At 41.7% G+C, this 285,257-nt stretch overlaps 7 protein-coding genes across 9 annotated transcripts; 3 read left to right on the forward strand and 4 right to left on the reverse strand.

The window, feature by feature from the left end:
- Positions 1 to 3,027: 3,027 nt before the first annotated feature.
- On the reverse strand, positions 3,028 to 6,576 carry PSMD10 (proteasome 26S subunit, non-ATPase 10). The gene is made up of 5 exons (XM_050310610.1): positions 6,449 to 6,576; positions 6,237 to 6,335; positions 5,522 to 5,668; positions 5,248 to 5,414; positions 3,028 to 4,221 (listed from the first exon to the last, which is right to left on the reverse strand). The coding sequence occupies exons 1-5, from the start codon at positions 6,560 to 6,562 to the stop codon at positions 4,068 to 4,070; spliced, it is 681 nt and encodes a 226-aa protein (XP_050166567.1). The 5' UTR covers positions 6,563 to 6,576; the 3' UTR covers positions 3,028 to 4,067.
- Positions 6,577 to 6,750: 174 nt separating this feature from the next.
- On the forward strand, positions 6,751 to 17,428 carry ATG4A (autophagy related 4A cysteine peptidase). Its single transcript, XM_050310364.1, has 13 exons — positions 6,751 to 6,816; positions 8,052 to 8,162; positions 9,137 to 9,208; positions 9,508 to 9,606; positions 9,972 to 10,073; positions 10,573 to 10,645; positions 11,548 to 11,627; positions 12,600 to 12,787; positions 12,898 to 12,976; positions 13,849 to 13,994; positions 14,578 to 14,634; positions 15,729 to 15,840; positions 16,135 to 17,428. The coding sequence occupies exons 1-13, from the start codon at positions 6,807 to 6,809 to the stop codon at positions 16,197 to 16,199; spliced, it is 1,194 nt and encodes a 397-aa protein (XP_050166321.1). The 5' UTR covers positions 6,751 to 6,806; the 3' UTR covers positions 16,200 to 17,428.
- Positions 17,429 to 17,632: 204 nt separating this feature from the next.
- Positions 17,633 to 122,017, reverse strand: COL4A6 (collagen type IV alpha 6 chain). Its single transcript, XM_050310363.1, is given in 46 exon segments — positions 17,633 to 19,707; positions 20,307 to 20,593; positions 20,802 to 20,993; positions 21,672 to 21,788; positions 22,345 to 22,491; positions 22,771 to 22,869; positions 23,786 to 23,947; positions 24,335 to 24,451; positions 24,784 to 24,909; positions 25,576 to 25,647; positions 26,055 to 26,162; positions 26,816 to 26,923; positions 27,307 to 27,381; positions 27,835 to 27,898; positions 28,210 to 28,391; positions 28,632 to 28,757; positions 29,022 to 29,165; positions 29,256 to 29,426; positions 31,396 to 31,557; positions 31,791 to 32,012; positions 32,206 to 32,313; positions 32,728 to 32,742; positions 32,745 to 32,798; positions 34,773 to 34,956; positions 35,516 to 35,695; positions 36,710 to 36,870; positions 37,774 to 37,878; positions 39,205 to 39,354; positions 40,079 to 40,189; positions 40,917 to 40,986; positions 41,490 to 41,543; positions 41,977 to 42,021; positions 42,387 to 42,446; positions 43,807 to 43,860; positions 44,558 to 44,650; positions 45,499 to 45,540; positions 45,676 to 45,711; positions 46,338 to 46,400; positions 46,594 to 46,629; positions 47,368 to 47,436; positions 48,070 to 48,186; positions 53,519 to 53,563; positions 54,898 to 55,032; positions 85,783 to 85,866; positions 121,805 to 121,853; positions 121,937 to 122,017. Coding segments are annotated over 46 exon segments (5,076 nt in total). The 5' UTR covers positions 121,951 to 122,017; the 3' UTR covers positions 17,633 to 19,446.
- Positions 122,018 to 122,670: 653 nt separating this feature from the next.
- COL4A5 (collagen type IV alpha 5 chain) lies at positions 122,671 to 198,752 on the forward strand. The gene is made up of 51 exons (XM_050310390.1): positions 122,671 to 122,766; positions 141,569 to 141,628; positions 150,732 to 150,821; positions 152,054 to 152,098; positions 152,822 to 152,866; positions 152,977 to 153,039; positions 153,734 to 153,787; positions 154,519 to 154,545; positions 155,732 to 155,812; positions 156,861 to 156,923; positions 157,436 to 157,471; positions 157,570 to 157,611; positions 157,719 to 157,811; positions 159,938 to 159,991; positions 160,098 to 160,154; positions 162,348 to 162,392; positions 162,492 to 162,545; positions 162,717 to 162,758; positions 163,215 to 163,347; positions 163,965 to 164,138; positions 164,579 to 164,662; positions 165,867 to 165,959; positions 166,549 to 166,619; positions 166,830 to 167,021; positions 167,470 to 167,638; positions 168,264 to 168,356; positions 168,447 to 168,551; positions 169,126 to 169,223; positions 169,502 to 169,652; positions 170,272 to 170,385; positions 174,596 to 174,763; positions 175,606 to 175,695; positions 176,478 to 176,627; positions 177,601 to 177,699; positions 178,590 to 178,679; positions 178,997 to 179,136; positions 180,042 to 180,168; positions 181,142 to 181,222; positions 181,797 to 181,895; positions 182,459 to 182,509; positions 183,288 to 183,473; positions 189,666 to 189,799; positions 190,142 to 190,214; positions 190,364 to 190,435; positions 190,806 to 190,934; positions 191,246 to 191,344; positions 192,576 to 192,788; positions 193,129 to 193,306; positions 193,879 to 193,993; positions 194,307 to 194,479; positions 195,996 to 198,752. The coding sequence occupies exons 1-51, from the start codon at positions 122,674 to 122,676 to the stop codon at positions 196,075 to 196,077; spliced, it is 5,070 nt and encodes a 1,689-aa protein (XP_050166347.1). The 5' UTR covers positions 122,671 to 122,673; the 3' UTR covers positions 196,078 to 198,752.
- A 3,012-nt stretch (positions 198,753 to 201,764) lies between these two features.
- On the reverse strand, positions 201,765 to 224,363 carry IRS4 (insulin receptor substrate 4). The gene is made up of 2 exons (XM_050310397.1): positions 220,755 to 224,363; positions 201,765 to 204,169 (listed from the first exon to the last, which is right to left on the reverse strand). The coding sequence occupies exons 1-2, from the start codon at positions 224,227 to 224,229 to the stop codon at positions 204,165 to 204,167; spliced, it is 3,480 nt and encodes a 1,159-aa protein (XP_050166354.1). The 5' UTR covers positions 224,230 to 224,363; the 3' UTR covers positions 201,765 to 204,164.
- Positions 224,364 to 228,181: 3,818 nt separating this feature from the next.
- On the forward strand, positions 228,182 to 276,206 carry NXT2 (nuclear transport factor 2 like export factor 2). 3 transcript variants are annotated; one of them, XM_050310667.1, is made up of 4 exons: positions 228,182 to 228,302; positions 272,494 to 272,580; positions 272,899 to 273,043; positions 273,950 to 276,206. In XM_050310667.1, the coding sequence occupies exons 1-4, from the start codon at positions 228,213 to 228,215 to the stop codon at positions 274,126 to 274,128; spliced, it is 501 nt and encodes a 166-aa protein (XP_050166624.1). In that variant the 5' UTR covers positions 228,182 to 228,212; the 3' UTR covers positions 274,129 to 276,206. The 3 variants fall into 3 exon arrangements, with proteins under 3 accessions (XP_050166624.1, XP_050166625.1, XP_050166626.1); XM_050310668.1 differs by lacking the exon at positions 228,182 to 228,302 and adding an exon at positions 270,511 to 270,636; XM_050310669.1 differs by lacking the exon at positions 228,182 to 228,302 and adding an exon at positions 271,093 to 271,234.
- A 4,981-nt stretch (positions 276,207 to 281,187) lies between these two features.
- KCNE5 (potassium voltage-gated channel subfamily E regulatory subunit 5) lies at positions 281,188 to 281,648 on the reverse strand. The gene has a single exon (XM_050310689.1). It carries the CDS (start codon positions 281,646 to 281,648, stop codon positions 281,346 to 281,348), a length of 303 nt encoding a protein of 100 aa, XP_050166646.1. The 3' UTR covers positions 281,188 to 281,345.
- Between the last annotated feature and the right edge of the window lie 3,609 nt (positions 281,649 to 285,257).

Genomic DNA, 285,257 nt, shown 5'->3' on the forward strand with positions numbered 1-285,257 from the left:
TGGAATACATTTTGTTAACAGTGACCTTCTTGGCTCACAGTTCCCAAGGCACCAGCATTCCAGAGTTCTGTGTGTTCCAGCAGTTCTGGTTTTCTGTTTAATGGAACTGGCACTGGGGTACCCAGTTCAGACACCAAATGACTGTTTACCACAGAACAGGAGCTGGAAATCTAAATCCCTTGCAAGGCTTGTTCCAGTAGGCAGGCACAGCATCAGATTCCTCATGACATGCAGATACAGCTGCTTTCAAAACTTAGAAATAATACTTTCTACTATAAAGCACACGAGTTTCGATTGCTTCCTCTGCCTGAGATGATTTCAGTCTATTTCCAGGCAACTGTCCTACCTACTGAGCAACAAACTCATGCTGCTTTTCTTCTGGTTCTCAGCCCAGTGTAACAGCCTGTTTTCTACAGGTGAAAGCATCAAGAGGAAAGGTGAGTAGAGCAAAGCACAGCCATAACCAACAGTCAAGTAATGAGCACTCTCTTGGAAGGAGAAAAGGGAACTGAGCCACACACACCTTGATCACTAGACACCTCTACTCTCTGGGCCTCATTTCTCAGGTTACAGTTTTTTGAAAAGCTTTTTCCAAAGATTTTCCACTGTCAGAAAACCTCAGGGACTGTGGGGCTCAGGTGAACACAGACCCACAGCCTCAGTAGCTCCCTTCTGAACTGCACGAGGACGGTCCTCACTGACTCAGGGAAACACTGGTTTCAGTCTCATGCACTGCACAAAAAGGTATCTGGCTCAGGGATCTGGAACTTTTTGGCACTTAAATCTTTTATAGGACCTAACATGCATAAGTCCCTCGGTGACTGTTCTTAGCCTGTAAACATCAGACATGTGCAACATTCATCTTTAAAGTTTCTGGGCTAAAATTTGCAGGTTCAGTTCCTACAGCTCTAAGTATGTTTATCGAGAAAGTGAGCACAAAAGCCCCCAAAAACCAAAACAAAACTAGAAAGAAAAAGGGGAAAAAAAAAGGGAGGAAAAAAAAGAAAAAAAAATGGCAACATTTAAAGAAGATGTAAGGCATAAGGTCCTAGTTAAGAGTCATTTGGGATCTTCAAGCATAACTGTATTCATTGCTCTTTCCACACAGTTTTCTGGCTTTCAAATATTTATCTTTATGTGTGTCATAGTGTTTAGCTTCATTCCAGAGCAGAAGGACATTTACAGTGTTCTTACACTATTCCAGACTAAAAACTGCTTGTGCCAAAACTGTGAGGGTCAAACCCTTGCTAATACCAACACTGCCATGTTCTACCAGTGGATCCTCACATTCCTCTCTTCCCTAAATATCCAGGGTAAACTTTTAAGTCATGATCTCCTTAATCAGGCAGCTCTTGTTGACTTTTGTGGCAACTGTGCCAAGCAAAATCCGTAACTCACGTCCTTCAATCTGGGCTGAGCAGTTTACTGAGGAAGTCTGATATTGACACCCAAAGTTGTGTCAACATGCAGAATGATGACAGTAAACATGCTCAGAAACAGCAAGAGAGAGACTACCTACTCCTGTTTGGGTGCTATTTCTTACCAAAGGTGTTTCTCCATGATATAATTCAAATCAGTCATTAGTCTGAGGGAGCCCACGACTTGGCTGACAGCAGCACAATAATTTAAAATAATTTCTTATCTGATATTCCTAAGCTTTCTTTTTCCCTTTTGTGGGAAACTATAAACAACTGTCTTCATGTCACCACTATGGCTGTATTAGTTCTTCTAAAGCCTTCTTCTGTATATATGCATCTTAGCAACATTTTTCTTACTGCAATACCCTTCCAACTTCCACATCTCTGCAACAGCACTATTGTGATTGAAGAGGAGACTATATTATGTGATCATTACTATAATTTTTTCCAATCTTTCCTTAATCTCACCTACACAAATTAATCTGCAGGTATTCCTTACACAACTTGCTGCAGTAAGATAGGAGCTTATGTGGGTGAAGTTGTAACTACCTTCTGTAGCTAATACAATCTTCCAAGAATGTCACAGGGTTTATATTTGTTCAAAAAGAAGAAACTGCTTAAGTTACGTTAATATTTTTATATAAAACAAAGGAACAATTCAACACAAGTTCTTGACTAATGATTCCTCCCATACTTCTACCCACCAGTGTGTAATAGGTAGTATTAAAAATAAAAAGGCAAAAATAAGAAACAAAGCAGAGTTTCTTAACATATTGAGGTGTTTCTGGAAGCCTTCTGGCAGGTGTTTGTTCTCACTATAAAGTCTGTAAAAGTTTACTAAAAATGATGGGGCACTGTTCCTAGCTTTCCACTGATGCTCTGGGCAAGGCACAATTCAAATTAGGAATTGATTCACGGTGTGTAGCTCCAAAACCCTGCAGAGCCACGCAGGACACAGAAACATTTTTCAGAATTTGCCTTGGATGTCCCAACAGTCTTTGCTGCATGGCCCATTTATCATCTCCTGTGGGAGAGGGGATCATTAACATGGAAACCAGATACTCAGCCAACATTCAAGCTACCACCTTCTAGGGAAGTGTATTTACAAGAATGTCACAGAGCTGTGGCAGGGTTTTTTTGCTCCACAAAGATCAAGGATGAATACAGAACTCTTCACTTCAGCTGAACAAGAAACACAAGAACACAAGACACATTTACTCAGTCAGGTTCATCCTTCAATCAAGGTCTGCATGGCCAGAGCTTACTGTACAGGCAAGTTATCCCTCCTGCTCTCAGTGTGCCCCCTTAGTGAATTTTAACCTGCATTCTGTGTTCTAAGAGTCATTGGTGTTTTAAAGTCATTGGTGAAGATATTTGGTTGTTTCTGTCTTGTTTATCAAAATAAATTGCACTACCTTAAGCCCTACATGTCAACCTGTAGAAACTGCCAGCTTGCCTTTCAACCTTTCCTTGAGGCTGAAATCAAATATGTTGCATTCCCACACTGTGGAATGGATGGCAAAGTTGCATCTCACTTGCTGTACAAGCTATTTAGAAAATATTGGTTTTGTTACATACAGGTTCAATAAAGTTTTATGATACCAAAGACTGTCGTTTAGGAAAGTTCTTTATTTCACAGAATTTTACCAGCATCATTTGTTCAAGGGGAAATCTATCCACTGGTGCCAAAAGTGCTCTTACCAACATCAGGACAGGAGGTCACTTTTCAGGCTCTCTCTCATTAGCTTTGCCTTCTAATAACTTAATATCAGCATTTGCTATGAGTAAGTAGAGATTAAACCAGGTTTCTGTTATAAAACAAGATGGTAAATTGCAAGTGCCAGTGCTGCATATGGGAGTCAAAGAAAATAGAAAAAGGAACCTACAAAAGGAGCAAGAGGAAAAAACATTAAATTTGAAGTATATCCCAGAGAATTATCCAGAGCCATCCATTATAAAACATTAGATTTGCAGAGGTAACCCTGAAACTGCTGCTGTGTTCTGCAGCAGTGCACTTCATCAAATACATGTATTTAAAGATGCAGAGAAACAGAATAATAATCAATAACAACAACAAAAAAAAGCTTTAAACAGTCAGATCTCACTTGAATAGACCAAGAGTAACAAAACTGGATACATTTACCTAAGCAACTGAGCAAACTGCATTCTACAGAGGGAGATATGGTGTAGTTTAGAATCATCTGAAGAAAGACAATTTGTACCCACAAAACCTAAATACAATCCCACACACAAATCACAAAGGCTAAGGGCAAAACCAAAGACTCTAGGACAAGCTTCCAAAATTAAATTTGCTTTAAATTTTTAAAGCATTTTTGGTCCTGTTGCTTGAATGAAATAATTCTGAACTAAGATCTGACATACAATGACCACATTTATACAAATCGTACTGTAAACTGAAAGAAAACTGTAAGATATTGAAAAATACCTTAAAATCAGTGAACTATTTAATTAACAGGAAGTACAAACAGTTGTTTTGGCACTGCACTTGAAGGACAGCTTCAATAAAAACATTTTATTACCATGCCGATACCCACACACGACATCCTGGTTGAAATATCAAAATACGAAGTCTGCAGTCTTAATTAAATATAAGTGCGACAGGAGAGAGGCTCGAGTGGGAAGCCCCCACTAGCCCTCCACCATCCTTTTAAGTATGGCTCCCAGGCCACCCTTTGCCACTTTCAGTGGGGTCAGCTCTTCTTTGTTCTCAATGTGAATGCTTGCCCCGTGAGACACCAGCAGCTTGGCCTCCTCCACTCTCTCTTCGTCGCAGGCCAAATGACTGCAGGGGGAACAAGAAACCCACAGCCACTGTTAAACAGTCCAGGCTTCTCAAGAGCAATAATTAGGCGGTGTCAAAATGACAGCTCGAATTTTGGGGGGAGATACATCCTAGAACAACCAAACCACACACAACCAGCTACCTACACAGACGCTGTCCAACTACTCTGTTGTCACAACTCAAGAACATTCCTCCTGCTGCTGTCCTTGCAATGTTAAGACAGTTCTTTGGATTGGGATTTGGCTGTGCAGTCAGCAAAGCAAAGCAGAACATAATCCACAGTGAAAATGGACAATGGCAACCTCCATTTGAACTGAAAGTGATAAAGAAATCACCTGTTGCTAAAAAGCAATCTGAAGTAATGAGCTACTGCAAATGCAGCGAGCACATTTTCCCATTCAGCACAGTATCCTGAGAATAACTGTGTGCATTCCAGGGCCATTCCAAGGTTTATGTACAGCTTAGACACACTGCTTGATCTTATTCACAGCAAACTCTTGATTCCACTCTAAATAAGGCAGAGTTTTGCCACCAACTTCCAAGCAGCTGAGGTTTTATCCTTGCAGATTCCAATTGTTCTCTAAGGTAACACTGAACACTGGGCTGGTTGTATTTAAATTGCAACTTATTTTCCTTAAGAGAGGTGAAGAAAAGGTTGTAAAATGAGTTCTTGCTTGGCAGGACAGAGTAGGCCAGCCTGCAAGACCAGTTTCCTCTACTTTGATGTCATTAGCTCACTCTCTACCCTCTAGTGGCAACCAAACGTATTCCAAATTATTACAAAAGGTGTTCTACACTCTTTTAAGTAGATGTGGTAACACAAATTAAAAGTATGCATGTACAGACACACTTAGGCAAAATACTAAGTATGATTTTCTCAAATACATTTTAATTGCACAGGGATGTGAAGCAAGGCAGTATTTTAAGGCAACAAAAAATATTAAAAAAAAAGAAATTGAAATAATGGCCTTTCATTTCATAGAGATTATGCTGTATTAAGCAAAGTAAAAAGGAAAAAATACTTACAGGGGAGTATTCCCTTCAGAGTCCCGCATATCCACAGTGGCATTGTGCTGCACAAGGATCTGCACCATTTTTAGGTTCCCTTTGGCTGCTGCTCTGTGTAACGGGGTGGATTCAAAATGATCTGTTGCATCGGGATCTGCTCCATTCTCCAACAGCATGATTGCAATCTGAGTGTGTAGTAAGAGAAAGGAGCAGGGGAGGAGGATGTGAAGTTAACACATTGAAATCCTTCTTCCCAGAGCACCACCAGCTCCAGTAGCCTGGCTAAACGTACCTCCTGCTTATTTTTGGAGGCTGCATAGTGCAGGGGCGTGCAGCCGTTCTGATTGACAGCGTTGACATGAGCACCCTTGGCAATGAGGGCTTTCACGATTTCATCCCGGCCTGCAGAGGCAGCGATGTGTAAGGGGCTCCAACCAGCCTACAGAGGGGAGAACAAAACCACATTATCCAAAACACGAGTTTCGGGCAAAAAAACCATGACAGTGCATAACCCGAACTGACACTTAGCTGCTCACACTGCACATATTGGGACGCAAATATTTCAACCCTTCCTCTAGGACATGAGCAGATCATCTCCTCACCAAGAGCCACTTCAGTGAAATGACTGAACGAGACAAACCTTCATGGTACCTCACGGTTTGGCACAATACATTTGAGAGGATCACACCGAGATAAGGGCAACATGGAAACCCCAACAACTACCCAAACAAACACCGCTGGTTTCGCAGCTTCGTTCATAAGAAAAGTCCTCCTAAAATGGCTTTACAACAAGCACGGCTCATCAAGTCTCTCTACGCCCATTTCCGCACGAACAGCGAAGTATTTCGCTGCCTTCCCAGCGCACACACGGCAGCCTGGGCTTTCCCAAGCCTCACAGACACCGCGCTGGGGGCACCGGGAGCGGGGCAGGGACGGAAGGGAGGAAGGCTGGGGAAGCCACGGCAGCCCAGGGCCGCGGCAGAACCGGGCAGGGCCGCCACACTCACATCGTCCTTATCGTTCACGGGCACGCCGAGCCCGAGGAGCAGCTCGGCGACATCCGTGTGCCCCGCCGAGCAGGCCCAGTGCAGCGCGGTGCGGTGATCCTGCGGGAGAGAAGGAGAGAGCGATGAGAGAGCGAGCGCGGCAAGCACCGCGAGCGGCTGGCATGAGCCGCCCCGCCGACAGCCGCCCCCCTCAGCCCCCGCGTCCCGCTGACCTGGTCGGCGCGGGTGGCCTGTGCGCGGTCGCGGAGCAGCAGCGCCCGCAGCTCGTCGAGGCGCCCGGCGAAGGCGAGGTTACACACGGGCACGTCCGACACCGCGCCCTCCATGCTGCCCCGCCGCCCCCCCGCCAATCACAAGGCCGCTGCGGCCGGCCCGGCCAATCGCACCTCCCCGCCCGCTCGGCCCGCCCTCTCTGTCGCGGAGGCCGCTGGGGGTTGTAGTACCGCGGGTGGGGGGCGGCGCGCTACGGGCGGGCGGCGGGACTGCAGCTCCCAGGGCGCCCCGCGGCGCGGCCGTGTCGTGGCTCCGTGTCGGGGCGAGGAGGAGGAGGAGGATGGTGACAGCGGGAGGATGGAGGCCGGTGAGGGGCGCGGGGCGCGGGCACGGCCGGCGGGGCGGCGGCGACGGGTCGGGACGGTGTCCCGGTGGCCGCGGCGAGGGGTCGGGTCGGCGCCCCGGGGGCCACAGCGGCGGGAAGCGCCGGCGGGCTGAGGGACGGAGGGAGTGAGGCGGGGGGGCTGCGATCCGCCGTGAGGGGATCGCCCGGAGCGGGGGGTCCCGCGGCCTCTCCCGGGGACGGGGCTGAGGGGCTCGGTGAGGGGCTCGGAGAAGGGCTCGGGTGCGGGGCTCGGGTGCGGGGCGGCTCAGCCGGAGCCGGGGGGCCGCTGCCAGCCCGGCCCCGGGAGGCGCCGCGGGTCGGCCGGGAGCGCTCCGAGGGCTGAGGGAGCCTCGGACGGGGAAAAAGAGACCCCGTGAGGGGAAAAAGAGACCCCGGGAGGGGAAAAGAGACCCTGGCGGTGCTTTCCCGGGGGGTCTGAACTTAACAGCTGATTGTTCATTCTTTATAGTGGGATGTATGTGCGCCCTAAGAGTAAAATAGAATTGTGCCTGCTTTCACTTCTGATTTTTTTATCAATATATTCCTTAAGATTGTTATCTAAAATAAAGGATTTTACATTCATTTTTACGCTTGAAGGCATGTTTCACTCTTTCAGAAAGCACTGCTTTAATAATCTAGAAATTGGTTGGACTGTCTACTTTTAGTAGTGTTAATTATTATTTGTTATTTTACACTAGACATAGAATTAATGTTGAATAATAACATTATTATATCTTTTTTTCTTCCTCCTGAAGTGTTTCAAATCTCCAGTTGAGAAAGTAAAGCCCAGTCTTGCTAACACTTTTCACATGCTTCCCATTAAGCACGAGGCTGTAATCGCTCTGATTTGTATTTTTTTTTTGTACATTTCAGATCAAGCCATTGTGCCTAAATTGTTTTTTTCCTTCCCTCATTATCTTGAATCAAATCTCACCCTCGCTGCAGTCATCCTGAACTTCTGCCACTGGCTTCAAGTCAGACTGCTTAAATCAAGGTGTTAGTCCTGGTGAGGATCAAAATAAAAGCCAGTCAAGGCATTGGATATTTCAGTGTCAGAACAGCTTTTAAAGAAAAAACTCAAAGCTGCTGACAGCACTGGTCAGAACCCCCAAAGGCTGCAAGGACTTGCTGCAACTAGTTCAGTCTGAGAGCTCCAAGGTGTGCACAAAAGAACAAAGGGATAAAATGGAGTGTGAATTTTGTGTATTGCTGTTCAGTTTTATCTAGGTATGAAAACCAGATCACTATTTTGTCAGACTACTTAGAAGAATTTCCAGAAACTGACGAGCCAGTGTGGATTCTGGGAAGGCAACACCACCTAAACACAGGTATCCGTGTGTTTCCAGCTGTAATTCAGGCAGAGTGACTGCACCTATAGCAAGGGCTGTCAGGTGTGAGCCTGGTCACATCCCAACATCAGCTGCCTCAGAAATAGATAAATAAATAAATTTTGGGAAATGTTCAGCCTCTCTAATGTTATTGTCCCATGAGGGATGCTGTCTACAGCCTGTTACTTGCAACTAAAAGGATGTTTCGTAAGAATAATAAATTAATCGACGGCACATACTCTACTTTGGCGAAAGCAAATACCTAAAAGTTATGGCAGAGCTATGTATTTATATAAAAATGAGGATTCAGAGATGAGCTTTGCTCCTGGGGGAGAAGACAAGGCAAAGGCAGTGGCCACCAGTGCAGGCCTGGTGTTCAGGACAGCCCAGGGTGCCGCCTGCAGCCTCGATCAGCTGAGGGAGCCTCTGGAGAGCCCAGCCAGTCTGAGCCACAGCTCAGGGAAAACGAGCAAATAAGATTCTTAAGCATTCTTCAGAGCCTTTGGGAGAAGTCTGTAAGTGCATGTGTTTAAACAAACAAACAAAAGAGATTTAATTAAATTTAAAGTTATTAACCTTTTCTTAAAGTGACTTTGTATTGGGTTTGGAGGTAGAGCATAATTCTGTGATGGTTTGCATGTAGAAGTTATTCACCTTTCTTAACTTGCTTTACCAGTTCTTTCCTGAGGACATAGTTCTCCAGAACTGTTTCAGTCAGGCTGGGTGTAATCATTCCAAACCCTGTGTAAAAGTTCATTGGCTAATAATTATTTCATCCTTAATAAGTTAACTTTAATTTGCAGTCTACAAAAGCTCTCTGTGTTTCAACTGCTAAAAATGTTTTAAGGGTCTTGTATGTAAAAGTGAACAAGAGCCTTCCACACACTCCATATATAGACTGCACAGGGCAAATTGGGATTTTTCAGTTTTAAAAGTCTGTTTTAATAATTTCTTCCCTCTTAAAATTGTTCCAGACAAATCTAAGCTGCTGTTGGATATAAGTGCTCGTCTCTGGTTTACGTATAGAAGGAAGTTTTCGCCTATTGGTGAGTATGCAGCAGTCCAGCTGCCTGCTTATGGATTAGCAGGATGAGTGATCATGTCAGGGACTCTAAAATTATTTTTACAGTATTAGAACATTTTGAGCATAATTTTAACAGTTTATGCAAACAGAAGATTAAAGCTGTTTGCCTGTTTGCCTCTACCTGTGTATAATCAGGTCTTCACGTTCATAGGGCAAGCAGTAAAGTTACACCAGCACTATGGAAAGGAAAGAGCTTGCTCAGTGCCTTTAGTCTGTAGGACAGTTAAGGCCCGCGTTGATTGTGATGAGCTTTGCTTTCAGGAGGCACCGGCCCTTCATCTGACGCGGGCTGGGGATGTATGCTGCGCTGTGGGCAGATGATGCTGGCCCAGGCACTCATCTGCAGACATTTAGGAAGGGGTGAGTACTGTTGCTGAGGGAACTTCTGTGTTGCTTGGAGACTGTTTGATTCTTTTGTAGTTTTCAATGAAAGCGTAAAACCTAAATTCCTTAGTGAAACTTTCCTTGGTGCCCTGATAGATGTTAATAGTGAACTATTCTTGTCTATTGGGATAAAATCATGCCAGCCTTAAGCAGAGAAATAGAGATGGAGGGAGGACAAAGCTGTGACTTCTAGGATCTCTACATAAAATGTAAATATTAGAGATGGATTGTACATTAGTCTCTTAACATCTCAGTGTATGGCTTTCTACCATCTAGAAATTTGATCAGTATGATGGAAACATTTTTTTTTAATCTGTATAACATTTTTTTTTTCCTGTAAGATTGGCAATGGGAAAAACACAAAAAACAACCAGAAGAATATCATAGAATCTTACGGTGCTTTCTAGATAGAAAAGATTGCTGTTATTCCATCCACCAAATGGGTAAGAACACACACCAACTTTTTTTTGTCCACTGAAATTCCTACTGTGTTGAAACTTTCTCCTTTGAAATAAGTTAATTAAAAACTTTTAAAAGGTGATTGTGAAGACAGTGTATATGTTAATACATAAATAAAAATGCATGCAAGTGGGTACAAAGTGTAATAATTCAGAAATGTTATTCACTAAGACCTAAATAAGCCTGTATGCTAGATTCTAGCTCTTGATAAAGTATTCAAGCTTTGGGTACCAGAGTTGATAGTATTAAAATAGACAGTCACAAAGCTTAGTGCTGTAATTTGTAATTAAGGACATACCTGTAATTCTCGTTGCAGTTTAGGAACTTCAGTAAGGGAACTAGGAGCCATTAAGATTTGAAAAGAGCATAGATCGAGAAAATAATTGTTGTTGTAAATACAGTTTGCAGTTGCTCTAGAATGCATGTCAGAAGTAGGCCATGCTGTTTAACATCCACTGTGTGTGTTTTCCCTCCCACAAACAGCACAGATGGGTGTTGGAGAGGGGAAGTCCATTGGAGAATGGTTTGGACCAAACACAGTTGCTCAAGTACTCAAGTAAGTCTCGTCCCCAGAGCTCACTGGGAGCGTTCCCCCAGGGCAGCTGAGCTCAGACCACACTGAGGCCCCAGGGCAGTGTCAGAGGATGATCTCCCTCCCTCCCTCTCCCTCAGAATCAGGACTGTCTGTGCCATGTGTTTGCCAGCACAGTGCAGACCGTGGTGCAGCCCGGAGGGCAAGTAGTGAGTCAGGACTGGGCGAGTTCTAAATTTTAATACACCAAGAGCCTGGGTAAGACCTGCAGAAAGGGCTCTCTGTCAACATGCCCTAACCTTGGTAAGCTCCAGCAAGGAATACACACTCCTTGGCCCAAAGTGGCACAGCTCTGACAGGTCAGCAGTACCACCATGCAGATTACAGTGCTGCTGTGAAGGATCTGAGTGCAGCCATCCAGGCCAGGGAGGAACTGAACTGCAGTTCCCTGCTGTCTGAGCTGCAGTGCTGCCTGAGGCTGCTGTGGAAAGCAGGGCAGCTCCTCCTAGTCCAGAAGCCACACTCAGAGAGTTGACTTTTTTTTCCTTCTCTAGATGATGCCAGGCACTGTGGGCAGGATCCCACTGTGGAGGCTGTTAAATGCAATAAAAAGTAATAAATCTAATTATGTGGTTGAGCTGTTACTATCACTGCATTTGGCTAAAGGTCAAAACAGCTTTCACACAGTACAGTGGGTGTGCTTTTCCTGGAACCACTCAGTATTTATTTTTTCTAAATATATTAAATTATTAATATTAGGATTAAAGCTATCTTTTTATTACATGGAGACTAAAAAAACCCCAAACCAACAAGTATGTTTTAAAAAAAAAACAAACAATTTTTTTACTCAAGAACCATCTAACTGTCCTGAATTAAAAGCCACCCTCATGGTCCTAATTAACTTGTATTACCTTCATGTTTTCTAGGAAGCTTGCTTTATTTGATGAATGGAATTCATTAGCAGTTTATGTGTCTATGGACAATACAGTGGTCATTGAAGACATCAGTAAGTGAAACAAAAGTTTTTTCAGAACTACTTTTATGTCTCAGCAAATAATAAAAAGTAGCTCAAATTCATGGCAAATTTAATTGTTTGGGGAAACTACATTCTGGCAACATTAGAGTAACATTAGTACTTGATGATCCTAAAGGTCTTTTCCAGCCTAAATGATTCTGTGATTATTTCTTTGGTTACAGTTTTTGATTTGACTCCACTCTCCTGAATGTATATAAATATGAACAAAATACTTTGGGCCATCCTTACTTGTTCCCAGGGAAAGAAAAGCAATACAGGAAATACAAATTTAGGTTTTGTGTGCTAACTGAAGTTAGCACAAAGTGATGAGGCCTTTTTGGTGGCCAACTTACGTGCAGTTGAGGAAAAAGTGCAGTTTGGTCTGTGCTATCCAAACTCCCCCCCCAGCCATGGAGTGAAGTTGCACAGTATGCAGAAATCCAGAGAATTGCTTGTAATACAGAGTTTGCTTTTGTAAGGCAAAAGAGAAACCAGGGTCAGATCCTAGAGAAACACAGGGTTGATTTTCAGTTGTAAAAGAGGTGGGGTTACAAGCAGTATTTAGCCACAGCCTGGTTTCTACTTTTGTCCCTACTTCTGGTTGTTTTATGTCTGCACCACTGGAAGCAAAGAGTTCCCTGCAGAATTTCTAATGCTTCATCTCTGCCATATCACTTCCCAGGCAAAGCTTGACAGCATTAATAGTGCTAGTAGTAAATGTAACTTCAGTCCTAAATTTTCACCCCCCTGCCAGTTATCTCATGTCTCACTATTGTGCCAGCACATACTCTGTCTGCCAGAATTACTTCTACTAGAGAGGTAATGACTTCCATGTCCTGCTCCTTTTGCCTTAGAGCAGCAGCTCTGTAGAGCTGTCTGGAAAACCAAACTAACCCAGGATGGAGTGGCAGCCGTGCTCTGTGTTCCTCTGTGCGTTCACTGACCTCTGTTTCCGTTCCCCAGAGAAGATGTGCTGGTCCCCTGCCCAGAGCAGCAGCGTTGCCCACAGCAGTGCCCATCTGCACAGGAGTGCTCTTGGCCGAAACAGGAACACAGCAGGACTCTGCCCGGGCTGGAAGCCCCTCCTGCTCATTATACCTCTCCGCCTAGGGATTAATCACATAAACCCAGTGTACATTGACGCGTTCAAAGTAAGGGTTTTTCTCAGTGATTGTTTGGTACTGTGAAATAAGTTCAGGTGTCTGAAACATCGATACAGCAAATCAACTTCAATTTCATTTTTCTCTCTTTGAACTCCTAGGAATGCTTTAAGATGCCACAGTCTTTGGGAGCATTAGGAGGGAAACCCAATAATGCCTATTATTTTATAGGATTTTTAGGTAAGGAAGAAAGAAACTTACTCCAAATATCCATATGACTGAAAGGGTTTTCCTTGGGAAGGGGAAGCAGTTTAAACATGAGAATGGAAATGAAGAAACATACCCTGGACACTTCAGGAACAGTATGATACCATCCTTACAGGAACAGAGCAGCAAAGGTTGATGTAAAAATAAGGAATGATACAAGCAGGAACAAGACACATAGCATTCAACGAGTGTCAGGTGTCATTGCTGCTAGAATACTGAATTTTTCCCAATGATTAGTACTTTCTAGTGAAGGATGTTTTGCTTTAGCCTTTTGCTTCAGAGTTTTCAGAAGTTACTTTCTCATAGCAGTATCTCTTTCACCTTCTTCCATGCCTTGCTTTATTAATTAATGCAGTAGTTGATACTAGATTCAGTCTTTCAGATTTCACCCTGGTTTGATCCATAACTTTTTGGATATTTTGTTCTTTCTTTTGTAAAAGCTGAGCTGTTTTAGTCAGACTTATTTGTTCCAATTTCTGAGTGAATGCCTAATGGGATTACAGATTGCATTTGTGGTCATCCTGTACCTCTTGACCTGTGGAATGTTAGGGATTACAGCAGTTGAGATTTCTAAAAAATCTGAACCTCACACAGATAAAGAATGTGACAAAGGTACAACAAACCATCCAAAACATCTACCCTAACAGGTAACAATAGGAAAGCGTATTAAATGCCCTGTGGGAAGCTACTGTGCCTCATTTTCCAGTTCTTTAAAAGACTCCCCAGCTAGAAAGTCGAAATATGGACTGTGCTGATAACCCAATTGGTGTTTTACAATTGTGGATGCAATAAGTGCTTATGAAAGCCTCTTGCCTGTTATCACCATACGGATTTTACCCCTGCAGGCAATGAGCTGATCTACTTGGACCCTCACACCACTCAGAGTTTTGTAGATTCAGAAGAAAACGGCACAGTTGATGACGAGAGCTTCCACTGCCAGCAAGCCCCACACAGAATGAAGATCATGAACTTGGACCCTTCAGTAGCTTTAGTAGGTGTTGGGAATTAATGATGTGTGTCCTTTATTCAAAGCAGTACCTCTGGGTATTGGTAAGGGCAGTAACGTGTTGTATTGATCGCACCCAAGATCACAGAGCCGTCTTCTGTAAACAAATTCAACACGTGGTAGTTTATGTAGTAACTGCATAGGATACATGAATTTTGGGTCAAGCAGGGAATTGACTTGTGGATCCTGGGGAGCCAACTAACTTTCTTTCCTGGGCAGCCAGTACATTTTCTAGAAGTATTTTGAATGGAAAAGCAAGGAACTGAATCAGGTTTCCTTAGTTTATTGCATCTGTGCATGGTTGCTGTGGAGAAGGTACTTACCTGAGCCTAATTTGTTTTATATAATTTACAAATCTTTAAACAGAGTTACTTGTAGGAGTCATCCAGTATTGGTAACAAGAATACTGTGGTAGGTGAAGAAATTCAATCTGATCCCATGTCAACATCCTTTGGCTGGGTTAGGGGTGATTGTCACTTGAGATATAACCAATACATAGATCCACAGCATCCTTCACTCACTGACACATTGTAATTCCTTAACACCACTATGTGCATTCTTTCCTTAGGGCTTCTTTTGCAAAGAAGAATGTGATTTTGATAACTGGTGTAGTCTCGTACAAAAGGTAATACTATTGTCTTTATTTGCTCTGTATGAAACCATGTTCACTTTTCTTTTTTTTAAAGTGGAAATTCCCTGCCTGCAAATCAAACAAGCACCAGCAAAGGCTGCACTAAAGATCAGGGTAAGATGACACTGCTGAGTTGCTGATGGAGCTTGTTCAGCATTTTGCAGCCCTGAGCCCTGGCACTGGGAAAACAAGTTCATAGAAACCCTACAGAGTTTGGTTTTTTTTAGCAGTACTGATACTTAGTCATTTACTGAGAAATACATTGTTAAACTGCCATGTTGTAGCAATTTATTTATTTATTTATTGTTTCCTGATCATTATTTATTTTTTGACAATAATATGTGTTCTACTTCTGAGCGTTGGTCCCTGGTACCACAAAAGATCTGATTCTCTCAGTGCAGAATCCCTTCAGCTCCTGCTGCACTGTGGGATACAAAGAAGATGCTGGATGCCACAGGAAAATTGTTTTTTTTAGGATATTTCTGCAAGCAGTTGTGATACCAACTACAGAAATATGAATGTGAAGTAACACCAACCTCTAAAGGCATTTATTTAAAAAAAAAAAAAGGCTTAAGGAAAGCAGTTTGTAAATAACGGAAATAGAAGATATGATGTAGCTTACCTAACAGGAGTGACATTTGGCTGCAATAATAACTTGTTTCTTCTGATTAAGCCTATCTTTCAGAATCTGTTGGGTATTTTTTTTGAGATAATGGATCTGTCTTTTGTTCTGATTGATCAACAGAAAACTTGAACAAAGAGAGGTCCATGCAAATAATTTTCTTTCAAAAGGCAGAAAATACCACGTTCTTGGTGTCTGCTCCATGTAAACAAAATTATGGGTGTGTGGATACCAAAGCCTATAACAACACACTGATAATTTGTAGGACAGTTTAAGAGATCCATCCTTCAGGGGTATTTTCAAGTAGGAAAAGAGATCTGTGAGCAGTGATTCATAGTGGCAGGTACCTGAAATACCAGGTATTCACTGTCTGTCTGCACACAGCCTTTGTTCTTTGATAGACATACATAATTAAAAATGTGTTTAATTAAGCAAGACATTTTTTTGTTTTCTCTTCTGTCCTCAGGAGATCCTAAAGCAGCAGAGTCTGCGGATGTTTGAGCTCGTCCAGAAGCACCCACCACACTGGCCTCCTTTCATACCTCCAACCAAGCCAGAAGTGACAACCACAGGAGCAGGTGTGGTACCAGCTGAGAGTGGTTCTCCTCAGCAAACAGGAGAATCATCACAGGTGGAATAACTGGGCTTTCCTGAGGATCAAGCAATCACTACATGATTCTCTGTCTTACAGAGTATCAGTTATCCAAACAGGCCATGTACCATTTACAATTCCTAGCACAATGTGTTTTTAAATCTTACAAAATATTTCAAAGGCCACATTTCAGAAAAACAGGAGGGTGGTTTTGGGATTTTTTTAAGTAAACAAAGTCAGGCATGTCTTTAGATTCTGATTTGTTTAATTTTTTTCCCAGAACTCATTGAGTCTACAGACAAGCTCTTTGAATTGGAAGAAGAATTTGAAATCCTGAGCGTATGAAGGAAACTGTGGTGACCCTTCTGAGTATTGAACATATTGCTAATATTACTGCATTGACTTAAATCACACAGCCATGTTAGCCCCAAAGTGCCTGAAATCATGGATAACAGAGCACAAACACCTGGTAGCATCCAAAACTCCAACAGTGACAGTTCCTTCTGTCAAAGAGCTTCCCCAGGGGGAAAGGCAGTGAAAGATTTTATTCTAAGACCCTGAAAGGGAATCTGTTTTTAATGTGTGTCTTTCCTGAAGACAAATGGACCTCTGACATTAAGGCAAAAATAAGTCTGTCAATGGGCTGTATGTTTGGAGAAAGGGATAACACAAAATGGGTATTTCTTGCTCTCTTATAATGCAATAGTTTAGTTCTTAAAGCAAAACAGTCTCAACTTAAGGAGGATGTTTACTTCTGTTCCCTCCCATGGGCTGCATCGTAGAAAAAAATGCATTGTCTTGTTTAAAAGATCGACTGGATCAGGAGAAAATCGTTTCCTTGTTAAATATTTTAACATGTATTTGAGCAACCACACTTTATTACAAAAATGTTTCTGTGAAAGGAACTATGTCTAATGTATACGTTTTGCAATAGCCTTCCTGTTTCTGGGAAACCTCAAGAGGAACAGGAGACTCAAATAGTTGATACAGATCACAACCACTGTTATAGTTATGATATATTTCACCTTGACCTTAAAATTCAATCATTACAACTTAGGCTGACTTTTCTTTGGAGCTTAAGTGAGTCAAAGGTGGTTTAACTGTACCTTATTTATTTTTAAAAAGATTTACACAAGTTTCTCTGTTACAGCACTTTATCTGTGCATCTAATAAATTTCTTAAGCTTTTCATAGGTTGTATGCTGCTATATTTTGTTAATTTGTTTGTGTGAACTAAATATAACCCAGGTTATCTTAAAACTTAATATATAGGCATATGCAACTTACTTAATTGTTGGGTTTTGACTTGTTGCCTTTTGAAATCTGTTTTGGTAAAAGTGCCTTAATTCTCCAGGTTTATCAGAACAGCTGGTGCAGTTTTGTTCCTTAGGCAGAGTATCTCTCTTGCAGCTCTAAGAAAACCAGCTCAGAATAAAGGCAGAGATCTTTTAATCCACGATAGTTCCTTTTTACTCTCAGACAGTCCCCGCTGTGGTCATTGTGTCACGATAGTGTAATGGACGTGAATCGCAGTTTCATCTTCAGCAATAAATGACAACATAGAGAAATCCTGAATGCTGTCTGCTCTCACTTGCACTTCTTCATCAGGGCCAGTGTGATTTCCAAGAAAAATAGTCATAACCTGCTCATACTTCACCTTGTTTGCCTTCAGTGTTTATTAATCACGGTTTGGAAACTATACATGTAGGAAAACCAGGACTTTCTTCTCCCTCTCCGTGGATTTGCTGCATGGTTTTTAAAAAAAAAACAACAAAGCATGACTTCTTAATACATGAATTTACTGTTCCTGTGACAAGAATTGCAGCCCTCTCCTCCCCACTAAAAAAAACTGAGCCCTTGCTCTGAAATGCTCAGTCTTGAGCAGTGACTGCTAAAGAAGAAAAGCAGTTAAAGAAAGCCCTCAGTGGAGCACAACATGCTCATTCCCCACCCCTGGCCATGGGGTAGCACTGTCAGAGGAGCCCCACAGAGCTCCTGAAGGATTCTGGGGTGGGGTAAACTGATGGAAATGGGGCTGATGGGGAATGGATGTAAATCCAACACGATGCTATCAGGGCAGCTAAGAAGTAGACTGGGTATGCAGCATGAAAGGATTGCCACTCAGGGGTTAAAATGCCTTAAGGATATCTGCAAAACACAGCCAAAGCAGTTGCTGATTGTTCACAATTAGGAATAAGTGAAATGAAAGACAACATTTTCCTTCACAAATTCCCTGCTCATCTCCAGTGTGGTTCAACTCCAGAACATGCAGAGCTCTCTGCCCCCCTGTCTTGGAAGATAATAATGTGTTATGCATGTAATCATCATTAAAGGTAAAAAATTATCTGCTTAAAAGCAAGTATGTTCTTAAGTACTTTGCTGGACAGAGCCCTAGAACCTCATAAAGAAACCATACTTTAAAATAATGCCTCAGTCTTGCATTAGTAAAAATTGTCTGAATAATTTTAGATTTTCAAGCCAAGGTGACGGTGCATTTTCTAGGCACTCCTTTGAAATGTCCTTTCCCTCAAAATACACAAGGATAATCCAATTAGTGGCACTTCTCTTTAATTATGCCCTGAAGGAAAGCATGACTAGTTAACAGTGAGTACACTAGAAATACAGTTTTTTAACAGCAAGAAAGCCCAGAGGAAGCAGTTTACAACACATTGTGACTGTGGGAGCAGAAAATGTACATCCCATACCCACTTACTCCCGTGTCTGCATAAGCTCGTGTGCCATCCAGCAAAAGCTCTACTTCTCAAACACACACAGCTTGAATAATTACAAAATAAATGTGCCAAGGCTGCCTCAGAAAGGAAATATGTGTTCTTAGTAATAAAATAGTTCTGCTGACTGCAGGTAGATAAGCACAGACCATGAAGTCAACACTTTACCTGGAACATATTTCAATACAAAGCTATGCAAAATACTGGAGGTGTTTTGGATTCATCTTCACGTCATAAACTGCATTTTTCGTAGCTCTTGAGGGTCTACTGTGGATGACAGTCTGAATTAGAAATGATTACCTGTCACTGGAGGAAAGAATGTTCCATCTGGATAATAAGCAAAGCAAAACATTAATTTTTGAGTCTTTCTAAGAAAATCAGTTATCAACCATAAAAAAACACACATAATTTTTAGCCAGTCCTGTATTTTGTAGGAGAATGAGTCTTGACTGCTTTACACTAAAGCAAATACTGTTTGCAAAGACACTAATTAAGCACAGCTTTGGAAAAGTCTCTCTGGATGAGGACTGGCAAGTGCCTCGGACATGAGTGGTGTGAGGTGTCAGCTGCTCTCCAGTCTGAACAAGGAACTCGCAGAGACTTTCTGAGGTAGCCACAAATGAGGGGAAAAAAATACTGAAGTAAAAGCATAGCACCATGTTTCGTTAAAAAAAGTGGTTTCAGAGCACTGGTCTTTCCCTCCTCTGTGCGCAGTCACTGGACTTGACACTTGATTTCTGTAGAATTCCGTCTGTCCTCATTCACCCAAACACACACCAAACAGGTTCATGGATTTACCCTTCTTCAGTCAGCGATGGCTGACCCGGGGTTACGAGGCCTGCTGCCGTAACTGCACTTCTGCTCCTACAAGTTCTTCATGCAGACCTGGCAGCGGCTGACGCGCGTGCGCAGCTGTCCCGCTTTCAGGGTCTCCGAGGGAGGGGCACTGACAAACTGCTGCGACTGCTCCACCGTGGTCAGCCAGAAGCTGTACTTGTTGGCAAAGTAGTGGCACGTTCCCCGAGCGCCGTTGCACTCGATGAATGGAGTGGCACGGAAATCCTCCAGGCAGGAGCCGGGGGAGACAAGGGACTGACCTCCACCTTCCGCCCCCGCCGCAGTGTGCTGAAATGAAGAGGGCGAGTTAAGTGAGCTCAGAGGAACAGAATGGGAGGTAACCAGGGGACTCTGCCAGTTCTGATGCTAAAGGGAGTGAAACAGGCAACCAAAATTACACCTTGGTTGGGAAGAAGCAAAGGAACGTACTTAGGCTGAATTTACAGGCCTGTTATAATGGCAAACCAGCTTTTCACTTGAAAGCTGGGAACATTTGGAAACAATAATGCTGACATCATATTTTCCTAACAATCTTACACTAATGAGCCTCTAGGAGGGTGCAATGGAAAACTTTTTCCACTGAGAGAGAGGATTAAGTCAATGCTTTAGCTTAATTGGCATTTCCACACTTAAAGGCATGAAGAACAAAGAATATCTGTGGCAACACAGAACTCAGGCAGCAGCATTATCATCCAACCTGATCAGGGCAGGTGCTAAACAGAACAAACTTCAAGAGCTACAGCACCTGAGCTGATGAAGAAGAAATGCACTGGGGCAAGAAGAGACAGGGCTTCAGGTTCCTGTAAGTAACTCACAGGATGGAGTCTCAGTGACCTCACCAAGAGGAGATCTAGGAATGTTTACAGCAGTAGTAGTAATATCCTTACCATAAGGAAGGAGTATCCTATCCACAGGCTGCGCCAGCCCAGGGGACACTGTGGGATGGTGATGTCCTGGCTGTGCACGGCCACGGCCTGGGAAGGTGCCTCACACACAGAGCAGCGACTGATGTACTGTGGGATCTGGGCGCTGTCCACTGGCATCATGGGGATGGGAGCAGTGGTGGAGAGCCAGTAGGACTTGTCATTGCGGCTGGCGTAGTAGCACACCTCGTTGATGTTGCAGTAAATGAAAGGCATGGTGCTGAAGCGAGGCAAACACGAGCCAGCAAAACCTGGAACAGTTGGAGAAGGGGTCAGACCAGGCATCTGCCAAACTCTCCAGCTCGCACACACCACATTCACGGTGGAGGAGGGCACGAGTGATGCTGCTCCCAGCACAGATCCCGGCCGAGCAGGCTGCCCCCACCTCTGCTACAGCCCTCTGTGCTGCCAGAGAGGACTGCTCCTTTGTTTATGCCTAAGAGAATTCTGTCAACTCACCGAGATCCTGGTTGTGAGCCTTTTCCTGCCCCTCCACGTACAGCAGGCTGTAGCCATCCCAGAGCTTATTCATTCCTATGGGGCACGGTGGGATTTGGTCTGACTGACTGTGCTTCACTAAGGTGTATCCAACACCCACGCTCCGACCAGGCATGCCCGGCAGACCAAGTGGGCCCGGCTTCCCAGCAACACCTGGGAGAGAGAAAAGGAGTCACTGTTACAGTAACCAGTGTGGGCATCAGCTGGCCCTGTACCCCACCTTGGCATTGTGTTTATGTCCATCTTGTACAATGAGGACCCCAGATTTTGATGGTTGTTATATGAATAAATAGACTACTTATCAGTTCCAAAAGCAGTCATTTCTCAGCACCCACCCATTCTCTACCTCATTTAATTTTCTTTCTTTGCCCAACAATGTGTATCTCGCAGTACAGTCATTCTGAGGATCTCAGAGCACCAACCAAAACCCAGTGGATTCATTTTTGTTACAGTGCTCTCCAGGATGATATTCCTTCTCTTCCTCACTGTGCCTTTTTTCCTCTGCTGTCCAACCCTCACAGCTGTGGTCACTGTGAATACTATATCGTTCTTTTACATCCTCAAGATGATCCCCACATCCACAAAACACTAAAACCAAAAGGGGTTCAGAATTGTACCTAGGGAAACACCAGCAGTGACATCAACAAGGACATGTGACAAAACTTTCCTCACTGAAGACTGAATTTTCTTCATTGCAGATACAAAACACAAGACCACTGACATCCTCTGGTCCTAACTGGCTACTGGGGAGGGTCTCTGCAGAAGCTGTAATCAAACAGAATTCTACTGATTGATTCTTCTTGATCTGTGCTCCCCAAATCATAAAATTACCTTCAAACCCCTGTGGTCCTGGGGCACCTGAAGGTCCTGGATCCCCAGCTATGCCAGGTGTTCCAGGTAAGCCATCACGTCCTTTCAAACCAGATCTTCCTGGCAGACCTTTTGCACCTGAAATACAATTATTAGTATCATCATTTCCCCAGACTAATGCTTTCACTCCTACCATCATTTTCCAGAAGGGAAACAGGTTGTCAGCAGCCATGCTGCGTGAGAGCTCACTCTTCACTAGCTGTGGTTACAAACAACCAGCTCCATAAGGGACTCCACCTGATCTGCTGTCCCTTAAAGGATCAAGAGGTGCAGCTGAATTTACACAGGGCTGAAAATGCAGCACTGAGATCTCAGATAAGCGACCGACTTCAGCCTGAAGCTACATCAGACCTAAGACTCAGGCTTCAGTAAAAGAGAATATTAACATTTAAAAATCACCTAAATGGCAGTGCTGAGAAAGTGATTTGCTGGGCCTTGGAGAGCCAAGAGGTGCCTGACCCACCGAAGTTGCTTTGCTAAACAATACAAACCTCAGGCTGAAGTTCCCAGCACCTCCCCAGTTACTCTGTTCAAGTAATCCCTAGTGCTGAATGATGACCACTGATACAATACCTGGTGTTGTATCACTGCATCACAGACTGCTACATTTCAGTGATCTGAGTCTACTTTTTACCTGGTTTTCCAGCTGGGCCCGGGAATCCAGGATCTCCATCAAAGCCAGGGACACCATCAATTCCTGGCAGACCAGGTAAGCCTGCAGGGGCTGTGACTTCTTCTGGCTGTGGGGTTATTCCTGGAGCCCCTGGTCTGCCAGGGAGACCTGCACATGGGGCAAATGACAGTGTAAATACATCACAAAAAAAAAAAAATCACAGTTTTGGTGCCAATTCTGATACAAAGGAGAAGAAGGAGAAATTAAAATCACCTTTGTATATCAGCACTGGGGATCTTGTAAAAAGTATGTCAAGCTCTTTCTAACTTACTTCAATCTCTAAGAAACTAAGAGTCTCCCAAATAATCCACTAAGGGGGCTCTGAAATCCTCCCCAGCCCAAACCATGTGCAATAAATGGCAGGTTTTTACATCCCCCAGCACTCACCTCGACGGCCCATTTCTCCTTTCAGCCCAGCATGACCGGGATCCCCCGGGGGCCCATCTTTACCCGGCATCCCCATCAGGCCAGGCTCTCCTCTGGCACCTGCAAAGACACAGCTGAACACTCAGGGGCTCAGCACAGGCTCCTGGTTCTGACCCCCGCCTGGGGCTCTGGGAAGCACACTGCATTTTGGCTCTGAGATGGAGGGGCCCACAACCCTTAAGGAAATCTGTGCCCATTCTGACATCCAGAATGGCTGCAGAGCCTCAAGACAAGAATTTCCACTGCTACCTAATTACACTTTATTGAAAGTACTCCTCTGCTTTTTTGGGTAACCCAGGGACAGTGTTTGGGGAGAACACATCTTCTCTATTTGGAATCCATCACTGGGCACAGCACAGAGGCCTCGGGATCCAACAGCCTACAAAGACAGCAGATCTTCATCTGACAGTGGTTCTGCATCCTTTCCTCGCTTTTGAGCTGTGTGGTTTCTCTGAAACCTTGTTCCTGAAGATCTTGTGGGCAGCTGCCCTTTATCCTCCTTTGGTACTGACCAAAGAGAGAGCAACGTGTTCCCTGCCTTAGCCCAGAACATCTCTTAACTCCTGCAATCCTCTTAGGCTCTTGTGGAGACCTAAATCCACCACACTAATGCCTCTGAGCACACAGGACAGGTGGGATGAAAGAGCATCTCCAGAGAGCACATGCAAGGGGGTAACTGTGATGACCAGCACAGCACCATTGCAGGTGGACACCATCTACTCAGAAAAAAGCCCACCAAAGGTAAGAGGAAAAAAATCATTCAGGGCACACTGAGGAGCCCTGGAGCTGGCCTCACTGTGCTACTTTTAGAGTCAGTAGGTTAAACCTGCATGAGCCAAAAGGGAAGATTTAGACATTTAGACATCAAACTGAGCTGTTACACCTGAATGAGGCCACACTCACCACCCAACAGCCATTCACAGTGGGGAGATGACATCTGCCAAACCACCCCCTGATCCTTTCAAGGCAACGTTACCTTTGAATCCAGACACTCCAGGGAGTCCAACTGGACCAGTGAGTCCCACGTCGCCCTTACTGCCTCGCAAGCCGAGGACACCGGGGAAACCTGGACTGCCTGTGTCACCTTGGTCAGAAGCTGGGCCAGGGGGCCCTCGTGGTCCTGGTAGACCTGGAAAACCTGGAGACAACAGAGTTAATTAGCAAAATCTGTTCCTGCGGCAAGGTAAATGCTGGGGTTACCCCCAGTGTGTCTTTCTAGAGGACAGTCATTGTTTGGGTGTCTGCATTTCCAAGGGTGTCATCCTCCCGAAGGAAAGGATCCAAACCCCATCTGCTCATATCCACTTTAATCCTTTTAACCACAATAATCCAGATTCAGATTCTGGGCCTGAGAGTAGCCCTTGCCCTGCATGGTAGCTCCTGGTGACTCAGAAATTCCCTAGGAGAAGAAGAGCAGTGGCTCCAAATCTTTGGTCAGGGAAAAGTCTCAGCCTCCCCAACAAGGCTGTGAGGTACTGAATGGGTACCAATGCCATCATGACAAAACTTTTAACTACACACATACCTGGACTGCCATCAGTTCCTGGATGGCCAGCATCTCCAGGCCTCCCACGGATATCAGAAGGAAGAGAAGCTCCAGGTGTTCCTGGCAAGCCAGGCAGTCCCATAGGCCCAGGAGGACCTAGGATAAGAAATACAAAGAGAGAGTGTCCCCAAAGGTCTTCATGGATTTCAGACATGGACAGAAGTAGTGGCTGAAAAGTGTTTTTATTGAGGAGAACAAAGAGACATCTCACTACATGAGGGGAAAATTTACACATTGTGCTGTTCAGGAGTGGTACAGAACTTTCTTGAAGTTTCTCAAACAAAGGGCCACATCACAGATTTAACATTCACCTGTCAAACTTCTAACAACCTTTGTGGCTTCCAGAGTTCTCTTTGGTAATTCTGCTGACCATGCAACCCATTAATCTGAGCTGCAGTACATCTTGCTTACAGAACATCACTATTTACCCATGTCTCCTGCTGAGCCTTTTGGTCCAGGGAATCCTACAGCTCCTCTACCCAGGCCTGGAGAACCTTCTTCACCCTTTGTACCTGGGAGACCTGCAGGTCCTTTCAGTCCAGGTTCACTCAGACCTAAATAAACACGGTTAACAAAGATAAGACAGTCTATTCAAATTGTGTAATAGCAGTTAAATCATTACACAAAGTAAGTGTTAATAAGAAATCAGACATTTACTACTGTCTCTGCTGTTTTCAGTAGAGCAACTGAAAGAGAAGAATATTCTATTTCATATGATCAAAAATAAGAAAAAAATCCAGCAAAAGCTTCCTAAAAGCAGAATCTGGAATACAATCAAAGAAATCAGCTTCTGATTTTACTGATGCCTTCCTTGAGCTCCATATAATGGAGGGCTCTAAAAAGCAGTACAGAAACATTTCAACACTAAGCCCGACTCAAAGCAAGCATTTGGTGCTGCCCTGCTCAAATCAAACATCCATTAGAAATGGAAGAGTTTCATGATTTCACTCCATCAGTTTTCCAGCAGTGACACAGTCCTTCAGGAATTCAAGGAGAACCATCAGCAGAAAAGCCTCCTCAGCTCCACAGGCTGCATCCTGTTCTTACTGGCACAGGAGAATTTGTTCATGCACATTCAGCGTCCTGAGGTCTTTTTCTCAGGTCATAATTAAATCCAGAACTGGATGAAATAGGAGAATTTTGTGGGAAACACTGTTCTCATGATGGAGCAGTGCATGCATTTACCCAGATATGACACTTCCACTACACATTTCCTTTACCTGGCGTTCCAGGAGACCCTTTTGTGCCTGGCAAGCCATTCAGACCAGTCAAACCTGGAAATCCATGAAAGCCTGAGGAGACAATGGGAACACGTAAGTGAACAAATTACCAAACAATCTCGTTAGATGGGAATGCATAAGATGCTTCATGGAGAATACAATGCCTAAGAGAAACCTGGCACACAGGGTGCAAAGTTTTCCTTCACACAAGCCCCCTTCATGGAAGCTCTTCCCACTGCTCTCACCAGTTTTACTCTCAGTGAACACCCACCAGTGATTGGGATCAAGCAAGAGCCTCTCCCTTTCCAACCACTCCTCTGCTCATTTCTAGCAGCTGGTGCTGCACAGATTGCCAAGAGCAGAGCTGGTTTCCCACGCACAGCTGGCCCACACATCAGTGCTGCCTGCTGGGATAAACTTGGCCAAAACACTGGTTTTCTGACCCAACTTCTCCCCCCATGTGCAGGCTCCAGATATACCTTTAGGTCCTGCTGCTCCGCGAGCTCCGGGGAATCCAACAGATCCTGGCTGTCCTGGGGGTCCTGGTGGCCCAGGGACTCCTCTGGGCCCAGCATTTCCAGGGATTCCTAAAAGCAGACAAATATTTCTGTACTACACATCACATCCAGGCTGAAACAGCTCCATCTTACAGCTTCTGTTCCTGCACTTGACTCCTAAGATGGATGAATAAACTACTATTTAAACAAAGCAAAACCAGACCCAAATCTCTCCTCACTACCACTACCAGCATCACACATCACATTTGATGGCTCTTTATTTTAATCATAGCAATGACATTCTTTATCATCCACTAAGTGACACACTGAAACAATTCACATACCACATAACTGAACTGTTTTCCAAATAAAATATTTCAATAACAACTTCCACTGTTGCCCAACCTGCTAGTAACCCCACAACCCAAAGACACCTGTAGCTGTCCTTCTGGGTGAGTTTGGCTCTAGAGAGGGAGCAAACAGAAGTGTTGAGATGAAAGAGCTGTGAAGAAGCTCCTACTGCTTGTATCTAAGGGAGGTCTTTCCTATTTGTTAATGGAATTCCTTTAGGTTTCAATTGTGCAGGATTCACCATATTTGACTGAGAGGACACTAATGTCAAGAAATTCCAGTCTTCTTGCCAAAGCCTCAGCTGACACAGACCAAACAGGGCTAAGGAAATCAAGGTGAGGTTGTTCCAGTCACACCATGAGCTGCAGAATTGAAGAGGCCTCATCCTGTACCTGCTGGTCCTTCTTGGCCAAGATCTCCTGGGCTGCCTTTGGGTCCATTCACCCCAGTGTTTCCTGGGTAGCCTGGCTCACCCTTGAGTCCTTCTCTCCCTCTCTCTCCTGAAAGGATAAAAACATACAGCACAAATTAGGACTGGAGAAAGGTGTGAAGAGGGTGAGAAATGTGATATGTTGAGGTGTCTGCTTCAGCCATTGCCAGGGCCCTGGGCTGGATTCAAAGGATGCCAAACACCAGTGCAAATTCACAAGTTCCTCCTCAAGAAGTGAAGTGGACTCAGCATTAGAACTGGGCTGGTCTCAGACATGTTCATTATCATCCAGATTTGTGCCCCACCTGGATTCCAGACTCCTCAGATCTTACCTCCAGGAGAGGGCTAAAGTATTTAAATTCATAGATTACAAAAATACCCAAATTTGGCAGTGCCATCCTGTTTAGTCTCTGGAATTTCACTCTTCAAGTGAGCAATCAAGGGATACTTTACCTGGGAACCCTGGGTCCCCTCGCTCTCCTTTTGCTCCAGCAGTGCCAGGAACACCAAGAGACTCTCCCTGGTCACCTGGGAAAGAAAGGCCATTCTGTAACTGGTTATTGACAGAGGTTTCCAGAGCTCTCAATGACCTTGTTTATGAAAATAAAACCTTGCTAAACTTCAAATTCATGGAGCAAACAAAGACAACAGCAAGTGATGCACCTGAGTCTGAAAACACTTGTAACCAGCAATGGATGCAGATCCACTCGTGCAAATGCATAAGACAGACATTCACAGGTAATTCCACAACATCCTGCACTTCACACTTTTGATGTGAGGAGATGAACTTTCAACGGACCATAAAGTATTTAGGCTTAGGATGGGTCTTGTCTGAATGAAGCCCCTTACAAGGGGACATGTATTTTTGAGCCAGTCACTGGAGAGCAGTGGACACTTCCAGAACACTGCTCATTCCTTTATGTCATTAATTTTAGGACTGTGTGTACTGAAAGACCATGTACACTGTGAAAGATTTCTTACCCTTTGGACCAGGGAGGCCCACAGGTCCTGGGAATCCAAGTGTTCCTGTGATGCCATCTGAACCCTGAAAAAAACACAACCCAACTAAAATGAGCCTTTGCTTTTCATTCTTGCTGTCCCAAGTCTGGGTTATGTGGGATAACAGAACACAAAGAGGTAGGAAGAAATACTGCATTTGTCGTAATAATTAATAGTAATAATTAAATGACACTATGAAAGTGTCATTTAATGATATGAGCCAAACGAAAATAATCTGGAATATTTGTAAGGAAAAGTCCTGCCAGCTTCTGCTGCTTTGCTACAGAAGTACCAATCAGAACACAGGATTCTGCTAAGAGCATCAGAGAAGATGAAGATGCTTAAGAAGGTATTTACCCTCTCTCCTGGCATTCCTGGAAATCCCATGATACCATGTGTGCCCTTCTGCCCTGGCAGCCCAGGTTGTCCAGGGGGGCCAGGGAAGCCTGGGTCACCATGAAGACCTTTCTCTTTGCCTGCTGACCCAACTGGACCAGGGAGACCAGGCTGCCCACGGCTTCCTGGGATTCCTTTATCACCTGGGTTATACAGAAGAGTGTAATGTCAGTTAATAATCCAGAAGAGCTGGCATTAGATCTGTGCAGAATAGAGCTGTTTTCTCAATATTCAGAATTGCCAGATGCAAGCCTTGCTGGAATGGCAGAACAGAAAACACTAATACTGCAGGCACTGTGAGAAGGACAGACCATGCTCCACTGACAACAGGCCCAATTACTGAACAACTGACACCAGCAACCAACTGCAATGTTGTGAAATACCTCTGGGTCCAGGGAATCCTCCAAGTCCAGCTAATCCAGGATCTCCTTTGTCTCCTTTGATTTGCAGTGCTTGTTCTGAAGTCCCAAGAACAGGAAGACCTGGTGGACCTATATCACCTCTGTCACCTGGAGAAATAAGAAGTCAGGAAATCTTGCAACATAACCTAGCAGGGAAAGGACACAGCACTAGAAGCCTGCAGACAAAAACACAACTTCCATGTCTCCTGATGCAAATTCATCAGTAAGTGCTCAGCACCTTTGTCAAACAGGCCAAAGCATTTCACAGGGAAGAAAAGAGCTTGGAACAAGATGCCAGACACAGACATCTCAGAACAGCCTCCCAAGTCCCTCTGCTGCACACCCAGAAAAACCATTTCAGCTGTTTCTCACCTTTTTGACCTTGAAGTCCCACAACTCCAGGGCTTCCTTTTCCTCCAGCTGTGCCAGGAGCTCCTTTAAACCCGTTCACTCCAGGGACACCAGGCAGTCCTGGCATGCCAGGAAAACCAAGGAGGCCAGAAGACCCTTTCTCACCTGCATAAAAATATTGAGAAATAGAAATAGAAAGGGCATATTAGTCTCTATGACTAGTGAGCACAGTAATCTCAAGACTGAAACACATACCTTTTGGCCCAGAGAAACCTGGACGTCCGTCTTGACCAAAAGGTCCGGGTGGCCCCACGAATCCTCTTTCCCCAGGAGATCCTGGAGCACCATCAAGACCTGGGAAGCCTTTCATACCAGCAGGGCCTTGTGGACCTACATCCCCAGCCACGCCTTTGACTCCAGGAAGCCCTGAATCGACACAAGAAGGACCTCAACAGAGTGTACTGCACAAGCACCAGGACAATCCGTGGCAGCTTCCCAAGCTCTTTAAACACAGCGTTGTTTTTAATGACAAATGGACCTTACGGCACATGCAGCCTACGAGAAGGCAGAAAGCTCAGAACTGCAAAAGCATTAGTCAACTAATGATGAAATACCTATGGAGAGGGTTACTGCCTACATCACTACACAACTGGCGAGAGTGAAACCCCTTATGACGTGGCCATTTCTGACCACCAGACACTGACCTGTAGTGCACAGCCTTACCTTTATCATCAAGGCAGCCACACCAGAGTGGGGAGCACCATTAATGTCAGCTTCTGCTACCTACCCCAGCCTCTGGGGAACCAGAGATCGGCTGGAGAGGCTTGTCCTCACAAGTTTCTTTTCCACCTTGGTAGTTACTCCAGAGCAAATTGCTCACTGAAGGAACAAGCTGATTGTGCTGTCACAAAACCAACACCATATGCACTGTTTTGCCTCTAAATGTTTCTAGCTGAAGCTCTGTAACAGTTTACGATTTTAAATAAAGGCTCAAACCACTGAAAACAGAATGCTCAGATTCAAAGGAATGAAGAGAAGGGAAAAAAAAAATCGGGTGGCTTCTGAAAAACGGCATTTGCAGCAGCAGCACTCAAAATTCAAGCTTTGTTGTACTTTGTTATAATCTTCTAAGCTACAACTCTGTGTTTTTTGAAGCAGAAGATGAAAGGGCTGCCTTACTTAAGAAGACAAAGGAAACACACACACTTAAAATCTCTGCATATTAAGGATTTCCTTATAGGCTTGAAGCTTTGTTACCTTCTGAGCATTCTCATTCCAATGGTTCTTTGCCTTCTGGTTTGATTAGCAATGATAAGGGGTATCACCTATGGTCAATGCAATTCTTGTAGCATTAAAAGCCGGGTTGTTAGTCCATGAGCTTTTATGCTACACTGCATTTTCTCACCTTGACAGCCTATGTGAAGAACCCATAACCAAACAGTGTGACATCAGAAATGGAGAGTTGATGATAAATGGAATAGAAACATGGTGAAGGGAAAAAACCGACAAAATATGTAAACAGAAAGAACAAGGGTGCAAAAGAAATTAATGATTCAGAGAGACAACAGCTGCAAAAAACCTTGATTATTTGGAGCTTATCATCCTAGCAATGGGAGTTTTTTTAAAAACAGTTGAAGAAAAGTCAAATGTGGCATACAGACCATAAATGTAAAACAGTAGAGAGGCAGAAGGAATGCTAATATTAAAATTTTAAAAAAATTAAAAACTCTATGACTTTCATCTCAAATAATGTTCCTGCTTTCATTCATTTGTTGCCACTGTGCTTCAGCCCTGTCATGCTACATATCACAATGGCACTGTTATATCCCAGAGTTATGTCCTAGACCACTGTCTACCAATTCCCAGGTCTCTCTTTGCTTGGTTCTTCAGTTTAGCATACACTGTTAGAAAACACTTTAGTCTCTGCAGCTTGAGAGATACTGCTATACTCAAAAGGTGGGTTTTTTTCCCCTTCAGTGATGGGCAATATATTTATCTCCTGCCTCAGTGAAGAGAAGACGGAGAAGACAAGTGCTTGTGCTGAGGAAACCAATAATTTTTTGATCTAAATCACATTTCAAGCAACCTCACACATTAGAAATTAATTGCCATGAAAATGGGAGATGAAGATTAGTCAATGATACAGCCAGCATGTAAGAGCAAAGATGTTAAAAATATCAAGACATTCAAGATTTCTTCTTTCTGCTACGCTTTGGGACAACATTTTTAGGCAGGAGCTGCCCAGAGTCCAAAGCAACAGCCTCAAAATCTGCCCTCTGTTACCCATAACCAGAGGTAGGAACTCACTCCTAGCAAATGCCAGATCTCTCCCACACTTGTTCAACTCTGCAGAGTTCAGCCCAGCAAGTTGTCTGCACTTGAAAACACGACATACCTGCTGCTCCTGGAAGGCCAGCTGAGCCCACAGGTCCTGGTTTTCCCTTAATGCCAAAAGGACCTCCAGGGCCAGGAGGTCCCCGCAGTCCAGGGACACCTGAGTATCCTGCATGACCCTGTTCACCTTTAATACCCAGGAGGCCTGGTCTTCCATCCAGCCCTGGAAACAGAGGGTTATGATGTTACAGAACAAATAAAGCAAAATTCACGTTTTTAATTAAAAAGCAAGTTTCAATAAAAGCCTTTGAGTTGCATTAGATTCTAAGAGAAAACCAGCAAATTACCATCTGTGAGCAACTCTGAGGAGGTGCAGTGTCTTGAGGAGATTGGAAAGAGGAAGGGTCTTTAAAGGACAGTTTGATGTCCCCAGATACAAGCAGTATCACTGCTCACCTTTTGGTCCTGGAAATCCAATATCACCTGCAAGCCCTTTATCACCTGGGAGTCCAGGTCGGCCACGGTCTCCCAGGGCTCCACTCTCAGCACCAAATACATCTCCAGGAGCTCCTTTTATTCCAACTAAGCCTGAAGCACCCATTTTCCCTGGCAAACCATCTGTTCCATCCAGTCCTGGAAGCCCTTGTGACCCTTGTTCTCCTCGAGGTCCAGGGAAACCTTCAAGAGAAAATCAGTAAAAGACACTCAGCAGAAGCACAGAATACTTGCTTCCATCAGCATCTCGAACAAAATCAACATTCTTCAAAATTCCATGCAAAAAAAAGTTGCTTGAAAAGTTGCAGAATGTTTCAGTATTGAATTAGAAACAGTAATTGGTGTCAGAAAGTCACCCCAGTAACTTCCCTCTTACCAGGTTCCCCTTGCAAGCCCATTATTCCTGGAGATCCTGGCTGTCCTTTAGACCCATGTAATCCAGGTTGGCCTGGAATGCCAGAAAAGCCTTTGCTGCCTTTGGGACCTAAGGGTAAAAATATATTAATTAATAATACTAACAACGAACAGTGGAAGACAGAAACAACAGCACAAGAAAACAGGCTCAGATCTTTTCTGCAAAGCTGATGCTGGATACCCTTGCTGGACACACAATTTAAGCTAAATAAAGTCTCAAAGCTATGGCTGTTCATGAGCTACATAAACACAGAAGCAGGGGGTTTGTGTTCAGAGGCTTGAAAGGGAAAAAAATGGTGCAGTTATTATGACAGTCCATGGGATCTGAGCTGAGTTACTTTGGAAAAAAAAAAGACATTGTTCTGCCAGTTAACTCTCTGGAATAACTATCACTTGGAGGAGGATTAATTAGGAGGTATTATCTTGCTTGAGGAATAAGTGCTTCTTGGTAGTCAGCCAGTGCATTACGTGAGTTGTTCCCTACCTGGCAGTCCTGGAAGCCGGGAGTCCCCGGGGGCCCATACGCTCCAGGAACTATGCAGGGCAGGGTGATGCCTAAAACAAAGGAACACTCAGGTTGCACACAGTCCCTCTCAGGGTGATGGTCAGAAGAGGAACATTTAGTATCCAGATGCTTTTTACAGGACACATCAAAAATGGTTGTGAGTGAACTTCTCTGAGCCTTTTCCTCTTCACAGTAAAGAATGACATGTTCCAAAAAGCAAGCTTTTGGGGTACAAGTGACTTGGAAAGGGTAGTTTTACTTAATACTGTTCCATTCACCTCACATGGCCTTCAGAACTTGTGCAAGTTTTTCAAAAACACTTCTCACTTACAATAGCATATTCTGTATTTTACATTATTAATCAGCAGTAGAGTACTTGAACAATGGATATTTCATGGGAGGGTCACTGAAATGTAAATAGGACTGTTTCCTTGTGTGTTTTGCAAAACTATGTATGCAAGTCTTACTGCAAAAATTATATCAGCAAAACTTTACCTTCCCCAACTACTTCATACTCCACCTTATCACAGTTTACACAATAATATCTGAATATCAAGAAAACCAAACAATTATGAAATCATCGTGTCAGGCATAAAAGTGAAATAAGAGCAATTCCAACATTTTTGGGTGATCTCATAATATCAGTCTAGCTTTTTATGAAACACTGAGTTAGACTTCCAAAGCAAGACAGTTTCACCCTGTTTCACAGCATTTGACATGAACTTGAGCAAAATTCCTCAGTGGTGTCTTTGACATGGTAACTTCAGTGGGTCACAGACCCTTTCCACATTTTCGTGTTCAGGCCTTTCAGTCTGGACAGCATAAGAAAAGAATATTTCTTCCACCCACCCACGTTTCTTTAATATTAGATGAAATTTCCTACATCAAAGGGTCTTTTAATGTATGCAAATTATTTCCTAGTATGGAGGGAATGATGCATTCACAAGTTTTCTTACACATCTCTATGGAGGTGCAAACTGAACTGGCTAATGACTTATTCACACTTTCCCACATATTTTGACTATAGATACTCTTCTACAAAGGACCACTCATTGTTCCCAAAGCTTTGATGTAGCACTCATAATAAGCTGGTTTCCTGATGTGCTCCACAGAATATCTGGAGCTCACATCACGCAAAGAGCATTTTACTTTTACTTCTCTCACAATGCAATTTTAATTTGGCAGATTTTGTAAGAGACAATTTCCTGAACAAAGACGTAAGCATTTCATAGCTATGAGTTAGTAAAGCTTTTAGCATTTAGCATGTGACTTGGATTGGAAAAAAAGCTTATGCAGACTGTTGCTGGGGGACATTAATGCTGGCTGTCTCCTCAGCCCATACCAACAACCCAGCACGACACTGGTGTGAGGTAATACAGCATCCAGCACAGAAGCCCAAATACACACAGAATGAAAAATATACTGAAAACCAGCAGTGACAAAGAAAATACACTGCTTGTCTAAATTCATATTTAAATGGCTGACATGGAATCAAGACACTGGCACTAGTTCTCTGCAGTCATTTTGTTATGAAAGCATTTTCCATAAACGTTTAGAAGTAACTCAATTTGAGAATGAGCATAAAACATCATATATGAAGCATTATCAAAGCCATATTTACTTATTTTATCACTTGTCATTATGGGATGCTTTAGGTACACACACTGACAATGAAGTAGGCTGTGCTTTTTTAAAAACCTCATTTTATTATTCTTCCTAAGTACCTTTGGTGTAAAATGATTCTCCAACAATAGTCAGTGAGTAGGTCCACCTAACACTCTTAGTATTTGAGCACTGCTTGAGTATTTGTTGCTTATCATCTGTGTCCTCCTGATCATGACAACCTGAGAAAGCTGTGACTGCTGTGTGAGGTTGGTGAGCCCACAAACCAGTCTAAATTAATTTAAAGAGCAATCTTTAGCCTAATGCAATCTTCTAGCCTGGCTGCAAGCACAGCAGTAAGCTGAGTGCCATTTGACTTGCAGCTTTGAGCCTTGTCAAGATAAGGGCCCAGCAACACCTACCTGGAGGGCCTGGAAGACCCACTTGTCCTGGAATCCCATCCATTCCTGGGTCACCTGGTGGTCCACGAACTCCACTCGGACCCGGATATCCAACACCAGGGGAACCTGTTTCTCCACGGTGGCCCTTGGAGCCAGGTAGTCCTGGCAGCCCTTTCTCACCTGGGAAACCCAGCCCACCATCACCCTGTGCAGCAAAGACAATTACAGCTGAAAATCAAAGATATATCATTTTTAAAAGTGCGTAAGAGTTTCATTGTGCAAAGGTTCAGATGAGCCTGGAAAGGACTGTAAATTATTTATCTTTATTTTAAAACGCAGGAAAACTCAGTGGCTATTAAAAGAATATTTTATGTTCTATTTGCCAAAATGCAAATATTACATATTCTGAAAGTTCTGAAAGACTTTACTTTCTTTTTAATTAAAAGGTTTCTGGTGTGATTTTTCTATTTTGAGATTGCCCTTGTGATTATGCCCCCAGTGTCTATTATCTTTTAGGACACAATAAAAACCAGCATTAGGGTCTACCCCACTACTGAAGTTTATCTTTTGACTGGGTAGCCAGAGGTATAAGGACTGGCAATTATTAACCCTGATGAAGAGAAATTTGTGCTCAGGGACTGTGAATTCTTATGTATTTAAAGATCTACCACAGGCCCGATCATGACCAGTTAGCTAGGCCTGGCTACTGTCTCTGCTCCTTATTCCAGTTTTGAAGCACTGCTGCTGAATTAATCTGGACTTACTGGAGGGCCTGGTGGGCCTGGCAAGCCTGGAAGTCCATCCCTGCCAGGAGCTCCCGGGATGCCTGAAGGTCCTCTGGGTGCTGTGGCACCACGGTCCCCACGAGCACCTTTGGCTGTTGCATAGGATGGATCCCCTTTTTCTCCCTTAGGGCCTGGCAGACCTTGCTGACCAGCTGAAGCCTACAGACCAAAAGATAAAAAACCCCAGGGATATGAACATGCAGAGAAAAGGCTTGGCTCCTTAAAAATGTCATACGAGGAAAGGACACAACGACTGGAGCTGGAAAGGATCTCCAAAGGGTTTCCTATTGAATACATTGCACTGGAAAAAAAAAAAAAAAAAAAAAAAAAAAAAAAAAGAGGTTTGATTATTTTCAACTGTTTCTACTGTCACTACATCTTCACATGGCAGGACAAAGCCTGGTATATAGCACTATAGTGACAGCAATCTTGTATGGCATCTGGGAACATTATATCACTCATGATATAACAGGACCCAAGTACTGAATCTTCTTCCCTATTCCTTGGTGTCCTGCATTTACTGACACTGATAAAGATACTCTGAAGCTGAAAGATTGGTATCTTTATGGACTATGTTTTTCAAAATAAATACTTACAATGAGCAATGCTCAGCACTTTTGGAAAATCCTGTTTGTTATGGTTGCTGTTTGATTAAAAACCCAGCTGAATTCTCACTAATGTAATGAGCATACAGCAGTCAGGAGGCAGACTGCATCTACAGGGCACAGTTTTTACAGCTACGAGCAATGATGTGGAAAGATCTCACCCTTTGATTTTTCAGATCTTCCCTCCATGCACATGTACATCTGCTTCCCCAGCCAGCCCTCACTCAGGAAGAGCCCTGGCTCTAATCCATGCATGTCTACATCCAAGAAGTCCTGGGGTGAATAACTGCTACTGTTTTTCTCTTGACTGCTAAACGTGCAGTTCTCAGAAATTAAGAACCATTTCTTCTCCCATGTTTTATAGATGATACTGTCTCTACTTTCAGCTCCTTTTCACAGATCAGTTTCTAGGTTGCCTTTTTTTTTTAAATCCAAACAAGTAGAAGACATTATGAAAAAAAAAAAAAAAAAAGTGTTCTGCTTTCACTACATTCAACACCAGCAATTGCACAAGGGCACTTCTTCTCCTTTAATTCATGACAACCAATATAAACTCTTCCTGCCTTACCGGAGGGCCTTGCAGTCCTGGTGCACCCACAGTGCCTGGGTCTCCACCAATGCCCTTGGCACCAGGCACACCAGGGCTTCCCGATGGACCTGGTGGACCTGAGATGCCTTTTAGACCAGCTCTTGTAACTCCTCCATCACAAGCACAATCACCTGCCTCTCCTGGAAAATACAGTCAACACTCCAAACTCAGTTTCATTTGGATAAAGACCCTTTTCAGTTGCAAGAGCTTCAAAAGGAGTATTTGATTCAATCAAGACAAAGTCATTCTCGTATGATTTGATTTTATGCCTCCTCTGCTCAGCTGATGAGAGTGCCAAGCAAGTGGAGCCAGATTTTCCCCATTGTAATTTCTGTGCAGTGCCCCTCACCAAATTACCATGTGCAGAATAAACCTCAGCACTTCTAGACCTCTTCCCAAAGGTTTAAACTTTCCTAAACAGATGGGTTTAGGAGAGCTTTAGAGAAGTCTTGTTGGTTTTTTTAGAGATAGTTATTATGTCAGAGAAAGCAGCTCCATACTCCCAGTCACAGTAGGTTACAGTGACCCTCAGCTGAATCTTTATATTTCCCTGAACTGTAATTGGCCATGGATCCAAACAATCACCAAGCACAGTGGTGTCTGCATCATAATGGCTTTTGCAGCTGAATCTGTCAAACACTAAGACCCAAATTCTCACAAATTTTAGCACAGAAGAGAATAAAAATTGAGTTTCTCTGCCATTTACAGCCTGTATTGCAAAAAAAAAGTGAACAAGATTTTATTTCTAAGTCTCACTGCATCTTATGGCTTTAAAGCATAACTTACTTGGTTAATTTTCTGGGTATGAGATATTTATCAGCTTATTTGGCTGAGCAGAGTGGGAAGTAGAAATAGGATTTTACTGGTAGTGCTGGGCACAACTCTGTCTAAATTGTAAAGGCTGTTGGCTCCTTTAACCCAGCTCAACCTCCTGTGATTTATCATAAAGACACATCTCATCCCTTAGAATATTAACCATGTGTAAATGTATTTCTGAGGCCCAGGGACTGCTAAAAGGGTCTCCTGAAACAAGAGGCAATTACCTTTGTAGCCCTTTGGACCCAAAGCTCCTGGAAGTCCTCGTTGTCCAGGCTCCCCTGGGGCCCCAGTCCTTCCACTCAGGATCATCCCTGGGGAGATTGAAGGGCCTATATGCAGAAAGAAGGCAAGGAAAAGCCATGAGAAGGGTGATTTCCAGCTCATTACTGACTTATAATGTCACTTTTGCAGCTGACAGAAGTGGCATTGGATGAAGCTGCAACTGTGGAAGTTACACAGGGAGGTGGAACTTGGTTGGTCTCATGGGTTGCAGTCCTCTGCCACCTTTGCTTCCAGCTCCTCATACAGAAAAGCAAAAGCTCCCACGACGTGGGTGCAAAAGAGTTTCATTCCTCTACTCTGCCACTGCACCTTTTCACAGACTTAGTTGGCCAAAGAACTCACCAAACTGTGAACAGGAAGTACAAAGAAGGGCAGATGACTTCTCATTCAGTGGCTGCAGCTCAGGAAAGACACTAAATGGCAAAAAGGTTAAGGGGACTTGCCCTGTCCCTCAGTTCATGACTGCAGGATTATTTTCTACATCTGTTTATATGCTGAGTAGAATGAAACATAAGCTGATGGGAACAGCAGCGGAAAGTGATCCAACAATCTAAAACTACACTGTCTGAAAACCCTTCCCCTCAGTGACAACAGTAAGACCAAGTGCTGACCAGCACCGTCTGATGTGCCACGGAAACAAACTGCAATCATCAGCTAAACACAGCTACAAGAGCTTTACAGACTCTGCAGAAAAGTGAGCCAGATTTGACTAGCAAACAGTTATTGATACGACACCACTTATTCCTTCTGCACAGAAAATCATTCCATCAGATCATGCTCACTGGCTCCATCACTGGAGCGTGTCCTGTTCGAAAGGTTGGCTCTCAAAAATAAAACAGGCTGTTTGAATGCAGCTTATGGCAGAATGGTAAACCACAAAGTTTTGTAAAATCAACCCTTTTCATGTAATACTCTGTTTCTGAGGAAAACAAAACAATGCATAATTAATTATTCAGGCCATCTATACAAATGAACATGTAAAAATAAAATCACATTTCATTAGCTCTGAAAACTGTCTCTTCAGGCATCCTGTCTGAGCCCTGGTACCCAAAATATCTGCTCATGAGACAGACATTTACCTCACGTGTTCATAAGGTCATGGTCTATTCTTTACCTAAGCTAATAAGAGACTAGCCTAGAACTTCAAAGTGTCACAAGTTGTGTTTACATAACCCTGTGCTTCAGTCTTTCCAGCCACCACTCTTAACAATAATTAGCTCTATTTCCTTACCTCATAGAAGTGGTTGCTGTTATACTTAAGTTTGTGGGTTACAATCAGGTGTCAATCAAACATCTAAGATTTACTAAATACATAAATTCAGCTTGTTTCACTCTGAATCCAATAAAAAAGCAGATGTAAAATATGTACGTACGTGGTGGCCCAGGCAATCCCGGTGCTCCCGGCAGACCTGGTAATCCAACTCTGCCAGGAGGGCCTGGTAATCCAACTGTTGCTCTTCCAGGCTCTCCCACTTCACCCTTCACACCTGGAATACCTGGAGACCCTCCAGGGCCCATTCCATCTAGACAACAATGACACAATGAGCAGTCCTCCAGCAGAAAACACATTCCAGTATTTTTAATGCTGTGAAAATGACTGTTGGGCCCTGAACTACAACCATGTTAGCACAGAACAATTTGTAACTGTGCACAAAGGAAAAAAGTACTAATTGGAGGCACCAACTGCCTTAAATTTACACACTCCTTTGGTCATTCAAAAAGCCTCACAGCATCATTGCAGGACAGAACTTCACAGATGACATTCAAGTGAAACAGAAACTTCTGAGTGAGATTTTTGACAGGGCAAATGGGTTGCACCAGCTGTGGGTTTATCCAGATAACCTGTTAGCTCTTTATCACAAATATGAAAAGTCATTAAAAGAATTTCAGAAGCATTCACTAGGATTTAAAATGTGGGAAGGGTTCTGCCAACCAGCTCAGTCAAAATGGAAATCAAATAACAGCCTCCTGTGTGCACTGCTACACCAAATAGTCACACATGAAGATTTACCTGGGCTGTAATAACTGTGGCACTAACTCTGCTCCCATCCAAAACTGGCTTCTCTATGTGTCATCCCTGTCTCCTGTTTCTCATACAGCAGTCTACAAATCAGTTGAATCTCCCCGCTGAAGGAGCAGGGAGAGGCTTGCTCCAACACCTTCACCATCTCCAGGCCACTATCCAGAGAATTCCCAGCAAAAAAAAAAGCAAACAGCTTGTAAGGGCACTGTAAGCAGCTGCTTTACCTATCTCCAGGCCTGGAAACCCTGGTGCTCCTGGAAGGCCTGGTAAGCCACTGATCCCTTCATCTCCTGGAGGACCAGGTATTCCTGGGTTTCCAGGGTCCCCTGGTGCACCTATTAGACAAAGAGGAAAACAAGGAAGAAAATGTCAGAATTTCTGCTGAAAGACTCTTCAGTCAGTTCCTGCAGTGAGCACTGATCTCATGGACAGCAAGGGCTGCCAAGCTGTTAGCAGGAAGCCTGTTAGTCAAAGTTAGTAATAATGAGAAAAATTCCTCCTGAGCTGTTATAGAGGTTGTTTCAAACTTGACCACACGAGAAGGAAGAAGAATAAGAAAGACCATACAATTTGTTCCCTTACCTTTATGGCTTCACAGACTGTTCCCACTGAGGCCTCAATCAACTGTGGCATTAATTAAGCTCATTTTCTCAACAACATTCTTACCACATTGAACAACAAATAACAGCAGAATGACATTCAGAGCACCCATTACCAAGCAACACAAGGAAGCCACTTTTCCTTGGTACACTGAAGACAGACACAGAGCAGACACACAGCACTTCCCCGTGCTCACAGTCTGCTTCCCAGGCAAGAAATGTCAACCTGCCTTGGAACAGATCATCCTGCAATGTGGGGATGAAAGGCTTTCTGTAAACTCTGAAGTTATAAACCAAGGACCAAACATATCCCTATGCCAACAACACAGAAATTAAAGGAAGAATAACAAAGATGGGTTAGACCCAATATACAATGTGGAGAAGTGGTAAAATACAGTAAGAAAGAAAGTTGGATCAGAAAAAGTGCTTTAGATGAGTTCCAAAACAAAATGGAAATGGGTACCTGAAATGACTACACCTTCCCTGTCAATAACGACAGGAGGGCCTGGGGGACCGATGTCACCTAATTCACCCTGCAGAGAAAACAGATTCATGCCACACTGAGATGGGTGATGGAGAGGAGGAGAGCTTGTCAGGAAACACACTGTCTGTGGTCATTCTCTAACCATCATTGCTTGTGTTGGTGAAGAATTCACTTTGTTCTGCTATTCACAATCATCTGCTGTCCCGACTTACACCCTCCTGTCTGATGAAGCTGATGGCTGCTCCTACCCAGCTATGCTCTGAAGGCATCCCATTACCTCAATAGGAAGCATGGACTTGTATATCCAATGTGTACTGGAGACCAGTTATTGTATCAGCACGTTGACCAATATCAGGTAGATGATATCTGTTCACCTCGTGCTAAAAGTTCAACAACCACTCACTTTTATGCTTAACAATAAAGTAAATGAGGAACTGAAACATACTGAAAATTACAGCGATACAGAGGTAAAGAGAAGGTTTAATTAGGGCAACAATACTTATTTATTCATACAAATATCTTTAAAAGAGCAATGTTTTAGTCAGAAGTTACCTTCATGCCTTCAACTCCATCCAGTCCTGGATAGCCTGGAACACCTGGATGACCCTGCAAAATCACACAGGGAACACTGGTACACAGTGAGGCAATAAGTGGCATTATTTGTTAGCTGAGACATCTGCAGTGCCTGGACTTGAGTCACAAACCCAACTCATTGTCCTACCAAACATCGGAAGAAGAAATAAAGAGAAAACTGATGGCATCAATTTCTCAGTATTCACAAAATATCAGAGCTCCTTCAGGCCTCCCTTTGCTGTAAAGATGGTGAGAACCTGTGAGCAGGCATAAGGATGTGCAAGTTAACAGGGTTAACTAGAGAGACAGTTCAAGAGATCTACAGCTTTACATGGACTTTCTACTTTGCTTCACTATTTTAATCCATCAGAGAACTTGGAGCCACTAGATAAGGAAATCAGTAGATCTCAAGCAGTTAGGTGGCTTCTGTAACTGAAAGCACAGTAAAAAATAAAAGAAATCTCACCTTTCTCCCTGGAATCCCATCAGATCCATCCAGTCCCAAAAGACCCTAGAGCAGCCAAAAAAATTAACTTTCAGAGGCTTCATCTCATTTTGATCTTATTATGTCAGGCTCCAAATATCTCAACACCAAAGAATGAAAAGTTAAAATTTTCAGAAGGAGAAGCTACCACTGATCTTCCTATCTCTCAAATATTAACAATCATAATGGGAAGAATTTAACAGAATAACTGATAAAAGAATTCTTATCTTATGTAAGACTATCTATGGGTTCTCTTCTTGTGTGGTGCTGGCTACTATGGGACTCAGTCCTATGTCTGAGACTCCTACATGCTTTGGGAATGCTTCTGTTCATGAAGGGCTCACTTCATGTGTTTAAAAACAGGCATTTAAAGACTTTGTGAAGTTACCTACCCTGCCACCTGGTAAGCCAGGCACACCTTTTTCTCCTTTTTCTCCAACACCTCCAAAGCCCTGAGGAAAAACATCAGCATTAAATCTGTGTTCTGTTTGGAAGTGAACAGCACAGCGTTAAGTAAAGTGAGCACAAACCAATTTATTAATATAAACAGTACAAGAGAGAGACAAAGGGAACTGATTGTTTATGCTGGGACTATTTTGCCCCAGAAAAACACCTTCTATCAACCAGACTTGGCAGTACGTGCAGAGCAGTACCTTCTTCATTCCCGAGACTTTCATCCACTTAAATCATGGTAAATATTTCATTTGCAAATTCTAGTGACAGCAAAGACCCTGCCAGTGCTACTCTGTGTTCCACTCCACATTTAGAAATTATGTGAAATCTCGTTTCTTAACATGAGCGGTTCAATGTGCTCAGAGCTCGCTTTTCACTTCTAAAGCCTCAGAATGGCACAGAACGAGCATTTTCACGCTCAACATTTGGTGGCTTTCCCAGTCAGCAAGAACTATCAAATCCAGAGACAGAACACCAGGATTTAATTTCAGCAAGAGTTACAGTAGTTAAGCAATTTTCAGGCTTCAGTCTCAAAATATCTTATGGCTGAGGTTAAGTTTGCACATATGTTCAACTTCACCAGCTTCAATGGGTCTCTTGTGATGCACAAAGCTAAACATGCACATAATGGAGCATGTCCAGAGAGGCAAATAACAAGTTGTACTTCATGTACAGGTTTCTCTTGCACGTATTTCTACCAAGAACATCTGTACATTGAAAGAACTGGCAAACAATTTATCTTATTAGTCAGAAGTTCCTCAAAATATTTATACCCTAAACTTAGAGAAACAACCCCTGTTTACAAAAGATTATAAGCTGGGAAAAAGTTCTCTGGAATCCATGGATAAATTGTTGTTCTTGATTCATATAGAGAAGATGCTGAACATTGCTGAGTTTATGAGCACTAATGTTAACCAGCCCATTTTAACTGGGTATATACAGACAGACAGAAAAATCTGCATGTGCTTTACAGCTTTGAATTAAAATAACAAAAAATGTGTTTAGACATAATTAAAGGGAAAAAACTAGAATTTTTAAAGATGTCTGTGGGTCATCAAGGAACACTGCCATCAAGTGGCCATGTCCTGGGTACAGTCACATGCAGGTTTCCTCTGAAATGCTGGCTGCCTTCTAAGCGGACAGTAGGACAGGATTATCCTCCTTGTATCTTCCTACAGCACAAAAAATGATCAGATTAGAGTTTACACTCTGCAAAAGGTCTCGTGGACATTCCTATCAGATTTTCAAAGTTCTCTGGTGCCTAGAAACTCCTGTGGAGACCTTGTGAGTTCTTCAGAGGGTGTGGAACCATCTAACCCATATTATAGGCACAGATTGAAAACACTCCTCTGTCCTTACCGGAATGCCAGGCAATCCTTTGTCTCCAGGTAATCCTCGAGGGCCTGGCTCACCCTGACAAGGGGAAGACATGAGCACAATAAATCCCTGTGCCTGTGAAAGCAAGACTTTCCCCAACCCACCCCTCATGTTCCTGACACCTAAAGCAAGGCCTTGTAATTTGTTTCTCAGCAAATACACCGGATTTGTGTCACCATGTTCCAGACAAAGTGTCTCTCAGCAGATGGACAGATCCCAGGTTAATTCAATATGCCTAATTTTAATGTGTGTAGAGAATTTTTAACAAGATCCATACAGCTTTTATAAAAACACTGATGACCTCAATATGTATCTCAGCAAATTCCAGACTAACAACATAAAGGTGAGAAATCTGATTATTTCAGAGCAGTGTGCACCAAAGCAAGAGCTGGGGCTTTCATTTATTTTTCTAAATTGATTGGAGTTTTTCGCTTCAGCTGACACAATTTCACAAATCCAACAAAACCAGACTGCAGTTCATTTATTTTTAGGATTAATGATGAAAACCTTAAATAGCTTTCAGATTTCTCCTTCTGAGAGGTGTGCATTCTCTAGTGGCTCACAACACTTCGAGCTAAGAATATTTTTATTCAATAGCCATTTGACAGAATAAACTAGTACAGAAAATGATTTCGATTTGGAAATGTAAGAGCTCTCACTGTCCAGTAATTTCATTAATTCTTGAGTGAAGGAGCGTGGGGAGGGAGTGGGTCTGTAAACTGCATTTACAGACCTTTTCTCCTTGCTTTCCTTTTGGAAATCCCATGAATTCCAGTATTCCAGTGGATGGTGGGGGACCTGGAGGACCAGGCAGCCCCACATCGCCCTGTTGAGAAAAGAGGAAGATATTATCATATTCAGGACATGTTTAATTTTCTAGAAAAGTGACCTACAAATCAGAAGAAAAACAATTCTAATCATATCTCATGTATCTAGATCTGTGTGCCTGAATGCTGGCACGGGAGCTTGGTCATGAAAGTCAGAAGTTCAGAAGGAAAGTTAAGATGACCAAAATGCATTTGTTTCCAAAAAACATGGTAAGGGAAAAAAACAAAACAAAACAAAACACAACAAAAAAAGGCTCAGCACTTAAATCAACAGGAAACCATTCCAGAAAAACTTTGGGGAGAAATATCAAAGAAAAGAAGAGAAGGAACTATTAGAAATGTAGAATGCTGAGAACTAATTTTAACAGCAGCAGAATCAAGTCCCAAACTGAGAACTTTAAGAAGCCCCACTATGCCAATGTAAATTCTCACAGAGACTGCAGGACATCCACTTAGGGTACTGAGACAATAAAATACACATTGGTTGACCCAAAGATTATCATGAAAGCTAAAAAGAATGAAGACAGTGGAATAATTCAAAACAAGAGGTGAATGTTAAAAGCAACTGAAAGAAGGAGATTGAAAAGATGTCTAAGGACCTCATGTCCTGATAACCACAAAAATCCTCAATATTTTCCCCTTCCTCCTCTTCACCCAGAGGAAGCTCCCATTCTTTTTTTGTGTACCAACAGATAAGGAACCAGCAAGACTCTTTAGTATTGGGACTGTTAATCAGTCCAAGAGAAGGAAAAGGAAAGAATCTAACAACTTTCTAGAGGAATAAGCTGTGATGGAGCACTAGAGTATTATTTCATGCTCCTTCCATAACAGAACAAGTTTCACCTACCTTTTCTCCTTTCTCTCCTTGAAAGCCTAATCCCATGTTACCCTGGGAGAAAGAAAAACCAGGATGAATGAATAATAAAACAACAGCAACAACAGCATCACTATCCTCTAGGCCCACAGAACTGTTAAAAACCCAACAATCAGGTATAAAAGGAAGACAGGAAAGGTAGGTACTTACTTTTGGACCTGGTGGCCCAGGGGGACCCACTGGACCCTAAATGTGAAGAAGAGCAAGATTTTATTCCTCTTGACTTAATTAGGATGCAAACAACTGGAGCAATGCTGGGATCTGCAGTGGTACCTAAACTTTCTTGCCTCCAAACCAAAACTGCTACACGTGGTCTTAAGTCTTCACATCTCTAACAGCACAGCCCTTTGGCACTGCCTTTAATTAAGAGTAAACTTCAAGTTGAAGTCAACAAACATGCAGTTTGTTTTTACCTCTTCCCAATGGAAACTCTCTTGTAGGATCTTGAGAAGCAACTCTAGCACAGTTCATGATAACAAAGGCTCCAAACATGCAGAGACCAGACCATTCCCTCTAGTCCTGAGACCAGGAAGGGCTCAGAGCATTACAATGCAGTGTTTGTACACAGCACTCTGGAGCTTTGCTGGAGCCCTCACTCAGGACTGTTGCTCTGGACACTCCAGAGAGCAGACCTGTGATCAGATTAAACCATCCAAGACTGAGCATTCTGGGCTTGAAGTCAGCTGTGCTCAGTCCTGTCAGAGGCACACACACTCCTGCTCACTGTCAGGACACAAAGACAGACCAGGAGGAAAAACTACCACGAAGTCTGAACTGTTCTGTCAACAAGTGCAATACCTGAGGTCTCTCACCTGCAAACCTGGTAATCCTATAGGACCTGCAGAACCTACTGGACCTGGAAAACCTTTTGGACCCTACAAGAAAAACAGAGGGCAAGTTGAGAATGTGTAGCATTTACCCCATCAGACCCCAAACAAAGACAGAGTGAGTCTCAGGAAACATTAAATAATACCCCCTAATCTGAAAAGTGTCCTTGAGAACCAATACATGAAAATGTACCTACTTAATATTCTTTAAAATCATTATTTACCAAATTGAATAACTTACAGGAATTCCATCCAATCCAGGAAGACCATTTTCTCCCTAAAAATTACAAATGCATGAGTAAAAATTACACAACAGTATTGCAACAAACTAAAGGGAACATCAAGTATTGTATAAGTAGAAATATTTGCTGTTAGTTGACACTATGTTAAGTGTAAATGGGAAAATAATTTGAAATCTGTGCTACCATATTTGAATTGGGTAATGGAGAGCTTCCAAAACTCAGGAGAAATTACAACCATTTTATTTATGTGTAACAAGAGAAAATTAACTTTCAAAAATTATTAACTGTAAAAACACTGCAAAGCACACCATAAAACCTTTTATTATAAGACCACTATAAATTATGAAAAGCATACCATTATAATATAAAATTATCTGTATTTCCCATAAATATACAAGTAAATAAATGGAGACCTACTTAACTTTTACCAACTTATGAGTATATACGATGGGGTAGAATTTTAGAGTTCCTAATTTTGACCAACAAAGTCAGTGTGAGAGGCCTTATAACTGATTCTCACAGTAGGAACCATAACATGCGCTGAGCAGTAACAGGATGAGCATCACAGCATGGGAGGAACAAGATCTCTGCAAAGACCAAGCAATTCCAAGCTCTGAAAGCATCCTGTGTTGTCATTAATGAAGTTATTCTTAGGCACTCAGACATGCCCAAGACACCTGCAGCAATCAAACCTGCAGTATCAGCCCTGCAACCTGCAGGTTATCAAAGTACTCCTTGTACTGCATTTTCTCCTATGTAATGACAAGTCTTACCTTCATTCCTTTAAGACCACCTTGAGCAAAAACAGGTTCTCCTTTAAGGCCTTTTGGGCCAGGACGACCCTGGGTTTTTTAAAAAAAAAAAAAAAAAAAAAGGTAAAAAATAAATTTCTGGGAAAAAAATACTGCTTTAGTTTTGAAAGAATCTATATTCAGCATAATGAAGAAGGCAAACCCCTGGCTCCAGTAAACTGTAAAAGTACCACTGATCCTTTGTCAGAGAAGCTGTGCTATTATGAGAACTAAAGGCTTCCTGCAGCTTTAGAAACACAAGGTTCAGCAAACATCTCTGGAATTTTCCTGCTTATATTACACTTCCCTTTTACTTTAGGCCTTTGACAACTTTAGATCCTATTTGAATTTGTTTGACATGATGTAACCCCCCTGTTCATATACATATACAAGCCACTGACTTGAACTGTGTCAGACAGAAGATGTTTCACATTTTCTTCTGAGTTGGCTTGAACAATGACAGTGATATAACTTGGTGTGGGAGCATGCTGAATCCACAGGATCTTCATTTCATCCTCAGAGTGGGGTTTCAGTAAGAAAATTATACTGAGCTCTAACAGTCGTAATAAACTCGGGGTTATGTGGGTTCTTCCTAAGCACTTGGCATTTACTTCTGCAGCAATGTCATGAAAAGTAAACCCTGGCTTAGTGACTACAGAACACCGTGTTGGAGTTGGGACGTACAGGCAGCCCAGGTGGGCCAGGAAACCCATCTGATCCAGAAATGCCAGGGCTCCCAGTGGTACCATTGCAGCCATCGGGGCCGGGCAGACCTCTCGGTCCAGGCTGCCCAGGGTGACCCTGTGTAAAGGGAAAACAAGAGAATGTTTAAAAGGATCCATTATTTTATTAGTAATAATGTTGTCTCCAGAAAACTGCTCTCTTCCCTCCAAATGGCAACGCAACCCAGAAGAAATGCACAACTCCCAGTCCAGCTCAGCGTATGGCAGACTGCAGCAGAACCAGCATCTTCAGCCAGCATTGTTTATCCTCCCTCAAGGTTGAATCCTAGAACATTGGCTGCATTCAGCTCACTACCTTTTTCTCCAAGGGATAATTTTCTGAAGTACATAACTTGTGCATGAGTAGGTCCCAGAAGGGCAATACTCATCCCACAGCAGTTCTGAAACATATGGCACATAACAGTGTCAGACAGCACACAAGGGTGCACCTGACACCAGGAATGGGAGCTGCTCATGTGAAAACAAGAGCAGAGGCAGACTCAACAATACTGAGCATTTATAATTCCAATCTGCTTAGAGTTTCAGTGACTTCTCTTCCTCTCCAGCATGGATTCTTTCTTTTAATAGATCAACAGATGTTAAAGCTCCAGCATAAGGCCATTCAAGCAAAACAGCTTTACTTGTTATATAAAACTTCAGACCTTAGGCAAACCAACTGGGAGAAAGTACCAATTAAATTAACAACATTTTTAAAAAGTATTTGTAATACCAATTATTAATCAAGCAGAGCAGAATGCAGTTGTGCCTAACTTTGATTTCACACCTCTTTTGCCCTGGTACAGCTCCAGTAATTTGGAGTTTACTGAGCATGGTGCTGGTGCAAAAGAGATCAAAGTTTGAGACTTTATTTACTTTGTCTTCAGTGTCATACAGGTGTGTGAGGGCAGAACACACAAAGGCAGAACTCTCAGACACATTGCCCAGGTTTCAAGCAGCTCCTAATTCTATACTCCTTTTTCCTATAAAGGAGTCCTGTGGTGCTCAAAGACAGTGCTTTGAGGCAGGAAGAAAAATTAAACTTACAGAGACAGTATCGGTAACTGGACAGTTCTCTCCCTCCCCTCCCTACACGGTGATCTTGACTCATCCCAAAAGTACTTTGATCCCAAAGATCCATCCTTAAGATATGGCACTAAACAAGGTATGACTCACACTAGTAAAGTAAAAAAAAACATGGATAAAATGGAGATAAAGCAGAACATTAACAATCCTTCATGCCTGACACTTAAAACAAAACACATTTGCATCACTAAAGGTCTTTCTGGTCCAATTGCATATGCTCTGACCAAACTCAATCACAACTTGACAGCAGTGAAAAGCCCTTTATCTAGGGATCTTAAAACCCCTTGCAGAAATGTGGGAATGCTACAGTCTTCATTTTATGGATGGGAAGCTGGGGGCACACAGTAGCAGAGTGACTACCCCAAGGTTGCAGAGCAACTTAGGCCCTAATTACGTAAATACTCAAGCTGATCACTGGTCCCAGCTGCTGCCAGGAGCACTACTGCACACTCCTGCTTACTCACACCTACCTCCTCCCTGTGCTGGCACAGGCACAGGCACAACAGATGAGTGAGAGCAGGAAACAAAGAGAAATAACTGTTCTGTTTCCTAATGGGGTTAATTTTCAGCCAGATGAGGTCCTTGGTCCAGCTCATTTGGCGACTCCATTGAAATTTGTGCCAACAAAATGGAGAGAGCTCAGATCTGCTTTCTGTCAGTCAGTAAGGTACAAACTGAGTGAATGTCAAGTGCATCTCAACTACAGGATCAAGGCAGCTCAGCCAAACGAGTTTGAGATTTAACAAGACATGCAATGAAGTCATCCCAAAGCATTAGCATCAGACACCACTGCACTAACAGTACCAGTTGCTCTGATGACTAAAGTCAGTTTGTCAAAATACCCACTTGTGGTGTGCAAGCAGGGACTTGCCTGGTAAAACCACAGAAATAAGTTGAAGCACCAATTTATTGCCACTTGTGTTCGTCTCTTAAAAATTATTTAATTTGGTTCCCAGAGCAGGAACAAATCAGCGGCAACCCACCAGTGTCTACCAGGTCTTTCACTTTGTTTACAGCATCACCAAAACCAGGAGCTACGTGGGACAAGTGCACACGTATCTGGTTACAGCATAAGTGACCAGCTGCAAGGTTTAGTGAAGCTGGAGGGCCAACATCTGCCCCTCAGAGCGAGGCAACAGCGAGCCAAGCTGCTAAAGCTGTAGAGCTGGCCAAGAGCCAGCCCTGGCAGGCAGCTGGCTGGTGTCCTCCCGTCCTGGGAAACGCTCTGGGTGACATCTCCTCCTCCTGCCCCAGTCTGTAAGTGGCCCAAGGGATTCTGGTATCCTCTTAGAGTGTGAGAAGGGCTCACAGAGAGAGGATGTCAGGTATGCTGAGCACAATTGTGTGTGCTCAATAAATCTGTGCCCGTCACTTAATCCCGTGGCATCCATATCTGTGGTTCTGAGCCAAAGCATGACACAGGCTGGCACACAGGCACACACATACACATGCTGTCTCTTGCTTTAGGAAAAAAAACCCACATAGTTTCTTACTTTCCAGCTAATCTGCTATCAGAACTCATAATGTTTTAAGAACCTTACCAGAGAACATACTGAACACCCACAACTGACCTCCTTGAGAGTTGTAAAGTTCTGCCTTAAATTAACCTTTTTTCCAAGGATTTAAAATACTGATTTAAAGAGCTGTGTTGATTAAAAAAAACCCAAAAACAGTGATTACCAGTTTCCTTGCTCTCATCTCCTCTAATTCCTGTTTTGGCAGATGTGCCAATTCAACATGAGCACCTCAATTGGCTAAGGTAGAAGACTTTCACAGGCTTTACTTATACATGTCAGGGTGACTAATTTACAGATCTGAGTTAAAACACAGGCTGGAGAGGTCACTCCTGGTCTCTGTTCTCACAAAAGGAGACATTCCCTGGGAGATAGATAAGGAAACTTGAACTGGTTATGTAGGCCCTCACTTTATCTGACTCCTCCTTGTACACTGACACTGTGATCCCAAGGGACCTCTTTTCTAAATCAAACAGCACAAAGGCAATCCCAAGAGGAGAGCTCAACAAATATTTAAAAACAGAGAAACAAACACAACTAAGGGTGAATACAAAACTAACTGAATAAACAGTTTTGTGGATTGCTAAGGCAAAGTGGCCTTTCTACAGCCATCACCAGGTGCTTGTGTTTCCTCTAGGAGGGTCACAAAACTGCCTCTTCACGTAGCTCTGGCTTTTGTGGCACAGACAAGGGCCCACTTATCATAAAAATATTTCCTTCTACAACTTCTTGGACAGTTCATGAAAAGCTATACACATTTCCCAGTTCCAGCCTTTGCCAGAGGGGTCCTTGAATCTTGTCCTATAGGAAAAAATAAACTTCCAGAGTAGGGCTAAGGATTTAAGGGCTCCTTCTACAGCGTGACGTGAAAGTCCAGCAATAAACACATGGAGCTGCTGTATTTACTAGGTTAAAGGGATTAGTCAGGCCAGCTGCAACAACATGAGTTACTTGCCACCCGCATTCCCCGAGGGAACTCTGTGGAATACCACTTCCCTTAAGGTCAACAGTGGGATTCCCCTCTGCATAACAGCCTTGCAGTCCTTTGGAGATGACTAAACTATACCTGCCCAGGCTAACAGACCTGCACACTACAAAGAATCTCCCTTCATTTTTAAATGTTAATTCTTGTGCAGAGAAAGCAATATATTTGACTTCTCTCTTTCATCTATCAGCACACACATGCACTCTCTCCTTTGCTCTGAATTTCACACATCCATGTAATGTGCATATGTTTGTATACATTTCACAACAAACCCAAGCTACTCCCTACCCTGAAATGTAATGGCAAAAGTAAAAATATTTTCTCAAGCAGTGGTGGTTGCTATTTTCACCCTACAATGGAAGCATTTATCTCACTGGCTAGAATGTAAACAGTAGGAACCAGTTTCCCTTCCCCCTTTTTCTGCCCTGCAGTTGTGGCACAGAAGAGACAGTGTTGTACACTTTGCTGTTCATGACCAGCAAAATCTGCCTCTTTTGCCATTCACCCACCTGCAGAACACTGTGAAGCAGAGACAGCAGATCTGCATATGCCGGAGGCTTTGAATCCTCTCACTGCTTGGAATGCCTGTCGCTGCCAACTACCTGGCATTGGCTGTTGCTCTATCTCTGCCTTCCCTCATTGTTGGGAATCCCCTTTCTCTAGAGCCTCATCTGCAAAAATACCCTGAGAACAGCATGTTCCCACAGTGTGTTCAATTAAATTAAGTATTATGGGAACAGCTTGTTCTCTTCAGACCAAGAGAGTTGGCTGGTGGTAAAAGAACAACAAAAAAATAGCAGCAAGGGAGTAGAGCAGGAGAGAAAACAGGCAAGGATGAGCAGAGGGGGAGTGAAGGACAAGGGCCAGGAAGGAACTGGAATCAAACAAGCTCATTTACAGGGTCAACTGAGCATTTTCAGCCAATCTATCACAACAATTCAGTTGATAGGAAGAAAACACAGCTCAACAGTTGGAGCTCCTGGCCAGCTGAGGAAGCTACGAGGATGAGTAAGAGGATGAGTGTAGTCTGAAGGCACAATGGTACAGAGGATGGAAAAATGTCATCAAGGAAATAAAAAGAATTATAATACCAGAAGGAGAAAGTAGGATGAGCTAAATAATGTAGGAAGGGCAAGGAAGTTGGGGGCAACTTCTAAAGCCAGCCTGGTTATAATTCACCTGAGGTAAAGCAAAAATCTTTGCAAAAATCACTGGGGAAAACCAAAGCAGAAGAAAGCTGATCAAAACACTCTAGGCACACAGTTTTTGTGAACAACTGTCACTAGAAAGTTAAAGTCCCAAAGAATGGAAGAAACAAGAAACTCCTGATGGTCAGGGAAAGTGGTTAGTGCAGAAGACTGAAGTTAGGCATTAGCAAAGCTTTTCTAATAGAGAAACTGGTCTCAATCATCACAAGGTTTTAAGAATTGATTAGGAAATACCTCCCAAGAATGGCCTGAAGCACAGCAGATCATGCCTGTTTGGTTCTCTGAGGTCCCTTTCTATTCTGTAAGTCTATGATTGCATGATACAGCCTACACATAGTGTTGAGGAAACATGGTGCTGAAAGAAGAGCATCGGTGATGCAGTGGATCCCCATGTAACTCAGGCTCACTTCCTCAAAGGTGTCAACTTTCTATTATCCTATAAGAGGATCCAAACCTCCTACAAAGCAGCATGGAACCACCAGGTAAACTAACAAACACTGTCATGTCCTCCAGAGAGAAGCAAGCAATTGCAAGGGACGCTAAGCGTGTGCTAGGACAGTCTCATTGTCCTTTTGTTTGTGACTAACATTCTGTAATTTATATCTATACATGCAAACTTACTGGGATCCCATTGATGCCTTGAAATCCTGGAACTCCCATTGGACCCTGAGGAAAAAGAGTACACATATTTCACTTCATCAGTCCGTGCATTTCAGTTACCTGGGAGATATTTTTCCCTCCCACACTTTCGGTCTTGGACTTTGGCTTTCAAAACCAAAAGGAGCAAACTATCCCATGCAGATTCTCTCTGACCACAGGGGTCAGGGAAGATAGGAACTGAGCATCTGAGCCTGACTGGATGCCAAATGAGTGTTTCTGGAATGTTTTAATCAGGCAATTTAAAATAAAAATATAATCTCCTACTGCACATCTGGGGAAAACAAGATGCCAGGAAAATAAACAATCTGGTATAAACTTAACTCTCAGTGTCACACTTGACTTTCCAAGAGTTTCAACAGGACCTATGTGTTTTTCTGTCTATATGTGAATAGGACCCCCAGAGATATGCAGACCACTGCATTAACTTCAGACCACCCTGCCCAAGTCACAAGGAATTACCACACTGTTGATTTTAGTGCTCTGCTCTGGATAGCAGCAAAAGAGACTGTGGAAGCAGAATATCCAGCTTAAATTGCTCCTGTTTTGGAAAGGTGAGTATATTGCTTCCACAAAGCACAAAGAGAGAGAGAATCTTATGGTATGTTGGTATTGCACATGTATCCATTTCAGTGGATAGGAACAATTCTGGAGTAAATAAGGGATATCTTGAGTGCAAGGAAATTGGTTCTATTTGTTAAAGGACCTGAGCACTTTGAATCAAACAGACTGGCAAGATCTCTACACAGTCCCAGAATGCAAGTCTGCACCCCAATGTCCCAGATGTCCTTCAGATTTTAGAAACCAGGCACTGCATGAATATAAACTACCCATGTATATCCAACTCTTTATTACTGAAAGCACCTTTTCATACTTCCATTAATTCTTTTGCCTTGCTCCAAACTCCCCATTTGATGCTTCCTTCCTAAGAAGGGAACAGGATGGATCCTGTGGGCACTGAGACATTTCTCTGTTTGCTGTTCTGCCTGTTCTTACACACTGCAATCGTTGACACCTACACCTTATGGGCTACTCCATTTAATATGACATAGTTTATAATATCCTTTCTGTTAGAAATAACTTTGCACCTGCCAAAGACTGCTTGAAACAGCAATAGTCATTGGTCTATGGCTCATCTACCAGGACAGGTACAGTGTTCAGCAGCTTTGGGATCTGTATTCTCATTCAAAAAGAAATGCAGACAATTCTCTACAGAGAAATACTTGAAATGCTGTTGTGTTCTTACCCCTGGACAGGTAGTCTAAGATTATCTTTAATCACCCAAAAATATATACAAGGCCATAGATCTACTGCAGGGACAGAAAAGTCACCATTGAGCTTACCTTGTCACCTTTCTGTCCAGTTGGTCCAGGGGGCCCCACTGCTCCTCTCTCACCTTTTGCTCCTGGCAAACCTTCTGGGCCAGCAAATCCAGGTGCTCCTATCGGTCCTTGAAGCCCAATCGGTCCTGGTCGACCCTAATAGAGAATAAAAAATAAATCAATGCACCACATTCACAAACTCCTTTGTAATCAGTCCTTCTCACTCAATTTCCAATGCAATTTGATACATCTCAAGGTTGCTAGGACATCCTAAAGTTTTCCCTGTACATTCTCAGATAAAGAGTTACCTATTTCAGGTAAGTCATAGATTCATAGCATAGAATATCCTGAGTTGGAAGGGACCCACAAGGATCATCGAGTCCAGCTCCTGTCCCTGCACAGGACAACCCCAAGAGTCACATTATGTGCCTCAGAGTATTGTCCAAACTCACCTAAAACTCAGACAGGCTTGTGCTGTGACCGCTTTCCTGGGGAGCCTGATACAGTCCTGAACCGCCCTCTGCATAAGGAACCTTTTCCTATCATATAAACTAAACCTCCCCTGACACAACTTCAGGCCACTCCCTCAGGTCCTGTCACTGGTCACAGAGATCAGTACCTGCTCCTCCTCTGCTGCTCGTTTGGCTTCCCCTCTAGACCCTTCACCAGGACTACCTTTGAAGCTCTCCTTTGGACACACTCTAACAGCTTTATATATTTCTTATGCTGTGGCATCCAAAACAGCACACAGCCCTTGAGGTGAGCCTGCACCAGGGCAGGGTAGAGAGGGACATTCACCTGCCTCGACTGGCTGGTGATGTTGTGCTAAAACATGAACGCTGGAAAATTCCTCCAAGATCATCACGTCCAACCTTTGACTGAATACCATCATGCCCACTGCCAAGTTCCACATGTATTTGTTTTTTTGAACATTCCCAGGGATGGTGACTCCTCTACTGCCCTGGGCAGCTTGTTCCACTTAACCACTCCTGCAGCGAGGAAATTTTCCTTACTATCCAACCTGAACTTCCCCTAACCCAGACTGAGGCCATTTCCCCTCACCAGTCCTATGGCTACTTCCCCACCTCCCCACAAGCTCTTTCCAGGTGATTGTAGAGAGCGAAAAGGGCATCCCTGAGCCTCCTTTTCTCCAGGCTAAACACCCCCAGCTCCCTCAGCTGCTCCTCATGGGGCTTGTGCTCCAGACCCTTCAGCTGCTTTGTTAGCCTTCCTCGGACACCTCAGTGTCCTGAGTTACAGCAGAAATGTCCCCTTTCCCGAGCAGTTTATGAGTGGCCATTGACAGCCCTGTGGGAAGGAGCTCCGTGCTCTCCCTCAGGGTGCAATGGCGGGGCTCTGCCGGCAGATGGAGCAGCTCCCGCAGCCGCAGGGATGCGTCAGTGGAAAATGAACTTCATGGTCCAAAATGCACTTCATGGTCCAAAATGCACTTCATGGTCCTGCACTTCATGGTCCAAAATGCACTTCATGGTCCTGCTTTCCATGGCACAAAATGCACTTCATGGTCCTGCTTTCCATGATCCAAAATGCACTTCATGGTCCAAAATGCACTTCATGGCCCTGCTTTCCATGATCCAAAATGCACTTCATGGTCCAAAATGCACTTCATGGTCCTGCTTTGCATGGTCCAAAATGCAGTTCATGGCTGTGCTTTCCATGGTCCAAAATGCACTTCATGGCCCTGCTTTCCATGATACAAAATGCACTTCATGGCTCTGCTTTCTACTGAAAAGACACTCAGTGGCTTCCATGAAGTTATCCACTCATCACATTAAAACATATAGAATGGAGGATGAAGTTAAAAACAAACAAAACAAACAAAACAAACAAAACAACAAAACACACACACAAAAAACCAAACAACAAAAAATCCCCCTCCTTTTAATTATCCTCTACACTCATGTCCATGGAAGTGTTTCTCTTCCATTTCCCTAACTCTGTAAAACAGCAGAAGGAATGCAGCTCCCTGCTGCAAGTGTTTTAGCAATCTCAGCTGGAGACACACAGACTCCATGGCTTGGCAGGTAAAAGACTTTTACAGTTAATTTAAAAATGCATTGTTACATGTTTAAAATCAAACAAAGCAGGGGAGAAAAAAGGTATAATTGATTTTAAAAATTCTTTTTCCAGGATCATTTTTACTACCTGCTTAGGCTAAAATACTTTTTTCCATATTCCATGTTTCTTCACTACTGGAGCAGTTTTCTTCTAAGTGCCACAGTTCTCCCACGTCAGTCTTTCTGTTGTGATTGTTTCATCCTGGCCTTTTAACTGAGGTCAAGTGCATGTTTGATATTTCATACCTTTTCTGTCTAGACACTGTCCATAGTATATGCTTCCAAAGGCACAGACTCCCATCTGAAAAGGCTTTTCTGTTGATTAATTTTAGCTCTCCTCACTCTGGTCTAATTATCAGTGGAGTCCTTCATATCGGGAACGCTACAATCAGAATATTAATCCCCAAATCTTCAGTGGCCCTTGGTAACCATACACAAGAAGCATGTTATGAAATCACATGCTTCGCTCTCACTTTCAGTCTCAGTTTTAGCTTTTTAATTTCCCATAGTCACTAGATATTCAGAGTCTTTCAGCCAACAACTCAAAAATCATGGATTGTGCACTGTTTACCTCAAGGCAACACAGCACTAACCAGACATACCCTAAAAACAGGCACAGTTAGAGCCAACCACCACCACAAAATCAACAGCATCCAAGAGTCCACCAAGGTTTGTAGAGAAAACACACTGTGAATTCCTCACTTATTTGAATTGCTAATACTTCTGTATTCAATTAGTTTGATTGCCTGGTTAATGATAGTGGAGCCCCTGGTGGTCTAGGGGGTAAAGGCGCCGCGCTGTCACCGCGGAGACCCGGGTTCGATTCCCGGTCAGGGCCACTCCCGGGCAGGTGGGGCTCGTTAGCCCTTAAAGGCAACCCACCTACGTCCTAAGGACCTCGCTGCCACTGTCCAAGCTCGCTTGGCCCCGGCAGATGAACCTTAGGATTAAAGGGTGGGCTCAGTTCCGCGCACACTGTGTCTCACCTAAAAAATCCAATGCGCAGGCTGGAAGGTGGAAAGACCTTCCCCGGATCTTCGCTCGCGAAGACTGGCCATTATAATGATAGTGTTTCACAATGACTGGAACTGATAGCAATTCACATTTTAGGAGGCTTTTGTTTTGCTCTCTAAGATGGGACAGTAAAGACAAGCAACTACACCTTCTGCTTGTGTTTGGATGAGCAGCTCTCTGACAGAAGAATTAAATATGTTCTCTGTGATTTCAGGGCCCACAGTTAAAAATCTCTCTTTGCCTTAGTGCCCTACAAGAAAGATTTTAACAGCACTTGAAGACTTTGTCCAGTGTCTAAGAGTGTCACTAAAGCATAAGGACACAGTAAAGTGCTTCTAATCTCTCTGATAATGTGATTATACCATGATAATCAGGCTCTCAAGAATTCTCACTGTGTCTTTTGAAGTCTGTGTGGATGGAAATCATGTTTTCTATGCTGAAACAAAGGACTTGCCTCCACTGCTGAAAAAGCAGCATTTTTCATCACTCAGTAGCACTCCCATGAACTGTTCCAAGATCAGCACATTGTGAAGAGCAGGCACGGTGGCTGCAGGAGCAATTCCAGGCTAACAGCACAAGCAAGACTCAGGTTTTACCACAAGGTAAACTTACAGAGTTCAGTACCAGGTGGAACTACCGTCTGACCTCAATGAGTTTACTTTGTGGTAGAAAGTTAAGTGCCTAGTCTTCACTGTGCTTTGGCATCAGGACTGCTCTCAATCAAAGGATAGGAAGGATAAGACATTTCTTAGCAGTGAGGACAAGCTTAAATATAAAATGTGGATTACATCAAGTAAAACCTACAATTAATCAATGGATCTCCCTGTTTTTATCATTAATATTCAATATGTAGTCCAGTAGCCTGTAGAAAAGCCATTAGTAATTACTGCAAATTGTACAATTTTGTCTTCCTGGCTGCATGACAATCATTTTTAAAAAGAGGACAATTACAGACTGCTAGTAACATCCAGCAAGAACAAAGCCAATGAAATTACTGTGACTTGTGAGTGTTTTCTCAAATGCCTACTCTAATTTCATATACTTGAAAACTGTGACCTGTATTCTCAAACGTATTTGTGCACCAGGCTTTTACTGTGCTGCAGCACTAAAAGACATGCCTGTCTGTCACAAACATGATGCTGGTAAAAAACCAGCATTATTTCTTTACATACCCAGGGTGTTTTCATAGATCATTTCAGGATTTTGATCCAGTTTGTGTCACAAGTGCAGCATGAATCATATGCATCTCTGTTACACACATATCCATTGCAAACCATTAAAAATACACAGCTGGCTCAGAAATGCAGCTTTTCATACTCAATGTGTGGTAAGCAAGAGGAAAAAACCGACTGGAACAGGAACCTCCCATTGCTTCTGAGTCATCACACTGCAGAAGGTGGTAAAAACAGTGGCCTGAAAGTGTAACTTGATGGCAACGTCTTTCAAGATGGAAAAGGTTCTGCAGCATGTACCTTCTTCCCTACACCCTTTTAATCCATCTGCATCCCAGGGTGTCAGGAGGAAAGTCCAGTACAGTGGATGATGATGGGGCCTCTCTACTGCTGCACAGCCAAACACATCCCAGTTTCTCTATTGTCCCTATCCCTTTTGCCAGCTCTAATACCTCACATAAATTTTCGCCCACTGAAGCAGAGCTGCTACACATAGCATTGCAAATTCCGAGCATTCCTTATTTCCCATTGCCTCTGTGGGCTTGGAGAATAAAGCGTGAATCTGTTTGATTTGTCTCTTTGATTTGTCACCGCGCAGAGCGACACACGTGGCAGTGCTATGGAACCAGTGGACACGTCCCTGATTTCAAGGACAAAAAACAAGCACATACTTACTTGGGGAACAGTTCTGCTGGCCTGACTCCCTGTCAAATGCCAGCTCAGTGATTCATCACCACAAAGGATACTGGGATTCACTAAGGGAGACAAATCTAACAGGTCTAGTAACTAAGCAGAAAATGCTACTGATGAGGAAAGGCAGAACTGATCCCTCTTTTCTATTGTAGACTGTCTTATTTCAAGCAGCAAAGCACTATTAATTTTCTAAGCAAAATTAAGATCCTGTGTAGGACAAGAGCAACTGAATTTAAAGATGCTCAGGTTTCCTCAAACTAACACATAGTTTCTTCTCTGTGAGAATTCAGTGACATTTTTAAAAAGGAGCTTACTCATGCTCTCTACTGTTCAACCATTATTTCCCCCTTAAACCATGTTTTATTGGTGCAAAAAATTGCTAGTGAAAGATTTACTTCATGAGAAAATGCCTTGTAGATGGAAGCATCTTATACTTGTTTGAGTACATTAAGGTAAAGCTGCAGCAGTGGTTATCCCTTGCTAGATAGACAGTGACCAGCACAAGGGAGTCCTGGTCTCAGCTGGGGCCCCAGAGTTCTACTGTAATAATAATAATAATTACTGATGAAAACCCCTTCACTATTTTCCTAAATTACAGGTCAGGTATCCAGTGCCCTGCTCACATTCCAGAGAAAGCAATTGTTCTCTCTACTGAAAAACGCTTTGTACTTTTAAAGAAAATTATTCTTCAGTTTTTCTTCTAAAAACTTGGGTGAAGTCACGTTCAAAATGGTTTCTTTATTTCCACCATATAGTTTACTGTTCCTCTGCACAGCTTTTTGCCCACACACAGCATGAGATAAATACACAAAACTGTACATACACACAGAAATAATGGCCTGGAAAAAAATCCTGTGCAACAATCCTGCTTCATTCAGCAACTTCCCAAAAATCTTGGGTTTGGGTTTTTTTTTGTTCTCCTTTTAATTTAAGGAAAGATATTAGGGTAATAACTTTTTTTTTTTTTTTTTAAATTTTAGGAAAAGAGACAATTTATTCCTGTACCTTGGGAAATTCCTTGGTATCACAATGCCTTTCAGAAGTTTTCTGTTGGCACGTTCACACTGCTGACTGCCAAGGCCACTCTGGTCATCTCAGGAGTAATCTTTTAATGTAGTAATGAGCAACTGCAGGCTGGTTCTCATAACAATTTCCAGTTTTAGTTCATGTGATAAACTCCATTTTCAAAAAATACTTATTTCCAGTAAGCCTCACTAGGCATGACTGCAAGCGGAAAACCTAGATGATAAAAAAATGCATGTATACATATGTGTGTATATATATCTATGGTTTTACACCCTATTTTTAACTGCTTTAAAAAAAAAAAAGAAATTTGATTCTATAAATTCATTTGCTGAATCCCATACTTCAGTGACAAAGTTGGGTGGTTTACCATGTTATAAATGTGAAGCCTAGATTTTTTTTTTAATCTGTATTTTTAAATCGGATCTTTAAATCTCTGAAAAGTTTGTTCCTTAGAATGCTCGATCTCCAGTTAAAAACTTTCATGAAACATCCTGATCCAATCAATTCCACATATTTGCTATTTCTATTTATAATACACAAAGAGACCACATACTGTCATCCTTTTTCCCCACCACGGACCATGCCAGGAGTGACTCAGTATTAACTTAAATTAGTTATTCCATTTTATACTTCATGATTTTTGAAGTAACTATGAAAAAATATGAAAGTAAAAAAGGATGGCTTTAACTCTGACTGCCTTTTTGCTTTGATGTTCTGAAATGTCCAAGTTAGATAAGAAAGTTAAGTGCATGTGGAAAGGTTCCAGGCCCCAGGGAACACAGATAATGTCAAAGTCAGTGACAGCCCCTTGTGGGCTGGAACATCTGTGTGAGAGATGCAGCAGTGAGGACCCAACAGCCTTCCTGCACTGGGCTTCAGAGAGGGTCCACGTGTAACACTGAGCACCACACCAAACGATGGGCACTGCAGAAACAGAGAGAGTTCAGTCATGGGAATGTTTTCAAGCAGAGAACGAGTAGCAGGATTTACGAAGCGTAGGGATGACTCACATCGTATTTCCATTAAATTAATTACTGATGTATGAAAACTCTGAGTTAAAGCTTATTTTTAAGGAGCTAAGCTATGTATGTGAATCACATTTACCTGCCTTTTCCATGATCATCAGCCAGAATTACGGTTGTTTTTGAGCAGAAACAGCGTGAAACATCAGCCCCAGCAGAGGTGATCACCCCTGAATCCCCAGCTCAGCCACTGTTTGTTTAAGCTAATTGCCCACGAGGCTCAGGTGATACATGGTCATCTAGGATGAAATTTTTGCTAGCCTGACTGATACCTTTAGGGCCTTTTCTGTGTTTTAAACTGGCAGGGCAATACTAGGTTCATACAGAAATGGAGACAATTCACAAAGACGGCACATGAGGCTGACAACAGGCACTCCTCTGAAATCACACACATGTTCACTCCTGACTGAGGCAACTGAGGAAATGAGGCATGAATGAGGAGGTAGCAGGCAGGAACCACTCCTACACCTCATGGAGCTCTGGCAGTACATTACACTCATCAACATTCCAAAAAATAGGGCTTATATTGAAAGACTGGATTACTCGATTATGAAATCTTAGCAAAAATGTGAAATCTTAGCAAGGAGGTCTAACTGACTTCAATTCACTTAGGAACTAAGCTTTTTTTTTTTTTTTCTAATTTAACAAAAGAGCATAGTACAGCCAAAGGTTTGGATGGTTTATGAGATTTTATGGTCTTTTGCAACTCAGTTCATCTTCTCTCCCTCAAGCCTTCAGTGCCTAATCTCTAAAAAATGTTTTAGAAAGCCTTTACAGTTCCCCGACCTGTTCACATAGGACAGCAGCTGTCATAACATTTTCCTGCCCTTAACTGCAGGAAGAGAACTGTGCACATCTCTTGACAGCAGCACAAGTCTTGAATTAAATTTTAATACAAAAGAATTAGTTATTTCAGAAGAAAACACGGGTTTTCTCTAAGACTTCTTTCCATTTTCCTGATGGCTGTTCAAGAAAGTAGACAAGGTAGCATATGCAAAGCATTTTCCTCCCCAGAATGCACATAAGTCATCTCTGATGAGAGCATGGCAATGGAAATGACCAAATGACAGCTCACCAAAACAGGAGATGGGTGGAATGAAAAGTGAAGGTCACAGCCCCTGGCTTTACTGGCTTTCATTGCCAGGGCTTTTCCCCAACCAGACTGATGTGTAGATGCCACTGGTTCTATTGACAACTCTCTTTATTAACTGAGTTTATACAATTCCAAACTCCTGGCTGCAGGCCATGCAGTATGTACACTGTGTAAATATATATATATACAATAACACATATGTGCATATGTATCATCTCTCCAACAACTTTGCTAAGATCAAACATGTTATTTTCACAAACCACCTAAAGGGGTTTTCCTTAACTCATTACTGAGAAGATACCACACTAACCATATATATTCCACAAGTCCCTCGGGGAAAACAGATATTGCATTACAGTCACTTCGTGGACATCCAGATCAGGGGTGGTGCCCACAAAACCACAGCTTCTGGCTCTCCTTAAGATACACCCTACAAGACACAACTTTTCCAGGGATGTGCTATGGGCTGGTGAGGAAAGAACATGCAGTGTTGTGTTATTTTCCCTTCCACTTATTCCTAGCACCCCACCGAACAAACCAAACAAGCCAATGTGTTTCTAAAGAACCGTTTAAGTGAACAGCGACAATGAACTTGCTCCCTCCCCCTCTGGCTGGCATTTCCAAGCTGCCTTCCTCATGGGCTCAAGTGACAGAAGATTCATTGTTGCAAAAAAATGTTGTCAGTAGAAAATTAGCTGTATTAAGTAGTGTACTGAACAAGTGAAATCTTGCCAGTGTCAGGCCTGTTAAGACTATTAAAGGGACATTGTATCTAGGAAGGCAGGGAGGGTTCAGCCACATGCTGAAGCCGAGCAGACTCCAAACCTCCACAGGGTCTGCTGTGTCCAGATCTGTTAATTTGCTTTGGGCTCCTCTCCAGTTCTTTCTCTTACAACAAACCCATTTTTTAAAATTTCTAAGTCCCCTTGCGAGCAAAGGCTGTGAAAAGGTAATGTTTCCTCAGAGACAGAACAGGGATGTGGGCAAGGAGTAGATCTAGCAGGAAGAGACTGCCTGTACCAGCATTTTCCCAGTACAGCTATTCCTTAGCAGATAGGATGGATTGAGCTTCCCTCTTGCACTGAGGGGCAGAACCACTGACTGTCACACATCCCACACAGGCACTACCCATGGGAATCCTGCACAGAGGAAGTGGCAGGAGGAACAGCACATCTCAGTGGGCAGCTCGCCCTTCCACACACAGAATTCCCTGTCCATCAGCCCCTGCACCCCATCAGGGATTCTAGAATGGAAGACCGAGACAGGAAGGGCAGAAGGGAAGAGGGAATTGGTAATAAAAAGGTCAAAAGTACCTGTCCATTGGCTCACAATTTCTAGGACTACCTTATATATACATTTGACCACTTTTCCTGCCTGGGAACTGGAAATCAAGCACAGTCAAGATATGTCCTGCTTCACTGATAACACAGAGATAAGGAGGTAACTCAGAGATAAGGAATAGAGCCAGAAGTGTGATCTGGAAAAGGAGCTATGGAAGCCACCTCTGCTCTGGATAATACAGAGAGCTTTCCATTCCCCTCATGCTGTGGGAACAGAGAGTGTCCCCTTGCACCAGATCTGCCCCAAACACGACATTCAACCAGTAAAGAAAGGAACGAGGATTTAACAGCTTCCCTTTGAATCTTCACAAAAGTTGCTCAACCTTTTCTCATTACTCTTTGCCTACCAGCAAATATTCCAGTGGCTGCTCATATAACAGTGGTATTTGCCTTACTGCACTTTGCAATAAATTAAATATCCAGGTGAAATTTGTTGCAGAGGCTGCTTAATACTAACTAAAATAAAACAGATTTCTTCCACTATTTGGAATAAAACATAGCTGTGTTTTTTCAGGTGGTAATAATACAATAATTAAATAAAATTTTTCAATGATTGTCCTTGTGTTCTCTGTTTCTGAAGAATGTAAAGTGAATCATTAGAATACAAACAATAGAGATTTGGATCGCAAGCGTAACATTGATATTCTAAAAGCAGATTTAAATGCCTGTATTCATTTGTGCCTTTAGGAGTTTCTCTCAATTCATCTCAAACTCCTGAGAAAAAAAGCTTGTAAAATGCTGAGATAACTGAATCTAAAATCTGACCATTTCCTCCAGCTTGTAATTCAAGTCATAGCCTAAACCTCTTCTGGATGATGATCTTATGACTGCTTTTTTGGCTCGCTTTTATCATAGTAGACTGTTCTATTCTTTTTCTAATCTAATTATTCTATTAAATTTCACTGTTACACAGAAAATGTGTACCTATAAATTGCCACAAGTTAAGCAATGTTCCAGAAAAACAATCTGGTCTTTTCTCCTTTGTTCTTACTGATGCATTACTTATGTCCCCTTCCCTGTCCAATACCCAGTCTTTGTGCTATTACAACCAAATTAGTGCTTAGTACAATGTAATTCTGAAAGCAAGTCTGAACCTGGCATCTAATCTATGCAGCATGACTACCTCTAAGCCTTACTGTCGTATCATGTATTTACATTAAACATCTAGTGAAGAAAGCATCCCTTTTTTGGGAAAGAAAAAGAATACAAAACTAACAAACAACAACAAAGTTCCTCCCCCCCCTTAAAAAAAAAAAAATATCCATTTTAGTCACCAGACCATGTTCCACATGCTAAACACTCTGTTTACAAGGGACAAACACAGCAAAACTTCTCATTATCCACTCAGGTCATTCAGCCCCAAAGGATGCTTCTAGTTAGAAAGGCAGGCGGGGAAAGTAGGCCATGCACAGATCTGGCCAGTATGGGGTCAGCAGTGAACAATAGATTCCCTGCAAGCAGTTTCCCCTACATTTTGCCTCCCATAGCCTTCCCAGCATGTTCCTGGCACTTCAGAAAGGTCTGAGCAGCTTTCCTTGCACAGGGTTCTGCCAAAAACAAAATTATCTGCTGGAACAGATAATATTAGCCGAGATTTAAAACTCAGATGGGAACCATCTTGTGCTTATTCAAGATAGCAGATTTAGAACAAAAACTCTTCCCACAGACCTGTTACGCAGCAGAGCAGAGGGGAGTTTTGCAAACATGTAAACAATTCACTTTAAAGGAAAAAATGGAGTCTGTGAATTCTCATCTACACATTGCTTGGAAATGTCCAGACCAAAGCGGGAGAGGAGGGTAGGAGAGGCCTGAAAATCTACAGACAACATTTGGCAAGATTCCAGTTATCTCTAGGGGCTTAGGCAGAGCAGGTCCAGGCAAAATTTTATTGCAGTGCCTGATAACACAAAGTGCCAGTCAGTCAGTGGCTGGTTTACTGGGCAGTGTTCAGAGAATAAACTGCAGTTAGTAAAAATAACTTCAAACCGAAGTCTGAGAGAGAAAAAAAATAAAGGATTTTTCATTTTTCCTATATAAGTGTTGTATATTGATCAAGATAAGGACAGAAATGAACTTTTCACCTACTTGAATTCCCACTGGCTAAGGTATATAGAATAAATGATTAATTCCAATGTTGCTTGTCATCACATAAATTGTATGTTTAAGTCCTTGGACATTTACTGTGTGGCTGTATTAACACTCCAAAAAGCTTCATTCATTTGTTGGTATAAACCACACTTCCAGTCTGCTTAATCTTTGACAGACAGGTCTCATTGTCCCCAAAATCCCTTGCTACACAATACAACAAAGACTTAAATGACTCTGTAGGCCTGCTCTGCTACCCACACTGCTCTGCGCTTCCTGCCCATATATCCCTGGAATTCATGACCATGCAGATTACTAAATTACACACTAGGCCAGGGATTAAGCATGGCTCTTTGTATGGGAGCATCTGAGGTCTGGAAGAAGATTTTACCTGTCACGGTCTGTGCTCACTGGGCCTTGATGAGAGACAGAAGGAAGCAGCGCTGCAGAAGATCACAAACACTGGGGTGTGATAATCAGCGATCTGTGTATGATGGCAGGATAACCTGACTGCTGCTGTCCTGCACACAGGTCTCAGCAGCTTTAGACAGACAATAACCAGCCTGCTATTTCCAAATCAGATCAGCAGCTTCTTCCTCCTTAAAATAAAGGGTGAAAACGTTCCCTGTTCTGACACATGGCGAGCCAGAAAACGGCTTTCACTGCACCGAGCAGAACTGAAATGTCTACGGGTTAGGAATATATCCTGCAGTTAGGCAAACATGCCAAAAAGACAAAGGAAGGGGTATGGTAGCTCACCAGTCATTTTAATTTAGCTCCTAATCAAAGTTGCATATTGTTTTCAGAATACTTAAGAGTTCCATATCCAAATGAAAAAAATAAAACTAAGAAAAAAGCGCTTTGAAATAACAACATAAATTTAAACACCTTAAGGATATTGAGTATTTTTTTATCCATTGTTTTTCCCTTGAAAAACCAGAAATCTTTAGTAGGACTTAATCTTGATGTCTAAGTAAGACTGAGAAGAGCAGTCTTTACTCCACTGTAACTCACAGATGGCTGGACACTCCAAGCTTTGGCTGAGTCTACTTAGCAGTTCAAAACTTAAAGAATTACTGTGGCCAGGACAGTACAATGATGAAATCAGGAAAAGCCTGTGCAGAGACAGCACATTTGTAACAGCAAATACTGTCATCTCTCAGTTTTTACTGGTTTTGTTGATTTAGCCATACTGGCCTGCAAGATGATATTGTATTTCTCATGGTATTTTGCACTCACTTGGAGTGCAGTAAATGACAGGCATTATCTAAGGCCTGAGAGACACAAAGTTCACAGCGCAGTCACTTCTACGGGTTTGTTTCAGACAGCAAACTCTGCTAAAAAATAACAAATGGGACCACAATACAGTGATGCTTTGGTTCAACATCATCCTGTTACATCAAAGAGTAGTGTTACTATATGCCAACATGATGACATGTCATTTTAGAGGAACCAAAACCGTCTCAGATCTGCAAATAGCCTCCTAGCAGCTCAAAAAAAATTTGCAACCTCCCAGAAACCCTGGGAGGACAAGCACTGGAAGCGGATCTGGTCTGCACAGACTCAGCAGGACTCTTTGGAAGTTGCTGCCAGTGCTTCTTTTGCAGCCAGAACAGCCACTGTTGAGCTACACAAACTACTCTAAGCCCTTTCCCTAGAGCCATCAGCTAGGGAACAACCATTAGACTGCTGTTTGAGAAAAATAAGCAAAGCATACTTTGAATGAATAGACAAAAAGGAATCCTCTATTGATCACTGCTACAAACTGGCTTTGTACTTCTTTTGTTCCTGACGTGCCTCCAATTTCAGTTAAACCACAGCTAGCTGCATGTTTTTCCATAGGGTATTTTTCAAAGCCTCACACCATGCTGCATTTGCATAGTGTGCAATAAACTGTGCCCTAAACCCCACACATACACACCAGCCCCCTTCAGACATGACATTAAGTTGTTTATAAATATCTACAGGGATTACCATGACCCATCTTTTATGCAGCAAGAACAGCAAAACCGTGAACATGAGCTTATGCAGCCCCTGGATCTGGATCCATGAACAAACATTCACTTCTACGGAATTTTAGATCTTATGAACCTCTGGTGTCTTCTCAGCGACATCCCTACAGACAAGTGATGGCTGCAGGGAAGGACAGCCCTGATGGCAGACACAGAAGATCAGGCCCAGTAGGCATCAATCCCTCACTGCCATTTGCTCTTGCCAGCATAGCTCATCTTTGCCTGGCTGAATCAGCATCAGCAGAAATGCTGTCCTACATCTGCCACGGACTGGAAATGCCAGCTCTGCAAGTGTCTGCCAACCAAAGACTGAGAGGAACCATGACACTGAGGAAGGCTAAAGGGTCAAGGCTTAAAAGCAGAATAAAGGGAAAAAAATCTGAGAAATTAAAGGAGATAATGTAAAGAAATACAGAGGAGGCACAGCTGTACTGTCCACCTTCAGTTTGCAGCACAGACTGAAGAGCACACGTGAGGGAAGCCCATAAAAGCCAACAAACAGTCCTGCATGTAGGGTAAGGTGAAATGTCTCAAATTGTGGTGAGGAAATGGACTGTGTCCTTGTTTCCAACATGACACTAAGCATTGGAGACTCTTGCTAGTTGGTTATTACGTGAGTCTGGTGGCCACTTGCTTGATTTTACTACTGCTCCAAATGGTAAAGCCAAGGTACAGACACACGGATGCTCAGTGGCAGTTCCACAGGTGGTCATGGGAAAGGCAGGCTGCAGAGCCTGGAATTCATTTTCCCAGCTCTCACACAGGATGTGCCCAAGCACAGGATTTGCATCTTGAACACTGTGATTTTACTCGAGTCTCAAAAGTTGCATCATCTTCTCTTTGCTTTCCAGAAACAACACTTTTCTATTGACATAAGTAACACTGCAGTGTCAAAGCTCTTATCAGTCAACTGGACTAACAGCTATTTTATCCTGATAAAGTGAAATTTAACTATCCAGAACCTTGGTATTTGCTGAACAAATAAGAGGGAAAAAAAAATATTTTCCTTGTCTTCATGTTACTGGATCCAACAGCAAGTGGGGAAGAAATCTGGGACTTTTATTCTTCAGAGTGTGATTTACCAGTATTAAATCAACATTATTTGTTTTGATAGCAGTTTTTTGCCTATCACTGCATCACTCTAGTGCTAACAGCTCATACTATATTTATTAAAAAAACAACTAACCATTAACACCAACTATTTTCTTTTCCTCTTCACTGAGGCAATATGTGAAGTGTACATCCTTTTCCAAATTTGAGCAGCTTCAAAGGCTTTTTTTGGTAAGTATCTCAAAGTCTAGCAAGACTAGACTTCTTCCATGAAAGCAGAGAGATCGGATCCCCCCTGTATTTAACACTTAGCAAGCTCGGAAAGACAACACTGTCTTGAAGATACCTTGCACGACTGACTGTAAGTCTATCTAAATTATGAGGTCTACACACATTCAGCCACCCAATTAGGGTCAAACTAGCGATCTATTGTTCTTTAAAGTAAACAAAAGAATGCCAAAACTTGATCCATGTTGTATCAGTTGGAAACAGGACATTCCATGTGTTTTTATGGCTCCTTAACTCTGCTGAGAGCACACCCACCTGGACAAGCATGGCCAGCTGGCTGCTGCCCCTCTCCACGAGTCAGCTCCAGGACAGAGACACCTAAACTCACTGCCTGAATCAGGCTGTGCCATCAGGCTGTCCCAACATCCCCTCAGGCTCGTGCTCCTCAAGTGTCCAATCCTCCAGTATTGCTTGCGTGTGTGCTGAGGGTGTTTTATTTTAATTATACTTATATATTTATATATATTATATTAAATATTAAATATATATTATATTAAATATAATAATTAAATATAATAATTAAATATAATAATTAAATTGATCTTTAAATATCCCTATTATGTCTGCAGTGAACACTAAATCCAAATGCTCCACAGTTTAACGCAGATGGATGGAAATCCAGATCTGCCCTTGTGTCCAGCTACAGTTTGGGATCATTCCATGGTTTTGTCCCAGCTGTGTGCTTTTTTAAAAAAATCAGGACATTTAATGCTTAGAAGAAAAGTTCTTTGCTGCAAGGCTTTTTTTAATTGTTTATACAAAGTACAATTTAACCTGATGTGCAACTCAGGCCCCAGGCCCTGCTGTACTATAAATATTGCAAACAATCATCAGACCAAAGAAACCAGAATCTTTGTACAAATGCTCCTTTCAAAAAACGATCCAGTTGGATGGTGTCCTCCAATTCTTCCGGAAAGAGTGTTTTACCTCCCACATTAACACAGTTGTTACAGGACAGATATATTTCTAGTTTACTGGAATAAATTGATTCTTCTACAGAAATAGTGTAAGAAATGTCTGTAGTACTTTATGTAGCCTGCAAGTTCGATGCAAGGAAAAAGTAACCATGTGGTAAGTAAGGAAAAAGGAACTGATTGAAATGAAATCTCTTCCACAATTAAATTTTCTGATTAGGTTTCAGCACAAGATTATTGGGAAAATCCAATCTTTTCATACTGATATATCAAGAAAATAGTATCTCAAACAGTACCTTGCATGGCAAGAAGCTTAAAAATTAAACTAAGCAGACAATTTGTAAACATACTTTTTGTTTAGTCTGGAATACAAATTTTATACAGCACATACAACTCTTAAATCCTATCCAAACAAACTCGGGGACAAAGTAGTTTTTAAGAGTACATACCTAGAACTGTAGGTTTTGTTTACTTCCAAAACTTGTGCAAAATATTTGGAAATTAATTTAAACATAGGAAGCATTAGCTCAGAATCACCAGAAAAAAGCAAAGCACATTATTAGTCATAACAACATTTCATTACTACTTCATCCTGCAGGGATAAAACTCCTTCACTCTTGTAATATAGTGGTTAAAACATTAACTCCTGTAAAGCTGAAATGAGATCAAATGCTATATGTTTAGCAAAAAGTAGTAAAACCTATTAATTCTGACAAGTGGTGCTTGCTATGTTTTTTGGAAAACCTCCAAAGTGTGTAACTTGAATAGCTAGTTGTGCTTAGGAGGGAGTTTCTGATGTGCAGTGGCATTTAGGAGCAAGGGGCACCAGATCTTAGAATTTAGCAGAGGCCATTTATATTCAAAGCTGCCTAAGACCCCAGGCCACTGCAGTTAAGGGAAACAGTTAATAACCTTTTATCTTCACATCTCAAGTGAGCAGATATTTGCTGGAGGTGAGTGCTGATCAGACAAGCTCTTGCCAGATTTCCAAAACGACTGGACAGCAGCAAGGCTTTCAGTGTTGTACAGACTGAGCAAGATGAGAGGGCCCACTAAAAAACACTGGCCATGGCTTACAACCAGTGCTCCCCAGCACAGCCGAGGATGACCACACATAAACAACGAGCTTCCACTTCAACTAGCTACAGTTTTCAATCTACACCTGAAGCTTTTCCCTCCCACTTCCATAGTTTAAAGAACATTAGGGTTTTCACATGTTTCTTCCAAGTGATACAACTGTTAAATACACAATACACAGGCAATCAGTGTTTCAAATCCAAGAACATGCATTATCCTCTGCGAAATAACTTTGGGCTATTTTTTTTCTGCTTTCTGCCCAGACAGTCAAACTGTTCTTACCTCTACCTCTACTTCTGGACATCAGATTACATGTAGAGTTACACCTGAAGATGGAAAGTAAGGGCAGATACACAGCCTCTTAAAAAAAGCAAAGGATGCTTTACAAAGCCAGGACACCTGAGACACTGTGGTCCAGGATCCTATCCACTGACAATTTTTTGCATAAATTTAGAGTAGAATCACCAAAGTCAGCCAAGTGACTTAATCCTAGCAACTGATTTTCACTAATGTAAAGACAAGACCTCCAGCAAAGCTAAATCAGGGAAAACTGGTATTTCTCTGATATTTTGGACACTCCTCTATTCAAGAAGTGTAGGAATGCAGCAGAACCAGAGTGAAATCCTGACCTGGTATTCACTGATATTTTGTTATTCACTATTTTAGAAATGTACATTTTAGAAGTGATATTTCTCCATTTAAAATTCTCCTGCATATATTCAGTAATTCAATGAGCTCTTAATCTGTAATTTGCAAAGTTGTAGCAAACTTTCCTTAAAACTTTACTAAAACCCAGGTGTTCTGGATCTTCCCAATACAACTATAGCATGAGGTGCAAAGTAAACAGTCTAGTCTGTGTATAAATATTTAGTAAGATGCTTGTGTCTGGAGCAAAATGCAGCTAACTTAGTGTTCCCTCTTTATAATATAAACAGATTAGTTGCATGACACAGTGTTAGTACAAACTTTCCTTGACTATAAACATTTGCTGATGTATTTCACCAATAACATAATGTATAGGAACAGAGGAAGGATTTACTCTAAAGAGTGCATGTGGATAAGGTCCAACTTCACAACCTCCCCTCACCTGATGGTGCCTTCTCCTGAAGAAGCTCGAGAATTTTCCTGTGCAACATAAGCTCCTTTCCACTGGCAAAAGAGGAATATGACCCCAGTTAAAAATCAATGGCAGATGCCAAGAGAAGACGCTGTTGTGCTTCATGTATCCCACACAAAACCAGATGCTACCACACCCACGACACTCTGCTTGCTAAAGGACTGCCTCAGCCACTTCAATCCCAGACCTGCAAGTCAAATTTCTTAAAATGAAACGACTTCAAACATATTCAACAGATGGCTGAAGAAAAGTCTGTTTTGAAGACCTGATCCTGCAATGTCCTGACTGCCCCCAGTTTTTGTTCATGTTTGTGTCCTCGGTGAGGCTGTCAATGCTATTTGATTTGAGTCTGACAATGACAGCTAATGCTGAAGGTGACACAAGCAGTGGCACAAAAAGCAGGTTGTTTCCTTCTCCCGCTCTTCGTATTTTTGTTGTAAGCTGCAATGGCTCCCTCACACTGTCTCTTATCCCTTACAATGCTGAGAACTCACATCCCAAAAGACTTTCATTTCCGTACCTGGGTCAGAGGGCAAGATAACACAGCACCAGCAGTGCTGGGAAGCTTCCCCTGTGCAACCTGGTTGTGTTCAGCTGCTGGGGGGGACTTCAGCTACCAGGCTGAACCAGCTCCTCCCTGTGTTCAAGGGGTGACCACGGAGTATCCTCAGGGTTCAAAGGGGAGGAAATGAAAAGGCTCCGTGGCAACAGGGAGAGTGACAGCAGAAGCACACACTGAACTGGCCAAGGGTACTGGACTGGGAGATCATCACATCAGAATGCAAGGAGTGATGAGTTCTTCCCACTCCCTCAAGATGATTGGCACAACGGGCACTCCTTGGTCACTCTTCTATCAGAAAAAGTGAAATAAAATAGCTATGTCTCTCACAGCAGGTCAGCAGAAAAATCAGCGAGGAAAACGGAATGAGGAACTCAATTCTATTTAATTCCACGACCCTTCTTAGAAGGTTCTTAGAAGGTTGTGAAAAATCTCAGCCTAAAATCACAACAAGTATTTGCCTGTTGTGACAATTCAGATGGCACCAAGAGCAGCCAAAAATTGTGAGGTATTGAAAGTGTACTATTTCATCCCAGAAAGAGCTTTCGATTTCTATGTTACTCTCCTTTAGGAAGAGATTTCCAAAAGGTGAGTGGCAATGCATTTGCTTGACCATCTCCTGAATTAATTCTACCCATCTTCAGTAAAATCAGAGCATTTTTGTGTGGCCTTGTGATGAAATAGGATGAAAAGACAGTCTCTCAGAGCTTTTTTGCATACAAGTTTTCATATGCCAAAACCAGTAACATATTAAAACCACGTTGGCCACAATGCTCTTTAATTAATCAAAGACTGAAGAGAGGCAGTTTCTTTACAGGGGGTATTTCTATTGCTGATCTTTTGAGGGAATGGAAAAGCAGCTCCAAACCCCACCGAGGCATACAAGTCTCATAACTCTTCTGTTCACAGTTTACTTTACATCTATTCTCAGACCAACATTTCCACACAATAAATAAGTATATGAGAAATTATTTAAACTCTTCGTATCTTGAAGTGTATCAACTCACATTTAATAATATGATCATTTGCCATTCAAAAAGCCAATTTTTCACTGTGTGTGCCCATATTAAACTTAGTCTCTAATGTCAGGCCAAAACCAGAAATTATAGACTTATGGGGAACTGAGTTCACTTTTTATTAACTGAATTTCCACCCTCAACCAGGGCCAGGCTCCTCTCTGAGCTAAACTCCATCCATGTGCTCTGACATCTTAAGCAGCAAACTTACAAGACAGATCAACGTTGTATTTTGAGCATAGACCCGACCCAAGTTGAAGCCTGTCACAGAAACATGAAACGACTTTCCCAAGGTCATTTTGCCAGGTCATCTAAGATTTTTATGGCCATAGTCTGAAGCACTGAAAGCAATCCCTATATTACATAGCTGGCTACCAAGATAATAACCACAGCTGTACTATTAACAATCTGAGAACTGGTCATTGCTTTCTTTTCAGTCTCTTCACAATTATCAACTAGGGAACTGTGATACCTGTTTGTGCTCATGTAATTATCAGGCAGAAGCCAGTTGTACCATGTACTTCTTAATATGTAACAAAAAGAGTGATTAAAAAAAGGGCTTCAGACTTACAGTCAAATATTTTAATCTATTAGGTTTTACTCATAAGTAAGCCCAAAGTAGGAAGAGGAAATGTGAACCAAATGCTAAGCTTGTTAGTAAAGCATAAGTTAAAAAAATTATGTATATGCCAGAAGGTTCTTATCAGAGGTAAGTCACTATTCCTCAAGATTCTTTATTTTTGTTTGTCACAGCTATTTGTTTCTATGTGCTGCTAAAACAGAGGAAATTTAATTAAGTGCAGGATTATTTAACAAGGATGTTATTTTTTAAAGTGAAACACACTCCCACTTCAATTTCCCTTGTGCCAAGAGATGTATTTACTGAAAAAGTGTAAGATGGAAGAAAAGAATTAAAGACTCCGTGTAAACTGCATTTTCCTCTGCAGGTTTTTAAACATCAAAACACCATTAAAATGGGTGTAACAAGCACCACAGTCGCTCAGAAGTCGTTAAGACATTTTATGAAATAAGAATAAAAATCCCAAACTCATTTTGCAAAGGCAAGAAAACCACTTTTAAGCATTTCTGATGAGGCACTGCAAATGACAGCCTGGGAACATGGCAAAATTGTGCTGCTCAAAGAGGAGGTCTGGAAAACATCACAGATCTGGAGGTTTCAAAGAAGAATATTACACAAAATGGAAGGATCCTTCAAGCATCATCACTCTTGAGTGATGCTGGTTTTTTCCTCCAGGGCAAACTACACTGTGATATAGAAGACAGGAAAAAATCCCAATGTTCCTTCTTTCTCCTTGCCCCTTCCAACACAAGCATCAGACAGAGCCCAAGCACAGCAGATGCTGTCTTAGCAAAGGAAATCAATCTAAAGGCACCTAAATGTGGTACACCTGGCACGTGCTTCTGCAAGAAAAAATAATGCACAATACAGCAGCTACGTTAACTCTGTGAAGGAAACCCTGACTATTTTTTGTTACCCAGTGCATAAAATACAGCCACTGTAAGCAGAACTACTGTTTACCCAAAGGTTCTCAGGAGTTAATGCACATTCCGGCTGATAAAAGACAAGGGAATGGTTAGACTAGATTAGTTCAGGTTTTAGTCCTGATGTTAGAAAAACAAGTGAAGTTTAATTACTTCACTGCTCTGGAAAAAGTCTGGAGATAACACTTATGTCATTTATTGTTCCAAGAGAAAACATTAAATCTCAGGAAAATTGCCTTTAAAGTCCCAGGAACACTGATCCAAGCCTGCGAGAAACCACTGGGTGTCCCATTGCTGGTTTTGTAATGCTTTTGGATTTACAGCTCAAGTGCAGCTGGAGCTATACAGGGAATGACCACCTGCTGCCTCGATTTTGCATGCAGACTTTATTTCTTTATTTTGAATTTGCTGTGAGACAAGCTGGGCTATATTTCTACTGCTAAGGATCTTCCAAAGGTTGACATCCTCCAAAAACATTTTGTACTGTTAGGAAGATATGCCCTAATTAAAAAGAGACAAGACAACCTCTTCTGCTATCTTCTCTTTCAAATGTCTCTAAGTTTGGAGAGAAAATATATTCCAGAAGAAGTGGTTAACTATTTTCAGAGGACTCTTAAGGAGTACAGAGTGCTAACTTTTTAGAGTTTTATTTCAACATATTTTCTATGAAGTCACCTACTTCCCTGAAAATACAGTTGAATAAAAGCAACAGATTTCTTACTAAAACTTGAGGAAACATGGAACTAAAGTAATTCTCACAGAGTGAAAGCACTTCGGAGCACCAACTGTATGTTTGTAACTGCCCTGCACTGCAGGACTTCCCTCATCTCAGCTGGATCCTCAGTCATTAGTCATCACAATAAAAGAAATGCCACAATATCATGTAGGTATTCAGAACAGACAACATATAAAGGGAAATGAAGCTTCACAAATTAAAAACAAAACCTGTTTAAAAATTCCTAGAAAATACCCATTACCCTTATTTCCCATATAAAAATATCCTGATTGACATTCCAGCTGTTCCCAAAGTGTGGTCCATGGTGCCAGCGTAAGCACGCCTCAATACATTTGGGGAACTGCATTCCACAGTGTTTCCAGTGAGATTGCTGATAAACGTGCACTGTGATGCACAGGAAGGGGTGAGGGATGAGAAGCATCACTGCACTGCTCCAAATCACTGAGAACCAGTTTGTTGTGCATGTCCCAGGAAGGATCTGTCAAAGTACAGAAGCTATAACTTCTGCACTTTCGAGGCTGATGTCATTGTTCATCGATCCAAAAGAGCCATCACTGCAGTTAAGAGTTCAGGTTACAAAGAATAAATAATCTATAAACAAAAAACATCCCACTTTACTAAACAGGATTATTTATGTTTCTTGCCCAGACCCAAGGCACCTCTTTGATTCACTATGTCTAACACAGAGGTAAAGTCTGAAAATCTGCTGTATATATATATATATAGTGCCTTTGCCTCCCAGAGCAAAGGAGCATGTACACTCCTAGAGCTTACAGCTGTTTTCACAACAAAATCTGTCCCCTAAGTGTAGCAGTTGCAGCAAACACAGCTATGGCAAGAATATCCTGACCGATGTATTTCTTATTCTTTTCCACAGTTAGGAATTTTTATTCTGTTTTTAGAACCTGACAGGAAATAGGAACACCCAGACACACAAGCAGGCAGATGGTGCTGTCTGGCAACAGAGTAGAACAAATCTGGTGCTGGGGCGGGTTTGCCACTGTGCTAAAACACACCACAGCTTCAGGAGCAGGTGAACAGAACACAGCTCAGCTACACAGCAGAACAAGCTCTGCTACACTGTTCCAGCAGAATACTGTGGATGTGAACACACAACCAAGAGATCTGTCTTAAAAGATAGCAGCTTTATAGGACTTCAAAAAGCAAAATTTAGTGCAGAATTGCATCACCCTTAGTGCTAAACACTAGGTACTAAAAAATTCTTCCTTTCCTGTACACTGAGAATTCAGCACATGCTGTCATTTTATTAGACAGCTTTCTTTGATGATTTAAAAAAAAAGTACATTAAGCTTAAAGAAACAACCAGATATTTCTTTTTAATAGTCCTTCAAAAGTTGTGCATAATTTGTAATGGATTTATTATGGATTAAGCCCAGAAAATTTTACATTATTTTGACTTTTGTTTATTAGTTTTGATAACACTCTTCTGTTTATTTAAAAAAACCACCCCTTTCAAAAATCCCCCATTATGAATAAAGACATTTGTATCTATGCTGCTTTTCAGACTACTAAAATGTTCCTTTTCCCAAAACAAGTAACTGAATGAAATACCTGGTACAACTCAGGTATCCCTTTCTTGTTACAGTTCACAACTTCCCTCCAAGTTTAAGTTTTCTATGTTGGCAGTTCCAGAGAATGTCAAAGAGTATGTAACATGTCACTCATCAAATCAGCTCAACACTGGACAGTTGTGAAAATATGCTTGTTCTATCAGTGGATTTATGACTTATTAGAGAGCAACAGCTAAAATGTCTCTAATCAACAGCTTAAAAGGGAGGAGGCTGACAAACACCTGAGTATTCCTCCTACTTTTATGCAGGACCTTTTAGAAGCTGCCATCTTCCCCTCAGCCACGCTGCACTCTCATACCTACAGATGAATTGCACCATTCCTGCCCCCTGCTCCCTCATCCTATGGGGTAAGTGTTCCAACATTTCATAGATATTTTTATACAATTTACACTTACACCCAGATTCTCAGCCAGACCATTCTGTATCCTGTATGCTATTACTCTTCTCTTATTCCCACTATGTTCTGTTATTTGGATGCTCCTTTATTTGGCAAAAAAAAAAGCGCCATCATTTCTTCCTTTCTTTTATTTTCTTCACCATCAAGTGTTTAGACAGTCAGCCCTGCCACTTTCCTGGACACAAGCAAACAAGAATGAGCAAAAACACTGCTGATTCACAAGGAGACAGGTCCTGCACGTTCTCCTTGCCTATCACTGATGACCAAGCCTGTTATGTCTTCTGAAACCTTTGATCTACCAGGAAAAACCGCAATTCACACCAAAAATACCGCACATATTTCCCAGAAAGCAGGGACTGACAGTCAGCCTGGGAGACCCATGCATTCAGCTTTACTTCCAACCCCTTTGCACTACAGCCTCTTTTACCACTGCAAACACAGCTTTGCCTGGCTAGCCGTCCCCATTGTGCTCTCTCTGGCTGCAGGCTCCATGACTGGCGCACTTCCTGCCTATCTGTTGCCTAATTAAGTTTGCAGTGTAATAATCCCTGCTGTCTTTGCCTGGCTCACCAATTGGCCAACTTGACTGTCGGCCAAACCTCCTCGAGCTGGGCCTTGCTCCTAGATTGGTTCTGTGATCCTTCTGCTTCCAAGGCTGACTTACTCAAGAGATCACACTGAAAATCTCTGTCACACCTTTCACTTACTGCCAACGGAAACTCTTCAAAAAAGACTCTTGTTTCTGCAAAGGGCACCTCTTCTCATTTCAAGGAGCTTAAAAAATAATTAGTACCAGGGATACTCTGAAAAAAATCACACTGAGTTAAAAGATGGGCAAGTTTTGGAGAGAGGTGAAAGGAGAGAGGTATGAAGAAAATGAAGTATTTAAAAGAACTTAACCTGGAGAAAAAAGGCTCCTGAGACACAGCAAATGCCACATACAAATTATATAAAATGTGCTGGAAGAAAATACCAACTGGGTAATTTTAATGCAGGATATAAGTTACCCCTTCTTGTCTGTCAGCTGCTTGGAGAGGAAAGTCTTGTGCCATTTCTCAGATGTAAGAGAGCATTAAATATCTCTCTTCAACTGAGACATCATTGCAGGAATAATCAGACAAAGAAGTACGGCTTTTGTTAAGCAAAAGCCCAACTAGATATTCATATGTTTCAAAGACTCACATTAACATTTGCTTTTCTTGTCCTGGGCAGGACATTAGAGAGTTTATCTTCCTACAGGAGTTCTTAGCTGTCTTTTTGACTGCAAGGTGGATTGACTGCCTGACACAAAACAATTTTAACAACATTAACAACTCTCCTCCTACAGTATAAATGCATTAACAAGAAAATCTGAAGGGTCATGTTAGTCCTGTTCTGAGGAGTTATGTGGCAAGTAAAACATCACAGACTCATTAGAATCTCCAATCTGTGACCAAGAAAGACATGATAATTTTTATGAAGAAAGAATTTGGATACACGTTTTTACTCTCCAGTGTTTAGGAAGCTGGTGGGGGAAGGTCGGTACTAAGAAACTCTTGTTGAACTCTCTGTTTTGTCCATATGGATCAAATCTGTAGCACAACTTGTCACTTTTTGGTCTTGAAGAAAGTGGCACAGATATAAAGTTAGAACAGAAGGTCGGCTGTGGCAAGGGTCCAAAGAGGGAGAGACAAGGCTAGTCTGGTTCTGTCTTCCCATCTGTCTACACACATAAGCGAAATCAGTGGGAGTGATGGCACTGGTTCCAAGGGGAACAGTACATTCCTCGTGCAGGTTACCAGGGGTAGCCATGGCAGCTTGTACAAACATGAAATTATACAGTACCCATTCCCAGGGCAACACGCCTGCCCCCCCAGCTCACAAAGCCAGAGCCAGGACACAGAATCACAGCATACTCTGCCTTCAGATGGGGATTCCTCACAGCACAAGGCAGAGCCATCTGACCCTGCACCCGCTGACTACATGACCTTCAGTACTCATCCCAGCTTGAACACACACCAGTAACACCTCACTTTGGAGAAAACACCTCACTTTGAGAAAACCAGACATTTTTTCAAGCCAGAAAGGAGAAAGAGCAGACTTGGTACAGTGAGACTACGTAACTTCTTCTCAAGCTAAGACAACTCACAGTGTTGTAGGATGTGCAACAAGGAGCTTTTTAAATGCTCCATTTGCTTCCAAAATACTGTAAAGACTTTAAAATCCTGGGTTACAGCTCACATGAAGCACAGTTACTTGAATGGCGACAGCTACTTCTTTGCTGGGCTCTTCCAAGCCATCTGGAAGTGCTCTATGGAACAGTTTGAGGACCCACGTTCTGGTTCATTTCAAAAGTAAACACAGGTCCCCACTGCAATTACAAAATCTGCTGCCCTTGCAGGCAGATTTAGACACAGTTTCAGGTCACAGAGTCACCTCAGCTACCCTGGTGACACAGAAATGCCATGGATTCTGGTTAGTTTTGAAAGCTGTGGCAATCTTCTTATCGGGATATGTTTCCTAGAATATATTTAGCCTCATTTAATGCACGGGTCCTTTTTCAGACCAAACTGCAAAACAAATCATGGAAATGAGATTTGCTACCAGAGACTCCTTGGTTACCCTGCTTAAACACAGTTGCTCACCATGACTGAATTATACAACATCTGTAAGTTAAGATAAGGCAGGTCCCCTCCAGAAGTCCTCAAAGAGAGATGATGTAAGGCTGTGCAGATGAACAGGTTTGGTCTTGACACCCCTTGCATAAGGAATCCTTTCAAATGCAATGAGATGGGGTTTATTTATGCTGTTTTAGTTCGTATATGGTGTGGTTCTCATTAGAGAGCTAAGCTCAGTGTATTTAGGTTGGATCAGGAGGGCATGTACAATAATTGTTTAATGCTACATTTGGCAAAGTTAGTTTCGTTACTTAAAAAATAAAAAAAAATCTTGGCAGTTGTTAAAAAAAGCAGCTGGCACGTAAGTTGTTTGACTTAACTATTACCTCATTTTCTTTCAAAATATTGCCAGGACTTCTTAATGACAGCGAACAGATGGTCAACATTTTTCAATGTTATAGATAATCCTCTTCCTAAACCAAATGATGGCATTTTTTGTTTAACCAGAAGGAAAACTGAACAAGAATTAGACACCATTTACTTATACTCCATCTTTACAAAACTAACTAGATAATGATCCCAGTATTACCTGTACCATGCTGATTATCCATGGTTAGTGCTTTTAGAACTGTTCATATCTTGGCATTGTCAGTTTGAAGGAAATGGCAATATCTCACAGTCTGCTTTGATTTTAACTGGTCAACCTGCAGGTCATGGATATTAAAATGGCATCACTATGTCAGTGCTTGTCAGGCCAGGTAGTAGGAAGCCTTGAACAAACTGCTTAACAGAATTTTGTCTCCAGCAAATAGGTTTGTATAAAACACTTCTGCAAAAATAATTCATTTTGTTGGGTTTACACTTCCAAAGAAATGGTGTTTCACCAGGAAATCCCTAATTGTTCCAAACAGAGTGACTAACCAGCCAAAGCAGAATTCAGCAAATCTTTCAAAAAAATACAAGTTATAATTATTACATATTTTATAGCAAAGAAACATCAACCAATCTTCAACTAATTATCACAAGAGGGACATTCAGTAGACCCAGTATTGAGTTGAGGGAATGAGTTCAAGACAAAAGTTAGTCTAAGATGTCTTGCCAATGCAACATTAGTTTATCTGAGATAACAATTAGATTAATGATCCAAAGTTCTGACCTCAGGTTAGGCTGCTCAGTGTGTGGACACTGGGGATCTGTCTATCCTTTCTAGCTTGTTTGATCTGCAGTAATTGTATCCAAAACTCTTTGATTGCCCAGAGATAAATTACACTACACTCACTATCATCATTTTAACTTCAGGACAAACCTGGGGAATCTCATGCATCTCTGGGAGCACTAACCTTTCACTCCCATTGCAACTGCATTTTTGAGCTAACCTGAGTAATTTCTGAAGCTTTGGAAGAAGTTTCTACATTTTTGTTCCTTAATTTCTATTTTGGTGGGGGATGATGAAAAAATGAAAGATTAGCTCCAACACATGGTGAGCAAAGTTTAAAACAAACTCTAATATTGTTATAAATTCCAAGATAAGTGAACAGGCATCAGGAGAAGGTATACATGCAACAAGGACTGTGTCTGCTAGTTTATCTTTGTAAGTGTTTGGAAGTAGTTGACAGGATATAAAAACAAAAAAGCCAACATTATTATACACAAATGTAAAATGATCTGCAAAATGAAATGGTGCAGGCTGTCTATTATTTAGTGCTTCTTGATACTTCAAGTATGGAAAACGCCTCCTGGTCCCTGCTGGCCTCTCTGCAGTGCATTTCTTAGCAAGGGAGCCACCAATACAGCATGACATTTTCAAAGGGCATTACCCCTGCCCATAAACCGTGGGCAAACAGCAAGAAAGTGGAATGAAAACCACTGTTTTAAACACAAGTAATTTTTTCTGACTGGTCCCAAAAATGTTCCAGCTGTAGATCACTCACCTGCACAATAAACTTCACCCAACAGGCTAAAATGGGTACAGGATAGCAATAATGCTTTTCAAATTTAATCCAAGTATTTGGACAACTAACAGAAAGGAAATTTTGCTCTTTTAGGAGATGGGCCTTACTAATTTAAGAGAACTCCCTGAGTGACTGCTGGGCAAGTACTGTACCACCCTTCCTTCAGAATAGAATCTCAATTATTCCACAAATTGCTGACTCACTTCATAGAGATTAGTCTTCTAAATAAGCTCAGTCTTCAAGACAGGGAGATTATACTGGTTTGGGGTTTTTGGTTGGGGTTTCTTTGTAGGTTTTGTTGGTGTTTTTCAATATATCTTGAACATGCACTAACAGTCTGTAGCAAAAACAAGAACATGGGAACATGTGGGTTCTACATCTCTACATGCCAGTTCTAGGAATATCTTTCACTAATCAAGCAGTTTTGACACTTTTATTGCCCAAATAAATTTTTTAACTATCTAGTCAGAAACAAATTCATCACAGCCTGATCTGATCAGATGTGCATTCGAGGAGGACATTTAAGGACACTGCCAACATTATTTTCATTAAGCTGTCAGCTTATTGTCATTTTTCTTGTGCTTTTTAGCTATTTCTTGTCTTTAAAAAGAAAGCTCAGCTTTGTTCCGATCTGGTTAATTGTGCAAAATTGACAGCTGAAACATTTTTTTTCAACAAAATATGGATTCGGGGCATTGGCAAAGCCCCGTCTCCCATTTGGCTTTTTGAACTTAAAGGCTTTGCAGCACTGGAGAAGGAGCTAGGCAGGAAGCCAAGGAATTAGCCTGGGGCTGTACAGTGTCCTGCAAGAAACAAGCTGTGCTGTAGGATACATAATCACACCATCCGCTCTCCCAGTTCAGCCAGTCACCTCCTTATCCTCTGGCATGGCAGACCTCCAGTAGCTGCCTGCAGATGTCCAAGAAGGTGTCAGCAGGGCTCAGCACGGCTTGATGGAAGTAGTGTTGTAAAAGGGAAAGATTACCACTCCTAGCAGACAGTTTGCTCCACCGACAGGTCTCAGTAGGACGGAACACGTGTTTAAAGGACTGAAAATGCCTACTGATACAGGTCACGTAAGAAACAAGCTAAAAGCCAAATGAGTTCTCAGGTCAGCAATGAAAACAGCCTAAAATCTTTGTGACATCTTAACAAAAGAGATGCCAAGAGCTCAAACTGCAAGGTCAACAGCGCCGTGGCCAGTTCAAACAATCAAGCTGAACCCCGGGAATGTAAAGAGACAGAAGAATGATGCTCATTGGTATCTAAAGGGCAAAGCATTTACAGGATATTGTGTTCCAGAACCAAACCAGGTCTGTCCCCTTACAGTATCTAATCACAAAAGGTGTTGAGCAATTGGTTTTAGCTTGCATTCTAGGTTATGTTGAGAACTTCCTTGCGAAGTTCTTCCACTTATCTGTTTGGACATGTTTTCACTCTGCCACAGGATGAACTGAAAAAATGTTTATACTTCCAGAGCAAACACATCATCAGTTATCAATTAAGCATTCATGCTCAGCTCTGCCTGCAATTAGGAAAACATTTAAGCCCATGCTGACAATTGTTTTTAAATAGCAACATTTTCCTAAGTTCAGTCCTAGAAAGTAATGCCTTGAATATACTCATGCTGTGTCACTGAAATAGAAAGGAAAAAAAAATCAGGACTGCTAGTGTTTAAGTAAGACTTAATTTCTTTTGTTTTCCTGCAAAGGATGAGTTTTCAGTATGATTTCAAGAAGAACAGCTGATTTATTAAACAAGACAACTGGTATTATTTCCCTCCTCCTTAAGCCTTTTCAATTCTTCAAGTACCTACAATGCAGCTCTTTCCTCCTTTAATCTCCATAACCAAAATCTATAAAATTCATTTTCATATGTGCTAAAACACTTTGGAGTTTAAGATAAAACATTAAGTAGGTGGTGTCTGGACCAAAATTAACAATGTAATTGAAGCAGAGTGAAGTGAGTAACTGCATTACCCCAAGACAGGAGAAAAGCAGTGGCATTAAGACAAAACTTACAGTCTTTCCATATAATGAGAGGAAATTAAAGATTTTTACAGAAGTCTTGCTTAAACATTTGGTTGCTTCAAATGCAGACTTCAGAGAGAGAATCTTTAGCTACACAAACGACTTTCTCAAAGGGAATTGCTTAGATTCACTCCCAGTTATTGTTCCTTCACAAACACATACACAAGTCAAAAACACTTTCACAACCAGAAGCTATTGCAGTAAGGCCTGGGCAAAATTTGTACTGGAAGCCCGGACTACTTTGATTTTCCTAATTTTAATTGTTGTAGTCTACTTCAAAACCATCTGACTTCTTTTGAACTAGGGCTCAGATCACAAAGAAACGAGATTCCATCATTGCAAAGTGAGCCATTTGTAAACCTACAGAAGGGCTTTGGAAAGCTTGGCCAGGGACGTTTGAAATGCAGCTGGTCTTCATCATTTGTGGTTTCATGAGGTCATTAGATTGAGAATTACACATATTAACTTGGGGGTTATTTGTTTATTTATAAAAAGATTGATAAGAGACACAAGGACTAGTTGTATTAGTGAAAACAAACTTACCCGGGCGCCCTTCTCAGGAAAACATTTGCATCCAGCGCTGCAATCGCGGCCCCCACATGGCCCACTGTAGGACTTCTTTCCACCCTATTAAAAGACAAAAAAAAGAGAAAGAAAAATTGAATTTCATAACTAATTGCCAGCTAGAGATCTTCTTTAATTAAAACGCTTGGTTTCAGTGCTTTTCATCTGCGTTACATTTGTTGTGTGAATTCACCGGGAAGCAAAGGGTCAAAATATAATTACATTTTAACTTCTCCATAATTGGGCCATTTTCAAAATCACCAAATCAACAGAAAAAGTTGGGTTAGAAACTGTTTGAGGACGAGTGAATGGACACAAGTTGGTGCTATTCTGCAAGGTGATGAGCGCTTCCCAGGGCCATAAAACCAGGTGATGCTTTGAGATACTCTGTACATTATCAGACAAAGATCACAACTGGTAACTGCAACCTGTGCCTCAGCCACCCTGCATACACAGGTATCTCTACATCAATAGAACTACCAAGACACATTTAACTTTGGGATCCTTCCACATTTCCAAGAACAAGAAGCTGCACCTCTGAGAACAGAAAGTCCTGGATGAGGGAAGATGGCATTTTTAACTAAGAGTGGATGTGCAAGGAAGACAGTAGGAAACCACCGTGAATTTGGAATTAAACTGAGAATATATTTTGAATTTACTGCACTAGCATTGGTTATTCAAAAATAATTACAGCATTTATGTAAATCTGAAGTCCCTGTATCACAAACTTAATTCCCAGTCAATAGAGATTGTGACAGTACATTGAAGTTAACTACATAAATTTAGTTTAGAGAGTTTGACCCACTCCCACACTCAACAGGTTTGAAATACTGGGCTGCCAAAAGCCCTGCAATGCTACTGATAATATTGTAAATCCTGGAAAAAAGTCCAATTCAGCCACACACTGTAATTTAGTCACATACTAAGAACAACCCCCTCTAAGGAAACTTTCACTGTCCAGCATGCCCAGGTACAGTCCCTACATTTTGGAACTCTGAAAGGAATGAACACACAAGCTCCTCATATCAAGGTGACCAAACTAAGTGCTGAAACAAGTTCAGACTGGAAGTGAACATTTCCTTACTAAAAGCATTCACAGGAAATATTTTTAAAGCCTTTAAAATTTCCTGACATCTGTCAGTGAGGAACGTGAAAAATGAAAAGCAATTCATGTAAGTTTCTCAACTTTTGAACTTCTCTGAATCAGCCTTCTCAGAGAAAGTAACTAGTCTGACATCACTTGATCAGTTTTCTGCTAAATAAAAAACCCTTTATACACCCTGATGTTTACTCCATTTTGCTGAATTAAACACCTTCATTTTTAGAATGAGCAGATATTAAAAAAAGCCTTTAATCCAACCTCCCATACTTCCCTATCCAGACAGGAGCAAACAAAATACCCACACAAGAAACCCCCAACCAATGAACCACCCAATAGGAAAGAGGAGAAAAACTGCCTCAAGAAGTTATATGATAGACTGTAAGAGCATCTCCAAACTGTCTGCTCAGATAAGGAATGATCACCATGAACCTGAATTCACAATGTGCAACAGCAAGGGCTCAGTACATAAAAACTGGTCCCTCTCGTAACAGACACACTGCTGAGAGATCATTTCTGATTACAAGCATTATTCAGATTTTATGAACTTGTTCTAAGAGTGAAGCGCACTGAGACAAAAATTTTGCCATGATTGTATGCGTATTTCCCAGTGGACATCTCTAGTCCTGACACTTAAACTCTTCACAGATAGCTTTATGTCTCCAGAAAGTCAGATTATGCCTTCCCAGATACTTATTCAACCTTAAATTCTTCAAAGGTTTCAACTTCCCATCAACTTTTTCTCCAGATTATTCCTTGTTCCCGCGTGAGCCCTTGGGGCCCGTGGAGGAAGCTCTCACTGAGCTTTATTCAAAACTGAAAATATGTCCCCATGTTGTGCAAAACTGTGTTTGCCATGAATTTCTGGGTTCCTTTTTCACAGCATGAGGAGTCACTCTGCTCACTTGTGAATGAAGGCATTTGGAGAGGAAGCAAAGCAAAGCCAGTTGGCTCCGAACCAGGTGTTACATGTCCTGAGTATTTTATTTAGGGAAGTAGCTGACATCAGACACTCCAAAACTACTTAAATAGCAAACAGCCATGTGCATAATATTTGTGAATACAACTCCAAAGGCTGCATATAAGATTCTAGACAACAGTGTTCTCTTCTGAAAAGGTTTAATACGTTTTTCCATTTGAATACATGAATGCAAGGTTATTTGAACATTTATAGATTGTAACCTGAAACATGTAGCATGAGCCTGTCACACTTGTTCTGAACATGTATTCAGGCAGGAAGGTTTTTTGCCAACTGCTCTATGTTGATGAATTTGCTCCTGAGAAACAATAAGAATTAAAGAAATAAGGGTACTAGTTACAGGGGTAAGCACCACCATTACAAGAGAAATGAATGAAACTATTTTAATTTCATTGATGATTTTGAAAAACCACAATTTTAAAAATAGAAAACACTAATATAAAATAGCAGCACTGTTACAAAAATACATACTCTGAGATTTAAATAGCCGTAATACAAACTGAGTAACACACATATGAGTTATTTCAGGCTTCCATAAGAATCACTAGCATGATTTCAGTGTAGAAAAGACCCACTTTATTAAAGAAGTATTGTTATGAGTAAGGAACAATTTTTAAAAGACATTCATAACCAAGAACCATTGTAAGGACAATTTTCCTCTCCTGTTTCTGGTGCACCTCTATCGAGCATTTATGCACAGCTGATTCATGCAGATGGAGTGGTATTCAAATCTTTCCATTGACTTCAGCTTGCTCTGGACTGGAGCCAAAGACAGTAAAGAAACCTGACAGCTGTGATGCCACAAGAGGTGTCCCAGACTCACATTCATTCCAGCTCCCCTAGAATAACACAGGACCACAGAATAAACATACATGATCTGGAAGGACTTGCCTGCAAATCCAAAGAAAACTGTACCTTCAGCCCAAGCAGCAGGAAATCATCTAACAAAGGACTTCAGTGGGAGACTTCCAGGAAGGATTGCTCAGTTGCATGAGCTGAGGCTCAATTTTGCCTCAAAATTTCTGCTCTGCATCAAAGGATCAACCACAAAAGACTAAATAATCCTTGGCTGAAGACAAGGGTTTTAATCAGTTGGGAGAATGAACCCAGAGGAACAGGGTGAGGGCACATTTTAGGAAAAGGCAGCAGAAAGGTTAAAAGCATCATCTTTAACATGAGGAAGTTAAAGTGGCAGTGATGTAAATGGGCAAATAAATTGGAAAATTTCAGAAAAGAATGAATCCTAAGGAATACCAGCATGCAAAATTGGAGTATGTAAAGTACACCAAGGGAAGAACATGTCTGCCATAAAAGAAGACAAAAAGATGAAGACAAAAAAAAGTTGATGATGATAAAACAAAGTGAAAGAATCTCAAACTTGCATAAAGACATATGACAGGGATGACATTTTTTCCCCAAGACTTATTTTCAGTAACTTCTTTAGTCAAGGACTGCTCCAGTACAGAGCAAAATAATAATAAGAAACCTCATAATCAAAAGCTACTTAATGAAAACTTCTGGAATCTTCAAATAAACAATTTTCATATAGTTCAGGATCCTGTTATCTGCTGAAGATTAATAAGAAAATTACATTCACAGTACTAGAAATCCTTGTACATTTTCACAGCAAAAGAATGAGTCAAACATAATATCTCTGTTCACTTCATGAGCAATGTGATGCTGCTGCATTAACCTTACTCATACAAATTTCTTCTTTGATTTGCTGCATTAAAATCTGGTGTAAAATTGTGAAAAGTCTGAAAAAGCATCTTTCATTGACTCTTACAGAATTAGAATGTAAAAAACACACCTTCAAAAGTAAGGAAGCCTGGTAGGTTTATGAGGTAGTATTTAAACTACCTCATAAACCACATGTAAAGCCAGACTTTAGGCCCTTCTCTCATCCTGAATATCACCTTATTCTTCCTATAGTCCAATGGAAAGGACTGGCCTCAGCTCCTTCATTGTGGAAACAGGTTAAGCAAAAGTACTAGAGAATCTTCACAAAAAGTTAAAGGAATGCTAATAGTACTTATCATCAAATCACATCTCAGAAGGTAAACTGGAATGTGTCCACTGTGATTCATCCTCCAAATTTGTACACAACACAGACCACCAACTTTGAAAATATGTCAGCAATTTATTATTTGCATTTGATTTTCAAATGCATCATTCCCCAAAGCCATCTGTTACAAAACCTTCTTTGAAATGAAAGCTCCAGAGCTGATAATGAAACAGTAAAACCCAAGCAACATGTTGGTAGAATCTGAGCACACTTTTAGTGATACTCGTGGCAAAATGCTGATGGATTAAGAAGCAAAGGAGGGAGCTGCATCTGCTCCACCACACCAAAGCTAACTACTAATCTCTCTCTGTATCTTTTGGACCTGAGTCAGAGGACAATCTGCACTAACAGCTTTCTCTGATGGAGTTACACTAGGGGTCAATGTAGCCTTATGTGTGGGACACAGCTGGTAGGATCTGTCTCCTGGGCACACAGGGAAGAGCAGGATGAGCACAGGGAAATGCATGGCCAGGAACACGAGCAGAGCCTCTTGAGGAAGTGGCTTTTGAGCCAGTTCTTTGCACAGACAGTTTGGTCTGCAGGCTCAGCTGACATAGCATTAAACACTGTCTAAAACTCATTTTCTCTCACTTAACCTTTCATCCTATTTTTTAAATAGATGATCTACATCACAACTTACAGAAGGACCAAAATGCCCAAGCAGCTGAAAGTCTATATAATTATAGTCTATCTAAATAAAAACTTATGCATTCATCTCCTGAAACTATCAGAAGACTACCTGTTATAATACCAAATGATTAACTCTATAGCTTCACCAGTTGGCTTCCTTTCCTCATTCAGACATTTAGATCTCTATTCACCTTGTAGTTTGTGATCCTGCAAATAAGCTGGTTTGTACCTGGATACATCCTCACTGATTTCCCTGGAGGTTTTTGTCATTGAAGCAAGAATAGACTAAAGCCACTGCAAATAGCACAGTGAGGCATCCCACTGTGTCACGTTCATTAAGCCCTCTAGTCAAGATTTACTACATCAGCCCTGGAAAGTACCACGCACATGGAGTGCTCTTGCTCAATAAAATCACAAAAGAAACCAGGGAAGCATTTTGTGCTCCACTCACAAAATACTTCAAAGAGTAGAATCATTGAGAAATTGCTCTCCTTTAGGGGAAAAAGATGCCTTGCTACTATGTATGTTTTGGACACTGCACAATGGGTCCTTGTTGTTAACTAACCTTTGGGCACTGCAGCAGTAAACATAATTAAGAAAAAAAAATGTGGCTTTTTTGAAGTAAACATCTTTGGAGCTGTTTCTCTACCCTCTATGCTATTTCTAATGCACCATTTCTATTTTCAGGGAGTGGACTTCTCAAGTCACAACACGTGTTTCTCCCAGGAACATACAACTTCCTACTCTTGGCTGCTAACTGCTTTGCACTCTTGACTGGCCATTTACCCTTCATGAGAAACGTAAAATACCACCAGGACATCAGTACTATTTACAAACATCTTGTGTAAATGTTGGTGATAAATCAGTTCCTTTATGCTAAAATGAAAAAGAATGAATTATGCACATCGTACATCTTTAAAATTGCATATACATCTGCATGCACCTTCAACAACACAAACAAATTAAAATAGTAAAAGTAATAAAAGGGTAAAATCAGACATGTTGTTCCTCTACAGCCCTACAACTCTGCAAAAGAAAGTTGCATAAAAGGCCCATCCAAGCAGCAAATGCAGCCTAAATGGCCTTTGAAGTCCAAAGGCTTTCCATTTAGTCCCTAACAGAGGAGAAATCAGTTGGCAATTAAGAATTTTTCAACACTACAAAATATCAGAATTACAAAGAGCAACAGGTGGAAAATCATAAAAGTAAAGTATGTTAAAAACCCAAGAGTATGCATTCAAGATACTATATCACCATGCAAGAAGGTTTACATAACTAAACAAGGATTTCTTTCAGTAATTCCCTTTTCTAGCCCCAGTTGAACACAGTGAAGTGACTTTGATGAGACTTCTTATCTTACTGATGATAATAACCATATGTTTCTAAACACAGCTTATCTACAAGCACATTTATCTCAAAGTCCTCTACAAACACAGTGGTGGTCCTGCAAAGCATTTTTCAAACCAACCATCTCTGGGAGGAGGCAGGGAGGGCAAAAACTTTATCTACTGGAAATACTACATTTCTTGCATTTTTTTCATTCCATATGGAACAAAGGTTAGGAAGAAAGAAAACCTGAACATTAGTCTTTGCATGATAAAATGAAATGGATGTCTTTGACACTGGGGAAAGAATTCTGGGCACACCTTTCATGCTCTGCAAGCAAGCCCCAGAAGCTTGAGTTCCAGCAGCACGTGAACCCAAGTGCCTCCCTGTCTATGCTGTGGAGTGACTGGAAGTCAGAAAAGCACAAGGCTGGGAGTTCAAGACCGAGATAACCGAACTAAACCCCTTTCCAAATACTGCCCAACCCGTGGAAACAACAGCTATAGCCAGGTCTACTTGCTCCCTATCCCCCACCTCAGTAATTCTGGGTTGTTTGAAGAGATGCAGCTCCTGCACCTTCCTCAGGTACCCTCGTCTAGTTCTGGGGTGATCTCATCCCAGGCCCTCGAAATTCAAAGGGACTGAGACAAACTCACAAAGGGACCTCTAAATGAAAGTGTGTTTTTCTGCACTTCTTTCTGCTCTGTAAAATACCAGTGGTATAGCCCCAGGAAAAGATCCCCCGTGGGATCTTTGATCCTGGTTGGATCCACAGTCCAAAATTTCAGATGATCACTCAGGACTCTGAGGGATGTGGTTTATCTGATGAACCCAAGATGTAAAATCAACCTGCCATTCTATTACTACAGAACAATTCCCCTTCCACCACCCTTACACATAGCACACAATGTGCTCAACAGGATGCTGTATTTGGTATTCCAGTTATTGGTTCAAACTGATCTCTTGGGCTGCCCTTCTCCTTTCACTGAGGTTTTCAGGCAACCTGTCCTTTCATGGTAAAACAACCCTTCCCAGTAATTCAGCCAGTCAAGCCCCTCCCTGCAGGGCAGAACTGATTTACTTAAGGATTCCTCTCCAGTCTGCCCAGCAAGTACATCGAGTACATTAAACTACACAGTTAAGCCAGATGTAAATTAGCCAGCAATTTAGGAAACCAAAAAAGGCTGTGTCCCAAGCGCTGGAGAGGACCACGGCTATCATGACACTTCTCTCCCTACTGACACTGATAAAGGAGAAGGGAGGAAGGGAGAAAATATAAACTGAGGTAAACAACTATAAAATGTCAAAGGAAATTTAAGTAGTTCCATTGTGTAGCCATATACTTAATTTACTGTTGGGCCTATTTAATTTCAAGTAACACTTCTAAGCAGAGCAGATGTCTATTCATCAACTGGGGATGTTGCAAAGTTCTGCCAAGGCAAAATGTACAGTCTCTGTTAGGGATAAACTTACCTGTCTGGAAAAGGAAAAGACAAAAAGCCTTTATAACATTTATCTAGATTAAACAGATCAGAGGAGGTAGAGCTTGATGCAGTATTTTGACAGGAGGAGAGTATGTTTGCTGAGGAATAGGTACTGATTAGATCTGAGACAAAGTGTGCCACAAACACTTCTACCAGGAAACCAAAAAAGGACAAAACATAGAACTGGCAGAATAAATGTATCTTTTATTTACAAATATCTTATTTTTTTAGTGTGTCTCTAGGTTACTAAGCAGACTATTAACTTCAGAATGATAAATTAGAAAACGCAGAACCAAATGTCACAGTTAGCTGGTGCTGGATAAGGGAAGGAAAAACTGAGACAAAAGGAAACTATTCTTAGCAACAGCTAAAAAAATATGAAATATGTCTTTGGAGACATCATTATCACAACTCCATAAGCTGAAAACAATGCAAACGTTAATCTCATCTTTTAATTTTCTTTTTTTTCCCCCCTCACTATATATGTACCACTTTTTTTGACTATTTGTTTCATGTATTATTTTATATGTGGCGTGACAGAAAACAAGGCTTTTGTCTTCAGAGTGTCTTACAGACAAGGAAAGGCAGAGAGTGAGCACATGCAACTCCAACTTTTGGATGTCTGGTTTGTCACAGAACTTGACAAGAAATTTGAAGAAATTGTTTTTTCAGCCTTGACTAAACCATGCAAAGGAAAATCTGTCATCAGAAAGACTAAAGCTATCTACAAAATTAAATTGTGGAGTCTGATGCAATTTAGAACAGAAATGCCTACTTAATATAATCTTTAGAACTCTTCTTTTTTTTTGCCAAAGGCATAGATCTTTATCAATAGGTGTGTGCCCTTTCAAGCAACTGTTTGAAATGGTGACTTCTTAAAATGCTTAACACTCTGATCCCCATACAGCTACTGGATATGGAACTGTCTGACTAAAGCCAAACTGCCTGGACTTCTCATTTGGGAGATGACAAAAAGCAGCTCAAGAAGTAAAAGCAGCTAAAATGAAGTCTCAACCAATTGACATAAAGAATGGGCAAGGCTAAGCAATGATTTAACTCTGGAAGTCCAAGCAAGTAAGTGTGTTTAGAAAAGTTAGTTTGTAAAATAAAGTCATCCTGTAAGAACACATTTGTTCTGTTTAAAGTATTACCTTGCCCCGTCCTTCCTGAAACCCACTAGAGATAAGAATGGACAGACATCACCTAAACAGAGAAAACCAATACAGTGAAGATACAAATCACAAAATTTCACTGAAATCAATATCTTATGATGTGCTTCCATAAATCCTCTCCCTCAAGCAGTCCCTCAGCATTAGGGTGCAGTTAGAATTGCTCAGACATGGAGGACTCAGTAGGTCAAGTTTTTCATTAAAGAAGCAGCTGCCACCATGTTCAAAATAAGTTTCACTAAAAAAAACCCCAAAACACAAGAAAACCCAAACCTCAACAAGTTACTGCCCAGAATGAACAGTGACAGAATGTATCACCTTACAGAAACCGTACCGCCCCAAAACGCTTCTTAAGTTTTAAAAACGTTCTAAATTGTTCTCCATTTAAGTTCACTTATTTCTTGGCTGTCAGGCATAGTGTGATAATGGATGATCTACACTCCACATACAGCACCTACCCACGAGACTGAGAATTTAGGTATGTGACAACGTAGAAAGCACACTACTAGAATATTCTTGAGTAATTTAATATCCAGCCTTGAACATCATCACTCAGAACAGCAAACCCAACAACTCCTGAAAGGAAGATTAGAGCTAAAATTTACTGTGTAGTTAAGCAACACACTAGTTAAGCACAGATGTCCCTCCTGAGAAAAAAACTCCCACACTATTCCAAACAACTTCTTTCAAGGGTTTTGCCAACTTAAGCAGTCTTTTTTTTTTTTTTTTTTTTATTTTGGCTACAAGCGTCATAACTTGACAAATGTAAGTAAAAAGTCTAATGGAAGAATAAAAAAAATTCTCCTGTGTGTTTTTGTACAGCCTGTCTCATTGTACCATGTTCTTTTAGTGTGACACTTTTGGACATAAAAATGGAAAGCAAGATAATAAAAAACCAGATGACCACAGACATGAAAGGACCAAACTTTCATTTGCACGCTATCTATTTCAAGTTGTACTGCATTAAGAAAAGATTACTCCAGTTTTTCCTTAACTGGTAAACTGGATTCTAACTTTTGCACTGGATCCTGTTGAAAAATACCTCGATTTGTGACAAGAACAACAGATGTTCTTAAAATAACAGACTTAGATATGACCAACTGTTATCACTCACAGGGAAATGCCAGGCAGAGAAAGGAACTGCTCTTATTGGCACTGGGTCCACCAGGGACTTGCCCTAGAAAGTGCTGAGCACCCTGCAGAGATTCAGTGAGACAACAGCACACTCAGCACACCAAATACTATCTCAGCACCAACAGAAAATATGTCTAACACAGTCCTGATGAAAAATCACCGTGTTTTACTGAGTGCTCAGAGCACCTGTATCACCCCACCTGACAGGCCAAGCCCCCAAGGCACTCCCAGCACTAAACTGGAGCTGGGCAGCACTGCCAAACTTAGGCAGACTCATTTGCAATGATATTACACTTCTTTGCCCAGTAGGATGGTTTAATGGGTTTTTTGGACAGAAAAACTACTCTGTCTAAAATTTTGCAACACAGTTCTATTATCAGACAGTATGCTGGTATGTATTGAGGAAAATATGGGAATGTATGCACAGGTTTTATTAAACGAGTTAGAATCACTTCTATTTCTATTCATTGCAATTTTAACTACATGGACCATGAATTAACAATAAAAATACCTCTTCCTTTTTCAAAGTAACTACTAGGTACTGTTGTGCATTTAAATTCCAAGTTTTAACAGCCCTTTATTTGATTTACTTGTATTTAAGCCTACCAGCATGTAAATGCAACATCAGCCTTCCTGTGTTCCATATAATAGAAACTGGGAGTTAACAGCATTTCTGATTAGCTGCCCTCCCTCCTTCAACCAAGGCTTATCCCAGACCTTTATTTTAACACCTTTCATTTCTTCATGTGGTGAATCAAACAGGTCCTTCACTGGCCTTCAGTCCAACCAAGTCCACTCACAAATCACCTGTGTTAATTAGCTGGAAAAGCTTCTGAGATTACAAGCAAGTATCATTCAGGAAGAAAGACATGCTGGTTCCATGGCAACATGAAAGTCAATGAGCCCACCTTGAAACCTGGGAACAATGGGCCCTTTCAGGACAGGGAGCAGAGGGGAGGGACCTTGTCTTATTGAGATGTTGGGTTCTTTCAGATTATTTGCCAGTGAGCTTTTTTTTTACGGAGAAAAGGCACACTGTAAATTTGCCTTGCACAAGTTCATTTGATTTTGGAGCCTATTACCGAGACACTGTTGAACTCCCCTCGACCAACCCTGCCTCAAAAAGCAGCAGCACACAGCACAATGAAACCAACCTCCCTGCAGCCCTGTCACTTTGTTCGGGGATTCACAACTGTAACGTGACACACTTCAGAATTCTGACCCTACAACCACCAGGAAAAAGGGATGGCGTCCAGAATACATGCTATTCAAAACAAGAAAATTTGGAGGAAAATTGTGAAAAAAATCAGCAAATTCAGTGTGAAAAAAGAAACCCTATCCATCTCAACCTACATCAAACTTACAGACCTGCAATGAATTTCCCAAAGCCAGCTCTGCCCTACCATCACAAAAGGCTTTGTAAAATCTACACACATTGCAATTTAGGAGAATATTTCAATACTACAGCTGGTCATTGCAGCCTGTCTTTTGTTTTTCATTTTAGGTTGGCAGGAGTTGAAAGAATTTATACTTTGGACTGTCCAGTAAGAATGATTCTCTTAGCCACAGTAATTTAGGTAACCTTGAATTAAATAATTTACTTTCCAGAAGTTGATTGTTCTCACCAGTTCTCAACAGAATTGACTCCCAGAGCTTCAAGATTACAGCAGTCATGTACCTAGAGCCAAACCTGACTGTTACTTTGCAGGTTATAATTACAAACCACAGCTACCTCACCCACACGTTGAACAGACCAGGTGTGTTCTGCCAAAGAACACATTTTAGTTCAACTCCCCAAGCTTCCTTTCTCCCCTAGCTGCTTTTTTATTTCACCTATAGATGGCTGGGGAGACACTAAATGCACACAAGGCAGAGATATCACTTTCCTGGGCTTGCAGTTCAGAGGCATCCACCACAAATCAAAGAGACCTAATTCTGGAGCAGAACAACATGACTAGTGACACAAATAAGGGCATTCACAGCAGCCAAGCCTCTAAAGGCATCCAGTGCTCCTCTACCTCCTAGCCCATATGCACCTCCTCTCACCAGCCAGCCCCCAGCTCTGAGGACATCTCCAGTGCCATGCAGTCACTGCATTACGCTCCAGAGGTGGCACAGCAAGCAACAGTGAAGAAAGAGCTGTTCTGCAGTCCCTGAAAGCATCCTGCCAGCAGCAATCTCCACCACACACCTCCTGGGTATTTTTGCCACATTATCACCTATGAGACAAAGACACACAGCACTCTCCGGTTTCAGTAGCACCAGACAGAAAAGGCATGTTTGTTTGAGAGGCCTTCTTTATTTGTACAGCACTTTGAAGTTAAAGTTTCTGCATCTTACTCATTTGCTTTAGGAAAATGATTAATATAGTCTCTGTTGAAATCATCGTGTATCTGTCATAACATGAAGTGACTGGAAATCAGTTATCACTTAAAAAAAAAAAGGCACCTAAATGTACCTTGAACTATTCTTTCCACCTTTCTCACCCAAACCACATCAATATGAATTGCTATAATTCTTCCTTCCTCTATCTGAAATTTAAGTAGCAAGGTCAATTAAAAGATTTTGAAAGGATGGAACGGTTTTTAGCAGATCAGTTAGAATAGTGTTTAGACAGCTACAAAACTTTCCCTGAAGAAAACAGCACGCACACTTAGGCTTGTCTCAGCCTGACACAACTACAAACCGGTGCTACGTTAGTCCTTCAATAAAAGGGACAAAACACATCTGCTGCAACAATATTAAGAGCATTCTCACTGCCACGATTTTTGCAGACTGTCCACTCACTTTGTTTAGTCAGTAACAGTTTGAATAAGTTTTTGCTACCTGAATAGACCAGATTTACAGTTTGATTTGACAACTTTTACTCATACAATTATCTCTAGTTTCATGTTAAATCCACTGGCTTCCAGGCTGCTGCCCCAAGACTCATTTCCACTCTCATAGATTCCTCTCTGTCCTGTCCCTCCCCATTCCCACCTCTCCAGAGCTCCCAATCACGTGAGTCTGCTGGGAACAGCGGGTCAAACGAACTGCAGAGCCTGGTTTTCTGTCAGAACAATGAACTGATCCAATTCACCCTCTAATCAATTGATCCAGCACAACAGAGGCAGGAAACCATAATCAGGACATAGGGTAGCCCACACTTAGATCGGATTAAGTGCAATGTAAGACTGCACTTCATAGAAGACAGGGGATACAAGGTTTGAATTTAAGTATTCAATGGTATTTACTTCTCTCACTTTGATGGGCTCAGCTCTTCACAGGATTAGCCTTTTTCTTTGCTGGGTGCACTGGCATGAGGGGCAAAGAATCTGACCTCACTAAAGATTTGCAAGTACTTGTGAATCCGGCATTCAGAGAAGTCAATGGAAACTTCTGACTGATTCCAACAGAGGCAAGATTGAGCTTGTTATCAAAACGTCCTTCTTATGCAAGTCCAAATGCCACTTTATCTGGTGACTGAGTAGAGGCTGTGTCTTGGGGGAGTATTTTGTACTGTGTGCCCAAGCCTAAGTTGATATTTAGAAAAAGTACCTTGTGCGTGCACCAGAAATTGTACTTTTTAAAATATTTACAGAAGTGTATACATAAAACTACACATATATACATACACACATATGAAACTACACAAACATTTTCCACACAGCCCACAATTTAAAGTTATGTATAGGCAACAGCCATGAACAATATTTAAATGTCTTTTTGAGGGTATCTTCATGTTTACCAGCACTAAGAGAGGACCTACGAATTTTAAAGACAGACCTCCACAAACTTAGTTCAATATAGGAAAGAAGTAATTTACATATTCAGCTCCTTGCTTCCTTTTTATCTCTCATTAGTGATCATGGAACAAAAATAATTTTCCATCACTGCTGCTCCCTGACATTTGAGATACCTCACAGTCACCTCCTGTCCAAGCACAGGAAAGACCCCCAGCTATTCAGCAATCCGTATCAAGTATTTTTAACCCTATTCACTGTTACTTTCTCCCCATACTATGAAAGATTCGACATTTCCTTTCAATCCATACCAGAAACCATGCAGGGAAGGGAGCAGCGGGTGCCTCTGACACACGAGATGACTGGACTGACACGCCAAGGAAGGAGCTGCTGTGCTGCTCTGCACACATTGCAAGGGCTCAAGAGGAACACGCTGTGCAGGGCAGCAGTCCCTGCATGCACAGACTCCAGTCCAGTGGGCTTCCAGGACTCATCTGTGGTGTGGAGGAACTGCTGGTGCTGTTTTGAGACTGGATCCACTGGACTGCTTATTTTGCTCTTTCCTGCTCAGAATCTTAAGATAAAGACCATGTATAGTGGAGGAGCATATTTCCCAGCGGTGCATTAGCCACTAGACCATCAAAATCACCATCATAAGACAGTAAATAATTACACTGAGATTGATAAACTTCCTTGCCTCAGCTGTTGTAGGCTAAGCCAAGACTAAACACATTTGTACAGCACTTAGTAAACTTTCACCATTTGAATAGCTTTCCTGTTATTGTCAAACCTATAAGCAAATAATCCTTCTGACTGACCATATGGCAGAAGTACAGCAGCCAAGAGAGGCAGCAATATGAGGGAGGAATTTAACATGCCAGTACAGTTTATAGAGGCAAAGCAAGGAACAGCCAGTCCTTATAATGAAAGTTCCAAAAATGTCATTTTAAGAACAAAGTGCTCTGGCCTATAGTCCTGCTTAACACCCTCTCTTTATAAGCAGATGTTTAAAGGTCACATTAGGTCCTTTTATAAAGTAAATCACAATAGAAACGTTCGTTCATTTCGCAACCACATTTACAAAGCCAACGTTTTAGCACCCTGTTGAATCTCTTAGATACTGGTTGCAGCCTGAAAGACTTATCCTTACTTTGTAGGGAACATTTAAACAAGCTGAGCATACAGAAGTTCATAGGACCTGACAAATGTGTCCATCAGTGCTGAGGGAACACGCTGATGTTGCACGGATACTCTCATCTCTGAAAAGTCACAGTGACCGTGAGAGATTCCCAAGCTCTGGGAAAAAGCAAATGTCACTACCACCGTCAAGAAAGGCAAGAAAGAAGACCTGGAGAACTACAAGCCACTTAGCCTCATCTCAGTCCCTGGGAAGCCATGGAGTAAATCTGTCTGAAAACCTATTTCAAACACACAAAAGACAAGAATACAATCAGAAACAGCACAGATTTGTGAAGGGGAAATCATGTTCAGTCATCCTGATGGCCTTTTACGATTGGATGACAGGCTGGATGGATGAGAGGAGTGGATGTTGTTTACCTTGATTTTAGTGAGGCAGTGACATTACTTTAACATCCTCATAGGGAAAGGTGAAGCACAGCTTAAATGGACAGCAAGAGGCACTGAAAACTGGCTCAACTGCCAGGTTCCAATGGCACTTCAAAAATAAAAGGAGTGAAATTTTACTGTTTATTTACATAAGAACATGTGAATGAAGTCACCATGATTAAAACTCAATATCATAAAAGACAGGGTCTTCTTTTTCAATAGTTACAATTTTATGAGGATCAACCTGCTCCAATCCAGCTCCAGCTGGGATAAATGGACCCAGTACATGTGACAGCCAAGTGAGGTGTCTTTCCTTATGACCTAGCCCAGAGACTTCACTTCTTTGTCATCTGCAGGCTAGTAAATACTTTTTTCCACTACATAGAGAAGCAACAGATTAGCATAAGACAGCAAAGGTTACTGGCTTAAAAATGGACAGTGGGGTGAGAGAAACACAGGTCCTAATTCTGATTTTATATCACTTCAAAAATTACAAAGTACCACTAACGCCAGAAGGCAAAAATCTACATCACAGATTCTTGTGAGCTTCCACTAGCTTAAGAACCAAGTATAATTTATCCTAAATGTAATTTAACACTGTTAAGTAATGTCAGAGTCCCAACATTTAAATGCACAAGACACAAATGTCATCTTAATCACACTTCTGTAAAAGCTCCTGAACAAAACTGAGTATACTGTCCCAACACACTGCTGGAGCCCTCACCATAAACACATCTCTCTCTTCGTGGTTTTGCAATGATGTTGTGCTGTTTTATATTGGGGAAGATAAGCTTTAGCACTGTCCAAATCCTTAGGCTGCATTAAAAAATCTACCTACCACCTACATATTTTAGGTAAGTAATTTACCTAGTTAGATTTTTTCCTCTTCTCTGCATATGCCTTTTCTAATGGCTGGTTTTAGGATGTCCACAGGAATGGTATTGCAGAAATCAATGGCTGTCACTGTAAACTCAACATGCAGATGTTGAGTTTACTCAAGGACAACATCAGTGTCAGCAAAGTTAAAGGTTCTAAACTTGTTTTCCTGGCAAAATGTTTCTTCATACACGGCATCTGCTGATATTTAGAGCTTAAAGTATGTTGGAAATACTATATATACTTCATCAATGTTAGCCAACAGCTTTTCATCACCTTTATCACTATTCCCATTGACAGCTGCAGAGCGGCATTAGAAAAATGACTAATGGTCATACAGCACTTCCACAATCAAAACTCTGATTATTTTATTCCACCTTGGCACTTGCACTACAACTCAAGGTTGTTTCTCTTACAGTAGAGCATCTTCAAAGAATTCTCAATGTCAGCAATGTGAAACAAAAAAGTGTTTTCAGAAAACAGGAACTGAGGAGATGTAAACAGCGATGAGAACACATCTGTGAGGCTAAAGAGAACATCCCACAGTAATTTACATTCATTCACAGAGTAAGGTTATTTCCACCCACCCACATTTTGATTAGGCCAATTCTGCCTTCGTTTGCACATATATCTTTTCTGCCTTTAAACAAATATATGGTGTCACAGTTAAAGCAAAGCAAACAGAATTCTGTCAGGGATATCTGTTGGGATTGCTTTTTGTTTCTTCAGTCCGGGGTTTGAACAGCGTGTTTAAAGAAGACAACTCAAGGATAGTTTTACAAAGACCGACATTTTAAACAGTGAAGACACTCCAGGGCCTCTTAAATCATAAAATGTCCCCATTCAGCTCAGTGGCTGCACTATGGGAAAAATTGGATGTTCTGTGACTTCCACCCGCCTTGAATGAGCAGAGGAAATCAAGTAATTGAGAGCAGAAGCACAAGAATATAGGCAAATGCTCAGGCTTTTTGATCTGTTAAGTGTCCTTGACTATAAATTGAAAGATTGCATACCAGCACATGAAATGTGATTATTTTACACCAAAAAAAACCCTCCTGAAATCTTTTACATACAGTTCCTTTGAACTGAAAACAATATCTCTTCTAAGACTAATCACATTCATAAACATTTCTGTTAGCCTGGTGATACAGAGGATCCCATCTCCCTGCCACTCTTGAAGAATTTATGGTCCTTTCAAGGTACTTTCTGTGCTCAGCACGTGAAGCAAAATAGAAAGATGATAATTTGTCAATAACAACACCAAGTATCAATGCCAATCATAAGGATAAATTTATTTAGAGCTACTCACCACATACACATTTAACTCCAATTTCACTAACTGGTCAATAACTTGCACACAATCTGGTACGAATATTACATGTTCTCCCCAACATTCAGGTCATTCTTAGTCACTACATTTCCAGAAAACTCAAAGAGCCAGGGAAGGCAAGGGCAAGACACCTCACTTCACCTGGCCTCCTTATTTTTGTCTCTCACAAAGATATGTATTTGCATGAAGTCATGGATCCAAGTTCACAACTGATGCAAGCAGGGACTTTGAAGGCAATGCAACCAAAAACACATTTGGCTCATTTTGCTACTTCAGCCTCGTGTTTGTTTTGACTTGCTCAGCACTGACACGTTCAGAATAGAACACAGAAAATTAATTGGTGTTTCCTTGCATATGGTGGCACTGTGGGTTACAGTACTGGTGTTGTCCAGCATATGGCAAAAAGGAATGGTCACCTGTTTTTGCACAGGCCCACAGCTCCACTCCTCACAGAACAGGTTACTGTGATGTAACGGGTCATTTAAAGCCAGCCAAGGCCAATCAATCTCTCAATACCTCAAAGACTGACCTCCTTTTTCATCTGAGCAACTTCCCAGAGCTGCTATACATAACAGAGCCCCTTTAAATTTAGTAACTACAAGCAGAGACAAATTTATCTCTTAACAGATCTAAATAACGTGGCAAATGTATGAGCCTGGCATTAGTACAGGTCAGCAAAACCCCAAAATAGACTGAGGGAGTCACCTCACAGCTTAGACACTGTAAACTATCCCTCCCTGGCTTTGTGCTCTGAACTCTTAGAACGGTACACACAGAAAAAGCAGGAGCCAGCACACAAAGAATGCTCAACTTTTCACATACCTTTGCCAACTTGTATTTCTGAGCCAGCCAAACCCATTCTGCAGGAGATTATGCATTAACTGCAGTAATGCAGGAGATAATGCCCCAACTTGGAACAAGGGAAAAGTTGTTTGAGTACTCCCGTCATGTTTAACCCTGAAATATTCTGAGAATTTTCTGAGAATTCAGCCATAATGAAATACATCTTTTGGAATAAGGGCCCCCCTAAGTCAGAACTTTTCAGCACTGCAGGGGATCAGAATATTTTTCATCTTCAAAACATCTACTTTTCAGGCTCAAGTTGCTTTTTACAAACAACCCATACAATTTCAGCGTGAATATCTCATAATTATAAACATTTCCATAAACAGATTGCAAGGAAGAACCAACCTTAAGATCCTTCACACTCCCAACTCTCAAGCCGCAGAGTCCACATTCCCATACGAAAAACAAACCAACCAACGAACAAACAAAACAAAGGGAGCTAGAGTCAAGCCTTTGAAGCTTTTATGGTACAAGTTAGATCTTCACAGTTCCATATTCAAGACCTTCACATCTAAAAATGGCCTTACAGGCCACATCTTCAGTGTGCTGCCAGTGAAGCATTATTGTGAATGTATTGGGCAGGAGGGATCTACAAATTTCAAGAGTTTCCATGAATATCTAAAACGTTGAAACATTTCCTTGTTTCTTATATGGTTTAAACCAGAATTTTGAACAGAGGAAGCATGTTTCTTTAGTCATCCTGTACAGCCTTGACCACCAACATATATTGAACTCACATATATGGAAATGGATTCAAAAGACCTAATTGAATACATGACTATCAGCTTCAATCATTTTGAATTCAGAAGTATTCTTCAAAAGCTGCAGTTCCCATTCTTTAGTCCCTCTTTAAAGGGAAGAGATCGTTCATAATGAAAAGGAAAAAATAAATTGCATACAGTTTGGAAGAGGGAACGTGTAGGTCTTGATTTTGCCACATTCCTTTGATTTCAAGGGTAGCCTACGTTGTCTAAGAAACTTTTATATCACATTTGAGATATAAGAACTGTGTGAATAATTGTATTTTGACAGCAACAGTGATGTCTTCTCAATGGACCTGCTGAAAATGGAAGTGTTCAAATAACTCTTTGCTTTTAGCATTTTGATTCCAGAAATGAGACCAGAAATATCCATCTGGATTTTAAGAAGAAAAAAAAAATTGTAGCAGGATTAAAAAGAGCTCAACACTGGCAACAATATTTTGATAACATCCAAGTGTCAAGGCCTTAACATATGCTGGACTGGCTGAATGTGCATCCTGATTTTTCTCACTGGATTTTTCCCTTGTTCAGGAAGAACTCTTGCTGCTGGGAGGAGATGGACAAGACTTCTGACCCCTGCCCCTGCACTTGCTTAAAAGGGAGGGCAAAGGTCACACAGAAGGAAAAAAGGTTTTAAGCTTTCAGTGGAAGGGCAGATGTGGGCTGGAATTTAGCTGCAGGGAGGGAAAGGAGATGGGAAGGAAGAAAAAAAAAATTCAATCTGCTCACAGCTCTTCTCCAAATGCTGAGGTGTATCAAACTCATTTGCAAGGCTTTAAGGATTAAAGTTCTTGCTGAAGTACAGTACTGGCACTTGTAGTAAAAATAAATAAAAGAGCTTTTCCATTTCCATAAACAGCTATTGCACCTTTCCAGTCAGCCTCACTCTCAAGTTCACTTGAGTTCTCTCAGCTCCCAGGAGTGCTCCACAGTTTTCACTGCATTTCCCAGGACAGACGTCTCTTGTGACCTTCAGACCTGTGATGAACGTGCATTTTAATCATAATCACAGTCAAGTTCATCCTTTATCATTCTTCCTCTAGAATAAGTAAATGCATCTCCCTAAGGAATTTGACTCTGCCACTCCCCATTTCCCCCTATAAATAGGACCACTACAAACCTTGCTACTCGAGTTTGCAACTGCTGCTGAACTGCAAGACTTACTTTCTGGCCACACAACACAAAAGAAAGAAAGTTTGTAAGATTTTGGGTTTTTACAGTCAATAGTAGTTGGTCACAGCCAGCACAACACTAATTAACAAATACAACACAAAGTTATTTCATGTGTCTGAAACACGTCTGGTTATGTATTTTACATGTATTTAGATAGCTAAAGAAATGCAGAAAGCAAAAACAATGCAGTGTAGTTATCTTTCTGTCAAATTACCCTATTTAAGAAATAATACATATTTTCCCATTCACAAACAAGATTTGTTTTTATCCTTTTGCTACCATGCAATGTAATAGAACCACTATTGAACCTAAGAGGTGAGGGGAATTAGCATATTTAGTAATAATTAAAACATTCATATCCTTACTGACTACAAGTTGGGAGAAGTATTTCACAACTATTGCTCAAGTTCTTAAGTGAAGGTGTAAGGCAACAGGATGACACCTTCAGTGACTCTGAAGAAGGAACATTTTTTATATATTTTCCTTACAACAAATCCAGAGATTTGCATAATATCCCAGAAGGAAGCCTTCTGAAGAGAACTTCGTGAAATACTTAATTTCTTGCATGTGATCTAGTATTGGGTTGCTTTCTCAATGACTAAAAAAGAAAAGAGAAAAAGAAGGGCAAAAGAGAAGACCCACTAGTAGTGAAATCCCTCCCTGAAACTACAAGCAGCAAGTTGTTTCCTAATTAATTCCAGCTCAAAAACTACTTCTGAATTCATCAATGATCACAAATGCTCATTTTAAAGACTGACTACTAAGTTATTACTGGGGGAGAGATCAAATATTGTTAAAATACCTTAAAGAAATGTGTTTAGATGTACTTGGTCTTTGTTATGACAATAGTGACCATAACCCTTCCTTGACATGAAGGAATCTGTGTATCTCACAGGAAAGTTGCAACCTTTTGCACCTAACCCCTCGAAAAATCCCAATCTCAGCACAACTGTGTTGTCATAAGAAGCTTCACCAGAAACATAAGTGATAGAACAGGCAGGGCTGGGAATTAGCAGGAAACATTTATATCTCAGTCCATCCTGAGCTATCAGGGGCTCTGATGACTTAGCCTTTCTTTCAGATGAGATAAAAACCAGAGGTCCCAGCATCTGGTGGCCATTAGCAAACCACAGATACTGGAGTCATTAGACCTTGAATCCTGGTCCTATTCCAAGACAAACAACTATATTCATCCTTCCTAATACTTCCATACTGTTCCAGAGAAAAATCACACCTTCTTCTACCTGTCCAAAGGTGCTGTGCAGTGTTTATTGCTATTCTGCAAAACAAAACACGAACCCTGCAGGAGTACACTGCACTCCACAGTGACTTCACTTCTTTTATCCATTGTCTGATAATGGCTATATTAGGTTTTGTTACTGGCATAACCACCCTGAGCCCCCGTTCTCTGGAGTGATGGAACATGGACAGGCTGCACATCCTGCAGTGGGACCTACAGAAAAAGTCTGCAGGGATGAAATCCCTTAAGAGTTGCTGGAGTATCATTGCAAGGAAGGCACAGGTGCCCAGCTGCCCTGCACACCATCCTGCTGCTCATCTCCCAGGAACATCCACATGCCACTTTACAAGTGCTTTTCACAGTGTGTACAATCTTTGTGTCAGAGGTAAGCACTGCCATTCCCTGTGCCCATCAGTCATCGGACCTTGGTGCTCCCAAATTACCGCTCTTACCAATTCTCCTTTGGGTGTAAAAGGACTCAGGTTATTAATAGTTATTCTCCAAGTCACACCTCAGTTAAATGGAGAAATTACCTCAAAACTAGATTGGCTAAATATCCTCTCCTCCTTTAACCCTCTTTCAGAGTTCAAAAACATCAGTGAGACATACTGAATAATTAATCTGGATATGATGTCAAATTTACCCTGAAACTCTTTCCACCTGCTGTTACTGTCCTTTGAGATTCCCAAGAGGTCAGAACTAAGCAATAGCTGTACATAAACATACACCCACACGCATTTTTACTTGAATCAAGTATAATAGCTTTGGATGCTCTCATGTTAATCTTACCCAAGGATTACAACCCTGATTAATTTCTCAGTTTGTCAGAGGGGTGTGTAATGTTCCTAGACTGAACAACGACATGTTCTTTCTGGTTTGACCAGGGCAGATTTTACCTCAGTATATGAAATAATTTGATGTTTTCTGGAGAGTTAATGCTTCTGTTGTTGCAAGGAAGAGAATGATCCCTTTGGATTGTTGATCATTGACCCCAAAGATTTATGATCTGAGCTATCACATCAACAATCAGTTCAACAATAAAATCCTGTTGCAGAAAGGTTCCTTTTTTATGGTCTCTATTTTCATGCCAGCAGCATAAAGCACAGCTGTGCTCTGAGCTCACCATCCTGCCACAAGACTGAGAAAGAACAGTTTCAGGAGCAATGACAATTGTTTCCAAGCCTTTCCTCAGCCAGATAATTATCAACACCCTCCTACCACAGTAAGTGATTTTAAATTAAAATCAGGCTCGAACCTCCACTTCTATACCCAAGAACAACATTTAATTCAGGAATTCTCTAGGTTTTAAGAGGCAGAGGAGCTGCCATCCCTGAACAGAATGAGTATCAGAGGAAGCTGAGTGTACACAGTTCCTTAAACAGCAGCAGCAATTCTACGGTTGGTGTGATGAGACTGCCCCTTGCTGAGCAGTATTTTCCCAGGGTTTCTTTAGGTTTTGCACGTATCTGGCAGGTTGCAAATCTTTTGAAGTAGGGATTGTGTTTCAAGTTTGATTTTCGGCATATGAGAGCACAGTAGGGTCAGATGTGGTGACCTGGGTTCACAGGTGTGAGTGTCACAGACGTAGCAATAAAAACATGAGGTTCACAATGCCACAAAGTGATCTTTCAGAGAAAAAGAAAGTATGCCATGTGCACATGAAGGTACTTTAATCTCACAGATTTTTAAGGAAGTTGATATAAGTAGTATCTGAAGAGTATTTTTGAAAGGTAAAATCTGAATAAAATTGCGTGCTCTGGGCTCCTGGTAAGTGCTGCATTTCCTTCCTCTAACCACAAGAAAAACAATTCACAGCTCTCTATACTGCCACACTCACCACACAGACTAACTTCTGCTGTGATAGGCACAAGACCTACAGATGCAGTGGGAGAAACAGAATGGGAGCTAAAAGTTCAACCTATGAACTGATCCAAACATTCACTTCCAAGCTCCCCCCAGCAGAGGCAAACAGCGATTTCCCACTGCAGAGCAGGGCGTGCACATTGTGCACCCTGACACCCTGCAGGCTCCTTTGTGCCACGGAATACATTAATAAGGGCAAAAGGTTATTTTCCAGCAAAGTTTGTAAATTAAATTCTATAGAAAACCAAACAAAAGGTTACATGAGTGTTCATTTAACCACGAGCAGCGAACTCCAGAAAACATTTCGTTTCAGATTTTGCAATGTGTCCCAACAATGGCAGCTTATACACCACAAGTACTCTGCATGCAAGGCTAAATTAATTAATATCAAATTTCAGTCAAATGTACTGACCTGAGAAAGGTTTCAAATTAGTTTTTCCACTAAATGAATTTTGGTTAAGACCTTTGATAACAAATAAAGTAACTGAAAGGAAGAACACACTTTATTTGATTACTTTTAAAGCACATGGGCATGCAAAGTGGTGCAAACAGAAAATACAGAATGGAGTAGGAAGATACCTCATTTATTTAGTTAGATAAGTTATCTTAAGGTATAAGTTGTCTAACTTGGATTTAAACCAGCTACAGAAATATTCCCTGCCTCACACTGAACAAAACATCTTGTACTCGTGTTGAAGGTGTGGAAATTTGCACCAAGTTATACATTAAACTGCAAAAATGGACAGGGCAGAGGCTTGCTGAAGACCCATCAGCTACAGCTGCTCTCCTTCCTCCCTACAGACACATCATCCACCTGCAGGGCACAGGCACAGCCTCCTGCTAGGGAATGGCACCAGCAAACAGGATTCCTGGCCCTGGCAGGCTTCTCTGCTGGAGCTTCTCCCTCCATTTAACAGCTTTTCCCCTCCCACAAACTCCAGCTCATCCAGAGACACAGAAATGCAAAACAATATTTGGAGCAAGTGCAACCAATTACTGTCATTTAAAAGCTGTGCTTTGTTCTGAACACTTCACTGTGTCCATGTGCACCAAACATGACGTAACCAACCCAGCAGATCCTGCAGGCCAAAATACTATGATTTATATTTTTTTCCTGACTCTTTAACCCAGACCTTTCTAAACAAACCTCCATCCAGCTTGTCAGAGATCCTGAATCCAACACCTCCAGGTGCCAATTGCTTCATACAGAGATGCAAGAAATCCCACAGCTGACAGGTCTGAGATAACCCAGTCTCAGGAGAGCTGATTCCTGATTTCCTCACCTCTGCCCAAGTCAAACATCCAGATGTTACATAACAGGTCTCTACAGTCTAGCACCTTCTTCTAATACTTCAAGAAAAAATGTGGCATCACCTATATTCCCATGAAAAATACTACATTAGCTATGTTTTCATTTACATTACGCTTTCATAACTTGCATAAAGTAACACCAACTTTGTTCTGTTGCTTTACACAGATGCTATTTGTTTGGTCCAGTCTAGGCTTTTATGCAGTACTAATTTCTAACCAGCCTCGTGGCACCAGAGTGGAATATATGTAAGGAAAAGAACAAGATTTAAGTCTTGAGTTTTGTGAAATTAAAACTGGAATTCAAATTGCACTCAGATCAGTTTTTATAGAACACATGTTTTGTATGTTTTTATCATCATTCTCTAGTCACACGTATTAGTAGAGCGAGTAGATTAGTCATGAAAATCAAGAAAGAAAAATATTTGTATCATCTTAGGAACTTGAGGAAAACACCAACAAGCACACATCCAACTCCTCCTCTAAATTTCCTTAAGTGCTACCAACAGTTACCTGTTTTAAAGTACACCTTGATAAACAGACATACAAACCACTGGGAGTAGCACATGCATGATTATTTTACAGATAGCTACAAACATGGTTTGGAGCATTTAAGAAAGTTACCTGAAGCCATTCATCAAGCTAAATTGAGAACAGAATCCAGGTTTCCTTATTAGTTATGCCACAACCAAGTCCTCCTGTTTTATCTACAAAATACTAACTTCCTGTCCTAACCATAAAATACCTGACAGAAGTCAATATCCTGCTACAGTTCCCTGATATCATCACACAGGAATTTGTGATTTGGGGCTTATCAAGAGCAAGAGGCTGCAGTGGCTACAAAACTGAGCAAGCACAGCAAATTTCACAGCTCTGCCAAGTAACCAAATGAATTGTGGTGGTCTCATCTTACAGAGATAAGCTGGTTCCAAACAGAATTTGAATTACGTTCCCATAGTAGTTTTATGACAAACTTAGTTAGTGGAAAGGGTTTGGTGCTTTTGTGCAACTTTTTCAAGATACAAGTTGATACTAGTGCTACTTTGATACAGTGTGAGGCAACATCTAAATAATCAGGCTTAAGATGCCACTGACATTTGATATGTAAGGAAAATAAGGATTACTCATGCCAGACACTAAATAAAATTCCAAAAGAAACTGAGGCCCCCAATGACATACTATGTAAGATGCAGACTAAATTCTCAGTGACCTCAGTTAAACACAATAGCCCAGAGTACACCTGACAGCAGTGAGTGCTTTTCAATTGTCTCTACCTTTCTTACATTTGCCTCTACACCTTTTAAGGGTGTTACAAAACACTTTTACTGCCTATCTAGAAAGGCAAAATGAAATTTGCTTTGTAAAATCAAACAAAACTCACAATATTCTTCATAAAAACCAATCCTGCTCTTCTTTTTTTAGAACAAAACCATGCAGATAAGGAAGTGTTGTAAATCTGAGATCTGTAAGCTGCTGGGCTGCAGAAGGGCCCCTCTAAACAAGTATGTCGTGGAGCTAGCCTGTACCTGTGTCTCACTGCACATTCCTCTGGCAAAGGAATTTAGTCCTGAAACCTGGTACCTCTCTGCCCTCCTCTGAGTGAGCTCATAATACCGGAATGAAGAGGAGGGAAATAACTTTCTCACTGGAATTTCTTTAATGGAAATTATAAGAACGCATCCTGGTGAAACAGATGCTGTGTTTTGCCTGGTTGTTCTTACACAAACAGAACACTTGTTATTATATATAGAAAACATAGAACTACTTCAGCAACATTTATCCCTGGTAAATTCAATATTATCATATAATTCAAACAAAATCCACAGCCAGTATTGCTGCACAAAGGTGCCTGGGCTGGCAGTCTCCTGTGCAGGGAAAACTGTAAAACAATCATTCCAGATCTGGACAGTAACTCAGCCAAACAACCAAAAAAAAAAATCCTTTTCATTAGTTTTAAAAACTGTAAGGTAAGAAAGAAAGGAGAAATAGATCTGGAAAGCTACAGTGAACTGCAGAACACTTCTGGTAACTGCAGCTCAGAATGAAAATTATTAAACTCCTATTACTAAGTTTGAAAATGAAAAAAACCAAACCACTTGTTTGTTGAACTTCTGCACAATATCTACTGTTTTATGAATCAGACTTCTGTTAAAAAAAACCAGAAATCAACCTTTTTTTTTTTTTAACATAGCTTTAATTTACTTCTATCCAAAATAACTTGGTAAACACTTCGGTTTGTGGTTCATAAAGTATCCTTGAATGGAGTTGAAAAGTTACAGTAACACTGGAGATCGGATATAAACATTAATTAATTCTACTCTACCACTGTCAGACTGTAGTTAAAGACTCACTAGCTGGTTTTTAATCCCTGCCACTCCTCTCTGAAAGACGTGCAGAATTTGGCTGGATAGCACAAAAATGGAAGATAAAAACCAACCACATTCTTAGAGAACTTCATAGTCCTGTGCTAGCCAACAGAAGAAAATGCAGTTGAGTGGAGAGCCTTTAAGCAGCCATAATCAACATTTTACAGTTTTGTGCCTTATTTGTTAGAGGTTCAAACCTTCGAGATCTCCAAAGGCAGATTGCACAAGTCATTTCATTTAGAGAGGAGCCTGAGGGCACACAAAACACCCGGTGCAAACAGTTCAAAGAAGAAAAACTTGCTGCATGACTTGGGGCAAAGCTTTCTTCACACATGCAGGGCAGTAACACCAGTACTTAGCCCGGCAGGGTGGAAGGACATCTGCAAATCACTACCAGAAGTGAAGGACAACACAGTAATGCAACCAGTGAACGTGCCTGCCACAAGGCACTCCAGGCTTCGACCCATCCTGTGACTCTCAGCGCTCGGGATGGCCTGCAAACACATCTTACCCTCAATGAAAAATGTGCTCTGCCACATTAAAACATGTTCTGACCCAGACCCCAGCTGGTACAGTCACAGAAAAGCAGTCTTTGCAAAACCTCGGAGGTGATTTTCCAACCACATTCTTAGGGAACAGATTATTTGAGGTATGGGAGGTCCTCAGCTCCCAGAGACCCTGCTGAGGGCTCTCCACACTCCACACGCTCCAGGGCCAGCACATTCACATGGAAATTGCACCACTAAGAGATACAGGTCAAACCACAGTTTGGAGCTCACTCTAATTATCTAGGCAGATTTTGGTTTAATCCTAACAAGATTATACATTCAGAGAGATTAAGGTTGTTAAAAGTACCACAGAGCAAACCATATAATCACTACCTTCAAGAAACCATCTAAAGTATTCTGTTTATGGTCACCAACTCATTTAACTTCAAAACCTCTGTGGACCTCTGTGGCATTCAAAGAGTATTTTCTGTATCTATTTGTGGTAAAAGTAGGCTAAGCATCTGACATTTGCTTTGGTGCCTAGAACACATTTGTTACAGGAGTGGTTTGAAAGCTTCGTCCTTTCACCACCACATTAACATATTTTCTGTATATTGTTAAGCTTATAACTTGGACCTCTTCAAGTCACAGAGAAAAGCCAAGTACCATCTGTAGAAACACATTTCACAGGTTGTTTCCAGTTTAAGCCAAAACTACTTTACTAGGTTAAAAATGCATTTCTCTTCCTTTGTAAAAATGATCATATAAATCTTACAAGAAGAGATAGCTGTTAAAAACTGTGTTTTTGATGAAAACAGAAAACTTTTGCTAAATATCAAGCAGTGCATTTGGGTTACACCTATTCCCACAGTGAAAGTAAAGAGAATGTGCATTTCAAAAGTACACCAGAAATAAAGCACCTTACTTTTGGCACCCAGGGCTTACTGGAAATCACCTCAGTCATGAACACAGGACTGAGACTCACCACACTTTCATCCTTTCTGGTAACAAAGATCCAGCATGTTCTATGCAAAATGCCATGTACACTGTGCAGTGCAATCCAGGGCCTGCCAAGCTCACCTTCCAGCTGAATCCACACATATGCTGCACTTCATAGAAAAGGTATTTACAAAGATACATTCATTTTACAGATAATGTTCCAACTTTTCAACCCCTCACACACACTTTGATGACAGCCTAAAACCTCAAAAGGAGGGCTGAGGCTGAAAGCCTACAGGCTCCTTTTATGGAAAAGTCTGAAGACTACTATAAATTCTTACTTTTCCAAGCCTACTTTTTGCTCCTGCAGGCTATGTTCTTCCAGTTCAGTTCCACCCTGCTTTGTGGATCATTTTGTGCTTTAATCATCAAAGTACAATACAGTGATTCACCCTCCTATTGTTTTGATGTGTTTCCACTATAGTAGTAGCAATAATGCCAAATTGCTTTTAAAAAATTAAATAAATACATTACACAGAGCAAGTGATATCTGCACACTCCCTCACAGCAGAAGTTTGACTGAAAGAACTATTAGAACTTTAAAAAGGTCCCGATTCTCTTTGGAAAAGTCTAGCCATTATTCACTGTGTCAATTCATCTATTTATCTTTTTTACAGTAATTAAATGAGCTTATAGATATTTCAGAATATATTTTATCTGGAAAAATTGACTTGCCAGCTTATGAATTCTAAACAAACTTTAAAGTATTAAGAGTAATAGATTCATCACTTCTTTTATAGGTATATAATTTTCTAGAGAATCTTTTTTTTTTGGTTTAAGACTTCTTTTTAGAACTAGGATCTTAATAGAAAATATTAACTTTCAATGATTCAAATAATAGGATAAGGAACATAAGAACTGATTTGAAAACACTAATGCAATGAGAACAGGTAAGGTACACCCAGTAATTAAAAAAAGTCAGGAAAAGACAAAGCACTGACTTGATGCTATTTAAAGCTTTAAAATTATGCTCCTAGCAAAAAAACCTTTAATTTTTAAGTCCATTTCTTGCTTAACTGCACTTTTCTTTTCCTCTCTCTCTACTTTTTAGGTCCAAACCAACCCCTTCCATCAGTGCTATAAATTCATTTACGCAGTCGGCTTTCAGCTGACTCTGTACAAACATTTCTATCCCAGTCTCCAGAAAGCTGCAAGTTTTGATCTGTCAACCAAAAAAATATGCTAAGGAAACAGTTAATGTTGCTGTTGCTACCTTGTTTCCAACCTCTTTCACCTTCAATGGAAATGGGAAAATGACAAATATGCAAAACTGAAGGAAAATTAACTATTATGCTCATATCTTACAGAAACCTTGATGTCTTGCCTTTTCTAGCAAGTTCTCAATCAGTCCAGGTACAACCCCTAGATGATGTTTAGATTTTACCTGTGTTACACATCACGCTGGGATCTTGCCAAGAGTGTGTGTAAAGGGTGGAAATCGTTGGTTCCTATCACCAATGGGAAAAGCAATGCACATTAGGTACAACCCTCCTGAGCAGATCTGTGCAGGAGAGATTCCTGGGTAACAGGCACTGACACGTCCTCACTGCTGCTGGAGTGAGGCATCAGAGAAAGCACTGCGGGATTAACCGTCAGGAGTGATCCTGGCAGCCTCCCTGCCTGCTGAAGCACAAAGGAGAGCCAGAAAGGCAGAGGAGCTTGGAGAGCACGTTGAGGCAAGGGCTGGAGGCTGTACAAAGGACAGGAGATTCCAGCCAAATGGGAGAGAATAGAGCAGGCAGTGAATTAGGCAAACTCAGAATACAGTAGCTATTGACAGCTCGGTGGATAGAAGCAAATCAGACCAATGTGGTTCCCAGTGTTGATTCTCTCAGTGTGAAGGTAACCGAGTGAGCAGAGACTGTGAAAACTGGAGGTGCTGCTTTAGTGGCCCAATGAGGTTGACACAGCCAAAGCTAATCAAAATCCCACAGAAATAACAAGAAGGAAAGCACAGATCTCGGGGATCTTTGCAGCTCTGTATTCATTTGGGTACAGGCAGAATCAGAGCAGTCAGCTCTGAGCATCATGGACTGTTAAAAAATGTGGCAAGGAAGCCAGCAAAGGAGCAGATCCATGGAACAGTTCCCTTGGCTTGGTATTATTTTCACCTCTTTGTGTTTGCTCAAACCTGAGAGAAGGGGAAACAATTCTGAAAAGATGAATTTGAACCTAAGTAGCAAGATTATTGTCAACAACTTTTGAAAGTAGAAAGTTAAACACAGTACTGGAAACTGCAGCAACACGACTTCCATATAAATCACACCAACAGAGAAGGGGAACTTGTATGGGAAAACCCAAGGCAGGCCAAACTGAAGGAAATTTGTGCAAAAAGCACAGGAACAAGTTATTTACTTTTCCCAAGTATTTTTAGATTTATTGCCCACACCTCCAAATTCCCTCTTTGCAAGGAACAGGTATTGAGAACTGCATGATTCCACTCTAAATGCTCTTTCTGTTCAGACATGTAAATGGAAATAAATATGTTAAAGCTCAGTTAGGGTTTATAGCCTTCCCAGCAGAGTAGGAGCCTTATTGGGCTCTAGGGATATTTTGAAATAAAATAAAATAATTTAAAAAAAAAAAAAAGGTAACTAAAAACCCAACTATCCAAGGAAATTAATCATTATCCATGGAGAGGCACACAAACCCACTTATGAAGGAAGAGAGAAGGTCAAGTACATCAACAATTTTGGCAGGAAAGACTTTCTCATCTATATCATGACTTCATGATCACTTCAAAATACTATTACACCACTCTACAGTAAAAGAATACCTTTTTTCTCCCAGAAGGAATACCTTCTTTTTTTATTTTGAGGTACCTAAAGACTTGCCCTAAAAAACCTGATAATCCCCAAAAAGTCACTGACAAAAGGGTAAAACTGGCTGGCATCTCTGAAATATGTTTCTGGTTCCTCAGCACTGTTCAACACAGAATCATGAGCTTTGCAGTGTTTGCAGCAATCCCTTCCTAGTTCATCTTGAAAGATGCTCAAAAAGCAGGTGGGTCATATTTCCTGATACATAACCAAAACTGTCTGACAAGAGCCTAGGGGCTGGTAGCAAAGCTGGTTTGTACAGAAGGGGAAATAAAATGCTTCTTCAGGTCACACAGTGCTTCTCACACCTATGAAAAGGCAGCCACAACCTCAAATAGATAATGATATCAAAAGAAAGCTTTTCAGAACACCATCATATGTGTTACTCCATTTCATAGCTGCTGAACAGCACCTGAAACAGTATCTGAGTGCCAAATAAACAGCCACTTTGTAGGCTCTGTTGTCTCATCACCCAGAAAATATTCAGCAAATAAACAATTATTTGTTCAGATGGGAGAGAAAGGGATAGTCAGTTTTAAATGAAAATTTCCCCTAGAACTCAACATGTCTTGGCAAGAGCCTGATAATTAGCACTATTATGAACAATCAGCTTCTTTTTTTAGTAATTCTCATTATTTTGCTACAGAACCAGGTTATAATTGTTATTATTTTACTATAGACCTATTGCCACTCAAACTTGACCTTCCCAGAATGACCATTCTCAATGCACTATGGGAATCTTCACCAAACAAGCCTCCACACCCATGCATTCTTACACATTAGAAGCTTTATCTGGTAAACAAATCCTGAGATTTAGAAGATTAGGTTGATATTTTATATTATTTCTTGAATTCTGTAGATTCCTTCCTTATACAAGTAACTTTACTACAGGTATTACTTCTTCCCCCATAAAGTTCACGACTACATAAAGATACAGCTGTAAAAATCAAATTACAGAAGGACTGCATGCTTACAAATACTGATTAAAATGGCAAAGAAAAAGAAATCAGAACTTTATAAATACCTCTTTAATGGATAACATCATATTTGCAGAAACTGCACTGGAAAGTGTTACGATGAGAGCTGCAAGTCTGATTTTAAATATCCATAATTAAACAGCTATTTTTCCCCCTCTGTCAGAGTCTCTGGGACAAAATTATTTTTTGGCCACTGAAAACAACGAGCTCGGTTCAATTAAGCTGGTCCAGTACATACTAAAGTAAAAGATATTATGAAACGTTTGTATCATAGATATAGAAACAAAACACACAAAAAATCTGGGAGACAGACAAATAAGATCACTTGGGCTAGTGTGTCATGAACTAGCAGGGCTACAGTTACTCAAAATAGAGCAGACTGCCCAGAACTGGTTTTCACACATAGTTTTTATTTGCCTTACTTGGATACTGAAAATGTTTTGCTGAACAAGATACTAAGTGCTAAAAAAAGAGAGTGGCTGTAGTTAATCTGCACATTTATTAGCAAAAAAAATGGAAGAGTTGCAATAGTACACGAAGTTCACTTGTAAAATAAAGCTAATTGAACTCCATCTGAAAGCTCAGGTGTTCCAACAGAACATGCCTGATGGTAAGTCCTTACAATAAGTCCTAACAGTAATTCCTTAGGACATCACATCAAAACCAGCACAGGTACACTCAGCTGGCTGAACAAGGACAGAAAGGAAACAAATGAGGAGCTGTCATCTCACCTGTATGTCAGGTATGCTCTCAGGGGGCACAGAATGACTATGATGCAGCTCAGCTGAGAGCTCTGTGAAGAGATGTGAATCTCAAATTTCAATGCAAGAGGCTGTCTCTATGTTTTGTGACCATTTTCAGCTCATGCTCCACCTCACGTTTATGAGAGGACAACCCCAAAACATCAGCAAAACTCTGAGTATCTTTTAAAAACAGTTCCTCTCCTAAAAACTCCATTTTGCCCAATAGCCTGGAAAAGCCTCAAAGCCTCAGGGGAGTGCAGTGATCAGCCAAGGCAAACCCCTGCCTCTCTAGCAACTCTTATCCCCCCTAGTTCTGGACCAACTTCTGTCATTTGTCTTGGTGCAATGAATGTCTCAAGGACAGTACTACAAAGTTGTTTTAGTTATGCACAGCATCCTGTACTGACACTGCTGGCTAATTATTAATGCAAATTCTTGATGATAAAAGACTGAAAGCAAGAATGAAGCATAGCTTCTAGAGTGACTTCAGCTGAAAGCTGGTAGGGGAGGCTCTTGGGTCACCCCCAGCAATTGGTCTACAAACGAGGTAACAATCTCTGCAAACTGCAAGTCATGTATGTTTTCAACATTTGGCTCAAGAAAACATAGATAGCATTACAAGGCTAATTTTGTACTGCCATTCAAAACAGATTATCACTCACACCCAGGGAAAACAATTATTAACTGAGACATGCATTCAGATACACTTTAAAATCCTGTTCTTACAGAAAGGGGGATGACTACACCTCATAACTGAGATCTGTGTGTCAAAGCCATCTCTGATAAAACTTTATTCAAGGTGCTGGCCTGACATATCAGTCATTGCCTACATAGTACTGTTCCTGAAGAGCGCTCAACAACTGGAACAATATTTTAGGGAAGTTTCCTTTACAACAGATATGTTACTGAAAAGAGGTTTTTGAAGGAAAGAAATTACAAACAACAGTTGTAAATGACACCATCTCCAGCAACAAGTGGACTGTCTCTGTGAATAGTCTTCTAGAAGTTATTACTCCTTATTAACCTAAAGCTTTAACCTCATTTGATTAGCATGGTACTTCACTGTGCTCTGTCACTTCAAATTATATACCAGAAGACTATTAAGAAATGTTTCAGAGATCTTGCTTTCCCTAAAAAATCTCTGCTTACTGCAAATGCAATCACCAGTACTTTCTCTTAACAGCTTACTTCACGCTGGAAGGTGTTTGGATGTGTTTTTAAATCAGTGATACCAGAAACTCAGTAACCTACTACTGTATCTGAAGTTTACAAAAACAGAGTTTTAACCTTTCCTGTTGGGCATGTTTGACAGCATTTTTAATAAAAATCATTAAATCCATCAACTGCTTAGACATGCAGAGCACTAAGTATTTTAAGGACTTATTTCTGATTCTTTTTCATACTTTTAGACTGATTACACTACAATTAAAATTCTGATTGTTTTCTAACCCTGAAGAAAACTGTCAGGAAGACTCAGAAATAGCAAGAATAGATTAATCTTACTCACTGCAATAGACTTAAATTGACAGAGTCCCCTTTATGGGCAATGAAAGATGCCAAGGAACTAACAGAAATCTGACTGTTAAGAGATGTGTTTTCCAACAGGTAGAAAGCAAAACTGGAGCAAATGATTTAAAATCTGCTGTCAATTACATCTGCATCAATCAGGAATAATTTCACTGCCATATTGCATGAATTTATAAAAATTACTACAAAATGTGGCACATTTGCTTCAAAGAATCTTTAAAATACTTGCTTTATAAAAGTCATTTCTACCCAGATTCCACTACAGCAAGAACTCTCAGAAGAACAGTTCTTGGTTTTGTTGAATAAAACTCTCTAATCTTTTAATCTTTGAGAAGATTAAAGCTTGTAACTACCACCTGATCAGGATGATGAAATTCTACTAGTGCAATTGATTATAAAAAATGCAAAACAGAACCAAGCCTTTCATATTTATGAAAAGTATAAACCCCTCTGCTATTAAAGACTTTTAAAAACATTTCTTCTCTGTTGCACAGGAAGGTTCTAATTCCTTAAAATTTTAATCAAAAGAGTAGCAAATGCAGTAGAAAAACATTGGCTGCCAAGTCAAGAACACGTTTTAACTGGCTTTGTTAGAAATCTGTCAGAAGCTGAATTAAAATAAACTTGCTTAAAACATATTATACTACTTCCATTAATTCGCTATTGTATGTGAGCTGTAAAATCCACACCACAAACATTACTATACAATCTTAATTTATGTTACAATATAACAAAGACCTTTTTTTAACTGCTGACTTTACATCAGTTGGATACTTAATTTAGGCTACAGATCTTCCAAAGGACTCTTTCATTCACTAGTTGAGTGGGCTAAGAACTGCAGCATCCCAGCTGCAGAAAATCTATTATAACATCAAAAAGAAAAAAATTGTGAACATTTTAAAAAGCTTGCAATCGCCTACTAATCTATTTAAACATTAATTAGGAAGAGCAAGAGAAAATCCACGTTTATGTCATAAAAGTGTCAGACTGACAGATCATAAAGTCATTGCTTCTGTATACCAACTTAGAACTTAAAACACATTTACTAACAATCATGAAGCTTGATACAACACTTAACAGCTTAATCCTTTAATTTCTCGTATCACTTTTACTTAGTTATGATGTGCTGTGGATTGGATCCCTCGAGAACAAGGACCTAGAGAGTCAGCTTTTAACAGAAAAGTTTGAGAAGAGCCTAAAAGAGAAAGAAAGGCAGTCAGCTGCAAAGTGAGACACTGATCACGCTTTCAGACACTGAAGGCTGTTACACGGCACACAGATGGTCTTTCACCACAGCGTACTTTTCAAAAAGTAGTCAAAGTCGAGCCGACGAAAGACACAAAGGAACTTCGGAGCACAGGTGTCCAGCAATTACAAAAAAACAAACCCGCGCATCTTTCCGAGGGGGGCAGGGAGGTGTCTGTTCTCTGGCCGAAGGATGCCCGAACCCCGACAGGTTAGAAGGGTGGGCACGTTCACCTCCAGCGAGCGCTGGACCTGCACGCACTTACCGCACTCGCCAGCTCCGCGCCCAGCCAGAGGAGCAGCAGCACCAGCGCCCTGCGGGGAGGCAAAAGGGACAGAGAGTCACGGCGGGGAGCGAGGGCTCCGCGGGGAGCGGGGGGGCCCCGCTCGGCACTCACCCTGCGCGCCCCATGGCCCGGGCAGCCCGCGGGCACGGCCGAGGAAGAGCAGGGTCCGCCGTCCCTCGGGGCGGGCAAGGCACGGTGCGGCTCCTTCCCGGCGGCGCACCGAGGGTGCCCGGCCCCGGAGGAGCGGCCGGGCTGGAGCTGCCCGGGCTCGGTCACCGCTCGCCTCCCGCGGCTCCGCAGCCCCGCCAGGCGCTCGCAGCGTGCCCGGGCAGGAAGTTCGCGCGGTGCTCGCCGAGGCGTCGCACCTGAGCGGGGCCGGGTGGGCCGGGACCGAACCCGGGCGAGCCCCGCGCCCGCCGCCCGCCCCTCCGGAGGGGCGACCCGGCACTGCCAACAACTCCCCCTACCCTCACACGCGCACAGAGCAGCTTCCGCTGCAGAAAGTAGTCCGGGGTCCAGCTGCCCGCCCGGTGGAGGTGCGGGGCGGGGAGAGGCGGCGCCCGCCCTTGGAGCCGACAAAACCGCGGCGCCCGGGGGCAGGGCGGCGTTGGGGGGATCGCGGCCCCCTCGGAGCGGAGCGGCACCTCACCCCACACCTCCCACCCGCCCCCGGAGCGGAGGAATACTGTAGTCCCGGGAGCACTTGAGCCGGCAGAAGCCGGCGAGTGCGGCAGAGGGGCGGGCGCTGCCATCGGGGCGGCCGGCGGGAGCCGCCTGCAGGAGCCGCGCTGCCCCGCCGGGCTATGCCCGCGCCGCAGGGCCGGCCCCGGAGCTCCTGAGCGGGCGGGATGGAGCCGCGGTGGCGGAGCTGCAGCCTGGCCGCCGGCTGCCTGGTGCTGGTGCTGCTGGGGTGCTGGGGGCCGCGGGAGGTGGCGGCGGCGGTGAGTGCGGGGCGCCCTCCTTGTTCTCCGCGGGTGCTGTCCCTGCCGGGCGCGGCCGCCGCGCGGAGCCCCGGGGGGAGCTTCGGAGCCTCGAGGGCGGCCGAGGGTGGGCTCCCCCTGACACGAACCCTGAGGCGGGCGGGGGTCGGCGGCGGGAGGGTCTCTGGGCTCCCGCAGGTGCCGGGGCTGCCGTGCGGCCCCTCCCGCACAAAGCCCCGCGGTGCCGTCGGGCCGGCGCTGCGCGGGACCCGCACGGCCGGGGCCGTCGGAGGCTGTGGGGAGGCAGGAGAGCGAGCGGGAGTGGGGAACGGGAGAGCCCGGGTGAGCTTTGTGCGGGTTCCGAACCCGCTCCTCCTCCGGGACAAAGGAGGAATGATTCCCCCTTGCCTTTCCCCCTCCCCGAAGGACCTCTGTGAAGAGGTGTCTGAGCTCTTTCCACTGAACCATCACCTGCCGCCCCGAGTCGCACCTGGACGTGGTAGGGGGTTGGAGGCATGTGGGCATGGCTTGCCGGAGGACTGTGCCTCAGGCTGGGGCTTGGTTCTCTCGAGGGTTGTATTTCTGCTTTCTTAAAACCCAAGGTGAGGAGCTAACGGAGATGGCAGTTGTGTGCACTGTAGTAGGGAGCTCCCAGTAAATGGCCTGGAGGAGAGTTTTCATCTCTGTCTTGGAGAGAGGGATGCTGTCCCAGGTTCCCTAGAGTGGCAGGGCCTTGAAACTGAGAGGTGGGAGAGGTGATCCCTGGCTTCAGGTTTTGAAGTATTTGACGAAGACCTCTAGCTGTTAACAAGTAGGAAAGTTAACTAAAAAGGCTGTATTTCACTAAAAGTCTTACACTAATATGGGTTAATTTCAGGCTTTTACAATCCCTTTCTCTTCTTGATTTTTTTTTTTTTAAGTTTACTTGGAAAGGAGAATGAGTCTAGATTGCTGCTCTTTAGGATTACTCTCTAGAAAAAAAGTCATAATATGTTACAGTAATAAGTATAGAGTACATTTCTGTGACTCCCCCTTTCATTTTGTAGTTAGAGCTGACAAAATCTTATTTGTCTTGAACTCTCCTTTGAAGTGCATTCCTTTACAGTGAAACTTTGTAGACCTTTCATCTGCCCTCTGAAAAAGCAAAGACCAGCCATAATATACTTCCTTCCTCTTCTACCCCTCCTTCTTACCATGCCCAGGTGGGAACCCAAATGGAAGTGATACCAGTGTGCCACCAGAGCTTACTGATACAGGGAACTGCTTGTCTCCACATTGTCTGTGACACCAGTTCTGCTGCTCTGCTCAGCACCACCTCACCCCAGGCTGCCTTAACTCCCAACCCAAAGCAGGACCCAGGCAGTCCCACCTACAGGACTTCACTGGTTTAGCAGGTGGGGTTTGAAGATGGGGAGGTTTGTGTGCAGAAATGTGGCCCCTTCCTTTCTTCAGGAAGGCATCCAGGCACAGTTCCATGTGTGTGGTTGGTGGGAGCCTGTGGGGTCTGGGAACAGGACTGTGGTGACCCTGTAGGCAGTCCCCTACCTTGGAAGGAATGAAGAAAGCAAAAACAATTGTGGAATTTCTGGTTCTTAACACCACCTTGTGCTCTTTTAGCCTCTCTTTTAGGATTTACAGTGAGATAAGATTAACTGAAGACCCAAGGGCTGGTGGGGGTGGGGAAAGAGAGAAATGCCTCTGTTCCAACCTACATGAATCCCACTGGCCTTTTGTGGTAAGGGTCTGATGGTTTTCTCCACACTTTGGTGTTCTGATGTCATTGAATTTCCTGTGATAACACTAAATGATGCTGATCCCTATTAAAGAGGATCAGCAGTTTATTCCTCCCATTGTCAGAAAGGGTTGACTAAACGCTCTAGCAGTATTATTCATACACACTGTCTCTTCAGTATTATTCATACACACTGTCTCTTCTGTGAATTTTGTTTTGGGATCTTTTGTTGGAATCCTCCCCCCAGCAGGATAAATTTGGTGTGATGAATTCAAGTCAATCTGGTATCCTTATTCAGATAATATCTGAAATTGTTATTCAACATTTTTAAAAAAAAATTTCAAATAAAAAAGTTGTACATTCTTTGCTCCAGCTAATTTGTAATAGTGTGTGTGGCTGTGATCGGTGACAAAGAATATAGCTGAGACTCATTTGGCAGTGTGCACTTCATAGGGAAATCCTAATTATTAAAAACACCCCTGCATTTCATACTCAAGTAGGGATGGATTTCATTGTTCTGATTTTATTGCTGGGTTTTCATAGCCCGCAGTCTACACTTGGTGAGTAGTGTATGGATCATGCTATGCACTCTTGTGCAGACTCAGTGTAGAATGAAGAGTAACTACTGATGAACAGTGTTACAGTGATTGGGAGTCTGAGAATGGTTTTACTTAAGAGTGAGAGAATGAATGAATTGGAAGATGGTGTCATCAGTGCATGAACTGATTTCAAGCTAGACTATTAAAAAATACTTATTTGTTTTATGCTTTCAGCAAAAGATATGAGTGCTTATGTATGTTAGACAATATTTTAGCTTAAGTGCCCTGCTGGTTTTAATATAAATCTGCATATATGTATATGAGCTAACTAGCTCTTTTATAAGCAAATTTTTTTTTTCCCTTCTTCTGACAGGTTTACACTTGCAGTGTGTTATAGAAAAAGTGACTGCAAGTTGTGACTGGGAAATCATTTTAATTAAAGAACATAAATGGGCTAGATTCTTGAATTGAGCTATCTGTGAAACCCCCTTGAAATTAGTGACTGTCTATTGATTTATACTGAGAAAAAGTTTCCCTCATAGTAAAGGCCTAGATTTTTAATGAGTGAATAGACTTTGTCAGCCCAGAAGTTACTAAAAATTAAATAGTTTCAGCAATGTCTTTTTCCTTTGCCTTCCATTATAACTCCAATCTGACTAGAAGTATAGGGCTGAAAACAGTTGGTCAAATATGGTAAGGCAGGCTGGCAACGTGGCTGTTATTTGTGTTTAAGGCAGTAATGTATTATGTGTGAAAGTTCTCTAGGTTTAGTTGAGATCTTTTTTCCTTTCAAGTTACCATATATATAAATATGTGCTACCATGTCATTAATGACAAAGTGCACGATTAATAGTCAATTTGTTGGTCAGCTGTGTTTCTCTTGTTTGTCCTAACTATTTTATTGTGGTAGTTGTCATTATTTTCCATTTCATAACTGGCAGGGGCTCCTAGTTACAAAAGCTAGGTTTGTAAAAGCAGAAAGAAATGGATGCTGGCTTTTAGGATTCAGAAAGTATTTCATCTTGAAATTCCGTGGATGTGTCTTGATTAGTCATGCACAAGACTTAGTTTTATAACATCAAGGCTCAAGCCCTTCCGCTTCCAACTTGCCATTTGTCATGTGTTTTGATTTTTGACCTTTCATGGCTCTTAGTTAAAGACATATAGTAAGAATTCCATATCTTGAGTTGTGTTCTGGCAAAATATAATACAAACAAATCCAGGGAATCTGTATGAAACAGAATATAAGAGCTATTTGGGCCATAACAGAATCATTTGCAGCTATGCATACAAAATCTTTATGTATTTTAGTCATTTTTTCCACATGATGGAAATGTTGATATTTCAGTGGAACTTCCTAGGCTTTCATTTTCCCGAATGAATGAATAAATCTGTTCACTGAGAGCAATTCTTAGTTACCTTTTTCAAAAGAAATTTGCCTAGGACAAAGTGTCATTTAATTTATTTAACAGTAAATGTAAATTCTTATCATGATTTTTTTTTTCTACCGTGAATAAGCAATGACACTGTAATGCAGTTAACTGCTGTTGGGTTTATTAGAACATGTGAAAACTTTTCTGTATTACAAAACAACTGAAAACATCAATAACAACCCAGCAAATCTAATGTGCGTGTTTTCAGTCTGGGGCAAAGTGAGGTGTCTTCTCCACACATACAGTGAAGATGCACTGTGTATTTTTGACCTTTCATTCACTGAGATTAAGGTGCTTCCTCCTCCAGTTGTATCAGTTGTGTAAACTCTCTGCTGATATCACCACAGAACAAGATACCCAGATAACAATTCCATGTTCTAGGAATGGTGTTGCACAAGTGCCCTGAATGGAGAGCAGCCTCTGCCAGTGGTGATACCAGACAAAGAGCTTTGAGAGAAGACACTTTAGGCAGAATCCTTTATCCTTTACCCTCCTGGGAAGGGTTTGCTATGCAGTTAAACCCTTTTTAATATCACTGGTAGAGTGCAGCTTCTGAAAAAGGTGGTGTGCTGAGCATCCTGCTTGTGTAGCTGTTTGGTGTGTGGAGGAAAAGCTTCAGTGTAATGTGAAATTGTCATCAGAATAAACATAGCTGAGCTGAACAGGAAAGGGTCCTGCTAGAAAAAGAAATCTAGAGCTTATTTAAAAAAAAGAATTGCTTTACAATTGACTGAGTCTTTCTTACAGAGCTTAAGTCTTTCGTGGAGAACTTGTCAGAGGCTGCAAAAAGCAAGAACTGGGGGATGTGATCTTAATTTTAAGAGAGATGGATAAAGAGCAATTAGATAATTGCAAAGCTATATCACAGATTTTACATTTTGGCTTAAACTCTTAAGCTGTCAGAGCAGCAGCATTCAGAATTTTAATTTTGTAATCCCTTCTTGTGGAGGGTGGTTATGCAGTGTGTGTTTCTATGTGTATTATTTCTCTTTTGTTCCATTATAACAAAATAAATTGTAGTGGCAATATAGACAATGATTTTATTTTGATTTTTTTTTTTTTTACTTGAAGAGTGTGTATTACAAGTCAGGAAGAAAGGAGCTTTACAGCTATGGATTTCAGATCACTTGAAGGCTCTTGGTTATTTGCAGCTTTGCTGTTGGATTTCTTTGTCTCCTCCAATTTGGAGGGGAAGGAAAATAGTTTAGTCTCTCAACTGTATTTTGTTTCTTTTACCTAATCTCTACAGAGAATTAAAATGTCAGAGTTGAATTTCAATCTCTTCACTCTCCTAGCACTGTAAAAGGCATCTCTGTGCAATGCATTTGGCAATTTTACTTTTGGTTCTACATTATCATCTCCAAAACTATTCCTTTTACTGAGGCACAGCTGGACCTGCAGAACTGTCCTACTCTAGTCTAACGTGACTCCAGTGTATACAAGATAAGCTTTGCTACTGCAGCTCTGCTGAAACCCTCCTTTCTCCCCTGTTAATTTTCCCCAAGGGAAGCAAAGGTCTCTTCACTTCCCTGGCTAAAAACAGGCTAATAAATCCTTTTGCCAGCATGTGTCTGTCAGGACTTTCTGCTGAAATATATTAAACATGTTGTAAAGTGTGTTTTTTATAGGACTGCCTTTAGTTGTTAGCAAGGGGAATCTTAGTTTTAAACCACACCACTGGAAAAAGAGAGGTATTTATGCTGTTTATTTATTGCTGCTTCCTGAAGAGTTTAGATGCTTTTAGAAACCTGACTTGTGCAATCCTTGGTTGCAGCTGAGGTCTATGCTTGTGGTAGACACCCCTTCTCCAGAAGGAACAGTGATCATGGAGGAAATCCTTGGTTTGTGTTAAAATGCTTCACTGGAATGAAATTAAGGCTTTAATCTCTTGACATCTTTCTCTGCTGTAGTAGTTGCGTCTCTCACCTCCTGGTGTTGTATTTGGAGATGTAGTTCTGGTAGATAAGATCTCCTTATTGGCTCTGGTAGAAGAAATAGAGGTTTGGCTGGTCCATTTGCTGCACAGACTCACTTGAGAGCTGTGGCAAATAATCAGCAGAGCTGGGGGGGAATGGCTTCATTTAAGAGATTGAGACTCCTGAGCCATCCAGGAGAAAGACGAAGCTTCATAGAGGCCCTTCAGCTCAGCGTGTTTTAGGAACTGCTGCTGTGACAGATGTTACAATATCTTTTTGGTACTTTTGTGGAGAAAATGAAGTAGAGCTATGCAGACTTTCCTTTCTACCTTAATTTCCAGCTTGACTGTCTTTTTATGTGGTTACTGGGCTAGACAAAAGTCAGAACTTTATTATGCGAAACATAAAATTTGGCTTTATTTGACAACCACAGTGCTAAAGTGAAGGAACCTGAAACATTTGTACTTAGAGAAATTGTACTGAGGCCTTGTAATAGTGATGGATTTGGAATGTTTCAAGTCATAAGCAAGATGTTTGGAATATTGCAGTATATTGAGAATAGTTAATTTTATTTCTGTCTATTCTGGTTCCTGTTCACTTCAACTCCTGCACTGTGGGTGAAAATATAACAAGCATTAGTTATAAACTACATAAAGCTGTCAAGCTTAAGCAATGTTTAATTCAACAATTGTATTTGATATTTTGTACTTCACCTTGTAGGCAATGAAGGCTAATCTTCCTTCATTAAGAAATTGTTTTTTCAGAAGTTGTCGATGTATTCCTATCTAGCATCAGTCTGTCTGTTAAATACAGCATTGATTCTTCAAAAGCAAACCTTTCCCTTCATGTACTTAAATCCCACAGGGGTCCAATAGACAGAAATAAAATGACCACCCTGGGCAATGAACTGCACTCTTTCTACACCTTGAATTAAAGTAGCAATTATTAAAACCCACAATTAAATTGCTTTACTTAAAGCAATGGAAACTAACGTGACTTGCAGGCAAGGCTAGACAAGCCTTCAGCTCCCAGAAAATTTGATTTCCTGACAAGAAATGCCACTGCAAAGCAGTGTTTGGGTGAAGGAGCTTATGAACTCAGTTTAAAAACCTTTTAAAAATAATCCTTTCTATGAGGCAGTGATTTTTCTCGAGTCAGCTTACTTTGAACCAACCTGTTACACAGAAAGACAGCAGAAGCCATTGTTTCTGAAAGGCAGAGTAATTTCTAGCTGTCATTCAGAGAATGTAAATTAATTGTAGAAAATACTTATTCTGAATTAGTTTGAGTGCTTCTCTTGTATGTTCAACCTTAAAGGCAAATTCAGAAGGAAAAGGAGGCTTCTTCACTGCACTGAAAACTGAGAATTTATATTTGATTTTGCTCTCTCTTTTCATCTAGTCACAGGATGGGCAGCTATGAGGAGAAACTTTGAGATTTCTGCAAAACCATTACTTGCCTTTTAATTCTTAAGTCATTAAATATTTAAAACAACAAGGAGAAAACCCAGAGAGGATGAAAAATTGCAAGGCTTGAGTGTGTTTGGTTTTGGTAGTTTAACTTCCAGTGCTGCTGGGGGATAGGAGATCGAGAAACTGGGAGTGAAGTTAAGCCTGGGAAGAAGTGAGGCAGGGGGCAAGGGCTTTGAAGGTGTGGGTTTTATTTCTTATTACTCTAGTTTGACTTTTGATTGGCAATAAAAATTATTTCCCTAAGTCGAGTTTGTATTGCCTGTGACCACAATTGCTGAGAGACTTAGTGGGCACCTGGCATCCAGCCAAGGTTAACCCAGCACAAAACCATTGTTGGATTTAACACTCTGAATATTTTTACTTAGATGTAGATAAAATTTAAAAGTACTAGTACTGCAAGCTTGTAATGTATTGTAGAATCATAGTGAAACTTGGGCTGTGAGTATAATCCTTCTGTGCTGGAGTCCAGATTAGGTGACCTCTTGCTCAAAGCAGAGCTGTCTCGGAATTTCTCTGTTTGTTCTGATAGTTACAGACTAAAAGGACATTGAAACAGTATCTTCTCTTCCAAACCTTGCTTACTGTAGGAATAATGTTAAAACTTAGTGGAAAGGCTCCATATTGAGTGCTTGTAATTAACCTGCTGGTTACTGCAGGATGCAGAGCATACGTCACAAACTTGAAGCAGGTTATCTTCTTGGCATATGTTCAGCTCTGAATAGCACTTGTGGGAGTTGGTGTATTCCCTAAAACAGGGTGCCTCAGGGAATACTTTCCCTTAGAGAAAGTGACTTTTCTGTTTTGGAATGTGTACAAATGCCAGGGGCTGTTTCTTACTCCTGCCAAGCTTGAGGCTGCATCTCTAGTTTTAATGATACTTGAGAGCTATTTCTTATGAATGGATCTGCTCACTTTAATTATTGTGCTGGGGTGTTGGAACCACGTGTGCTCTCTCACTGCCTACTCCCACTCTTTTAAACTGACAGTGTTTTAGTGTGATGTTGCAAGGAAGGCAGCTCACTGACACCCTGGGACCTGGTCAGAGAATCACCATAACGAGATACTTTAGGTTAGATATTGTTAACTTGCTATTGAGTAACCTCCAGAGGAAACTGGGAATAAAATCAATAGCTGAAGAAAGCAAAAACTAAATTTACGTGTATCAAAGTAAGGAGAAGCTTAATGCTACTCCTGAAGACTTCCTCCCTTTTGTTTCCCTTAGAAATAAAAATAAAAGGGTCTTTCCTGTCATTCTGCACCCCTTCTCTCTAGCACTGATCAGATTTATTTTGCCATTATTGATGTAATGTTAACTCTTAAAAAATCTGTTGAATTTTCAATGCTTTATGTCAAGATCTAGTCTATGGTCCTTTTAGCTAGTTCTCTGCATGGATTCAAAAATTTTTTCATGTGATAAGTCTCTGAGAAGTGTGACCTTATTTCCAGGGCATGCTTTCTGTTTAGTGATGATCAGTGCAATCCAAATGTAAGGATTCTCAGGATAAGGTAGTGTATTGCCTCTAGATGTCATTTCTCTGGTGTAAGGAAGTGAAATCTATTTCTTCTAATCAAGTTTGAGTATGTAATTCCACGAGCTGTATGTGCTAGATAGAATATTCTATTAGCATTAGCCTGCAGCTGTCTTCCAGTGTTTTAAAAGAAATAAAATAGAAGAAAAGGGCTTCCCAATCATTAGGCCCTGATGCTGCATCATTTTCAAGTGCCTCTGACTTCCAGTGGTAGGACAACTGCTTTGTCTCCGTTGCTTCCTTGTTTAACTTGGCTCTCTTCAGTGCCACTTACTTTTTCAGCTTTGGTTACCTGAGGCTGGAGAGCAGCTCTTTGTTAGCACGGAGTGGTACAGAGAAAGTGCTGCCCATAGTGCTCTCTTTAGGTGTTAAAGTGCACACACAGAGTGTGCTGCTGCCACGGGCATAAACAAATGATAAAACAGCTTTAGCTGGAAGAACCTTGAAGCTATGATACTTGGTCCAAGAACTGAAGGAGAATGGAGTTGATAATCACCTCCACCACAAAAAATCCCCCAGACACCCACCAAGCCTTAAAGTGAGTTAGGTCTTGTTCTGGCAGTTAAGAGGGTGTGTACTTCTACAGATAACATCTCAATGCAATATCACTCTGCACAGCCTCTATTCTCTTTAGTATGTGTACTTGCTTAATCTTTGGTATTAATTCAGTGCTTTCAGTAGTTTCAAGATAGACCATAGTGGGGTTAGATTAATCTGAAATGCTGTTTTATTTTGCCTCTCCTGTCTCCAAGGAAGAAGTGGGTTTTATGTTCTTGTGTGGTCTGCTTCATGCTTTTGACACTTGAAGGTGCAGATGTCAGTGACAAATGATTGACATCCATTAACAGGACTCTGGATATGAAGCTTCCTCTGTTGCATTTTAGATGCATCCATAGATGAAGGTGAGGAACAGGACATTTTCTGGGGAATTAGTCTGGAGCCCGTGACTTTATTCCATTTGCTTAACCAGGCATGGACTATAAATGGAGTGCCACAATGACTGGTGTTATGACAGTATAATACTTGGCTTGCAAACATACCTGAGACTTACAAGCCTGACAGTTTGGTCTAGGTTTGTGTTACATTTGGACATGGTTATAGAAAGTGGCAACATCTAACACCTGTCACATGGGAAAGGTCCTAAATGACTAGTAAATCTTAACCTGTAATGAGTACCATATGGCACTTCTTATTTGCAGCTGGAAGAAATTAGGAAGCCCCAAGAGGCTGGTGATTAGAGACTTGTGTGTAAAATAAAACTGAGACTTCCTGAAAAGCCAAGTGGCTTTCTGTGCCCTGCCACTGCCTGCCTGCCAGGTGCTCCATGCTGGTGTCTCAGGGCCAGTGTTAGTGGCAGGGACGTGCAGCTGGACAGGCAAAGATGGGGCCATGCCTAAAACTAACCTTTCCTCCCATTTGCTGTGTATATGCTTAAGGAGTTTGCTTATGACCTGTATAAAAATTAAGGACAGCTTGCACTCAGAATTCAGTGTTTTGAACTGAAATGAGCAGCAGTGTAGACTGCCTACAGAGGTGCTTGTGAAATTTGTCCATCCCCAAAGCCTCCCATTCCGAAACTGAAAAGAATTACTTTGTTTAGGATGTTTCTCTGTTTACACTGTATATTTAGAGATTGATGCAGGTGTTGCATTGCTGGCTGACAAGGGAAATGTGGTGTTTGGCATCTGTCAGTTCATTAACTTGGAGATGAAGTGGGCTGAGAAGACCACCTGGTAGTTTACATTCTGGTTTAGTGCTCTTTGCTTGTTGTTGCACTGTTTACCAAGAGGTGTACTTGCCAAATCTAAACACAGAAGCTTTGTAAGGTGCTGCCTCTGGATGGCAGCATAAAGGTAATACTTAACCTGAGTTGCTATTAAAGGAGATTTTTTGGCAATTCATACAGCCTGATGTGGAGCTGTTTGGAAATCCGTGTTCATTAGGACAGAAGTACTTGGCTTCTCAGGTCTCTTCGATTTTAGCTTTGAAATGCTTGTGAGAAGGGCAGTGGAGTTGATATGATTATTTTACTTTCTTTATGTCTTGCCCAGTAAAATACACTACACTGTCTTATAACACCAGCCTGTTGTTTCAATTTTTGCATATTCTGAAGGTAGTCATACCAAGGTTTTCTTGCTTATAATTTTGGGGCTTTTTAGGTAGCCCTTTCATTCCAATAAAATCATGGTAACTGTATTCTGAGAGAAAATTTATTATTTAATAAACTTTCCATATAAGCAGAGCAGTCATTTAGGGTACAGTAACTAGTCTGGTGGGTCTCTTACAGTTATGTTTCATGGTATTACTCCAATATTTGTTCTTCAGGTATCTAAATAACAATACCTAGTGCTACCCCTTAAGAGAAAAAAGGACTGTTTATTCATCAGGTGTTTAAGAACCTGTTTTTGACCTGCCTCTTGTGTTCTCATTCACAGTGACCACAACTGTGGCTACTACAGCTAAGAGCTTCCTCTGCAGGTCTGAGCAGGTCTCGTATTGTGCAGACTTCAAAGAAAGATGGTGCCTCAAGGTGCAACAGATGAAATTACATGTCAGAAGTTCCCTTACTTAACAAGAAAAAAAAAAGTTGGTCAAGAACTTCTGCAAGCATGTTTTGACTCTTACATTTTACACTATAAAATTTATTCTCTTTGCGTCTTTAGGTAGAATGAGGGAAACAATTCCTTAAAAGGGCACGTAGTAGTCTTTTAATTCAGATTCATTGCTTTAGCAATGTTACTGCTCATAAATACAGTACCTCAGTGAGAAAAGGTTGGCCATTTGGATTATAGAGCTGGGATGGCTTTGCTGCCATAGGTGACTTCACACAGGTGTTTGAGTAATAAATTGTTATCTGCAGATTTGTACTCCTGTTAAAGCCTAAAGAGCAAATATGTGAAATCATAATTAGAACTCACAATAGCAGCTTGTCAAATCCCCATGAAACCTTTTGTTTGTTGGTTATATTTCTGTCCAGGCAAGTGAAAGGAAACTTGAGTGGCCAAAGATAAATGGTGAAATCTTTGACCTGGATGAGTAGTAAATCCTTAGCTAGATGACTGTGCAGGTGTTTCGTTACACAGATCTTGGCAAGCTAATAAATATGAGGATATTCTTCAGGACCACCACCAAAATAAAGCTTAATCTTTGTCTGACTGGAACTGAAAGACTGAATTTAATTTCCATTACAAATAGAGGTATGAATAATTGAGTTTGTGACTTTTGCATGAGAAAGGGTAGTGCCTTCATCCTCCTACAGCAAAGGCATTTGTAACTGGTGCCTTTCTATGTGCTGAATTTACTGACTTTAATCAGAGGGAATTTCTAACAGCACAATCAGTCTTTATATTGATGGAATTATCCAATATTTATGCTCCTTTTTTTTCTGATGTTAAAGTTATGCTCCTGATTGCTAAGCTGTCATACCTGAATGAGGAAGGTGATGTTAGTAACATTTAGGCAACTCCTATAACAGCTCGAATAACTGTGAGCTGCAGGATTTGTCTGCTGTATATCAGCTTTATTCTAGGAACATATCTTGCACAGTTGTCCAACAGGCATTTGCAGTCTCTACCATGAACATTCTCTTCTGCCATCCTTAAATCATGAACCAGAGCAGCTTGGGAATCAGCACTTTCCACAGTTTTGTGAACTACAAAATATTGTTCAACTGCTTCTCGGCAGTAAAGTTGCATATATTTCAGTAAAGGTAGCTATTGTAGGAATTCCAAGGTATAAGTTTATTTTACCAAATATGTGGTCTAGAGACGGACTTGGTGAATTTTGAAGTTGTGTTTGATCTTTTTTCTGGACTGGAAGAGTTCAAAAACCTGGCAATGCCTCTCCGCCTTCCCCCTTGGCAGTACAAACCTGGTGGGGCTGATGCATAACGTGCTAGAACTTCTTTTCCTTTGCTCTCCAAAGAAAGTAGTGCTGTGTTACCTTCATTACCTGATCAGCTTGCTGACAGGAGTAGCTGGTCACGTTGTGCCAGTAAATACTGAAGGGAGAGACCTGAGGCTCTTGGTAACCTTAAAAGTATTAGAAGCACGTACTCTCTCTATTAGCTTTTTATAACCCTTGGAAGGAAAGGAAAACATAAAGCTCCTATGTGTCCATCCTCGAACTGAGATATCATCTTTGAATCACAGCAATTCATTGCCTGAGTAGCTATGCAGTTAAACCTGCTGCAGGTAGTGGAAAGGCTTGTAACCACATCACAAGTGCTTCTGTTACTTGTATCTGTGAAAAAGGAGGTGGGATGGAATGGCAAGTTGGAAGTTCAGGAATTGTTAGGGGCGAAGGACTGTGTGCTGCATGGAAACCCTCAAAGATGAATTGCTTTTGAATGGGTTTTATGGCTGGTTCTTCCTTTGACCGTTCTAGTGAATGGGGGTCTCAGTAAAACCATACTATCAAAAGGCTTCATTATAAGTATGCAAATAAATCCTAGTGAAGTCATTAGAGAAAAGTATGGGAAGATGCAAATACAGGGCACAAACAGCAATTGCTGCATACTGTGACTTGAGTGCATATTAACATTTTTTTCTAGCCTTTGCTGTTTGGTCTTGGCTCCTTTCTCCCAAGCTGTGAAATATTGTTCCACAGTTCATTTATGCTCCTGTCATCAGAGGCTGTTGCAGTTTTAAATTTGCTTTCAAATTCTGGCCGACTTTGTTTTGGGCAGAATTTATTTCAGTGATTCCTGTGCATCTTTTCCCTGCTAGAAGGAACTATTCTCACCTGATGAAGCAGCTTACAATGTTGTGATGTCAAATAACTGTCTGGTTTCCTTCAGGACATCTGTTTATGAAGCTGGTGTGTGCATGTTAATCCCCACAGATGTTGCATGCTGAAGCTTAGTGGTCATTTAAGTCTCTGAGGGGGTCTTAATGCATTGCAGGCCACACCAGCATTTAAAATCAGTGGCTGAACACAATCAGTTTTTTGATGCTTCCTTGACCTCTTGCTGCCATCAGAATGGAGCTGTCAGGAAAAGCAAGTGGTCTGTTAGTACAAACTGCATTGCTGGGGAGGTTCAGTAATGTCTCTGTGCTCTTCTAGAAATGGGAGGGGTTATCAAACAGGAAATTTTGAGTTCATGATAAAATTATACAGAAGGTGGATGTCAAAATAAAGAAATTGCCCAAATATGTAAATATTCCAACTATTTCTTGTTTCTTTCTCTTATCCAGTCATTTGCTTTCTGGATTGAGAAGTCAGTTGTAAGCAACTTGGGTCATGTCAGAACTACTCTTCTGATAGTTTGCAAAGGCACCTTCTTGAGTCACCTACTGTGCTTCTGTAAGAAGCTGCACCTCCTCTTGATTGCCAGTTTCTAATTTGTAAGTGTCAGGGTTTGTGAATGACTGGCTTCCCTCCCCATCTCTGTAATCTTTCCTGTGGAAAGAGTATTAAAATCCTGTCATATGTTCAAATACTAATACATTATTTAAGTACTGATGCTTACTCTAGTGTGGAGGTTTAGAAATTCCCTTATACCCCTCCCTATGTGCACACAATTAACTGTTAAGTTTCCCTGCAGCTGCATGTATGTAATTGCAAAGCACCTCTTTTTCCCTTCACAGTGTTGTAAAGTCCCAAGTTGCTGTTCTCTTGAGGAACAGCCTGTTAGTATTTAGAAATATCGAGTCCAATGCTGTGGTGGATGGCAGCTGGGAGGTGGGGAGGAAGTGGAATATGCTGAAGTTGCCTTTTAACCAACATCTTTAGACCTGATGAGAAAGGAGGGGAATACGTGCCTAATGTGTAAGGCAGACTTCTAACCAAACAAAATCTGAGGATAACTTAGGCTGTTCACTTCACTGAGCTGACTGTAACAAACCTGCGTCCAAGAGTGTGCTTTTTTCCTTCACACTGGAAAACAAACAAACAAACAAAACTCCATTCTTTTGGTGGCATTGAAAGCAGTTTTCTTCAGTCCATGTAAGACACAAAAGACTGAGCTTGTTCTGGAAGAATTATCCTTTGACCAGTAAACCAATACCATCCCTCCTTTTATATACTAATGAAAAGAACTTGCTCTCCACACACAGATTCAATGGGGTAGAAGCTGTCAGGAAAATCCAATGAAAGGATTAGCTAAACTCGAATAGATTAATTAGAGCCTCTGATTGTGTCTTGCTGTGGAAAAGTCACAGCAAAGGAAATGGCAGTGATGGCAAGTTCATCTTTACAGGTATGTGAAGGGGAGGCCACAGGTATATGGTAAGAAACAAATCTGAGCAGTTCCAGTCTGGCTCTTAAAAGCTGCCTTGATTTCTTGTTCATCTTTGTGTAGTTGAAAACTAAAAGATTTTAATAGACATGGAGATTGTGACCAGCTCCTGATAATCAAGCTGCAACTCACTATTACATCCAATACTTTTTATCATCTTCCCTTTCACCTTAGACAATGTGTCCTACTGGCCAGAGCCAGGAATTGAACTGCTACTGAAGGCTTCTGGCTGCCCAATACAAGGCAGGAGATTTCCTCAGTTTCCCAACTTGTAATAGATGCACCCAGTGTAACTTGGAGACCCCCTGAGGTTTGGAGTAATTTAACTTTCTGTGTCTGAAAACTCAAAAAGTCACTTAATTTTCAGAACTAGTGATGGTTAAGCTGTTTCTAAGGGTGATTTACTGTTTGTAACTATCTAAATCTTGCTCTTAATGTAGCTTTTTCTACTCTTCAAATGTCATTGTATCCATTTTCTTTGTTCAGTTGAGGTGTAGATAAGTTCTTGTTCATGTGCAGGAGAAGTGTTGCTGTGCCTGGATTCTCTTTGCATCAGTATGAGATACACAACTGATCCTGTGACATCAAAAATCTCTAGCCTGTGGCTGCTGAGTGGCTTTCAAACTTGTACTGGCTTGTTATGCACTATGCAGTCTCCTGTAGCACAATTTTTGTGCCTGCTTTGCCAAGTAAAAAAAAAAAGACCTTGAGATTACTGAAAAGTCTAAACAGGAGGAAAGTTTTCACTTAGAGTAGGTCATTAAGCTTTTTTTTTTTTTTTTCCTCCTGTGCCATCATGTTTTGCTTTGGTTCGTTGTTTTGGGTTTTTTAAAGCTGTACAGCAATATGACCTGTAAATGGCAAAATTGATCTCGATACAGTATGAATTCTCAAGGCTATTTTGCTTCAAACTGTTTAGTTAAAAATCCCTTACCTTGGTGGAGGTATAAGTTGATGCAAGTAAAAACACGATCTGCCAAATACAGCTTTTGTACAGGAAGATAAGTGACTCTGCTGGGGGAGTACTTCTTGATAAGCTTGTGGGTGAATAAATGTTCCCAGGATTTATGCCAAAAATTTACTATCGTTGGGTATTTGCAGAGTTTTCTGATTACAGACTTTTAGTTTCCCTTCACTCTTGTCTGGGAAAGACCGTGTTTCCTTCCTGCAAGTAATGCATCTGAACTGGATGTCCAAAACCATCTGTCAAAAAGGATTCAGTGAGTGCTCCTGACTCCTCAAGACAGGCTAATTGTATATGTTAAGAGGCTGCTCAGAGCGTAAGGAATCCAGTCTGAATATATAAATTGCTTTGGAAGATAGTCACGGGTTTAAAAACCCCTCTATTGGTTAAATCAAAGCACCTTGGGTGTTTTTAACTGCAAATAGAATAAGGGAGAGCAGCATGTTCTTCAAAAACTCCATACAGGAAAGTGTTTTAATGGATACAAGCTGCAACATAGGGAATTCTGGTGGGATGGTTTGTGGAGGAGCAGCTTCACCAGTCAGACAGCAGATCAAAGGCCTGAAGAGGCTGTGGCATCTCCACCACTGTAATTACTCAATGTGCAACTGGGCAAGCACCTGTAGAACCTGCCCTAAGTTGCCCTGCTTTGAGTGATTCCTTCCATGCCAAATTATCTCACCATTTCATTTGTGTTATGAATTGGGTCTATTTCATGTGGTCTTGGTGCTGCCAGAATCGCTGTTGGAGATGTGTAAGCACTAACAAAGTAGTTTTCTGTGGGTTTCCTGTACAGATACAGTAGCAGAGGGCAGAGACTCTGGAGCTTCACTGTCTGAAAGTTCATCTTCACAGCACTGTGTGCATCTAACTTGTTTTGTGAAGGGGCAGTATCATCTCATACCAACGTGTTCCCTTCCAACTTCCTTTTCTCCCTGTTTACCCCAACCCTGTTTACCCTTGTACCTGAAAGCTTAGAAATTTCCTGTTAGAAAAATTTTATAGAAGCTGCAAGGAAGACTAAATGAGTTTTTTTCTGTTCCACAGTCTGAATAAATCCTCCTTATTGTGTGTGCTCTTGATCATGCTTTCCATGTGTGTGTTACTTTAGCCTGTGTGTGTGTTCTACCACAGCTCTTGGTGGGTTTTGATGAGTACTGATTTAGTTTATTGCCCCCCCACACCTCTTGGAGGCAGAAAAGGTTTTCCACGTTGCTCTCACTGTTCTGTCCTCATAGTAGGGAGTCAGTGCTGTGGCACAGGCAGCCAGGTAACTTGCCAGTTCTGTGTGTTAGGCTTGTCCTGTGAGGCAAGGGAATATTGCATGTAACTAAGGTTAATCCCTTTTAAATGAAGCTTTGTTAACAAGATTAATACTAAAACTGGTTCCCAAGGAACTTGCTTTTTTAAAAATCCATTTTTAAAAGTGAAAAGGAATCAGATACCAGATTCACAGGATAACTTGGATTGAAGGGGAGCATCAGAAGGGCTTCTAACCAAAACCCCTGTTCCGAAGCAGAGCAGCCATGAGGTCAGGCCAGGTTACTCAGGCCTTTGTCCAGCCTGATCTTTGAACACCTGAACTGGCTAGAATGGTTCAATTTCACTTTAGGAAATGGCTCAATAAATCCCTGCTAACTAAGAATTTTGAGGTTTCATTTATATAAAATCAAGAAACCGATTACAAAAGCCAAATGGAAGATTTGGAGAGACAGCCTGGTCCTGTCATGTACCACTGCTGCTGTACTCAGAGCTCTGCCTCTTGCTGCAAGTTGCTTAGCTGATCCTGGGTCTTTGTAGCTCCAGGTGAATTAAGCTACTTCTGTGTCTCCAGTCTGATGCTCGGTGTAGTGTGTTTAGGCCAAGAGCCAGGACATTCCTAATGCCAGGTAGGTGATGGGTCATGTCTCTAAATGCTTCTGTGATAATGAAGACTAGAATTGAAGTGTGGGTGTACTTCAGATCTGACACACCGACTGGTTTCATGCTTGATTGAAACTTTGTACATAATGTTCTCTGTAGATTACTGGAGGGGAGGACCCCAAATGCCCAGCTTTTCAAACTTTTAAAGTATATTCTTTATGTTTTTAGTACAATGCTGCACCTGTTCTGAGAAAAAGTTACACTACCTGAAACACTTCAGGGTTTATCTTCTAATGTGGTTTGTGGTTTTTAAAACTATAAAAAGGTCTGAAAAGGTCTGTAAAGACTTTCTACAAATTTTTTTTTTCTAGAAGTCTCACTTTTTAAACACATTTTTTAATTTCTGAAATCAACATGGAGCTTCATTGAGCATCCCATGTTAGGGTGGGGGTGGAAGAATATCATCTAAGCAAATGTGGTATGGAAAAGTTACTTAACTTTGATTTTTCTCTGTGAACAAGCTACTATATCCCCTTCGTTTGACCCCTTCAAATCTGGCTGTCAGTCCCCTTATACCGGAGACTATTGTAGCTGGCTTGTCATGGAGGCTGAATGCAGCTACATGAAATCTAGAGTTCTGAAAAAAGTCTTTTCTCATGAACTTATATGTGGAGGGAAGAATTAGGTAGTATTTTCTAGGAACTATCACAAATATGCTCATAAGCTTTAGGCTTGATGAAAGTCCTGTGTAAAACCTGACATCTACTGGTTGGAGGCGTAACTGGGCTCTTCTCTGTTGGGGACATGCTGAACAACCTGTTTTGTGGAATTGCTGGCCCCTTTGGCCATAGGTGTTTGTACCTTGCCCTAAGAGCAGATGACATTTGAGCATCAGTGTAAAAGTCTAAGATTTTGGAGGAACTATCTGTAAAATACTTACAAACGAGCATAGGTGTTGTCAAAGGTGCTTGAACTTCCAGTTAACTGTGTCTGCTTTGAACACGTGTTTAATGGCTAAAGGACAAACTTTGTAGGCTTACATTTTAGATTAACTTTCTAACTTTTTGTGAGAGTTTTAAAGACTTCACATAGTCTTATACTGATTAAAAACATATTCTATTTCTTTTGTCTTTAAAGGCTTGCCATGGATGTACATCTTTGTCCAAATGTGATTGCAGTGGAGTAAAAGGTGAAAAGGTAAATATGCTAAATATGCCTTTTTTCCTTCCTTTCCTTTTTTTTTTTTTTATGAGCAGACCAGCCCACAAACCACTGAGCCATATGCTGACTTCAGATAACTGATAGCTTTTGAGTGATAGCTTTTGCTTCTTGCTCATATCTTCTTTTCTTTGACCGCAGTGTGGTCACGCACCAAAGAGCAGAACTGTATTAACAGTCTGAGGTAATGAGTCAGACTGACTGGTCCATTCAACACTGGACAGAATTTTATATTATTTTCTCAAGAGTAGGGCATGATGGTACAATTCTTTCCAGCTATATGACAGGGAAAAAAAAAAGGACCCAAATTTTAGTAAAATAGAAAGAATTCCTATTTACAGCCCAGGCCTGCCTACACTAACTACTTTGTGTTGACAAGCTAAGGTGTGGAATGTACAATAATAGTTATGCTGGTAATGCTTCAGTGAGAACTTAAAATAGAGTGAGTGTGGGTTGCTTTCCCTCTTTTCTTGCATTGCCATCCCATAAGTGATGCTCACTAATGTGTTCTGAACTTGCACTAGTTTTCACCTCATAATTTGTACAGCTGTATGCAAAGATGATTGCTGTTGCTGTCTAGATGTGAGCTGGACCGTGGAGGTGACAAAATTCAGCTACAGCTTTCCTTACACAAATAGCTACCACCAAAGTAAGCAGCTGGTTAATGCCCAGACATGTATCCTTGGATCAAGCAAAATAAAAACCATCCCCAACCCAAAAAGCACCTCTGTGTGCCTCATTCAGTGCAACAAGCTATGTTGATCTGCCCAGACGGTGTCCTAAGGCCAAGAGTTGCATGCTGACATCTCTGAGGTTTCCTGCTTCTTTGCAGCTTTGACTTTCAGTCTCATTCCTGGAGCTCAGTATATCTGTGCAGTATTTCATGTTTGTCACCATAATTCCTTATTGTTTTACAGTTGTTTCCACGGAGGAAACAGGAGGTGCCCAGCATCTCTTTTAGTTACAGTGCGCTGTAGATACACAGCTCACTACGTGCCCGAGTCGGGCCTTTCCTCAGGTGGGGGGTTGTAATTAAGTTGTGGTTAAATAGTTCTCTTGTAACTGCTGTTGTCACAGGGATGTGATCACTGCAAGGGGCAGAGGTTGCCAGAAATAATTCCACTCTTAGTCTTGTAAACAGTTTGCTTGAGATACAATGGAGTCTTCATAAAGACTGATAACAGGACTGATAACAGAACTGATAACAGAGTTTGATGAGCCTGGCTTATCAAACCACTTACAAACCTTAGCAAGGCTCTAGAAGGACTTCAGTGGTCTGGATTAATTTGACACATTTCAAAGGTGGTTTTTTTACTTGCATAAACAAGTGTAACCTTAAATGAACAAAAAGTAACGCAAAATAATCAGTCACTGCATTGGCACTCTAACGTGCTGATGCAGAATTTCACTGCTGGCTGAGGTTAAACAAGGCAGATGTCCAAAATTCTGGGTAATGTTTGATGCCACACCTGCCATCCAAATAGCTCCTGAGAGATGAGTTCATTCCCTGGCATTTACTTTAGTTCATTGGGTATATTGCCAATTTACATACCTAGTGAAGAACAGCATTCCCTTGATGGCAAACCTTCCGAGTTAGACTTGGTTGGCCAAAACATGAACCTGATTAATGCGTTCCTAGAGGATGTAGGTGCCTAGATTCTAGAGGATCTGCAGGTGCCCAAACCAAATTCATCCTAACACTAGTCACAGATTGTTCCAGGTTCAGTTTGAAGGCACTTAAACATCAGGCTTCTATTCCCAATGCAGTTGTAGCAGGCACAGTTTTGGAAAACCTCATTGTTTGTTGCCCTGTAATTACAAACCCTCAGTATTTGATGCATTACTGCATTCAGCAGTTCAGCTCAGGAGAACCCCAAGAGCTCTCTCTCACTGACACCTATAATACTTTATCTTATAAATTTGTCACTTTGGTTCACTTGGACTTTTTAACAGCCTTAAACTTTTTCTAGATTCTTGTACTACTACAAGACATCAAGGGCTTTCTTAAGATGATTGATCCCTCACAGTGTACCACCCAGTTATACATTTGATCTAAGTTTCCAAATCCAATACTATCTCCAATCCAGCTTTCTTGCAAATAGTATCTGTTTTCCAGCTGAGTGTGTAAATTGCTGCTACAACAAGTTTCAGGCTTTTGTTTTGTATTTGACACTTGGCATTTGGTGTTTCTCCTTCCTTCTGCAGTGACCTCTGAACCACGAGTCAAACCCTGTAGCTTCTTGCCTAATTGGTGCATGAAGACCATTAGACAAAGAGCTGTTTATTTAATCTCCCCTCTTTGATTCTCCCATTAGAAATGTGAAAATGTATTTGAAGAACTACTGGAAGTCAGGTGTATGGAACCTGGTTCTGTACTGGGAAGACAAGAAAAGCCTGGTCTGTGCACTCAGCTGAGCCTGTGTTTCTGTTCCACTGGGCTTCACTTCTGGCCCTAAACCAGCACCTGCATCCAACGGGCTGCTGTCCACTTGCATTAAGTCAACTGAGAAGTGCTGCTTTGTTCAGCTTGGCAGAGCAGAATGCATTTCTTCTGAGACTCAAGAGTAGCCTTCTTCCTAAGCATCCTAGCATTCCCTTTAGGATATCCCAAATTTAACAGATCAGGTAAAGCAACACAATTTGAACAGTAACAGATAAGAAAACTACTGTCTTCTCTTGCTTTAGGGAGGCACAGCTCTCACTTAACTGCTTCTATGCTGCCAGTGGTTTTTCTTTAGTTCTGCCTCTGCATGTGCCCTGGTAGCATCATAGCATGTTATCTCTAGCAGAATCAAAGCACTGTAAGCTTTTTGTTTGTTTGTTTTGTTTTTTTTTTTTGAAACCCACAGTACAACAGCAGACAAAAAGCAGTGCACTAAAATTTTCTTCCCCTGCTCAAACCCACCTTACTAAATCTAAATGTAAAGTGGGCAGTGTAAAATTCAAACATGCCTAAAATGGTATAATGAAGAAAGCAGAGGAATTTACTGTAGTAATCAGTAAAAATTGACTGCAGCTGGAAGCCAATCTGCTGTTACAGTAAGTAGCTCAGTAGTGAACTGGATTTGGTAAGAGTATTAAAACTGAAGTATGTGATTAAACTATTACATGCAGGTGCTTATAGGAATTGCTCTCACTTTTCAACTGAAAGAAGTTTCCTTTTCACTTAAGCAACTGGGTATCAAATACTAGCATTTTTGAGGTGAACCTGCTTTAATGCTTAAAAGCCAGTTCCTGAATAAAAGCTTGCTAAAGAAACAAACATGATAGATGCTGCACTCAGAGCAACTTCTAACACAAACCAGCAAGCCTTGCAGATTACTGGGCTGGTTTTGTCTCAGCTGAAAACAAGATCCGAAGTTGCTGATAAGATCAGTTTGACAAAGATTGGGGAAGGAGGAGGAGGGGGGTTGTGGTGGGAGTGAATCTCAGCTGCTGGGGGCTGAGAGGAGAGCCACAGGAACAAACTTGGTGCATCTCAGTCACTGAGAGGGCACTTAGCCCGAGACTACAGTGGGTTTGCATAAGTGGTAGTACACATTGCTGCTGAAATGGCTTTCACACCTTCCCTTACCTACATCTTCCTGTTTTCCTCTGCCACTTATGGGGCTATTGCTGAACTGTTCACACTGAAAAGAAGTTTCCTTGTAAACTTGGCTGGTTTTCATCCTGATCGATTCCTTCATGAAAGTTGTGTTGCAGCACAGCTGTATGTGTGGCTGTGAGAGAAACGTGGATTAAGATGGAAGGGATTCTTTTTCAGAGAACTTAAAATGCCATTTCCCATCAAAGTAGCTGCAAATAATTATGCTGGTTTTGATGAGCAGGACTATTGGGTTCTACCCATTAAAATTAAATAAATTGATTTTAAAAGCTTTTCTTTAGTTATTACATAGGGTTAGTCCGTGGCCTTTTAAAGGAGAACTTCAGCAGCTGCTGAGTTTATTGGATTTATTGATCATAATATACAAGGTTTAACTCCAAAGTCTCAAGTGGGTTGTAATATGTGATCTCATACAAGCTTGGTGCCTGGGATCCTGGCAGGAACAGCTTGTAATAACTGAGCTCTGAAGGGATTTCAGGTGCTTTGGGAAATCCATACCCCTTACCCAGGAAGAATAACATACTCTTGGTCTCTTTGGATGTATATTCTTGGAACCCTGAGTCTCAGAAGAAAATTAGCAGTGTTTTTCCTCAAGATTCCTATTTCCTTCTGCCTTTATCACAGTAAAATTTAGTACAGATGTGACCCAAGCTCAGCTTTTCTTTTCTATTTCTGTTTTACACAAATTCCTAAAAAATACTTAAAACTTCTCTGATTTTAATCACTTTGTCAAGAACAATTACATGATTGATGTATGTGGTTAATAACTGTTGGTCTGAATTGCACTAATACAGCCCTATGTTCTGAAACATTTACAACCCTGGCAAGTGACCACTGGCCATGAATCCTCAACTGTTTTCATCTTGCAAAAGAAGTCACTGATGATATCCTGAAAAAAAATTTGATATCCTTTGAAGAACACAGGTCCTGTCAGAGGGGATATCTTCATTGCATTAAACTATAACTTTAACACTACTGTTTGTGGCTGATTGGTGTGTTTGTTTTGGATGATGTCTTGAGCACATACTGTATTTCTAAATCTGTTAAGTCAGTGCTGTTAAAGTTGAGGCAGAATTTGTGTTTGAATATATTTGTTATTGAGGCCAGTATTATAATCTGAGGCAGCTGTGATTTTCACCCTCTTGTTTAGAAGGGGAGAGAATAGTATGTCTGGCTGTGGCATCACTCCTTCCATGCCATCTATCTTTTAACATTACTACAGACATTTGTACGTGAATCTCGTTTTAAGTGGCCACCTTTAGTTAACTATCTTTAGACTCTTTCTGAAGTTCACTATTTTCATAGCAAGGCAGGAAGCAAGTACCTGCCTCTCCTGCCAAATCTCCAGCCACATTCTTGCAGTGTTTAGGCATTGATGGGCTATTCAGCTACTGCTTTCCTGCATTTTTTTTGCTCCATTTTCTAAAAGTCTTTCTTTTTACCACTGGTGTATCACATCTATGTAAATAAATATCCCGGTTTCTCTCCTCACACTGTCTATTTAGAAATACTTGATTTTTTGGAATAAATTCTAGAAATGTAAATTACTTGAACATGCTTTAAAACTGCATCTATCCCTGATTTCTTAAATACTTGTGGCCTATTATTAGAGTACAGGGAACTATGCCAAATTTTTTATCCATGTTTAATTGGCTATATCTTGCTGCAGCTTAAAGCATAATTTTAGGGTGTTTCCCAACTATTTTTTTTCTTTATATCCCCTAAGCAACAGTCATGTTCAAGCTTGCAAACTGACAGTTTTGCCATAGCTGTGTAGCTGATTGAGGGCAATTGCTTTGCTGGCTCCTCTGGATTTATCACTAAATGAGATCAGAACCTGATTCCTCACCCATTCCCCAAGGAGATGATGTTTTTGTAGCCAATGCATCTTTATTTTGCCATGGAAACAATCCTGTACTTTCAGGACTGGAAGATGAGGTCTGAATTGACAACTTTGCTCTTTGTTTCTCCTGAGCACCTTCTAGTCTGAAACAAAAAGTATCCAGACTTCCTCAGTTATTTCTGTGTAAGCAGAACTGGCTAGTGACAGTTTTTGCATTTATAAGAAAACTCATTGCATACTGCCCAGGGACTTCAATCTCGTATCCTTAATGGTATAATGTCCATTTTTGGCATAGAGTTTTTGTAGAAGACTTGTTAAATTTATTTTCTGTTTCAGTTTGTTCCTGAAACGAGCAGGCAGTTTATTCTGGAAATTTTGTGGCAGATAAACCTTCATGGAAATCAGTATAGTGTGTGCAATAGGAGAAGTCTGGAGGCATAAGCAACACCTGAAAACTGTTCTCACCTATGGAATCCTTCTATGTGCTGTTGAAGTAGAAGACCATTAAAAAATACCCTCCTCATCTGTATTCATGACAGCTGGATCAGCTTGGCTTCTCCCCCCACCCAATTTGCCCACATTTCCTTCTTCAAGCAATTTTTTAATCAAAAATGGTGATTACAGTGCAGCTATTTTCCACTGTAATTAGTTTTAATGCAGTTCCCTTGGGAATTGTCTGGTGTAGTCCCTCAGCTGTCCCTGAGCAGAGTCCTCAAATCAGCTGTTGGTTCTTGGGGGTAAACTCCAAGGAGTTACCCTGGCAACAGTTTCCTCATGCAAGGCTCTCATTGTTGCTGCTCACTTTGAGCTTGGAAAATACTCATTTTAGTTTCAGTAGTGCACTTTAATTAAATCAGTTGTTGCCTCCTGTATTCTTCTTGCTTAACTGTTTGGCTTCGTGTTTCTCTTTCTTTCAAGGCCTTGGATTCCCAGTTCTGAGACTGTTTAGAGTGGAGACCTTGGCATAGTTGCATTTTGGAGAACAGTTCCTTCAGCCTTAAATGACACACAAGGCCAACCCTCTGCTAAAGGTCTGCTCTAGCAAGCATTGGGAGATGTCATTTTCTCTAACAAAAATGTGGGCAAGTGTGACCAGGTTGAGATTAGTAGACACTGTGTAGCTCAGCTCACACCTGAGGCATCTGACATGCCTCTTGTACACAAGTGTGTTTTCTTAGTGTGCAAACACAGTTCTTGCCAGAGCTTGCTCCAAAATCTGGTTCTGCCTAATGCTTTCCTTATCTGGCACTCCCGAATTCCTCATTCTCGCTCCTTCAGGGACACACTAACCCTTTCCTATCCTGGCCTGAGATAGTAACACTCCTCCTCAGTCTTGCTTTTCTGATGAGGCAGCACACCATCTGTACAGCTCTGTGTCAAAGTGCTTGTATTGGGTTTACAGGGGAAGGGGTTGGTAGTGGGGAGGCTGTGGGGGTGGCTTTTGTGACAAGCTACCAGAAGCTTCCCCCATCCAGTGGAGACAATGCCAAGCTCCAAGGTCAAGCCCAGCAGTAATGGTGGTGATGCCTCTGGGATAACAGATTTAAGGGATGGGAAAAAAAAATCTGTGTAACACCAGTAGCAGTCAGGAGAGAGGAGTGAGAATAGGTAAGAGAAACAGCCCTGCAGACACCCAAGCTGGGGACAAAGGAGGGGCAGGAGCTGCTCCAGGTGCCAGAGCAGAGAGTCCCCTGCAGCCCATGGGGAGGCAGCTGTGCCCAGGGGTCCATGGGGGAGCAGAGATCCACTTGTAGCTGGGGGGACCCCAAGTGAGAGCAGGTGGATGCCCAAAGAAGCTGCACCTGGAGCAGGTTTACTGGCAAGATGTGTGACCTCCTAGGGGACCCACACCAGAGCATCCTGTTCCTGAAGGACTGCAGCCTGTGTAAAGGACCCACACTGGAGGAGCTCCATGCTAAAGAGGAGGAAGGAGCAGCAGAGACAACGTGTGATGAACTGACTGCAGCCCCCATTCCCTGTCCCTGTGTGCTGTTGGGGGGGAGGAGGTGGAGAAACTGGAAGCCTGGGAAGAAGGCAGGGCTGGCGAGGGGAAGATGGTTTTAAGATTTGGGTTTATTTCTCATTACTCTGGTTTGATTTGTAATAAATTAAATTAAGTTCCCTGGGTCAAGTCTTGATTTGCACAGGGTAGTAATCAGTGAGTGGTCTCTCCCTGTCCTTATCTTGGCCTACAAGGTTTTTTTGTATGTTTTCTTTCCTCTGTTGTGCCCAGGAGGGTTGTGATAGAGTGGTGTCCAGCCAGGGTCAACCACCACAGTACAACCTGGCACTTGGTGTACGAAAAGAGAGTCTGGACTCTGCCACACTAAGCTTGCCTCAATTTACAGTGCAATTTCAGCATTTTCACAGGGGAGAAAAGATGTCTGTCCGGAATAAGAGAGCAATATGTGACCTACAGTAAAAGAGGAGTATGTTTACATTTCAATTAATAGGAAACCAACTTTAGCAGACCAGTTAATGAGTTGCTCATTCCTATCCAAGGAATCTTTGAGTCTCACTGTGTAGGTAGGACTAAGTACAGCTTCGTTGTTTCCTCTGTGAGTTTGCAGCTCTTGCTCACACACAGCCTTTAATCTCATCCAAAGGTTTTCCTCTTGTGTTTCCACTGTGAAAGCAGTAGAGCAAACACTGGCAAAGAAGGCAGGAAGAAAGTCCCGTTAACTTTCTCTGAAGATTTTTGTGAGATCTCAGCATCTTGTAGGTGTTTTGAATGCAAATTCCAAGTTCCTGCCCTCCCACACTGGAATACAGAGAATGTTCCTAAGCAGGACATTGAGAAAACTAGGATTTAATAATAAGACATGATACTGCTGTTGTGCTTAACATACAGGTCTGTATGGAAAATAAATGGGAGATGAGCAAAGCCTCAATCTTGGCTTTTGCATACTGTGTCCAAGGCTGCAGTTCCCTACTTCTGGCTGCTTGCAGTACCCAGTCTTCAGTTCACTGCTGTGATGATGGGAGATTGCTGGTTCAGTTGTTCCACTTGGCTGAGGAGAGCTGGGCAGGATTTCCCAGCTTCCTAGAGTGCCATAGCTGGTAGATTACCAGGTAATAGATGTGGGAGCTACTACTCCTGTTCTTGCTGAAGCAAGAAAATAAAAGTTCAGGACAAATTGGTTTTCAAAGAGAATGTGCAAAACCTTGTGATTAAAGTGTTTGGGTGGAACATTTCCTTGGTGGTTCCTGTGGTTGTTGTGAAAAACAGCTGGGATAAATAAACAGAGGGGTTTTGCAGGTAGGAACCAAATCTACCAACCAAATCAAACCTGGAATAGTGGTGAACAACTGCCTGTTTCATAAACAGTTATATATATATATATACTGATTGATGTAACAGAGCTGTAGGAAATATCTGTTTACACAGTTGAAAAGTGTAACATTATATAGATACATGCATAATGCATAGATACATTAGATTTCCAAACCTTTCTGTACCAGTCAAAACTTTAATATTTACTGATTTTTGTGAATCTGTGTTATAGAAGAAATAATATATAAATATTTTGTGAATTTACAGTTATGTATATTCTGAAACTGCAGGTAAATCATAATCTGTCATAATTTATGTTTTTGTCATGTTCCACCTCCACTACCACCTATTCTTTTTGTAGGGTGAAAGGGGATTCCCAGGCTTGGAAGGACAGCCAGGTTTGCCTGGATTTCCAGGACCAGAAGGACCACCTGGTCCCAGAGGCTCAAAGGTAAGTCCCAATTCAGTTAAGTTGCATAAAGCTGCTGGGTAGTGTTAGCTTGCTTGTAGTGCTGATCCTAAATTCCAGAACTCCCTATTACCATTAGTTTAATAGTCAAAATCTTTGGATGTTAGGATGTAATGTAGGTTTTTGGTTGATTGGTTTGAATGGCCAACCAGAGGAAGAAGATTACTCTGCATTTCCTATCCTGTTCTTCACCTACACAGGTACTTGCCAGCACTACCTGCACACTTGTATCCCTTCAGTGGGTGCTGCAGATTGAGGTCAAGGAACAGGTTTAGCAAGGTGCTGTGATGTAGGTTTGGTAGTCCTTGCACTAACGTGCTCCTGCCTTAGCTTAGTTCACTGATAAGAGCTGAGCTGGCTCTCAGCTGCCCCCAGGGTTCCCACCACGAAGGTAAACTGTTGTTTGCACCTGGTGGCATTCCTGGGCTGGGTTTGGGTGGGGTGATGCACATGGAGGCCTCATTGAACCTGTGTGCAGAGAGCTGAGGAATGCTCCTGGCTTTCCCTAGAAGGGTTAGGATTCTTTTTATTTACTACTGAATTGCATCATTACACTCAGGTGGTGCAATACAGCAGTAAAATGCCTCTGAATGCATTTGTCCTTAATATACACAAGGAGAGCCAGGATCTGCAGTTTCTGTTGCAAGTGCTCACAGTATAAACCTGACAGAAGCACATCAAAAAGAAGCAAAGAAAAAGATAGGCAGGTGATAAGAAAATAAAGTCTTCACTAGAAAAGATTAATTTGATATAACAGGAGAGAAATGGCACTAGAGTCTTGGACTAGAAACTTTTGTTATACTTTTATTCCATAAATGTCTTAAGATTTTGATGTGAAGATCTGCATTCTGATTTATGATTATCATAGAACACATTAATGCCAGTGCAGTATCATTCACATTTAATCTTGGTTCTCTTGTTCTGCCCACAAGAGGCCGCTGCAGGATATTCAGTGAGAGCACCTGACAAGTGTCTGAGAGAGCTGTGAACTTTATAAAACCTTTCCTCTAACTCATCGTAAATCAGCTGGAACAAATACTTTTTCACTCAACACCAAAATTAAAATAATTTTGAACCCTTTCACTCAGGAAATGACAACTTTTAGTCCTCTTACTGTAAACCTGTGAAAGAAATTTTATCATACTTCCAACCTGATGGAAAGGCAGCCTGCAAACTTGACTGTGGAGTTCTGTTTGTTTGGTTTTGTTTTGTAGGGTGACGATGGTCTTCCAGGACCTATTGGACCCAAAGGAATCAGAGTAAGTACTGGTGCAGTTTTAGGGTGATATATTGGAATTATGGCTGAAGACTGCCAGGCATTGAGTGAGTCCTCACAGAAGTAGTGATTTACAGGAGAACAAATTAGCTCAAATCCAAAGAGTAATTTACCTACCAGCTAGAAGAGATTGTATTACTTTCTGTGAGTAATGCAAGATTTCATAAGTAATACAATCTTACATACTACTTGTATTAGGGACAGTAGCCCTAATACTTACTTGATCTGTTTTGCAATGCAGGACCCAAACAAGTGCCAGTAACTTTGCTTCCATGTATTCTGAAGTAGTGACAGTGTATCCAGGGTCCATATGGGAGAGGTGGACTTGTCTGGAAGTCCTTTAGATTTTTGTGCCTTTGCTTTTTCTGTCAGACCCGTCAGCTGGTAATAATTGATACACCTCTGATTTCATTGGGACACATCCATTTCCCAAACCATGAGTGTTCATTTATTTTATGTATACATCTGTGAACTACTACTTTAGTGGTTCTGCACTGTCATTGTGTTTTTGTGGATAGTTCCCTGAAAGATTGGTAAGAATCTCGAGGGCTGTCAGCATGACATTCTTTTTTTGCAGGTGATTCAGATGTTTCTGGTTTTGTTTCCTTACCTTTGCACAAATAGGTTATGTGTAGTCAAATCCTGGTAAATCCTTTTGCACGTCCATTTGTACCAAACTGTTTCAAATGTGGTTCATTTCCTTCAGGGACCGCCAGGGCTTCCAGGATTTCCAGGAACACCAGGACTTCCTGTGAGTAGGAATAGTCTGTATAGATACAAATCTGGGGGTTTTTTTTGGTCTTTCAGGCCCAGAACATCATCTTACAATCTAACTTTTCTTTCCTCTTTTCCACTTCGAAGGGATTACCAGGACAAGATGGGCCACCAGGACCTCAGGGTATCCCAGGATGCAATGGAACAAAGGTGGAATACCCTTAAAATTCTTATCAATGCAACAATTATAGGGTAAAGAGCTCTTGTTCTCCTGGCTATAGCCAACAGGTTTAGTTTATTATGTGCAATATAATAACATGGTCCAGTACTTAAAGCACAGGTTTTGCCAGCACCAAGACACAATATTTATACTCTGCAGCCAGTGTAGTTAAATTCTTTGTTCTAATCCTTACTTTAGAGATTACAACTGACAGTCTGATAATTAGATCAGATGCTGCATCTCATCTTTATAGTAGACTTTTGCTACCAAGAAAAACTCATTACTTAACAGTGAGACTTTTATAGCATTATTTTTTAATAATATTGTATGGAAAATACTGATTCAGGGTCCTTGTTGGAAGGAGTGACTTTATCCTAACATGTTATTTAGCTTCACATTTGGATTTTCCCATGAGTTAGTCTTCTGTAGCACTACATGTGTTTTCCATGTCTAGTGTAGTACTTGGACTGGAAATATGTGGAAATATCTGAATGTAGAAATCTATGTTTCGATCAGTAGTGTGAATTAACTAAGTGTTTCTTCTACAGCTTGTTCCAATACAATTTGCTAATCTGGAGTCACAAGCTAGCAATGAAACTAGACCTTTCAGTCAAAAGTTGGTTTATCTGATTTTGCTATGTTTTGGTTTGGTTTTGGCTAATTATTTTTTTTTTCCTCCCTAAGGGAGAGCGTGGATTCCCAGGCAGTCCGGGTTTTCCTGGTTTACAAGGGCCTCCTGTAAGTAAAAGATTTCCCAATCAACTGCCTGTGATCCACTGAATGAGATCTGTGACAAATATACTTAGATCTGTGAAAAATCAGATAAATATCATCCTCTTTCTGCAGTTGTTCTTTTAATAAATAAGAATTTTTTTTTCCTGGTTAATCAGAGTATTTTAGATGTCTAACAAAAGTGAGCTTTTCTGCTGTGGTAAAGCTCATAAAAACCCCTTTGAATTCTCACATGCTGAGATGCTTTACCACCTGCAGAAAAATACAAATACATGCATATGTGTCAGAAAAGTAAGATCTTGATACTGACATCTGGTACATCTAAAGAGCCTTACTGGTGATTAATGGGGCAGCAAAAAGAGACACAGTGTTGGATGTTTTCAGTATGAAACACAAGGATGTACAGCAAAGTGGCTGTCAGAACTAAGTACAAACAGAAAGAGAGGTGGTAGACAGGATGGGTAATAGGAGTCAATAAAGAAGGAAATTGCTAAGAAATGGAAATGTAACCTCTCTAATGCTCAACACTCACTGTGAAAGTTCTTCTCTAATTTTTCCATTTTATTCTGAAATTCATAAAAAAATTTACTTTCTCCTGTTTCATATCTTCTCTTAAATTTCTGTCTTTAATATTTGCCTCATGGTGTAGATCTGATTAGTGGTGTGCAAATAACATACCAATGATTTATTTCTACTGATCTTTATTATTTTTGTTTGTTTGTTTCTTTTAAACAAAGGGACCCCCTGGTCTGCCAGGTATGAAGGTAAGTGTGCTGTACTCGCATTGAAATACTAACCAGGCGTGGTGTGCAGTGTGATCTGAGTAACCTGCTGGCTTTCATGCAAGACCACGTGCATCCACTGCTGTCTGCAGTCACCTTCTTAGTGTTTCTGGGCCACTCCAGTGCAGCTGACTGGAAATTCTGCAGTAGCTTGCTCAGTTTGGGTCAGTAGTTGTAGAAGTAGCAGAGTGTTTTCTGGGGCTGGTTTCCTTGGGGCTGGGAGGGACAGTGTCGGTGTTGGGAGGCGTCAGGTTAGCAGAAACAAACACCCAAACACACCATTAGACTACCTGTGAATACTCAAGAACACTACTACAGACTAAACAGTAGTGACTTAAAATGTCCTGTGAATAGTACAACAACTTAGGTTCCTTCTGAAAACGGGCTTTGAACTGTGTAGATTACCTAGATGGCTTTTCAGCATAATGTAAAGAGTCTCATGATCTGATGTTGAACCTTAAGAAGCCCTTTTGTTTTTTAAGGGTTGTTTTGGTTGTATCCTTGACTGATTTGAGCAGGGGCCAAAACATCAGTTTTGGTTCAAATCTGTTTGAAAGGAAACTTGACCCACAGAATTGTTCTAATAAACTCCTGAGAGGACAGCAAAATACTGGTGCTGGGAAATTGTGACTATTAAGCTGAATTGTTTTTCTCAGCTCCTTTTTTCCCCCCAGTTATTTTCAAGATATTGAAAGGCAAGTTTATCAGAACACATATTTTTAAACCAAGGATATTCCCTGGAATGAATAAGAAACTGTGCTTCAATATAGATCACAAAGCATGACTGCTATAGCAGCATACTCATCATTACTCTCGTGGGGTGGGTCATTGGAAAAAGCTGAATGAGCCCTTTTTCTGCTGTGCCCTATCAGCTGCTCTTACAGGGAGCTAGAATGTTTCTTTTGTGAAGTGTTTGTGTTTCAATCTCCTAATCTTTTGGAATTTAAATCAATGCTGATATTTTTGTAGAAAAGAAACCTTTTAATAGTTGTTAGTTTAACCATTTAAAAAATCTTCATCTCTCCTAAAAAGAGCTATTCTTGGAGAATCTAGTTCTTACATTAAAGTGTACTGCTAGGGTGTAACACAGCTCTGAGTCCTTTAAGGTCAGAATGGTGGTAAAGAATTCTAAAAAGTTCTGTTAATTAAAGTCAGCTCTCTCTTCTAGGGTGAAGCAGGTGAAATAATTACATCCTTGCTGCCAGGACAGAAGGGCGACCCAGGATTTCCAGGTCTTCCAGGGATACCTGTAAGTTGCCTAAAGTTCTATTAGGCTGTGTTCTGCCAAAAAAGATGACATGAACAGTGTTTGCATTGCAGGGCAATTGGAAGATTTGGTGCTAGGGGATTCATGTGTTTATTTGGAGAGGCAGGGCTCACATTGGATGTACCTCTAATGAATGACGTGAGGGAAAGTGTGGGATTCCATATTGCTCTTAATAGGTTGACCCACAGAGGCCAGAAAGGTCCCCTGGTCAGGAAGGTGGTATCCAGCAGGCAGCAGCACTCACAGTTACTGACTTACTTCTCTACTTCCCTTACCTGTTCCCCCTTCCTAGACATTCTTTGTATCAGTTCTGGAGTTCCCTTCCCTTCTTCACCCTGAGTTAAAGTAAGTAACATCTGGCTTTCTGGGCTGTAGCCGCTGTTTTGGATGGTGGGAAGGAGAGGGTAATTTCTCAGCTGTTCTCCTCATGTTGCACCTCCTGAACAGTGTTTCTATTCTCCCAGCAGTCTTCTGTGAAAACAGCTAGTGACTCCAGGCCCTGTGCTTCCCCACTGAGCCATTCATTGCTTTAGTGGAAGAACAAGGGGAGCCGAAAATGAGTCTATCGGCCTGACCTGGACAGAAGCCAGCCTCCCATTTCCTGGTACAGAGAGGCAAGCCCCAGGCTATTCTGACCAGACTGAGCCTGTTAGCATTTCTGCTCCTCTGATCTGGGCTTCCCTATTGTCTGTTTCTGGCTGGGAGGAATCACAAATACAAAGTGTTTTGTTGTTCTCTCTCAGTGCATGAAGAGAAAGAAAGTGCAAAAGTAGTTCAGAACAAACAAAAAAGCATTCCCTTATCCAAGCCAAAGAGATGTATTGATGTTGAGAGCAGAACACTCCTAACATGATACACACTCCTTTAGGCCTTTCCACAAGGACAGATTGGTAGGTTAGTGGTCAGCTACATTGATTTGACATGTATGAGATGCCACTGTTGGTTTTTTTTGACCTTGAAGATCTTACCTGGGTTGTGGTTTTGATTCATAAAAAGGTACCTCTCATAGCCTTCTCCTCTTTCTCAACAGGGCCCACCTGGCTCCATGGGAATACCAGGTCCAATTGGCCCTCCAGGGCCCCCAGGTTTGACGGTAAGTTTATTTAACCTGTTACTCATAAAGCCTTAAATGGGACAGTTACTTCTTTCATGTTCTCAGAGGCAGGGCAGTGAAGTGCAGACATCATGGTAGTCAGGACTTGGTATGAAGACAGCAGCAACCATGCATTGAGTTCACCCTGGAGCTGTGACTGTGCATGTTTAAATAAGATGCTTTTGAAACAGGCTGTTCCCAGGCTTTTTTTTGTTTTAAATTGGGCAAATTGAATCATTGTGCAGGCTTCTTATTTGTGTGCAGCCTAAGGGACAAGATTTAGTTTATTTAAAGTAGGATGTTTAATACCTGACTGTTTAGTTTCATTTTACTCTCTCACTTGAAGGAAGAACTAGTTTCTTACACATTTGTGAAGTTGAATGGCATGAAAAAGAGTTTTCAGAGGAAGGCAAAGTGCCTTGTCAACACAGGGAGTGGTTTGGGGTTTTTTTCTACAAGGGGCATGTAAAGTGCTTGGAAGTGACTTGTTTTTTGGTTTCCTTTTTTAATAGGGACCTCCTGGTCCACCAGGGCTGCCAGGACCCAAGGTATTTTCTTTCCCTCGTTGATGGTGGTGATGGACTGTTTTCTTTTTCTTTCTGTTTATTTGTGACTTCTAAGGGCTGATGAGTTATACTTTTTGCAGGGTAATATGGGTTTGAATTTCCAAGGACCCAAAGGTGAAAAAGTGAGTAGGTGATCACGATGATATTTTTGCTTATTACTTTCAAAATGCTTACACTTGTCATTTTGGCTTGTAATGCCTGTAACAAACTGCATGTTCTTGCACGTTAGGGTGAACAAGGTCTTCAGGGACCTCCAGGGCCACCAGGACAAATTGGAGAACAGAAAAGACCAAATGACATTGAGTTTCAGAAAGGAGATCAGGTGAGTGGGGCACTGCATCCATCGAGCTGCAGCCTCTGTTAGTTTGGCTCATGTGTGTTCACGTCCTGCTCACTGCAGAGGTTCTGTTATTTCTCTCAGAGTACTTCATGTTCCAGGCCTGAGTACTTTTCCTTTCATAGAAAGCATGCCAGTCACATTAGTCCAGTTACTTCCCTTAGTAAAGCAACTATTCTTAAGAAACTCTCCTAAAGGAAGTTCCCAGTAACAGTAAAAGCAGTTAAAATATTCTCATTCCTTGGAACACCCAGACTGCAATTTTTCAGAACAGTCTGGGGATTCAGATTCCCACTAATTAACCAGCTATGTCATCCATTGTGAGGAAGTCGTTTAAAAATTTTAATTCAAATTTTTTTTCCTTCCCTTTTTTTTTTGGTCATTAGTGATGCCCCAAGATCTTTCTTCCCTGTGGTTTGAATAAAGTGCTTTCCCTGCTTCTGGCTTCTCAATAGTAATTATCAAGCCATATTGTGACAGTAAGCTCAAACTGCTGTTTGGATTTGCATGGATCCTTCCCCACCCATAAATGCCTAAAAGTCATGGGGAGAGTTACCATTTTTGAAGTTATTACACTTTTTTCTTTCTTTTTCACTGGGGAACATTTTGCAGTGCTGTTTAATTCTGGGTGCCAGTCACAGGCAGCCTGAGCAGAACCAGCAGGATCAGGGATGCCTGGATGTCACATTTTCTTTGAAGCTTTTGTGGTATTCTCAAATACCACCCTAAGTAATAGAAGAGTTGAGGTAGAGATATTTTGAGGCAGAAGTGGTGAGTGATCGTTTTTATGCTCTGATTATTTTGCAAATGTCAGTGTGGTAACAGAACTTTAAACTATTACTTTCCTCCATCTGTATCAGTTTCTTCCTTTCCATTTTTTTATCTTGGGAAACATGTCAGAGAAGAAAGCTCAAGATATAGGGAGCAGGTGATCTTGATCAAAGCCATTTGTTACCCTTCCTTTCAGAAGAACATGAGGCACCCCTAAGGCATTACCTAGAACTATGCACTGGTGTGCATTTGCAATGTGCAGTCATCCTAGAAAGGTCTCAGTCTCTGGTTTTGTCTCTCTGTTACTGGATGGTGGGACAGAAAGTAAAGAGCAGGACTGTGTGTCTTTGTAATTCTAAGGAAAGACAAGGTGACATTTTGACTACACTTTCATTGAAGCAAAAATTCATCTGATTTTATTGGGGTCAGAGTAATTTGCCTCTGTCATCAGGGAGTCCCTGAAGGACTAATTATACTGGCATTAAGTTATGTAAATGTACAAACTGAAAGCATTCTACCTACATTCCTTTTAAAGCACTAAGACTTACAAACACTTTCTGAGTGCCTTCAGCCAACATTAACAATGATTTCAAAGTTTGCAAATTTGCTTTTTATTTCAACAAAGTTTATGCTTGGTAATACACAATCAGTAAAAAATTTCAACATTACACCCACTCTGTTTTGTGAAATACGCACAAAGTTTTGGTGTGGGCCTCCACCCGTGATCTCAGGCTAAAATCAGGTGTGTAAATGGGCTTGTAAAAGTCTGGGAGGCCTCCATGAAAATAAGAGAAACTGCACTGAAACTTTTTGTGCATTCAGTAGCTGGTAACTTTTCTATAGGTTAATGGTGGAAAGATTTAGTGAGTTGTACAAAGGTGTAACAAGGCAAAATAGAAACTCAAATTTTTTAACACTTCCTGAGAAACACACTTTGATCCTGGTGGCCCCTCAACTTCAGCAATTACCAGTAATCCAATGACTGTTGCTCCTTTAATTTCAGCAGGATCTGGGATTTGTTTATTCTTGCTTTCCTTTTTTCTTTCTTCTTTTTATTTTTGTATAGCAGCTGCAGGCCACCAAACCAGCTGCTACAGTGCACACAGGAGGCAGTTGTGTCCTTAGTGGAGTGAATCATCTAAATAAACAGGATGAGCAGTTAATAAAATTTATAGATGCACTTGAAGTTCCACACCAAGAAAGAATAAATATGTTCCTTCAGAACTTGGAAGTCTAAATGACAGCAAAAAAATATTCTATTAAAAAAAAATAAAAATCAACTGAGCTATTAGGGAGTGATGGAGGCTTTAATCCGTTTTTTCTTTGCCCATGCTTGACAGGGTATTCCAGGTGATCCAGGCCCACCAGGACTTCCTGGGCCACAAGGCCCTCCTGTGAGTAGAACTCTTTTAGTTCTTTTTTGTTGCATTTGTATCAGAACTGTAACTTCATTCTGCTCTGGCTTGTGGGCTCAGTTTAAGATGACGTTTGTGTGTCCAGGGTCTTCCCGGTGGCGTAAAAGGTGAAAAAGGTGAGCAAGGAGAACCAGGCAAAAGAGTAAGTAGTCTGTTTAACCAAACATTTATCTTTCCACTCAGTGTTATCTTTGAGAATTAAACAAATGTTGAATTCAGGTGGGGCCATCAGCCTCTGGGTAAGAGACTACTTTTTTTCCCCCCTTGTAACCTGGCAGACTTGTAGATGATGCACGTGGGTCATGAAAGTGCTTCTATCGATGGCTCTCTCAGTGCTTTCTGAAAGAATTATCTGCCTTGTGGATCTTAGTTTTGGGGGCAGGAGAAAATGGTTTGAGTTATGTTACCTGGTTAACAGGTAACCTTCTTCAAAGCTGTTGGGCTGCTTGTCTGAGGCAGCAGTTTTCTTCTTCCTTTTCCAAAGGGTCTTCATTCAGTTTGCTGTGTACTGGGTTGCCAAGCAGCAGCTTGTATAGAGATACAGATATATATATATAAACTGGTCTATGTAAACTCATTCTCACTGAGTTTACTTGTGAGGTGAGTCACAAAACCAAGTCTCTGAATGCTGCATTAAGACCAAAAAAATCTATTTGTCACTTCTCAAGATATTGCCTCAATTTATGTGCTATCTGGGGAGGGGATGAGGCAGGATAGCTGTATCTAGGGATAGCATGAATCACTTTGTTCCTGACTAGATTCACAGCAATCCTGGAATTTAAATGGATATCACAGCTCAGAAAAGCTGAGGAAGATCATAGAAGTGCTAAGAAATAGGATGAAAATAACATGGGCTGGACCAGGAAAGAGAAGACAAGCTGTTAGCAGCTCAAAGCATTCTGTATTTTCACTTCCACAGCTTCTGAACACATAGTTTCATCAACAGAATGGGCCCCTTTGAAAATCAAGACACAAGTCTTGCTCAGGTTAATTGGACAATATATAAACACTGTTTAGAAACATGTTGGTAGTATGTTTTCCAATTTCCATGGGAAATAAATACAATGGAAACATATGTTTGGTATTCTAGATAAAATCCTTCTTAGTTGCTGAGATTTATAGAAGGGCTTTGATTTGTCTCCTTTAAGGAACATAACAAATGAGTCAGTTTTTCAAAGCCAAAAGTCTCATTATATTTTGAGTGGGTTTTGAATTGCAGCTTTTCTCTGCAAAAGTAAATGGAAACCACAGAAATTTGCAAAGATCTGAAAGGATAAAAGTCCTGAGGGGCTGTGTCAGATGTCTTTTACCAAAATCTTGTTTACAAACATTTTTATTTAGATTTATTACTCTGAATTTATTGCATTCTTAAAGTGCAGTTTTGCTAATAAATCACTTAAAAGTTGCCTTTTAGGGCTCCATATGATCCTGTGTGGCTCATTTCAGATATATTCATTAAAATGTCAGCCTGTGTATTCAAATAGGTCATTCTGCAAATTCACAGGAAATCTTAAAACCTCATTTTTGAGAGCCAGAACTCATCACTAATAATAAAGAATTCACAAATCATGTTATACTCTGATACACTTTATCTGTGAGGTCATATTGACAACTTCTCAGTGACTGGGAGGTCTTGGCACTGAAGCTCAATCACCTATTCCAGTTGTGCCCCAGGAGGTGCCCCCAGACACAGCTCCTGTAACTCTGACAATAGAGTGACATTTGTGTGCCCGTTGAATGGTCTGGAATAAAGTGGAGCTTGCACTGCTTTTATTTCAGCAATGACAGAGCTGTTCAGCAAGGATCTATGGCTTTTAGAATTCAGTTCTTTGAGCAGAGTTGCACTTTGTGTTTTTGTTGATACTCTTGAGAAAATTGTGTTTGATTTGAAGGAGAGTTAAAATTCAAACACAAAAATGTTCTTATTTCATTTCACTGGTCACAATATATTTATTTCCTAATTAAATATAATGTTCTAGTGTTTAAGGAGTTAGGGTCTGTGTTCCAAGTGAAGGATTTCTGTAGTGTTAAAATAAAGGGAGAAGGAACCACAGTGAATGAGCAATAGCAAACTGGAGATCATTTTGTGCTGTATTCACCCAGCATTTCTTTGAGACTTGTCATGGTTTTGAGCTCTGGTTTTTGAAGTGGAAACCTCAGTTTAGGTAACTCCGTGGATTATACTTGGTTGATGTCTTTGAGATCTTTGTCCCAAGGACTGCACTCTAGAGGCAGTTTGGTTTACTGAAAAAAATGGGAAATAAGTAACATAATTTCCATGAGAATTCTTCACCACTGAAGCATTTTATTTCAATGCATGTTTATGTCTTTGAAGGGAAAGCCTGGCAAAGATGGAGAACCTGGTCAGCCTGGTAGGGATGTGAGTAACTCATACATTTCTGATCTAAGCAGACTCCTTATAAGTTTGCTTCTGATATGGAGAAGATCAGAGTGTGATTATCTTTCTGTTTTCTTGAAGGGTTTACCTGGTGGGCCTGGAATAAACGGTGCTCCAGGAAGAGATGGTGAAAAGGTACGCCGGGTTTTTTGCCATTATTGCATAACAGATTGAAAATCTGCCATCACTGAGTTCAGTTCTGGCTGAATTGCATTGCCTGTGCTATTGCAGCGTTGAAGAATATTTGCAATAACTTGCTTATGTTCTACTGCACAGCATGAAAAACGCTCTTAATTTCCTTGGTAGGGTGAAAAAGGTGACATGGGTCCCCCTGGTCCTCCTGGAATTGTAAGTTGCTGATCCTTTATTTTTTTTCTGCATTTGGTTGGCAGTGTTGTTTCACTGTAGTTCTTGGCAGACTGGAAGTCCTATCTCTGGGTACAACAATAACAGCACCACTAAAGCTTTCATACATTCAGTAATAGAAGTGATGGTTTCCCTCTTTCAAGATGAATTCTGTGCTCTCGGGTTTGCAAACACAGGCTGGGCTGTAACCTCAGCCCAGCAGAACTGAGTCAGCCTCACTGAACCCTGCTATGACTCTGCTGGCTTGGCAGTCAAACAGCTTCCTATTGGGAAGTGTTCATTACTGGAATTTTGTCTGGTAATTCAGTGCAGTAGGGAAAGCTTCCTGTCATTGGTATAAGGTTCAAAGTATGTTGGACTTTCCCCCTCTCACATCCCTTTACCATTCCAGCGATTTCTCTCGGCAAGTTGTTTCACATGAGCATGAAACATTTACAGGTCATTCCACGACCAGGCATTGATGCAACAGTGGGACCAAAAGGTAGCAAAGGATTGCCAGGACTTCCAGGAGCCAAAGGGGAGCGTGGATTCTCTGGTAGGCCAGGCCCACCTGGCTTACCAGGATCTCCAGGTAGGAGTGCAAGCTTTAAAAGAAGTTCTATGCTCAAATGTCTGAATTGATATCTGACTTTGCAGTCTTTTCACACTCTTTGTGACAGAAGGACTGAGCAGCAAATTAAGGCAGAACTATTTAGAACTACCTTTGAGCTTGAAGGATAGTTTTGAGCTTATGGGGATGGTGTGGGGATTTCTGAACATTCATTGCTCTCTTTGGCCAGTAGTAAGGGAGGAGATGGACTGAGTCTACAGTGGGAGTGAGCAGTGACACCTTGTACATGCACAGAGAAGAAGATAATGATTCTGTGTTAGAGCTTGTATATGTTCTTTTTTTTATTTCTATCAATACCTCCTTTTGTTAGTCCTGTTTTATTTTTTTTTTCCTTCATAAACTTAGTTGTTGAGTCTCAAGTCAATTTTTCAAACAATCATCTCTGAAAATGTAAGATGTGCGTATGTCAAACACTGCACATCAACTTGTAGTTTGATTTCATAAATGAAATATTATGGAGTACTCACATGGAAAGACAGTCTTATCTGTAGCATGTTAGTCCTCATATCATGGTTATCCTTGCAAAAATGTGTTGTGCACCTTTGAGCTGGCAAAGAATTAAGTTATTCCCATCTTAGGGATCACTACTGTTGGACCTCCTGGCCCACCTGGCTTACCTGGGGAGAGAGGACAGAAGGGAGATCCAGGTTTACCTGGTGTTTCTATTCCTGGGCAACCAGGACTGGCTGGACCACGAGGACCTCCAGGACCACCAGGTCCCCCAGGGCCACCAGCACCGTCTGTTCCTCCTGGTAAGTGATGTTCACACAGACAGCAAGCAGGGGAGACTAACATGGTTCAGGAAGGAATTTACTGTCTAGATGGCATTGGCATCTGAAGTCCCTTCACTCTGAGGTTTCATAGGCACGTTTTTAAAATGTGAGGCTGAGTATCAGAATGTAGTGTAGAGATGGAAGGAGGAAGCAGTGGGAGATAGCTGAGGTTGTGAAGAACTGATGATTGTTGTGTAATATCACTGACTTTTTCCTTTAGAGTTTGGATTATGTGTGTGTGTTTTTACCAGCAGTCCTCTGTGTGAGCTGCCAAAATGTTTGATGTGTGACTGGGGGGGTATATCAGAATATCCACACCAATACCAGGAAGTACACTTTTGTCCTGAATACATGCATTCATTCAGTGCTGCTGTCAGAAAACACAAACTGATCATTACACCTCTCCTGATTCTCCTCAGGTGAAGGGTTATGTGAGCAGGGGCCACCAGGTCCTCCAGGAATTCCAGGACAACCAGGCTTTACAGGGGAGCGAGGCCAAAAAGGTGCAGTGTCGTGGCTGTCTTGGGTTCTCTTTTTACTGAAACTTGTTAAAAAATGTAAACTCTGCATTAAATAAGCATTAACAGTGTCTCTTCCCAGTAGGGTTGAGTGCAGATTTTTCTGTTTCTGAGTAAGACAGCTGTTTCTTTGGGCATAGGATACTCCTTCATCTAATTTAAAGCATAGGAGTCTCAAAGTGGCTGAAGGTACAACCAATGCTAGGGCTGAGCACAGGTCATGTGCTTCAGAGTGAAGTAAATTGGAACTTGAGGTTGATGAGTATCTCCCAGGTGGATAAAAACTGAGTGCTAACAGCAGTTACCAAGTCTGTGTGAAAACCTTCTATACTTCAATAATAAGTTTGACTTTTTTAAATGAAAAGCAACATTAAAATTATAAATACAAGATTTCTAATTTGAGTTGGTCAATCTACAGTGAGTTTCTTTGTTTGGTAAGCAAAAGAAAGTCATATTTAATATGTATCCTTGTTTCCAAAAAGACAACCTTGCAATGAGGATCCTGATATGGGTAAGTGAGAATCTTTTTCTAGCTCATCCATGGACATCTTATATGACTTTGGGCATCTCACTTCATTTTGTACCTCCTTCAAACAGAACTATTTTTTCTCATGGAAATTGCAGGGATTAATTCATTAATGTAAATGAAGTGCTCAAACATTAAGAAATTCTGTTGTGAAGAAAATTCCTAAACTTCTTGAAACCACTCTTTTTTTAAAAATTAAATAATTTTAGTCTATTGCCAAATCAGTGAAACATTACCAGCATTTATTTTGCACTCTTGGAGTTCAATCAGAGTTTGGAATTTTGATAAATGTGTTTTAGAGTTGTAGTTTAAAGTGTCAAGTACCTACTTTAGAAGAGGACTTTTTTGGTGAGGAAAATATCCATAGTTTTATTTTCTATTATTGAAAGCATTTTTTTTGTTTTAATTTATTTCGCACTGTCATCCTAAATCAATTCTGATTTTATCTAATATTGTCTGACTCTAAGTCACCAAAAAGCTTCATTTTGCCTTTCAAGGGGGAAACCTAATATTTAAGCAATGATTATTTAAAATACTCATTCTGGGCCTGGTATTATAAAACAGTAGGGCGAAGGCAATTGCTGTTGTGCTGAACTCTATTTTAATGTCTCCTAAAATCTGATGCTCAAGCATGATTTTTTTTCTCAATGCAAATCTTTGTAGGTGATCAAGGAGACACGTGCTTCAACTGCATAGGAACTGGAGTAACTGGGCCTCCTGGGGAGAGAGGACCACCAGGACCACCGGGTAGTCCAGGTAAGGCTTTGGGCTTCACTGGTCTGCTTAATCTGCTCTATAAAGTCACCTTTCTGTCTGAATATCTGTGTGTAATGGTAACAGCATATCTGTGTGTTGAGTACAAATGCAGATGCACAGTTGCCAGCTCCAGTAAACAGTTGGTACATGTTGTGTTCTGCACAGCTGGGGAGGAACAGGCTGGATATGTGTCAAACAATCACTCGGGTTTTATTTCTCTGCTCAAAGACAGCCTTGCAAGAATTCTGTGTATTGGAGGTGTAGGCTCTGTTGTAGATTTAGCTGAAAGACAAAAATTAACTTCTACTGCTTGCTATTCCTGGAATAATAGAGGAGCTGGAGCTTTTTAAAAGCACGATATTTTTTGACATTACTGATTTAACTTAGAGTTGCAAACTTTGTTCTGCTCAAATAAAATTAGGCTCTCAAAAAGAAACAAAAAAAAAAAACCACAAAAAAAAAAACCAACCCAGAGTAAACTCTACCTGATTTTAAAACAACTTATATATTATCTGTGCAATCAGCATGCTTGATATTTACAGCTTCTCCAGGTTTATGTTTTTCTTTTCTGTCTTTCTGCACTACTCAGGTTCTCCTGGTTTTCCTGGACCAAAAGGTGAAAAGGGGCTTCCTGGATTAACTGGCCTTGTAGGGCCACCAGTAAGTGGTGGTGTTATGTTCTGGTGGGAAAATAGTGTCTCATTTGTCTTGCATGATTCATAGATCTGTAAAGAGTAGATATAATTTCTTGTCTAATACTCATTTTTTGTCTATAACTACCTTGAATGCATAATCCTTATGTTGTGCCAAACTTGGACACAGAGTGAAAGAAAATTAAAAGGCTTTTTTTTTTTTTTTTAATTCCTTCAGGGCTTCCCAGGGTCCCCAGGTGCTCCTGGGAGACCTGGTCCTAAAGGAGACCCAGGGGATGTCCTGACTTCTCCAAGACTGAAAGGTGACAAAGGAGACCCCGGCTTCCCTGGTCCTCCAGGTCTCCCTGGCATAGATGGCACTCCTGGACGAGATGGACTGCCAGGTTTACCTGGCCCTAAGGGGGAACCTGTGAGTTCCATTTTGTGCTGTCTTTGATTGGATGGATATCTTGGGAAGTCCTGCATGCATTTGACATAGTGCAGAGAAGAGGACTGGCAATGCACTTTTTCTGGCTGTGATAAGGCAGTAATGCTCTTCTGTAGATGCCAATCTAGTGATGATACACTGAGGTACCTCCTGAATCTGTCAGTGCCTCTAGAAATAAGCTGAGGCTTCTCTTGGGCAGTGTCAGATGGTCCCTTCTGCCCTTGTCTCTATCTCACCATTGTAGTGGGAAGAATTAAGGAGCCAGGTCTAGGCCTGCTCTCTCCCAGATTAGTAAGTTGTAGGCAACTCATGGCCTTAAGAGCTGGAAGGGTGGAAAATGCCTAAGAGTTTCAAAACAGAAGCAATGAAACACTTTACTCCTTTGATAGTAAATACATGATCTTTCCCATGCTACTCTTTCTGTTTTCAGGGCAGTGTTGCATTCAAAGGAGAAATGGGTATTCCAGGTGATCCAGGAATACCAGGTCTTCCTGGAGAAAAAGGGCTTCCTGGACCTCCTGGTTTTGGTCCACAAGGTTCACCTGGTGAAAAGGGCATCCAAGGTGTATCCGGCCGTCCAGGGCCTCCTGGTGTTCCTGGTGAGTGGGTCTCTGTGTGCTGCTGAGCTGCGAAATCAGGCTCTACCCTTTTGCTCCAGATAGTTCTCAGAACATGATGCTGCTTTTAAGATTTTCCCAGAGGCATTGTAAGACCTGGTATTTATGAGCTCCCTTGCTGAGGGTCATCACAGGATCACAGAGCGAGCAGCATTTGTGCCATGTTGCTGCTGTGCCTCACCTTCTGCTCTGACCTCCAGAGAAGCTTCTCCTTCTCCACTGACTGCAGTGGAAGTGCACTGTAACTGTCTGGCATGTGCTTAACCATCCTGCAGCTACAACAGTTTTTGAAAAGAAGGGTTTGCTTTGAACAAGTTTGCTTTTGTTACTTTCTTGTCAACTACACAGATCCTAATCTAGTTGTGCTGGTGTCAGCTATGGAAAGTACTGTTCATGTGATGGTATCTAGGACAAAGCTAGAAAGAAATAGCATGGCAAGAAAAATGTCTTGAAATTGAACAAGGCTTGTGTCGGGCTTAGGAGTGGAGAACCTGTTGGGTCAAGTGTTGCTGGTGTTTGAGTTCTTTGGAAGCATCTTTTTCTGCTGAAAGAAAAACAGAAAAGGAACTCCTACTTAGTGATTCGTATTTTTGCTTTTTTGTTTTAGGTCCAAAAGGTGAACCTGGACAGACTATTACAGAACCAGGAGTTCCTGGCCCCCCTGGTCCTCCAGGAAGAAATGGTGATCCAGGTCTTCCAGGTAAAGGAGGAGCTAGATATCCAAGGAATTCCAAGATCTTTTTATTCTGACTGATTCTGGGTAACTATGTTGATGTTCTTCTTCTCACAGGAGATCCTGGCCAGCCAGGTCAGCGTGGTTTACCCGGCATCCCAGGTGCAAAGGGAGAGCCAGGGATTCCTGGCATTGGACTTCCAGGACCACCAGGCCCCAAAGGTTTGTTTGCTGCCGTGGTGCTGTGCTGTAGTGGCTGGAAGAGGGCACACAGGGGGTTGTGTCTGCACTTTTTCCTAGTGAGCCGTTTTCTGTCTCTAGAATCCTTTAAAAGGTGTTTGTCTTATATTTATACATCTTTATAATAGTTTCAGAAATATCAGGAGAAAAAACTGCTGAGCTCCTGTTTTTGCTCTCTTCACTGTCCTGCTCCTTCCCAGTCACTTACATTCCTCAGTAAGCCAAGGACAAAAAAGTAAATGGGTAAAACTTGGGGAAATGAGCTTGAATCAATAAAAGAACTCCAAATGCTGTCTCAAGATGTTAATGGTTCTGATATCAACTGCTTGTAATTTTTGCAAAAGCACACAGTATGGGCAGTGCCCCACTTTGAGAGTCCCAGAGATCCTTCTGTGGCAAAAACCGTGCTCAAAAGTTACCTCAGCCAAACAGGTACCCCCAAGGACACTTGAGCTAGCACAGAACCTGTTTCCATGGGCCTCAGGCACGTCTGGAAGAGTTGTTTTAATGCTCTCTGGTGTCCTTTCTCCTGCCCTAACCCTCATGTTACGTGCAGGTTTCCCAGGAACTCCAGGCCCCCCCGGAGCTCCAGGAGCTCCAGGTCGCCCAGGACTCGATGGACCTCCTGGACCACCTGGTTTCCCAGGACAGAAGGTCTGTATTTGTGTTTAGCATAAAACTTTCCTATCTTAGAGGTTTTTCTGCATCAGTGGGAAGATAGTGAGGAGGATTTCACCTCTCATTCTCTTCTTTTGGTGGCGGGGAAGTCACATTCTCTGCTTGAGGTTTGAGTGAGAGTAGTAAAATAGAAATTGCACTGTAAGATGATGGGCATTTTTCCTTTGCTATTTGAATGTTTTTAGGAGAGGATAAACTTAGAAAAGCCCCTTTTATTTATTTATTTATTTTTTTTTTTTTTTAATTTGTAATAGGGGGATCGTGGATTTGGAGTTCCAGGACCACCTGGACCCCCAGGGCCCCCAGGCATAAAAGGAGTTCAAGGACCTAAAGGTGATCCTGGCTTCCCAGGAAGCCCTGGTCTCCCAGGACGAGCAGGTTTTGATGGAACTCCCGGGCCCAAAGGTATGGAGAACTCTCCCCTTTCTGTTCCCTATTGAACTTTTTAAAATGTAGATGTGCTGGGAGGCATATGGCAGTTAAATACAAGGAGTGTTGACTTCAGACAAATTACTTCAGGATCCGTTTTTCCAAATCTGACACACCCGTGTAAATGGAAGATTGTGTTCTCAAAAGGCAAGCAAGGGAGTAAATACCAATCTGTGAGTCAGTGCCTGAAAGTCTGTATTCTAAAGACAAATCATGTCTACATGGGGGTAAAACTTGATCAATAGAATAATTGTCATTTAGATACACTGTGCTTCAACGTGCAGAGCATTACAGTTCAATTTTTCCTGCTCTTGATCGTGGTGTGTATTGACCCGCCCAGCCTGGTTTGCTGGAGAGCACCTGCTGAGTTTGACGTGGATGATGATGATGATGCAATATGTCTGTGTGCAGCCTAGAAATGTAAACTGCAGGCATTCCACACTGAGCGAGGCCTTCAGAAATAGCCTCCAAAGTGTGTTTTCTCCTGTGATGGATCAATATTTGTTTGCTGCAAGTGCAATGTGCAAGCACTGCTCTGAAAGAGGATGTCTCTGAACCGAGTTCAGTGTTTAACTAAACAAGAGTGTTCTTTTAGGTGATCCTGGACCAAGTGGACCACCAGGACTCCCAGGCCCACCAGGCATCCCTGGCATTGGTGGTCAAGGTCCACCTGGATCTCCAGGACCTCCAGGTCCAGTTGGCCCCCCAGGTAAAACTTGCATGAATTGTACCCTTAGGTTATTTTGGGCATGCACCAAGCAGCTACACAAGACAGCAAGAGAAGATAGAGACTCATGTCTATTAGCTTGGATGTTTTGCCAGTCAAGCTGGCAAAACTTGGTACGTCATGATGTTCACTGAAATCAGAAGTGGAATTACATTCAGCCCTGCCATTTGCACAACTTACATAAGTCCCAAGGGTGTAAAAGCCCACTTTGGAGAGAGCTCAGAGTCTCAACAGCAATTCTAGCAAGTGTTGTGCACAGATAGTGCCAAAATCTCTGTGAAGCAGTTTATCCTAAGAGTTCATGTTCTTCAGGGCAAGACAGAAGGGAGCACAATGTTAGTGCAGAGGTTTGGGGGTACAGAAGGGAAGGAAAGCTGCCTTGAGCTGCCTGTACTGTGCTATTATTGCATTGCTTTCAAATAGCAAGATGGTTCTAAAATTTCGAAGCGGTTTTTCTAGCTTACCAAACGGTATACCAAATTCACTGGGTGAGAGATATTTTTTAATAACTTTTTTACATTTTTATCTAGAAAATTAAACTCTGGTTTGGAAAAAAAGCAAACTCAATTCCCTATACAATGCTGTTTGTCTTCCCTCTACTTACTTGTTGAGTGCAAAATCAAGTCAGTAATTCAGGTTCTCCCTAGCATGGCCAGGCAGTTTTTCTTGACTTTTTTTTTATTTAATGGAAACTGAAGCACAATTTAACTCAAGTTAATGTGAAAAGGAAGAAATCATGAGTATTCCAAACTAGCAGGTTCATTATTTCATGGAGGAGAAAATGCTCTCCAGGTAGTGACATGATACCGTTTTAACAAAAACCTGTCAATAAAAGAGGTCACACACATTCATCTTGTCATAAGCCCAGCTAGAAAAGAGCTTTAGAATTTCTCTTACAGAAACCTCTGAGTTCTGGGATTCCTGATTCCCTCATACACTTGGTTTTTTTCTGCAAACCCAACAAGTTTTATGAGTCCTGATAGGTTTAAATTAGACTGACAACGTAGAATCTAAGAATAGTGATAATTAGGAATATGTCTCTGATGTGAGTTTGGTTATCTTTTGTCCAAAATCACTGGTGACTGATGAAGATCTGAACTTGTTCCATCTCTGTGCACAGAGGGTACATGTGCATGCATGCACATCATTCTATTCACAAAGTTTGTTTAGGGAAATTCCTTTCCCCCTTCATTCAGTGAATGGGCTTGCTGTGCACCAGCTCTTGATGTTGCAAATATGTGGCAGTCCCCACAGTGAGAACTTTTCTGAGCTGCCTTGCCCTGAAACAAACCCTTCAAAATCCATCTGGTTGTTGCCATGCCTCTGTGAATGTTTGCACTGCATGTTTGTGAGCCACACTTTGTGGATGTGTTTGTGTGCCAGCTCTGGGCTTGGCATTGTTTGCAATGCATGCTGACAGAGCCCTGGCCAGCTGTAGGACCGTGGGGCGGGGATTACTTGGTCATGTTCAGGTCTTTATGAACTGGGAGCTGAGATTCCACAAAGTGCTGAACTGGAAGGTAGGCAAGCACTTGAGTAAGCAGACCCATGGAGTTTGAGTTCTACTCACGTGCACAAAGTGTGGGTCGTGTCTAGGTCTGGTTTTGCACAAGTTTCCGAGTGGGGAAGGAAGGTGTGGTCAGTGCACCAGCAAGCCTGTCCTGTGCCCAGTACTGAGCTGGGGACACCAGGGGTCTGGACAACGTGCACAGGGGTCCCCTGAGCCAGGGGCTGCATCCTGGGCCTGTCTGGCTGTGCTGAGCTGCACCTGGGGCTAAAGTGGAACAGAAGGGAGCACAGGCGTGTGTGTGGGGTGAGGGGTGGGATGGATTAGCATGTCTGAATGTTTTCATGAATCCAATGCATGTTCTTTTGTCTTCCTGTAACATCTCCCCTGCTGTTAGCCAGAATTTGATGTCATGTGATCACTGATTTATCCTGCAAAAGACCAAAGTTGGCAAATGCACAATGATTACTAGAGCTGATGGGTTTGAAATGCCTTTATTTTCGCTCTTCATGTCTGTACTGACTAATCATTGTGGCTACTAACAGCATGGTGGCTCTGAACTCTAATGCATGCTTGAGAAGTCCTTGTTATTTCCCGTGGCACTGCTCTGTCTCTGTTTTGTGCAGAATGTCTTCCATTCCCATCTCCCATCCCTTGCTTGTTTTACTAGGCTGTCTTGATTCTGTTTCTTTATGCAACATTAGGGTAAAGTTTCTGAGGCTCTGTTTTTCAGGTAATTTGGAAAATTCCTGGAAGGATTTCCCCGTTCAGAATTTCCTTTCTCTGCACCACCATTTATTCAAATAGTTTGCAGTAGCTCAACATTTTCCTTTTTTTAAACATGTAACAGTTTAGAATTTACTGTGTTGTCTATATTGTTCTAATTACGACGTGGCTACATTTTTGAGAACCAGAAATTCAATTAGAATTAATTTCTATTTGCAAAAGTATCTTTTTCATTCTAGATAAGGAGTTTGTCCTATTGCTGGGTAATACATTATTTTCTCTTTTGTTTTTTTTTTTCCTCCTGCTGATAGAAAGCCCTTAAACACACAGCATGTGCATTCCCTTATGCATCATCTGGTACTGTTTTTCTCTGCAGAGGAAGCAGTTCCAGGCACATGAGCCCACAGTTTAATGCAGTGATAAGCTGCTGCCAAAGGGGAGCATACTTATCATTAAATAAACACAAGTCTACAGCTTATGCTGTCAAGAAAACTTGATCTGCCTTTTCAGTGTGCAGAGAACACATGATGACATCACTCCTAAACTTGTTGCTGCAGCCCAGGGCGGGGTCACCATTACAAAGTTCTGCTGCCTGGGAGTTATTGATGAAGTTTTGGCTCAGTGGTGTCATTATTCAGTAAATTATGTCATGGCACACAACATTCAATACACTGTCTGTGGGTGGAACAATGGAGATTTGCATAATAGAACTGAAAGAATGGGGGAAAATATTTAAAGGCTTTTTGTGTAATAAAGAAGAAGCATCTATTGAAAATCCCTGTTTGAAAGGATTTACCAGAATTGTGAGGCCAGTCAACAAGAAGCTGATAGGTAGGATGTACTCTGCTGTTCAGAAGGTATCCAAGCCAGTATCTAGATATAACAGTTCTGTAAAAAAACATATCAGTAAAGCTTGTTCTCTACTTTTGGAGAGAATACTAGACAAAAAGAGAGGGAAAAACAATTTTATTTTTAAAATGTACCATCAATATTTGAAAATATCTCACTGTTGTTTCTGCATACAGTGGTGGCTGCACTTTGAAAAAGACTTTGAAAAAGCTTGGAGTGTCCTTGCAGTGTGGTTTCTCTTAGCTGCATTACTGTTGAATTCTTTGTACTTAGATCTGCTTTCAGTAACTTTAGGTAGATATTTTTTTTTCCTTGTTCTAATGTACATGTGCTTTATTTTGTTTCCTAACTTAACGACTATTACAACTCCTTACTGCTACCTGTCTCAACTTCCTGATGAGCTCTAACTCGTTGGCTTTTGAACCCCAGGTCCCCCAGGTACTGTGGTTTCTTTACCAAAGCCTTTTCTTAACTTCAGATTTAATGAATAGTCCTTTTTTTTTGGCAGCTGCATTTCCAGGGTGAACATCTTCACTGATACCGTGCACTGGAGGGAAACGAGCTCTCTGCTTGCCCCTGCAGTGCCTCGAGCTCAGTGTCATTAGCATTAAACAACCTTAAGCATATTTTGACAATTCATATTTTTCATTCAGGGAAATGTAAGGCAGTGCAAAATTTTGCTATCCTTCAAAGATATTCAGCCAATGTTACCTTAGAATGTAGTGAAATGGAATAATTAATGGGAATATAAGAATCTCAGTAATTATAAGACACAAACCAGTCTAATCAATTTTGGCTTTTTGTTTTATAAGTCAGGCTTCCAGGGTTGTTGAAGACAGTTGTTTTCCTTTAGAGATTATTTTTTTTTAATTGCATTTGCTACACCTTGGTAAAATTTTAGTAATGCTTATCTTCAGGAGAATATGACCTTTTAACACTTGATAGCCATTAAAAAATAAATTGCTTTAGAAGAATTGCAGGGTTTTCATCAGTGTTAGGAATGGACTGCAAATAAAATTTAGCTATTCCTACAGTAGTGCACCCAGAGACACACAGATTTCAGCCTTGCCTGACTTTGCTAAAAGGTTATTTCTTAACAACATTCTCTAGGGTTGCAAGGCATCCCAGGGGAGAAGGGGGATCCGGGTCCTCCAGGCTTCGACGTTCCTGGTCCGCCAGGTGACCGAGGAACCCCCGGATATCCAGGACCCCCTGGTCTGCCAGGGCCTCAGGGTTCCCCTGGGCCACCTGGCAGGGATGGAATACCTGGATTTCCAGGTAAGTTCATGTTTGTTACCTGTGGACAAAGACCAAACTGTCATTACAGTTGGATGCTCTTTATGCTTGGCCGTGCCAGTTTATTGAACTTTGATGTTTATCCTACCTGTTTAAAGTTGGATACATGTAACTGTTACATCTCATACTTCTAAAAAAAATTGTAACAAAATCTGTTGCATTAAAATCCTTGTTACCTTTCCACTTTTCCCTGTAACTTGGTTCAATTATTGTATGTTATTCTGTTTCACAACGTTCAAATGTGACTTTGATCATCTTTGCTATGATACTTTTCTAATTTATTTTGTGATTTTTTTTTTCTAGTCACTGCTACAATTTAGAAATAAAATGTGTTTAAAGAAAATAATTACCAATGCTACATAGTTTTAAGTATTAATTTCCTTATTCTTTGTGTTAGACTATTCAGTTAAGCTAGTCTGGTTTGTCCTTTGAAACAGAAATCTCAAAAGTGAGAGTCCCTCTTTTTGATGGAGAGGACAATACAAAACATTCTAAAAGTAGTGTATACTTAATTGTCTGCTTGGCTTTCACTAAATTCAAGTTTGTTTCAAACAACTTCTTGAAGGTATAAATATGCTTTCTGCCATAGCAGAGCATTGCAAATTTTCTTCCCAGGACTTAACTGTGGAAAATTTGCCACAATTTTCAAGTGTCATTTTATCTGATTTAGATCTGTGCAAGAACTGAGTGCTTCCCTAAAATTCCCTAAAACCAGTCTTTAGATGCATGTGCTGGTTCATAAATACCACAGAGGTGCAGGGAAGTAAAATTAAGGTACCGGTAGGTTTTTGTTCAGAATGACAATGGTGATTCAATGCCTTCAGGTGCCAAGGGTGAGATGGGCGTCATGGGAGCTCCTGGGCCTCCAGGGCCTCCAGGAACTCCTGGAAGAAATGGCCTGCCTGGCTTGAAAGGTAAGGTTTGTTTTATACACCCCAGAAGAGAATGCAGAATGCTGGTTTCCACATCCTGTGTGGAAAGAGGTTGTGTAATACTAACATCTAGACCTTCATTATTGGGACCTGCTCAAGTTGTCTTCTTTTGACAGTGCTGATGTTCAGAATTGCTTTGGAGTTTTGAGCCATAGCATTCAGTTACACTATTTAATTGATGCATGAATTGTTAGTTATTTTGAAAACCTTTCCTTGGGATGGATGGCATTGAAGTAAAGCAACATTTCTGAAGTGTGTTATGAAGTCTGCTTAAAACAACAGAAGAAGAAAATCAGTAGCTTTGGGTTATGGAGCTTATCCAAAATCAGCTCTATAGGTATCACAGAGAAACTCTTCTACCTGCATTGTCCTAACCCCCTCATTGGAGAGGAAGAGTTTGGTAGAAGAAAACCCCAATTATCTCCCCAGAAGAGGGAAGCTGTGAATCCAAAGGTGCTGTGGCTGTTGCTGGTGGCCCAGTGTGTGGTGGGGCTCTGGGAGCTCTAAATGTGGCTCCTACAGACACAGCTGGTTCCTCTGTGCTGGGCTGCCCAGAGCTCACGGACACCCCCGGGCACTCCATCCCTCGGCTTTGCTCCAGGGCCAAAGGTGTGAGCAACCTTGCACCAACTGCCTGATCCTTTAGTGAATTCCAACTTCATGAATGAATCATGGACTCCCTATTTAAGAAAAAGCATTACAAATGCATTGGCCTACCTGAAGGATTATGTTCTTTTCCCTTTCATTATCTGCTCCTGCTGCAGGTAACAGTGGATTGCCTGGTCCGCCGGGGCCTCCTGGACCGGTAGGACAGAAAGGCGTCAAAGGTGAAGCAGGTCTGCCAGGTCCTCCTGGAAAAGTTGATCCAAAACAGCTGGGAGCAAAAGGAGAAAAAGGAGAGCCAGGTGTTCCAGGTAAAGAACTTTGCATGTGGTCTGGGGAGGTGGTTTGTCCTCTACAGATAACAGTGAGGTGTGACTGGATCCATTACAGTTCATTCTTTCTTACAGAAAAAAATAAACTGAGAGTATGACTGTGGCTTAAGGGTCTTGTATTTTAGGCTTTTTTAAAGGGGTTCTATGGCCAAGTTCCTCTGTATGGTTAGTTTGCAATGATACTTTTATTTGGCACGTGGCAATATTCTGATAGCACTGAGGTGCTTTCAGCAGGATTACAATTCAGTCTTCCAGGTGTTACTGCTAAGCATGAGGAGAGACAGTTGTCATGGCTGCTGTGCTGGCTGCATTCCTGCTGCCTCAAAGGCCTTTGGGCCTTTGCCTTGTAGGATGAAATTGCACAGGTCATCTGCTCATGCACCACCTCCTTGGCTGTCTCTAAGTTTACCCACCTCAGAGCTATTTGTCATCTATGTGTGTGTCTCTGCTTGGGAAGTTGGCACCCTGGAAGTTTTTCCCAGTCCTCTCAAGTCTGTTTTCTCTCTCACTTTTGGTGGCTTCCCCCTCCTCCCCAACTCGGGGTTCTGATGAACTCTAATTGAGTCTTGAGAAGAGTAAAAACATTCTACCCTACAGAGAACCAGAATGCCTTTCCCTAATGTTGTCCCAGCCATTATTGTGCTAATTTATCTATTGCATTAATTTCTGTGAAGCCTAGGTAGGATCCTAAGACAGTCCTTTTCTTTTTCTTTCTTTCCCCTCTCTCAAGTAAGAGCTGTTCCTGTTCTGTAGTAATTTTCAACTCTCCAGAACCAATATTTTGTGTTCTCTGATACTTCTCTTTGCTAAACCAAGAGTAATTATATTTACTGAAGAAAAATCCCTGTTTGGATTTTTATTCACCTTTAGCTACATCTGATCTCTTAAGGTAAAGGAAAGCACACAGTAGTAGTAATAGTAATAACAATAAACTCTATCTTTTTCCTTTGAGGTATTCCTGGTTTATCAGGACAGAAAGGTTATCAAGGACTCCCAGGTGACCCAGGGCCACCAGGACTTATTGGCCCACCAGGTGTGCCAGGATTGCCAGGTCAGTAAACAAGGCTTCAGAGGGACAGCTTTGATGAGTAAGAATTTGCATGAGCCTTCATCACATGGAATTGGGATGTTAATCCAGGTATATCTAAGCAAAGCTTAGAAATTTGCACTTAAAACTCCAGCACAGTTTTGGGACATTTAAAGTCATTATCCAAACAGCATGATTGGAGCTCTTTGCTTCCAACAGACCCAAAAGGTGGTTTAAGCTGATCCCATTGAAGATTAGGGTAGCTTTTAGGATGACTGGAAAATGAACGTGTTGCAGAAGCTGTTTCTGGGTGTCACATCTTTGCTTTAAAGAATTGCAAGGAGCAGGAAAACAAATTCAGTTTTGCACTGCTTCTCCCTACAGCTGTAACAGTTTCTCTGAGATCTTGAATCTTTGCTGGCTGTGTCTAATGTAGGTCTTGTCCTAAATATCTTGTTGGGCTTGGGGAACATTTTTAACCTTCCAGGACTCGAACTAGTTTGGGCATTGTAGGTTGCATTTAATCCTTTAATAGAAGCTGCTGAATACCTGTTGCAGGTAAGAGAGGGATGTGTTAATTCTGCAGAACAACTCAGGGGAGACCAAGTCACACCAGTACCAAATTGTTTCAGATGGTGGCGAAATCATGGACTGAGATTTGACCCTTTTCGTTAGACTAATCTTCAAAACAAATAAGCAGTTGCCCTGATCGAATCTTGGCTTGGAACAAACTGAAGGTGTTCAATATTTTACTACAAATGAGTGTGAAAAAGCATGTAGGAGCAGTTTGAGGCCTAAAGCAACTCCAAATCATTGCCTTTGTAATTAGATGACAAGCGTATTCATATGAGAATGCATGAATATCTGAAACTTTTAATTATTACCATTAATTAACTAAATCACACCTTTCCTAGGCATCAAGGGAGACATGGGGTTTCCTGGGGAGCCAGGACCAGCAGGACCTCCAGGATTAAAAGGTGCCATGGGAGAGATGGGCCTTCCAGGTTAGTTTCTGTGCTTGTACTTTACTTAATTTGGGACAGTGTTTTCCTTTTCTATAGTACAAAGAGGGATCTGCTTTTATGTATTATTTAATAATAATAGCAATAAAGTTGAGGAATACATAAAGCCCTAAATACATAATTGAGATTTTTAGATAATTTAGTTGGTTTTTAAAAATAAAAACACATTAGGTATTCAAAGCCAGCCAGTGAAATTGTTAGTCCATTCTAGTTCAATTGCTCTACTTTGAGTGATTTCTGTAAATTACTGCAGAAGTTTTATTTGTATTTTTAAAACTTGTACATTATCTCTTGGACAGGCCCCCCAGGGATTAAAGGCAGCCAAGGAATTGCAGGACGTCCAGGGCAGCCTGGGCCTGCAGGATTTCCTGGACTGAAAGGAGAGAAAGGTGACCCTGGACTTTCTGGCATTGGTATTCCTGGTCCCCCTGGACCAAAGGTACCTTTATAAGATTTTCCGATTGAAAAGTCCGTGAGGAAATTATCTGTTGATTTTTTCCCCCAACTATTGCTTAATGTATATTATGTATAACTGTAAATATGTAATATTATTATATTAATAACAAGCGGGGTTGACTGATTTGTTCTTTTCAGGTGGGAGCAAAAATTTCTAATTTTAAAGGTGAAAATATTTACATATAATTTAATCATGTAAAGGAGAAGATAGTTTACCAGACTTTTCAAGTTGGGTTCAGTTAGTGGCCTAGTCCTCCCTGGGACACTTTCATAGTTGGTTGGCATTTATAGAATTAATATCATTGTTCCTGTGTCTAATTATGTGGTTAATTATTAAAAAATTAAGACAACATGCATTTAAGAATAAATTACTAATAATATGGCATGATTGCTACTGCTTAAAATTCTTAAGCCTATATAAAATATTGGCATTAACATTTACCTATGTCATCCTTTCTGGCAGCCACAAAAGAGGGACAAAAAGATCTTCAGAATATCTTGCAGTCTTCAGTGATGCCTTACAACTGCTGTTGAGCACAATTAATTTAGCAAAAGCATTGCATGATTAAAGCTCCACAGATTTCTTTTTTTTTTATTCTGCATTATCATGGGGTAAAAATCTCTGTTTCTTCTGGAAGAAAGGAAGACACTTTTTTCCTTAATGTAGGCCAGTTCTGAGAAAAAACTATGATACTCTGTACAAAATTCTAGGGGAAAACTGTTGAAGTCTTTACTCTTTTCTGTAAAGATGTTTGACAGTACCTGGATATGAGGAGAAGTGTAACCAATGCAATGATGACCTTTATGTGGTGGTGAGATGGGGAACGTTCAAGAAAGGCTTACCCATCTTCTAAGGACTGGGTTCTTATTCTGCTTCCTGTTTTCCAGGGTGACCTTGGTTTGCCTGGGTACCCAGGCAGTCCAGGCAGTAAAGGTATAGCTGGAAGTCCTGGTTTGCCTGGATTTCCAGGCAGTCCAGGTGCAAAAGGAGAACCAGGCCTTCCTGGATTTCCAGGTAATTCTCAACAGCTTTTTTTCGTTTTACTTCTTGCTTGTCTTGGTACACACAGCTCAACACAGTGGGTCACTGGGGGAGGGCTCCAGCTTCATTCACAGTTTCTGGTTGCTTCTAAGCTTTGTGTTGTTGGAATTGGCAACAGTAAGTGTGGGAATGCATCACTGTAGAGTGCCTTCTGAAATTATTCATCTGCTCTGAGGGGATGTAGCAGTTGTGGTAGCTGATGCTCCCCACTCTCCACAGCAATCAGACTCTCACATCCACAAAGACTTGTGTCCATATTTTTCCTTCATGAATCAATAAAAAAGTGCCATCAGGAAAACTGGGCTTTTTTTTCATACCATTTACTGGCCAAAAGCATATTGTAAAGAGAAATCTCTGAAACATAATTGTTAGGTTTTGCACTCTTCTCTAAAAAATATTAAGAGATTGTTCACAGGTATATCTCAGTTAGTCATTCACAATTTAAAGAAACAAAGTTGCATCACTGGCTTTCCTACCTCCCACTCAGCTCATGCTGTAGGAATGGGAATGCAGTCTAAACTCTTTTAAGACTGTTTTTATTAAGATCCTTTTTCAAGAAAAGAAAAGAGGATTGGGGAAGAACTATCCAATCACAGTTCATAGTGCTTTCAATTTGCTGTCAAGCAGAAACACCTGTCCCTAAAATAGTCATTTTCTAGCAGACTGCCAGACTTGCTGTGTCCTTGGCTACGGGCACTCAACAATTAAGAAGACAGTTTTGAGAGCTGAAGTAAGGACAGCTGTGCTAGTATGTTTTGTTTCTCTACACTCTTTGCTTTATAATTCACGTCCTTGGTCAGCTGTAAATCTGCAAAATGAGCACAATTACAGTGTCTTGGTAAAATGGGCTCATTTGTTACTCCGGACATCTCAGGTTGTGGCACTTCAAGATCTGCTGAAAAAACAGTTTTGTGCTTAATTTTATTGAAATGCCTGTGCTTTACAGGAACACCAGGAATTCCAGGACCAAAAGGTATTGAGGGGCCTCCAGGTAATCCTGGCCTGCCTGGACCACCTGGGCCAGTAGGTGAGCATGAACAGCGCAGCAGGGACCAGCAGAGATCAGCAGCTTCTGTGAAAAACACAGCACATGAAGCCACTTCCTTTCTTCTTACCTTTTTAATATCTTGAAAATGCATCTGTATGTACATGGGTGCTGTCATTGCAGACACATAATTCACCGAAATTAAATAGAAAAGAAAGAAGTTTTAACTTTCTTTTGAGGACTTTTGTCTACTGTCATAGTCAATTCATTATTGGCTATTGAGACAACAAGTTAACTGTTTCAGTATTTACCAGCTTTATTTATGTTAAGTACTCCAGTGGTGTAACCTGTTTATATAGGAGCAAAGACCTAATTTATTCTAAAGGGAAGCATTATATTATTTTTAGCAAACAGTGACTGCTTGAAAGGTCACAGGCCTAGAAGCCTCTTCTAAACTGTCAGAGGAGAGAGAGAAAGGTTTTAATTTTAAGATTACACCCCTGTGAATCTGGTATTGCACTGCCACGCCTTTAGATTCAGGTGGTGGGGATGGGGTGCTGTTTTTTTTGTTGTAGGTTAGGCATGACTGGGCTAATGTGTTGTGATCCCCTTTTAGGTGATATTGGTCGTCCTGGCCCTCCCGGTCCCTCAGGGGAGAAGGGACAGCCTGGTCGAGATGGTATCCCAGGACCAGCGGGTCAGAAGGGTGAACCAGGTTAGATGTCCTTCCTGTTTGTGTTCTCCTCTTGACTCTGCTTTGAGATGTTCTGCTCACTCTGTCCTTTCTTCCCTGTGACTGCCCTATAACCTCAGAGCTGCTCCTGTGTTTCCCAGCTGCTGGGTGGCTCACAAAGGGTGCCCGTGAAGCACAGGACATGAATTCAAGCAGCTCTCAGATTTTATTACCTGACTTCAACACCAGCCTCTGTTCCTGTGTTCCATGTTAGCTGTAGTGCTTCAGCTCAGTTACAGAGTGCATAAACAGTGTAATGTCTGCCCTAAAGATAGAACCCCACACAAAAATGCAGACATAGCAGCTCCCAAAATCCGAAAGCGCGGGGATTGGGAATGGATGGAAATGCTCGTGAAAGTTATAGATGCATTCAACAGCAGAACCTCTGGCTTTGGTGAAGCCTGATGAGTGCATGAGAATCCCAGGAATCTCAAGGAATTGCAGATTTAGATGAACTGCATTTTCATTGTTCTAAACCTCATATTCCCATTCCCCGAGACCTGAAAGCTAAATGTTCATTATTAACTGAATCTGTTTCTCTTCAGGTCTACCAGGTTTTGGGCGCCCAGGACCTCCAGGACTTCCAGGGTTGTCAGGTAAAGTTTCTCTATTGCTCCTTGTTGAAAAGGTTGAATGTAAAATACATTTATACACCAAAAAAAAAGAAGGGTGTGTTGTACGTTCTGCAACAAATGAATGCCATGGCAACAACTAAAATAACAACTTTTTTTCCTCAGCAGACTGTTTCAAATTAACCACAGTAATAAAGACACTTATTACTGACCACTGAGTTTTGTAAATTAGCAATTATGCAGCCAGAATAAATGCACACAGGACTACAGCCTAGTGCATTGTGTGGAACTTTGCTGATTTGTCTCAGTAAATAAAGCATTCATACAACAGATGAGAAGTGAAGTTGCTTTAAAGGTATAGCTGCTTGCTATGTTGCTTCCTTTCCAGTAGCATTAATGCTCCTAAATTCCTCCAGCTTATTCAGAAGTTTTGCAAGTATGTCTTAACTTCCAGCAATATCTCCAAAAAATTATGAAGTCTTAATATAGACAGATTTCTTCACAGAGAGTCTTGCTTCTGGCCTTACAACCTCAGAGGATGTTTATGACTTACAGCATCACTGAGTAGTAAAGTGACACTTAGTAAGACTTTTACCATGTCAGAAGGTGTACAGTGCTTTCTCCTGCAAGAATTATTAGCCTTAACTCTTTTCTGAATGTTAGACAATTTTACCCTGTCTGACTGACAGGGGAGCTGTGGCCAGACTTGGATCTTTTGCAAGAGAGAGAACTGGCTCTGCAAATTGACTTTGGACTTTTGGAAGGGGCTGTAACAATGTGACACGGCTGTCTGGTTTTACAGGGCAAAAAGGAGAACTGGGGTTACCTGGCCCGCCAGGGCCCCCTGGACTTCCAGGTCTGAAGGGAGAACCAGGTTTCCAGGGATTCCCTGGTCTACAGGGTCCACCAGGTCCACCAGGATTACCAGGGCCACCTCTGGAAGGTCCTAAAGGTAGCCCTGGCCCACCAGGTGTTCCAGGAAGGCCAGGTAAGAGCATGATCCGTACCCGCAAACATCTTCGACACTTTGATATTTTGCTGGTAGGTCATCAGCCTTCAAATCCTCCCAATTTACGTGTGCGGGCAACCAGAGCATTTTGTTGCCAAAAGTGACAGTATCTAAAAATAAACCAGCCCCCAGTTTGTGGTGTGAGTTTCTGATACCTGGCAGCAAAAATCGGAGGCGTTGCCGGGCGGGAGGTTCTCCGCATGCTGTCCCAGTAATCCCCTCGCAAGCACGATACCGACCCCCCAACGTCTGATGCCTTTGCAGTACTTGTCACACGGTCAGCAGCTGTCATCGTGCACAAAACCCCAAAGTAACAAACCCCATCATTTGTAAGAGTCATGGCAATCAAATTCCCACTAAGCATCACAGCATGGTCCGGTCGGATAGCTGCTCCTCATCTCCGTGTCACGTAACATAAAGTCACTGCTCCATTGTGTCCTGTGGCTCCCGTGGACTCCGTGCTCCGTCTTCATCTTTCCATTCCATGTTTGCATTTTGTTCCTGCACCGACTAATTCTGGGAATGAGAAAACACTATACTGAGTTAACATTGCTGAGCAACTACCTGGCCTGTATTAGAATTTGATTTTGTGTGTGTGTGTGTTACAGAATGTTTATTTGAATTTAGATACTGCTCTTAAAAATATTGAACTTTAAAGAACCTGTCACAGCTCTGACTCAAGCTTATTGCTGTATCTTGAATCCAGAAGTACCAATGAGACTCATGTCACTTAACAGGCTTGATATTCTCCCTAAAGGAGACTGCTTTCAAACAAAGCCATTGGTTGATGACAGGTTTTTTATTTATTGCTCTCAAACTGCCCTCAAACTATTCTTTGATTTAAAGACTTTTCTGAGGCGAGTTAATATATTGGTAAAATAGCTGCTACACATAGATTGTTCATCTTTGGGTATCAAGAGAGAGTTTAGTTTTGCAGTACACACTTGGAAAGATTTTAAGAGTCGCTTTTTCCTCATGCTTGCTTCTGATACAAGAGGAGGCAGTCCCACTGAAAAATTTTTTGTAGAATGGAATTTTATCAAAATATTTTCCCCAGAACTGGAATTGTCATATGTTGTTATTCTCAGTGGCAGTATGAGCTTTTTCTTGTGCAGAGTGGGCTATGAACTCATCTACCCTAACTGTGCATTCCAAAAATGAGTCATTATAAACAACATTTGTTCTTAATTTATAACACCTTAAAACTGGGTTGTTGTTTGCCAGCATAATGAGGTTTTCTTTTAGTCCTAGTAAAAATACTTGAATTGTGTTGCATCCTAAACATGCTTTGTATGTGGCTGGTGTGAAAGCACCCCATGGGTTAATAACACCCAGCCAGTCACGATGTCTTCCTGTTTTCCTGTTTGGGCAGTGGAATGGGGCGTGAATGCCCTGCCCTCCCCCTTTCTACTGGAGGAACCTACTCCCTGCTGGACCCCAGGGGCTCTAACCAGGCAGTGGAGCATCCCTGCAGCCAGTTGGTCCTCCCAGTTTGCTCTTGACTTTCTGTAATTTTTCTCTATGTAGAGTGGTGCAGCAGTTCAAATTTTGGCCCAGGAGACTGATTGGTCCGTAACAGTATAGGCTTTCCTTTTTAAAAGATTCTTTTGTAGGTGATATCTCCAAACTCTAAAAGAAAAAATTAAATCAGCTGAGCAGTCTCTGATGTATAATGAAAGTGCCAACTGAGATTCTCTGCTCTGCTGCAGCATTGGGGTTTTATGGAGCTTCTCATTCACACTTCCCTGTGTAAATCAGGTTCTTACTGACTCGAGTCAGTAGGGGAGGTGGAGAAATGGTGGGGCTCATTTTGTGCAGATTTATGAGCATTGGCACAGGGAGGGGGTACAATCAGTGAGGTTCTGCTCAGCCATGTTCTCTCTCTCTCTTTCTCTGATTTCCATTTTTGTTGCATGCAATGTATAAAGTGAAGCATTTGTTTTGCTCAGTTATGTGTGAACTAATGTGGATAAACCAAACTATTATTGCAGTTCTGGTACAATCAGCACTCCAGCCTTTTGTTTCTGATGATAACACAGTCTATTGTTGGAGTGCTGATTTTGTAACATTTCAACATAAGGCAGTTAGTCATAAAAGCAGCTGTGTGGCTGTCAAATTACCCCTTCCAGGGACAGAAATAAAACCAGAAGCTGTTTGCGTACACTGTTTGTTGTTGACTTCTGTGTATATTCTAAGATTAGTAACAGTGATGAAGTCAAACATGATGTAGTTCTCTGACTACAGTGGAGTTGTCCCTAAAATAAACATTGATAGATGGTTTGGGGACGGATTTATTAATTGATTATAAAATTAAGCCAATTTCCAGGGCAACAGAACACTGCTGTTATTCCACGTCTGTTTTCTTTGCTATGAATAATAATAGTTTGGTGTTTTGCACACTGTATGTAAAGGAATATTGAGCTAAATCTAAAAAGAAAGGTTTAGTTGAATATGTTAGTTTGTTGATATTTCTAACAATTTTGATGTTTTTCCCCTTGTCCTAATGATGACCTTGGTGAATTCTGACCCCCTACTCCCAGGTCCCTCAGGTTAGCCCTGTAACTCCAAAATAATAACTTTGCATGAAAATGAACTTATATACTTTTGTATTGTCTAAAAGTAGATGTGTGGAGTCATTTTTCAAACATACCTTTTAATTTGTGGTGGAAAAAAAAAACCCTCAGAGTTTGCTTTCAGCCACCTCCTCCACGTTGTAGTGTGACTGACACTGGAAGGACACAGTGGTGGAAAACCACGTGGGTCCAGATTTGTAAGGCTTTTATAAAGTTCCCAGCTGTGAAACTTGTTTTAGCATGTTATTCTCAGAGCAGTTGAAAATAATATAGAGAGGGTTTTATCTTTTTTTTACAAAGCACATTGCACTGTCCTCCTGTGCCTTTGCTGTACGATTGGGTATCGCAGCTTGGGCAAGTGGCACCACTCGTTTTTGTAACACCTACTACTGTTGATTTTGGACACTCTCAACTGACTTAAATAAATTAGATGCTTCTTGTATACCAACAGTGTCTTTAGGAAAATTTATATCGACTAACAGTGATGCTTTACATTCCCAACTTGGAGCATTGTAACTTTTCAGTGAAGAAAGTCCTTATTTCCATTGTTTTCCTTCACCACAACATTTAGAGGGAATGAGGAAAGTTCTTCCTTTCACAAGTATTTAATTAAAATAAAGCTCACAGTCCTCCCCTCCCTGGCATGAGGGCAGGGGGACAGGATTGGTGAGAACATGGTTGTTTTCAGGAGTTTATTTAGAGTATCAACATGGAACACAAACTGCCACTTGGGAGGATTTTCAGTGTCTGTGTCTGGATTGAAAATGACTCGGTATATCTACTTAATAATAATGATGATGATGATGTCTTTAGGTTTTGCTATGATGACTTCCAGGAAGCAAAGAAACATCAGGAAAATTCCATAGAGGAATCCATTTTAGTTTTTAGCCTAAGCACTGTGAGGTAGCAAATGTGGCAGCCCCTGATGTTTGAATCCCAGCTTTATGCAGTCATATAAAGAAATGAATGTGGCTTTGCCTTTTAATTTAACTGTGGTCACCCAAGCAGTAACCACACTTTAAAGGAGGGCTGCCATCATGGGGGTGTTGGGAGGAGCTCAGCAATTGCCTCACATTTTGTTCCACCCTGTGTCTGTGCTCAGCCAGAATTCAGTGATGAACAGATTCCTAAATCATAGCAAAACTTACCTATCAGTGAAATATAGTTTATAAGTACTTAACAGTAACAATGAAATGTCCATATCATTATTTTTAATAACTGTATTACAGTTAGTATTTAAAATAATTTATCAAATATGTAAGAAGTTGTGCTGTGAGGTAAACCTGTTGTGGATTTATTGTAGTTTTTAGATGCAAATTGCATGGTGGTATGTTGACATATTTAAATCATTTCACTGACATGAAAGATGCAAGTGGCACAGAGGCTAAAATCTGTGTTAACTTAGGAGCATAATAGGGACAACCAGCTTACCTTTGGAAAGAGGACATTTAAATCATTTTTCCAAGGTTGTTATCACATGCCATTCTCCATAATAACTTTAAACAGGTAAATTAGCATCTTGGAATAATTTTATCAGGAAAGACTAATGGCAACAGTAAAGACAGCAAATTCTAAATTTGCAAGTTCTGCTGTACTTTTGCTTACAGCATTTGCAACCCTGTTGATCCATGTCAATTGTGCTTTCCATTTCAAAGGGGGTCTAAGCCTATTTTTCAGTCCTAGAATTATGTTCACAGGTAGGTGAGGTTCATACCTGATTTGTGGTGATAAATCCTTCTGTTCAGTCAGACTTCCCCCCTACCCAGAGCACAATTTGGCTCAAGACTAAGTTGTCATTCACAATTCACCTGCCTGTTTGCCAAGCTCCAGGTCCTGTGAGGCTGAATACTGTCAGTGAAATGGTTACATAGTCCAAACCTCTTGTGAACCAGGACTAACCAGCCTTAGCTGTAAAGTTAGAGCAATAACACATCTGTTAGCAAAGCTCTGAGTTTGCTGTTAAATGAAGTGTCAAGTTAGCAGAGCCGAGTCACCAGCAGAACTTGTATCTGAAAATGCCTGTCATATTCATGTGTGGTTTTGTGCATGCCTGTGGATTATACTGTAAATGCAAAATATACTGGTGAAATGGGTTGTTGTGTAGTGTATATGCTGTCACCTGTACTATTTCTAACTAGTAATCTTGTTTTGTACTGTGTGATGTCTGACCCTTCTAACATCGATCATTGGGCTTTGGTGAACTCTGATCCTTCCAGGTCCTCCAGGTTAGAATCTTAACTCGGTCAATTTGTTTTACTGCCTTGCACTTGATGTGAGAGAAACAGATGTTTTCCTGTAATTCTGTGATTGTCTCTTTAAGGACTATGGTTACCCTGCAGGCCATATGTGTTTGATTAGCGTGCCTCAGATGGTAACCTGCTATTATTTTGCATGTGTACAGTACTAGACCAGTATAAAAGAACAAAATGAACACAAAAAATCCTTGCATGATGGGATGCCTTCTGTAGCTGAAACTGCTACAGGATACGTGTGAAATCTGGTACAAAATTGCTGTTGATTTAGAAAGGGAAGGAATTCTATACTCAAATCTGCATGCAGAAATACAAGTCATCAAATTAATTCATTGAATGTAGACTATGAGGATGGCAAAGGAGATGCTAAGTTATTCAAGGTTGCGGAAGAACTGAAAATCCAGCACACTCATAAATGTTATTGGATTTGTTGTACTACAGGGGAGAATGTCATAGCACTGTCCTGCAAAGAGGTCCTTTTGTTAATCCAGTTGTGAGATCTAACTTGTAAAATGTTGTTAGCTGTTGCTGCATTTGCTTACAGTTTGTTTTGCCACAAATTACTATCTGTTACCTTCTGTTTAGATGGTGGCATAGAGGTGTAGGTCTCATCTTTCAGCTCTGCAGACACCTAATTTTCTTTTAAATCCACTGCTTTGCTTTGGGTTAATGCTGCTGTAGCAAAGGCAAAATATTTAAAGGCCAACCCAGTTCCTCCATTGGATTTACAGTGTGTAATTCTACTGAAGAAAGACAAATCAGATGGAGGGAGATTCAACATAAGGAAGTTTCTGCAACTCAGATTATTATTTAGGGGAGGCAGAATGATGAGCTCCCTGCTGCCCAGCAGTCAGGAGAGAGTATATAAGGGCTGCTCAATAGGTGTGTCATATTCTAACAGCAAAAAAGCAGCAGCATTTTACATGGTTGAGACCAGCTTTTAAAAGGAGTCCAGGCTGTTAAATAACACTTAAGACATGGTGAATGCAATGCAGGTCAGCAGAGGGGGATATTTGTACCATCTAATTTTGGGTTTCTTGGCTCCTAGTAAAGGCATGGCTCTGGTCACTGGGAAGCTGCTAATGCAGATGAGCTGCACTGCCTTCTGGAAGGACCTGCTTCTCTTCCTCAGCTAGATAAGGAGCCTTGGTTCCTGATTTGGGTAGTGCAAATAATCCCTCCATTTGTTCTCCTTTTAGTTTACCCTGAATTTAGCATTGAAATAGAGATGGGAAGTCAAGCCAAAATATCTTTTAATGGTTTTTTCTTTCTCATTCTGAAGGCACAAACCTGGGGAGAATGGTTGATATGTACTGATATGTGTGTATTTGTTCTGCAATGTTAAGGTCCACCAGGCCCAGAAGGTCCACGAGGGCCACCAGGCAGTGGAGGACTTAAAGGGGAAAAAGGGAACCCAGGTCCACCTGGTCCACCTGGCCTGACTGGTCCAAAGGGAGATCAAGGACCACCTGGACGCCAGGTAGGACAAGAAATGGAGTTTTCCCCATGTTAATTTTTAAATGCAATAAAAATGGAATATATTTGGGTGGAATATGCGGTTTGCCAGAATAAAATAAAAGCCCAAGTGTGGTAGCTAACACCCTATCTCATAGCAAGGAGAAGTTTCTTCCTTAATTATCCCCCAGTCCCTGGGCAGGATGTCCCTGCTGTATTCCCGTGGGAGCTGGAGCTGTCAATGCAGCCTCGTGTCCCCGTGTTCCTCAGCCCTTCAGAGCCCCCAGTTTGCTTGTTTGTCCACAGGCACCTCTCAATCTGTTCCTGAGGCTGAGAGCAGTGAATAACGTCAGGCTGTTCTTTGCAGGGCGATCCTGGCCGTCCAGGTTTGAATGGAATGAAGGGGGACCCCGGGGTTCCAGGCGTTCCAGGATTCCCAGGTATTTAACTGGGGATTCCCAGGCATTTAAATAGCATTTCAAGTGAAAACCTCCAGACACAGTAACAGCCTGTTTGGGCCGTTCCTGCAGCATAGGTTGTAAAACAGCACGTTCTTTCACTGTGTAACTGTGTGCATTTGATGTTTCAGGTATGAAGGGGCCCACTGGACCTGCAGGACCCGCTGGCCTCACAGGCAGCCAAGGACTGCCAGGCCCACCAGGTAGGAGTCCTGGGTGGTGGCACTGTCACTTTTGCTCCACTTTTGCCAGTAGAATTTGTTACACAGATGTAGGACTGAGTTGGTCTGAGCCAACAATGAAAGCAGTTAAGTGAACAACAGCATCAACACAGTTCCATGCTGCACTTTTTAGCCCCTACAAGTAATCCTAAAATACTTTATACTCTGTGTCCAGTCTGTGCTCCTGCAAGAGTGGTCCTTTGAGGGGTTCACCAAGAGCACTTTTTTACCCTATATACACACTTGTTCTTTGCACTGATGGAGTTCTTGGTTTCTGACCTTGCAATAAACAAAGTGCTTCTAATGCTCTCTTCCACCTTGGTTTATCTAATACTGGTCTGTTCTCTCTCAGGTCCACCAGGTTTACCAGGTACCATTGGACGGAGCATTGTCGTCAAAGGTGATCCTGGTCCCCCAGGTCCTCCAGGACAGCCTGGGTCCAAAGGGCCACCTGGATTGCCAGGGCCACAGGGATTGCCAGGTATGATGCTGAGTGGCTGCAGAGGAAATGCCAGAGGCAGAGCCGAGTGCAGGATGCAATGCCAGTCACGTCCAGAGACTGCAGGGATGAGTGACTGAGCTCAGCAAGAGGCAATAGATAAATGCAGGGTTAACAGATAACAGATGAATGCAGGGTTAATAGATAAATGCAGGGTTCCACCATATATTTCTGGTTCAATGGGCTGTTCTTATGTATCACAAAGAAACAACAGATGAGTCCCAGGCAATGTAAAGATTTCTGTAGTGAGATTTCAAGAGCTTTTATTTCAGTTATGCTTTTGTGTATTCTAGGGCCAATTGGTCTTCCTGGTGACCCAGGGAGAGATGGACTACCTGGTTTTGATGGTCCAGCAGGACGTAAAGGAGAGAGGGGTCTTCCAGGCCATCCAGGTATGGTGTTTATCCTGTCAGGACTCAGTGGAAAAAGAGCTACTCCCATTTCTGAGTGCAGGCTAATACTGGGAAGTAAGATCTTTGCCTCGTGGAATAACGATAAAATCACCATTTTAGGATTTTCTTAATGCAACGATATTACAAGCAGCTGAACATGCTGTGGTTTGGAATATTCTCAGCACCAACACATTGCTTGGTCATTGCTGAATAATATTGTCAAGTGCTTTATCTCAAGCTGACTGGCATCTTCTTTGCAGCACAGATGATGCAGAGGAGAGCAGAAGATTGTAAGAAAAAGAAGAGAGATATTAGTTAAATCGTTTTTATTTTGCATGCAAATCATGAATGGGGAAAAACAGATTCATAAAGGAAAGAATTTCACCAAAGGCAGAGATGGGGCTACCATGCAGCTGTCACTTAGAACCCCTGAACTAGGATTTGAGAAAGCAGAATAGGCACTGGGACAATTTTCTGAAGATGATGATGATTAAGTAGCTCTATACTGCAAATTGTGAGAAAAAGTTTAGAATTTTAATAGTTAAAAGAATACAAAAATCCATAATGCCTATTTTTCCTTTTTCTCTGAGTAGCTCTATGAAATCTGTTAGCGTTATTTTAGGGGAAAATGTAAATAATGTAGAATAACATAGCCTAAATATTTGTAGTTCTATTTCCTGATATTGCTGTTCTAGAACATTCTTTTCTGATACATTTCTCAGTCCTTTGACTCATTTTTGCTCACATTCAAGACTGTTCTAACTTATTTCCACTTTTTGTAACCTGCTCCAAAACTGACTTCAGCTTTTCTATTCATTTTGATGGGCTTTGGCTCAGGTGTCACCACAGTGTGCCCCAGAGTGAGACTTGCTCCTGTTTCTGCCTCTGCCACTTACTTTGTTATCTTGAGCAAGATGTTTCAACATCATCTTATTAAGCTGCACACACAGGTATTTTTTGCAATTGGGAAGCTAATTTGAACTCATTTTAGTGCCTGTCATGTCCTCTGCAGTTACCTTAGTGCCTCACAGCCCTGAATGTATTTACATGTATCACAGTACCCCTACAACACAGAAAGTGTCAGGGAGGTGGTGTTAGCAGATACCAGGTGCCTGAATTCACCAGCACCTCAGTCACAGGACTGTGCTGCCTTTCAGAGCTACACTGGTCCTGAAAGAGCAGGAAGTGATGTTGATAAACACTGTGTGTTGTGTTTCTCTCCTGTGAACAGGTTCTCGAGGAGTACAGGGACCTCCTGGTCCCGACGGCTTACAGGGCCCACCAGGTCCTCCTGGAACAGCTTCTGTGGCTCATGGATTCCTCATAACTCGGCACAGCCAGACCAGGGATACACCACTCTGTCCACAGGGAACATCAAGAATATATGATGGATTCTCTCTTCTGTATGTGCAAGGAAATGAAAGAGCACATGGCCAGGATTTAGGTGAGATATTTTGCATGCTCTAAGAGGAAAGAGGTTGTAAGCTGCTTCTTCGAATGCTCTGCTTCTCTGAAGATATGACTGTCTTGGAGGTTTCTTGGATGAGGATGGGGATTGCATGCTAAGATCTGCCATCTCCAGAGGCTGCATGTGGTAATTCAGAATGAAAGAATGTAAACCAGAACACAGAAGTGAAGTTTTTCCCACGTGTGACAATCTGATAGCACATGCTGCACACTCACAGGGGGAGAGGAAGAACACACAATTACCGCTCTCAAAGAACTGCTATAAAAAGCGACGAAGTGAAAACTTCGCTGTCACATTTTGTGTATCTTATCTGTAGGTACCGCTGGGAGCTGTCTCAGACGTTTCAGCACCATGCCCTTCATGTTCTGCAACATCAACAACGTTTGTAACTTCGCGTCAAGGAATGACTATTCCTACTGGCTGTCGACGCCGGAGCCAATGCCCATGAGCATGGAGCCACTGACGGGGCAGAGCATCCAGCCCTTCATCAGCCGGTGAGACAGAGCAGCCTGCTCGGGGCTCTTTTAAGGGCTGCATAATTAGTGTGTCTTGGCCATGGGTCTCCAACATGCAGGTTGGGTGCTAGGAGATGAGGCTGCCATGTTTTGCTCTGGGAAGAACTAGGAAAATAGCTTGTTTTTAAAGTATTCATTGTCTTAAAAGGTCTGTCTCCATGCAGCAGTGGTAATGAGAGACTGAAGGGCTGCAAGAGCTCCCCTCAACCAGGGAATCTCTGTAGTCACCACAGCAAGATTGCCATGGACAGGAGAGAGAACATGGGAGCCACTGGCTCTAGGAGTAAGGTGTTCACTTGGGGACTTCAAGCTTCCAGCTTTTGCTTCAGGAATTGCTTCAGTATTTTACCCCATGTAGTGAAAATACAGACAGACTTCACACTCCAAAATACTGTCTTATTGCAACTACAAAATATGTGAGAAGTCTAGATTAATAGGAGAGCCTCTCACAGGCTAGTTTTCTTCCCTTTCTCTGTTAAGAATTCTTAATAAAACATGCTCCTATAATATTGTAATGTCATTTGTTTCTCTGGTACTTCCCCTGTGTCCAGATGTGTTGTGTGTGAAGCTCCTGCTATGGTGATAGCTGTCCACAGTCAGACCATTCAGATTCCTGCATGTCCTCCAGGCTGGGACTCCCTTTGGATCGGCTACTCTTTCATGATGGTAAGAACTGCCTCCTACTCCAGAGGCAGCTACTGCCCACCTGTGTCCTCCACTGGCTGCTTTGGGACGTTGTTCAGAACTGCAAGGGTTGTTGTTTGAAAGCCTTTACCTTCAATCACTAACCAAGGTAGCCAAGACTGACAGGGATTCTCCAGGACACAGATCCCAGAGTAAATGGGCATTTACAGCGGTGTCTGACACCGCGTTATCTCTGCCAAGAATGGACAGTGACTCTTTTAATAGTTGAAAATGCCGTGCTATTGACTTTTTTAGCACCTAAGATTCTTGTTTGCGTCTTTCTTTCCTCCACCAGCACACTAGTGCTGGAGCAGAGGGCTCTGGACAGGCCTTGGCATCGCCTGGCTCCTGTTTGGAGGAATTCCGCTCAGCACCGTTCATCGAGTGCCACGGGCGGGGCACCTGCAATTACTACGCCAATTCCTACAGTTTCTGGCTGGCAACTGTCGAGGTGTCAGAAATGTTCAGGTAAGAAAACCTGTTTCTTGTCTATTGCTTTATTCCAGAATGAGCACTGTGGAAACTGAATTTATTCCAGAGATCAAAGAGGTTTGTTTACAGGGGTATAGGGAAATAATTTAGCTTGGTTTCCCCCTCACAACCAGTTTTTCAAGTGTTTCCTTGGTAAGCCTTTAATATGTAAAAACTTGCTGGGGCACATGCTGTTTTGAAAGGAGTCAGGTTTTTTCTGTGTCAGTTCTTATTCACATGTTGCTGCAGTACTTTCTCTGAAAGTAGTCCTACTGTATTTACTATATTTGGAGCCCAAAAGAACAATTTGTTGGGTTTTTCCTTAGCAGACCTTTCAATAAACTCCTATTTGAAAAGTACAAACAAGGGAAGGTATGAAGGGCAACATCAACTCTACTTAAACCTTTTAAGGCAGGTGTTTAAACTGATTTTAAAAGTCTTGTGTAAAGGAGGTTTCCCACCCTCCATGGCCAGCATTTCCCCCCTACTTTGCAGAAGGAAACAGGGTGACATTTTGGCTGCAAGGAAGCCAGTGGCCTTTCTGTCCTCAGCTTCTCTGCAGTCAGTATTTCAGCTGGAGTCTCTCAACTCCTCAACCTCCTTCCCTTTCAACTTGAGTAGCAACATTTTTTCTTTGAAAAATCATCTCCTTTCATAGAATAACTAACTACTGCTCTGTTTGTGTGCTGATAAAACCCTCATAACATTCCCATTGCCACCTACTTGAAAAGTGTAGCTTTGTCACAGAGGGCTGGCTCTGTGCACTGTGTTACACAGCAGTGGTGGCCCCTAAGCTTTTCTTGTGTAACCCCTACAGTCAGGATACTTGACATGATTAATCATCACTCTTCAGATTTCTGGTTAGTTGATTAGTGGTAATTCTCTAGTAAAAACTGCCTACTGGTAAGTACCATGCACCTTTGAGTTTTCTGTATCTTGTATTTTCTCTATCCCATAAAAACAACTTCCTTCTTTATTGTATTTTTTTAAAGAAACTATTAAGAATTGGACTTACTCTGTGTACACACATATTACACATATTAATTACATCAATCTCCCATCTCCTTACCCTTTCAGAATAAAAATTAATAATTTGGTAAAGCCATGACTGAAATACAGCTCTCACTGTAACAGTCCATTTTATATGCTGTTAAAGTACCCTTCAACTAAGAAACCCAAAGGACAGAAACAAAGACCCCAGAAATATTCTCTCAAATGTACAAAATTCACCTCCCCTTCAGTTTGTCTTTGTGTTCCATCACCTGGCAGCCTGAAACACGTGGTTCCCATACCCTGGGGACACAGACACTGGACGTGACTGAGCACCTGTCACCTGGTGCCGGGGACAGACAAAAAGATCACTCTTAAGGAAAACTCCCAAATCCAGGATTCACCCCCCACTCCTGTATTTGAGTGTTGTATTAAAACGTGAATTAAGCAGAAGTTAAAAGGGACAGTTGTGTAAACAAACAAACAAAAGCTAACCCAACCTTTCCCTTGTGCCTGTCACCAGCAAACCTCAGTCAGAGACACTGAAAGCGGGAGACCTGAGGACGCGGATTAGTCGTTGTCAAGTCTGCATGAAGAAGACGTAACGTCCTGGAGAACGTTTTATAAAACAGTTGAAAATTCCTAAGATGCACTGTCTTCCAGCTGCAACAATGGTGCTACTGTGCAGAAAGAAAAGAAAAAAAAACCGAATCCAAACTGTTTTAACCGTGCAAATTCAAGTGTACCTCACTCACGTGCCAAACTAAGGGTTGTTCAGTACATTTTTGACAACAGGACTAAGGTGAAAGAATTGACCTCTTGGGAACAGAAAAGAACACTCGAGGTTCATAAAGGATCAGAAGATGAAATCTTTCATTTCTCTCCCTGTACCAAAATGGCACCTTTTCGATCAACCAAGAGAACAGAGAAAGACACGACGCACTGAGTATGTTTAAAATAACAAGACTGCAGTTTTGAAAAACATTTTTCATGGTGCTACTAACCCTACTGTATCCCAGGTTTTTAATATGAAATTTTAAGCTTATTTCTCTTTGTAAGTAATGAAATGTGTATATTGTGTAAACACCTTTTTAGTTGAAATTTTCAGTCATTTAGAAAACAAACCAGACTGATACAAAAATTCTCATGTCTAAAATGAAAAGATACAGCAGTATTTTATTATGAAACTTATGGTACAGAGAGAATTTACCCCTCTTAGACCAAGTTATGCATTTAATTTTCATTTCCTTCCTCTGTTGCCAACCTGATATATTTGGGGAATGCACAATTATTCTGAAGTAATTTTGATCAGGGTTTTAAATGTTGTACACCATGCTATCAGTGGTTTTATTTGTGCTTAGAAATCCCAATCCACTTGAAAAGTTGGTTTTCTTTTTATCTTGTGAAAATATGTGAAATTATTAGCCATATTCTATATCCTTCTTTTCAGAAGTCGCATTCACATTGTAGTAGTTTGGTTTAACCAAACCTGTCCCTTGGGAATATCCAATTACCGAAGCATTTACGATGCTCACATGAAACCTCAACTCTGAATGGTGTCACACATTTTATCCTAAATAGTGTACATGCTAAGACACCTTCTGAACAAAATAAAGCGTAAGATGGTGGAAACTTTTCCTATTTACAGATTAATCTTTTAATCTTATGTGAATTTATACACATCCACAGTGTATTTACAGTATACAGCAACTCTTGTGTATGTTTATTCACATAAGGCCTTGAAAGATGGTGCATGCAGTCTTTCTGATGTCAGTTTGTACGAATCCTACCGTGTATGTCTTAAGAGTGTCACTCCTTGTGCAATAGCTGAAAAGTGATCACTTTTGTATGCATGACTGTTCAGCTTCCATGGTCAGTGCCGTTTCATTTACCCCGTGTACGAACAGCTCCCTGACAATGCAGGACTATTTGTCAAGTGATGATACTTTCCTATTCCTGTTGTATATTGCCACCTCCACTACCAATACAGCCTGACTTGTGAATTAACGCACTGCTCTGTACAGGTGACGTGTATTTGTTTATTGACTACTGTTCAGTAATTTATCTGCTAATGGCTGTTCGTTCTTACCTTCCAGTTATCCTTGTTATCCTTGTAAACACGGAGCATCCGACACCTCCCTGTTCTATGCACATTTGACAAAAGACATGGGACTGGTGACTGAGCAGGTGGCAGTGATACAATGAGATTGGTGCTGATTTCAAAAGCTTTCAACCAAGTATGAAACTGAAGTTCTTTAGTTTAAAGTGCAAAATATTAATGGCTTTGTCTTTTTTCCATTAGTTGCAGTTATATACGTTGGTAGAGAGTGGGCAATTCAGCAACGTGCATCTTTCAGCTCTTTTAGTTTGGTTTGCTGATGCATATAGAAATAACCTGAACCTGCTGCTACCTCCAAGTCAGGAACTTGTTACCAAAGCTGAAGTAAAATAGTAAGTCAGTCTCTTCATGTAAACACAAGCCCTTATCTTACTGCTGGCTCCACAGAAGTCTGAAATGAACGCAGCAGCCAAGCTCTAGCCCCAGAAAAGCAGAACAGTGGATGCCAAGGTCAAGGAGCCTCCCAAAGGAAGAGCTCACTCAGCCTTCCCTTCCAACACCCCATCTTGTGCTCACCAACCAGAAGTGTTCAGATGTGGGGACGGGGGCAAGGGCAGAACATGTTTGTTATAGCAGTGCATAACTGGTGCTTCTTTATGAGATTTGGGCTTCTCTCACAGCATGTGAAACCAAGGCAGGAGATCCCATTCCAGACTGAGGTAGAGAGCTCCCAGACCTGCTGGTCTTGTGGCAGCGTCAGGGCCCAAAGCTGTGAGATGACCACAGGAAAGTGAAGTGGTGTAAAGCAGCTGCACTTGTGACAGGTCCATTCTCTGTTCTGTCCCTGCAGCTCTGACCCAGACTTGGAGAACAGTCCTAAACCTTAATCAGCTTCAGGCTCAGAATTCCAAAGGGGCTGTACTTTACAAAGAGGAAAGTGGTCTAGAGAGGAAGGAACATCCTTTGAGACCTGCAGCAGAGATTCAAGAGATGTTGGGTTAATTCCCACCACACCATCTGTGCCTTAGAGCAGGTAAATCACTTGACCTGTGTTGAATCGGAGTTACTGATCTACAAAAGAAAAAATGGTTATTATTCTCTCTTGCTTCTTGATGCTTAGACTGTAAGCTCCTTGGGGCAGAGACATTGAGGGGGCTCAAATGTTGGTTGGGGCCTCTAGGTGCTATCCATCACTATATAAACATTAAACTACAGGTAAAAGTTTGTGTTTGCAGATTTATTATTAAAAACGAAAAAAACCTGTTTTGAACATTAGAGCCTTAAAATAATCTTCAACAACATCTAAACATGATCTGGCTTCAGACACCACTCAGCTCCAGTTAAGCTTTTTCTCCTGGTGTCTGGTATGTTTTTCACTGAAGCTTTTATTCTCCTAACTAATCACATACTTTGTCTATTTTAGTCAACCTCGAGCAGGCACCTGGTGGGTCCCTCCCAGGTCTGAGCTGTTGGGGACACCCAGCAGCCACTCGAGGGCACCGTGTGGCTTTGGCAGGAGCTGTGACAGCAGCACCACGAGGCCTGGCCCTGCCTGGAGCAGCAGGAAAGCTCACAAGGAGGGGGGTCCCCACCTTTCCTTGCCCCCCACCCAGGCCTTGTTCTTGCTGCAGGTGGGGGGGGCACTGTCGACTGCACCCAGGACGACGACTGAAAAGAGCACAACTTCTCTGAAGGAATATTAGTTTGCTAAATCCTGGGTTTAGGGATTCAATCTTGTGCCTGACTTGGATTTTCACTGTTCCTAGTGCAGCAGCACTTCTGTACCGTGAGCTGCACTGCCACACACAAACCTTGTGCTGCAGAAGCTCTGAAGCCTCTGAGGCTTTGTCCTCTGCTGGAAAGGTCAGTCCCTCCATTGTGACCATTCCCCACAGAGGGTGAATGAAAGGACCTACTTTTAAAAGTAGTTTTAGAATTTTAAAAAACAATATATAGATTTTACAAGTAGCAAATGCTCGAGTTCTAAAATTTGATGTTCTGCAATTATTTTCTATATACTTGGATTTCCAGCTGGAGTAATTTTTAGTTCAGTTTGCTGCATGAACTGTGTGCCTGTGCCATCCTCAGGACACACCTGAGGCATTGCCATTTTGCTGGATTCAGGACTGTGCTGCTGGGAGCAGTGTTATGTGCTTGGAACAGCTCCTTCCCAGAAAAGTTACACTGCAGACAACCTTGCTGGACACACAATACTTCTGCTGCCATGGCTACTTCCACTAGAAGCACAAGCTGAAAATTGCACAAGAGATGAATAATTTAGTTATTCCAGGTTAGTTTGTTGGCAAAAAAAGCAGGACACTTGCTGCTGGGAGCCAAGGGCAGTGATTAGCTCAGGGGAGCAGTGACAGTGCTCTACATTTAAAATGTAGGATAAGTATCTAGAACTATGAGCTTTGGAAAGATTTTTGACTCTACCCCTTTGTACAGACAGGTGACCACTGCCCAAGGACAGCCCCAGCTGGCAGTGAGGTGACAGCAGCTGATCAGTGACACAACAACCTGCTGTCCTTCCCAAAGCTCTCCCTGCCCCAGGTGTAGCACAGGATGGTGGCTGAGGCTGCTCAGCTCCAGGGCCTGCTGAGTTTTCCTCACAGTCAGTCAGGCTGTAACCATAATGGTGCTTTAAAAAGTTGTACATTAACTAACTCAGAAGAAAACCAAAGAAACTGAGCTTGGTGTGTTTGTCTCCTTAACAAAAGAGGAGGAGGGGGAAAAGTTCTTACCTTCCAGACATGCCCAGCAAGCTCCGTGCTCCTGCTCTCCCCCGAGACTGCTCCACAGCTCTTCCTGGACAAATGAGGGGAGAGACTTCCATACATCTGAGGGAACTACTGCTACAGCCAAGACAAGGTACAGGGATGAAAAAAATGCAATACAGATTGTATTGATAGCTGGTAACACTGACAAGATCCTTCTTCCCTGCTGTGAACCCCTCCCTCATATTTGTTGATGGCCAGTAGCACAAAGCTCAGGCAGATGCACAGGCCAGGAGAACTGGGCAATGCATTTCAAAACAAAGACTTTTAAGATGTATTTTAGTGGCTGTCTTCAAGTTAGTCAGGAAATCCAACTTGCCTTCTGGCTTTAATTGAGGGCTTTCACCACACTTCAGAAGCAAGAGAGCTCTGTCACCCAAAGGGGTTTGTAAAATGAACTCCAACACCCCCACCCTCCCCAAAAAACCCCACAACCCTCCAGCAGCTGCCCCATTTCAGGTCCAGTTCAAGGTATTTTGGCATAATTATCATGACACTGTCCAACAGTCTGGTCACTGTTTGTTTGTGCTGCTGGTGGGGCTCTTTCTGCCAGGGCTGAGCAGACTCTGCTCCTTTCCCTCCCAGTCCAGGCTGCCCACTCTGCAGTGGGGCCCTGAGAAAGGGGCTGCTTTAGTTGAGGGAAACCTTGTTCTTACAGCAAACTTGAGTTTTCCAGAGAGCTGTTTCAATGCACTATTCTGAATAACAAAGTAAAATTAAATTAGGTAATTTTAAAGAAAGGTCTCCTCCAAGATATTTCACAGTAATCACCCACATTTCTGGAGATCATATATATTCCCATCTAGGGATAAAAGCCTCTTTTTATAAAAAAATATTGCCATATCCCTCACATCAGAAAGGAATCTGAAAAGGCACCACATTTGGTTGGTATTTTGACTTCAGTTGTTTTTACAAGCAGGTGCATTACTTGAACTGATGAGATTACCTACTTGCATTTGGGTTTTACACACTGAGACCTTATTTAACACACACCAAACCCAAGTGTCACTGCAAAAAAGATACAACAGCAAAACACACTTGTTCCCTTCTGCCCTAGAGTCAGGACTCTATTTGATACTACAATGCTAAAAATTCCTTCAGTATTTCCTCCAGTATTTTTTGATCATGAGACTTCCCTACCCAGTCATGGACAACATTTAAAGCAGAAAAAGTATCCAGGCCTTGTTTTGTTTTGTTTTCCATTCCAAAGCTTAGTTGTTTACCAACACTATGAATCCATGGGAAAGAAAACTTCTGGGTGTTTTGCTGTTACTTTTTATACCAAGTGTAAAGGCAGAGAAAACTGGACACAGTGGGAATCAGAGCCCTGAAACAGTGCTAAAAGCTTCTCCAAATCCTCGGGGATGCAGGGTGACAGAAGCAGCCACAGCAGGAGGAAACACTTCAGCCAGGAAAAAGCAAAAGTTTGTTTAAAAATAAAACCCAGACACGGAGCTACATGAACACGTATTTACTGCAAGTAGCTCTATGGAAAGCCAAGTCAGATAAATATAAACACTATACAGAGCTTCAAGCCAGTCTCCCAAAACCGCCAACGCGATGTGTTTTACAAAGAAAACAACAGAACAATATTTACAATGGAAGACAAAGCCAGATCAATCAGCTCAAACTTTTAAAACAGATCTGTGAAGCAGAAATAGCAAATATAATGAACAGTTTCAATCATATATGTTTTAGTTTGTACAGACAATAACTGTCCAATATCAAATTAAATTTACAGGACAAACATTGTTCTATCATTGGTATTTTTGTACTATACAGCAGCATAAACGGGTAGCTGGAAGGTAGTATATATAGTGATATGTTTTACATCATCTGAAAATGTTCTTCCAGCACAATACTGAATAAATTAGTTGCTGTAAACTAAGAGATTCAAAAAGATTGCATATTTATTATGCCGTACCTATTAGTATTTGTACCACTATACTTGAGGTTACCCATTTACTTATTTATTCAGCATGTATTAAATCAGTGCTGTATATTGTACAATGGCAGCCTCAGGGACCTAATATGAAATATGTAACAAATTTCTTCAAAACAACCTTTTCCTTTCACATTAAATGTTTAGAACTAACTTCATCCAAATTTTGATTTCTTAGAAAAGATGTAAAGCTTTATAAAAAGCTGTCTAGGTATTGCATTATTCATTTGCGAGACCAACCAAGAGCTGTATGGCAAGACAGTATCATGGTCTGTAAGAGTGGTTGTGTTTTTAATTCCTGTATGTTTAGCAGCAAGTTAACTGGACCAACTGAAACTTCTCTTCCAGAATCAAAAACAGGTCTGTGCTTTTAAACCCTGTAGCAACAGGTTTTTTTCCCTGTCACCAGACACTGTGTAAACTGATTGGTACCATGATTCAAAAAAGGAAAAAAAAAAAAAAAGAAGCTTCCTATTTTAGTGACATGTACATCTCAATAGTACTCCAAAACAGATCTGAGTACACATCACTGAACAGTCCGAGCTGACAGTGTCTAATTTGTTACACAAACTGTACCAGCAATTGCAAGGTTGTCTGGGGGGGTGAGGCAGCCTGGCACATCCCTTGTACAATATACATGTGGAGGATTCCCAGCTGTGTGGTGCAGTACAGCACGAGGATTTTGTACCACTTCGAAACCCTTTCGCAATCGTCAGTGCCTTTTATTACCCATCGCATGTACCAATGACTAGTGTCGTGCTCTTTTAATTTCATAGCAGTGTTAAAAACCTAAATTCATTTCAACCCAAAAAAAATTCAGTACAAGAGTGAAGCACTTAAGTTGTAGAAAAATCAGGGCTTATTTTAAAAATGTCAAATAGTCGTTCACATTTCTGTCAGTGGGATAAAGACAATTGATAAGCCAACATTTTACATTTTTTCCCCCATTATGCCAGAAAGAAAGAATAAAAATAGTCCCAAATTAAAAGTGGGACTTTGGCTGAAAGTAAGATCAATTAGGGTGGTTTCCCTTTAAAAAGCTACAGCTGACAAGTCTAATGCAGAAGTCACAAACGCTGGATACGACTCCGCAGTTCTCCATTCGAATCCATGAACAAAAACCTCATTTTACACAATTCATATTTATAAACAAGAACAAAAACAATCTACAAGACAACCAGCCCATTAATCCTACTTTGTACATACCAAAATTCTGAGCAAAAAAAAAAAATTTCGTTTAAGCTCTGACAGACATTTGATTTAAAAGCTTCTAGCCTATGCTCAAGAAATATCTCTTGTACCATAAAAGCAAAACTTTAAAAAAAAGAAAAAAAAAAAAAAAAGAGGCAGAAGAGGTCTCTCCTCCTCAGACCCGTCCAGTCCCGTGGGTTCACCCCTCAATGTGCACCTCTCCCTCCCTCCTTCCGCCCAGCCACCTGGAAAAATCCTGAACTGCCAAAATATTTCTAAACAATACATGTTTTAAGCTAACCACTTGTTAATGTACCAGAGAAGTAAAACCCATGTTAAATAGACAATCAGAAACCAGCTTTGACTTTTCAGAATATAAATTTAAAAAAAAATAATAATTCATGGGAGAGGCAGGAGGAAGAAAGGGACATACAGGGATCTCCTATTAGCATTCACACTGCCTCCCGAATAGATATGACATGAAAGACCAAATTCCATCACCAAAGCACAGCTATGAAAAAAATCTCAATTCAAATTAATTCAACTGTAGAGAGCTGATGTCTATGAAAAAAATTAATTAAAAGGATGTGTGTCTATGTCCGTGCTGGTGGAAATGAAAGTCGCCGGCTGGAGCTGAGCTTTGCTTCCAAAAGCACCACACAGTTTCTGGAGTTACCAGCAGAAAAGTCTTCTCTTCCAACAATGGTTTCCATGGCAATGCAGTCAGTCTAGAAAGGAGAAGGGGGGGAAAAAAAAAAAGTCAGTGACATTTCAAATTCAAAAAATATCAGAAAAAATATTTTCTAGCGAGGAGAACACATGGAGCTTATCCACTGCAGGAGTGAGAGCTGCTGACTGCAGGACGAGGGTCCCTCACAGGGACAGGGGGCACTGCCAAGTGACAACGCCTCAGAGATCCCGAGGGAAGGAAGAAGGATGGAGTGGGAAGCGCTGCAGAGCCAGAGTGACACGTGTACCAGGACAGGAGCTGGGGCAGCAGCCAGCACAGCCTGCGCTGGGCAGGGACCGAAGCTCACGGCTGCCTGTGCCACTGCCACCTGTGCCACCTCTGCCACTGCCACCTCTGCCACCGCCAGGGCCGTTCCCCAGCGCAGGGGACCTGGCGCTGCCGCTCACAGGAGTGACTGAGGCTGCAGTGAACACCCCACTCACAGCAGGGCAGAGCTGCAACACAAACCAAACACTCCCAGCACCTCCAGCTCCAACAGAGCAGCAGCAGGTCCTGGCAGCTGTGTGCCCTGTCCTCAGCTTTCCAGGAAAAAAGCTTAATTTAGTTAATAATACGAAACACCTCAGAGTATTCACGACCCTTTTTCGTGGAATCCCACCTGATACAAAAGCACACGGCTCCAACAACCAACCGCCTTCAGTGGCTTCAAACTGACTGGAAAAGGCAGAACACAAAGCACTGGGTAAAAAGAGGGGTATAAAACATAATGCTTGTATTACAGGATGTATTACCCAGATAGATGGGTGACAAGGCAGAAATGGAAACAGGGGGAGTCTGCCCTCAAAGCAGAACACCAGCTCTACAATTCACCACGCACATGCCAAGGTGAGAGCAACTCAAGAGTTTTCCTACATGGAAAGAAAAGGTGATGAAGGGGATGCAAATGCTTTCCTCAGTTGTGTGAACTCTACTGAGGAACACACAAAAAGTCACTTTTCAGCCCACTACAAAATCCCTTCCACTCCCAGCAGAACCAGCATGAACACCAGTTTTCAGTCAGGGGGTACTGTCAGCCAAATCAGTGGGTCACTGTCTCCAGTCCCCACAGACTGTCCCCTTCCACCATTTCTGTCCTCCCAGCCAAGACTGAGGGCATTGTCCTCTGCCAGCCAGGTGGCTTTGCTCACCTTCTCTCCAAGGTTTGAGGGACATGCCTGGGGGATGTTCCCTGGTAACACAGGGAAGGAAGAAACAACAGGCTGTTCTCACTGAGAAACAACTAGTGCAGGAGATTCAGTCTTCACGAAAACAGCAAACACAGAAATGTCAGCTACTTTTTCCCCTCGAAGCCACACAGTGTCAGCTCCCTCCCTGCTCTGGGAGAGCTCCCAGCTTGAGAAGAGCTGCAATAGGGGGAACACTTCATTACACAGCACAGCGATGGCAGAACAGCCCCCTGGAGCAGGGAAAGGGGTTCCAGAGCTCAATCCTGCCCGGGCTCAATCTGCAGGGTCACAAGGAAACCAGTTACATCTCACTGCTAATGCACCCACGGTGCTTCCCTGCCTCTGCCCCAGGGACATGCTAAAGAAAACGTGGCCACGTAAAGAACAAGCATTATGTGTAATAATGCAAACCTGTATGTTTACTTACAAACCAATCATGAGGTATGAACACCCCAACTCCACCCTGCCTTAAAGAACTTCTGATTTCTGGCCGGCTAAAAATACTACTGCTTCAAAAGAAGCATGAAAGACAGAAAAAAAAAAAAAAAAAGAAAAAGAAAAAAAAAACCAAACAGAAAAAACCAGAGCTCAGCTGGGCTGCCTGAGCAGCCCCTGCCCATCCCAGCCCTTGGCAAAGGCTGCTCGTGGCTCCAGACACGGAGAGGCAAAGGCGACAGCAGGGCTGGCAGCAGTGGAGAACTAAAGGGGTCCTTCCACTTCAGAGGAAGCTCCCTGTTATCCCCACACAGCCCACACCAATGCCTGGGTTGCTGCAGTTTCATTTTTCAAATACATAATGATTTCAAAAATACAGTGACTTGGTTTTCCACAATTCAAGGAGAAGGTGGCCAAAAGACACCAACTCAAGAATCTCTGTTTGTGTTGTTTCACAGACATAATAAGATCACTACAAAAAGCTATTGCTTGGCACACACAGAGCGTGATGTGGTCAGCAATGGCTTTGTTTTCACAAAAGCCAACTGAAGCTATTATTTTTGAAACAATTTTCCTCTTTAGAAAAATATTATTTTGTTGTAAGACCAAAGAATGAAAATATGCACCACAGCTTGCAATGAATCACACCTCAACAATGCGTGCAAGTCAAACACTAAAACAGTTAAAGCTTCTATATTAAACTTATATTCAGTAAAAATTAACTTTCCTTTCCTTGCTATGGACCTGTAAGCTCACATGAAAGGAACTTCAAAAACTGTCTCTGCTTTTGTCAGGACATTTTTCCTCCACGCCTCACACACAAGGCACACCTGAAAGCTGTTTGACAAGTTATTCTAATCTCTCCAAGCATATCCCCAAAACATTTTGAAGAGCAATTGCCCAGTTGTTTGAATATGGCAGAACTCAGTATTTATACCTAAAAAGTTTTGAAAATGTTCATAAACCAATGCCAGCTTACATTTAATTACTTGGAGGGGAAAGGTAAGAGCTTAAGAGGAAAAAAAAACAAACCAGCACCTGTTTAACTTCTAAGTTTAATTCCCTGAAGCAGCCTGGCCTGCTCAGACAGCAGCACAACAATCAATTGTAAAGTGAGCACATCAGGTAACTCTGAGCAGAGCCCCAGCTAGCACAGATTAATTTATCAAAAAACAGAAGAAAGTATCCTCAGCTAAGCTTCACAACAGCTCACAAATTCCCTGGAATTCCTGGCTCAAATATACAGTTTTCCAGCAGCCTGGGCTGTAAGACAGGCCCAGGATCTCCTCGTAGTGTCCCCCCCTACCCAAAACTCCACAATTCCTGAACAAAAGCTCATTAATTTCCCACCCACCTACCCCCTTATAAACCACACTTCAGCATGCTTCCTCTTCATTTTTTAGATAAAACAGAATCGCTGGAACTGTAAATTAAAATAAAGAAGTCTCACATAAACATTACCTACAACCTGATGACAATCTCATAAAGCCTTGAGTCTGTCAGACATGGAGCTATTGGTTGTCACCACTACTCTAATCCCCTTGTTAAAGCTGGAAACTTCAGTACTGCAGTTGGAGCATCACAGCTGGCTGATGCCCTGAGTCATCGGCTTTCTTGGAATAAAAGCATCAAACATTTATATATAGAGATAAATACAGATATCAATTGACATATATATATGTGTATTTGAACACATATATCAGTACCAGATAGAAAAGGTAAAGAGCAACTTGTGAAACCTGACCACATAAAAAAAAATTCCATCTGAAACCTAAGAGGAGACTGAGGTCTTGCAGGATCCCTCCTGCAAAGCGCTGCAGTCACCCCCGTTCCCAAGGGCAGCCCTCGGGAGCCCATCCCTGCAGAGGGACCACAGCCAAAGGCCCCCAGGTCACACCCACCGCCACCCTCCAGGTCCACAGAATTCCAGTCCCAGGAGCAGTGCAGCCTGCACCCAGGGGTCTCCAGCAGAGCCCAGGGCAGCTGTGCAGTCAGCCACGAGCCCTGACTGTGATTTCCAAACCGCAGAGTTTCAGGAGCTCCAGCTGATGCCGCTCCCCCCCAGCCCCCGGAGCTGCGCTCACCACCCGCACCACTGCGCCTCACACCCCAGCGCTGCCACTGCCTGCAGGGCCCTGGGGCCACCTGAGCTCCACTGAGGTTTGTCGAGAGGCTCCCAGAACACAAGAGAAGTTGTTCATCACAGAGGTGTAAAATGGTTTCATGGAAGTGAGAACAAGGCCCATGTCTGCTGTGCTGACGGGATCCCACCGCTGTGCCTGCTCACCACAAGGACCTTTTGGAAGGGCCGTGGGTTTATTCAGGGACATTGCAGGAGCACTCACACACTAAGCTTCTTGGTGGCTCTTCTCTCCCACACCTGATCTGCTTCTATTTTTTGATTTACCAGTTGGTGAAGGTAAACTAATGAGGCCACGCAGTGCTCAAAGAAGACAGCAGCACTTCCGGGAAGCTGGATGATCTTATTTCAGCCTCCATGGTGTAAGATTCATCAGCCATCAACCTTCTGTGTTAATGGTACAAATATGAGAATTGCTGATCAACAATAAAAGCCAGATTAGCATTTCTTTACAGACCCCATCCGAATGGATTTGACTCGGCACTGACTGAACAGCAAAGGAAAACGTCAGAGAATGGGATGAAAAAACTCTCCTAAAAGGTAAACAAATTCTGAGACAAGAACTAGCAAGGACAAGAGGCACAACGCTCACAGAGCACCCCAGCAGTTCCTTGGAGTCCTCAAAACACAAATGCCACCAAATAAAACTCAGTGGCCAGATCAGAAGACATGACAAGTTTGGAGATAACTTCCACTCGCAGTGCAAACACACGGCTGTTCCTGCACTGTCACGAGCTCTTCCAAGAAAATCTGCTAAGTCTACCAAAAAAAAAAAATCTGATAACTGATCCTGCCAACAAACAAGTAACACAAACCTGGACTCAAGAAAACCTCTGCAAAACAACTTTTCAAGCAGTTTAGAAATATACTATTATAAGAAGTTTCAGCACCCTAAAACTTCTAGAGCACCCTACACTGGGCTTTTCTATCTTTTTCTGCACAAAAGCTTCAGCCTTAGTTCAAAATTGAGCTCTACTGCTTTGAATACTGTCAACAACATAAATTCAACTTCCTACGATTAATAAGGAAAATGAGTCTAGAAAGCATCCAAACATTTTCACAGATCACCTCTCAAAATATATAAGCAAAGTTTGGAAAATTGAAGCAATGTCCTCTTCATTACACAACTGCATTTCAATTCATAAGTTTAAGATGGGATCAGATAATAAAACTACCTGCAGTTGTCTGAATTTTGCTGAGGAACAAGCAATCAGATGAAAAAGATCACAAGAGCAGAAGAGAAACTAACAGGACAAATATTTAAATTAGGATGGCAGCATGCCATTGCTCAAAAATGTTTTCTTTAAAATTAAGGAACACACCAGAAAAGCACTCAGCAAGTTTTCTATGCAAAAATCATCAGCAGTTTTATAAAAATTAGGGGCAGAGAATTAAAATCAGTCTTAATTCATTAGACTGCAAACCTGGTGTGTTCCACGTGAAAATGTATCAGATGAGAATATACCCAATTCATCCTTCATTTCCTGCATCTCAATTAAGGCCACACAAGGTAGGATACTTTGAAACATACCAAGAGACTTTCAGAACACAGCAGACATACCCTAATTCTCTCAAAGAAATCCATTCTAAATAATACCTGTTTTTACAGGAAAGGCTTTTACTGACATAATTCTGCAACTGATTCCTAAAAGGATAAAAGCTTTGCTTACAGACGATAATAATTTAAGATAATTAAATGATTAAAATCTCCATGTCAAAGACTTAAGACAGCTTAATGCTTTCTGGAGAACGCTACCAAAGTTCTCCATTTCCTGAACTTCAGGTTAGGGGGAAATCAGAATTAATTTGATTTATGCAGATCAAAAGCAGCAGAGCAGCCCTAGACTCTCCTGCCACATGGCCACACAATATTCCAGTTGTTCAGGAAAGCACCGAGCCCAGCACAACCTCAGGACACAAAAGGCATCCAAAGGCAAATGTTCCGGGGCAGGAACACGGCAGGGAGTTCCATGTGGAGCCCTCCCCATGGCATGCAGGCCTGGGAGGGGGCTCAGCTGCCCAAATACATTCCTCACAAATTACTGAGAAGTTTTTCTGCCCCAAATTTTACTGAATACACAGCTACCATCCCACATCATTGTCCTACTTGGAGTTCTTATTTTAATAGCACAGCTTTAGACCTTGCTAGAGGCAAGCGGTGTTACTTGAGAAAAGCCAAATTCCTTCTTAATTTGCACATGCAGACTCCGAGTCTACAAACACAGATCAAAACCTGGCACCCATCACATGTGCACTTACTGTGCCTGGGTGACCCAAACCAGGCCCCAGCACAAAGAGACATCCCAATTTGGGCAAGGTGTTCAACTACCTGCTGACCACTGAGCACACATTCCATCTGCTCTCTTCAGCCAACAACAAATCGATGATGCTCAAAGTGAGCTAATGAACAGATTTTGTACCTGTAATTTTACTGACTTCCCACAAGCGAAAAAAATCACAATTTGTTTTTATAAAAACCTGTTACATGACCCACTTTTCATTGGATAAACTATTTGAACACAGCAACTGGGTAACAACACATCCCAGTGAATGAGACTGCTCCTCAAGCTGCGCTTCTGAAATTTAGAAGACAAAGTTACTCTTACAAATAATCTTTATCCACAGTTGTTCCATCAAAACATGGTTTCATTATTTAGTGCCAGGCAGTTTCATGAGCTAAAAACCTCTCCCATGCTTCAAGATAACTTGTATTCACTTTGCAGAAATGCCTTATCTTTTGCAACAGTGGCTTTTTTTCCTGTTTGAATAAACAGCAGGGTTGTTTCTAGGAAGGCCTTATGCACACTCCCTAATTTCATCTCTTCTACTGATACTATTCCTAGAATTAGTAAACTTGCATGCAGTTTTGGCAGGGGCCTAACACCAACTCAAATTGCACAGACAGCTTGACAAGAAGTTGTTGGGGGTTTTTTGAGTTTGTTTGCTTGGGATTTTTAAGCTAACTTTTGATTACAAGACAGAACGACAACACCAGAAATAAACTCTTCTTCACTTCCAAACACAGAGAAGTTCTGAATATTTCAGATTTTCATGTCACAGAAAAACGAAAAACAGTTCTGCTTTTGAAGAAGTGATCTCACAGCAAGTGTGTGAGATAACTGCACCTGACCTCCTAAACCACAGAAAACAAGGGTAAATTTTAGCAAAAAAAAACCCAACAAACAACCAAAAGTTGTTTGTGCACCTTCTGAGAATACCACCTGCTACAGTTCACTCTGCTCTTGAGACAAAGGTCAGGAGCCCTCAGTGCCAACAGGGAGGAATACTTTCTGCCTGTGCTCTTGCTGCAAAGTGGGCATTACAAACTGTTTGGAAATGAACAGGAGAGAAAACAGCCATGGCACACACGTCTGCACACACCGCCCTGCTGCCCACACTCGGAAAGGACTTGGAATACTTGGAAGAGTTTGAGTAGTGCAGACAATTGCAAGGTGTGACACAGCTTCCCAGTGAGGAACAGACAGGTAAAGAACCCTTCAGCCTGCAGAGAAGTACTGGATGTACCCAGCCCAGATGATAGCCCAGGTCTGCGCTGTGAGCAGCACGGGAAGGTGCTGGCAGCACCCTGGCCAAGTGTATGGCACAGGGGGCTACAGCATCTACACAATCTTAAGTGGCCTGGAGGGAAAAGATAAGGTTCGTTATCTCTTCCACTACACACACTGGGGGCTGCTGAACAAAGCTGGTACAGAGCAGGGTCCAAAATGGACAGAGGTCGGCATGCAGTGTGTACTGACTGATCACAGGCTGCTATGGATACAAGGAGTTTACACAGGATCAAAGAGAGATTGGAAAAGTACTTGGATTAAAGATCCATAAAGGATTATAAAACAGACAAACTACATCAGGCTCAGGAAATCCCCCAAGCTGAAAAAAAAAATCAGAAAATCAGAGGCTGGGTGTATGTTTGTGGGAAGTATTACATACACCTGCCCTGCTCGTCCTCTGCTGGGTGGTGTCTGCTTGCAGACACAGGGCTGGGGCTGGAGTGAACCAAACTATTCTTTGTGAACACAACCAAGAGAAAGGGCAGTGTCACTTATGACTAACGAAAAAGGTCCCCACCTTTCAAATCACCTTTCCCAAGACTTCCTTGCCACACAAAATTTCACCTGTTCTAATTCATCCCGTCGTTCTTCACAACCACTTTAGACATCAACACCTGAAAGCATTCAGCACTACCCTTTCCTTTCACCTCTACTGCCATAAATGACTGTCAAAGAAAGTTACTACACAGCCACACACCCACACAGTTACACCCTCCTCAGCCATACCCTTTGCCCATGTGTGCCCACACAAAAAAATAAATACATCTGTGCTATGGGCCACTCTCTCTACCACACACAGCAGGGGCACACGTTCATTTTTTACACTTTCTAATTACCACATTATTGAGTCTTCATTAACATTAGGATACCCCAAACCCTGGCTCACGCAGGGGAGGAAGAAGAGAGGTTCAGATTGCACTGCATGTGTGAAGCGGCGACTTCTCAAATCACAGCACAAGCACGGGAGCCAAGGATTGAGCCTTCAGCTTCCAGGAGCTGCCTGGGAGCTTACAAGGACAGAGGTAAACTGAGTCTACACACAGACAAGGTTTAATCAGCAGTGTGCAACTCTTGTTTTGTGTTTACTTGTGGAACATGTCAACATTAATATTTCAATCACTCGTGCCCTCAGCAGTGAATCAAGCCTCGATGCCGCCGCCACTTCCAGACTCACCCACAACCACTGCAGCGTCTGTTCAACCTCATCTACCGACACAGAAAGAAAGGAACTTTCTCCTGTGCAGCAATTGTTCTGTGCTCCAGCTTCCATGGGCCTCTCCCACAGCAGCAATGAGAGAGTCCCATCCAGACCTCCCCAACTAGAGATGGGCTCCAAATGCTCTGGCACGCTGGTTACAAATCCTAAAGGTGACTATCTCCACACTGCTGCCTCCTCTCCAACGCTAGAAGACTGCCTGAAACCCAGAGATGCACCTAAAAAAAACCAGCAGTAATGCCAATGCAGCTCCACCTTGGCTGCTTCTGCAGCAAAGTCCCACCAAGAACAGAGGAGCAGGTCTGTGTGACATGAACTGCCCTGGGAGGCTGCACGGGGTGATCCGGTGCTCCAGGGCACATTCCTGCTTGCACTGAATCTATCAGTCACATGGCTGCAGAAAAACTGACTTACAGAAAGGAAAAAGAAAAAAACAGAAAAAATTATAATCACATTCTGCACCTAAAAGGGAGAAGTTAACACTGGGACATGCCCCTAACTCGGAGATACATGTTGGCCCACATTCCTCTTACCAAGATTAATATTCTGGCCAGTGTTCTGACATTTACCTCATCCTTTTCAAGTCATTTAAACCATTACAACCGCTGTATTTATAGCTCACTACCTTCCCTGCTCCCTGGCGTGTGCATACCCTTCCAAGTGCCTCTCCCAGCTTCCTCTCCTGACCCACTCTCAGCAGCCTTTTATCTCTCCCAGGCTGACTCTTATCTCCCCCCTGCCAATGGCAGCAGCCTTGATCTCTATCTTAACTCTCCACCCCAGCACATTAAGTTTCATCCATCTCTTTAGTTTCATCTTTAAATTGTAAGCTCCTCAGGACAGAGACCAACACATTTACATTTGTGGCACAGTACAGGGGACCTCCATCCTGCCTACCTGTTCAGGTTCCACGAGGAGTGGAGACCACATCTGGAGCTACGAGCTTTCATTAACAGACTCTCTGTTGTAATACTGTCTGAATGACCTCAAGATCAAATCTGTTCATTTTTTCATCTCATTTCTAACTGACTTCCTGTTCACCACAATCTGCAGTTTAAAAACTTCTTGTTCTAAAAACAATTAACTAAAAAACTCACCCCCCCAAAAAAATCAGAGTGAAATACAGATGGCAAATGCCTCCCAAAGAGTCTCACGTAACAAAAAGCAAATATTCTCAAGGTTTGAACTCTACAAGTGGATGTACTAATGAAAACCCTAACAGCTTACAAACTGTTCTAACAGATTAACTTCAGACAAAAAATAATTCCATACAGGAAACTATCTTTTTGACCCCTTAACCCATATTGGTTTAGACTTAAGAGATTTCATGGGTTTGACTTATAGAACTTAAAGCATGTTCATCTGTTTATTGACAGATGTTTTACCTGCTTCCACCTTGTGCTGAAGTGAGTCCTCAGCCAACCCATCTGCAACAGGCTATGGATACTCAGACCAGGGAAGCAAAGGTACCCAGAGTGGAGAAGGACACGTTTATCAGTGATGTGTCTGCTTCCCTCTCACTAACAACTTCCCAAACTCCTGCTAGTCCAAGAGATTTGTGTGAAAAGAACCACTACTTCCAAAAAAATAATTCAGGGTCAGGCTATGCAGCATGGAAAAAAATTATACTGCAAATTCACCTGGTCAGCAAGAACCACAAACAATAATGGAAGCTGGCTCGGTGTGAGTACAGAACAGAAGCCAACTATTCCCTGTGGAAGGAGAGTATCACTCATCAGTGCCTCAATAAATTCAGAAGCAAATTTTACTAGGTTTTTTGTGCACCTTTTGGTACTATTTCCTAAGATTTTCAGAAAAAGAAAAGAAGCATTTTGATATCTTTGGTCATTCCACAAAATTGTGTTCTACCAAAAAAAACTCCTTTCTCCAAGTAGGCAGCATATTTATGAGGTTTTCCTACCCTAGCAAAAGGGAAACAGTAGTCTTGTCTATTTTATGCCCTAAATAATAGTTCAATTTGGTATTTATAAGGGTTCATAACAGGCATGTTACACAGTGAACAGAAGTACTATTCACGTTTCAGTGGTAATTTAAAAGATTTCCATTTGCCTGAGTCACATTAAATTGTATCATCACCCTGAAATTACAGGCAAATCTTAACTATATTAATTTCAGTATAAGCCACCTGTTTCAAAACCCTCTCTTCTTGGAAGAATCAAAAAGATCAGACCTCCCACTTAACTCACAAATCACCTGCACACAACACACAGGTATCCAACACACACACAGACAGTGTCAATGGTTTGCACCCAACCACAGACCTAAATCAACAGAAAACTGCTGTTTGGAAATAAGCAACCTTTGCCCCTTAAGACAGAGCTCATGACTTAACCAGGGCAGAAAATTCTTGCTAAGGGCCTGCTGCTCCTGGGGTAATGCTACCCCTGAAGCAAAATCTCCCCAAATCCAAACACTTACATGTTCAAGATAATTTAGATAAGATACTCGGCAACACCTTTGAAATGCCTTTGATGAGTCAGGCTCATTTACCTCTGTCTTCCCACTGCCCTCAAGTATGACAGAAATCCCTCCTGATCACACTCTCAGCTAAATCTCTGTCCCTAAGCTGAGTGACCTTTATAAAGATACAGGGCTTGATTAAAACTAGAATATAGTTCTCCTTTTTCCCCTTGTCAGTGCTTTAACCTGTAAGACAAGGGTGCAACTGGATCGTGGGGTTGTTGTGAACATGCAAAACCTAAATGTGAAAAAAGTCACACAGCAAATTTGCAGGGTGGGCCATCAGAAAGCTCTCCAGCCAAGCCATTACACACTATTTAAGGATGTGTCGTAAGATAACAGTACATTTTTAGGAGAAACCTGCAGTAATAATACATCCCCAGGCTCCAGAAAAATCAACTCTCTCTCACCTGCCTATCAGTTTTATCACTCTATTTTCCTTTGTTGATAAAATGCCACACTTGATTACAACAGTACTTAAAATACAACTCCAGAGTTTGTTTCCTGCTTTGGATCAGGAAAACAAACTTGTTAGTGGGATCAAAAGCTTTCAGCATGTTCTTGTGAGCACCACAGATCCACAAACAGAGCGTGCACACACCCCACGGTACAACACAGCACTGTAAACTCTTCTCAGTACCGCCCAAAACCTCAAGGTATAAATCCTGCCCCAGCAATCAAAATGAAGAAAATGTATTAAAGATCCTTTTCATTAAAAAAAAGACCGTATGTGGAGAAAAAGCAAACCCAAACTCTCCCTACTGCTAACACACCCCTGGACATACAAAAACCCCAAAGAAATACTGGGGACAAACCATCCCAGTGATCACATGTTGGGATACAGATGCTGGAAAGACCAAGTGAGTGCTGCCCAACTCCTGCAACTTCCAACCTGCCACCCCAGCAACAGGGAACAAGGGGCCCTCAGACATCAAGGGAGGAAGGGAAAATGTGAAGTTGTAGAAGGAGAACTAACAAGGGTAATAATGCATTTAAGATTTCAACGAAAGACTTTAAAAAAGAAAACCAACCACAAAAAGCACCTTGAACCCGTACTGGATTGCTCCCAGAACTCCAGGCATCCTGCAGCGATGTCCTAACCTACAGAACAGCTACAAGCAAAAAGTTTTAGACTTCCAAAACAGACAAATGTCACCATTAGCTGATTTCCAAAAGCATTTCAAAGCTGAATCCCAAGCAAGCATTCTCTCTCAATGGCAGGGGAACACTCCTGTCTCAGGTTTTCTCGCCCAAGCACAAGTAACACCCAACTGATTCTTGGTCAAATATGTCATAATTAGCTCACTCCCACACCACACAGCAAAAATCTGTTCTGCCTTCAGCAGCTCATACACTACTTGAGAAAGTTACTCTGGTTGTTTTTAAGCATAGCTGTAAGTCGCTCAGGAGGGTTAAAGTGGCATCTGTTACAGCAAGGTTAGAGTGGTTCGGGTTGTTTGGGTCTTTCAAGAATTATTATCCCAGCATTATTTCACAGATGTAGGACACACAGCAGCCTTCAGATGTGCTGCAGGAGGGTTCTTCAAGTTATTTTTACATGGACCCCTGCCTTTAAATATTCTGTCAATACAGAAGAGCCTCAGTTTGAAGCAAACTTAAAAACCACTTGTCTGAAACCCAAAAGGAGCAGTTATTTGCCTGGTATCCCATAAACTGTAATTTACTATATTAGTAATATCTAAAACTTTCAGCTTCTGAATTTCTCAAGGTGTAGATTGTTCCTTATACTCTTTAAGATTTTGCATTTGAAATACGCAAGTTACCAGAAAGGATCTGGAGAATTTGGAACGTTAAGTTTTGCTTTACAGCTGTACTTGTTTTCCTTCCTCTCAAACTCCCCAAAGTGTACACACCACTCTCACCCAGTCTAGCACAGGAGCAGATTAAAAAGGTGCAGAACACTTAAATAACAACCCTGCACTTTAAAGAACATCTGAAATAATATCTTAGCAAAGTGTAAGAGTATCAGGCAGAGATAAGATTAAAGAGTGGGTGTGAAATAGCTGAGTAGATATTAAGGTGAACATTACATTTACTCTGAATAGCTGTTTTTTGAGTCCAGGGTATCTTTGCAGATTTAGGATTTCTAATTAAGACTGAAGAAACCTGTACTATACAGGACTCATTAGACATTTTATTACTGCCCCACTCTCATTATCCTCCTCGGTTTCTACAAGGTCCAATAACAGGGTGTACATTAGCTAAGCCTTGTTTGAAGTAGCTTTAGTGTTCTGTACTCCTAGCACAAAATTTCATGACTCAGATTCATGTAATCAAAACTGCAAACCGCTTGCTTCAATATTGTGTAACAATTTTGTGACGAAACTGTTTTGCTAATGACCTCCTTAAACTGCAAGCATTAAAAAATCAGAGCCTTCTATTCTTTTTATCGTCACCATTATCAACACAAAACCCGGGATCAGTTTTGCCTAAACCTCAAATAAAAGTTTAATAACAAGTAAGGCCTCGTTACAGTTCCAAATCCATGCCCTTCCCCTCGTCCATCTGTGTCATGAATGGAGAAGGGGAAAGAAAAAAAAAAAAAAGTTTGATTCATATCAGTGAACCTGACCCAGAAGTAGTTTGGGAATTACAGTGAGGGGGCAGTGATGCATTGGAAATCACTTCACCACCCTCGGCAGTTGGGAGAATGCAGCTGAGTCACAGAACACAATATTCCCTTTAAGCAAACAAAAACAAAACAAAAAAAGCAAACAATCCGAAGCTGGGAAGTGTTTTCCTTTCAATAAAACTGTGGTTCAGGGAGAAGAGATTAAGTTCTCTACCTACAGAATTTAACACAGACGGGATAGCTCCTTTCTAGGAAGTAAAGGATAAAAATTCATCTGCTAAATATTTTCCTTAAGAATGGATTTAACCACAGAGCACTTTTTCAGGCAGAGAGACATAAAAAGTGAGATGCAGAAGGAAAGGAAAGACAGCACTCTGTTCTGCTAAGTCTCCAAAAGTATTAAAAATATCAATTACTCAGAGGCACACTACACCTCTTCAGGGTACAACAGGTTTAAGAGTGAAGCTTCATTTTCACTGTTCAAAAGGGAACATGAAAATGTTTTTCTGGGTAACAAGAACTTAAATATTTAAATAAAAGCTTTATTGCCATAGAAACTGATAAGCTGTTTAAAGAATACAGACTTCTAAAATCATGCTTGCTATAGCTCAGAGAGATGATTTAGTACATGAATGTTAACAGGTATCTTTTATAATCAAGGATTTTAAGTCATTCTGGAGAAACAGATATACACCACCAATTTACAGTATTGTATTCAAGTCTGGCAAGCTGTTTTTAAGCTGGACAATTCCAAAATCTGTTCACTCTGCCCCCCCACGAGTGAGCAATGTCCTCACCTCACCTACCTTCCCCTACTGTACAGCAGAAATGTTTTATACTGCCTTTATAGAAAACTGTTAGGCCTTGGTTTGGAGCTGTGCTTTGTATTTTTTTCTTTTTAGGACTAGGAAAAAAACCCACCGAGCTAAGCTCTCACTGTTCTCGTGCTTAATTCCCTGCCCAAGCTCATGTTTTTTCGCGGAGTTGTTTTTGCTTCGATGCGTGTTTCATGTTCGGAGAACTTCGGTTCCCAGCAAGGGCCAGCAGCTGTTCTGCCTCCTGCCCCTCTGCAGCTTCTAACACACAAGGGAAAAAAAACAGCACAGGGCTGGAGATATTTTGCTGTGGCAGCAGTAGGTAAAATGCTTATCAGTAATACAGTTTCTAAACACGCTATCTCCTGAAAAATATTTTTCCAAGTGATGTTTACAGTACAGCTGGAAAAAAACACCTTTGTTCTTTTTTTTTCCTCTTTGTTTTGTAAAAAGCATTACTTTCTAACATGGATTTTAGTCGCGTGAGGGGAATAAGATCAAGTTAAGAATTTTGCTATGTTTGGAGGTGCTTTAAAAAAAACACCAAAAAACACAAAAAAAAAACAAAACAACCCAACAAAACCAAACATAAATTGGCAGTCCATGAGCCCCTGACTTAGCAGATTTAGCAGACAAATCTTTGAAGTGCTGAAAGACTAACTTTGGAAGCAAGCACTTCTTGGACTGGCAACTTTCAACGTCTTCTAAATTTGATTCCAACCAACAAAACAAAGCAGAGGAAAGAAAACCACTGAGGCAAACCACACATTTCTGAGCAGCCCCAAGCAGTGCTGCCAGACTCCGAATGGCATGCGAGCTGAGTCAGGCTTGTACCTTCCACTAGTAAAGGCTACACAATTTTAAGCTCTTGCAATGCCTTCTGCCTTTAGATACTTTGTTTTAATGTGAAACTAGGAAAAAATCATTTCAGTGTTTAAGACTGTAATTAAAAATACAGAAGTCAGCAGCAGCCTGCTCCTTTAGTGCTTTCTCTGTTGACAGAGCAGACAAGTACCAATGTCCAACCATGATTAAATATTTCCCCTTAGTACTCATCAATTATTGACTACACTTACATTTGCAAAGAGAGGAAAACATTTCCAACAGAAATGGTTTTCTAGCGGGAGGGTGAATTACTGCAAGGAGTTCAGTGGGTCACTGACACCAGAGCAAGGATGGCTCTTCCCGAGCCACAGCGCAGCGCTCACACTGCTCAGGCGGGACACACCACCACCAGCAGCTAATTACTGCCTTTGCTCCCACCAGCAGGGCTTATCACACACACAGGAGCGTCCCTTCTCCTTCCCATATTCTTTCTCCCCACCTGCAACACCCTCACATTTTATGCACCCCTCGAACTGCGTTACCTTAGCCTGGGTCAGACCACTGATACCTTCAAAGCCAGCAGCCTCCCCTCCCAAGTTTCGGACCTTGGACACACTGCTTGGAGCAGGGGAAGGGTTACAGCTCAGCTAAAGCCTTGGACAGCACTAAGGAGTTGTATCGGGTCCCCACACTGCTCAGCCAGCAGGAGATGGCTCCTCCAGAGGATGCAAGAATCCTCTGGAGACCAGAGCTCAAAAGGAGCCACCAAACCTTCACGGGGAAAAAAACTGAGTTCTGTTTACATAAGATTCAGCTACTTAAATTTGGCCATATTTGCACATAAAAAACCCCAAAAATGTATTTCACCTACATCTGTTCAAAGAAACATATTTAAGCCCCAGATTTTGAGGTCTAAACCTAATTTACTCATTTTGAGCTTCCAAAATACAAAATATGAAGTTCAGGAAAAAAAGGAAGGGAAGAGAAGGGAAGTGAAGAGCTACCACAACCTCAGGACAAGAATTCACACTATGAAATACCATTAATGCTTATACTAGCAAAAGTAATTTATAAATAAACGAGGCAGATGACAGTTTGGTAACTCCTGACTGCCTAGCAGAGTCACCCAAACCCTTTAGGCCAAGGACCACGTCCCCTTTCACTGCTGTTCAGATGCTGCACTATGACAAAACTGGTTGTACTAGAATAACCCAGGAGATTATAAAAAAACATTTACCCCGCTCTGAAGGCAGCATTATGCAGCCAATCTAATCCCTACGGTTAAGCGAGCATGAAAGGGAAGTGCTTTTAAAGTTACAAACCTTTTCTTGCAGCGTTACACTTCAGACCATCGGATCTGCTGAAATCTATGCTTACGTAAGCTCCACTGTCCAAACCTGAAGTACCATTCTGCAGATGGCAAGCCGGTGCTGTAGTACTTGCCTCACAGCTTAGGGGCTCATCGCGTAAATTCAGAGCGATGTAGTTTAAGCCATTCTGAAATCCAGTTGAGGTATCCCTGGACATTTTGCTTTCCTGACCATCGGAAATGTTTTCATCGGGTTTTAACCAAACGTTGTCAAATGAGGCAGAGCTGTGTCTTTTGCTACTGTCAGTAAAGAAGGAGGACGAGGTCGTCACAGTCCCGGCAGAGGAGAACGTTTCAGAGCTGTGTCTCCTCCTGCCTTGAGGGTCGGCTCGAATCACTTTCGGTCCCATAGGAGGGTCGGAGCCAGGAACAGAGAAGCTACTGCTGCCAGCGTATCGATCAACAATGCAGAGTCTATTAACGATGGAAGAAGGACTATCCATCTTCACACCGTTGTCGGATTCGGCGGCAAACGGCCGAGGTGGTGTCGCTGCCATGTTGAACGTCATCTCGGTGTAGTCATCAGTCCTGTTACTCGTGGTGCTGACACAAGCAGTACCAAATGAGAGCCTGGCGTAGTCGGGGTTTGGTTGGTTTCTAGGAATACTGGAACTTGCATAAATTGAAATATCTGTCAGAGAGTTCGACAGTTCCTTCGCTACTTTCGGTGACTGTACATCCAAGTCAACGCTCATGTAATCAGAGAGCGGTGACTGCCTGTGATCACTACTTGAGCCCAGAGATGATGGTGATCCTTCTGCAGATAAGGAATAGGGTGTGTTACTCGCCTTTTCGTTAAAATCAATATTTATGTATTCACCGGGACTCGCTGGCTCGGGTGGAACTGTACGGTCGTACATTCTGGGGATGGTGTTACTCCCCCTCGTACCCAGGGGCAGGCGTGTGGGTCTGGTGGCCCTGTTCTGCACGAGTCCTTCATCTGAACCTTTCAACGTTGGCAACTTAGAGATGCCATTAGCCAGAGTCTCACTGCTGACCCCTTTTACATTTTCTGGTCCACCATACAGGAGTTTTCCAGGTGAAGACATTGGAACATATTCACTGTGGTCACCATTTTGTCCTGATAACGCCTTAAAGCTTCTGGGTAAAGAAAAATATGAACTAAAACCTTTGGACACAGAAGTAGTATGAATGTAATTTGAATCACTGGGGTGCTTTGGAGCTGAATTACCAGGTGACATATCCATATACTCATTGTTTATGATCTTCTCATTACTTCCTTTAGAACCAAATCCAGTTAAAGGACTCCGTACAGGTGAAGAGCCAGCCTTGGGAAACATCATCATATATCCTCGGGAGTCAACTTGAGATGGTGACCAGGAATTGTTGATCTGTTTTGGAACAGACATGCTTTTAGGAGTCATTGGCAAATAATCGCTGGTGCTGGATAGAGAAGATGCGACTCCTGGCATCATTGGCATGTACCCATCATCCCTGGCTTGACTCCTGCTTTGGTTACACACGGAATCAAGGTTGGTATCACTGTACTCCAATTCATGGTTATCTTTCAATTTTGGTGTTTCAGAGTAAAGTAATCGCCCATGATTTCCTGCAGAATCTTCATCTAACAAAGCCGTAGTTTGCGTCATCTTCTGTTGCACTGCTACAGAATTTGGTTTTGTTAGAGAGTAAGTTCTTTTCCTGAAACACTTTTCAGCCTCCATATAATCATCTCTTGAGCCATCATCTACTTGTTGCTTACTCATGGACATGTACTCACTGAGACAGTTCTCCTCTCTGATAGGTGGTGTGTTTCCCAGGGAATCCGGTGTATTACTCCTGACCCGAAAGTACCTGAAATCTCCAGGGCTGGAGCCATATTCATCAGAGGAGATAAATCCTCCATCACTCGGGGAACCACAAACAGATGAGCTGGAAGGCCTGGTCAGCATGTCCGAAGCAGAGCCATGGCCACTACTGGAAGAAACACTGATGGGACTTGTAGTGGAGGGAAAATGAGAAACGGGCAGCGAAGCAGACCTGGTGTGGTAAGATGAGCTGAAAGCAGCTCTCACGTACCTTCCACTCCCTTCCTGACGGCCCAGATTCATCCTTGCAGTATTCAGGTGGATCATACTCCCAGTCACTGACCTAAAAGGTCTAGCCATGGTTCCTTCTCCTTCACTGGATGTTCTGAAGCGGTAGGAGTTGTTGCTTTTGGTGGTAGGAGGAGTCCCTCCAGCAACGCTCTCAGTTCTAGATCTTCTCTGCAAGCCTGTCTGGCTGGGGGGCAAGTTGCCCAAGTGCCTCCTGGTGGTGATGAGGGAGATGGGATTGGTACCACTGCCACCACCAGAAGACTGGCTCTTGCTCCGGGGCCTGAACTCTGCAAAGGCCTTCAGAGCTTTCATGGTATCCAGAAAAGTCTCGTGCATATTCTGGGCAACCACCGAATCATCCACTTGCATCCAGAGTTCTCCAGGCCCAATAGAGGCAGATCTGCCCACTTCAATAAAGAAAAAGTTCTCTGAGTGTCCACAGCGGCGAATGTTCATCAGCTGCAGGTGGACAGAGGGCACCTCTGAGTTCAGCTTGACGAGGTGGATGGCCTTGCTGGAGAGGCACAACCTGTACACTCCAGTGAGGTTTTTCGTCTGTCCCAACCCTTTGGGCTTCACGTTGACCTGCCACACCTCCTTGAACACGGTGCCAGGCCTCAAGGTGGCCCCGTAGTGCTCGTCATCCTCATCCACCTGCTGATCGGCGTGGTCCTCCTGCTCCAGGAAGCCCCTCTTGCTCTGGCTCATGAGCTCGCTGATGGCCTGGTACCAGGCCTCCTGCTCGGCCTCGTTCTCCGCCAGCATGGCGAAGTACTCGTCCTTGGTGTACAGGGCGATGATGTGCTTGTGCTTGGCGTCGGCGCGGCGGCTCACGGTGAAGCACTGGTACAGCGGGATGACCCGCTTGGGCGGGGGGCAGCACAGCGCGGCCGCCCCGCCGGCCCCCGCCGCCCGCAGGCTGCTCTTGAACTTCTTCTCGCTGTCGTAGTACTCCAGCCGGGCGGGGGCCAGGTGGCTCTCGGCCCGCAGCACGAAGTAGCGCTTGTGCCCGTGCTTCTGCTTGCGCAGGTACCCGCACTTCCTCACGTCCTCGCCGGCTCCGCGGCCCGCCGGGGGGGGCTGCCCGCCGCGGGCCGCCGAGGGCACGGCCCGGCCCGGCGCGGGGGCGGCCTCGGGCGCGGGGCACAGCGAGGCGCTGGGCGAGCGCCGCAGCAGCAGCAGCAGGTGGTGCGGCTGCGGGGACGGGCAGCGCCCGCCCTCGCCCGCCGCCGGCTCGCCCTCGCCCGCCACCGCGCCGAGCACGCCGGGCTCCTGCTGGGGAGCCGCTCCGCCTCCCGTGTGCCGGGCGCCCGGCTCCTCCTCGCCGCCGCCGCCGCCGCCACCCGAGCCATTCATCCCGCTCGCCATCTTAGGGGCCACGCAGGGTCCGGTGCCGCCGGGGACGGGGGCAGTAGGGCGGGCAGAGCGGGGATCGGCGCTCACCGGGGGAGCGCCCCGCGCATGGGGAGCGGGCGGTGCTGGCGGTGCCTCCCGCGCCCCCCGCCCGGCCCGCGCTCCCGCTCCGGCCGCTCGCGCTCACGGGCGGCGGCGGCACCGCGGCGAAAACATCACGTGACCGCGCGGGGGGCGGGGCCGCGGCCGGCGGAGGGCGGGGCCCCCGGTGCGCAGGGCGAGGGGGCAGCGCAGAGCCGGCCGGGCCGCGCGCCGGAGCGGCAGTGCGGGCAGCCAATGGAGAACCGCGGCCCTTCCTCCGGCGAGCCAATCAGCGGGCGGAGTTGATAGCGGGGGGCGGGCTTCGCCGCGCTCTGTCCGGGAAGGTGGGATCAGCGAGGATTGACAGCGCGGCGGACCAATAGTAGGTGGTAGCTGCCCTGGGCTGGCCGCGGTCTCGCGGGGCGTTTCCTGAGCTGGGGAAAGAGGCGGGGCCGGCGGTGATTGGCCGACCGCTGAGCGGCCGCTCCGGCAGCCAATCGGCGCCTCACACACAGCGAGCGGGGAGGCGGAGCCAGGCAGTGCCGCGGAGTGGGCGGTGCGAGCAAAGCGGAAGGCGGGGCCTCGGGGAAGACGGGCGGCTCGCGTGGCCAATCAGCGGCACAGCCGCGTCCGACGAGCGGTACCGGCTGACGTTGCCCTTCGCCGCTTTCCTCCCGCCTCCTGCGCGCGCGGGGCGGGGGCGGCTCCCATTGGCCGGCGGGGAGGGCGCGCGGGGCGGGGCGGGGCGCGGGCCGGGAGGGAGGAGGGGGGGGGAGCGGGCGCGCGCCGCGGAGGAAGTAAACAACCCGCCGGCGCGCGGGCTGCGCGGCGCGTGACCTCTCCACAGGCCGCCATGTCCGGCCCCGCCGTCCCCGCTGAGCGCTCCCGCAGCTCCTCACAGCCCTCACGGCTCCCGCAGACCCTCACAGCTCCCTCACAGCTCTCACGGCACCCACAGCGCCCCCTTGCCCCCCCGCCTGCGCTGGCGGTGCTGTTGACTTGCAGCGGGTTGTTTATTTTTTAGATACACTGCTGTGTCACTGCGGAGCTGTCACGGGTTCCGGGTTGTCCGCTGCCGGTCGCAGTTGGGTTGGGCACAGCGAGCAACCCGCGTTTCTCCCGTGGCTGCTGTGTGATCCTCCATGTCTGGGATCCACACAGGCCGCTGACACAATCCCTGGGGTTTAGATCAAAATATGACGAGCAAGGAGCAAAATCTTTCTGTTTCACAGTCAGTGGGCACTTGAGTGCTGTAAAAATCTCCGTGCTCCATCTAGATTTAATTGTATTGCTAAAATACAGCACGAGGCGTTACCACATAGAATCAGCCGGGTTGGAAGTGCACCAAGATAAAGTCCAACCCTTGGTCCAACAGTGCTGTGCTTACTAGACCATGGCACTGACTGCCACATCCAGTCTCATCTTAAAAATCTCCAGCGATGGTGAATCCACCACCACCCTGGGCAGCCCATTCCAATGTCTGATTAGTCTCTCTGTAGAAAATTCCTAATATCCAACCTAAACCTCCCCTGGCAGAGCTTAAGATTGTACATGTGGCTGTCCCACCATTCCAAAGGCAGGAGCCACTTCCAGCCCTTTGCCCACCTCCCCAGCACTTTCTTCCTCTCATAATTAACCCCTGCCTTTGCCAGCTCTCTGGTGACCTCACAGAGCACAATGTCCGAGTTCAAAACCCAAACCGTGTTCCTGGGCTGTGTGGGGCACTTAATCCACAGGGCAGGGCAGGGTGTTGGCCACTGATGCTGTCCCTGGTGCCTTCTCACTCTTAATAACCCTGCCAAAGGTACGTTTCACTTGAGTTAGGAGTTTGTGTGAACCAGTCATGTCAAGTGTAAAAATAATCCTTTTCCCGTAACACCACTGCGAAGATCATTTCCCAAGCCAGTAATTTTGACCACACGTCTCTTTACTTTTTTGATTTGCTTTCAAGGTCATTCTTTGGCTACCTCACCTATGATTCATTATGAGATGACAACTCTCAACAATTCCTGACACCAGCTTACACCACCCACTTGTTTTGTTTTCGGATAAATAGCTCTGTGTTTTCTTTCATTCTGACTCTGAGGTATGGGAAAGCATATTTTTTGGAGTCTCCAGTAACTCAATTTGGAAGCTGGCATGCCGAGTCTTGTACTTGCTGTATTGATTGTTAATGCCTCATTATTTTTTCGTACTCTCTATTCTCTATTTGTTCGCTGCCTGCTCAGCATGTGTTTAAACTGTGCTCTTTTTGTTTTGTGTTTTTACAGCGTCTAACACAGTATGTTCCTGTCTGTGATTAGAGCTCCAAAGTGTTATGGCAATACAGTGAATAAGTTGCAACTACAGAAATGTAATTATTTCCAAAACAAGTTTATAAACACTAGGAAACTGAGATTAAATTGAGTTTTTAAAGACATGTTGGTACAAAAATACACGACTAAACTCCCCATTAACATTGACTCTGCCACACAATGTTGTCATGCATTAACTATACAATTATACTGCATTATGTTGTTGATAGACCCTGGTAGAATTAAACTGTTTTTTAAAGATGTATTCCTTTTATTTTTCATTCTTTTCTACCTGGTCTGTCAGTTGGGTGAGGCTGAGACTGCTTGTGCATTTCCATATATTGTTTGGGTTTCCTTCTATAGTTTTACATGAAAATTTAAACTGGTTTTAATGTATGGAGCAAGGTGAACTATGTTCATTGCATGCTTATTCTGCCTGGTTGCTGAAGGATACACGTGGGAGGAAGAAAGGAAACCATTTGAAAGAAAGGGCTTGGGTTCTCTTTTTTGTTTATGTTTTTTTTTTAGTCATCAACCTCTGGGCTTGCTTGACAGTAACTATGAATAAGCTGTGTCTGTCGGAAGAAATGTATCACTGTTTTCTGGTCTCTTTTAAAGTCCTTTGCTCTTGCATTGCACTTGCAATGTTTTTGCTGTGGAGTTGAGAAAGCAACATATGCATAATTCAGTCAGGCAGAGTTTTGGAGTGGTGGACGAGCGTGATCAGACCCGTGGGGAGCGGCAAAGACAGAGCTGATAGAAACAGATTTTTCCAATGGGCGCTCCCTGGCTTGAAAGGAGCGCTTAGACTTCCTGAAAACTTCAATTGTTCATGTTTTTCTATGTGACTCTTAAAAAATACTTCCCGAAACTGCAAGCTAGTCTATAATTTGCATACTCGTTCTCAACTTTCATTAAAGGAAGAATACCTAATTTGTTTTCTCTCCAAATAAATATGGTTTAGAGTCTTTGGTGCAGTTATTGAATGAAAGTTACTGATTTCCTGAAGTAATGATTTTTTATTTTTGTAACTCATATGAAATACGTAAGAATACCTGTTAGTGTATTATTTCCTTCCATTACTTAAATAATTGTCTAGATATGGAATAGCATCTAATTTTATTATCTCTTTTGTCACAAATGATTATAACTTTCATGGACTTTTGCAGGTTTCTATCTCACTGTTTCTCTGGCCACTGGGGTGGCACACAGCCAGAGTTCGCTCTGTAAAGTCAGTGCCCTGCTCTTATATATAATCAGCTTTATATTCTTCAGTTTTACTCACAGAAACCCACATAGCCCGAGTATGAAATGCTTCACTAACTGTTGGTGCACTGTCTTTCAGCAGCTGTAAAGGGAAATCAAGGTTCCCTCTTCATGTCTCTTGATCTTCACCAGACCTGAAGAACCTGTAGTTCTTGGAGCTGGAGGTATGTTTGCTTTGTGTTTCACGTATTTGCTCTTTCTCCCCTACCAAGTGTCTGCATGAAGCAGGCACTATAAGGGGCCAGAAATATGAAACCATTTCTTTCATTACAGTTTCCACAAGTGGCTGCAATGCCTGTAATACAAAGCAATTGAGCCACTGGTAGTTGCATTGTTGAGCCAAATGGAGGGACAAATATGTCATCTGCTGCTGAAGGACTGAGGGACAAGGAATGGGTTCCTGTAAGTGTCCATGAAATTCCACAAAGAGTGATATTATTAATTCAGGTAAGATATAAGAGGTGAATGGTTTTGGATGTGATATCATGTGATTTATTGCTCATTTCTCCTGGTTACAACAGCTTATATTATGCCCATCCTCAGTTGCATCTGTGGGAGTAATTACCCAATAAATGACAGAAAACAAATCAGTTTTGTTGAGTAGTAAAATACAATCCTAACTCAGTCTTACTTGTGACATGTTCATAAAAGAAAAGGAACTCCATATTACTGGGAGAAATTAACTCTGTAGGAATTCAGAATAAAAATATTACAGAAGTATTTAGGAACCACCAAAGGATGTTGAGTGCAAGGTAAGGTTCATAGTTCTTAGTTGTATGCATTACATTTTCACTAATCATGTATTTCTAAATATTTATGCTAAATAAATTAATGTAATTCTTCATACTGTATATTTATGGCCCAAACTCTTCTCCTAGAAGTCTCATTTTATCTTTACACCTCCAAAGTAGCCTGTTCTCATTAACTTCTTCACAGTCTTGCTCTATGGTGTGATCATACGTGGTTTTTACAAGAGGCAAAGTTAGCTCACAAAGTCAAATAGAATAGTGGTTTTAAATTAACCAGTTATCCCAGGTTACTCTGCAAACACGGAAACTTCCCCATCCATTGTATGTCAGTGGAATAAGAAAATGAAATTATTATGACATTTCTCAGCCAAGATTCAGAGGGCAATAATACCCTCTGTTTAAGGCACAGATCAGGAATTTTAAGCTGTCACTTCAGTTTGCAGCAGGTTTGCCTGGGCAAATCTCTCCATCTGTTGTCTTTCGATCCCTTAGTCATTAAATGGAAAGAGTAATTCCTCCCTTTGTCAAAAGAGTTTTTTTAGGGGGAAATCTGTTAATGACTAAGAATTTCATGCATTTTGGTATCAAGGGTTATATAAAAACCATTGTAAAGCCAACCTGAGGGCTTCCTTCATCTCTACAGCTGCGTAGAATCCACTGTGTGCCAAGAGCCCCCTACACGTGCATTTCCAGGCATTTCCAGCTACATGGACTCGTAGTTCTCATCCAGGCCTTCCTTGCTCTGTTGAAATAACATACCGGAACCTTCACAGCAATTATGGTGATGTTCACTTATGAAAATGTATAGATTTGAATTTAAGATTTTCAGGCACAAAGATTAAAGGCAGACATATTAAAGAGTTCCCAGTTTAATTTAGAGGGAGCTGTGGGTGCTCAGCACCTCTCTGATAATGAGGATCTGGTTGTTTACTTGTTCCATTATACTCCTTTCACCATCTATCTAATCCTATCACATAATTGTCTACAGAAAATACTCAGACACTTGGTTTCTTTACTGTTTTGTGTCATTGGGGATGGTGTCACCACGCAGTGAAAAGAACCACAGAGTGCTGTTTTTCAAAGGCACACACTCACATTTGCACAACGTTTTCTCACTGGATCATGAATGAATAGTAAGATTATTCTGTCTGTTTGTTTTCCTATTAGTGGACAGTTGCTGTTTGGGACATACAGCTTTGGGATTACGTGAAATATTATGCAACTGTGCTAGTGAAAGAAACGTTAATGTGCCCTTTTGCGATACACAGTTTTTGGCCATACGTCCAGGTCATTAAGATTGGAAATTACTGAAGCAACCAGGCTAGTTGTAATTGTGGTAAAGGGAGGAGGGGAGGATTTTGTGTAAATTGCCCATTTTTGTTGGCATTGTGATATTATTTTGATTTTGATGCGGGGAAGTCTTTTTGTTGATGTTAAGTGAAGTTTGTGATGAATGTACATTTTAATGGTAATTCTTAGATTCCCAGAGGCGAGGGTTGGAATGTACTGGGTTTGTGTGGCAAGGTTTGGGTAACTGGGGGTAGGGGGAGATACAGGGGTGGCTTCTGAGAGGAGCTACCAGAAGCTTCCCCACGTCCAGCATAGCCAGTGCCAGCCATCAGGATGGTAGCGCCCATGGGACAACATATTTAAGAAGGGGGAAAGCCTCTGATTGTGGGTTTTCTCTGGTGGTCATTCCTGCTCCCATCTCAGGGAGGGCAGAGCTTGGTTCCACCAGACTCTTTCTAGAGCTCCTTGATGCTCCTTAACCTTCCTCCCTCCTCTCGCAGCCCTGCCACCCGTGTGAGAGATCATCTCCTGCTCTCTGCGCTGCTCTGGCGCTGCCACCCGCTCCCGGGGACAGGCTCTGGCACTGCCACCCGCTCCCAGGGACAGGCTCTGGCACTGCCAGCCGCTCCCGGGGACAGGCTCTGGCACCTGGGCAGCCGCGTGTCCCTAGAGCAGCTCTGGCCAGAGCTGCCACGTCCGTTCTGCTGAGTGCAGAGGACGGATGGATGAGGTGCCCTGCGCGGCGCTCCCAAAGTGAGCTCCAGGGACTTCCCCGGGCTATGGGAATGCCGTGAGCTCCAGGGACTGCCCTGGGCTGCGGGAATGCCCTGAGCTCCAGGGAATCAGCGTCTCCCCTTCCCAAACGTGCAGTGGATATATCTTGTCGGTCCGTAAGGAATTATCTTAAATGTGTGGCAGGACAACATAGATATCTTGGACAACACCAAGTGCTTAAAGTCACTAGCAAGGAGGGGTTGCCTTTTCGCTAATATATATTAGTCTGGTTTAATTATTGCAAAGGGAAGCAGTGCCCAGTGCTTTGGTGCCTCTCACAGAGTGCTTGCTGACACACCTCAGAGCTCAGGGTGAGCCGGATCCCTGTGGTGCTTCCAGGATGGGACAAAACGTGGCCATGCCCGTTCGGAGGAGCTCAGGGAGAAGTCGTGACTCAGAGGCAGCCTCTGAATCATATTTCCCCTGAGCTGTAGCATTGCACAAGCTGGGAGTGTGCCATCAGCCCCTGCCAGATAGAGTACGTTCCCTCCCTCGTGTCCAGCCAGCTCCCTGTGCCGACACAGAACGGAGCAGAATGATGATTATGTTTACTTCCGATCCCAATTCCCACAACTTCTCCCCTTGCTCATAGAAGTAAATAATGTCTCTTCGAGATCTGCTCATTAATTTAAGGCCCTTAGTACAGCTTTCAGGAAGGGCGGTGTGATGACACAGTAGAATGCAGGAATGCCTTACTACTTCCATACACAACTCTGTGACTGTCAGATGCCTGGATTATTGTTTCTCCGCCCATGTGTAGGTAGGTGGGACATTGTACTCACTTGTCAGCTCTGAAACTAATGTTTGTTCCTTGGGCACTCACTTTTCATCCTATAGGAAGCAAATCTTTTGCAGTGAGAGAAGATATCGGCAACACATACATGGCTTGCAAAGGACCATTCAAGTTTGATTCCAGGCAGACTTAGCAATAACCACCAAATAGAACATGGCTAAACAAATCTGAGTTCTTATGAATTTTTCAAGCAAATGAGTTGCACTCACGTGCAAACCAACAAAAATAAACTTTTCCTCTGTTAAATTTAAGAATAACATAGTCAATCAGCCAATCAGCTAGTTAATCTCTGCAATGACTTTTAACAGATTCAGGCAGCAGATTTTGCTGATGAACAGTGATTTACCTGTAAATACATTTGAGATTAAAGTAGTTATTTGTTAACATTAGATCAGCTAGCAATGCAAACGTTCGTTGTTCTTGATGTTTTAGGAGGTTAATGATTCTGGTAGCCAATTAGAAACCAAGCATTTAGAATACCTAATTTGGTAGCAACAGTAATTCTGTGTGAAGCCTGGCAGTAAAAAATATTTACTTTCTTTCCTGGTTTATGAAGAAGAAGAATCTATAGTGGACAGGATAGTGTATGCTGAATAGTTTGTTGTTTCAGTGTTAGACATCTATACTTTTACAGTGACATTTCCAGAAAATTTTACCTGAACCATTTACTTAAGGAACAAATTATGCTCCTATCAATGCAGGAGGAAATGCATGAGGAAATACCAATTTGCTCAGTTTAGCCTGTAGGACAGCTTGGGTAACCAGCACAGATATAGGTTGTGCAATCTAATTTTAAGTATGTAGCCTGAAATTCCATTCTGTATGATCCTTACACCTACGTTTGTTTTTCAGACAGAGCTTTCACAGATTCACAGGCAGTTTTCACAACAACTAAAACTTTTTACAAAAGAAAGTAATTTATAGTAAAGCCAGGAGACAAACCATATTGCAATACATTGAAATGACAGGAGATTGTTGCTGAGTGTTTGCTCCGCCTCCTGATGCTCAGTTGTTCTAGTTTTCTTGCTGTTTTTTTATGCTTGCCAAATTTTACTTTCCACCACTTTTACAAAAAATGAAGAATAGACTGACCAATGAGTTATCATAATTATAAAAATTACGACGTACCAGTGTTTATTAGGAAGCCAATGATTGTTTTGAAAGATACATCATTTATATATTTTTTTTAATGTTGTACTTACTTTTAATACATCAGTCTAGATTAACTCAGTGCTTCTTGGTACTGATGCATGTTGGAGAATAAGATAATTTTCCTCTGTACCTGTGGCTTGATGTGACTGAGAGTAGAGGAGAGAAAAGTGCGTAAATACGTTGTGTCAGGGCAGAATCAACTACTTCATGTCTTTCAGGACTTTCCTTACTACTGTGCCTTTCAGTAACAGAGCATTCTGTTACTTAGTACTGTTGGCAGGTCAGTGTTATTTCTGTGTATTTGTACAATATGCAACTTAATGACCTTAGTATTTAGCAAAGTTAGCATAACCATTTTGCATAATCACTACAACATAATAAATAAATAATAATAATACAAGGACAGTGCATCTCTATATTATTTTTCACACTAGATTAGAACAGGCTTACCTCTCTTTTTTTCCAGAAAGGCATTTGATATATTTTGTAATAAAGTACTGCTTCATTTTTTGGAATAAAAACTTCTCCAAAACTATCCTAAAATTCCTGAAGATAAAATGTACAAGGTATACATTTAGATCACTCTCTTTCATATCAATGTATTTCTCATCTCCAGGCAGTTTATGAAGGAAATTCTGACCACTAAGCCTGAAGTTTCTCCTTGACTAAGGGAAAAATTGTAAATCAATACAGTTCTAATTTCTTTCGGTCTCAAACTCAGTTCTATGTTGGAGAAGATAGGCCTGGTCAATTATTTGCTTAGATATACTGAGACTGCTTTTCTTTCAGAACTTTGCACTGGAGTTACCTGCACCATTTAAAGCTGTACCCAGGTAGTCGATGTGCAACAATTTGTAGCTGACTCAGAGCAGCTCAGTGCAAGAAAACAAAGTGACTAATCTCTTTGTAGAACTGAGGCTTTGCAACTTTGCTCTGAGTCATCCTGACAGCTCAAAGTGCCTCGACTTGGAGCAGAAATAAACAGATTTAAACAGAGCACTCGGTTTCAAAACAAACATTGCTTCTGGTCCTGTCAAAGTGACCTTGTTAACCCTGTTTAACAGCAGCGTCACTGATATGCAGGGTGGTTTAAAATCTTTAGGAGACTATCAAAGTGGAATCTGAGAAGTTAAGGGGAAATGAGGAAAAAGAATGAAAGAAGGAAGGCAAAAATATTTTCTTACCCATTAAGAATGCCACAGAGAGAGAGTGGGAGCAATTATTTGTCTTGTAGAAAGATTGGAACTGAAGTAATAAAACTAGAATTGGTGGCATTAGGATGTGTAGAGCAGAGATAAGGGAGATCTTTAATAGTTTGCCTATTCTTAATATATTCTATCCACCCTTAGTTAGTCCTTCACATTCTAAGATCAAATAAATAAACAAACTAAACAGTTACATTAATCCTACATTACTCAGCAATTCTCCCTGTGTTAAAAATTTATGGTCCCTCTATCTTTATGCTGCTATCTTAAGGGTAAATATTAGTACAGCTTGAGCTGGAATCTCCTCTGAAATGGATGAGTGGTTGCTTCTGCCACCTCCAGGTTATAGGAGCAGGTATTTCTTTCAGTGATGAAACTTGGAGAAGCAGAGCTCAAGTTAACAATCTGCAAATTAAATATGGAAATACTGAGTTGCTCCTGATTTACTCTTGCATAAGAGTAGTATTTGGCCCTATATTTTTATATATAGGGGTATTGAAAAAGATTTTTATAGAAATGGTGTCTTATTTAGTGTCTCAATTCATACAGGTTGCGATTGCTGCACTAGTGGAAAAAGTAAATAAATCTTAACAAAATTCCAGAAATGAGCAATGCTGAATATCTTGCTCTTTGAGTCACAAAATTAGCAAGAGGTAACATGTTAATCACTTTAACGTTAAGAAAGGATGTGAGTTTAAATGCTTTTGTTCTTGAGGAAGGATCATGTCATATCTCAGAAATTAAGCAGAGCTGGGCCTCGTCTGTACTTGAAAGGGACGATGTGTAAGAAAAATGCATGATACTATGAGAAAGGACGTCCGTGCTTGGCTGGGTTTGATCGTTATCGCTGAGTCAGTCCTGCAGTCCCGCCTGCTCTGGTAAAGGGAACATTCTACTGGAATTGGATCCCAGATTCATTCAGTGGTTAGGCTGAAATTTGGGTCCATGGTCTGTGGCACTGCATTTAGGAAAGCTTTTTGTCTTGAATTATTCCCATAACAACAGTGGAAAACATGCAAAGTTTGACAGTGGGATATGGTACTAAAGTAAAACAAATATACGTGAATTATTGGTTGATAGCTTTTCTTCTTTTTTCAGCACAAGTCAGTAGGAGAATATGGTCATTATTACAGTTTCTCTGTCTGATTTCTTTGTTGCTCACAGATTTTTTACTTGTAAAAAAAAAAAAAAAAAAGAGGAAAATCGATAAAACTTAAAATAATTAAGTAAATGTTCATTGTAATGTAAACCCCAGAACCGACACTTCAAATGAGCTGAAAACTGAGGTGGGAAGATAAAGATAAAAGGGCAAAGTCTATTAATGGCAAGGCTGACAAAAAAATTGATGGCATTTGCACAGAATCAATCAAAAATTTGTTCAAAGTCTGTTAGTCCATAAGCTAATAATAATAATACAAGAAAGACAAACCTTTACAAGGAGAGTACAGTCATTGTACTTTTGAAATTTCATTCTTTCTGAATTAAAATTTCCTCCAAGTCTGACAATTAGGATGTGATATAAAATTCACCTTTGTTGATACACATTTTCAGAACTACATTGTAGTCCCCAAATTATTGTTGTTTTTATTAGATTGAATTTGATTTTTCTTGGTTTTTTCACAGCTTCTTTGAAATCTAGAAGATTTATTTTCTATTGATGGGTCACTCTGTCATTGATGTAGCAATCAACCTAATTTTTCATACACAAAAGAAAAGACAGAGAATAATTTGGGTCATAAATATCTTAACATAACATTCAGATTGCTGAAGATAAAAGGGAAAGTAAATGTCTGAAACTTGGGAAAATAGAAAATGCATGGCAATTTTCAGTACAAAATCTTTTCCTCTATTCCTGTTTATTTTGCTGCTCTTGATTAAGTCAAAAACCTTTTATCTTCATCCAGATATCTCATGTTCCTACTCAGTTAAGAAACACATCCTCCACTGTTTCAACACATTTCTCTATCTTGAAAACACTTTTTCAGTCGTTGCCAGGGCAAATACCTCATTATCAAATGCAAGAGACATTCTGCCATCCCCGTGTTTCTGGGTCTGAAAAGCACTGACCTCAGAGGAATTTCATCTTTTAATTATACAAGACTCACGGTGTCTGTGATCCAGCAAAGCCTCTGTCTCTGGAAATTCACTTCTTTTTGGATTAGGAACCAAAGGAAACTATAATGGGTAGTTACAAAGTCTGCAAACTAGTTTGCCTGTTTGTGGCAATAAGATTTAAATGTCATTAATGAAGTTAACGTTATTATTGATCATAAATCTGAAGATGTGAAAAAACAGAACAGTGTTTCATAATATCTTTTGGGAATAGCATTGCAAATATATCTGCAATTAGGGATTGTTTAATATAATGTTGATAATGGGTTGTTGGATTATATTCACACTTAAATCACTTAAATTATCTTTGCCTCTTGTGTGGAAAAAGAAACAAGGTATTTTTAGAGTGGTTTTGATGTGTTTCCAAGTTTTAGGAGTGGAAGAACTTGCTATATAGTAAAAGAAATGTTGCTTTGACTGGGTGGGGCTCATTCGTAGAAAATTTTATTTCTTCCATTTCATGGGAGAGCTGACAGAGATCAGTCTTCAAATAAATACCAGATATATTCTGAAACAACATCATGTCACTGTGATATTTTTAAAATAATTATGTGTTGGAGTAATGAATAAGTACAGAAAACAAAGACAACTGCTGAAGGCTGCTCACATTTGCATGGGCAAAGCTAAAGTGCGTGTTTAATTGTATTCATTCTCCAACTTCTTGTAAACAACTATTACATTTCTTAGGTAAACATGCTTGGGTTTTTTATCCAACTGTAAATATGAATTTATATTGTTAGTATTCACACAGTTATTAAAATACTCTCCTTCTTGTGTCTCCACACCAATATTTGTGTGCAGTTCTCCACTGGAGCTGCTGGAGTGAACTGCGTGGCACAAGCACGGCTATTTTGGGAGTGGGTGCAGCCTAAAATGGGAGGCTTGGGTGGAGTCATGTCCTTCTGCATGTTGGTTTTCCTGCTGCAAGCTTTGGAAAGAGAAATCTATCTTCCAGTTTGAAGAGCAAAATGGGAGGTGAAATTGTTCTTTCGTTGCGAAAAAGTTACTTATAGTATGAGTAACTTCATTCCACTTCCTATGAGACTGATTCTGTTCTTAGCTGCATAACAAATCAAGAGTAGCTTCATGGAAAGATCACTTAACAGGGACAGGAAAGGTTTTGCAATTCGTATTTGTGTTACTTTAAAAGTTTTGTGTCTTGAAATTGGGTGTTTCTGTCCGTTTGTCACCTGCCTTATCTCTGAACTTTGGTGCCTTCACACAGATATGACTCCGTGTGCTTTTTCTAGGATCATATTTGTGAAATGATTTCTTGATTAATGTTACAGGAAATATTTCTTAATGTTTGACAAGCTCCAACTGGTTAGGATATCAAAACACTGAAAGCTGGTGATATCTAAAGCTGCTTTGCTAAAACTCAGATATAAATTTGCTCAAAACTGAAGAACAGGTGACAAAGACTGTAACTGTTTGATTCCAAACACAGCCTGCCCTGTTGAATCTCTCATAAGAACCATATTTTTACAAGTTCTTCTAAAACACCCGTGGATGTTTATATGAAGTCTGGATCTGCTTGCCTAAATTCTCATGCAAAAAAAGGTGCACTTTATTTCCATAGCTGTTGGTACATTTTTGAGCTTGCTGTTGAATCTACAGAATGCTGAAATAATTGGTTATGATCTGTCTATACAAATTGGAATGTTTGTGCATATGTAACAATTGATGCGTGAAAATATCAAGATGAAATTTGTAAAAAAAAAAAAGAGAGATATTACTCTTAGATATCTAGAATTATAAAAGGAAAAAAAAATGAGGTTTTTGTAAGTGACCTTCATTTGTCTGATTCCAGGTGTTTAGGAAATTTGAAAATTTGAAGGGGAAAAAGGGTGCCACAACCTGCCTGTGCAAGCAGAAGTAAGAGTGCCAAAGATTTATGTATTTCTCTAAATTTTAAAGCACTAGCAGAGCTATTCTTGTGGCTTGTCAGAAAGAGCAATGACCTTGCCCCTGTGACAGTGTCTTTAGTGAGAGAGACTCCCCCTGGGAGCATTACCTGACCGAAAGGTGCTGACACTGCTGAGTGAACACAACTGTCCTGGCTTGTTTTTGAAAGATTTGCAGGGAGTTCACGGGTGATGAGCTGACAACCAAGAACAAGAGTCGAGAAACTTATTGTTTAGGAGAGCCCCAAACTCGTGTGTCACACGCAAGCACAAGGTTTTGTAAGAATGGCAGAGGGCACTGAGTTCATGAGTCAGTGCGTTGGGCTGGAACGCAGCCAGCTGTGGGCACAGGACATCAGGGGTGAGCTCCAGCACTTACTGCTTTCTGGGACTTTGGAAAGTGTTTCAGAATTTGCAAGAGTAGCTGACTCTAGATGCACCAATTCTTTAAAATTAAAAAAAAAGTATCTTTTTCTATATTCACTAACACCTTGTAAGCCATTGTAAGCTTTCTAGGACAGTTTTTATTCAGGCAAAACCTGCAGCAAATGGTTTTCTAATCTTCTGTAGACAGGAAATATTAATAATTAAAAGATCAATTAAAATTAAAATAATCTGTAAACTAAACTAAAGGCACTATGAATAATTAAACTTAACAGACAAAGATCCTATATTTTTTATTTCCTTTTAGGTTCTATGCAAACATGGACAAATCTAATTTTGAGAGGATCTTCTTAGGGAGAATCCCATCTCATCTCCTGTGGGTGTCTGGAGAACCCAGCACTGACACTTTATAAAGTGAACTTAATTCCCAGAGCTGCTGTGCTCGGCCCAGACAGGCTGATGGGACCAGTCCCTCCAAAATATCGAAATGTATTTTATTACCAATTACTTTTCCAACAGTCTGTCAGCTGGATCAAAGCACTATTTGCCTAATAGTGAACTGCATAAGTAATTTATTATCAGTTGATAGAAGAGACTGGTATTTCAAATGCAGAATTTTTCTTGCATAAAATTACTGGAATGAAAAATGTTATATACTCATATGATTATAGTTGATAGAATAAAAAATATTTGTATCTAGTCTTCTGGGAAAAGAAATGGATTTTTGTTTTTGCAGAAAGAGGATACAAGTCCCTAATTACAATAACATACTTTGTCCCTCTTCCATCCTGTTGGCAAGTAGTGATCATTTCCATTTTCATACAAGTTAGTAACTTTAAAGATATCATTTATCCTATTACAGAGGCAAACTGTTTACAATTAAGACCTTTAGGCTAAAATCAGGTGCAGATGGTTTTAGCTGTATTTTAATAGACTACTTTTTGTAATTAATTGTAAATAGTGGCTTAGTTTAGGAAAATGTTACAATTGTTTCTTGAAATACTTTTTCCTTTTTTCTTTCCTAAAGGTATATCTTTGCTTGAAACTAAACTGCTAACATGTATATTTTCAGTCTTGAAAACTGAAATAGTTTGTAGATTTATTCACCATGAATTGGCAGGGAAGAAAGGAAGAAATTATCCTGATAATGTTTATTTTCTTGCCCATCTTTTCTAGAAATGGAAAATAACATTTATCTGTGGAATTACTACATTTCTAAAGCATGAGAATTCATCATTCTTTTCTTTTCCTTACGTATCAATTTAGCAGCAACAGCAGAACTAAATAAAGTCAATCTTTTGATATACGAGGCCAAACATTTCTTGACTAGGTCAGTCACTATTCTTTGTTCTAACCCAGCCGTGGTTCTGGGCTTTATGATCTTCCATCTGCAGGGTAACCTGGGCTTGTTTTGCTTCCAGGGTCAACTGTGACTGAGCATTTTCAGTCTGGGTGGGCAGAGCACCAGGGAAAAAAGATACAGGCACCTGGTAGAACTAGATGGACTATTTGGCTTACAGGGATTGTGTTTGTATCAGTATGTACAGAATGCAATGTCTGTTCTCAAAGTAAGGAAGTTACAAATTCCAGGAGAATGTGTCTGTGACTAAAATCCTTAAGAATTGAGTGTTCTAGTGAAGTTACTACACATCTGGATGAATAATACTTGTACCTACAATGTGCTGGAGTGCTCATAGAGCAAACAGTGATTCATTCTCTTCTAATACACTTTTTCTTAAATAGGGTGATTCATATCAGTACTTCCCTAGAGGAATACACTGTATTTTTATTTGCTACCGAAACCAGGCTGCAAGACCCAACAGAAGATCTTTTCAGTTTTGCTTAAGACAGAGCTCTATAGGAATTCTTGCTGTTGAATGGAATACACAAAGTTGACAAAGATTTAAGTGCAGGTCTGATTTAGATTCTTTGCTGACAGAAATGTCATTTGCTTTTTTTCACTAAACGTGCTACCAAATCAAGATTGTGTGAGTTAGGCTTGAAAGAAAGAAAGAAGCAAGAGCATCTTAAAAGTGCAGGTGGGCTTTAAGGGTCAGAAGCACTAAGAACCTTTTGTTTGTCTGTTAATATCCTACCACAACAATCAGGTTGCATAGGTTTGTGATCACATTTTCTAACGTTAAGACCTAGATAATTTTTTCATGTCATCAGTTTATTTGTATGCCATTCTACTCATTCATACTTAACATTCAGACATCAAGGATTGGTTTTCAGGCAGCAGGACAATCCAGCATTTGGTACTCAGCCATGCTCATGCTAAAGCTGGATGTGTGCTTATTAAAAGTCGTTCAGATTCATTACTGTGTGGCCATTCTGGTCAGACTCCAGCCAGCTGTTCAGTGTGGTGATGAGTCTGTGTGTGGGAGAGGTGAAGTCGGGGGGCAGAGGGAGTTACATGAGTTCCCTTTAACTCTGGCCTTGTAAACAGAGCTTGATCCTGCATACTGATTTCATCAGGCAGCCAATGTCAACACTGACATTTTCAATCTCTTTCTTTTATGTCACATTAGCGGAAAGTGACCTGTTGTGTTTGTGGAAGCTCTGGAATCCCACAGGAGAAGGATCACTCAGCACCATGGCAGTGTGCCAAGTACAACTTGTTCTGAAACATGGTGCTGAGAAGTTGCATTATCAACTCAAGCGCAGTGTCAGCTTAGCAGGAGGGGGGTCAGGCTGTTGATTAGCGAGTTGTTATGACCAGCAGACCCCCTGGGGTACAATCACACCTCTGCTGCCCAGCTTGCCCCTTGCTCTTCCCCTTTCTACTCATGTTTGCTCTCAGGGTGTCCTCGCAGGTGGCCCCTGCAGAGGTCACAGGGATGCCCTGTAGTCAGCATCTCTTGTGTGCACTGGCTTTCCTCGATGAGGAGGAGTTTCTTAAATTGCTAAGTTGTTCTGAAGTTTTGTTCCAGTGAGAACAAGTGCTAAAAGTGTAAAGGATACTGATTTAAGTCTGAATTTTATGTCTGCTGCCCTGTGTCTTTGGCCTGTTTTATGAAGTCAGAAATCCTGATATCATCTCATACTCTTAATAGGAATATAATAATAAATCTCTATAATCAACACAGAATAGTAAAATAGCTTAGCCAGTTGGAAAGGGGAGTAACTCAAATAAGTGTCTTACAGATGGAAAACACATAATGTGTGCTAAAAACACAAACGTGTTTCTGTTGTTCCAAGAATTCCTGATTAACAAGAACAAACTGAGGGCAGACTAGGATTTAGATGAGGAGGTTTGAACTTGAGTACTAGTAGGAAAGGAGGTACTTCAACCCACTTAAAAAAAGTGCTTACTACAGACAGATGACATAAAACAAATTGTCAGGCAGAGCAGAGTCATCTGATCTTTGTCCAAGCTCCTGACATCTGAAACTTCTCATGGGCTTGCTTTTATCTGCACTCCTCAAATCTGTGGCTGTAGTTTGTAGAATAAAGCGGGACTGTGCGTGCAGCTTGGAGACTTCTCCCACAGGGTGAGCAGTGAGAGGCCCCCCTGGTGCTCCCCCTGCTGCAGAACTGCTGACAGTGATCCCCCCATAAAACTCGCCCTACCATTGGGGTGGGAACCTGTCAGAGCTCTGCAGGCTGCACTGGCACCAGGGTGAAGCTTCCTCTGCTTCCCCTCACCCTGCTTGTAAGAGTTTGTGCTTTAGAAAACCCTCTGAGGGGCCCTCAGCGTCCTCTGTGGTCTTTGGTGCTGCGAGAGCAGCTGCAGACACGGGTGGGTAGGGTGGCAGCTGTGGCAGAGGGCAGGGGAGAAAGCTGAGTGTGTGTTCATACGGTGTCTGTGTCTGAAGTAAATGAGTAAATACCTGGAATAAATTGTGCAAGGCAAGCAGATGGCTTAAAAATCTGGAGCTGAACAAACCTATATTAAAAGTCAATGTAAAATAAAAGTACTAAAGATGTGGAGTAGACTTTCAGAGGAAATGGAATGAGTATTTGTGTAATATGGAAATAAATGTGGTTTATACACATTTATGAATAATGTAACCTTCAGGGCCCAGACAGAAGAGAAGAAAAGCCTAATCTGAAAAGAATGAGGCAGGTTGGTGTGTCATTTTAAGGAAGAAATGATGGCCTCAGAATTGTTGGAAACAATTTTTAGAGATTTTGGTTGAATGTCTGACTTAAAGCTCATGGAAATTCACAGGAGTTTTTCACTGACTAAGCTAAGCATCTTATGGTAGTGTTTGTTCACATTAGATAGCAAATACTAGGTCATAAGCTATACATTTCAGTTTAAAAAACACCTTTGCATTATTCAATGCTTTCTTAAATGAGGCAGTAAAAATGATGAAAAGAAGCTGAAAAGCTTTAAGCAAAGTTAGCACATTTTTTTTTGCTGCAATTGCAAATACTCTCTGTATGTCATGGCATTTTTATATGGATATGGTACATTCTCTACTGGAGATGTTTTTTGAGGATCAATGTGTCTTGTTAGTATGAGAAATATTGTCAAAGATAGAAAGAATATCAAAATAATAATTTAAGTATTCTCATCCTGATCTCATTACATTACTTTATAAAGGTAGATTATTTGCAGTGTTGAAAATGTAGAAAAAATACTAAGGAAGAAGATGATGATATTCATTTTTTAAAAAGAACAAAGCAGCAGAGCAGCTGCAGAGCTGTCAGACCTGCAGGATTGCAAAATTTGTTGTTTCAGTTTCAGGACATCAAGTGCAATGAAACACTGAAACACTTGAAACACTGAAATAGTAAAAATGTTGCACTTTGTTATTTTTGACCTATTGTGCAGTTTTTAACAGAGCAAATAAAGTCTGCAGAACCTGCAACATTAAAGACTATTTTGTAAGGTATGGGGTGAACAGGTTGAACTTTGATTTTTCAGGGACCTGTGGCTAGATATTGCTGATGAAAATGTCAAGCAAAGGCAGTGTATTCATCTGAGATTGTAAGGGTCTGTACATCCTGGAGCTTTAAGGTGCTGGGCTAATTTGCCCTGCTGAAAACTGAACACATCTCTTGCAAGTGCTTTGTTCCACACTGATCAGAAATCTTTTAGGAACAATGCTGTGATTTTGTATGTGGAAACATAATGGAGAAACAATCCTAGTACTGAATAATTTCAATTTTAAGATTTAAAGAATACACTGTGAAATGCAGTGTGGACTGAATGAGAATATAAATTATAATATATATATGAAATTATTCATATTTTTCAAAATAGTGATTAAAGCAATAAAGTACAAAACTAAATCTAATACTCATTAATCCATTGAGTTTACAAAAGGTATGAACCGACTGACAAACTTTTACTAAAGAACGGAATGTACAGAAATTCTCCAGTTCTTTAGTTTAATATAGTTTCATTTGGCAGTATTATGGGTTCAGTTCAGTAATTGCAGTCTTCTTAAATCATTGGAATGAGAATTTCTCTCAGTCTTCCATGAATACACCCCTGATGAGGGAATGTCTGTGCATGTCACACACACGTACCTGAGATGTGTGCACGGAACCAAAACGACTGAGGGGGGGCTGGGAAATGAAGTTGGAGCAAAAGGAGCACTTCATCAGGTCTGGCTCTGCAGCCACCCCTGGGAGGGAACTCTCCTTGAAGTCACACACATTTTTATGAGATCTCTTGCCCTCTTTTTGCAGACTCTGGACACTTAGAGAAGCATCCAAACTTGCCTGTGTTTGGATGAACTGAACTGTTTGATTTCTGAAGGATCCAAACCAGAGGAATGGGTTATTTCTGAATTATGAGAAGCTTGGGTCTAAATTCAAATGCTCACATAACATTGAGTTACATTGTGCGTGGATAGAAAAAATACCTGTGAGAGTGGCCTTAAAGCCAAACTCTCTCATGATCTCAGTGTTACATTTTACTGCCCAGGGAGTCAGAAAGACACACTGTCAGTAAACTAAGGGAAGTCTCCAGAGACAGCCAGAGTCCTCCATGGGGATGGTCAGTGCTGCCTGTGTCCCATATCCCACTGTGCAGCCACATTATCATCCCATCTTGCCAACCCCCCTTGCACTGTGCTGCCTGCAGCTGGGCAGGTACTGAGGCGACATTTGATACAACGTGGATATAATCCAAGAGTCTGAACAAAGCCCAGAGAAATCACTGGGGTTTGGGTTAAGCTTGAAAACATTTTGTGTTTTAGTTTCCAACCTGTAAAATGGAAAAAATTACCACCTTTCATCAAGATTTCCTTCTTTCCTTTTGAGATTGGAAGTTTTCTTGGGCAGGTACATTATTTAGTATATTTGCTGCATAGTAGCTATGAAGATGTGAATTCCAATCTCAGTTTGGTCTAGACTGTATGGTAATAAAAACTGATTTTACTAGAAATAGGCTGTAATGTATTTACAACCTTTGTGTCTCTGTTCAGTCAAACACCAAGTTTCGACTCAAACTTTGAGAGTGGTCATAACTGTACTGTGTGATTATTGCACCCACAGGGATGTGCTTATCAGCAAACTTCACTGCAGTTCTGTGCTTTATTTTTTTAACTGTCTCTTTGATCTTTCTCCAAGTTTGCAGTTCTGTGACCATTTCTGTTTTTATACCAAAGAGCAAAAGCAAATCAGGAGGAAACTGATTAAAGATTTAGCACAAACTATTAGATAGTGTGTCATTATTAGCAGAAAGCACTTCCCACAAATCAGAACATTTACACTATTGAAGTGGATGAAAGTACAATAGATTTCATAGATTTACTTAGTATTTCTGAAAGAAAAAAAAATTCCAGTTCTCTGTAGAGATAATACCATGGGAACTAAAAGAGAGGCATTTTGTCTTGTTAATCACAGATGTTACTATACAAATTCTTGCATCTAATCTACTCGGTACAAAACTGAATTATAATGATTAAATGCCAAAACCTCTGTTGAAATTACAATAGGGTCATCTTGCAAGCTGATACTCTCCCATCTTGCAGATGAAAAGGAAATTGAAGTGTAGAAGCAAAGCTCTTGCTGGCAGAAAAAGATATATTTTCAAAATTAATGAAACGTTTGATCTCTCATCAGCATATGTTTCACCAGGTTCCTGTCCCTGGTCCTGTGACCTATTGTGGCGTGTCAATGTGACATCACTGGCAATCACCTCTGTTGAGACCTTGACCTATGAACTGTGCTGGCTTCATGCTGGTATCACCTCGGTTCAGATCTTGCCTCCTTGCCCATATGACTCTGTTTATTTACCTCCTTACAGACACACTGGTACAATGGAGGCAGCAGTCTTATACATGAACAGTGTCTTAGCTGGGCTTGTGTTATAAATTGATTATTAAACTTAGTTGTGTTTCTGAATTATCAACCTTTCAAAATTCAGCCTCTAACTACCTAGAGTTGCTCTTAATTCAAAAAGTTGGCATGTAAATTTAGACATCTCCCTCACCATTTTTCCTAAAAATACATTGCCAAAACTTACTTTTCCAGTCTGTCCAAGGAAGGACTATAATCCTTAACTTTTTTCAACCTAAGCTTGATTTGGGAAGCTTGAGTGACACACCAGAGTGTTCTTTGTAAGACAGGTTTTTATTAGTGGTAAAAGCTCAAAGGAAGAGTTAAGGATGAAACTGAGTGATTAAAAAAGCACCTTCATGTGGAAAGGAGTGTAAATAAAGTGAGGGCATAAATGAACTTACTCTCCTTGCAGTCTCTTAGCTGCAAGGGGCCTCGAGCACACCACATGCTTTTTCACTTTTAGAGGCCCTCTACGTAACACAAATTAAAACCAGGGCATGCCTTTTCTTAGAACCTCTGCCAGGCATTTTATTTTCATAGGTGTCAACTCTAAACTCAGGCTTTCCTCTTACTTATATCTTGATGGACGTGGAAGAAATGAGTGTGGAAGTGAGCTCTGATTACTTCAATGAAAAGTGTTCGTCATTTTGGACCATTTTCTTTCTGTCCTGCAGGTTCCTGGCTGACCCTTACACATAGAGGGGGGTGGGGAACAACATCAGTCTAGACAGAAGAGGCCAACAACAAGTTGTCCACTCAGGTTTCAGATTAGAAATGAAGAGTGTTCAATTTCTCACAGATGTTTGGCAGCCACTCTGCTTTCACTCAATCCCAAGCAGGATTTCTTGTGCCTGAAGAATGCAGTGACCAGTAGACCTACATAGACACACAGAATAAAGATTCCATCTGCTGTGGTTTAGGTTTATCAAACAATAAGTTTTAAGAAGTGAGATCACTAGGACTATGGTCTTAACTTATGCTGACCTGGCACATCTTCTTTTAAAGTTTGGGGTTTTGAAGGTTTCTTTCATGTAGAAGGATATTTGTCAGTACATGTGTGTTCCAGGGATTAATTACACCTTTAAATCTAAAGGCTCTTGAAGGATGAGGAAAAACTTAGAGTTAAAAACTCTATGTATGCCCAGTTTCAAATAAAGGAATGGTTTTTTTCTCTCTGCCACCTAATTTTAAAACTGACAATCTAAAAACTGAGGCATGAAATGCAGCATTCTTAATTTCTCTTAGGACACTCAGAGCTTCACAGTTGCCAATTACCAGGTCAAATTACAAAAAATGTTGTAACTCAAGTTGAAAAACAAATCTCTTTCTTCTTTGTTACAGAAGAATCTAACTTAACAACTAAGTGTTTAAAGGCTTAAATCTGGTCTGAACACAGGCAAAGGTCCAGGTTGTCTCAATCTTTTCCCAAATTATAAGCTAAAAATAAGTTCCCTCAATCTTAACTGAAGGGATAAAAAGAAAAGATAATAGAGATTGAGCATTTTTTACTTTCACAATATCATAGAATTTGGACAGTAGAGCAGTCAACAAAAAATGGTACAAGAATGATGACAGCAGTCCAGTGGCAAACAGGATAAGAGATAAAGAAAATATTACAAATTAAGCCTTGGATAAAGAAGTTTTAATCTTTATGTAATTACAAGCTGATACTCTTCTGTATCTGGGCACCCCAATGGCTTGTTGTAGCTGTTTATTTAGCATATACTTCAAAATATAAAATTGGAAAATTCAGAGAAGCATATTACTTCCTGTGCAGTTATCCCAGATGGCAAAGATCCCCACCAGTCAAAAGCCTGTTGTGGCCCTTAGCAGGGGTTCTGCTCTGAGGTGCTTTGGGCAATACCAGCAGAAACACTGGGCTTTTGAACTCAGCTTCTGCAGTTTCATAACTTCTACCAGGGGTCTAATCCCCTTGCCATGCAGTACAGGACAATGGGAAACTGCTGGCTGACTTCATAGAAGCAGGGGCAGTCTTACAGGTTTGATTTAATGTGGAATAAATGAATAGAGCAGAATGATTTTCTAGATCTCTGTTTTTGAAAGGATGGAAATTTGCATTTATCCAGCTGCAATCTGCACTGTCCTGTTGCCACTGAATTCTCACGGCTGGGGCTCCCCTGAGGGCTGGCTCTGGTGGCTGACAGCAGTCTTCCAAAAATCACTGGTATTCCTGACAGGTGAGCTGGAGAGAGCAGAGCCTGCCCCAGATCTGTCTCAGGAGTGCTGACTGTTGGGGTTGTGGTTCTTTGAGAATTGATGTCAAAATAACATCCTGTGAAGGGACAGCTTCGTAACACAGAGGAGCGAAACAAAACCAAAAAAGTGTCTCCTAATGCTGTAAAATCAAGACTCAAGTTTCAAATGGGGGGATGTTCATTTGTCTATAATCTGTGTATTTACTGTATGTTATCCTTAAATTGCCAAGTATAAAAGCAAAGAACTTCCTGGGTAAAATTTTACTGTAAAGTCTAAACAACAAGAAGGATAGAGCTGCAGGCCTGGAAGTTTGATTTGTTCTTTAAAGGCTGCCTTTCCAGTTCGAATGGAAAATCACAAGCTATCTATAGATATCAGGTCATAATAATGACCATAATAGTTAATATAGACAGAAATTGATATTTCTTCTACAAACTCCTAAAATTTCCAAAGAAAGCCTATGATTTTGCAGAAAATTATATAGTATTTTTAAGACAAGTAACATTCCTATAGAACATTTTTCTGTTTTCTGTAGAACCTGTGGTTTTCAGTCTATGCTGCATTTTTTAGGCTTTTTCTCCAAAAGTCCAACTTCTGCTGCTATCCATAAGAGAAGCAAGTATTTTATTCAAACCCATTTTTTAATATTCCTTAATGGATCAATTGGGGAAATCTCTCTGTCCCATTTGAAGGTTATAAATCTATTTCTTTGTAGTAAAAATTGAATTAGATGAATATCATTGCTTCTTACTGAGCTTTAACCACTCTGAAAAACTGATAGGTCTACAGAGCTTTCTTAAGGCCATTGATTGATCCAGGCAGGATTGGAAATATAAAAATCCTTGCTTTTGCTACTACACCCAGACCACTACACCACAAATATTTATATGCTATGGAAAATTAACCCTATTCTTGATTTGTTACTTCCCTTACTGTGTTTGTGTTGCCTTTTTGCTGTAAAGATAAAGGTTTCAGATTTCAGAGTTAAAACTCAAATTTTAATGAATCTGAAAACTAAAATATTTTGAAGAATCATACTTCTAATACCCCAAATATTCAAATTACTACCAGATCAGTCAGCATTTCAGTATGGGTTAATAGTGTTTTCTTCTGGCAGTAAATAGCCCACATTATGACTTCAACCCTTAAATTTCCTCAAGAGGTTGGTTTTCACTAGAAGTGCAGTTTTTTTCTGAGCTATATTCAACTTAACCATATCATAATTTAGGAATTTGATTTTTTCCATATTCTTTCAACTGCAGCTCTCAGTAATTGAAGGGATGGCATTATTTTGTTTTCTTTGAAGCTTGAGAGCATAGAATTTGTTTGCTGAGGCTTTTATAAAATTTAAGAAATTAGAACCAAATCATTAATCCACTTCTATATAAGTACTTATGTATGTGTTGCATAAGTACATACCTATGTACATACATATGCTTGTAAAGCCTTATGCATATGTGTATTTTTTCTTTAAATGTAACCTGGTTAATAGTTTTATATTGTATTTGTATTATGATGCAGATGCTGCCCCTAAGAAAAAACCTTGCATGAAAATAATTTTGGAGTAATATGACATAGGCATAGGCAGCCTATTTCACCCTTCCCATCGTAGTTTCATGGGCAGAAACCACATCTCAGGTTTTCTGAGACAACCTTAGAAATGCCCAGAGCTCTGCAATCCCTCGGTACTTGTTGGAGCAGGGCTGGTGAGTGCCCCCAAAGGATGTGCTGGGAGTTGGAGAGCAGCCTCAGAGCAGCTCAAATGCTCTGCACTCTGTGCTTTGATCCAGGGGGAGCTCAGAAAGAATGCAGAGGATGGGGGGAGGTGGCCATGAATGAAAGGGAAGCATCTCGGGAGAGGAAAAGAGGGACCAGAGGACTGGAATTGTAGCTACAAACATTTAAGAGAACTTAGAGGAGAAGGGGGGATGTACTAACAGGAATGTAGGAGGGGCTGGGCAGGGACCTTGGGGTTCCTTCATCTTGAGGAAGGCCAACAGTAAAACTGCATGAAGCAGCTGCCAAGTTGGGCACGTGTCTCAGGGTGGGCAGCCAGCACCACTGGTGGCTTCACCGGTGCTGCTGCAGCAGAAGCTGAGACACCCAAAGGAGAAAAGCAGGGCAAAAGCTCTGTTTTATCACCCCTGCATTCCAGGCTGATGAGCTATGAGGCAGTAAGGAACTGTGTCCTGCCCATGTGAGGAGAGATCACTCCTCGATGAAATACATCCCTTTCTGGAGTGAGGATATTAAATTCAGATTGCAATGAGTGCTGCAGAAGGTGTTTCTGGCAAAGAAATGAGAATGCTGCACCAGACTGAGGCTAATTCTGTTAGAGGACTGTCTCACAAATTAAACATGTCTCAAACTGACACAAAAAAAGAGATGGGAATTTCATTTGTATTAATCAATGGGGGTCATTTCTATTTAAAGAAACATATAGCAGTTCAGGTCTGATTCTTTCTTTCAGGTCCAGGAGGATGTGATATTGTTTATCTTGTAAAAACAGCTGTTGCCTTAGTGCTTGTGTTCAGGAAATAGATAACTTAAATGATTCATGCCTCTTTGCACTTACACACAGGAGCTCTATCGAGCTCCCTGTAGCTGCTGCACTCCCTCATGTGTTGGGCTGAAGTCCAATGGGGGTGCAAGAGCATGTGTGATAAATACTGAAGATTCTGTAAGTCCAAAATTATTCTTCCTGCTGTGGGGATGAAGTAGAAAGGGAGAGAACTTTCCTGTGTTGCCACAAAATTGCAGACTCACTTTTGGCTGCAGCCCTAGAAATTCTCCTTCATAGGAGAGGTACAGTGGAGAATTAAATGAGGTCATGCCTTTATCTCCCTCACACCTCCTTCATTCTGGTGTGCAAAGGACTGATAAGAACAGAGCTCTATATCAGAAGGGGGAAGAGGAGGGAAGAGTGGAATCGTAAGGGAGAGGTGGGAGGAGAGTTTCAGACCCTCAGCACGTCCCTCCTGGAGGGAGCTCCCAGGAGTTCACAGGCCTCAGTCTGCTGAGAGGAGATTTGCTTCCTGCTGCTCTTGCAGTGCGCTTAGAGCAGTAAATTGTTGGGGTGCAGTGGCTGAGAATTTGAGCAGCTCAAATGCAAGCCCATCTCTTGGCTTCATCTTCCATGGCTTGCGTTAATCTTCCAGTTACATTTTATGAATGAAGGCAGTTGCCTCCCACTTGTTGCTCTACCCAGGACAGGAAATCAAATGTATTACTTTTCAAGACAGGATGGCAGAAGTCCAAACACATCTAACAGAGGAAGGAAACAATCTTATCAGCCTTTCTGGCCCATTGATAAAACCAGAGAAGGAAATCATTCAGCTTTAAATGAGGAAAAGGAAGTTTTAGATAAAATTGAGACGTTGCCTTGGGAGTTTTCATATCACATCAATGAAAAAGTCACATCCAATTAACCAAGCATTCCAGTCTGTATGAAGGGCTTTATTTGGGATATCAAAGCAGAACTGTTTACAGACTGTGACAAGCTTCTCCACAGTGAATCAGTTGACATTTTTCTGGCCTGTCTTCTTAGTCAGATACCTTTTCTCTAAGAACTTCTTTCTGGAAAAAACCTGCAGCAGCCATCCTAGATTTTTGTTCCATTCACGTAATAAAATTTGATCTTTAGTCATCATTGCACACGGAGTATTTTGACATCTTGGTCTTATTTTTAATTAAAAAATTAATTATTTGTATTCAGATGAAATAATAAATAGTTACTTTGGGTCTTTGTACCTAAGCTGGTATTTGTACTGACATTGTGTCATGCTATATAAAATTACCAGTTTGAGGTAACAGCAGCTCATGAATCTCATCAGTGTACCTTATTTTACAAACCAGACATTTCCAGTGCTTCATATTTTTTCTAGCAAACTAATCTATCAGATGTGATAATGGAAAACAAACATAATCCCAATTTAATTAGTTGGGTTTAGCACTGTAGGGATTGTTGGAGGAGGTCAAAGATGTTGGGGGGAAAAGGAAGTCTGACATTGTTTCCTTAGGTCTCTACTCTGTGACAATTTGAGGTATAGTAAGTTAATTTCAGATTAAAGCTTGAGATAATAAATCCAGAAGCATCTTCTTGCCAGACTCCTTCAAACTTGGTCATCTATCTTAAATTGCTTTGTTATTCCAGAAGATCTGGTATTTGACCTCATCATTCTATTTTCAGTCTCATAATAGGTGAGAACTGCACTTACCATTATGGGCAGGAAGTTTGAAGCATAATTTCTTTTTAGGAATTTCAATGTTTTTCTCTGCAGAAATGATCAGATTGTCTGCATGCATCTAGTAGTAAGTATATAAGGTAGAGATTCCCTTCCTTCTGGAATTAATACTGTGATGGGCACCTGAAAAATGCCCTAGACAGCAGAAAATGTTCTGCTTTTCTACTTATGGGTTTTTAGTTCTCATCAGGCAAAAAATGGAATTCTGGCTGTTCTACCTACTTTTTTTGTTTACTTACTTTAAAGCTTCTTGTTTTGTTATGGACCCACTCTGTGGCTGTCAAGCCTGATTTATCAGAACCCTGTTCACTGTGACCTTTAAAGTACAGCATGTTACTGTAGTAAAGTCGGTTTTCCAGTAACAGAGGAATGAATCAGTTGACATGGCCATGGCCTTTTGCAGCTTGCAGGATTTATGGGGTCATGGGCTCTCTTTGTGCAGGTCTTTGTGCAGTTGGGCTGCAGGTCAGCAATCCAAGGGCCAAGCCAAACCTCAAAATGTCACTCTTCTCTCCTGCTCCTGCCTCTTGGAACGTGAAGGAGCAGAGGCAGAACTGCATCCCTGAACATCCACCAAAACCAAAAGAAAACCCCAAGTTCTTACAGAATACAGAGCAGTTGTTTTCCATCTGTCAAAATGTGCTAAGCCTGGTTGCTGGTCACTTTTCAGGCAAAAGAGGTAGAAACCAAAGTATTCAATCATCCCATGCAATCTCCACTGGAGTCAAAACAAGCTCTACAGGAATGACAAATGCCGCAGACCTCGGTCCAGTCAAGTGATTTCCTGCTCTAACAAGCTGCTACAAAGTATTTTTAACTTTTTTTTGCAAATACTCAGACTGCCTCCCACTTGTGGTTGTCTGTAACTTAGGGCAGGACTTTAAAATAGAAAGGAGACACATCTGGGTGGTCTCCAAACAAGCTCAGATACATCATAGCTGTAGTATAAAGGAGATATCTGCATTGTTTACAGGTGCAGCATTGTGTCATATATATATACATACATATGTGTGTGTGTGTCCCCTAATTATTCAGTTTGAATGCTGAACAAACTATGTCATTAAAGGATTTTTCAAAATATTGTTTTTTAAAAAACCAAATTACTCACTGAATTTCTGATTATATGATTTATCCTAGACTGAAAAAAAGGGTTGAACTATATAACATGGAATTCCTGCTCACACTATTGTGTTCCCAGGAGCATCCAGTTGCATTCCAAATATGTTTCCATGTTTTCATAGTAGAGGTGATAAACAAATGATAAAAAGAGCAAGACCTGTATTTTAGTGCAATTTCCTGAAACCCTTAGAAACCAGTGGATTGGAAGCTATTAAAATACAGGTTCTCCATGTGTTTTTTCTTTAGATTCTGGATCGTTCCTTAAAATTAGATTAGTGATTTTTTTCTCTTGTTACTTATGTCGATCTGACAGTTCCCCAGGGAGAGCTCAGAACAGACCCATTCTATGCACACTGAAAGTAAAGTAACATCTCCTTTTCTCCTGGAGATACTCAGCCTCCAAAATGCTAATCCAAAAGCATAGAAGCCCCTGGTTTGAGTTTATTCCATTGCTGTGTGCACAGCCTCTTCCAGCTGGGATGTTTTTCAGGCTAAAGGTAATTCAGACAGGTATAGCACAGGGTTTAGTCTTCAAGTAGGTCAAAATACAATTAAATCTGACAGTAAGAAATAGGTTAATTGCTTTAGACTCAATTTAACGAGATCAAGCCCTTGTAGGAAAACACTTCTCTTATGGAAAAAATAACATTTTTTTTCTAGGTGAAGGATTAGGAAAACTTAATTTTTAGTATCACAGTAAAAACATTTTACTTTTAATCTCTATAAAGAGATAGTCAAATATTAAGCTATTAAATAGTCAACATAAACCCTAGGTCAAACCTAAAAAGGTATAATCTTTACAGCTACCAGAAGACTTCTTTCTAAACCATTCTTAGCAGCAGCCTAGGAAACCTATGGAAGAGACAATTTTTGCTCTCTTTCAAAATTGCAATTTCGAAAAAAAACACCGTTTAGTTAACATTTTACTTTGGCTCACAGTCTCACCAACACTCTAGTCATGAGTAGAACCAAGCCCCTGGAATCTGCTTCTTTGCACTTCTTGTCCAGTTGGGAAATGAGGGGAAGGAATATGGCAGAGAGTTCCTGCTCCCCAGGAGTGTGACTCAGCCACTCCACGTGTCACTGAACCACAGGGTAATCCACAATAGCTTGTGCTTTGTGCAATATGATTTTCACCAGGACTTTGACTCTTGATAATCAGGTATGCCAAACAACAGACCCTAAGCTTGTTATGTAGGCAATTTAATCCTTCACAGAAATCCTGATGGTAATTAAACTGTAAAGAAATCCACAAAATTTATTAATAATCCTGATAATTTCCTGTTGGACTTCATCTTGCTATTAATTTTTGATTTTTTTTATAGAGCCTGGTTGACTTGTTGGTTTTATTTGAGGGGAACCTATGCAGACTGTATATGTTTCTAACTTAAAAAAAAAAAAAGGAATAAGAAAAATGCAAACATTTAATATATCTTCTTGTGGACTTGCCCATGAGAAGTTTTATAATAGGTGTTTCCCAATTTATTGCTTCCCTGCAATAATGACTGGAATAGTTCTGCCAAAGCATTGATGGAACATATGTTATAAAGTATGTGCAGCTTTGAGAGCTAAAGGGAGGGATGTTCTGGCTGATGATGTATCTGTTTTACAGGAGATCGTGGATCTCTCCTCTGACAAAGCTAAAGCTTTGTTTCCCATCCAAGACTATATCTAGGTACCAAAAACTTTTGTAATAACATGTGAGATTAAGACTATATAAAAAAAGGAAGAAGAATGTGAAAAGGTTTATGGGGGATAGAAAAGGGTAGTTTGGTTCCTCTGGCATGAAAGGACATGTCTGGACTCTCTCACAAGCAGGTTTGACATTTCTACTGTGTTTATCTCAGTGTGGCATCAGAGTCTCGATTTCTGTCTGTGTGACTACAGGAAAATCACTTTGCCCCTCTGTCCCTCCATTCCCATCATAACCTCTTATTTGTTTCATTTAGCATTTCAGTTCTGTGGGGTTGGAAACTGTTCACCTGTGCAGCCCCCAAAGCACAAATGTCAGTGCAGCCTCTGCATGTTGCTGCAATACCATTTATCTCTTTGCTGTTATTTCCTCAACTTTAAAACAGGGCAATAACTCAAAATTAGGTTATGATTAACTGATTATTGCTAATGAAATGCATCTAGTTTATCAGAAAACTTTTAAGGACAGCAAAATATTGAGGAAATGACAAGTATATTCACATTTGGTTTTCATTAATTCACATATGCTATAGGATTGACTTAAAAAATGCACTTTTGCTCAATCACATACAATAGTCCATCCCAGGGCAGAAGTTTGCTGAGTGTTGTTGCTGGGTTTTACAGCTTTGTGTCAGAGAAGTAGAAAAAGGGAAGAAATGTGCATGAGTTTGCTTCAAGAATACCAGGAATTTTAAGGATTGCTTTGTCAAGTCTGAAGGTCCATCCCCACCATTCAGGAGTGACACTGTAAAAACAACAGGAGAGTAACTTTGAAAGACTGGTGAGCATTCTAAGAATTAAACCCAAACTAATATGTGACTTTTCTCAAAGTACACTGGACAGGCAGAACAGAAGCCTGTTCCAATTTCAATGAGGAAAATGAAACAGCATTTTGTATCAAAAGCTGACTCATTTTAGCAATATGAGGCATTGAGAGCTGAGCTGGCAGTCCAGTGGTAATAGCACCACAAATCCACAAGGAACCATCCAGTCTTTTGTCTCTCAAGGAACCAAGAATTAGGGAATCTTGCTCTTTCCAGTGTAAGGAACACTGTAAGAGAATTTTAGTGCAGGAATGTATATGGAGAGGCCAGGATGAAAGGGTCAGAAAAGCTGGTTTTTTCCAAGGAATCCAATAAATAAAAAGTGAGATGATAAATCAAAGGAGGACCTGCAAGGTTTTGTTTTTTTTTTTTTATGAAAGATAAAAAGCCTTTTTTCCAAAAGATTTTTCCTAGGGAATGGTATTAAGCTCTAACTGTGGATAGAAATCTTCCTCAGAACTGTTGGTGAGTGGCCAAGTGGGAGTGTCTAAGTAAGAAAACAGCTAGCTTTTTAAAATTTTAGTAATTCTGATTTTTGTATTTTTTACAAGATTTAAGGTCTGGTTGGATACTATTTTTGTTACCTAAAATACTTAGTGATTCATAGGATTTTTGATGTCAGGTATGTATGATTAGAACCAACAGCTTTTCAGTGATAAAATGCTCCATAAAGGCTCTTCAGTCAGAAGCATTCCATATTTGTTTCCAATTTGCATGGCAACAAGGACCTGTCATATCTTTTTATTTGCATGTGTATGCATCTATGTGCATATAGGGAATTTAGAAATGCAATAACCCTGCAGGAATCCTGGATGTGTTGGGACTGAAGAAGAGAGGCTGCTTGATAGCTGGGGAAACAGTTCATTTTACTCTGTGCAGACAGGCAGGAAAGGGAGTGCAACATAAGCAAGACATTTCATTTGTGGTTGAATCCACAGATGAGCTATTGTAGAAAGTATTCTCCAAAACATGCTTACATGGGAGATGGGGCACGTGGTCCTGATTAGATTTAGTACCAGCAGGGCAGTTTTATTGCACAGAAACATTACATTTTGAAAGCTGCAAATGTGTTTCAGTGTCAGAAGGCTGTTCCTTGAGCGTTCCCTGCCTTACTGGGAATCCACAGAGCTCTGCCCCTCCTCAGAAAGCGCTCAGCACCTTTCAGCTTTGGCCAGCATTACAGTTGGAGAGATTCAAAGCTAGAGACGATGTTTTCTTTTAATAGTCCTGCTGGAAAACAAAGGAGAAAGCATGCCTCACATTCCACTGAAGTCAGTGGTTTCTGTCTCTTTTTGCACTTCAGATCACTTCCAGTCCCCTTTGGCAGGAGAGGAAGAGTCTGTGTTTGAGGCTGCCTGGTGTGTGTTCATGTCTGGGTTCACACATGGGCACTGAGCTCCACTCAGCACACAGGGAGTGATGCTCCCTTTGTGTCACGCTGCTGTTTCTGCTGTGTCCACTCACTGAATGCCTTCTTCACTATCACCTGATAGGTTAGCAATAAGAAAACAAGATATAAACACCAAATGTAATGCTGCTTTTTTTTTTTTTTTTTAATTTAGTCTTCTGATGTCACTGATTTGATTGCCACACTTTTTATCTAGATGATATCTAGAAGTTTAGTCAGTGGAACGTTTAGCTGGATTTACTGAGATACATTAGAGCTGTAAAAACATGAGACAAAAATGTTGAGCACATTTATCTGAAAATGTCAGTAATTAACCATGAGCTTGGGAAAAACAATGCCCAGAGGTTATGCAGTATTGTTATTCTCAGACTATCTCCTCATCCTTGATGGAACAACCACTCTGAAGAATGTTGAGCACCATTCTTTGGAATTGTTTTGCTGCTATAAACAGGTTTACACAGCAAATCAAAATTATTGTAGAACCAGTTTAACCAAATTAAGAAGGTTAAGAAAATATGTTAGTATATGCTGGATTTAACATTTACAACATTGCAACCTTTATTTGTCTCTGTTTTCTGCTTTTTATTTCCTCCCTCTTTTCTTGACTATAAATCAGTGGAACTCTATATTTGTAGGTCTAGACTTCGTTTCAATGATTATTTTTCCAAACCAGGGAGAACACTCACCACTAAGCATATAATTATTTCTCCAGTGTCAGCAATTCCTGATTGGATTCATGGTGATGAAAGAAAGAATCCCTTACTAATTTCACTTTTTGATGTAATTCCTCTTTCAGAGTTCCCTTTGTCCTTCAGCTGTTGCTCAGGAGGGCATTCTGCAGGATAGGCAGCACCAAATCAGCATTTCATAGATAACATTTTAGTCGTTTTCCAACTGTTTAATTTTACATATGGACTTAATTTGTTTATCTAAAACAGTTGGGGTAACATGAACACACATTTAGCAAATCTACAAGACTATTATAAAACTTCACAGCTCTGGTGCTTGATAGAAGGAAGTGCCCGGAGCCCTCCCAACAGGAATGGTTAATTACCATCCTCTTCAGCCATAAAGAGCTCATTAAATGCCAAATTATTTCCCTAAACAATGAGTTCTGGTTCCTCTTGTGCCTATGTATTTATTTATTAAGAGCTGCAGCTTCCTTAATTGATACATAGTTCCAAAGGAAAAGGAAATCCAACAGGGAAGGCTATTTTTGAGCCAGTTGTTGTCAAGGAAAACATCAAAAATATTCTTTAATGATGAAAACATGATTAAGTTTTCAAAATTTAAAAAGCAGAAATGTTAAAGTTTTCCAAATGTCCTCACAATTTATTTTACCCTGAGGCTGATGACATAGGAAATATCAGCCTGATGTTCTCCTTGCTTCTTAAACTTCTAAATGCTTTATAACAGGAGAATCAGGTTACAGCTCTTCCTCCACTGAATGGAAGCACCACTTGAACAGCACTATAACATGCAAAAGCACTCGTGTTTGTGGCTGAGGAGAAGAGCTAAAAGACTTTACTTGGGAAAGGTGGACTGAAGATAGCATTGCAGGAAGCATTTACAAAGATAGAATATAGTAGGCGTATTTTGGGAAAGTGCAGAAACTCAGAAGTCTGAGAACTTAAACAAAAATAAAGTAGAACAGAAAAAAAAACCAAACACAAGAAAAAAGAGAGAACTTTCAAAATAGTTCCATTAAAATATTTGCTGTTAAAGAGTACACCTGTAATGTCTAAAGAAGGGCACATTCTGACAGTGCAGGATGAGTTTGAGACAACTTAAATTCATAGAGTTTAACCATGCAAACATAGTGGGTCTGTCTCACATAGTGCAGACTTCTTTATGTTCCACAGAAGCCAATGGGAATAGAATGTTCTCAGCATTTCCCAAAATTAAACCCTTGGAAAGTCCAAGAGAAATAATGCCTGTTGGCAAAACATAAAATAATAAAAAGAAGAAACAGTAATGGTAGTAACAAATAATGAGACCCAGGACTGTGATGAAAAGTGATTCGCTGCTGCCTCCTGAGCACAGCTGGGCACAGCTGGAAGGTGCTGGGAGGGCTTGGTCAAGACTGCAGAGAGAGGGGAGCAAATGCCATGAAAGTCCTGTAAGACAGAATATCTGCAATGAGAAAAGCTCAGCAAAGACTGTAGCTCAGTGCCACAGAATAAGGTGTAGGATGGCTTTAGATCCAACAGGCTCCTGCAGAAATCAGTGGCAACGTTATTAATATTAATAATCATTATAATGAGCTCCAGTAACAGCCCTGCTTGGGTGCTCATCATTTGGTAATGCTTCTGGGGTCTGCCAGGTCTGACCCTTGCTGAGATCTTTTGCAACCCCAGGCAGCACTGGCTGTCAGGAACTGCTAAGTGGTAGCTGTTTTTTTTAGCACAACTTCTCTATATTATGCTGAGGAATGTGCCTTCCCTTACCACACAGAAAAGTGTATTAAAGGGCAAAATAACAAACCAAGTGATCATCAGCATCCTCACTTCATACTGGACATGGCTCTGGCCACACCTCTGTTTTCCCTGCTCACACCAATTTTCTGGGCGTTGCTCTTGGGAAGTACAAAGACTGATGCTTTGCCTGCACAATAACAGAGAGCTCAGGACACTGTTACTATTTTCATTTGTATTGCACTACTTTTGTAAGTACATTCAGGAACTTCCAGTGAGTTTTCTCAGAGAATGTACAGCATAATTTAGGCCCATTTTTCACGAGCCTTCATTGCTAGTAGTCAATAGTATATGGTAGATTCATCTGAGATATTGTTATATTTTCCTATACTAAACTTTTTGTGGAGGAAAAATCAAGTATATTTCACACACACACACAAGGAATGTTAGTCTGCAGCTCGGATCAGTGTAAGCCTACAAAATTCCTCTTAGTTTTACTGCTGGCATTGTCATTAACAGTGTTAATAACAGCCTGTTATCTGGTCAGATGAATTCTTTTTCTGTTATTTCAAGACATTCCATTACATTAAGCTTGAAGTTGTCATTGGTGTGTATGCAGTTTATAAAGTAATGTTACCATTACCTCACTGCTTCACTTTGCAGTGGAATATCCTCCCTCTGAGCATTCTGCCTCACAGTATGACAATGGCCTGTACCCCTCCCAGGGATTTTTCCCTCAGTAAAATCTATGACTGTGGTTTTCAGAGTGATTGAATTACTGCACCAAAAATGTTGCTGATGATTTTTTCACATTTCTGCTGCTGATTGGTGTGAAATGTTATTTGGCGTTGGTGCTGAATGACTTGGAGTGGCTGAACCTGGACACAGGAGTTTGTTTGCTACTTTTTTTCAGAAGCATTCAAACCCCCACTGCTCTGTTTGCAGCCTGGGTCTCTGTGGCAAAGCTGTGTCCCACACTGATGAGCTCAGCAGCCAGACCCCCAGCTGGCAAACACTGCCCAGGGCTGAGTGCAGGACCTTCCTCTTGCTGATGTCAACACCACCAAGATCATGCTGCTTGTTGCTGCTCCTCCCTCTCTTCCTATTTACCTGCTTTCCATGTATTCCAGCAGTGAACCATGTAGCTCCAAACACATCCCCAGCCATCCATGTGCCCAGGAATGGATGATGGTTTTTTCCCTAGTTCTCATATTGCAGTCATCAGAAAAGCCAGGAATGTGTTGGGGCACAGGTGCCCTCCAACATCACCTTGCCAAGCTTCTGTCCTTGACTCCTGAGATGAAGAGTTCAAGCTCATTCTCTCCTTTGCCAACTGGAGAGAGCAAGCATTTCCTAGTTTTCTTTCTCCTGAAGATCTTAGCTCTTTTATTGTCACATGGACATATCTGATGTAGAGGATCTTTGGAACAAGCTTTTTCTTCTTTAACATGTCAGTGCTTCATGTTCTGATCAAAGCCAGCAGTCAGGTGTCACCTCCTGAGAATCCTGAGAGCTGAAAAGCCCTCTGTGTCTCCTAACACAATGTAACCAAATCGTTTGGCTCCCAGGATGTACCTTTGGGGAACTGTGGCTGGGATACCAGCAAAGACACGTTGAAAGGAAGGAAGAAATGTAAATGAAATGGAGAAATGTATGTGTGTGGGGGGGGAGCATGCAATGAGGTGCTGAAAAGAGGAGAGGGGTTAAATACTGACATTTCCATGAGAAGTCAGGCTGAGAAGGATAAGGCAAAAAAGAGCACTAAAGCCAAAGAAGAGAGTGAGAAGGATGTCAGTGAAGAGATGTAAAACCCAGTTCTGACAGACAAACTACCAAGACAAGTAAAGAACAACAGGCAGAAGCAGATTACGTCTTGTTTTTTGCTGTGTTGCTGAGAGGTCTTTGCAAGGTAGGGAAGCTCCTGTGTGCATGTGGTGTACTGAGAACTGCTGGGAGGATTCTCTCTTGGAGCAGTGTGAAAAGGGTGTATCTCCTTTTTTGTATCACTTTCATCTGGAAAGAAAGGTATATTTCCATTCCAAAAGTGCCTCAAGAATTGAAATACCAGGAGGTAAGTAGAAACAATTGTGAGATGAGAGACAAATACCTGGGTAAGTTCCTTTGCAAATCACTGGTGCAGACACAGGAAGCAGGTTGGTCCTCATCATTAGTGTTACCATCTTCCTTCCAAGTTCACCATGAAATTTAATCATCTTACAGACACTGCTACCTTTAATCCTCATTAGGGAATAAATAAAAATAGACTGTACTCCAAGAGCTAGATTCCCAACTCAGTGAGTAATTACTTTGATTTCAGGGTTTATAACAACATCACTGCTTGGAATGTTTTCTCTCTCCTTGTGTCCAAATTGCTTTGTCTATGCAAGCTTCCATGTTTGGACTTATAAATACAAAAGCACGTTTTATTAAGGGAAGCAAATTAAGTTTTTCTTGTGGTAGACGTGCCTGCTTTCAAGGCACTTGGCTCCCTCCTCCCTGTTAGGAAGCAGCCACTCAGCAGCCCTGAGTTTTCAGGGATGGGATGTCCACCAGTGCAAATGAGACAGGAGTCAGTTTATTTGGAATAGCTGCCAGTGTTGTGGCAAGTAAACTTGTGCCATTCCATGGAGGAAGGGGGAATTGATTGCTCATGGAGTGCTTGTTCAGAGCTTGACTGTTATGTCTACATCCTGAAACATCATAGAGGAAGACAAAAATGTTCTTCATGTTAATAAATTACAATTTGTCTGTAAACTTCTATTCTCAAAGATTCTGTACTATTCCTGGCCTGGATATGTGTGGTCTTGGAAGTCAGACAGACTTGTAAAGCAGTGGTGCTAAGGTTTTTCACAGCAGGAGGCAGGTGGATGGATACAGGAGACATACTCTGGCAGCACAGAGATGGAACTGAGGAAGCCCCATGCCTTTTACTTCACAGACCTTTTCCAGTCTCCTGACCCTGCTGTCTCAATTTTAATTGCCTTAGAATTTCTAGTTCAGAGTTTGTTTACTGCACTAGCTTCTTTTTCTTGATGGTTTTTCAAGGTTGTGAAGATCTGGCTAAAAATAAAAATAAGAACATGTCCCTTGTGCATATTTCTGTCTCCTTTCTCAAATGAGACCAACCAGAGAGCAGCTGACACCAATACTGGCAGTCTGGGTTGGGTACAGAACACTGCTGAATACACCAGTGAGGGCTGCTCTCAGTGCTCAGTGGCTCTGGGATTCCTCCTGGCAAAGGACTAGCACTGGAACCCAAGTGAAGCTGCAAGGAAGTGATGTGCTCTCTGTGAGAGCAGAATTCACAGAATGTGCACAGAAACCTTCACAGATCAATGACAAAATTCTCTTGGTTCTCGCCAGTCTTCAGTGTCTGGGGCATCTAGTGTAAATATTGGAAAAAATCCCTTTCTCTATTAATCTGTCATGCTATTGCATGCTCCAGAGCCCGTTTTAAATTGTCATCATCATTATGAATTTAAGCATATTTTGTTCTTTTTCGGCAGTTGAGTGTGCTAAGGTGTGTTCCTTCACTGGCATTTTACCTTCTTGTCTTTCTGCTTAACATTGAAAGAGAACTTATAAGCATTTATTCTTGTTCTGTACCTATGTGCTACATCATCTTATTTCAAATATCTGTGAATATAAAAATAATTCACTTTTCCAATATTTTCCTATACCTTTGCTTTAGTGGTATTTATGAGACACTCAAAGGAACTGCGTTTGAAGATCCTTTATTACAATATGATTTCCAAACTTCAGTAATACTAATTTACTTTTGTTTTCATGGCTAGGATGTTAGACTGAGACCTAACACACTAAAAAGCTGTAGCCCTGTGTGGGATGTGCATAGCCTCTTTTAGGTAGCTTAAGAAAACCTTTTGATATCCTAGAACATTCTCTCACTACATCCTTGAAAATATCTAACATTTTCTGCAATCCACTGAATTCCAAAAATATTGTACAATTTTGTCAGATCTTAAATACATAAAAATTCTTCTTCCCTCTCCTTTTCTTCTATCCCTAGAATGGTTTGAATAACAAGCAGGAATCTTCACTAAAAACACAAGAATCGCCTCTTCTTCCAGAGGAATGTTTGATTTTTTGCAGGTTCTCAACATGATTTCATTGATTCCAGCTGGACTCCATGAGGTTGCTGGTTCTTTTGCTCTCCCGTTTATAGAGTACTGTGTTTGGAATGAGATTATTTATGTTACTGTTAATTACTGTAACTAATTTTGCAGTTGGTGTGGGGAAGCCTGAGGACATGGCTCAGCTGGTGGCTGCTAGTGCTAAAAGGAGTTGGTAAGAACAACTTCAGATAAAATTTTGTCACAGCGCTTTAAGCTTTTAAGGACCAGTGTCCCGAGCCCAGTGTGGCCCTCATCTAAGGTGAATAAAAGTGCTCTAAGTTTTGGCAGTTCTGGGACAAGAAATTCGGACACCTGCCCTGCAGGGGCTGGGGTGATGGGTGCACTGAACGGGAACGCCCAGGGAGCTCAGAGCCACACTCCGAGCACGGCTGTGCGGCTGTGCTCGGCAACGCTGACAAATACGTCTTCCAGCGTTTCGTTCCTTACTCTTGGAAAGCAAAGTCTGGTGGAAAGTAAACAGATTGCGCCAAACGCTGTCCTTTAGACTCTGCTCTGGCCGTGCCCCGCCGCTCGCCTCTCAGCAGCACAGCCGTGGGAGCGGCGCGACGGCGACACACGGCGGAGAGGAGCGGGACGGGCCCGCGGGGAATCCCGTCCTTGGAGCATGGAATAGTTCGGGTTGGGAGCGGCCTTAAAGCCCATCCCGTCCCAACCCCCTGCCATGGGCAGGGACACCTTCCACTAGACCAGGTTGCTCCAAGCCCCGTCCAGCCTGGCCTTGAGCACCTCCAGGGATGGGGCAGACACAGCTCCTCTGGACAACCTGTGCCAGTGCTTCACCACCCCCACAGTTCCACATTTCTAATCTAAACATACCCTCTTTTAGTTTAATTTGCCCAGCCACAACAGGCCCTACTAAAAAGTCTAGTCCCCATCTTTCTTTAAGTACCACAATAAGGTCTCCCCGGAGCCTTTGTCTCTCCAGGCTGAACAACCTCAACTTTCTCACGCTCTTCTCATAGAAAATGTGTCTTTGTCTTTCCATGACTCTGTCTTTTTTATATTCAATGAATTTAAAGATCAGCATTAGTAAGTTCACTGAAAGGTTTATCCTTCTTTACTTGAATGATGGAGACATATGTTATTTGCTGTTTATTTTTGACTATGCTTCTTTACACCATGAATTGCCCTTTAAAAATCCTTGAGCTTAGTGATGGTTAATCAAATCCCATTTTTGGAGGAATAACATTTTGGGTGACTTACTATGATAAGTCCACACTGTTGATCCAAAAAGGATAATTTTAAAAAATGTCTATATGGTATTCATTATTCTTCAGTTCAGTCCAAAAAAGAACGAAAATCTGTTATGAGGCATCAGCAAGCCCTGGATGCACACAGCTGAGAGGAAAGCAGGTCATTTTCAGGGACCTGCTTGTGTAGAGTTTCATAAAACAGACATTTCTAAAAGTGCTCTCAGTGGGAAGGTTTTTTGAAGGGAGTCTTCCTGTCTGTTGATTTGCTGTATGTTGTGAGCAGTTAAAGTTAACATGCTGAATATTTTCATTCATGCCATATTCTCCTGTGCCACAAACAGTACTTACAAAGAAGAAATTAGGTGGATAATTGTTTGGCAGGTTTTGTCTCCGCTAACTAGATTCCCCATCCATTATGTGCTTTACTGATTCTATTATTATCCACTGGAATATACTTTCAAACCAATTTTTTCAGGATGCAACTTGATCTACTTTTTTCATTACCTTCACTGCGGGTGCTTATCTCCTACAGTTCATAAAGCATCTATTTAGATGGGTACACTTCTGTTCAGTCAGTTCTTCAGAGGGATTATGACTGCCTTCAATTTCCACATTTTCTTGTTACACATACTTACCTGGTGATTTAATCAACCCCCAGCCTCAAAGCTTGCCTGTGCTAGGAAGTGTTTCAGGTCTACCTCTCCATTTCTAAGCACTTGCCTATCATATAATGTTGCTTCATTTCCTGTTGAATATCTTCTTCACCACAGTCCTCCTGGTTGCTCAACCCTGTAATAACGTGCTGCTTCATTCACTGAGTGTTCAAATTCCACTGCTTCATGCAAAACATTCCCTCATAACATATCTAATAAACATACTTGTTCTTTCCCCACAGCTACGACTCTAAGGTCACTCCCCAGCCCCCACTGTTGTAACATCTTCCATAATTTCCATGATCTGGAATTTCCCTCTGCCTTCTCCCCCAAAGTTTATATAAAATGAATTTGTTAGTCTCATGTTCTTAGCCCGGCGATTTGACTGGATCCATCTGCCACATCATTTGATCTACCAAACATTACTTTCCACTTCCCCTTACTTAGGCATCCTTAGCTCACAGTGAATTACCTGGAACTTGACCTTTTTGGAGATGCTACAGGCCCTGTAATTCTGACTGGAGTTGCACTGAGACACTGTACACTACACAGGAAAAAATGCTCCAGATGTAAGGACAGGATCAAAATGTGACATTTTGCAATATTTCCAACCCCAGAGAGAATGCCTGATGACAAATTTAACAAACAATTGTTTGTGTCAGACAGTATGACAACTATTGAGCAAACAGCTGTTGCTCCAGATGGAATATGTATGACAGCTGGTGGGTCCAGGTGCATTTCTCTGGAATAAACCATCAGAGCATTGGCATGTTGGTTTATTCCTGGCTGCCTTGATGGCATTTAAGCCAGTTTCTTGGATGCTCTGCTGTCAATCCCTAAGAAACAATTTCTTGCACAGTGGTGTATTAATGTTTGAAATGTAAATAAAAGGTTCATTTATAAGGAATCTTGACAAGAATTTAGGGACACAGCCTATTAGAATTCTATGGGCATATTCACCTTGATTCTTTAAATCACAATTACAGGAGATGCTCACTTTTCCTTTACTTTGTCTTTTAGCTATACTGACACTGTGCAGAAGCAGAGAGAACATTTTACCTACAGATAGCTTATCTGTATCTTCATTTTCCCACTGGGATACTGTGCCAGGTGCAACAATGGCTGAACCTGTATAGAGGAAATTGCCTCCTTTCTGAGAACTGAACCAGGATTGATAGTAAATGCCAGCCAGGTCCCTGAATAAGATTTGACTGGGTTTAAAAGTGTGCCCTGAATCCTCCTATTACCTGTTCTGTTTTAGTGCCCCAAAAGGAAAGAATATCTCTCAGTGTCCTTACAAAATAATTTTGAAATATAAATCCAAAGGTCATTTGGAAAATCTCTCATGTTTCTGACTCCATTGGTTTGGTCTTCCTCTTTTTTTGAAGAGAATATTCACATCCTTCATATCTAGAGAATAGCAACATGGAGAAATAGTATTTTTAAAGATGATAATCCCTTTTCTTGTTTTGATGTAATGTCTTAGGGCTTGTTTTTTTCTAAGTATTTACCTTTCTTGTCTGTTTGGTGATAAAATCATAAAGGTTCCTGTAAATCACCCACAGCTTGTGTTCCCTCCCTACTTACTACTATGTTTTTTAAATGTATTTCTCATTGGCAGACTAGTGCAATCATGGGAGTTAATAACCAGATTTAGTGTTCTTTGGTGAATCAGTATTTACACTGCAGCAATGCAGAGTTTGTTATTAATAACTGCAGTGGGAATGGGAGTTCATCCTTCTGAGTATTTGGTAAATGCAGTACAAATGTTGCAGGAAGATTCCTGTGTGATTCATTCCAAAGGCTGTAACTTCTCAAAGAAAAATAGATTAGGCTGTTACAGAAGAGGTTAGACACTGACTTAGCTTTGGGTCTTCATAAATAAATAGAATAAATAGAATAAAAGAGTAAAGGTGGAAAAGGAAGCTTGTGCCTGGGCTTGCTCTTCAGCCTTTCTTCTCATCTCTGTTTTAACAGATACTCCTTGAAATGATTGGAGGGATGGGTGCATTCACAGTCAGATCTCACATTTTTCTTTTGGTCTAGCTCAGGTCTTAGAATACTTGTGGGTCTCCTGTTGCTTTCATCTCATATGTATGTGAAAGGTTAGAAGCAATAGGGGGAGAAAAACACCTCATGAAAAACAAACAGAAGAATTCCAAATATTCAGGTGTATTCCAGCTGCTGTACTCAGAGGAAACCTAATGCACAGTTCCAGTTACCAGCTGGTAAAGGACCAACAGGGGAACTCCCACCTTTTTGTGAGTTCTCCTAAAATTACAGTAATTATTTTTATTTTAGGAAAATAATTCAATAAAAGCAATGATATGTTGAAATTGTAACTGGAGGAATATCCTGCCTAAAATAATAGAGCTGTTTTAAGTTGCAATGCATTTGATACCTCAACTGCTTGATATTTTAACTTTGTCTATATTTGCCTGTAATTCGAAATTGCTCTGATGCCTATTGATTAGTTTCCTCTGAAACACATGCCTCTGTTACAAAATATTGATTTTTGCATCACCTTTTAGCCAAGTAGGTTAATTGAATGGTGTTTGGGGAAATTATTGCAGATGCAGTCTCTGTCTAATATTTGCCTTCAAAGAGCTGATGGAATTGTTTGACATTTAGCCAAGATATTTGCTAAAACTGGAGCTTGAGCACTGGGACTTTGGAACTGAGGTAGTGGTTAAAGGTACATTTTGAAGAAGCTTTGTTTATTCCCTGTTTGGACAAAACAAACAAAGCAAAGGCCGGATCTGGCTTCCATTAGAGTTAGTGGGAGTTTTGCTATTTTTTAAGAGTTGACTATTGGATTACTGATATTTTAGGGAACATTTGGTACCATTGCAATAACATAGAGAGCAGGGAAAGTTGAAAGAGCTTTCCCTGCTGCAGAGCTGCTGTGCAGATGAGCTGAGCACAGAACCACAGGTCAGATGATCAGACAGTGCTCAATATTTTGCAGGATTCAGGAATAAAAGTAAAACATCTGAAAGCATGTACTCAATAATCATACAAGATTTTCCTAATTCTTCCATTTATAAAGAAAAGCAAGTGACAAAACTCCTTACTTCCAGGTGGAAGTAAATGGTTCTTTACTGGAAAATGATTCTTTAAATGGTCACAGGTACATTTGGCCTGGGGAAATATTACTTAGCATTTGATTGTTGTTAACTCATCCCACTAACTAGTTAATTGTTGTGGGTAGCCTACCAGTGCCCAGCACTGAGGTCTAAGCCAAGTGTAAATTGAGCTCAGAATATTTTAGAAGCTGACCTAACAATTTCAGAGAGCACATAAACTGTAATTCCAGCCCTTCAGGCCTTCTCAGGAGTGAACTCTGCACAGTGGTTCTATTAAATCTATCATGTGCAGTGGTTAGTGCTCCATCTATAGCTGATCCAAAAATATTCATTAAATTGACTTTAAATGTGACTATTCTCTAAGGTGTCTCTTTTTTGAAGGGGATAAGATATTGGAGGACAAACCCCACAAATATGTTTAGCTGGCCATATGTTTAACTCGCATGTGGGCAGATTTTCACACGAGCTGAAATAATGCTTCATTATCTAATGAAATGAAGAGGATTTTAAAATGTCTTTAACTAGCAACTGCAGTGACACTTTGAACTGACCTGTTCTGAAAACTTATCCCCACTTGGGACTGCTTTGACATGGAGTAAAATGGAACAGTTATTTGTGCTTGATCTCATCCTATCCCAGTGGATACAGTTACCACTTCAGTATATAGCAAGTCCTGTTTTTCTTTGAAAAACAATAGAGGTATTTATCAGGATAAGAGTCATTACATTCCTGTAGTTCTGGTATGATAGAAATTTGAGGTGGAGTGATGCAGAGTGCCCAAGGGACTGTAACAAGCACAGGTTCTGCCTGGGTCTACCCAGAGAAATACGCCTTTTGTGTTGGGAACTGTCCAAACTAGGCTTTCTTAAGCCCAGTGTGGTTTAGTAAATCCCACTCCAGCTTTAGCATTATTTTTGTACCCAGCCTATAGGTCAAAGTGCCAATGTGCTGAGCACCTGAGACTTAACTCCCAGTTCCCATTAAATCATCAGATCAAATCTTCAAATTCTCATTCAGCCCTTGGCTCAGGCAAAACCCTCAAACCCTGAGTCATGATCCAGTTTCACAGGCACCCCATTCATCAGCATCTGCCTGGATTTGGTCAGTGTGAGTTGCTTCCCTCATTTTAGGAGACAGTTCCTTAAACTTGTGTCAGTCTGGGCAGCATTACTGCTCTCTTTGGTAGCTCTAACAGCAGGTGAGAGTTGTCTTTCACAGGAACCATGCACAATTCATAAAGGCTCATGATCACAGAGGACAGTCCACATGACCCATGTGAAGGCATGAGAGCCTTCACAGGTGCTGCTTTAGCAGCTTGAGAGCTGAAGTGTTGTGGGAATCGCTTTAATCACTGGTAGAGCCCATGGGTCACTTCTTTGGTCTCTCTTCAGTAGAATGGCTATGGAAATTTGGAATATTTGCCTTCTGCTGCCTCCTGGACTTGCCCTTCAGTGTTGTGTACAGCCCTGCAGTGAGATTTTGGAGCTGCAGAGTTCAAAGGTGTTATGGTTCCAGTACTTATATTCTGAATCAGTAAATTAAAAAGCATTGTAGGTTGTTGGGTTCTTTCAATAGTGGACATTCAGCTGGAAATCTCTCAGTGTTAATTATGTAACCTTAGAGGGGAAAAAATTATAAACCCTTGAAAATTACAAACTCATTAATCCAAGTCCAGCAAGACTGTATTTGCAAAATTAAGGGCTGTTCACTCTTTCCATCTTATTAGAGATTGAATTCCGCTTTCATTCCGTGGTCACGATTCGCCCAGTATCAAATAATTCACGACAGAAATCCGTCATTTCGTCAGCGATCCTGAAATCAAACGGCACTTCGTTACCCGTTTCAATTGATTTTAATCGATCGACTGAACGAAAACAAAATAAAATAAAATCCGGGGCCTAAGCCCAGGCGGCTGAAATGTGTTTCTGAAATCCTCGTATATCGTTACGTATATATATAAAATATATATTTATATAAAAATATATAATATAGTAGAAGTAATATATACAAACAAATATATATGTATATAAAATATATATATATAAACGCTCCGGCCGGAGCGGGTTCGCGGGCGGAACGTTGGTGGCGAGGGCATCGCGGGCGCGGCGGAACCGTCCGCCGTGCACTTCCGGCGCCCTCCCGCCTCGCCGCCCCATGGCCGCGTCCGTGGTGAGTGAGGGCCGGGCCGGGAACCACCGGGAACGGCCGGGATGAGGGGGATGCGGCTCGCAGGGCGGGCGTGGGAGCGCTGGGAGGCTGCGGGACGTGTCCCGGACCCCGCGCTGAGGCGACGCCGCCCCGCCCGGGGCCGGGACACCGTCCCGGCCCCGGGCGGGGCGGCGTCGCCTCAGCGCGGGGTCCGGGCAGGGGCCTCCTCGCCCTGCGCGGGGAGACGTCGGTGGGTTAGGAAACTGCTTGGAATTGTCGTCAGAGTCTTCCAGAGGGTTGTTTTGGGGTTGGTTGGGTTTTTTTTTTTCCCCGGTCGGGGGCGGGACACTGGGCAGTCAGATACAGGCCTGGGAAAGGGGATCGACCCTTGGGAAGGGATTAGGGCCAGGTGGCCCTCCAGGAGTTTATCCCAGCCTGAGCTGTTCCCAGAATTTAAAAAGGAGTGCCGGGCTGCGGCTGTGAAAACTCGTCTGGGGCGTCACAAGCCAGCAGAGCTCATTTCCCCACTCGGCTCCTGCTCCGGGTACCCCGACAGATCATTGCAGTCTCCTGGTTTTCCCTCCCGCCCATTCCATCCGTTTGGAGCTGAGTGGGAATGGTTAGTGCTGGCCGGGCAGTGTGGGTACAGTGTAACCTCGGCTGAGGGGACACAGCACCTGCTCTGACACCACGGGCAGAGCTGCAGTTCCTGTTCCCAGGGCCAGCTCCGATTCCCAGAGCCAGCTCTGACTGACACTCCTGGTCTCCAGTGCCAGGGAGTTTCTCCGGGTATTTTTCTGGGATACAGCGTCTCTGACACTGCTTTGCCACGTGTGTTTGGAATTAGCCTGTGGGTTGGGGAATTGCTGGGGAAGGTGAGGAGCAGGCTCGTGTCCCTACAGAGGGAGAGAAGAAATAGAGCATAGTAAGATGAGAGTGTTTGACTTTGCTGACTAAACAGGGATTATTTGCTAGCCTGCTGGTTATTTTGCAGTGCTTTCTCTGAACAGATAAGTGTTTCCCGTGGAAATACTGGAGGAACTCAGTAGTTCTGGTGTCTGTTCAGTAAGGGCTTCCAAGAAAATATAAGTAGTTCAGTTGTGCAGCACTGACTGAGTTGCACTAAACCAAGTTATCATAACAGCACCAAGTGCAGTTTTGTAGCTCTATGGGCGGGAAGTTCAGAATCTGCTTTCCAGAGGGTCCCAGTTCAGGGTCTGCAGGAGATTAAGGGCCAAGCAGCTGAAAAACTGAGCAGATCAGTGAGATCCCAGTGCAGGGATGGGACAGCTCAGGCTGTGGCCTGGGGATGAATAAAAGGCGAGAGATGTAAGGGTAGTGATGAGGTGTGAGAAATTTGGGTTCTACCTGTGGATTCAGCACTGATTGGTAGTGGAACAGATACAGCCAGCACGTTGGTGTTCTCTCTCATGATATTTTGTATTTGTATATGAAGGTGTTTTAAAAAATAAGCCTAGGGTGGCAGTGTGATGGGGTTCATGCTAATTCTCAGACATATACTGAATAAATCTTGTTCCTTAACTTTATTCCAGAACAGCCATCACAGCAACAACTGTTTTCCCTGAATACTTTCGTGTCCACAGCACCTGCAGCCAGCTGTAGCCCATTTTCCAATGTAAATATTTGCAATTTCAATACAAGAAATATATCAGCGTTCGAAATTAATTCTAAAACTGTCACCTGGCTAAAAGCTGGCACTTCCTGCAAGTAGAAAAGGAGTTTAGAATAAATTTCAACATTATTTGACACTGTCTTTGGTGAGGGTGGAAAAGACCAATCAAAGCGACTTACAGTGGAAATTGCATGCATGGCTGGGTTGTGCAATGTTAATAATTTGATCTGATTTCCTCCCTCCAGGATTTCAAAACCTATGTGGATCAAGCTTGTAGAGCTGCAGATGAGTTTGTCAATATTTATTATGAGACGATGGATAAGAGAAGAAGGGTATGTAGATTTTTGACAGTAGTTTAAATTGTCTTGTGCTCTTTTTGTTACTTTTCTAACTGGCATTGCACAGAAAGCAGCTGCACGTGGGTTCCCATGTGTTGTGGTGGCCAGGCTGAGCCCTGCAGAGGGTTTTGTGTTCCTGTGCAGCCGTGCTGTGAAAAGGGAAGTGCCTTACACTTCTTCATGGCCCAAGTCCAGTATGTGCAGCTGTGCCTTACAGGAGCAGGGTTGGGTCGGTACGGGGGGCAGGTTTTGTGTGTTGTCCACTGTATGTTCACATATTTATCCTAAATTTGTATTTTCATAATCACTCAGGCTTTAACCAGGCTGTATTTGGACAAAGCCACGTTAGTTTGGAATGGGAATGCAGTGTCTGGGCAAGAAGAGCTAAATAAATTTTTTGAAATGTTGCCATCAAGTGAGTTCCAGGTTAATGTGTTGGACTGCCAGCCCGTTCACGGTAAGGTTGTGTTATAATTTATCTATTTTTCAGGGCTTTTTTAACTATTAAAAGAAAAATGAAATTATAATAGGGCTTAATATTTCCTTTGGAATAAGCTTAGAGGAAATACCAAGGGTTGAAATGTCAAGTTGTGCATAAATAAAGCACAAATCAAAAGATGCAGCAACTCCACACTTTTTCTCATGTCTGGGAAAATATTTTAAGGACTTTTTTTTGTTAAGATCATATTCAGAAATGATGTATTTTTATGTATGGAAAAATTCTGGCTTATCAGATTATGTTGTCCTTGAGAGACCTCTATGGTGGCCTCTGGTCCTGATCTACAGTATAACGTGGAACAAATCGTTATTAACCTGTTTGTACTTTGATTTCTTCACATCTAGAATAGATGTTAAGTTCTTTAGATTTCTGATTAACAACTGCAAAGAAAGGCTTACATTACTGGGAAGTTAATAAATTGCTTCTAATGGACATTTTGGGAATATTAAGTAAGGAAAAAGCCTGTGGTCAAGCACACTTGCTTTGCTCTGCTGTGGAAAAGATATAATGTCTAATAACGGGGGGAAACGGTCAATGCAACTTGCTAAATACCTATATGTGTGTGTATCTCGAGTAATGAGAGGTTATTCTGAGCAAAAATGGAGGTGTTTGTCATAGTGCTCTTAAGTGAACAGCAGGAGGTGAGAAGGGCAAAGCCATTGCAGAGCCGTGTTGAGCGACCCCACCGTTGTCTGTGTAGAAACGCTGCACCAAAGCTGTTCTGCCCCGCTGTGGAACCAGCTGGTGTTACCCTGGCGCTGGCACAGCCACATTGAACGAAGCCTCTCTGTGCATTTCCTGCTCCTTTACCTGCTAGTCTTTGTTTGAGTTGTTTTCTTCATCATTTTATACCTCCTTGTGAAGAACAAGCTACTCAAGGCCAGACAACAGTGCTCGTGGTGACAAGTGGGACTGTCAAATTTGATGGCGATAAGCAGCGCTACTTCAATCAGAACTTCTTGCTGACAGCACAGGCCACCCCCACCAACACCGTGTGGAAGATCGCCGGGGATTGCTTCCGCTTCCAGGACTGGGCCAGTTAGCAGGGACTGCCAGGGGAGTGACCTCTCTCATTTGGCACGAAGGAGTCCACTGTGCAGGCAGCTGTTCTCCCCTGGGAACACACGCGCTCTTTGTGTTGCATCTGTTGTTACGGAAGGTCCGCAGATCCTTCGGGGCTGGTTCCGGTGACCACGGCTTTAGTAATAATCCTAAAATGTGAGAGGTTGCTCGTGTTAGTTGAATTTAGTGAAGTGCTGAAGGCAGTGAGCTGTACTCGAATCATTCCCCAAATGCCTTACATGCAGCTGTGCTGCCGCTGCTGGATGCTCAAACTCTGCTATTTAAATACAAAATCCTATTCATATACAATTCTGACCAAATGTAGTTTTTCTTCAACTTGAAAAGACCTGTTTTTACAGTAGCATCTTCTCTTTTTTGAAGAAGGTGCTTGTGGCATGTGGATGGAATTCCGAAAGCTATCTACTCCTGGTTGTAGGAGGCTGGGAAGGATTGCAGTGGATTCTACTGTTTGTGAAAGGAGCAAATCTCCCAATCCATTGGAAAGGTCACATTACCTTCTCTGATGTGATAGAACTAAATCATCTCATTGGGTTTCCTTCTGGTCTGAGCTTCCCAGACTTTGGTCCTGGTTAATTTACATGGATTCATATGTAGGGCATGCTGAATGATTCGGAGCTCCTGTGCCAACAACTTGCCACATGCATGTAAAGGACTTCAAACTGAATATTTTTCCTTTGAAGTCTTACAGTGACCTAGAAATAGGTTGGTAACATGATTTCTGTTTGCTTTAACTGTTCATTCTGTTGCTATGAGGTTTGGACTATTTTTCCCATGTTAAGTCTGCGAGTTTTGAATTCTTTTTGTCTTTTCAAGAAACATTGTAGTCCAAAAGTGGCACTGAAAGTGTGTATTACTGTGAAGCCTTCAATTTTTCTCTTCAGTACTGTTATTCAGGACAGGTGCTTGAATTATTTTCGAGAACAGCAGCTCTGCACCACAAACACTTATCTTCCTCTCATGCAGGTTTTTACTGTATTTTTCATGTTCTTTGTAAACATGGCCTTTAATTATTGATTCTGGGGCATTTTGTGTGTCTTGCTTTGAATTTGCAGTTTAAGGCTTTCAGCTGCTTTAAAATAGTTTTCAAGACTGCAGGTTAAGACTGTCTGTCTTAACTTGGGAAATTAAGAGTAAATCTGGATATCAGCAGATTTGTTTTAAATTGGCCTGCTTCTGTTTTAAGCTGAGTGAAAACCAACCAAACAAACCCCAAAACGTAGCTGTATCTGTGAGCACTTGCTTGTAACTAAAAACGCAGGAGAGGAGCTTGTAACTCCCATCATAACCCATGTGACAATGACAACAGCAGTCTGAAAGCAGTTACAGCTGCAGCTCACTGGTTCTATGGCTTAAATCGAGAAAACTGTGAAAATGAGCAATATCTCACGTGTGTAAAACATCCTAAAGCGTCTGTAGTTTGCCATGTAAGCCCACGAATCACGGGGTGTTCAGGTGAAACGGGCGGTTGTATTTCCTTTTCAGTCCCTCTAGTCTATACACCAGTCAGTTAGAATTAGCAACTTGTGTCTGTCCGGAGGCTGTTTATGGTCAGAACTATTGTGTACCTATTTTTTCAGGCGGAAGAATTTGAATTCCTGCAGCCCAGTGCAGGAAGAGAATTTTTTGAAAACTGTAAATATTGTAAATACGTTGTTATTTCTGTATGTAGTGAAGAAAGGATCACTCTATTTAATTACTGTTTGTTCATAAGAGAATACGCAATGTTCATATATTTGTATTTCCTATACAAGTTCGAAAAGAAAACGTAACCTTAACCATGCCTGTAACTGGTACAGCATTGTTGAACTGTGACACTGGTGTGGTGTACTCTACTGGCTGTTTAATTCGCTGTTGATTGTGTAAGTGGTGTTACAGATCTGCTTTGCAAACACAAAACAGGTTTTGCCTTTTAAAATGTAGTAATGGGTGCATCTGTAGCATTGGCTTGTTGGACTTTTGAAGGCGGTCATCAGAACACACACTTATATCAGTACCTGATAAGATTGTCCTGTGAATAAATACTTTTTGGATATTTTTATCCAAGTTTGAATTTGTATAGTAATTTTTAAGCTTTTCTAGGCAGACTGGGAGATTTAGAATATATGAGGCAATGTTTTCAACCAGATGTTATTCTCAGTTATTATTTTCATGCTATTCAAATGCAAGCTGCTTTTAAATCTGACTCCTGCAGTTAATATGAAAAAAACTGACCAAACAAAAAAAGCTACCACTACCTGGAGCGGGACTTAGGAAGGTAACTAACTGACCTAGCTGGACAAATCCAGTTTAAACTCTTACTTAGTAAGATCTGTGGCTGGAATGGGACTTGGTGTGCACACCCATGGGTTCTGTAGAGAAATTCATTGGAACACAATTGCTTTGGGCTGGGGAGAAGAGCCCGTTACTGCTGCCTATTTCCATCATCTTCAGTGAGGATCACTTGGGGTGATTCACTGCTACCAGAATTAGCTCTTGCTCTTTATAACTGAAAATGCTGGTTTGCAAAATATTTTTATTTATTATACTAAGTGATAATGGAGCTGTTACAGTCAACCAGTGGCTTTACAACTGAGTAACTAATGGCACAAACAAAAAATCTCTTTCATCCTAGTTCTGTGCTGCTTGCTAAAACTTCTGTGCTTAAATTAGCACAAGAGAACACAAAAATTCTTTAATCTCATTCAGTACAAAACCATCCAGCTGGTTTAGTGTTCCCCATTGCTGACTCTGCTGCAATACCCAAAATTTACAATGGGCATCTATAAAATGAGTATGTTTATGCTCCAAACTGGAGTTCATGCTCCCCTTTTTTTTTTTTGTTTGATACCAAGTTACTCTTGTACAACCAAAAACAAAGCCAGCTGAAGAGCCAAGCACTTCCACACACAAAACTGAAAACTTGATAGATTTTTTTTGTGTATTTTCTCTGTATTGTCTTTATCAGTCACTGCTTTTATGTTTCTTTGTTCTTCTGGGATACCACAGTTAAATGGATTGACTTGTGCTGTTCCTTGGAATGGAGAAAAGGGATTTGTTCTGATAGTCTGAATGCTTTGTTCTGATATGCCTACACTTCCTTACCCTAACTGGAGAAAAGCACATTATAAAGAAATGCTGTTTTACCAGTAAAATAACTTTCCACACTTGAATATATTTTGTAAGTTTTTCAAATTGTTTAAGACCTCTTGTAAGATTAATTTAAAAAAAAACCTAAAAAAAAGAAAACCAACCAAAAACCACCTACCTGATATTCTATCTTTTTTTATTATTATTAGAAGTTTTCATAGCTTGTTCTTGTGATATTAAAAGTGCAAGAAATAATTTATGGCTTCCTTATCTTTACTGCTTGTGTTGTAGGTTCTAATTGTTGCTGTGTGGTGCTGGAGCACTGCAGAACAGGCTGGCTGTGAGCTCTGTGAGGGAAAAAGTGTGCCTGGAATAATAACCCTGTTGCAAATGCCTCACCAGAGCACTCTCAGGCAGTAAATGGTGTCGAGCTGTAACTATCTCAAGTTGACATTTCCCTCTAAAATTTACTGAAGTTTAGGCTGCTGTCCAGCACATACCTGGATGAAGTCAAACAAAATTTGAGCCAGATCCTTGGGTTGTAAGTATTTTCACTGAGAACATGTTGTTGTGCCTCTGCTGTTTGTCTGCTAAGAAGAAATGAAACACTCAAATAAGGAAAGCTTCTTGAGGTAACTGGAGATTTAACATCAAATTACTGAGGAACACTTGCTCAGTGCAGACAGCAGCTTTTAAGCTGATGCTGGAAAGATGAAGATCCCAATGCAAGGTCAGTGGTTTTGTGGAAACAGATTGTTCTGGAAACATGCTCTGGAAACAGTGCCAAATATATTGTGAGGTTCTTGCTGTGTGTGAAGGTGTAGATTTCAGTGACTGCAAGCAGTCACTCCTGGTAATGATCCTGAGCAAGGCTCTGACAGCTGATGCACTGTAAGGTTTACGAGTGCTGGGAATCATAAATCAGTTAGGGCCAAACCAGAAGATATTTTTGCAGGGATGTTGAAAGTGAATTCAGAAATTGCTCTTCCAAGATTCCCCCAGGGCTGAAGAAAAGAATGGGTAGGCCTTTCTAGAAAAGTAAAGCTTTTCCTTTTTTGTTCCTAACTGAGCAGTGGTAGGGTATTGATAGCTGGGCTTTTTCCTTCAATATAAATCTGTCTTGTTATCCCTTGAGTCCAGTGATGGAATGGACTACAGGGACTAAGTGGCCACTTTGCCCTGCATCAGTAATACAGGTGCCTTAGAATATCCTGTTGATGGAAAAAATGTTTTGAGTGAGTTTCAGTGGCTAATTTTTGTCTCCTTGTAGCCTCTTTCAGCTCAGTCCCACTGAGTTTGCAGCTTCAAGGCTTTTCAAGATTTCCAGCCAGTACACGATGTACTGGACTTATTCAAACAAACAGAAAGAAATGAATGTTGCTGCTGGGCGTAATGCTGACTTATCAAGGTCTCTGTATGCCACAGTGTGAATTCTTCTGGGGTGTTTTAAGGACCTGTGTGTGTGTTAATGCACGAGGGTGTCACCTTCTTTAAACAGCTGGTTGAACTGTAACTATAAGAACAGATGGACTGATGTAAATCACAGATTACCACAGTTCAGACCTTGTGATTCTTTCAGGTGTTGAAAGGCACAGATAGAACAGCAGATAATTAGATGTTTAGTTAAGTTACTTGGCAGGAGGTCTTGTGCTTTCCTTTTTGAGCTGTGTCATGCAGGGCAGACTTTTTCACAGGGGCAGCCCTTGGTTTTAGTTAGGACCTAAATACAGCGTGTTGAACACACTTTGCATTTTGGGGGGAGAAGTGGATTATGAAGATAGGGGAAAATTGGATGAAGAAATCAGTGGTACTTGGAGGGACTCGCACAGCCTTCCTTCAGATTTGTCTGTAGGGTGAAGCAGTGGAAAGCAGTCAGTAACCAGCTGATACTAAATCAAGTGTGGCAAGCACAGGTTTTAGTGTCCAGTGCATTGAAACTTTAATGTGTGCAGATCTCAGAAAACTGTAAGAGTCCTTCCCCTGTTCTTGTCTAAAGTAGCTGAGTTCAGTGGTCCTGAATAATTCCTAAGCTCTGAGTCTGTAAGGCCTCTCAGGCCAGTCCTGCTCATGGGCAGTGGTCAGGCAGAAGGAGAAGTTAATCACTGAGACAGGGTAAATAAAAGGGTTTGTATATGCATAATGATCCCCTCAGTTTTAGAGAGGGATGCTTTGGTTGTGGTCAGCTTAATTCTGATTGTACTGAAGGGAATCCTCACAGAAAATCTTCTAGTGTGTCTGATACAGTGTTTGAGTTATACCAGGGAGAAAGTTCATTAGACAGTCAGCTTCTGCAGCTGTAGACATATAATACATATATGGCTTGTGACTCTCCAAAAGTCCAGGCTGAAGCATTTTCATTTTCCAGAGATACTGTTGGAATCCTGGCAGATGGAAGTAACTGACTCGAACTTTACTGTTGTCCAACTACTTCATAGGGGATTTTAAGAACATTGGCAGTTTATTGGTTTCTCCAACATCCTTTTTCCCACACGGTACCGACTGCTGCATTTTCTGTGCTGAGCTGAAGGTCTCATGCACTGATACAGTGTTGGCATACAGTACTATGCCATGTACTCCCACTCAAATTGTTTCTGGAACTTGAATTTTTTTCTCTGCCCCATACTTTTCAGTTTTAAAATATCCAGGTATTCACAAGACACTGTTTGATATCTAAGGATACTTTGTAATTTGGTCTGTGAATCTTGCAGTGTTTTTCTGCAGTGACAAGGTTGACTTGGTAACTGCCAGTCCTCTCAAGGATTTTTTTTTTTAAACTCATCACTTCAGGTGTTCAGTTTACAATGATTCCCCACAGAGTTACAGTAGAGAACAAGATGCAGCAGTTGCCAAGTACAAGATGACTGGTTTTGTTGGACAAAATATTCACAAGTGTTAGGAAATTTAAGTCTATAACAAAAATCGCTCCTCCTTTGAAGTTAATGTCAAAACTTCTTTTTCCTTCAGTGTGGTTTGTATAAAATCCAAACAGTAGTTTGTATTGGGTAATGCAGCATTCCTAGTGACAGCACTTGTTCCTTGGAATTGTTCAGTAATCTTTATCTGAAAAAACTCACCCCAAACCAAGAAAGCACAGACTATTGTCATATCTAGAACCTCTAAAACAACCTCTGCCTGCCTGGCTTTTTGTATAGAAAGCATATAGTCTATGTTGGTTTAATTTGTACAAAGATATTCTTGGAATTACACATCCCTGTGTGTGGAAGGATGTTTTTGATGGCTTTAAAAGTTCCTGTGCATTGGCAAAGCCACAGAACTGGTGCTTCCCTCATGGGAACAGCTTCAGTTTCTAAGCTCTCTTTGTTTTGATAAATGCTTCCAGGTGAGCCAAACCCATCTTGCTTTAACAGAAGGAGACCTGAGCCTTCCAATCCGTGGCCCAGCTGTCAATGCTCCAGAGTGACAGAAGGCAGCATCCTACAGCAATAATGGACCTGCTTTTAGTTCTGCAGAGCACTGCTGGCAGCAAGAGCATGGTGGTCAGACAACAAGGTAGAATACAAACAGATTTTAAAGAAAGGATGTTAAACTAAGATCTAAAGCTGAAAGATGAGAGAGGTCTCTGTACATATGTAATCACAGAATGGTTTGGGTTGGAAGGGACCTTAAAGATCATCTAGTTCCAACCCCCTGCCATGGGCAGGGATGCTGCCCACTAGATCAGGTTGTCCAGGGCCCCATCCTTGAACACTTTCGGGAGTGGAGCATCCACAACCTCTCTGGGCACCCTCACAGTGCAGAATTTCTTCCTAAAAGCAAATCTGAATCTCCTCTTAGTTTAAAACCATTCCCCTTTGTCCTATCACCATTAGCCTGTGTAAAAACTCACTCTCCCTCCTTTTCATAAGCCCCCTTCAAGTACTGAAAGGCTGCAGTAGGTAATGCAGGTGTTTATTGTAGGAAAGCAACACAAACGAATGCAAAGAGTTGTAGGACAGCTCTCACCGCACGACGAGCCTTGAGCGCTGTGCGACTGCTCAGCAGGCTGTTTCTCTTGCCCCGCAGTCGCTGGCTGTCCGTAGTGCCGGGTGGGAGGGCGGCAGGAGCGATGCCCCCGCAGGACAGACCCTTCCTCCTGCCGGTCCCGGCGCTGTCACAGCCGCTGCCCCTCGGGGCCCTCCTGGGCCGCCTGCCCCGGCCCGCGGGGACCCCAGTCCCGCTCGATGTACAGGTGGTAGGGGTCGTGTTTGGACTCCAGCTTCCTCGAGCGGGTGTAGGCCAGGATGAGCCCCCCGGCCAGGCAGCCGTAGAAGATCATGATGAGCAGGATGTACAGCGAGCCGTCCGAGCCGGGGCCGGGGCCCGGCGGGGCCGCGCTGGAGTTGCCGGGGCCGCGCAGCTCCCGCAGCAGCGCGCCCAGCAGCGCCCGCAGCCGCCGCGCATCGCTGCAGTTCATCGTGGCACCCGCGGGAGGCGGCGCCGCCCGGCCACGGCTCCCGCTGCCTCTGCGAGGGAACGCGCAGAGCTGAGCAGAACCTCCAGGACCCTTGACAGGCTCCCTGAGTTACAGGCGCGAGATGCTTCGTGCTTTGGGAAAATGCAGGTCTGCCAAAGTAAGGGCGGGTAGGTGCGGGTTCCAGTCACAGAATCACTGAACGGCTTGGGTTGGAAGGGATCTTAAAGATCTCCAGTTCAAAACCCCTGCCATGGATAGGGACACTTCCCATTAGTTCATGTTCCTCACTCCATTCAACCTTGCCTTGAACACTTTCAGGGATGGAGCAGACACAGTTTCTCTGGGCAACCTCTAATAGTGCCTCACCACCCTCAAAGTAATTAATTTCTTCTTAATACCTAATCCAAATCTCTCTTGTACAAGAGCTGTCACCCAGTGCCCTGCTGACAAAACTGCAGCTGTTGAGGTGCCTGGAGCAGAGAAAAGCATGGAAGTGCTGGGAGGAAAGGTGGTGGAGCACTGGAACATGAGCAGCAGCAGCTGTGGTGATCGAGACACCCAGAGGCAGAATAAATGGGAGTCATGAAAACAATTAGCCATCAGCTAAAGAGGGTCTGCTCCTTGATCAGAAAGGCCTGGAAAGCCCTGAATGTTAACAGGGTGGGCTCTGGGTGGTTCCCAGTCTGGCTGTGCTGGATGTTGGTGCTGCTACAGACAGGTGAGTTTTCTTCATTTTTTCCCCTTCCTAAAGCTCTGTGCCCATAGTTATGTTTGGGTTTGAAATTCCGTGAATGCTCTGAGCGCCTCAGAGTTTTCCCTGCTCCCAGGTTGTTTCTCTAGTAACTCTAAATTCAGTTGTCATTATGCACAGAGGTGAGCAGGGCAGCTGCACATGTTACAGATTCACGATCTCACCAGCATTTAGAGGAGTTTTTATCTTGTGCAGTTTCAACAACAGGTCATAGTTTTTACTACAGTTGGAAGAGCTGAATATCCATTTAGGATCATGCAAGAGAGCCAAACCCCAGAGTCTGATGGCTATTTCTTCACAGTGGTAGGTTTTAGGTTGCGTTTCTACACTATGTTTTTTGTTGGTGTGAACAGTTTTCTAGGCATCTTTCCTCTGAAATGAAGGACTCTGCTGGCCAGTAAATACTTAGAGGGGGCTGCATGGAGCTTAAAACTCATCCAGACTAGTTAGAAATTCAGCTTGGGTTGTGGTGTAGAGTTTGTTTGCAGAGCTCCTGGAGAACTGTCACCAGCTGTGCATTTCCCCTCCTCACAGCAATATTGTTCTCCTGCTGCTGCAAGTGCTCAGAGCCAAGGTACAGGTCTCAAAAATAACAATAAAAAAATGCTGCAAGGTGAGAGTTGCACTGTTACATAAAATTGTGTTCTGGGATGTGGTGAAGGTAAAGGCTTTGGGAAGTAATTGCCATAAAGGATACAGGGAGATGGGACAGGTGCTGTGTTTTGAACGTGGGGACACAGGGCCCTGGTTTAATGACCCTGATTAAATTTCATAGAAACAGGCTCGCTGGGAGAGCTTGGTTTTGCTTCAACTTAAAAGACAGAAAGTAGGGCAGGCAGCTCTAGAGAACAGTGATCCATTCTTCGTGTTCACTCCCTGGGGGAGCACCATAAGTAATAGGCTGATCTATATCCAGCAGGAAAGGTTTGGGTTAGTTATTTAAAACAAACAAAAACCCTGGAAACACCTCCCAGGGCTGGGACTTTTTGGAAAGTGCTGGAACAACTCCCTGAAGTTATAGTTGCAATAGTCCTGTTAGTAGTAGTCCAGTGCTGTTTCAAATCCAAGTGCTAATAGTCCTTATCTGTATTTTTAAAAAGTACAACTTACATCTTTTTGCTTTAGCATTTTAATGATATGAGGTCATGTCTTGGAGTGAAGGGTATTCCCTCTCAGGGTCTGGATGTTCACAGGTAATGGAGATGGATGTGCTAGGCAAACTTCTGTAATAAGAGACATGTGAGGGTAAACACAGAATAAGCATGTGTAGCAAACACATAGTGACTCTCTGGCATCTCTTAGTGTTCATCATTAACCAGATTATTGGTGTTTCAGACTGAGAGAACCAGGGGAAAATGCAGCAGTTTGTGGGGTGGGTTTGACTGCGGGGTTCTTTTGTTTGTTTGAGGTTTTTTAGGTCATTTTTTGCTTGAAAAGCACAGGTGAGGACTGTGAGGATCAGACACTGTACCCAGAGCTCTGCTTGTGTAAATTAATTAGCACTGGTCCAATGCCAAGACTACATGCTTCCCTCTAAAGACAGTTCTGGACAAATTACCTGGGATAATCAGCTTCATTAAAACTCCATGTCAATACAGAATGGATTTGATTTTCTTCTAGTATGTCCTTCCCCAATAAAACTGGAGCAAGATTCTGCCTGTTACAGCTCCCAGCAGCAAAGCAATAGTGCAAACATCACCCCATTTCTGTCAGAACCCGTTCATATTAAACGATGTGAAAATGCCAGGCCAAGCACAGATGTGTGTTTAGTGCAGTCAGCCCCGTTCCTCTGTGGCTGATGTAATCCTATCACATTAAAAACCAGTCACTGATCTACTCTGCAGCAGCACGGAGTTAACTGGAAATGTGGGTGGGTTTTTTTAATTAATCCTGGTAAGTTCGCACAATTTTACTCTGCATTGTTTGCGATTCCACAGGAGCACTGACTGCAAGTTTTACTGATCGCATTTTGTAAATCACCTTTGTGGCACCTTAGGCAAAAGCAGCACCAGATTTGTTATTTTTTTAAGCTTCCAATGTGTAAATTTTAGCCTTCAAAAGGGAAATTGATTTATTCTCATGTAAATAGAGCTTAGCTATCAGCAGGCTCAGGAAAAACTGAAACAAAATGACCAAAAAAATCCCCAAACAAAAAAACCCCCAAACCAAACAGAACCAAGAAACAAAAAAACCCAAATATATAATGAGAATTTATTTCTTGTTTTGCATGTAACTGCAGAACATCACTAATTTATCTTTAGAATACAACATATTTATTTGAATCTATAGTTCTGGGATGTGGTAGATTTGGTGGAGATTGACTGAAAATTAGCTAGTTCAGTATTTAGTAAGGAATTGGTTTAAAGTCCTGTGTTTCTTTTAAAATGTCAAATCATCAATGTGACTTTGTGTAAACTTAACTGTTCCTCCTCCTCCTGTGGCCTTGGCTCTTTGTACCTTCATCAGGGTAACAGTTGAACGTTACTCATCTCTTGTCATGTGCCGTTCCTCTTCAGGCCAGTTAAACCCAACTGTGACCTTCCTTCAGAGATGAAGCTTTCCAGTCCCACTGAAAGGGTAGTTATAATCTTTCTCTGGACACCCCATGTTTTTTGAGGCAGGGGGCCTAAACAGAATCTTCTATGGGATATGCCCAAACTGGATTTTTTTTCTCTTTGAATTTGTTTCTGAGACTTAGGAGGATAATTTTTAATTCTGAACCTGCTTTCTGAAGTCACATGTAGTACATGAACCTCTCCCTCCCACTTCAGTGCCATGTTCTATGTTCTTTCTGCCCAGCACAGGATACAGCACCTATCACATAACGGTTTGAAAGGAATTTACTTCCCTTCATCTGC

This window comes from Myiozetetes cayanensis, unplaced genomic scaffold (genome assembly GCF_022539395.1).
Source record: "Myiozetetes cayanensis isolate MyiCay16 unplaced genomic scaffold, myiCay2020 scf15, whole genome shotgun sequence".
In the NCBI taxonomy this organism is placed as follows: domain Eukaryota; kingdom Metazoa; phylum Chordata; class Aves; order Passeriformes; family Tyrannidae; genus Myiozetetes; species Myiozetetes cayanensis.

Bases quoted from the DNA above. Each gene is read 5' to 3' on its own strand.
- NXT2 (XM_050310667.1), top strand. From the start codon at position 228,213: ATGTCATCTGCTGCTGAAGGACTGAGGGACAAGGAATGGGTTCCTGTA. The intron at 272,581-272,898 runs GTATGTAGATTT...ATAATCACTCAG, and splicing joins CGATGGATAAGAGAAGAAGG to GCTTTAACCAGGCTGTATTT. The intron at 273,044-273,949 runs GTAAGGTTGTGT...CTCCTTGTGAAG, and splicing joins GGACTGCCAGCCCGTTCACG to AACAAGCTACTCAAGGCCAG.
- COL4A5 (XM_050310390.1), top strand. From the start codon at position 122,674: ATGGAGCCGCGGTGGCGGAGCTGCAGCCTGGCCGCCGGCTGCCTGGTG. The intron at 157,472-157,569 runs GTATTTTCTTTC...TACTTTTTGCAG, and splicing joins CAGGGCTGCCAGGACCCAAG to GGTAATATGGGTTTGAATTT. The intron at 191,345-192,575 runs GTATGGTGTTTA...TCCTGTGAACAG, and splicing joins GGGTCTTCCAGGCCATCCAG to GTTCTCGAGGAGTACAGGGA.
- IRS4 (XM_050310397.1), bottom strand. From the start codon at position 224,229: ATGGCGAGCGGGATGAATGGCTCGGGTGGCGGCGGCGGCGGCGGCGAG.
- KCNE5 (XM_050310689.1), bottom strand. From the start codon at position 281,648: ATGAACTGCAGCGATGCGCGGCGGCTGCGGGCGCTGCTGGGCGCGCTG.
- ATG4A (XM_050310364.1), top strand. The intron at 9,607-9,971 runs GTGAGTACTGTT...TTTTCCTGTAAG, and splicing joins CTGCAGACATTTAGGAAGGG to ATTGGCAATGGGAAAAACAC. The intron at 10,074-10,572 runs GTAAGAACACAC...TCCCACAAACAG, and splicing joins TTATTCCATCCACCAAATGG to CACAGATGGGTGTTGGAGAG.
- PSMD10 (XM_050310610.1), bottom strand. From the start codon at position 6,562: ATGGAGGGCGCGGTGTCGGACGTGCCCGTGTGTAACCTCGCCTTCGCC. The intron at 6,336-6,448 runs GTCAGCGGGACG...TCTCTCCCGCAG, and splicing joins AGGCCACCCGCGCCGACCAG to GATCACCGCACCGCGCTGCA. The intron at 5,415-5,521 runs GTACGTTTAGCC...CTACACACTCAG, and splicing joins CCTCCAAAAATAAGCAGGAG to ATTGCAATCATGCTGTTGGA.